Source organism: Mus musculus, chromosome 10 (genome assembly GCF_000001635.26).
Source record: "Mus musculus strain C57BL/6J chromosome 10, GRCm38.p6 C57BL/6J".
Classification (NCBI taxonomy): domain Eukaryota; kingdom Metazoa; phylum Chordata; class Mammalia; order Rodentia; family Muridae; genus Mus; species Mus musculus.
Genome location: NC_000076.6, coordinates 78,161,702 through 78,415,266, shown reverse-complemented (window position 1 = coordinate 78,415,266; position 253,565 = coordinate 78,161,702). Strand labels below are relative to the sequence as shown.

Genomic DNA, 253,565 nt, shown 5'->3' with positions numbered 1-253,565 from the left:
GGTTTGAATATGCTGGGCCCATATAGACTGGCACTATTAGGAGGTGTTACCTTTGCCTTGCTGGAGTGGGTGTGGCCTTGTTGGAGGAAGTGTGTCACTGTGGGGGTGGGCTTTGAGATCCTCTTCCTAACCATGTGGGAGCCAGTCTTCTTCTAGCAGCCTTCAGATGAAGATGTAGATCTCGGGCTGGTGAGATGGCTCAGTGGGTTAGAGCACCCGACTGCTCTTCCGATGGTCCAGAGTTCAAATCCCAGCAACCACATGGTGGCTCACAACCATCCGTAACAAGATCTGACTCCCTCTTCTGGAGTGTCTGAAGACAGCTACAGTGTACTTACATATAATAAATAAATAAATCTTTAAAAAAAAAAAAAAAAAAAAAAGAAACATCCCAAACCAGCCAACTAATAAAAAAAAAAAAAAAAAAAGAAGATGTAGATCTCTCAGCCCCTCCTGAACCGTCTCTGCCTGGATGCTGCCAGGTTCCCTCTTTGATGATAATGAACTGAACCTCTGCACCTCTAAACCAGCCCCAATTAAGTGTTGTCCTTATAAGAGTTGCCTTTGGTCATGGTGTCTCTTCACAGCAATGGAAACCCTAACTAAGGCACTAATTACCATCTTTGTGCTTGAGACTTGTAGACTTAAAAAGCATCCATGACTGGATGTTTAGGACCAGATCCTCCTCCTCCTAGTTGGTACATAATAAACAACCTGAGGTTCCAAGTTGCAATGGTAGTGAGTGTCCCAATCAGAGTGCTCACACCTAAGCTGAGCCCACCTTTTCTGTCTGTGTGTCTGTCCTGTATTTCTTTACTTCTCCCAGTTGGGGTTTCAGTACTCAAGCCTAGCAGGACTTGGCATATACACATATGTATAGGTGGATATATTTACTGTGTGATGTGTAAGTAGAGTCTGACCATTAATATTAGTAGTTTAAGATAGCTTGCCTAGGGCTGGAGAGATGGCTCAGCGGTTAAGAGCACCGATTGGTCTTTCAGAGGTCCTGAGTTCAATTCCCAGCAACCACACAGTGGCTCACAACCATCTGTAATGGGATCTAATGCCCTCTTCTGGTGTGTCCGAAGACAGTAACTGCGTACTCATATAAATAAAACAACAGCAACAAGAGATAGCTTGCCTAAGTCAAAGAAACTGGGTTGACTTTAAAAAGCGTGGCCATAACATTGATGTAGTCTATCAAATTTTTTGTTATTCAGTAAATTCTGATGTTATAGAAAATACAGAATTGTCTATGTTCCTGTAATAGTGCTTAGACATGCCCTCTCCCACCCCAGTTGCTTATTCCTCTTCAGTCAGACTTTCAACAACCATCCCTCCCATTTTTTCCAGCATCTAGCTTTTCAAATACAGCCACCTTCCTTGCCTGACACTTTAATCCTGGGCTTAGCTGGCCTATGGTGTAGCAACGAACTGGCAATGTTATGGTACCACTAAGTCCAAACGTCCACTGGTCTTGGAAATTTCCCCCAGCAAGTCATCAGACTTCTGGTGGTCTTGGGCACACCAATGAAACCTGTAATTGTTTTGTATTCTAATTTGACATTTCAGCTCTTGGGCTATATGGAAAAATTTTCCCAATAGTGTCCCAAACGATTGTCACCACACATTTCATGAACCAGGGCACACTCAAGTTTTGCACACTCACTGTGCTTTCTATAGTGTATTTGCCTGCCTACCTTCATGATAGGTACCTGCACCCTGTCCCATAATCTGGATCCTGACAGCCTTCTTGCTTTTCTCTTTCCAGGAAAGTGGATGCTCTACAAGAGGCTTGGTGGGGTGGATTTCCCTGAGGACTAAGGTGTTAGGGATCAGGTAAAGTGTTTCGGGTAAAGCTCGTAGTTCTCGGCGTTGCAGGGTTCATGCACACACCCAACCTCCCCCCACCCACACCCCACACCCCAACATGGCTCAGGATGCTGAGCCAAGGGCAGCTCCACGCAGTCCTGCTAAGTGTTACAGTTGAGGACAAGCTGGGCCACATCACGATCTTCTTGTAATACAGCCACTCCTGCTGCAGTAAAGAGGAGGGCGAACCCAAGACAATGCTTTAACCTTTTCAAGAATCAGAGATGCCCTAGGCTTACACCAGACCATCCTCCTCCCTGCAGGGTGCAGTTGCGCCTCTCGGCCACTGAGAGGCGGTAGCGTACGCCAGCATCGTCCAGGACGTTTGACGTCTAGCTGGGTTGTGTCGCCTCAGTGTGACGTTCAGTGGTGACGAGCGCGTGTCGTCACTCGAGCGCCCCAGCGGAAGCGTCGAGTGCGTGGTCTCAGGGTTCTCCTCACCATGGTTCCCGGAGTGCCGCTCCCGCCGGAGATCCAGCTGGCGCAGCGCCTGGCGGGCAATGAACAGGTGACGCGGGACCGCGCGTTGCGGAAGCTGCGGAAGTACATCGAGGCCAGGTCGCAGCGGGCGACAGGTACGCGGGCGGGAGGGCAGGCGAGCTCCGCTGCGTGGGCCCCGCAGGATCCGGCCTTCGTCTGCTGTTCTACTGGCTTAGGCTGACCCGATCGGTCTGCCCGCTTTTCTTCCTTCTGTAGCTTGCTGGTGCTCTTCCGCCGGCCTTTACTGGTGTCCCGTGTTCTTAAAGGTGTGTTCTCGACACCCCGTTCCCAGGATGTCCTTTTGCAGAGCGGTTTCTGTGCTTCTGGTCCTCAGTGAGCGACCCCTTTCAGCAGCCTCCGCGTCTCTTGGATATCCCTCCGCAGATGCAAATTATAGATTCCCTGAGCAGTGGTTTGGCCGAGGTCACGGCTGTATGCTTTGGGAAGTGTCTCAAGGCAGTTTTCCACGCTCTAGTCAGAGAACCCCAGCTTGGGGAATGCGCTTCGCCAAATGGTGGCGATGTCCTTTGCTTTTGGATATCCCTCCGCGGATGCAAATTATAGATTCCCTGAGCGGTGGTTTGGCCGAGGTCATGGCTGTATGCTTTGGGAAGTGTCTCAGCGCAGTTTTTCACGCTCTAGTCAGAGCACCCCAACTTGGGGGATGCGCCTCGCTAAATGGTGGTGATGTCCTTTGCTAGCCGGAATGAATAACTTTCACCATTTAATCTCCGAAATGTCATAGTATAGCTACAGTTCCTTGGTCTGACACTGGCTTAATTAATCACTGCATTAACAATGGGCCATCTCCCGGTCCCGAAAGTGTTGGGTTTCTTTAACTCTATGGGACTGATACCTGCTTGCTGGTGCATGGAGTTACTGGAGGGTTGGGGGGAGGGGCTCCTCCAGGCACCGTTATGGCAGTTCTGTTGGAGAATGTTTTGAGGGCGGGGCTGGCTGCCCAATCATATTTTTTTAAGGTTTATTTATTTATTTAATGTATATGAGTACACTGTAGCTAGCTGTACAGATGGTTGTGAGCCTTCATGTGGTTGTTGGGAATTGAATTTAGGACCTCTGCTCGTTCCAGTTGGCCCCACTCACTGAGGTCAGCCCAGCTCGCTCAGTCCCTGTTCCGTCTGGCCCAAAGATTTATTTATTATTATAAATAAGTACACTGTAGCTGTTTTCAGACACCCTAGAAGAGGGCATCAGATCTCATTAGGATGGTTGTAACCTACCGTGTGGTTGCTGGGATTTGAACTCAGGACCTTTGGAAGAGCAGTCAGTGCTCTTACCCGCTGAGCCATCTCGCCAGCCCCCAGTCGTATTATTGTTAAGAGTAGTTCAGGCAGTCATGTTTCCTTCCTGGCTCGGGAAGGTAGGTTCCAGGGCTCACTAAGTCTCACTGTTGCTCTTGTGATGCAGGTGGTTTCACTCCAGATGAACTGCTAAAAGTATGGAAAGGACTGTTTTACTGCATGTGGATGCAGGACAAGCCCCTCCAGCAGGTGGGTGCCTGGGAAGGTAGCTGAAGAACCCTCACAGGAGTTGGTGGGGGACTGAGGGGCTTATGTTTAATCCTCCACCCCACCCCTTAACATAGCCAGCACTGACTCCTGCTGTTTATAGAGAAAGTGATGTTTCCTGCATAGTAGGTCTTTTTTTTTTTTCCATGTGGTTGCTGGGATTTGAACTCAGGACCTTTGGAAGAGCTATTGGTGCTCTTAACCACTAACCCATCTCTCCAGCCCCATAGTAGGTCTTTTGCAAGCAAGGAACCAAGGCCAACTGGCAGCTGGTCCTTTGAAGTGAGAGGGCATTGGTAGTGTTGGCCGTCAGAGCCACTGTGCTTCGGGGCCTGAGCGTGTGCTTCCTGTTTCCCTCACAGGAAGAACTAGGAAGGACCATTGCCCAGCTTGTCCATGCTTTTCACACGACGGAGGCACGTGAGTACCCGGCGGAAGCCAGGCCCGGCCGGACCCTGCCGACACCAGAGTCGCTGAGATCCAGAGGGACCAATGCAACAGTGTGCTCTCAAACCTCACGCAGGCTGCAGGGAGGTGGCTGTGTGGATGCTCGTGGCGTGGAACACAGCCCAGTGCCCAACCAGCCTCCCTCAGTTTACCAAACAGACATGGCTAAAGAGTGAAAGGCAGTGGTATGGCATATGACAGCCGGTGTCATGATCCCCGTGGTGTTTAGCTGATGACAGTGACACCCTTTCTCTTAAGTACAGAGGTTTTCAAGCCTCCTAATGCTGCTACCCTCTAAAACAGTTCCTCCTGTCAGGATACACACACACCCCCCACCCCACCCCCGCCCCCAACCGTTAAGTTCTTTTCATTGCTACTTTGTAACTGTAATTTTGCTACTGTTATGAACTGTAATGTAAATATCTGTGTTTTCCAATGGTCCTAGGTGACCCATGTGGAAGAGGCATTGGACCTCCAAAGTGGGAGGTCTCACAGATTGAGAATCGCCGAGGCTAAATTGCTAAATCCCGTGTTTCCCATTCCTATCCCTCATCCAACCTACCTGATGGAATCACTTAGGCAGCCTTTAAACATCCTGAGATCCAGACCCTGCCTCAGGCCAGCCTAGCCCTGGGGCATAGCATGTCTGAGGCTTTGAGGGCAGTCCTGACAGAGAAGCCGGATGCTTGTGCCTGCTCCTGTCCTCGGCGAGCTGGGCTTTAGCTTTATTCGACTGAAGCTGGCAAGTTGAGGGATGCGTGCACGCCTCAGTTCAGGAGACTCCCTCCTCCCACCCCTCTTTTTGGAGACAGGTTCTTACTGTGTCGCTCAGGCTGGTCTCGAACTTGGGAACTTCCTCCTCCTACTTCCCTGGGCCCTGGCATCTCGGATGTGTATCATGGCTTCAGGATCTCTCTTGAACTGAGTGTAGAAGAGGCAGTAGATCTGAACTCCCTGCTCTCTAAGGACCGGCAGCTTTGCTGAGTCAAAGCTGAAGTGACCACTTGGTAACCTGGTGACCAGGCCACCAGGCCTGAGCCATACAAACAGCCCTTTGCTGGCGTAGAATTTTGCAGAGAAGAGGATTTGCCTTCCTTTTGTCCCAGTACCAAGGCTTCCCAGGGCTGGTTCCTCCTGCCTTGTGGATGGCGCCTTCTCTGGTTGACTCTGAGTAGGTGGGTCCACCCTCACGACCTGCTTTAGTACCCTGAACACGGCCCCTCCGTTCACCCCTGGTACATTGTGAAGTGCCGAGGGTTTAGAGCTTCTCTATGAGGTTTTGGCGGCACAGTTAGACTCTGCATCCTATATCTGACTCATCTGTTCCCTGCAGGGTTCATGGATCTAGTTGGGCAAGCGCCAGGTATCTGCCTACAGTTCTGCTTCAGGAATGCAGTTCTGCTGAAGGTCTAGCTTGGGTGTCAGGAGGGCTTTGGTCCAAGCCAAGGCAGGGACAAAGAGGCCTAGGGAGGATGTGTCCCCAGTAATCACTCCTTTCCCAGTACTCCCTCCTTCTTTGTGCGTTTTGTTCAGAGAACAGAGAGTCAGCTTGATTGAGTGTGTTTTGTGGGTTTTTTTTACCCCCTGTGGAGCCTGGAAACCCTCACCTCTGAGCCCTGTGAATGAATGAGGGAGTTCTGTGGGTTTGTGCTGTCCCTCCCTCCCCTTCCCCATGGCTCTGGTGTTGATTGATGTGTGTGTCCTCTCTCTCTGCCCTAGAGCACCAGTTCCTGAAGGCCTTCTGGCAGACCATGATCCGGGAGTGGGTGGGCATTGACAGACTGCGCCTGGATAAGTTCTACATGGTGAGACAGTGTGGCACCAAAGCAGGTGATCCACAAGCCCTGGGTCAATATACAAAGCCAGGCCTGGTTTGCAATATACTTGGCTGCAGAGCTGCTAGAGCTTGGAGTGCCCCCATCTTAAGGGCCAGTAAGAATTCAAAGCAGGAGCCTTGCCTCAGCTCTCCCAGAGGAAGTAAAGCCATTCTGACCACCAGTGAGCCCTGGGCCTAGCACAAGGCAGAAAGGGGACTTGATCACCCCCATCTGTGAAGATCCCTTCTGGCTGAGGACTTGGTCCTTGGCCCTCTGTCTGCATTGTGTCTCCTGCTTGCTTTCTTCTCCTGTGTCGTGCTCCTCTCGGCCAATGAATTGCTTTACAAGGCCCATTTCCTTTTTTGAGAGAATTTTTTTTTCTCAAAAATTGTGAGGCCCAGCTGCAACCTTGGCTTTGTAGTAAGTCTGCCTTCTTCAGGAAGAGCCCAGCGCCTGCCCTGACCATTCCAATCAGCTCTAATCTGTAGTTTCTGCTCACTCAGCCAAGTACAGAGCTTTGATCTCCAAGGCCTCAATCACGCCCCGTGGGACAGACAGAGGCCTTACCTTCAGGAGGCTTCTGGGACACAGGGAGGCTCGATGGGTTGGCTGTCTTCTTACTAACGTGCGTTTCTTTTGTGTCCTAGCTCATGAGGATGGTCCTAAGTGAGTCACTGAAGGCTGTGAAAGCCCGGGGATGGGACGAGAGGTAGGTCCGCCCTGAGAGTCAGACTCCCAGCTCCCAGGCAGCTGAGGGCTGGGACCTCCATCTTCTGGCTCACCCCAGGAATCCCAAGGTCCTCTTGTGATGCCTTGTTGTAGGCAGGTGACCTGTGCATCACTTGGTACCACAGTGGTGCTGAATTAAGATAAGTTTATGAAGTGAAATGGTTCAGATGATGCTGTCTCCTCCAACTGTGCTATCCCAGTTTTCTATAGTCGGGCAGAATCGTGTGCTCTGCTCCCAACACGTGTACTGCCAAAGGCCTACTTTTTATTTAGTATTTATTTATTTATAATTATTTTTTATTTATTTTATTTTTATTTATATAATTTATTTATCTATTATGTATATGAGTACACTATAGCTGTCTTCAGACACACCAGAAGAGGGCATCAGATCCCATTACAGATGGTTATGAGCCACCATGTAGTTGCTGGGAATTGAACTCAGGACCTCTGAAAGAACAGTCAGTGCTCTTAACCTCTGAGCCATCTCTCCAGTCCCCTCAAAGGCCTCCATTTTAACAGGTGTATGGTGTACCATGTGCTGCCATGTGGCCATTGTTCATCTGGCCCTTTGCTTTTGACCACAGTGCTTAGGTGGGCTGGCCCATGTCCTCCAAGCAATGGTTGGCTGTGTTCCTATCTCACCTTGACTTCTGTGGCTGCAGCTTCCACTGCCCTGGGGTTCTGCTTCTACTCCTGGCCTCTGGGACACCCAGGTAGAGAGCTAACCCCCTAGGTGCTGCCTGCTCACTTGTCTAAGCTTGGGCAGCAGGTTCCAAGCCTTGTGGCAGCCAGAGTCCTACAGCACAAAGTGGGTTTCTGAAGGTTTTCATGTAACATTTTTTGAAGTAATAAATGTTTCAACTTTGTTTCTAACTCTAGGTACCATCAACCACTGCATTTTTTTGTTTTTGTTTTTTGTTTTCTTTTGTTTTTTTGAGATGGTGTCTCTCTCCATAGCCCTAGTTGGCCTGTAACTTACTGTGTAGACCAGGCTGGCCTTGAGCTCATAGAGGTCTGCTTCTGCCTCCTGAGTGCTGGGATTAAAGGTGTGGCCCACCACGCCCATTGCCCAGAGGAGTAAGATTAACCCCAACGGTGGTTGATTTGGAGATCCCGCAGAGCAGTGCAGGCGTGTGTGTCTACATGGTGCATCTACATGGCACCACACAGGGATTTTTTTTTTTCTTTTTCTTTTGTTTTGCTTGGGTGATGGCAGCAAGAGGGGAAAGGCCTAGACAAAAACTTTACATGTGATTGCAAGATGTCAGCAATGCTGACAGAGAGCTGGCCTTGGGGCACCAGGCAAGATCAGACATCACACGCACACACACGCACGCCACCCCTGCCTCCACTCAGAGAATGAACGCATGCTGGGCTGTGGTGGTCTGAGCTTTCCTGCTTCAGGGCTCTCTTGCCTGTGGTTTTGAGCAACTTCTTTTTTAATCACTGTTGAGGACTTTGAGACCCGTCTCTCTTAGTCATTTCAGGGCTCCATTGTAGGTTGCTAGTGACTTAACAGAATTTATGGTGACATTTTTAATTTGGTTAGTGTTCTTTGATTTTCTGTTGCAACTTCCTAGTGGTAACAGTGCTGAGGGGCCCTTATCCCTCCCTGGCCTTGGAAGACAAAACATTCGGTGTGTTTGTCTGATGTGGTACAGCCTGGCTCAGGCGTTCCCGGTGTTTGCCACACGCAGTAGTGTCATCTGGAGCTCACCTAACTCTGGTCTCTCGCTGGGTTTTATGCCTCATCTTGCTGTTTGCTTCCTTCCCCCCTGAGCCTGGTAAAGTATCGCGTTTCCTTTCTGGGGTTGGTGACCGTTTGCTGGAGCCGTCCAGGAGTTCCTTAGGCAGCACATGCCACAGCTCCAGGTGGCACTAAGACTACACTGTCATCCGATTAGGAGTCTCATGTGCACCGAGTGCTGAGGGTTCCTTGTCCTCTGCTACTAGGTCCAGGGCTCCGAGACAGTGTAACCTGTGTGCCTGAGAGGGCCACAGCTGCATAGCTTCCTCATGCTGCCAACCAATCAGCATACGGCCGGGGGCCTGTGGCCCCCAGCCCTTGTTGGTATAACTTCCTCTTTGCCTCTGGTCTGTCCTGATCTGATACCTTTTCTAAGTAGTGAGGGTCGGGCAGCAGAGCACCTCACTGGCCATATTTCCACATGTGTCTTGAAGATACAAAAGGCCTATGAGTATTCTAGTATATTCAGTGGTATATTTGTGGCCAAGAGCCACATGTGTCACTCCAGTGTCACATGTCACACAGACCTGAGCCAGCAGGACTCCCTTGTGCTCCTCAAACCCAGAGCTGCCTGGGTCTCTGCATATGGGTGGGAAAGGTCAGGTGTGTTCCTAGATGACCGTACCTGCCTGCACGTGTGTTGTGTGCCTGCCAGAACCCATGTGGAGATCGTGGGGCACCGCAGACCTGCGACCCCATGGCAACCACACTCTTCTTTCTTTTTTTTTTTTTTTTTGTTTTTTTGGGTTTTTTTTTTTTTTTTTTTTTTTTTTTTGGTTTTTCGAGACAGGGTTTCTCTGTATAGCTCTGGCTGTCCTGGAACTCACTTTGTAGACCAGGCTGGCCTCGAACTCAGAAATCCACCTGCCTCTGCCTCCGGAGTGCTGGGATTAAAGGTGTGCGCCACCACGCCCGGCTCACACTCTTCTTTCTTTCTCTCTCTTCAGACAGATTGAGCAGCTGCTAGAGCTGCTAACCACCGAGATCCTGAACCCCGACAGCCAGGCCCCCAGTGGGGTGAAGAGCCACTTCCTAGAGATCTTTCTGGAGGAGCTGGCCAAAGTGGGCGCTGCAGAGGTGAGGTGGGCTCGGGTGAGGGCTGTGGCGTACGGTGCATGTGTCCGGCATTTAAACACACTTCCCATCTCTTGGTTTCCCCACAGCTCACCGCAGACCAGAATCTGCAGTTCATCGACCCCTTCTGCCAGATAGCAGCCCGCACTAAGGAGTAAGTGGTGGGCGGTTCCCCTTCCTCTCAGGCTGCAGTGGCCACTGGCCTCCCTCCCATGCTGTGAGGGTAGTGTGGTATCTGAGAGCCCATACTAATGAGGTCTCTGGCCTCTGCTTCACCCTCAGTTCCCAGGTTTTGCATAAGATCATTCAGAGCATCTTTCAGACGATTGTGGAGCAGGCTCCCTTGGCCATAGAAGACATCATGAATGAACTGGACACACAGAGTGGAGAGGGTGAAGCATCAGATGGTGATGATGGTGAAGCATCAGATGGTGATGATGGAGAAGCATCAGACGATGATGATGGTGAAGCGTCAGATGGTGGTGATGGTGATGTGGCAGACAGTGATGATAGTGATGGGGCAGACGATGATGATGGTGACGTGTCAGACGGTGACGGTGGTGACAATGATGAAGGTGACAGTAACAAGTCCTCAGAGGGTGAGCAGGATCTGCAAGACACACCACCCAAGAAGCTGCCTGCAGGTGAGGGCCCCAGCCTGTCCTATCCTAGGCTCTTGCTGGATTGTTGCAGCTGTCTCTGGGCTGTTCTCTGGAGAGCACCGTGTTGCATGCATGAAGGACATTTGGTTTGCTCTCCTAAGTCGGTCTCAGCACTTGATTCCTGGCTCCCAGCTTCCAGCTCGGTCCCTAGAATGCTCCTACCTAAGGTTCTAGTGCTCCCTGGGTCCTGTGTGGTACCCTGACCTCCCTGTTCACAGAGGAGCCTGCATCCTGGTTTGCTTGTGGTTTTGGTGGTGTTGGGGACGGAACTCTGGCCGTAGGCACTAGGAACTGCTCTAACCTTGCGTCACACCCAAGCCTTTCCCTACCCCTTCTCCTGGACCCTCCACTTCCATCAGTCACCTTTCCTCTGTGCCCCTCAGCCCTGCCCTGCCATGCCCCTGCCCGCCAGACAGTCGGCATCTGCCCACAGTGTAGCAAGGGCAAATGAATGTGCTGCACGCTCTCCTTGTAAATGGCCTCTCACTGGCTCTGGGTTTGGGCCAGGTGTCTGGTTGCAGTGGGCCTAGCTTGGCTTTCTTTGTCTTGATGCTGTGGTCATGGAGTCTCAGTGAGGGTCTTCTTTCAGCTTTGGTGCCAGCTTTAGTGGCCCCCTTCTTGTGGGTCAGCAGGCACACTGCCTGGCATCCTGTGTGTCTTGCCTGTCTTTCTCTTAACTTCTCTTTCTTGGTAGCCCAGACATCCTAAGAGTTTCTCAGAGGAGACCCCTTGATGCCTGCTCATGGCTCATCAGCCACTCTGCACAGCAAACCATCCTGCAGCCGTTGTCCTTGCCAAAGTGTCCCACAGCACTGTTGTCCACAAGCCTTCACTTACAACTATGCTGAGTGGCCTGTGGGGGCACACACCTATACCGTAGCACTTGGGAGGCTGAGGCAGGAGGATTGCCCACGTTCAGGGCTATCCTGGGCTGTGAAGGGAGAACCAGACCACTAGAGCTAACATAACAAGGCCCCGTTTTAACTCTGCTCCACACCAGGAAGGCACTGCTGGCACAGTTCTGAGCACACAGCTCAGCTCAGTGTTCCAAGCTAAGCCAAGCATTGCTCCAGTGGTCCCTGGCCTAACCCACTGCTGGGATAACTGCAGTCTGCCTTTGCTGCCCAAGGTGCCCACTGACCTACACCCTTCCCCTGGGATGCCTTTCCTCATCTCTACACTCCCCATGAGCCCAGCTCCTTGTCCCCTCCCCAGCCTGTGTCAGTGCACGACCAAGAGGGTCCTCAGTGCTTGGTGTTGGTATTGGGGTGCCCCTACACTAGGCATGGTACCTTGAGCTCAGGTTCCGTATTTGTTTTTAGGCACCGCACATAGGGCTGGCCCTGAGGCAGACAAGGAACAGGCGTGGGATGACGAGGAGAACGCTGGCCCTGTCCTCCAGGTAGGCATCCATGTCTAGGCCACACGGTTAGCCTTTACCTTCCAGCCCCACTGCCGGGGGAAGGAGAGCAACGGAGATGAGCAGACAGCCTTCCTGGAGGCTGGCTTTCAGGGAAGGATGGGTAACTCCTGCTCACTGCTGAGAGACTGATGTAGGGCTCCTGCTGCCCTCCTGTGGCATTCCTCATGCTTTAAGCAGGTAGCCTGCACCCCTAGGTCTGCCTCTATTGTTGGGGTGCTGGCCTCGAACAGGGTAGCACAGACTTAGTGATCTGCATTTGGGTCATAGCTCTGAGTCAGCTCAGAGGACGGGTCAGGTGGATCGGGGCGGTCAGCGGATGTCAGTAAGGCTTCAATGCTGACAGCCTGTCACATGAGTAGGTTTGAGTATTTTGGTTATATAGGATGTGTTGATCTCTTTTCATTTGGTTTCTTCCTACCTGTCTGCTCTGGCTAGTTGGGAGTTAAAATCAGAGGGACTTTAATCTCTGCACTTTAGTAGTGAGCTCTATGCCAGCCACACAGTAAGTCCCTGCCTCAAAAAGAAATGAAGTTGGAGAGCAGGCTGCCTTCTGAAGTCTGCTGCTTCCTTGGGGCAGGCAGGGGTGGTGCCTGCTGGGTTGTAGTCTCTGTCTGCAGGCTTTGCTGGCAGATGCTGAGCGAGATGAGTCCGTTTCCGTGGCCAAGCAGAGAATGCCTGTGATGGCCATGTGTCTCCTCAGCCCAGGGAGGTGGGGTTTTGTGTTTGGTCATGTGGACATGAACTGAATCTTGTATTTCTCACATCTTTTGAAACAGTTTGACTACGAGGCACTTGCTAACAGGCTGTTCAAGCTCGCCAGTAGACAGAGCACCCCTTCTCAGAACAGGAAGCGCCTCTACAAAGTGATCCAAAAGTGAGTCAGGAGGCCTGTCTCGCCTCCCCCTGCTGCCTCCTCACAGCAGTCACTGCCTCTCATGTGTGTTGTCCTGTGAGGTGGCCTGAGCAAGGGGAGTCAGGAGCTGGTCCCCCGTGAGGACTAGACTAGCTGAGTGCTGATGTTGTCTGTCTTCTCTTTCAGGCTGCGGGAGCTGGCTGGAGGTGAGGATCTGGTGGGCACTGAGGTGGTCCCTCCAATACACATGTGCATTTGCGCACATGCGCAGAGCATGCGAAATGTCTGCAGCGACCTGTGTCTCGGTGGGGGAAGGGTTAGGCTCAAAGGCTCCACAGCACTCACTGTTCCTCTGAGGTCACTGAGGGGTGCTTCCTGAGGCCATGAACTCATGTCTGGTATTTGGAGGTGAAGCTCACACTGTGTTTGTGTGTTGTGCATGTGATGGGTTTTACCAGCGCCCAGGAGGCCCCACTGCGCATGTGTAGCTTCGTGCACTCCCAGCATTAGCCTGTACTGTCCGGCTGGAATAGACAGTGGCATAGCACATGTGCCTCAGGTGGCCTCCATATTTCCCTGGCCCTGAGCTGGGTCTGTGGGGACCGTGACACAGAATGGAGCTGACCTATCCCCTCAGCACCCTGACTGCCACCCTGGTTCTCAGGCACTTTCCCAGAGGATGATGTCCCTGAAAAAGCCTACAAGAAGATGCTGGAAGGGAGGCGGGAACGGAAGAAGAAAAAGAAGCGCTTGCCCAAACCTCAGCCCCAGAATAAGGAAGGTAGGATCCTGGGTGATGATTAACACATGGGCTGGCTCACCTCCCTTGTCTCCCCTGCCTGTCCTGCCTATGCTTAAGGCTTCCCTTCATGCACAGACCCCCACAGTGCACCTGGCCTGGGGACCACCCTCAGCCCTTGGTGCCTGTGCTCTCTTTGACTGTCTTGCCATCTTTGATCAGAGCCTCGTCTGCCTCGTCTCCTTAGTGGTCCTGAGCCTCTTCCCATGTAACTGTTGGTTTCAGGTTTCTAGCCCTGCCTTCCTGCTGTGTATGTGCTAGCCTGTGACACTCTTGCTAAAGACTGTCCAGGGCTTGCTGTGCATTGTTGGTGGCCCTGCCTGAGCTGACAGTCTTTTCAGGGGTTAACCTGGTCATATGCTAACCTAGGATCTGCCATCTGCCCTGCCAAAGGTCACTGCATTCACCCTGTCTCTGGCCCAGCTATCTCCACACTGAGGCCCATACATATTGGTCCCAGCTGGGCAGTATCTTCTCACCAGCCTGCCCTTGGCATGGCCCCAGCCTCAGCCCAGACACCGTCTTTCAGCTCTGACACAGCAGGTTGAGTTAATGTTTGCTGGTCCTGGGGGTACGGCCCCTGGCCCTCTTGTCAGATAGCCATCTCTACCTCTCTTCCTGCACTGTCTTCACACCCTGCTCCATGTCTGGGCCCTTCACCCTGTCCTCTGGCTAGTCTTTCTGGAGATCAGTTCCTGAGCCCTCCCTGGGATCATCCTGGGACCCAGGATGAAGCTCACCCTGGTCAGCAGCCATAGCTGGTGCTGTCCCCAGTGCTGGCACTGCCGTGACTGAAGGACACCATATTGTCCCAGGAGTTTGCTCACAAGCCTTACTTTGTCCACAGCGGGGAGTGAGGCAGAATCCTCAAGTGCAGACCCAGGCCCAGGAAGGAAGAGGAAGAGGAACAGGAAAACGGATGAGAAGGCTGGCCAAGGGGGTCCTCCTGGGAAGAGGAGGAAGCCCGGGGCTAGGGCAAAGGGGGCTGGGGCCCAGCAACCCAAGAAGAGGATACAGTCATCACAGAGTGCAGAGTGAGGTGCACAGCCCAGGCTGGCACATGGTGGAATGGGGCAGGATACCTGGGCATGCTCCTGCAGCCTCTGAATGCCGAGGTTCTGAGCGTCCGTCCTATAGGGGAGGAGCAGGAGGAGGACGGAAGAAACTCTTGGTTTAGTCCCAGCCTTTAAGCATGATCCTGCCTCAGAGCCATGACCTGCATCTCAGAAAAACACTCAACATTTCACTTGTACATATGCTATGGCTGTGCCTGATCCTAGCCAGAGAGGCCAGAAGATCTGGAGACTGAGTCCAGCCTGGGTTGCAGAGTAAATCCCTGTCTCAGCTTCCCTCCACCATAGTCAGGAAAACAAAACCAAGTAACTGTGTGGTCACTGTCCCCTCCACCCTTGGCTGCCCACAAATAAACTGCGGGTCCTTACAGCACATGGCTGCTTCTCCCATTTTTGGATGTGTGTGTGTGTGTGTGTGTAGGGGTATAGCAGATGTCACTTCCTGGGTGAGGTGTGTATTTTCATCTTACTTTTGAGTTTATGTGCATCTGAGAACCCTTGCAATAGAGCCTGCCCGTGGGTTCATGCTCTGTGCTCCTATCTCAGACTTGCATTGTTGAGGGTTTTCAGGAGGTTCCTGAGACTGAAGTGACAGGGCCATGGCAGGAGAGCCTGGCTGTTGTCACCACCTCTCTTTGGGACACTGTACACAGCATTTATAGAGACCCCAGCTGGCAGCCTGAGCATGACCTGACTGGGCTCTTATTCTGAATAGAGCAGACTCAAGCCCTGCTGCTATGGGCTTGTCCCTTCCTTGGGGTCACTACTGGGGCATCCAGGGCTGCAGGAGGCCAGGTCATGGGAGGAAAGACAGTGCCTAAGCAGTCTCTGCCCCTGGACGCTGTGGTAGCCTAAGCACATCCCAGAGTGCACAGGAGACAGCATTGGGTGGTGTGGGTCACCATTCTGAGAGAGCTGCTTAGGACAGTCACTGGGTGTGACACCCTGGTTCTAATTGAGTGAGGCCCTGGGTTCTACGCCTGTTTCCCCTGGGGGAGACCTGCAGCCAGCACCACCATGTGAAGCACTTCTATGTCTGCAGTCTCTTTAGTAACTGCTTGACTCCAGACAAGAATCACCAAGTCCCTCAACATTGACTGTGGATCTTGACTGATGGAGATCAGGCAGTGCCATGCACCCCAGAGGATAACATTATCTGTGCGAAAGTGGCCATCTTCAATCCCGTGTTCACAGCTTTGAGAGCAGTCACAAGGCACATACCCACTGTCTCATTCGTGAGATAACAGGATATTCTCAGAACTGGGCAGCCGCCAGCAGTTACACATCTGTTACGCCTGGTGAGCCTGCTCCCTGGGTCGGCAGCCTCTGATCTGCGTCATGTCGGTGGGGGGTGGGGGTGGGGCTGCTCTGCACAGGCGCACTTGGGATTGTGCAGTGATGCATGGTCTTTGCATGTCACTGAGCTGTTCTCAGGGCTCAGGCCTCTTTACTGCTCTCGGGGGGTGGGGGGGAGACACCCAGGAGTGCAGCTGCCTGGGCAGCTGTTTGAAGAACCACCAGGCTTTTCTGCAACTCACCTGTTGCGGGTCTTCCGAATGACAGCCCCTGCTCCCAGTGTGAACCCTCGCCTGTCAGTCCGCGGCTTGGCCTCCGACATACAGCCCCAGACTATGGGGGTGAACCAGGCGACCCAGCAGTACCCCCTGTTCACAGTGTGGGAACTTGCCATGCCCTGTCCTGTTGGGTGTGGCAGTTCATGCGGATGCTCACCTGGCTACCTTGTTCTTTTCTGGGCAGTCCAGTTGATCTAAGGAGGTGATGGACCAGGAGAGGCTCTGCCTCTTTGACTGTGTGACCTCCATCAGAAAACAGGCCCCTCCCCAAGCCCATACACACATGAACAGACACATACACACATGAACACAAACACACATGAACACACACACACATGAACACACAGGAGAAAAGGAATTTCTTGGTACTGATGGGGAGGTGGGTTTCAGGACCCCCACAAACACTGAGCATCACCAACACTAAAATCCCTAACTAACACTAAAATCTCCAAACTATCTTCACAGAACCCCATAGAACTTCCTATGTACTTCATGTTCACTCTTGGTACAAGGCAAAAGTCTACACCAATGGCTGCCATGCTTTGTTAAAGGAAATAAGGGGTGAGGGGAGGCACATGCAAGTTCAGTGCAGACCATACTCAATGTGAAACTGTTGCTTTTGGACAGTTTGCATCTACAGGTATTTGAGTCCCCAAGTTGAGAGCCTGTAGTAGTTACAGAGAGGTGGACTGAATGTAATTTATTTTTAATATTTTTCCAACCTGGCGGTGGTGGTACATACTTTTAACTCCGGCACTCAAGAGGCAGAGGCAGGAGACTCTCGAGTTCGAGGCTAGTCGAACAAAACAACACACACACACACACACACACACACACACACCTTTCATTGCAATAGGGATGATGTCTGAAGGCCACAGAGCAAGCAAAAACCCAAGCTGGGGATATTATGGCTTGGATCAGCTCTGAAGGCTATCCTGGGGCCCTGAAGGTTTTCTCTTAAGATCACCAGGGGATCAAACAAGAAGACAAGAACAGCCCCACACACTCACACCACGCGGGGGGGGGGGATTGCCTGCTTTATTAAGAGCCTATTGAATTAAATGTCAAGCTCATCTATTTCTACGCTTTCTTAACTGCCCCACTGGTTTTGATGTGGGCTCTGACCCTCATGTGAGTCTGTGCCCAGAGAGGATGCTTCTGCTGGACCCAGACCTCAGGAACCTAGCCTGTTCACATTCTCCCTTTCTCTGTTAGACTCCTCCCCACAGGCTCTGACCAAACCTTAAGGTTCTATTCCTGGCAGGACCACCCACCCAGGACCCACCCCTTCCTTACCTGCTCGCTCAGGGTTTCTGTTGCTGTGATGAACACCATGACCAAAAGCAATCTGGGAAGGAAGGACATCAGGGCAGGAACCTGGAGGCAGGAGCTGACAGAGGCCACAGAGGAGTGCTGCTTACTGGCTTGCTCTCACATTGCTTGCTCAGTCTGCTTTTTATAATGCCCAGGGCCACCAGCCCAGGGGTGGCACCACCCACATGGGCTGGGCCATCCTACATGACCAGGAAAATGTCCTACAGGCTTGCCTACTGGCCTTTCAGGGTCATTTCTCAATTGAGGCACCCTCCCTCCAGACAATGATAGCTTATGTCAAGTTGGCAAGAAACTCTTTGTCAACTTGACAGAAATGTCACTATTAAGCCACAACCTTTTTTTTTCTCACACATTAATATCAGCATCACAATATAAAACAAACTTAAGAAGTTCCATGGTCTTAGAAATTCAAACACTATAAAAGTTCAGTATCTTTTTTTTTTTTCTTTTTTGAGACAGGGTCTCTTTGTATATATATCCCTGACTGTCCTGGAACTCATTCTGTAGACCAGGATGGCCTTGAACTCAGAAATCCACCTGCCTCTGCCTCCCAAGTGCTGAGATTAAAGGCGTGCCCCACCACTGCCTGGCTAAAAGTTCAGTATCTTTCAAAAATCCTTAGTCTGGGGCTGGAGAGATGGTTCAGCAGTTAAGAGCACTGGCTGTTCTTCCAGAGGTCCTGAGTTCAATTCCCAGCAACTACATGGTGGCTCACAACCATCTGATACCCTCTTCTGATGTGTCTGAAGACAGCAACAGTGCACTCATATGCATAAAAGAAATAAATCTTTAAAGAAAAAAGAAGAAGAAAAAATTTTAAATCCTTAGTCTGGCTGGGCAGTGGTGGTACACATCTTTAGTCCCAGCATTCACAGCCGATTCCTCACACAGTTAAACGGCAGAATACCGTGACCCATGCCTTGCCCTGGGAGGACCACAGGACCCTGCTGAAGGGAGCACCACTCCTTCTTCTCTTCCTGAAGTAGCTGCCAGCAGGTTCTGGCTGGAAATGCGCCCCCACCCCCACCCCTGCTCCTTCCCTTTGCATGTCATTTTCCTCAGCTAGTCCTCAGACACGTCCCCAGGAAGGTCACACTACAGACAGCTCTGCAGCCTGTGCCCATGGACTTGCACACGCATCCGCTATGACATCTCCACCCATCAATCATGCATCTTTGTAGCCTTCCACCTACTCCTCTACCTTCCCTAACATCTAATGTGTATCTCCTATCGTCTTCCCACCCACCATTCCCCTCTACCCATGTTTTAATTGCTCTATCAACCACCACCACCCCTACTGAAATCACCGTGGAGCTCCTTATTGGCAGGGAGCTTTGGTCTGGACCCTGGAGCGGGACAGCCAGCGGGCACGCGGCCTTCTCGCAAGTCCCCAGGTGTAGTTCCAGCATCTGCCTCTAGCGGGCGCCTGGTCTTGGTTAAGGCTCTGGAGGCAGCACACCAGCATCTCCGTTTCTTAAGTACTGGCTGTGGTTTCCATGGGAACAGGCTTCTGGAAGGCAGGGAGGCACTTTCCTCCCAGCACCTCTCAAAAGCTGAAGTGTGCCTTGCCTTTGTTAACTGCGGTCCCGTTGGCAGTCTCTGACTTGCTCTCTGGACAAGTGGTTTTTGTCACGATTTTACTAAATTCTGACTTGATGGAAATTGGAGGCACACCTACTCTCCCTCCCCCAACCCCCTCCCTCTCTTTCTCTCTCCCTGGGATCAATCTAGAAAATGAACTGTTTCGTGAAATAAGCTAAAGTAACCTCTAGCTCATGCTAGAGGGGAGTAGGAAGGACGCCCCCTCCCCCAACCACCCCTAACCAACAACGACGGGCATCAGTTTGCCTTAGGGTCTCTGTGATTGGACTGAGCCAGGCTTTACTGCCTTGATCAGGAAAGGGAAACCCCAGCTGGGATTTCTGCATTAAAGCTGAGACCTCTGATTGATTTCTGTAGGCCTGACCCCAGCAAAGGGATGTGACAAAGGCACCTACCTCAGAGCCCTGCCCAGTCTCAGTGATGCCTGGAGCCTCTGGAAACCCCCTGGGTTGGAAAGGAATCTCTGGGGCTACCAGGTGCAGTCAAGGCAGGAAACCCAGGGTTCCCCTGTGTCAGGTCAGAATCTTGGTCCAAGTGGAGACACATACTGCCCAGAGGGCCAGTGCCACCCAAGTGACTCTCCCAGCCTGTGTGTTGTCCCACCTGCCCACTACTCCCTCTGCCTTCCTAGCTTCCATTCTGTTGATGCACTGTGGACCTCTGGTGTTCAGAAAGCATAGCACTCACAGGGAAGGAGCGCGGGTGGCTGCTTTACTCTAGAAAGTCAAAAACAGCTGGCCGGGCCTGGTGGTGCAAGCCTTTAATCCCAGCACTTGAGGCAGAGGCAGAGGCAGGCAGATCTCTGTGAGTCTGAGGCCAGCCTGGTAGCCTGGTCTACAGAGCAAGTCCCAGGACAGCCAGGGCCATTACACAGAGAAACCCTGACTCAAAACACAAACAAACAAAACCAGCCCTCAGACTGCCTTGTTCCAGTTAATCAGCCCACTGCCTCTGGCTCTCTTCTACACGGGGCCGTTTGTTCTCTCAGGGTGCACTCTCGATGTAACATGCACCATACCCTGGGGTGCAGGCAGGGACCCAGGACCAGGGTGGGGCTACAGAACAAGAGATGGGAATCCTTCCTAGATATACGATTCAGAGAATGCTTAAGAGACCTGCCTTTCTCCCTTCTTCCATTCCCATGGGCACTGTCACACCAGCCATGGCCTGGTTACCTTACTTCACTCACCAGGAAATCAATGCTAAGAAGTTCACACTGTCTCCTGAGTGGTGTGCTCACACCCACCAAGTCCTCACGTCAACTCACTCAGCTGTGTGCCTGCCAACAAACGGTTATCTTTAATTTTTTAAAAATTATTACTGTGTATGGGGGGGGGGAAACATGTGTATGCCTTCGCATTCCTGGGGTGGGGGTCAGAGGATAATTTCTCCAGAGTCGGTTCTCCCACTGTGGGTCAGGGGATGGATCTCAGGTGGCCCTGTTTTGTACGTAGGTAGTCTCCTTCCCCAGCCTGCCTTAATAGGGGTTTTCTTTCTCATTAAGGAAAGAGAGAGAGAGGTATAGGTAAGGAGACAGGTATCCCTGCTAACACGACTGTCTCCAGATCTTGAGAGGGGACCCGCAGCATACAGGGCCATATAGGAAAGCCACTTGGGGACGCCTTTGATGACCAGGAAGCAGAAGAAACAAGAGGAGAGGGCAGGAATGGGTCTGGTTGGGTTTTGTCAACTTGACACATCTAGGCATAGCTGGGGAGACGGAATCTTAATTGAGAAAATGTCTCTATAAGATTGGCCTACAGGCAAGACTGCAGAACATTTTCTTGGTTAATGACTGGTGTGGGATGGCCCAGATTACTGTGGGTGCTGCCACCCCTGGGTAGGTGGTATAAGAAAGAAGGTCGGCTGTCGAGATGACTCATCGGGTAAGAGCACTGACTGCTCTTCCAGAGGTCCTGAGTTCATATATATATATATATATATATATATATATATATATGTGTGTGTGTGTGTGTGTGTGTGTGTGTGTGTGTATTTGGCTTTATTCGAGACAGGGCTTCTCTGTATAACCCTGAATGTCCTGGAACTCACTTTGTAGACCAGGCTGGCCTCGAACTCAGAAATCCTCCTGCCTCTGCCTCCCAAGTGCTGGGATTAAAGGCGTGCGCCACCACCGCCTGGCTAGGTCCTGAGTTCAAATCCCAGCAACCACATGGTGGCTCATAAACACCCAGAATGAGATCTGACACCCTCTTTTGGTGCGTCTGAAGACAGCTACAGTGTACTTATGCATAATAATAAAGAAATCTTTGGGCCGGAGCAAGCCGGGGCTGAGCGAGCAGAGTTGACTGGAGCAAGCTGGGCCAGCCAGAGCGAGTGGGGCCAACTGGAGTGATCAGAGGTCCTAAATTCAATTCCCGACAACCACATGAAGGCTCACAACCATCTGTACAGCTACAGTGTACTCATATACATAAAAATAAATTAATAAATCTTTTTTTTTTTTTTTTTTTTTTTTTTTTTTTTTTTTTGCTCACATGGGCAATTTTATTAAAAAACAAAACAAAACAAAACAAGAACAAAAGACCAAAACATCACACAGAAGTTCACCCCATAGAAGGAAGATCCCTGGGGCTGGACCGCTCTCCTTTGCTGCTAAGTGTCCTGCTGCTGCACGAAGGGGTTGGGGATGGCCTCCATGCCGTCCTGTGGGCAGATGAGCACCACCGAGGTGCCACGACATACGACAAGCCCCAGCTGCCGAGTGTCCTCCGTCAGCTTGTACTGGTCATCAGGGTCTCTCATGTACTCCATGGTCCCATCCAGCACCAGGTTGAGCAGTGGGTCAAAGCCCTTCAGGATACCGCTGGCTTCCCGGCCACCCTGGAACTTCACCCGAATGGTCTTATCGATGTACTTGGAGAGGTCCAAGATGCTTTCTTTCTTCTTTTTCTCTTTGTCCGCCATCTTGTCGCCTCACGTCCAAATTAATAAATCTTTAAAAAAGAGAGCCAGGCAGTGGTAGTGCACGCCTTTAATCCCAGCACTTGGGAAGCAGAGGCAGATGGATTTCTGAATTTGAGGTCATCCTGGTCTACAGAGTGAGTTCCAGGACAGCCAGGGCTACACAAAGAAACCCTGCCTCGGAAAAAACAAAAGAGAGGGAGGAAAGGAGGAAGGGAGGGAGGGAGGGAGGGAGGGAGGGAGGGAGGGAGGGAGGGAGGGAGGAAGGAAGGAAGGAAGGAAGGAAGGAAGGAAGGAAGGAAGGAAGGAAAGAGGCTAAACAAGGTGTGAGAAGCAAGCCAGCAAGCAGCATTTCTCCACAGCCTCTGTTTCAGTTTCTGCTTCCAGTTCCTGCCCTGCCTGAGTTCCTGCCTTGGCTTCCCTCGATGAATTGTGACCCGGGATTTGTAAGCCAAATAAACCCTTTCCTGGGCAAGCTGCTTTGGTCACTATTCTATCACAGCAATAGAAACCTAACTAAGACGGGGATCTTGTGTGGTTTCTGTGGGTTGCCTGTGAGGCAGGGCAGGTAGCTGATGGGGTATTTCAGGAACATGGGCACTGTCCCCAGGTGCCCAGTGCCTGTCTGAGATGAGAACAAGGTAGACGTCCCTTAGAAGTAGTGAGCCGGTGAGGGCCTAGACACCCGTATGTGGGTCAACAGCGGGCTCTAGGGATGCTTGGTCAGTATCTCTTGGAAGCCCAATACCAGCTAAGCTGTCCCGTCAGAGCAGCACAGCCCTGGGTGTCATAGTATGAGTTACAGAAGCTAGAAAATGTGCTCTGCACAGCCCAGCTTCCTCACCCGCTGACTCTCCGGGTTTTGTCCACAGCAAAGGTCAGGGAGGAGAGAGAGAGAGAAACGGACTCGATCCTTCCTCTTTTCTTCCTGTGGGTGTTTCTCTATCACAGCAAACAGTTACTTGCAGCTCAATCTCCAGCAGGCTTCTGGTGTTTGGAGACCCGGTGGAGACAACAGCCACAGAGGGAAAATCCGCCTGAGCCCAGAAGGGGGCGCTGTTGATCCGGCTCGTAAAGCGCATCACGCGGACAGAGCAGGTTCCGAACGCATCGAGGACACCGGTCCAGTGCTGCAATCCAAGCCACTTCAGACACATGAAACTAGGTCTGGACCCCGCACACAAAGCCTGGAAGTGGATTGTGTATACGTGTGCATGTGTGTGGAGCGGGTTATCTCTACTGAAGCACACTTTAGCCCACTGAATCCACACTCTGTCGCTTTAACACGTGTGGATGATAATGGACTTATAGTGCAAAGGAAAACTTTTTTTCCTGTTTGTTTTTCTCACTGTTTGGAAAGTAGTAGTCTATGGTTAATTAGCTCCATTACTCTGTGGTCTCTGATGCATCTCATTCTGACAGGAGCTGATCTTGGTGTCCTGGTTGTAAAAACAAACAAGCCAAGAGAAATACATTGCTGAGGCCTCACCGTCCCTTTCAGAGGATTTCTCACTAGGTCCCACTACCTTTCAATCGAGCCGAGCTGGGGGCCAGCCTCTGGGGAACAGCCAACATTCAAGTGACTGTGATACTAGAGAAACCTGTAGTAAAATTGATGCTATGAAAAAATGCACTAGTGGCGCTGCGCGGCGGAGGCGCACACCTTTAATCCAGCGCTCAGGAGACGGAGGCAGGAGGATCTCTGAGCTGGAAGCTAGAAAGTGAGTTTCAGGACAGCCAGGGCTGCACAGAGAAACCCTGTCTCAAAAAACGAAAAACCAGAGAGGGGGGTGGAGGGGGAGAGGAAAAGAATTTACTAATGAACTTACTTGGGAAATACTAAGTAACACAAAGTGGCATTTAGCTAAAGGAGACTGCCTCCCACAGGACTGGAAGGTTGTGTGCTAACCAGGCTTGTTAGGAACTTAGAGAAAGGAAGGTCTTTACATAATTAAAGTTTAGGGTTGCTGAGAAAGTTTCCGCCAGTGTTTACCCACAGTGTTGACCTCCAATTAGGTTCCATTCCCATGACAAAAAGAAGACAACCCTGAGTTACAGCCAGCTTCCAGGCTCATCTGCATAGCAAAGAACATCTTCTAAGGAGCAGGGGATTGCTCTAGGGAACAGTGCAGGGTCACATCCTTCCTTAACCGCTGGTCTGTCCTTAAGCCCCCTGTGCTCTTCTCAGGAAAAGCATCCTTCTGCCAGGAGGGAGAGAGGATCTGGGGTAACAGCTGCTGGGAAAGAACTCTGGTGTGTTTAAGGAATAATTCTGACAAAATCTTTGTTGTGCAAACCTCCCATCTGCTCAGGTGTCAAGACGTGTGGACGTCTGTGCCTGTTTAAATCGTTTAAAGTTTAACCTGGGGCTGGGACCTGAAGAAGATTAAAAGGTAGTTACCTTTTAATGGCAATAGCCGTGGACCATTAGTCAATACCCATCACCCCTGATGCCCCAGGATGCCCCCAGGAGCCAAGGCACAGCCAGACCCAGCATCTGCTTGAGTTGAAACATTCTGCAGTGGAGGACCAATAAATCTACAACCCAGCATGGGCCTCATCTGCAGGCAAACTTGGCCCTCTGCTGGGGGAAAGGCTGGCGAGGCTGCCACCCTCTACCATCTGTACCCCACAGCCGCATGATCACCGGGGATAGCAGGACCTCTGCAGTGAATGGCGCAGGAACTGCCCGCACAACTATTAGTTTTCTGTTTAAGTCTTTCTTGGGACTTCAGCAGAGATCTGCCACAGTTGTCGGACAGGACCCGACAGATCCCATTGTCTGCCTCCCCTCACCCCATCCCTCCAGTTACTTTAGCACTTTACAAAACTGGTTTACACACTGGCCTAATTCACCCAGAACTCTCAGCCTCCCCAACCTCAGAAAGATCGAATCCCAGGATGGGGCTCAAAGAGGCTGCCAAAGTCCCATCCCAGTCCCTGCTAAACTTTTTTTTTTTTTTTGGTTTTTGAGACAGGGTTTCTCTGTATAGCCCTGGCTGTCCTGGAACTCACTTTGTAGACCAGGCTGGCCTTGAACTCAGAAATCCACCTGCCTCTGCTTCCCAAGTGCTGTGATTAAAGGCGTGCGCCACCACACCTGGCTCCCATTTCTTTTCTTACTCTTTGTTTGTTTTGCTTGCTTGCTCACTTGCTTGCAACAGGGTCTCACTACAAAGCCCTGTGTGATCTGGAACTCTTTGTGAGGGACAGGCTGACCTCGAAGTCATGGATATCCACCTACCTTCACCTCTGAGTACTGAGATTCAAGGCACACACCATTCTTCCTGACACTGCTGGCCAGGCAGGTCAGGGCCACTCAGGCAAGGAGGACCGGCCCAAGGCTTGCTGAGTCTCCTAGGCTCTGGTAGCATCTTCTGCCCCATCCAGGGGTACAACCATCAGTGTGACTGGTGCCACACTGCACATTAACCATGGAGACCAAAAGACAGGGAAGACCCTTCCTCACACAGCTCACAGCCAGTAACCTCTGCTTGAGAGGTAGTTTGCTCTCCTATGGTTACAGGGAGCAGAAAAAAAGAGGCCAGTGACCCCACCCCCATACAGAACTGGGGTTCCCAATTCCAAGCTCAGTCATCTCTTATAAATACATGAACCCTGTGCAGAGCCAGAGGCTGGCCTGATCCAAGGTAGACACTCAGCCAACTGTTCACCACACAAGCTCAGAGTTCTCTTGGGTTGTCCTTGTTCACTAGCTATTGAAAGCTCATGAGGCGGGATGTTCTCCTCAGGCTCTGGAGGCAGAGGAACCTGTCCCTGTCCCTGCCCCCTGTCAGCCTTTCTATGAACATTGAGGTTGCACCATGGTAGGTCAGGCAGGCCTCGCATATGAGGGCTTTCAGGTGGTCTATGGAGGGCCATAGCTTCCCACAGAGGATTGATGCTCCTTGTAGGGATCAGGAATTCCATGGAGGTTTGGGGTTCCCAGTGGGAGCTGCAATGCTAAAGCTCAAGGTGCCAGTGGGTCCCCAGGATTCTGGCCAGCCCTTGTTACCCCATCTGTTCTGGTCACATGTTCCTAGACACAATGTCTGACCACTTACACCTTCTCTCTTACATTAACTCCCCATATGGACTAAACTCTGCAGGGGTAGCCCACCCTAGCTGTCCACAGGCAGGACCTGGCTCCTGAGGACACAGGTCCTAAGAGGAGGAGGGAGAGAAGGAAAGAGGGTTGTGGGCTGGAAGTTGAGGAGAGAGTTGCCCTCCACTTGTAGTAAGCTAAAACTTTTGTGCCACCATCTCTGTTGCCCTAGCTGTTTGGAGCAGAGCTGTTTGTGCCAGGCTAACGCAAGGCCACATGGGTTACCACATGGATCCTCAGGACCAGACAAAACAGGCATGTGCCAGGGCAGACTTACAACCCCCTACACTGACCCAAGAGTGGGTGCCTGTGGCCAGGAGGTGGAGAGGTTTCTGGGACACGGACGCTGCGTGCCAGGCTGGCAGGGACACTGCTGCAGGGCTGGAGAAGGCGCCTCCTCTGCCTTCCGCCTGTGCATTCAGTCAGCACTCACGAACTGGCTTTCCAGGTACTTGCTATTCCCTGCGCCTTCCCGGTTCCTTGCAGCTCTTAGCTCTGATTGCCCCACTATTTATAGTGGACTGTTCCAGAGACACGAATTACTATTGTAGCACAGCCTTTAAACTCCAGAAGAACATTGAAGGCAATTAGCTGACCGGTTTGCTAATGAACTTCTCTCTGGGGACTTAGCAGTAACTCTTGTTTCTTTCTTTCTTTCTTTTTCTTCTGAAGCGATGACTGTACTTTCCTGTTCCAAGAGGCCGGCTCCAAAAATATAACCTCCTTTAAATAAACTGCACAATTGCACTTCCCCGAGGGAAGGCTCGTCCTTCCTCCCCCTGATCTGCCTGTCACCCAGGAAAGCAAGGCTGCTTCTTCATCAGCCTTAGAAATCGAGCTGGGGCTTCCGCGGTGGCTCTGGGTTGGCTGATGCCACATCCGCACTCCTGATGTCCCCTCAAGGCCCGAGGCTGCCCCATGCGGAATGAGCAGGCAGAGAAAAGGAAGAAAAGACACCCTGACTAGGGGTGCTTGCTCCCAGGGGCCTTGTGCCAGGGAGCTCTGTCCACATTCAATTCCTAAATCCTCAGATGACCCACAGCGAGCCTGTACAGGAGAACTGAGGCTCAGCCCTGTGCTCCACGCACTGCCTGTCTGAAGGTGTCTCGCAGAATCTCAGAGCTGCACATAGATATCCCACAGTTCCTTGGGCTAGGGGGGACACATGGACACAGGAACTGTATTTAATTTTATTAGCAGTGATAATGGCCACCATTCAGAGCTGTCTTTTAGAGTTTCTTGCTAACCCTCCTTCAGCCCAGTATGCCAAGCAAAAGATACACCTGAATCACGAAGATGTCACAGGTTAAAAAAAAAAATCTCTTAATCTCTAAATGTCATTGATTTAACAGGTGAGCACACTTGCCACAAAACCAGGATTTGGGGATTCCTTGAACTTACAGAACCTACTCCTGCAAGTTGTCCTCTGACCTCTGTATGTGCACTGTGGCATGCGTGTGCACCACCACCACCACCACCACCACCCCCAGTTCACCCCACACCCACACCCTCTCAGCACATGTGTTAGTTAAATAAATAAGATTTAAATTTAAAACTTTTTTTTTGGAGGCCAGATGTGGTGGTCCACTCCTTTAGTCCCAGTGCTCAGGTGGCAGAGACAGGTAAGGTCTCTGTGAGTCTGAGACCAACCTGGCATACATAGCAAGTTCTAGACCAGCCAGAACTACATAGTGGGCCCTTGCCTAAACAAATAAACAAAAGAACAGAACTTGTAATCCCAGCAGAGGGGAAGTAGAAACAGGCAGATCCCTGGGGCTTCATAGCCAGGAAGCCCAGGCAGATTAAGAGAGAACTTCCAGGTCCTAGTAGGGTATCTAAATAAATAGATAACACACACACACACACACACACACACACACACACACACACACACACACACGTAGATCCAGGCGTGGTGGCACACACCTTTCATTCAGCACTCAAAGGTTGATGGGTGGATCTCTTGAGTTCAAGGCCAATTTGGCCTATGTAGTGAGTTCTGGGCCAGGCAGGGAGACAGCTGGATGTCTCAAAAAAGCAAAGTGAAAATCCAAAGTAAATGGATCCTAAGTAACAGCCCCAGATGTGGTGGTGGTCTTGCTCCTCCTCCCCCTCCTCCTCCTTCTCCCCCCCCCCTCTTCCTCCTCCTCCTCCTTCTCCTCCTCCTCCTCCTCCCCCCCTCCTGCTCCTCCTTCTCTTCCCTCTCTCTGTCTCTGTCTCTCTGTCTCTCTAGATTTATAACTGGTGAGCCCCAGTTAACATCAGAATATGTGAATTCCTCTCTCTACCTTAGTTTTCAGCTCAGTGAAGCAACTGGAACAAAGCATGTAGGTTGCTGTGATATATATATTTGCCTGCCTGTGTGAAGGAGTCAGAAGCCCTGGAACTGGAGTTACAGTCAATTGTGAGCCACCATGTGGTTGCTGGGAATTGAACTCAGGACCTCTGGAATAGCAGCCAAAGCTCTTAACCACTGAGCCATTGCTCCAGCCTCAAGGTTGAACTTCTATAGAGCTACAGGAAGCTCCACCCAGAGGGTTGTATGAATGTTCTACCCAGACAAAAAAAGCCCCTAGATGGCAGAGACCATACCCAAGATGCCACCCTCTTCTTTCCTGTGTCTCCTGTACCCCCCTTTGCCCTGCCACTTCTGCCTGTCTCCTGAGCTCTTCCTCTGCCCTGCCACTGGCCTGGCGTGGCCCATCCCGCAGGGCAGCTACTACATAGGAAATAATAATATATAATGTACTATGTATTATATAATATCACTATAGGGCATATATTTTTATAATTATATATTATAATATGTAATAGTAATAATATTATTATAAAGGAGATAAAAGAAAGAAAGCTCTTTTATAAAATAGCACATCTGACTATAGCTAATGCCTAAAGAGAAATTGGTCTCAAATAGATTATATATATATGACTGAGGCTTGTGCACTGTAGCTTGTGTCACTGTGGGTGTGGGCTTTAAGATCCTCATCCTAGCTGCCTGGAAGTCAGTATTCTGCTAGCAGCCTTCAGATGAAGATGTAGAACTCTCATCTCTGCCTGCACCATGCCTACCCAGATGCTGCCCTGTTTCGGCCTTGATGATAATGGACTGAACCTCTGAACCTGTAAGCCAGCCCCAATAAAATGTTGTCCTTATAAGAGTTGCCTTAGTCATGGTGTCTGTTCACAGCAGTAAAACCTTAACTAAGACAGAGGACAAAAGACCCAAAGCCAAAGACAAAATCCCAGACTTAAAGAGTCAGGACACTCAGGATATGACCCTCAGGGACACATACATGGACACCTGGAGTCTGACCCGTTAGTGACCCATGGTCCATTATACAAATGGCCATTCTTTAGGAAGACAACTTACACAGTGTAAAATTTACTACTAAGCAAGATAATGAGAGGCCCGCCTTTGTCCTCAGACAGAAACCCACACAGGAGTCCCAGAAAAGATCAAACACCTCCCTCCTCAACTGCTGTAGAAGAACGCCCACCTCATGAGCAGCCCGTCACAGTTCCCTCTCAGGGACTCGGTGCTGTTCCTTCCTGTGTCTTGGTCAAGTGTTACCTCCCACAGCAGGGCCTGTCTGACACTGTTTCCCATGGCCTTTTGGAGGCTCACAAGGGGACTTTCTCCTTGCCTCTCAGGCCTTTCTTATCCCCAGTGCCTGTGGTGTTTGAATAATCAACTCATGATATCTAAAGGTCCTGATCTAGGGCTACTGTTGCAACACAAAGGCCTCATAGCCATGACGGATACCTTTTCTTCCTTCCTTCCTTCCTTCCTTCCTTCCTTCCTTCCTTCCTTCCTTTCTTCCTTCCTTCTTTCCTTCCTTCTTTCCTTACCTTTTTCTTTTTCAAAGATTTACTTATTTATTTTATTTATATGAGTACACTGTAGCTGTCTTCCGACACCCCAGAAGAGGACATCAGATCCCATTACAAATGGTCATGAACCACCATATGGTTGCTGGGAATTGAACTCAGGACCTCTGGAAAAACAGTCAGTGCTCTAAACCACTGAGCCATCTCTCCGGTCCCCCTCAAATTTTCATCTTTATTTTATTGATCCAAATATAGATGGTTTTACTGTATGTGTGTCTGTTACCATGTGCGTGCTTGGTGTCTGCAGAGGCCAGAAAATGGTGTTGGAATCCATGGAACTGGAATTACAGATGGTTGTGAGCTACCTTGTGGGCGTTGGGAATTGAATCCAGGTCCTCTGGAAGAGCAGGCAGTACTCTTAACCACCGAGCTGTCTCTCCAGCCCCTGACTGATCCTTTTTCAGAAAACCTTGCTTCATGTTTGAGATTGACAGACCCTGGCCAGAGTTGCTTTCAGGGAATTAGAAGGCAGTAGTAGAGAAGCGGCTCACTGCACCCTGTAAGGGCAAGTGCTGCATCCTCCTGGCAATCCTCTCACTCTGGTGTGGCACGGTTGACAGCAAGCTTGTCCAGGGTGCACACATTCGTTTTATGAGAACTATCTATTAGTCCCTCTGGTCTTTTCTTCTCCTCTAAGCTTTCTGGAGAGGAAAGGAGTAGATCATGTGTGGCTGGCATTTATATCCCTGCTGGGAACATAACTAAAATGCTTTTTCTTTTCTTTTCTTTTCTTTTCTTTTCTTTTCTTTTCTTTTCTTCTTTTCTTTCCTTTTTTCAGGACATCCCTGGATTTCTGAGTTCCAGGACAGCCTGGTCTACAAAGTGAGTTCCAGGACAGCCAGAGCTATACAGAGAAACCTGGTCTCGAAAAAACATAAAAAAAAAAAAATCAAAAAGAAAAAAAGAAAAAGAATTACCATGGTCCTGGTGTCTTTTTATAGCAATAGAAATCCTAAGATACCTTTTGATCTCGGCGGGAAGACAGTTTGTCATGCGGCATGATCCCTCCACCTGGTCCTTGGCATACCTTGCTCCCAGAACCCCCTTTAGATTATCTCAACTTTACCTCAGCTCCTTCTCCTGTCCACGAACGAACAAGCCACCAAGGCCAGTGACCCCAGCATACCACTCTCTCTCCTCACCTCCTTGTGAAGCAGAATATAGTAAAAAAAAAAAAAAAAAAAAGACCAATTTCTAGATAGTGATTTATTGACTTATGTAGTGGTTTACTTAAAGCACTGCAGCTATAGCTCATTTCCAGGTGTGATTTTGAGTGATACATGGAACCAGGTGACATGAAGAAATAGATGAAACAAGGGGCCGTTGTCCTTGACAACCTGGCCGCAAATGCTTGCACCTATCAACCATCTATAACATGTACTTTTAGAAACAGAAAGCTGACTGCCACGTAGGCTGTGAAATCTTGCTCTCTTGCCTGCTCCTCTTGTGCTTTTAGAGTATAAAATGAGACCTAGCAAACTAGACCTGGAATGGGAGCTGTCCTGGCTTCTGTCCAATGGAGAGATCACTCCTCCACTTGTGTTGGTGCCTATTCCAGAGAGAGTCCTGCAACAGCTGCTTTACCCAATGCAGCCATGTGTGCTGAGAGGCTGGGGGTGTGGCTCAGTTGGTAGAGCGCTTGTCTAGCATGCATGGAGCCCTGGGTTTGAGTCCCAGCACTTCATAGAATGGAAGCAAGATGCCACACCCCTATAATGCACTTGGGAGGTGAGGCAGGAGCATGAATCACGTGGCCATATAATCAAGTCAGATGCTAATATAGGCGTCACTAGACCCTGTCTCAAAAAGAAAATAACATACTGAAGAAAAAAGAAATAAAATGTCCAACAGGAGCTGGTAATTATGTGGACATTCAGGTACAGGGTCAATCAGCCATCCCTTCCTCATGAATAAGGTGTAGTAATTGGGTCTTTGAGCTCAGTGTTGCTTGGTGGTGTAGTAATTGCCTAGACTATGTGAGGTCCTGAGTTCCAGAGCCAGAGCCAGAGATATTGATCTGGACCTGATCCTTCATAGAGAGAACCTGAAGTGCTAGTCTTGAGGTCAAAGGGCACAGAGGTCTTTAAGAAATGTAGACACTGGGGATGGAGAGATGGCTCAGTGGCTAAAAGAACTGACTGCTCTTCCAGAGGTTCTGAGTTCAGTTTCCAGCTCATGATCATGATGATAGCTCATGATCATCTGTAATGGGATCTGATGCCCTCTTCTTGTGTGTCTGAAGACGGCAGCGGTGTACTCATACAAATAAAATAAGTAAATCTTAAAAAAAAAAAAAAAGGAAACGCAGACATTGAGGTTGGGCATGGTGTCGCATGTCTTTAATCCCAGTGCTTAGGAGTCAGGAATAGGCAGATTTCTCTGAGTTCTGGGGCAGCCAGAACAACAGTGAAACAATGTCTCAAACACAATAAAACCAACCCTCCAAAAAAGAACTGCAAAGTTTGGAAAAACACCTTGGCTGCTGGAGAACAAGCTGACAAGCTCCTTGGGAGACTTCTTGGTGCCGGACTCAGAGCTTTAATACAACCTAAGATAAGTGTGCTGGTAGGCATAGCTGGGTAACTATCTGGGACTGGACTCTTCAGCAAGGAGGGGTGGGGTGGGGTGCGTGGAGCTGTTGAGTAACCTGGACTATACATTATACCTTCCTGTTCTGTAGTGGACACAATAGAATAATAGAAATGGATTTGGAAGGAAGGAAGGAAGGAAGGAAGGAAGGAAGGGAGGGAGGGAGGGAGGGAGGGAGGGAGGGAGGGAGGAAGGAAGGAAGGAAGGAAGGAAGGAAGGAAGGAAGGAAGGAAGGAAGGAAGGAAATGGGAAGGAAATGGGAAGCAGAGAGAAAAAATGAGAACCAGTTTGAGTGGAACAAAAAGACGGCATAGAAGGCAAAGATCGGCTGGTTCCAGATAGACACACTAGAAATGCAGTTGCCAGCAGTCTGGGGGCTCATAAAGCAGCCGGCCCCTTCCCAAAAGCCTGGCCCCTCTCCCTTCACTGGGCTCTCCTCTGCTGCAGCCACTGTCATAGTCAATTGTTGCTGATCAACCTTGTTGTGGGCTTCCACCATGGGTGGCCAGAGGAGCCAGGCTGTTCTGGGGGATTCTGGGTAGGGTCCCTGGTGGATAGATCACTGTTGGCACCCACAGTGGTGGTGGTCAGGTGACAGCTGAATGTCCTTCTCTTCCTCTGCATCCCCAACTCTGGTACACACATGTTCTTCAAGACATAGGGGATGAGTTGGGGGGGTCATACCCAACAAACCTAGATGTATTCTTCTGAGTGGCTGGGGACACACAGCAACCTTGGGAAGGAAAGGCCTTGGGGTGTTGCTACGCTCTCTCGTCGAGTCAAGCCGAGAGGCTTAAAAGTCACTCATGAGGCAAAAGAGTTTCAAGGAAGCTTTCCTCCTGGAGTCTAGCGTTCTCTACCCATACAGTAATTTTTCATTCCCGAGTTCCATTCCCGCGTTAGTCTAGTGTATGGATCCACGTGCTCTCTTTCAATATTTTCCTATCATAAGTGCCTTTTAAGATTGAATTCTGACATAGCTAAAGCCGTCTGCCAGTGTTCCAACAGTCCTAGTTCGTCCTTAGCAAGACCTTGGGCTTGGAATTCAGTACTGCCCCTGGTATTACACTATCTCTTTGAGTAAAAGTTAGGTCACTGCCCTTCACAGGAATCTACCATCACCAAGGAAGAAAGAAGTTTCTGACCGTAGGGGAAACCAGAATAGATGCTTAGAATTATAGCTGAGTTACACCTATTTACAAGAATTTACAATGGTTTAGGAAGCAGATTGGGCTGTGGTTTTAGAGTATTGCATTATCCATGAGATGGTTAACTAGAACGGAACTCCCTAGTTAGCACCATGACTTGGGTGTGAAAGCCCTTGCCCTAGGAGTGAAAAGTTCTCACACCTGGCGTCTAAGACTATAGCTGACCTTAGATAGGGCTGACTCTGTCTCAGTTATTTTATTGCCCAGTTCCTGCCAGTCTTTGCGTTTTCATTCCTCTGTTCTGTGTAAGAGTCATTAAGCATCCGGTTACCTCATTTGTACCTTGCGGATATGTCACCCAACTTCTTTATTGTCTTCTGCATAAAAAGTCTGATGTTCGATTTGAAAAATTACATTCAGATTCCACACAAACTCTCCTGTGTGCGTCTGTCTGTCATTCATCCACGCTTTGCCCACCCGCGTCGAGAAACCCCGTTCCACGCAGACACAGGGACCCAGAGGGTCTGCGGCAGGGTGTGGACAGCCCCTGTCCTTTATCCTATAAATGGTGCTTTTTGATTGTTTGTTTGACTTTTTTTTTTAACGTATTTTTTAAATTAGGTATTTTCCTCATTTACATTTCCCAATACTATCCCAAAAGTCCCCCATACCCACCCCCCACTCCTCTACCCACCCACTCCCCCTTTTTGGCCCTGGCGTTCCCCTGTACTGGGACATATAAAGTTTGCAAGTCCAATGGGCCTCTCTTTCCAGTGATGGCCAACTAGACCATCTTTTGATACATATGCAGCTAGAGTTGTTTGACTTTTATTCTTGTTTTGTTCTGTTATTTTGACACAGAGTCTTACTATGTAGACCAGGATCTCTTCAAGCTCACACATCCACCAGACTCTGCCTCCTGAGTGCTGGGATCAAAGGCATGCCACTATGCTCACCTAAGCCTTCTTTATTATTGTTTTTTTTCAAGGTTTTTTTTGTTTTTGTTTTTTGTTTTTGTTTTTGTTTTTGTTTTTGTTTTTTTTTTTTTGGTTTTTCGAGACAGGGTTTCTCTGTATAGCCCTGGCTGTCCTGGAACTCACTTTGTAGACCAGGGGCTGGCCTCGAACTCAGAAATCCGCCTGCCTCTGCCTCCCGAGTGCTGGGATTAAATGCGTGCGCCACCACGCCCGGCTTTATTATTGTTTTTATATCCAAGTATCATAGAGACTCTTATTTAATTTTAAAATTTATATTGGTAAGTATCTAAAAAACATTAGTTTTTAAAAAAGATGTATTTATTTATTTATTTTATGTATGTGAATACACTGTCACTGTCTTCAGACACACCAGAAGAGGGCATTGGATCCCCATTGCAGATGATTGTGAGCCATCGTGTGGTTTCTGGGAATTGATCTCAGGACCTCTGGAAGAGCAGCCAGTGCTCTTAACCACTGAACCATCTCTCCAGCCCTAAAAGCATTAGTTTTGATCCCCCAAATATTACTTATAGATTATGCATCTGCTACACATGTTATATTTATTCCAAACAACATAAAGACAGGTAATTTCTAGGTTTTGGTTGTTTTTTCAACCGGGCACATGTTAGCGTTAACTAGGAAGAAGACCTCAGTTGAGAAAGCAGCTCTATGGTGTGCAGCTATAGGAAAGCCAAGGGAATATTTTCTAGACTAATGATCGATGTGGGAGAGCCTAGATCACTGTGGGTGGTGTCACCACTGGGCAGGGGGTCTGCGGTTATATACAAAAGGCTGAGCAAGTCATAGATAGCAAGCAGGTTTCGATGCTAAGGTCCTGTTCCCTAATTGGTTCTTGATCTGTCAGTAAAGAAATCCATGGGCCAATTGCTGGGTGGAAGGAATGTACAGGTGGGATTTCAGGGTCCCTGGAAGAAACGGGAGATGCAAGGAAGGAGAAGAGAGTTTTGCCATGCTTCGTGGGGAGAGGAACCCAGCAGCCATGTGAGGTCTCGGGAAGAGCTAGAGCCTGTGGTTACTACTATAGGCGGGTGATCAGGGACATTTGGCAGGGGCTAAATGGGACTAGCTACTGAAGTTTAGGGCAGGTGGGAGGTTTGGAGCTAAGAGTATTGGTAACGACATGCTTTTCCAGGCGGGAGATAGTAGTGCCTAACAATTGTGCCAAGAAGGCAAGTTGTAAATGAACAACTGTGTGTGCCTTTTATCTGTAGATTCAAGGGAAGTAGAGTAGGGGCTGGAAGCATGGTCACCTCCTGGAACCAAGGCAGGTAGTACAAAACTACATGCAACAGTTTCCTCCATGGCTCCTGCTCCATTTTCTGTTTCCTGCCTGAGCTGGTGTGTGAGCCAAAAGCCGTAAGATGAAATAAACCCTTCCCTCTCCAAGTTGTTTTTGGTCATGGCATTTTGTCTCAGCAATGGAAACCTTAACTAAGACATCTAGGCTGACCTTCAACTCCCAGGCTCCATGATCTTCTCCCCTCACCCTCCCAGGCAAACTAGAGATAGGTGGATGACCAGTTCTCTGTGTATGATGTCAGGGGTGGAACCCAGAGCTTCACACATGCTAGGCAAGTGTTCTACCCCCAAGCCATATCCCCAGCTTTTAAAAAAAATGAGCTGAAAAGATTTTTTTTTTTTTTGGTTTTTCGAGACAGGGTTTCTCTGTGTAGCCCTGGCTGTCCTGGAACTCACTCTGTAGACCAGGCTGGCCTCGAACTCAGAAATCTGCCTGCTTCTGCCTCCTGAGTGCTGGGATTAAAGGCATGCGCCACCACGCCCGGCTCAGAAAAGATTTTTGTGTTGTATGTATGTATGTGTTTATGTTTGAGTATATGTACCATGTAAGCGCAGTACTCTCAGAGTCCTGAAGAGGGCACAAGATCCCTTGGAGCTGGAGTTAATGGAAGGTTGTGAGCTACCACATGTGGGAACTAGGAACCTAGGTCCTCTGCAAGAGCAGCAAGTGCTCTTTACTGCTGAGCTGTCTCTCCAGCCATTATTCCACTCTTCAGGGGAAAGCACTGCCACAGATCCAAACACGTGTGCTGGTGTGCCGGGTTCTAATTCTGTTCTCTGGAGCTGGAGAGATGGCCCAGAGGTTAAGAGCACCGGCTGCTCTTCCAGAGGCCCTGAGTTCAATTCCCAGCAACCACATGGTGTCTCATAACCATCTGTAGTGGGATCCGATGCCCTCTTCTGGTATGTCTGAAGAGAGCTACATATATCTATAAAATAAATCTTCTTCTTTTTTTTTTTTTTAAATCTGTTCTCTGGTGCTGGGCTGTTCTCTATCAGTCCTGACGTCTAATCTGGCCTCCAGTCCCCACAGGCCTTCTCATCAACTGTCTGCCTGATACTCTGAATGACTGCACGGTGGGTGGGAGAGGGATGCTGGGGCCAGGATTAGTAACTGCCACTCATTACCTTAAGGGTGCAGGTGCAGAGCATCCTGCACTTATGGTACATGCATAGCTATGTAGGATATGAAGGCTGCCTGTTGGGAGCTGACTCCACAAGATAACTGGGATGCCAGCCTTGGGGGGCGGGGGGTTAAATGAAATAAAATCAGAAGAATTCAGAGAGCAATACTGTAAGGAAGTGTATATTAGTCTCACTACATGAACACAACTGATAATTTTAACTGATATCCTGTGCTTCCAGCCCAATACGTGTGACTTTTTTATATCGACATAAGTAACAAATGTTTACAAATGTTAGTGCGTGTGTACATATAAGTGCATGAAGTTGACATCCATGTGTCTTCCTCAGCTACCCTATACCTAATTTTAAAAGATTCTGCTCAGTGGTGGTGGCGCACATCCTTAATCCTGGCATTCAGGAGGCAGAGGCAGATGGATCTCTGAGTTTGAGGTCAGCCTGGTCTACAGAATGTGTTCCAGGACAGCCAGGACTACACAGAGAAATCCTGTCATGAAAAGCCAAGGAGGAAGAAGGAGAGGGAAGAGGAGGGGGAAGGGGAGGGAGAGGGAGGGAGAGGAAGGAAAGGGTAGGGGGAAGGGTGGGCAGAAAGAGGAAAAGGGAAAAGAAGATGAGGAGGAGAGATGCAGTCTATCATGGCAGGGAAGACATGGTGGTGGAGTAGGGGGCCACATGCTCACATTTCATTGACACTCAGGAAGCAGAAGGTGAACAGGAAATGGGGAGGGGGTGTCTATGAGGTCTGATGGCCTGCCCCCTTGATTCATTTCTTTCAGTGAAACTCCACCTCCTAAAGAGTCCCTAACCTTTCCAAACAGCTGTATTGCCTAGGGGAGTGTAGTCTGCCTAGGGCGGGCTCAGCAAGAAACCCAGGGAGGAAGACACACACCTCTTGGTGAGGGGACCTCATCTTCTAGGTTCCTGCTGACAGTCCAGGGCTCATGATTTTGCCCACACCCCAGGGCTGGCATCACACTTCACCACAAGGAAGTTCAACAATTACATCTCAAAATGAAGCTAACTTTAAGGCAGGGGTACATTTTAGTGATTTTTAAAAAAGATTTATTTATTTATTATATACAAGTACACTGTAGCTGTCTTCAGACACACCAGAAGAGGGCGTCAGATCTCATTACAGATGGTTGTGAGCCACCATGTGGTTGCTGAGATTTAAACTCAGGACTGCTGGAAGAGCAGTCAATGCTTTTAACCGCTGAGCCATCTCTCCAACCCCCATTTTAGTGATGTAAACTAAAAAAAGTCAATGAATATAAAGCCAATGAAAGCTCCTCATACTGGGACAACATCCCATCTCTGCTGCAGCCTGTGTGCTGGCCAGGGGTCAGACTCCCTCCCAGTTACTGTGAGGGGTAGGCATTCTTCGCAGCTGATCTCTCTAGATAAGGGCAAAAACCTTGTATTTAAATGGACCCAGTTTTCTCTGAGGGACTGGAGAAGCATGCTAAACTAGTCAGGTTTTCCTCAATCACACAGTAATTTGGGGAACATCTCAGAAGTGCCCCCTCCCCTGTGTCTTTGATATCTGATGCCCTAACTCTACCCTATCCAGTAAAGCAGGATATTCTGGCTTATAACAGCTGTGGAAGGGTTCTGTTCATTTCTAGGCTGACCTGAGTGAAATTCAGGAGAGGTTTGCAGACAATGGTCACCTCAAGTGTCTCTTGGAATCCAGAGCAGTGAGTCCAGGCTGGGAGCCTGATTCCTTGGCCAAGGATGCAGGTTGAGGGAGAGATGGACTGTTCTCAGAGTATGTACAAGCCCTGGATTGACCAGACAGCTACAATTACTAAAATGTAACCTCACTTTACAACTAGCTTCATGTCAAGACATGAGTCACATGACACCCCATCATCTATGTTTGTGATGTGTCCCAAGAGTCCCAAAGTCACCTGGCCTATACAAAGAAACAATTTTATGAATAGTGTCATCACCATAGATAGAAAGCCTGTGTCCTTGGCTGTCCCTGTTGTACCTCATCTTTCCCTCCCACCTGTGACTGGCCTGGGTGGACAGACAGTTCTATGAGCTGGCTGTTCTCTCGGTACGCCTCCAACTTCAACAGGACTTGAGGAGGAATAGATAGGACCGGCCTCTCCTGATGGTAAACTGATGTCACTCCCCTGCTCAGACCCTCTAGCTACTCCCAGATCACTTAAGGTCAAACTCTCCCCCAGACCCTAAGCCAGCTATAATGGTGTCTTAGTTAGGGTCTTACTACTGTGAACAGATACCATGACCAAGGCAACTCTTATAAGGACAACATTTAATTGGGGCTTATTGTGGATTTGGTCTAATGCTAGCATTATGTTATTTGGGTTCCCCAAATTGCACAAGAATCCATATGTAAGACACTGAAGGGTCCCTGCCCCCAGTTGGTTCTAATTGGTAAATAAAGCTGCCAGTGGCCAATGGCTGGGCAGGGAGACAGATGGAGGACTTTAGCATTTGTGGGCAAGGGGATGGAGAGAGAAGAAGGATTTAGAACCATCATGATGGGAAAGCAGAAAGATCAGGCCTGAGAAGTTCAGGAAAAGAGAGCACACCAAACATGTAAGAGCCAGGAAAGAGTGGCCCCAGAGCCCCACTGCACCTTCACACCCAGGTATAGTTTTAGTAATAATTCAGGAATATCATAGGGGAGACAGTGTAGATGTTTGAGAGTGGCCCAGACATTAAGCTATTAATTAAGGCATATTAAATAAAAGGCTGTGTGTGTGTGTGTGTGTGTGTGTGTGTGTGTGTGTGTGTGTGTGTGTGTGTGTTGCTGTGGTGTGTCTTTCATTCAGGAATCCAGAACATTGGGGTGGGTAGTAAGTAACTCTTGAGCAACAAGGGACTCACACTGCTGCAGCTGGGGTAATTTGAGTATGTAATTGCTTACTGCTACAGGGCTGGCTTACAGGTTCAGAGGTTCAGTCCATTATCATCAAAGCAAAAACATGGCAGCGTCCAGGCAGGCATGGTACAGGAGGATCTGAGAGTTCTACATCTTCATGTGAAGGCTGCTAGAAGACTGACTTCCAGGCAGCTAGGACAAGGGTCCTTAAAGCCCACAATCACAGAGATACACCTACTCCAACAAGGCCACACCCACCCTAACAAGGCCACTCCTCCTAACACTGCCACTCCCTGGGCCAAGCATATTCAAACCACCACAGATAGCAACCTCAGTTGCCACCCATGGTGCTTTGAACCCGCCATGCCCTCCTTTACACCTGACACTCCACACCTTTCCCTGGGCTTTAGCCCCCCCCCCTCTCTCTCTCTCGTTTTGTTTTTTTGAGATAGGGTTTCTCTGTATAGCCTCAGCTATCCTGGAACTCACTCTGTAGACCAGGCTGGCCTCGAACTCAGAAATCTGCCTGCCTCTGCCTCCCAAGTGCTGGGATTAAAGGTGTGTGCCACCACTGCCTGGCTCTAGCCCTCTCATTTTTAACTTTATTTTTAAGCCTGTTTATTAACTGATTCATGACAGGACATCAGTTCTAGGGTCAGCCTGGCCGATGGTTGCCATAGCCCCATCCCTACTGAGTTGCCCACACTCTCCCAGAACTTGTCCAGGGAATCAGCCAGTCCTAGTGTTGCTTTGCCCTAGGACATCTCTGCAGAGAATGGCGGTGGTCAATGGCTTGCGGAGAGGCAGCAAGAGCGCCATACCAGATGTCCATCAGGCACCCCTCCTCTGCCCTGGAGGTGGCTTGCACTCTTTGCTCCTGTGGACTTTCAAAGCACACAACTTTATTTGACGCGGTAGACAGTGGTGTGGCCCCACATTAAAGATGAGGACACTAAGGAGAGGTGCGGCTCCTGGACCAGGTGGGCTTTGTAAATGGAACCATGTCTGCCTGGTGCCTACTGCAAAACCAACTGTCTGTCCCTTCTTGCTGGGCTCAGTGGTCACTTGGCCTGCACTGTTGGTAGCCCTTGGGCTCAGCACCATCTCCATAACTACTTGTGCCTCTGCCCTTCTCTGAGAGGGCTGGGACCACAGTGGTGAATGAGAGGCTGGTGTGTAGATGCTGGAAAATCTGTGGGGAGAGGGATGTGGAGGTAGAGCTGTCTTCTGAGCCGGGGGTAGGGGTGTTTGAAAACTGCGTGGTAGGGTCAGAGTTGGAGGGTCAGTGTAGATTGACAGAAGGGCCCAACAGCTCATGAACAGACTGGAGCTGTCACCTGCTGAAAGGAAGCTGCCCAGACAAAGAGGCAGATGACACCGGGGAGCCTGAAGCCATGAATGTAGATAGCACAGCCTGTCCCTGGGTGCTGACAGTTACAGCTCATGAGAAGATCACCGACTGCTGTATTCATTTTGTGTTGCTGTTATTAGGATGCCTGGCACTGGGTAGGACAGAGAACAGTTTTATTTGCCCACCGGTAGTGGCTGCATCATTGCATGGTAGACAGCTCCTAAGGAAGGAAGAGTGGATTTGCTCCTCTAGAACCACAGAGCTATCTCTGAGAACTGAGAACTGCATGGATGCTTTCTGGGATACATCTCTAGGATCCTATGGCCTCTCTCCAGGTCTCCCCCTCTTAAAGGATCCACCCCCTTTACTGATGTCTACACTGGAGGCTCAGCTTCTAAAACATGAATACTTTGATTTCTACCCAAACCACTGCTAAAACACGGCTGGAGCTTTTCCTACTTAGCTCTGGCGCTACAGGGAGTGTAGACAACGGAGCTAGGGAGTGAGGTTGGGGGGATAGGAACAGGCTCCCTCCTATGGGCAGGGCTGTGCATGGTTGAATCCTCCTGTCAATGCCAAGAGTGGGAGTCCCAAGACATTGGGGAAGCTACTAGTCACATCTATCTGCGGGGTCAGAAAGGACCAACCCTTCCAAACGCTGCCCGTCAAACGACTGTCCCTGCTGTCCGTGCTGCCTTTTCCTTTTTAAAGATGGTTTGCAAAAACGTTACTAAAAACTTGAATCACACCCAGCGTGGGAAAGTGTGGCAGTTCCTCAAAATAAGCCACCGCAGACAGACTTACCCGAGCAGTTGCACGCCTGCGACTACAGTGGAAGGGACAGCAAAGAGCGCTGAACTGGAGACATCTGCACACTCATGTTCCTTCGGGGTCTGTTTAACTGCTCAAGGTGGGAGCCGCCTGATGCTTCATCACTGGAAGATCGATCGGTATTGCGGGTCTCTGTGTGGTACGCGTATCCTTAGGAGAAAGTACCCGGTGCTGGGGTGTAGTAGATATTTTTCTGTTGCTGTGTGACAGTTTGAATATGCATGGTTATTTGGAGGTGTGGCCTTGCTGGAGTGGGTGTGGACTCGCTGGAGTGGGTGTGGCCATGATGGAGGAAGTGTGTCACTATGGGGATTCCTCCTAACCACGTGGAAGCTAGAACCTTCAGGTCCTCCTGCACCATGTCTGCCTGGACGCTGCCATGCTCCCGCCTTGATGATAATGGACTGAACCTCTGAACCCAGTCATCATGCTGGGTCATTCAGAAAGAAAAGAGGTTATTTGGCTTACGACTTTGGCTGTTTCAAACTCCATGTAGCATGGTCAGTGAGTGCCTAACAAGGCTCCCCAGCCGCATAACAATACGGCTGGTGCCAGCACATGGTGGGGAGCAGGATGTGCTACACCCTACACAGCTTGGGTCCTGGACTGGGGCAGCGTCGGATGAAGAAAAGACAGACATACAGACACATGTACAGTGAAGCTGGCATCAGGTGGGGTTCTCAGATGCTAACACTGCTGCCACATCCCAGAACTTCAGCGTGCTTGTTAGGCATAGCGCAGGGGGAGGTGTTAGCTAGTCTCCGTAGGAGGTCTCTGTAGACCAGGCTGTCTCAGGTTATAAAGGAGGAGGCCACAGTTGCTAGCCTTTGCACACACTGATCGAGTGTCTATAAACACATAGACCTGAGAATAGCTTTGACATTTCTCTCGAGCCTGGGCCATTTGGGTAATGACTTTGCCAATTGTCCTGGGTCTAAGGTCTTGAATCCTCCACATGATTGTTCCCATGCCAAAATATACATTCTCTCAGGACTTGACTCACTCTGGGGGGAGAGCAAGTGCCAGACTTTGTGAGAATGCTCTCAGGTGGTGATTAGTCTTATCTTGATCACGCTGAGAGGAGTGTTTATCTGCCCCAAGATCTGCCCCAGTTACCTAGTGACCAGCCCCACATCCCACACCCACACACTGTTGTTGGCAGGAGTGGATAGACCCTGAGGGCCCTGGCTTCAAGCACCTGCTAGGTCTGTTGCTTCCCATGTCCCTCTGAGATCGGTCCCTTTGATGATTACAGCAGAACTCAAGTCTTACAACATCCTTGATTCTGCAAGAAGCTCTTGATTGAGCCGGGCGTGATGGCGCACGCCTTTAATCCCAGCACTGGGGACAGGAGGCAGTGGCAGGCAGATTTCAGAGTGAGTTCCAGAACAGCCAGGGCTATACAGAGAAACACCGTCTTGAAAAAACAAAACAAAACAAAACCAACACAAAACAAACAAACACAAAAAGAAGCTCTTGATTGGAGCTGGCTCTCGGGTGACACTTCCAGGTGACTGTCCTCCTAGGGTCTGTCTGGGTTCCCAGGAGGTAGGTAGCCTTCTGGCCCCTGCCATGGCTCCAGGACTCCTTTGTTGTAGGCACTGGGTCTGCAGTCACGAGGTTTTATGTTGACTGAGACTGGAATGTGGTAGACTGTGAGAGATTTTGAGTGAACCCTCCTGACCCATTTGGCGGGGCTCCTTGCTTTTCTTCTTAACAAGAACCTGTTGTTGTAGCTGGGCTGTTCTCACTTAAGAGGAGACCAGGATGAACTCTTTATAAATTTAAAGTTTGTTTGTTTGTTTGTTTGTTTTTTCCTTTTTTCTTGCTCCGGCCCTGCTCGATACAGCCCAAAGATTTATTTATTTATTATATGTAAGTACACTGTACCTGTCTTCAGACACACCAGAGGAGGGCATCAGATCTCATTACAAGTAGTTGTGAGCCATCATGTGGTTGCTGGGATTTGAACTCAGGACCGCCAGAAGAGCAGTCAGTGCTCTTAACCACTGAGCCACCTCTACAGCCCCTTGAAGTTTTTTTTTTGTTGTTGTTGTTTTTCACAAATATTATTTATATGAGTACACTGTAACTATCTTCAGACACACACCAGAAGAGTGCATCAGATCCCATTACAGATGGTTGTCAGCCACCATGTGGTTGCTGGGAATTGAACTCAGGACCTCTGGAAGAGCACTCAGTGCTCTTAACCTCTGATCCATCTCTCCGGCCTGAATTTGAAGTTTTTATTGAGCCATTTTCACTGTAACAGGGGCCTTGGGTTTATTATTATTTGTTCTTGAAAGTGAATCCTTTATCATAATGGCTCTCACACCTGAGCTATACAGCCCCCCACTCCTCCCTGTTATTTCCTGCTACCCCCTCTGTTTTCCCCTCCCCTTTCTCCCCACCCCTACACCTGCCTGCATGCTTGCCAGTTGTACATGGCCTCTCTATGATCTTGCTGTCAGGCTGCATCTTACTCAGGGTTTCCATTGCTGCTACAAAAACACCATGGCCAAAAAGCAAGCTGGGGAGGAAAGGGTTTATTCAGCTTACACTTCCACATTGCTGGTCGTCACTAAAGGAAGTCAGGACAGGAACTCACACAGGACAGGAACTTGGAGGCAGGAGCTGATGCTGAGGTCATGGAGAGGTGCTGCTTACTGGCTTGCTTTCCTTGGCTTGCTCAGCTTGCTTTCTTAGAGCCCAGGACCACCAGCCCAGGGATGGCACCACCCACAATGGGCTGGGCCCTCCCCCATCAGTCACTAATTAAGAAACTGCCTTACACGATGTGAGGGTGATATAGCTGCCACATCTGTTACCCCATTGATCACTAGGGTTGGTTTGGCTGACCTGACTGGCTAGGCTGATGTCCCCTTCCTCCCCCACAGCTCCGTGTGCATCCTCCCTGTAGCTGCACACTCTGTCAATGAGGAAAAGAACCTTCTTCAAATAGAGGAGGACTGGTCTTCCGTCAAGGGTAGCTGTGCTCCCCTGCTAGAACCTCCAAACAAGCTCTCAAGAAAATACCTTGCAGGGCTGGAGAGATGGCTCAGTGGTTAAGAACACTGACTGCTCTTCCAAAGGTCCTGAGTTCAAATCCCAGCAAAAACACGGTGGCTCACAGCCATCATGTAATGAGATCGGATGCCCTCTTCTGGAGTATCTGAACACACAGTGTGTGTCAAGTTGACATAAAACCAGGCAGGCATGGGGACTGCCTTTTATTGTTATTGCTTCACAGTTGAATGAGCAAATTATTCAAATTGCAAAGCAACCCTTGATCATACAGTTGGTGGATAGAGTCTAGGCTAGCCCCACTCGGGCTTGGCTACCATCGGTGGTTATCCCGAGACCTCTGGGCACACCATGTGCTCATCCCTACCTAGCTACACTGCTAAGAAGTAGACAGTTTTCTCCATCCGAAGTGAAGAGACTGAGAGTCAGAAAGGTTAGGAAACCTGCCCAGTAGATGATACACAGTTAGCTGCCAGCTGGGGATCAGGATGTAAATTCTGGCCCAGGTTGGTTTTAGGAGATTACAGATCTAAGGACTCCCACAGCTTCCTGTCAGACAGAGAAGCCAGAATTGGGAGAAGGGCGGGCAAGGAATCTCCTGAGTTAACAACAACAGCAACAACAACAACAAAAAGTATAGTTCCAAGTTTTTAATCTCTCTGGGGAGGGACCAATGTGGATTCTGAGGCTGTCTGGCACCTTTTTAGCAGCTATCTGGAGGTTACACCTTCTAATTGTGGGCACCCCCAGAAAGCCAAACCCATAGAACAGTGTGTATTCTCTCAGTAGCTAATTATTTATAATTAGCATCGCAGCACCATGAGATCGTTTTTAAATTGCTTCAAAATAGTCCCCAAGGGTTTTGAACATCCCCACTCCACCCCCAAATACGTTTAATTTTTCTATCAATATGTAGTAAGTTGTAACACCTGTCCAAAAGTTGTTTTTTTAAAAATGTACATAAATTAAAGCCTGGTATTGGTGAAGGGAGACATTTAACGTCTCCGCCGACTGTGACTGCCGAGGGAAGGATGCTGGCAAGCACCTCAGGACTCCACCTAACTGGTGACATTTACCTACACCAGGACAATAGGAATGTGCAGGCCCTGATCTGTCCCTCTGCTTGTCAGACCAGCCTGGAGGTACAGACTGTCTGAGGTGCAAGGTCCCCAAACATAGTTGAGCCTTGCTGGGAGAACTCTGGTTCTGGGGCCAGTTTAGTGCTCAGTGATTAGAGGCACGGAATGAGGAATGAGCCTTGGTAGTTGGATGGACTGGTCTTCGGTGGGGCACATATGCCTTCACCTGCCTGAGCTCCATTGATTGCAGCCGCTGAAGCTAGGCATGCAACCAGTCAAGCCCAGGTATTTGGTATCTGGAGAGGCGAAAGAATGGCAATAGCTGTGTAGGCCATCGGTCCATGGGAACCCATTGAATCCAAACCCCATTTCTACCACAGCAAGTGGTTAGAGATTTCATTTGGACCCCTGACCTCTTGGGTTCTAAAATAAACGCTTGCTGGGATCAAATGCTGCTCTCTGCAGGTTGCCTGCTGTGTTATTAATGAGAGCTCAATTATAGAGTCCTGGCTTTGTGGGGCGTCCAGCATGCTCACTTCATCTTGCTAAGCCCCAGGGAGGGCCTTCCTCTGTCACAGTCAGCCAGCCACCTTCATGCCACTGTGCTAAGAGAGCCTGGTATGAGGAGGGACTCAGTGCTCAGGCTCCTTGGCAGGGACAGAGTTGGGGAGGGGGCTCCCTTCTGTCTCATTTGCTCCCCTAACTCTGAAGGGCCAAAAGGTAGAGATTCGGATCCCCATTTCTGCAGAGTCCAAACAAGGTGAAGAGCCAGAGAGTGGGGAAGGAGGCTTTGTAGGAAATCTGGCCATTTCGCACACAAAGCCAAGACTACACACAGATCCTGGGAAGGAAGAGACAAGAAAGGGCACCGTGGCCCACGCTGGCCTGCACACCCACAAGGAGTCAGCCTTGGTTTGCTTCTGCCCAAGAACTCCCATTCAACTTGTAGTCTCTGTAGACAAGATAACTAACTGGGGGTAGAGTAGGTGGCCAGTGGGTGGTCCTTCCTCCTCTTTCACTCCAAATGTTTATTGGAGGCTGAGCAAACAAACTCTATAGGACAGTCTCCTGATACCCTCCTCTGGGGCACCAAGGGATACTTTCCCTCAGGTCTGTCTTGAGAGCCTCTTAAGCGGTAGCTGGGTAGCTGTTGTCGTTATGCTATCACTAGAGTCAGCCGCAACCCTGACTCCTTGAGTTGAAGCAGCTAAGCTCTCCCTTAGGCAGGGAGTTTCCTGGGTTGGGTAGGGTGGAGTAGTGGGAGCTGTGGGATACCCCTTTGTCAGCCATTGTTGCTGTTAGTATTCTTGTGTTCCCTTTGTTCCCGGGTCTCTAATTCCCTTTGCTGCCTCCCCAGGGGTGTTAGTGGTGGCAGTAGGAAGGAAGAAGGTATCATGAGGGACTCCAGTTGACCAGGGCAGTTTGTGGCTCCTTAGTGTGTTTGCTTCTAGCCAGCTTCTATTAAGGTTTTTTTCCTCCCTCCACATCTTTGTCTTCTGTGACGTGTATTATGATGCAGAAAACACTTGTTAGACTCACGTAAGCGACTTGTGCTGTTGGGTTCCCGGTGGAATCTGAGGAAACTCATGTCAGAGACAGAAGCTGGAAAACCAAAGCATTATTTCCTGCACTCGCAGGGAGGTGGCCAATTCGGGATATGAACCTCCTCCCCGAAGAGAAATTGTACATTTGTATAGGACAGGAACACAAAGCGAGGGGGAGTGGGGTGGGCTGGTGAATTGACCAATCATATTTTGACACAAGCGGTTAAACAAGGAAGTTAATGGAGATGACTGGGCCCTGTCCGGGTCACCTGGTTTTAGGGTCCTTGTGTCACCTATTATAGCTAGGTTCCTCCTGGACTCTGGACTGGAACTTAGAATGATAAGGGAACTGAGAGGCTGCAAGCTGCCTCAGTCAATTAAGATAAGCAACACATTTACAACTTGCGTGCCTTAGTTTAGATAACGGGACAACAGCAACTTCCCTTTTTATATCCTTTACTGGTTAACAGACTGGCATGAAACCCCTGAACAAGCAGGCAGGAGTTGGGTTCTGGGCCCTGGGAACGTGAACTCAGTTTTGACCCTGTCAGCAAGTCCGAGGTTGTTCCTGCGATGGCTGGACTCAGGAAACTTCTAACAATGTTCGAGACACAAAAGTTATAGGCTGCTGTTTGGGTAATTCTGCCTCTCTCTAGGGCAGAGAGGCTGCCTCTCTAGCCCTCTTAGGGCTCCTGTGGACCCCTAGGAGCTCAGAGTGGGACTGTCTTTGGAGAAAAGGCTTTACAGAACTAATTAAGTGAAAACAAGGTTACCATTGGTGGCCCTGATCCAACTGACTAGTGTCCTTGTTAGTAGGACCAAAGGAAAACTCCCAGTTCCCCACGCCTCAAAAGGCATTCCAAACATCCAGGAATGAGCTCAACCCAGACTGTAAGAGGATTTCTGGTGGTTATATAAAATCCAAAATTCCTCAGGAATTTGTGAAGTTGGTGGTTCCATCTACCCAAAGCGGGGGGGGGGGGGGGGGGTTTGTTTTTTTTTTTTTTTCTTTTTTTTTTACTTTCTTTACTTTGGCAGAAGGGACATATGGCCACCTATAGCGCCTATCAGCATAACAAAGCACGGTGCTGGTGTCACAAGTACCTGATACACATTTTGAAGTCTCTTCCCCGCCACCCCACCCCCTCACTCTGCCCTTGGCTGCCTCCTTGCTAGTTCTGTCTCTCAGTTTCATCTGTTCCTTACTCTGTCTCTAGCCATGGCTAACCACTTGTCTCTCCTTGGGGAGGGAATGGATGCTGCCTGGGTTGAGCTTACTTTAACTGTGGTCATGCTGATCACTGAGTAAAGAATTATCCCATGCCTTGTTCGCCATCACACCAGGGCCCTGCCCAAACTGTAGACACTGTTGGGTTGACTGCCCTACTCTGCCTTGCCAAGGTAGGACCGTTTTCCTGAGTTCCTCCTCCAACAGGAAAATGCCTCACCTTCTATTCTGGCAGCTGAAGGCTGATGCTGTCCGGTGTGGCAGCTGAACACTGATGACCTCTGCCTGGCCCCAGCAAAACCACTGAGATCACCATGGAGAATCCAGGACTGGCTGACCGGGGAGTGGGGTTAGTCTCTTGACATTTTAACTGGTACAGTTGGACTACACTTCCGACTCAGATGTATCCCTCTCATTTCTCTGTGACGGTGCTGATGCTGAGCTATGACTTTATCAGCAACAAGGACACCTCAGCAAGCTCCTCCAACCTTGACTGTGGCTGCCTGGCCAGTCCATTTCCTATGTAAATAGACTTTTTCTAGAGCTATTAGGTCTCCTGCTGAAAAAGGCGAAATCCCTGACACGTTCTTCACAAGGAAAGAGAGAAGGTCACAAAACAGGCTTCGATGAAGAATCAAACTCAAGCTCTCATGCTGCTATTACTAGCTAAAATTTTACTTTTGATCTTGCTTGGGCTGGAGAGTTGGCCCAGTGGTTAAGAGCACTGACTGCTTTTCCAGAGGTCCTGAGTTCAATTCCCAGCAACCACATGGTGGCTCACAACCATCTGTAATGGGATCTGATGCTCTCTTCTGGTGTGTCTGAAGGCAGCTACAGTGTATTCACTCACATGTATAAAATAAAACAAATTAAAAAAAAGAGTAGTCGGGCAGTGGTGGCACACACCTTTAATCCTAGCACTTGGAGGCAGAGGCTGGCAGATTTCTGAGTTCGAGGCCAGCCTGGTCAACAGAGTGAGTTCCAGGACAGCCAGGGCTATACAGAGAAACCCTGTCTCGAAAAACCGGGGGAAAAAAAAAAGATTAAAAAGATCTTGCTTTTCAATGACCATCCTCCGAAATCAACCACTTATGTCTCGTGGTAAATGACTTGGATAAAGGAAAAAAAAATGGCCTTGGGGACATTGGGAATGTGTGCAAACTGAGAAGAGACTGGAGGGGAGACATTGGAAATATGAGACTAGAGGGTGGTCACCAGCCTTGGGCACCTTGGTCTCCAGCCTGGGGGGGGGCGGGGGGCTATGAATTGACTTGTTCAGTCACATCTACACATGGCTATAGCAGCCCTATAAGCACGGACAGCCATGGGCAAGAAAAGAAGTGCCATCCAGGGTTGCACTGTCCAGAGATGTCTAGGAGGTATCTAATGGCAATTTATTGTGTCTGTGTTTGTACGGACAGTGGAATGAACAGAATCTTCTGGGGCTGCCTAGGAGTAGGGTACTGTAGTTCCAGTAGAGAGGGCTCCCAGCTAGAACTTCAATGGAGAATAAAGCTCAGAGCAATAAAGGGATGGTTGTAGGATACCCCCCCCACACACACACACACTTTACTGAGGAGGGAGGGATGGGAGGGCTAAGCAGGCAGCCCCCTTAGGAGAAGAACAAAGATAGGCTAAGTCTTTACATAGAAGTGATTAGTAAGTGGGGAACAGAGTTTCAGAGACAGCTCTGAAGTCAGTGTGAATTTGATTGGTCACCCTAGAAGCCACGGAGATACTAAGGCAGTGGCTACTGTCCCACTTTGATCAGACCAGAAATTGAGATGCAGGCTGGTCCACACTGCTGGCTGGTGGTATGAACCCCACACCCAGCAGAGCCTCCTCCTGATTGACAGAGAAACTCGGCTTCCTCATATCATACCCACCCTCCCACCAGTTCTGACTTCAGCAATCTGTGTGCCAGGAAAAAGGGGAACATAAACAGATTCATTTTGCAACTCTCCGGCACTACCTCTACAGCTGGAGTTGAGATTTAGATGATGAGAGGAAGCAACCAGATATGGACAAAGTTTTGAAAGGCCCAGTATTTCCCCTTAGCTGGGGGTGTGTGTCTGAGAAGGCATGCAGAATTTCACAAATGGCAGGCAAATTCTCTACTGCTGAGCTATATCCCCAGACCTAAAAGCAAATGTTTATTTTATTTTAAAGATGTATTGATTGGTTTTATGTACCTGAGTACACTATAGCTGTTTTTAGACACACCAGAAGAGGGTGTCGGATCCCATTACAGATGGTTGTGAGCCACTGTGTGGTTGCTGGGAATTGAATGCAGGACCTCTGGAAGAATAGTCAATGCTCTCCAGCCCCTCTCAGTTGCATTTCTAACCCAAGGGAGTTGTGGTGATTTGTAGGCATAAAGTTTTTGCAACCTACTTTTATTAAGGGTTCAACCTCTGCTCTAGCCCAGAGGTAGTGGAGGAGAAAAGTCACTGGGATATGGGGGAAGTGGACCTGTTCAGCAATAGTTCTTTGCGGGCGAGCTCAATCTTCTTTGGCAGCAGTTCAGTCCCATAGCAAACACTAAATAGGACTCAGCAGCTGCAGACCAGTCCTCTAGGCAGGTAGACTCCAGTCTCGAACCAGCAGCTGTAGTTCAATCCTGAAAAAGCTGCCAGGCTTGCCAACTGGCCTGAGGTGAGGCAGCAGAAGCAGCAAGCTGCCACAGGAACCTCATGCGCAGTTTTTGGGCAAGGTTGTCTTAATGGTGGTGTTATCACAAGTTTGCTCAATAACACTATGTAAGGTGAACTAACACGTGTGTGCTGTTAGCAAAGACTAGGGAGGCGGAGCAAACCAAACCAATGCTCAGTGCTCATCTCCCACTGACTGTGGGTCATATTTAGACTCCATCATCACAGGTCCTTTCACATGTTTGCTATGGCAAAACATCCTTTCACCTGTGTGCTCCAGCAAAACATCATTTGACCTAACTAACTTTCCAAAGGAACTAGAAGTTTCCATTTCAGTGGTTAGCTTTGTCAACTTGATACAATCTAAGATTGTAGAAGAGAGTCTCCATGTGGGATCATCTGCCTTGGGTTATCGGTATGCTGTGGAGGATTATCTTGAGTTAACTGATGCAGGAAGACTCAGCCCACTGCGGGTGGTCCCATTCCCTAGGCAGGAGGTCATTCTCTCTATGCTGTTGTTTGTGGAATGTGATGTGCCCTGCTTGTTGTCTTGAGTTCCTGCTTCTGTGACCTCCCTACAGTAATAGACTGAAGCCTGGATTTGTGATCTAAACTATGCCCTTTCTCTCCTGTGTTGCTTTTTTTTTTTTTTTTTTTTTTTTTTTTGGTTTTTCGAGACAGGGTTTCTCTGTATAGCCCTGGCTGTTGTAGACCAGGCTGGCCTCGAACTCAGAAATCCGCCCGCCTCTGCCTCCCGAGTGCTGGGGTTAAAGGCATGTACCACCACCACCACGCCCGGCTTCTACATTGCTTTTTTGTCAGGGTTTATCACAGCAATAGTAAGTAAACAGGAGACCTGCGATCCCCAAGCTCTATAAGGACTTAGGGTACCCAGGGCTTGCTAGAGTACAGGAGGCCCTGCTAAGCCCACAGATGATAAGGACTGGGCAGATGGAGCCTCAGACCCAGGGTCAAAGAGAAGCATCCTCCAGGAGCATCCTGCCATGATGCCAGGCCAGGTACTGCCCCACCTGGCTGGGCTTCTGTAAGGTATGTGTTGGCAGCCTTACTCTGGGCCTTGGGAGGCTCACTCTGTCCTCCCTATCTCTCTGTTCCTCTGGCTGGTTGCCCTCCCCCTCTCCCACCCCAGCTTCCTATAGAAGTCACTGAGGGCATGCTGATGGTAGCTCTTGGATATCACCTGCTTAGGCTTTGTGTAGAGGGTGCCCAAGTCACTGTCTCCATGGGATACTGAGACTATCAGCTACTCCTCCGACTTCTCTTCATGAAATGTGAAGAAACCTTGCCCAACCAGCATAGAGATCAGGGTCAGGCCACAAGAGCTAGAAGCCAGATCTTGATGGCAGTGGACCCTGGGCTAGTGCCCAAGCTGTGGGGAAGCTGTTTGTGCAGCCACAGATGCCCTACATTTGAATCACATTTCATGAAGAGAAGTCAGCTTCATGCTCTCAGCCAGCCAAGGGAAATCATAAAGAGCAGAGCCAGTTTTGCCTGACATGGCATTTGTTGCCAACTGTGACGGTTATTTTTGGTTGTCAACTTGACTCTATCTGGAATGAACTACAATCCAGAAACAGAGGGCAAACCTGGGAGAGATTTTGTTTTGTTTTTGTTGCTTTTGTTTGTGTTTTTCCAGACAAGGTTTCTTTGTGGAGCCTTGGCTGTCCTGGAACTAGGTCTGTAGACCAGGCTGGCCTCAAATCCAAAGATCCTCTTGCCTCTGCCCCCAAAGTCCTGGGATTAAAGGTGAGCGCCACCACTGTCCTGCAAGAGATCATTTTTGCTTGGTTTGAAGCAGATGAATCTGCTTGTCTGAACCTTTGAGGTAGGAAGACAAACGCTTTTGATCTGGATCTTGAGGTTGGAAGATTCACCTTTAATCTGGGCCACACCTTCTGATGGAAGCCCGTACAAAGATGGAAGAAGGAAGATTCTGCTTGTTGTCTGCTTGCCCTGGCCTTGCAAGCACATCCATTCCTTCACTAGCATTAGAGCCTACTTCTTTGGCATCTACTGAAAACCAGCTGAGACATCCAGCCTTATGGACTGAGCAACTACTTTATTTTATATTTATTTATTTATTTATTTATTTATTTATTTATTTTGGTTTTTCCAGACAGGGTTTCTCTGTATAGCCCTGGCTGTCCTAGAACTCACTTTGTAGATCAGGCTCGCCTCGAACTCAGAAATCCGCCTGCCTCTGCCTCCCGAGTGCTGGGATTAAAGGCATGTGCCACCTTGCACGGCTTGAGCAACTACTTTTTTGGGGCCTTATGTTTACAGCCAGACATTGTTGGATTAGCTGGTGTGCAACCTATAAGTTACTCAAATAAATTACCTTCATATATATGTATATATTTTATCTTTATACATATTTATATAAATAATATATCTATAAGTTTATATGTATTATAAATATCATGATATATATATATATATATATATATAGAGAGAGAGAGAGAGAGAGAGAGAGGGAGAGAGAGAGAGATAGAGAGATTCATTCTATAGGTTCTGCTACTCTAGAGACCCCTAATCAATACACAAAAATATCTGCCATTTTGGTATTTCCACAAGCCATGGCTCAGTATATCCTGGGGCTCCAATCTGTACCAAGAAGAATCCCTATTATAAGTTATTTGCCTCTGCAGAAGGTTCTGTTTACAATAATTTGTTTCCTGAAAAAGTTATATTTCTCTTCCTGCTTTCCTATCACGGGCATCTAACCACCTAACACCTCCATCTTTTTGGGTAGCGTCCGTGAGTTTCCAGCAGTTACTTTCAGTCTGGGTAAATGTTGACATCTGTGTACAGTTAGCAGCTTTTTAAAATACCTCCTCTGGGGGGCTGGGAAGATGGCATAGCAGTTAACGGTGCATATTGCTCTTGCAGAATATGTATGCTTACTTGCCAGCACTCACACAGGGTGACTCACAACTCTCTGTGACTCCAGCTGCAGGCGATGCAATACCTCTGGCCTCTGAGGGCCAACGCATACCCATGTTTGAACTCTCTCTCACCCACATAATTAAAACATTAAAAACAAACCTTTAAAGAAGCCCATTTGCCTAGGGCCTGAGACTGTCTTGGTACACATATAACACAAACTGCCTCATTTTACAGCAGAACAACCTAGGGCCTGGGGTGTTCTGTTCTTGTCTGGGAGCCAGGATGGCACTGAGCCTTGGCCTGTAATCTCCTGGCAGCTAGAGGAGCTGATGTCCCTGCCAAGCAGCTCCAGGAGCATTTGTGGCCAATGCCTGTCCTGTCCCCAACCTGTGGAGACTGAGACATGTCATTTTGTGGTGAAGCCACCTTGGAACTGAGAGGTCCTTCTGGGTTAGAGGTGGGTAGCCCTCTGTCGCTTGGTCTCGGGCTCTACACTCATACTCAGTTTATGAATCCGTGGAACAGGTTGCCAGAAAGTTCTCGCTGAGAATTAGAGCCACCTGAGAGGACAGAGTTTCCTTGGTCAGCTCTGCAGGAGCCCCAGTGCCAACTTGCAACTCCTGAAGACTTTTACATGGTCACTGAATGCCACTCTGGCCAGAATTCTTTTCACAGTTGACATTGGAAGCGGGCACCTTGGTTTTCCTAACAAGAAAACAATACAAATACTGGCTAGGCCAAGAGAAGCCAGCTTCTGTGGTATGGTCATGGTGGGTTCAGGGCCAGGCTGACTGGTAAGTAGCCACATGGAAAGGGGGTAAGGGAGTGAGCCACCAAGAGCAAGGAAGCCCCAAGTGTCAGGGAAACTAGCTTAAGAAAGAGAACAGGTGGGGCACCGACTGCTCTTCCAAAGGTCCTGAGTTCAAATCCCAGTCACCACATGGTGGCTCACAATAATCCGTAATGAGATCTGATGCCCTCTTCTGGAGTGTCTGAAGACAGCTACAGTATACTTACATAAAATAAATAAATAAATCTTTAAAAAAAAAAAAAGAAAGAAAGAGAGAGAGAGAGAGAGAGAGAGAGAGAGAGGGAGGGAGGGAGGGAGGGAGAGAGAGAGAGAAAGGGAGGGAAGGAGAGAGAGAGAGAGAGAGAGAGAGAGAGAGAGAGAGAGAGAGAGAGAGAGAGAGAGAGAGAGAGAGAGAGAGAGAGAGAAAACAGGGCTGGAGAGATGGCTCAGTGGTTTAAAGCACTGACTGCTCTTCTAGAGGTCCTGAGTTCAATTCCCAGCAACCACATGGTGGCTCACAACCATCTGTAATGGGATTCGATGCCCTCTTCTGGTGTATTTGGAGTATATTCATATACATAAAGTAAATAAATAAATACTTTTTTTAAAAAAGAGAATGAAGAAAAGGAAAATTGTAGGTTTTTAAAAAAAATTATTAAGTACACTGTTGCTATCTTCAGATGCACCAGAAGAGGGCATCAGTGGTTATGAGCCACCATGTGGTTGCTGGGATTTGAACTCAGGACCTCTGGGAGAGCAGTCAGTGCTCTTACCCGCTGAGCCATCTCTCCAGCCCTTGTCGTTGTTTTGTTGTTTGTTTGTTTTGTTTTGTTTTTTTCTGAGTAGCTTAGAAAATTAGTCAGCCTTAACCCTGCTACCTGGCTGCTGCTCTGTAAGCAACTGTTGAATTTTTACTTGAAACGTATCGACCTTATACTGTAGTGTGGCATGCAGAACCGGCACATTAAAACTCTGGAAAGTGTTTTAAATCAGGAATATTTTAAACGGGTGTTTTGCAGTTTAAACCGGGTGACCTTGGGCCTTCAGAGGGTGTCTGGTTTCTGGGTTTTACAGGTGGGACTCTAAGCCAGCACACCTGCATGTTCCTGTGGGAATTTTTGTCTTTGAGTTTGGATTACTAAGAATGGCCCACATAGGTAAAAGCTTTAGAAATATTGAGTTCCCAGGAAGAGTTCAAATTCTCTTGCTTATGAAAGGACACCAAGCAGCTCAGGGAGTGGGTGTACTTTCCCATAACTTGAGGTTGCTCTCACTTCTAGTTGTCTGGGCTACTCTCCTGGATCAGCCGCCTCGCCTCTGTAGCTCCAATGCCTTCACTGTGGGAAGCAACAATGTTACTGGTGCATAGATTTGTCAAAATTGCCAAATGGCTTTCTTGTATTTTATAAGAAACTAGGAAACAAAAACTGGTAATGGCTGGAAGGAGGCCAGGAAGGGTGTGTATATGGGTGTGTGTCTTTAATCTTACCACTTGGGAGGCACAGGCAGAGGCAGAGGCAGGTGGGATTTTCGAGTTCGAGACCAGCCTGGTCTATATAGGGAGTTCCAGGACAGCCAGGAGGACTACAGAGAGAAACCCCACCCCCTCTCTCTAGAAAAAACAAAAAACAAAAGAAATTGGTAAGGAACAATGGATTTATTATCAGTTTGGCCAAAAGGAGGGATTGAGGGAGAAGCCGGCCTGATCCCTCACTCACTAAGAATAGGCACACAGTGCTTTCCAGAAAGTGGGGAGGAAGGAACCTGAGCCTCAGGCTAGCTCCAGATAAGTTTTTAATTTGAGTCCAAGTAGAAGAAGATAGGGCCTCAATGAGGCCCTGTTTTTTAAAAATAGAAAAATTGGGTTTGTGGGAAGTAGAATATCCACCCACACTAGCCCTTAGAGAACCTTGTTCTTTGGCAGGTGGACCGTGGGGGCGTGTCTTGTTATTTGCATCAGCTTCAGGGTCTAAATGTAGGGGAAGTCAGGATCCCTGACTCTCAGCTGGTGGAGGTGGCACTGGCCTGCCATCCCAGCAGTTCTGTGGAGGCCTGCAGGGGACCCTGTCCCAACGGAACAAAACCAAACCCCCTCAAGTGTGAGAGCGAAAGGAATGGGGCAACGATCTGGTCATTGAGGAAGAGGCTCATGTGTGGAGTCCATGCTCCTCAGCAGAAGTAGCTCCTGGGCAACGGTTTCAATGCACCCTGAAGTCTCAGCAGTCAGTGGAGTAGAGGATGCTTAGGTTTTATGTATGTATGTATGTATGTATGTATGTATGTATGTACGTATGTATGTACGTATGTATGTATGTACGTATGTACGTACGTATGTATGTATGTATGTACGTATGTATGTATGTATGTACGTATGTATGTACGTATGTATGTATGTATATATGTATGTATTTAGTTTTACTACTACTACTACTACTGTGTTATGTGTGCACACAGACCAGGAGAAGGGCATTGAATACCCTTGAACTGGAGTTTCAGGAGGTTGAGTCTCCTGACTCTGGGTGCTGGGAACAGAGTTCAGGTACATGCTTAACTGCTGAACCATCTCTCCAGCCTTCAGTATTCCTTTTTAACTTTTTTTTTTAAGATTTATTTATTTATTATATGTAAGTACCCTGTAGCTGTCTTGAGGTACTTTTTCTCCTCTCTCTGGCCTCACTCACTCTAGCCCAAAGATTTATTATATGTGAGAACACTGTAGCTATCCTCAGAGACCCCAGAAGAGGGCATCAGATCTCATTATGGATGGTTGTGAGCCACCATGTGGTTGCTGGGAATAGAACTGGGGACCTCTGGAAGAGCAGTCAGTGCCATCTCTCCAGCCCCCCTTAACTTTTTTTTTAAAAGATATTTCAAATAAAATGGAAACAGTCCGTGCTTATGACCCAGGCACTGGTGGCATTTGTGCCCAGCCTTGTTGAGTTCCCAACCGTAAGATTCATACAGACAACTTTGTAAACTTGGTCACAGTCAAAACACGAGTGGACAGCCTGGTGACCTAACATGGTGAGGGCTCCTTCAACCCTTGTGTCCCTTTTAGAAGTAATCGAAGCCAAGGACATATGGTTCTTAGGCATGGTTGATGCTCCTGCTGCTTGAGGAGATCTGTTCTTGGCAGTCCCTTACTCACAGAGCTGCTCTGCAGGAGGGTGATCAATCAGGAGATTTCCCTTAACGGTTTCTTCAAACTTCAGCTCCTTGATTTCTGTTTTATAGTCTTACTACTTTGCCACCTTAAAACAAAACAAACAAAACAAAACCGCCTGTCCTCACATAAGCTCTGGCTATTACAAATTGTGCTTCTGGTATGCTACTTAACCCCTAGGAATCTGCAAAGCTATAACCCAGATCCTTCAAGATGAAGGAATGTTCAGACCCAAAACTTCCATGTCAGGTTTATGCAGTGCTGGGGAATGTAGTCAGGGCTCCAGGCACTTCAGGTTAATATTCCACCAACTGAGCTACATCTCCAGCCCCAGCTGGTCTTTAGGAAATTTAAATCTAAGTAAATGCTTGAGTGCTCTCCAGTGTGGTTTGTGGGGTGGGTGTCTCTGGGAAATTCCTGCTGGGTTATGGGGATAATCCATCCCCTAGTGGCTAGTGCTAAGTGACTCCAGATGAATCTAAATCCTTTCATGCCACACACATCAAGATGGGGGTTATCCCAAAACCTAAAGAGGAAGCCAAGCCAGGTCATCAAACAAGTGGTCTGCTACCAAAGCAAGCAAAATTAGTGTTCAAGTTCCCTAATTGTCTCGGTTAGGGTTTCTATTCCTGTGGTGAAACACTGACCAAAAAAGCAAGTTGGAGAGGAAAGAGTTTATGTAGTAGCTTACACATCCACATTGTAGTCCATCATTGAAGGAGGCCAGAACAGAAAGGCAAGCAGGAGCTGAAGCAGGAATGATGGAGGAATGATGCATACTGGCTTGTTCACCATGGCTTGCTCAGCCTGCTTTCTTATAGAACCAGCCCAGGGATGGCATCACCCACAATGGGCTGGCCCCTCCCCCACTTGATCACTAATTAAGAAAATGGCAGCCAACAGCTGAATCTTAGAGAGGCATTTTCTCAATTAAGGTTTGCTCTTTTTAGATGACTCTAGCTTATATTAAGTCGACATAAAGCTAACCAGGACACTAAGCAAACAACCGTTCGGGAAGTGGCTGGAAGGAGCTTTCAAAGTGACATGTATTTCAGGCATACCCTCTTTACAAATTCCCACCCAGACCTCAAACCAAAACCACCATTTTTATTATTTTTGTATGGGGGGGGGGCTAACATCATTGTAAAGTAAATAGAAGTCAGAGGGTGGGTGGCTTTGTGGAGTTGTTTCTCTTCTTCCTCCGGTTGGTGGGTTCCAGGATTTGAACTCAGGTCCTCAGGATGTACAGAAAGTGTTTCTACCTGCGGAGGCATTTCCAGCTGCTTAGACAAAGGCCAGACCACATAAAAGTATAACTGTGAAGGATAATCTGCTTTTCCTAGGGTAAGGGTGCCTGGGCCCCAGTCTGTTTCCAGTTTTTATTCAAGTCCAGGCATAGGAAAGTTGGGGTCTGAACAGAGTCCCTGTTTTGAAAGAGAAAGGAATTGGGTTTGTGAGATTCCTGTCCATTCTGAGCCTGGCAGATTTCTCTGTGACCCATTCCTTTGGTAGGGGTAGGCTGTCTATATATCTTTGGAAATTATGAAAGTCAGGATACTGAAGAAATGTTGAAGTGCCTGCTTCAGAGGTGACTGGAGTTTCTCCATTTTGAATCCAATTGATTGCCAAGACTGAAAGTCTCTCAATCTCTCTCTCTCTCTCTCTCTCTCTCTCTCTCTCTCTCTCTCTCTCTCTCTCTCTCTCTCTTTTCCTTTTTCAAGAAAGGGTTTCTCTGTGTAGCCCTGGCAGTCCCAGAACTCACTCTATGATCAAGCTGGCCTCGAACTCAAGAGATTCTCCTGCCTCTGCCTCCCAAGTGCTGGGGTCAAAGGCGTGTGCCACTAACCTGGAGACTTGTGTTATTAAAAAGTCACGGATATGACTTTGGCCATGTATTCCCAACTCATATTATTTGAAAGTGTTTCTTTGAGATAAGTTCTCCCTCACTCTGTAGTAGACTGTTCTCAAACTTGAAGCAATCCCCCTGCCTCACCCTCTTTAGTACTGGGATTGAAGACCTGGGCCACCTTAGTGCCTGACACATTTAAAAGCTTTCTAAGGAACCCTCTTTGTTTCTTTTTCTCTGTCTGTCCCTGACTCTGTCTCTGTCTCTCCCTCCCTGCCCCTTTTCTTTTTGAGACAGGGGATAATCCATCTCCTAGTGGCTAGTGCTAAGTTTTTGTCTCTGTGTAGCCTTGGCTGTCCTGCAACTTGCTCTGTAGTCCAGACTGGTCTCAAACTCACCTCAAATTCAGACTGGCCTCAAACTCACCTACCTCTTTGTCCTGAATGTTGGAGGAGGACCAGGTGGGATCACAGGCTTAGAAGATCAAAACATAGGCCAAAAGGGTCCAAGAAATCCTTTCTGAGCTAGCTAGAACAGATGGGAGTTGCCTGTGTATTTACTGTAAACAGAATCTATAATCTCCATTGTGAAATCCACTAAGTTATGGGGTCACTGATGGGAAAGGAGTTTGATTAAACCCAAACGTTATACTTCAGCCTTAAGTGTTATTTTAACCCTTTTGTTTGAAATACTTGAAAAGGAGTCTTGTACAGTTTTAGTGGGAGAGGATGTGTTTTTGTGCCCAGTCCTGCTGTGACTTGATATGTCAGGGTGGGTTGGCACCCACCTCTTCTTAGAGAAGGGGAGGGGGTGGGCGGAAGAACTGTATGAGGAAGGACTGGGAGGAGGGGGGCTGCCATTGGGATGTAAATTAGTGTGTGTGTGGGGGGGGAGGGAAGGAGCCTTGGCTCAATGTAGGTAATCTTTATAGCAAAGTCTGCTGAGATGCAGCTTTCAGCTCATAAACATCAACCCCTCTGGATAAGGGGTTGTTCTCCCTTCCCATGCTTAAACTTTCCCCATTTCTCTTTTCTGTCAGCTCAGCCTCTGCCTTCCAGACAGCTTGGCTGAGTCATGCAGCCTCTTCAACTCTTCTGTAGCCACCCTGTCACCTGTTAAAGGAGTCTAGTGGTGTGATGAGTTATTAAAGTTAGTAATTAAGATCGTGTTGGAGTGAAAGAACCTGTTTGCTGGTGGTCACAGCAGCTTATGTAGTTGAAGAGAGCTGGGGATTTATTACTCAGTAAATTGTGACATTATGGGAAGGCACATACTTTCCTGTCTGTTACTGCCCTAGAACAGGAGATCCTGCCCAGAACAGAAGCTTTTACAGGTAGGCAGCTCGCCCTGTGGTATATGGCCTAAGTCGTTTTCAAGTGAACTTGGAAAATAGGGCTTGGATCCCAAGGCCTGAGCAGGCAAGAGGCCACACAGGTTTCAAGTGGTGTGCAGATGGCCTGGTCCTGATGCAGCATCTGAGCCTGCACAGTCCTTCTTGGCCTGTTTTAGGATCAGTCCCTTGCCTGGTGAGGGAAGGAGACTCAGGTGGCTGTTGGTCCTCAGATCCGATGACTCACTATGGACGGAACAGGCTTCTTAGAGAAGAGGGTCCTGACCTTCTTCTGACCCAAGGCTGACCCTAGGAAGACCCTGGACTAGGTTAATTGAGGTTTCCTCCTGGATTGGTTGTGGATACAATGTTGCTAGTCAGTTGCCAACTATAAATAAATCAAAGGGTACAGCACGTGGGAGTGAAAAGCGATCCTGGTGCCTTACCAGGCACTGGGGACAATCCTACAGGATTCCAGGATGGGATCCTTACTTGGGGGCAGGATGGGGTGTGTGTTGGGAGTGGGGTCCAGGAGGATAAGGGAAATGGGGTCTAATTAATTGGCGGGGAACCCCCAAATTTCCAGGCGTCCCCAGGAGGACTCAGAAGGAAGGGGAGTCTAACCTGAGCCATCAAAACATCCTGGGTCTCAAGGGGACCTCCGGGACTGGGAAGGGGTCTAGGCTGAGGCTCAGAATGATTTCAGGAGGCTGAACGGAGGCAAATCCAGGCTGGGCCTAGGAATATTCCAGTTCTTGGGGGAGGCAACCCAGGAGGACTCCAGGGAACCATCGGGGGTCCAAGTACGGCCCAGGAACACCCCGAAGAACTTCAGGGGGACAAGGGGATCCAGGCTGGGCCCAGGAACACCGCAGTACCCCAGAAGGACTTCAGTGGGCTAAAAGAGGGGATTCAAGCTGGGCCCAGGAACACCCCAGTGGGACTCCGGAGGACCGCAGGCAGCTGAAAGGGAGTCGGACTGGGTCTAGGAACATCCCGCTGGCCAGGGAGGGTGGAGGCTGCTCCCGCGGGGCGCGCCTCGCGTCCCCTCCCCCGCTTGCTGTCCGTTGGCCGAGGCGGTCGCCGCTGCGCCGCGGGCCGCGACTCCTCCCCCGCGCGTCGGTCCGCGCGTGTCCCCGCGTCCCCGCGCCTGGCGTCCCGCGCCGGCGGAACTGTGGGATCGCCGCGCACAGGAAGTGGCGGCGGCGCCGAGGCGGAGGGCGGCGATGGGGGCCCGGGGCGGCGGGCGCCGCACTCGCTGAGGCCCCGACGCAGGGCCGGGCCGGGCCCAGGCCGCGCGCGCCCGACGCGAGAACCGCGACCAGCAGGTGGAGTGCAGGTGAGCCGCGCCGAGCCCGGCCGAGCCGCCGGAGGTCGTCCCCCGCCCGCGGTCGCCGGGCCCCGCCGCAGTGGCCGGCTGCGCTCCGCGGGGCGCGCGGCCTGGAGAGCGCGGCGCCTGGAGGCTCCGGGTCCCGCCCGGCCCCTGTGCGGCCTGCCCGGCCCGCCGGTGCTGTGCGGGGTGCGCGGCGGCCTGGGGATGCGGGCGATCGGGTAGAGATGGGGATGCGGGGCCCGACGAGAGGGCCTGGGCGGCCTTGGGGCCCCTCTCCGGGGGGAACCTTGCTCGGCTCCCGGCTCCTCGCTCTGGGGGAGCCCCCCATGCCTGATTTCGGGGCCCTGTGGGCTAGTTTCACTTTTTTGCTTGCTCAACGCGGAGGGAGGGCTGCAGGTGGGACGCCCTGGAGGAAGGTGCGAGGGCTCGGTTGTTGTTGTTTTTTTTTTTTCTTGACTTTGGCGTTTGAGACCAAAGGCCGACTGTGAATTTCCACGTTTCACTCAGGCGCTGGGGTCATTCAGTAACCAGAGCCTCTGGAGGAAAACACCTGTCCACGGTGGGCCTGGAGCCCCGGAGCAGTTGACCCCAGGTACCTACGACAGGAGGATTGTGAACACTTAAGCTGGGTGGAAAATATATTCAGGTTTCCTTTTTAACTTCGAGAGAAGTTTAGGGGCACAGGGAAATGATTTTAGAAATGGCCTTTCAAACCTAACTTTTTAAAGCAGTGTGGAAAGTCTTCTCTAAGAGAATACTTAAGAGACTGGGTTCTTCTTCCTGGGAAACGAGAAGGCTACTTGGATTTGAGACAGATTGGAATGACTCGTCCAGAGCCAAGATCTTGGATTCTGGGATTGGACACAGGGTGCCGGTTGGGGGTGCTGGGTTGGTGGCTGTTGGAACTGAGTGGAAGCAGCTCTTTCTGCTTCGATGACATTGGGAAATGGACTGTGCCCCTTTCAAAGGGGTCTCTGTGCACTTTGATCACTCCCTTACTGTCCCTTCCCCTTATTAGGTAAGCAGGACTCCTTCCAACTTTAGGATTTAGCCTATAAGATTGATTCCTAGTATCACACTCTGTGCTTTGTAATTACGTTGTTTCCAAAGGCAGTTACATGCAATGGCTTTGCCAGCCTCTCTTTGGTCTTGGTGGCATGTGCTCCTCAGCATGGCTATGTTCAGCAGGTGGATGTCAGCTGGATGTCTGACCTAACTCAGTCTGGACCTACTGGAGGCCTTGTGTGTGGCCCCCACCTGCTCTTATCTGTACAGCAGCAGGGCAGAAGGTCTAGGTCTTAGAAGTTGCCTGTGGAATTGGTGGGAAGTGGGTTAAATACAGTGTCTCCTAGGGAAGGAAGATGGGAGGGATGCTGGAAATGAAGGGAGGTCTCTGTCTCACCCTAAGCTGCTCCCAGATAACAGGCCCAGCACCTGGGAAGGACAGTGCCTGTGTGTTCTAGGGGACTGGGGAAACTGAACAGAAAGTAACTGATCTACTTCAGAAGTTACAAAAGGAGCATCTACTGCAGTAGAGGAGTTGTTTACTTCTTTTCTGGGGCATATAGCTGCGACTCTGTGCTAACAGACTCTGAAACACACTGGGGTCTGAGGAGCAAGGCTAGCCACTTGTCCTGGATTATGTCACAAATCTCCACAGCCAGAATTTAAATGAAGAGCAAAGGGACTCTGATTTCCTCCAGCCCAGTCAGGGTAGTAAAAATCTGTATACATCTGTCTCTGGCCCACTTGGAGGCAGGTAGGGCATAGTAAGATCTTTGTATAGTATGGGATGAGCAAAGATGGAAGTTTATTGTTGTTTCAGGAGTTAGAATGGCATCGTTAATCCAAGCTCACTCCTAACAAGTTGGTGCTGGTTAACTGGTCCAGCCTCTCAGAGGATGGAGCTGGTACCAACTGTGTGTGTTCCCTTCTCCGACGGCTTTGCAGTGTCACTGCTTTTTCAGATCCAGTGCTGGACCCTTGGCATCCCCTACTCTCTCTCTTGCCAGAGCAATGGCTGCTTTCCCTGCATTCCTTGTGTGTACCCCACACTACTTTCCCTTCTCTCAAACGCTGACAGACTCTGAACCACATTTTGGCCTTTGCATACCTCTGTGATGTTTCCCATCTCATTCTGTGGGTGGCGAGGTTTGAACAGCTTGTCTCTGGGTGTGACCGGCCACATTAGGCCAGCGGCATCTTGCTGACTCGTCTGACATGAGCCCCGTAGCTGCTTAGTCTTCTCATTAAGAAGTTTCTGCTGCTCTAGGGCTGGGCTGAGTTCTGTCAAACATTTACTTAGGGACTCGGACTCCATGGGGGTTTGTCCTCATCCATTAACCGAAGAGCACTGGGACCATATAAATGATTTTCCCCTGATTTGTAAAGTGAGTAACTGGACAATGGGTCACTCCTAGAACGACCTCATAGTGACTGCAGGGTTAATTTGAGCGTATTAACCTCACGATGCTTTGTTTCAGGCGGTTGCAATAGCGGTTCTTCTTTGGACAGTCTTGCTGCTTTGTTTAGAGTCCGGCATGTTCTGATCTTGTTTGTCAGCCAAAGTCCAGCAGTGTACACTTGTCACCTGGGCATATCTGTACTTAGTTGTAGGGATGGAGAGACAGGCTGATGAGGTACGTGGGTCTTGCTGTACCTGTGACTGGCTACTGGACTAGTTGGGTGCCTTGCCATGGCTACCTCTCTTCCTCACATGTGGATGGGAGACACACAGGCAGGATATGTTTTAGATGTTAGTAGGGGTGAGTGGAGGCACACTTAAGTCTTTCAGGTTATGACAGGCAGAAGCCTCCCTCCTGGCTGGAGTGCTTCACATCACTTAGGATAATAAGCCGAAGAAGCTAGGTGCTCTCAATTGGATCAGGGTGCCAGTGGCCCAAAGGCCCAAAGAGAGCCCAAAGGTCCCTCTGTGACCCAGGAACCATGCATCATTAATGGGCAGTGTCTCCATTCCTTTTGGGAAGTTGAGGTGAGAGCTATAATAAAAGACAGTGGCAGTGGGTGTAGAGTAGTGTGGTAGAGAGCTGTTGCAGGACACAGGCTCTCCCAGCTGCTGCTGGTTCTCTGTCTCCCTGTCTCTGCTGGCCCTCTGTCTCCCTGTCTCTGCTGGCTGGCTAAGGGTGCTCTTCCTCTAACAATTTGCTGACTGGAGCATTCAATAGTATATGCTGATATTACATTCATCCCTGCTTTAAAAACAAGTTTATTTATTTAGTGTGCATGTGTACCTGTGTGGGTATGCATATGGTTGGGGCTTTGTGTTCAGAGGTCAACATTGGCTGGCTTCCTTCATTGCTCTCCACTTTATTCTTAATTATTTTAAAGAAAGATTTGTTTTTATTTTAGGTGTGTGAGTGTTTTGCCTGCATGTATGTGATGACACTATACACTTGTCCTGGTATTGGAGGAAGCCAGAAGAGGGTTCTAGATCTCCTGAAGCCAGAAGAGGGTTCTAGATCTCCTGAAGCCAGAAGAGGGTTCTAGATCTCCTGAAGCCAGAAGAGGGTTCTAGATCTCCTGAAGCCAGAAGAGGGTTCTAGATCTCCTGAAACCAGAGTAACAGATTACTGTGAGCCACCACGTGGGTGCTGGGAGTCGAATGGCCCTCTAGAAGAGCAGCCAGTGCCCACTCTTAACCTTTTAACCACCTCCCCAGCCCCCTCCTATTTTTTAAAGATTTCTTTCCCCACTGACCAGGTGTGTGTGCATGTGCCTGCACGCTGTGTGTCCAGTACCTCTGCAAGCCAGAAGTGGTTGCCAGACCTCTCTGCCTTGGAGCTGGAGTCACAGGTGGTTGTGAGTCACCCGTGGCTGCTGGACACTGAATTTGCGTCCTCTGTAAGGGCAGCAAGCACTTTTAACTGCTAAGCAGCCTCTCCAGCACTGGGATTACAGGTCTGAGCTGCTGCACTGGGCTCCCTTATGTGGGTCCTCATGCCATGTGGCATCCTCCAGCCCCTGCCTCTGCTTTGCGTATCTCATTGCTGTAGAGAATGCCGTCACCGTGTCAGTTTTATATATACACACTCTCACAGAGTCATGTGCAGGTGATCCAGTCAGGCTTCCCATTGATTGATTTCTGATCTCAGTCATTGTTCTAGTGTAATTAGAGGGATCGATTGAGTGAACCAGTTTGCCTTTTATTAGAGAGAGACACAGAAAGTCGGAGTCCCTCAAAAAGTGTGGTGTAGATTGAGGAGATTTTTTTTTTTTTTTTTGCCAGAGGCAGATTGGGTCCTAAATAAGGACATCAAGCGCTCTTAACTGCTAAGCTGCCTTAGTAGTTCATTAGCCTAGGCAGATCATTAAATGAAGACCGCATCAGCTAGAGTTACGTGGGAAATGGGTGCCACAATGAAGTTCAGAGTGCAAGAGGTCCCCGGGGAAGATGCTGAGTGGTGAGCCCCAAGCAGGTCTGGGAAAGGAGGCTGGGCTGGAGGGAGGCAAGCCAGATGAGGGAGAGTCTCGGCAGAGGATAGCTTAGTCAGGCTCATGCAGAGAGCTTCAAGCTAGGAGCTCCACAGGGCCCACGTCCCACAGGCTGCCTGCTGAGTGCACTGGACTTCTCCCTAACCTCTGAGCTCCCTGGTCATGTGGCCCCACACATCACTGCAGATGACAGACGCCTGAGTGGCAAAGTTCCAGCCACTTCAGAAATGAAGCCTAAAGCTTAATAACTTTGTCTTTCTAGCTTGGACATTTCTTGGGGGGAGATGCTGGCACAGGAGGGCCATGTCCCATTGACTAGTACGTGCTAGGTAAGCATTCTACCAGCCATATCCCCTAGCCACACCCTCAGTGCCAACGTATAGTAACCTAATGTGGGTTTTTTGTTGTTGTTGTTTTTTTGTTTTGTTTTGTTTTTGTTTTTGTTTTTGTTTTTGAGACAAGGATTTCTCTGTGTAGCCCTGGCTGTCCTGGAACTCACTCTGTAGACCAGGCTGGCCTCGAACTCAGAAATCTGCCTGCCTCTGACTCCCAAGTGCTGGGATTAAAGGCGTGTGCCACCACTGCCTGGCTACCTAATGTGTTTTGAGTATTTGCCTGCACACATGTGTGTGCACCCTGTGGCTGCCTGGTGCTCATGGACATCAGAATAGGGCAGAGGCCCCATGGGAATTGAATTAAGGACAGTTGTGAACTGCCATGTAGATCCTAGGAACTGAGCTTAGGATCTCTGGAAGAGCAGCCAGTTCAGTTAACTCCTAAGCCATCTCTCTATCATCAAGTCTAGTAACTTTTTTTTTTTTTTTTTTTTTATAGACAGGGTTTCTTTACATAGAACTCACTTTGTAGACCAGGTTGGCTTCAAAATCACAGAGATCCACCTGTCTCTGCCTCCTGAATGCTGGTAACTTTTGATACTCAAGAGGGAAAAACAAACAAAACAAAACAAAACAAAACAAAACGAAAACCAGGGTGTGGCAGAAGCTGTCCCCAGTCCCCAGTCCCACTGTTAGCATGCAATGCATCCGTGCAGGTAGCTTTGGGTTTTAGGAGCAGCCCTGTGGTCTCATAGGCCTCTGCAGCTCTGCGTGGTCTTTTGTAATAAGTGGGCAGAAGCTGGCGTTAGAAGAGAAAGTGCCCATGCAGAGAAAAACTCCACAGTTCTGTACTGACGTGGAGTCAGGAGTGGGTACCCTGGAGAGTCAGAGTTGGCAGATACCCTTGGCAAAGCTCTCTCCATCAGTGGATGGGGGACCACAACCTAGGTTCTCCTGTTTTCCTGGAGCCTAACTATGTTGTATCTAAGTCAACGTGCTGCTGAATGTTTGGCTGTAGAGTGTTTCTTTTTTGTTGAGTAAAGTTATGTATGGGTGGAGCTTTTAAAGGCAGATTTCAACAAGGGTCAGGCAGCAAGGGGAGGAGGTGAGGTGTAGGTGTGAGATGTGAGAGGGGTGGGCTGTGCTGAACACGGCCTGGTTCGCTGACCTCTAGTTACTGATCTCAGCCAAGTGTGGCCAGGGAGTCACGGGACCCAAGTTACTAGTTTTTGTTCTTCCAAAAAAAAATCCTGAAATCTGGGCTTGGTGCAAGTTGCTACTTTAGCGTGGGCTGTGCCTGATCAGTAGAACCATTTGTCCATCCTCAGGCCCACCAGTGAGCCGCTAACTTCCCATCCTCATTTCTCTAGATAAGATGACTGAGTCCGTGAAATGGACCAAGGCATCCTTCTAGAACACACATACACAAGGGAAGCAGCATATGGTTCTGTGAACACGTAAGCCGAAGAGCCCCTCCTGTCCACCCGTGCCCTCTGAGAGCAGGTTAGGTTCCCTCTAGGGTTCGAGGACAGAGGGCGGGGCAGAAAGCACATGAGTGCCAGGTGAGAAACAGCGACTTCCTTGTCTGTGGTCTATGAAAGATGGGGTGGTTGCAGAGGATGCTTTACCAGACAGGACCACGTGTTTGCACACAGGCCCTCAGCTAGGTCCTTGTCCCTTAAGCTAGGTCTATACACATGTCCTGTGCAAATGTGTGTGGCCATTCAGCACCCAATCTCAATGCCTCAGATGGGTCAGTGAGCTCAAGACTGACTTTGTACTCTTGGGCACATGGTGCCCATTGCCCTTTGCAAATAGAATGTTGTGGAATGCTGTGCTTGTGATATGGGCTCCCTGCATCAGAGGCCCCCACCTGTAACTTTTGTGTGTTTCTCTTGTATATTCCTCTGTTTCTCCCCCTCCCTCAGTGTGTGTGGGCTTCCCCTGTGCCCCTCCCAATGTGTTCCCTCTATATACTCTTCTTATGTGTGACCCTGTGTGCTCCCCCTGTGTGCTCCCACCTTGTGCTCCCCCTGTATGCTCCTACCTTGTGTTCCCCCTGTGTGCTCCCACCTTGTGTTCCCCTGTGTGTTCCCCCTGTGTGCTCCCACTGTGTGCTCCCCCTGTGTGCTCCCCCTGTGTGCTTCCACCTTGTGTACTCTCACTGTGTGCTCCCCTGTGTATGCCCATCTTTCCCCTGGTGTGCTCCTGCTGTGTGCTCTCCCTGTTTCTCCCACTGTGTGTTCCCCGTGTGCTCCCCATGTGTGCTCCTTGGCTGGCTGCTCTTTCTCCTCTGTGATGTTCTGCTCCTCCTCTGCTGTCTGCTGGTGTGACCTTTGCTTACATTTGACTCCTGCCCAGTTTTCTATCTGTAATTTCTTGGGTTCTCTGAATGCCTATCAGTGTCCTTGCTCATGGTTCCCTTTCCTGCTTGAGTTCATCTTTTTATTTCATTTTATTTTAAGGAGCAGATATTTTAACTTTAATCAAATATTGTCTTTCTTTTCTGGGCTGTGTCTTGCATGAGCCTAGGCACTATGCACTCCACATGTTCCTGTGGTGGCTTTAAGTCCCCTTTCCACTCTCTATCCTCTGTCTCTGTAGAGCATCCTTCTGGTGAATGCTGTAATGGTCCATGCCCTGTGGCCTTATTCCCGGGTGCCCTTATTATCTTTGTTGTTTTGGAAAACAACGCTTTAAAAACGCACTCTTTATATTACTGGCCCCTTGCTGGAGTTACACTGTATGCAGGTGACCATTGGGTATTGATGTCATGGCTGGTCACCTAGCCATCCCTTGTTTGCTTGTTGGTTTGGAATCTTCTGCACACATCCGTAACATCTGCCTGGCTCAGGGCCGTGGGATGGTGCTGAATGGACAGTAATGGGCATCCCTGAGTTTAGGAAGTTATCCTAATTTCCCTCCGTTCTGTGAGTTCAAGCAACACTGCTTCATTTTCAACCTTCCCATTCCTGCTCCTCAGAACAGAGGAGGTGAGAGTGAACCATGCAGAGAAACTGAAAGGACATCAAGGAGATCAGAAGGGAAGGCCTGTCATTGTGAGTTGCAGAAATGAAAGCAGGGCCAGTGCTGGAGTACCTCACCAGGGCGGCTAGGCTCTCTGAGGCCACCTGCCGTGAGTGCCGGCATGCCGTGGACAGTCACTGTGCTTGGCCCAGGCCCCTTGGAACCTACAGAAACTGTGGGGAGACAGTGTTGGCCCGGATATGTATCTACTGTGCTCCCTTTAGGAGACACAGCTGAAGTGTTCAAAAACTGTTTATAGAGTGCTGTAGTACTCACACACACACACTGTGAAGCATGTTTTTGTTGTTGTAGCTACTTAGTCCAAGATATTAACCCCACCCCCTAACCCCACAAATGGATAGTTTGTTGATCTGAAGGTGGGTACTGTTGTGGACACTGTGCTGAAGTCGCACCATCCCACTCCAGATCAGTGTACCCGCCCTGTAAGATCTACCTCCTCGTTAGCCTCTGAGATATCCTTTCGGTGGTCAGATCGCTGTCATGGTATCATAGTACTGATAGTTAATTCTGACTGTCAGCTCGATGGAATTGATAATCACCTACACCATTAGAAAAGCCCAGCTCTGGGCGTGTCTGTGATTTTTGTCTATGATTTCCAAAGACAAATCGATCCTGAGCAATCAGCAGGTCAGCGCCTAGATGCGCGAATAATGCAGCGGGGTTGTTGGGTGGGTAGTAACAGGTAGGAGTACTGCCTGCTGAGGGGACATAGGTCCCTGGAGGCATGTTCTTAGTCACTTCTCCCCTAGCTCCTCTCTTGCCCCTCTTGTTTTGCTTCCTGTCTGCCGGGAAGTGATGAAGAGCTTTCCTTCATGTGGTCCCACCACCATGACACTGCTAAGGACATGGGGCCTGGAACCCCTGAACCCCTGCCCCAAAGTATCCTCCTGTAGGTGGCTCCACTGTTGCAGTGACAAAGGAGTAATGCAAAGGTGCCCTGTGTTAAGGACCTCACTTGGTTTAATAATGGCATAATGGCTCTAAAGGAGGCACCAGGGTGTGTAACACGGTGGCGGGGGTAGGGGAAGAAAGGGAGGGAGGGAGGGAGGGGAAGAGGCAGACTCCTGCGCTAAAAACTTTGTTCAGGATAACCCCCCAGCTCAGCTTCAGGTAGCCTGTGAATGGATGACAGAGTTCACACAGCGGATGAGTCAAGGCAATAGCTGTGAAGAAGAGGAGTGAGGGGCCGGTGAGAGGGCTCAGCAGGTAAAGGAGTCTGCTGCCAAGCCCAGCGACCTGAGTTTGATCCTCACCACCCACATGTGGAAGGAGAGAGCTGACTCCTGAAAGTTGTCGTCCCCTGACCTCCATGTTGTGGCACATGGATAACACATACACACACACACACACACACACACACACACACACACACACACTATGGACAAGGGAGGAAGAGCGCCATGTGTGTGCTGCTTGGTACCACTCAGGGACCACACTCTGGCAGGCTTGTGGCCTCAAAGGCAGGGTGCTCAGGCAGCTTCACACGGACCAGCAGACTTAGCTCACGACCTCAGAGCTGGCTCACCGTGTGCTCAAGTTGTGAGCTGTACACTTAAGATGTGTCACCTGTCTACATGTTGTTCTTGAATCGGGAGTGACAGGAGAGTTGAAGAAGTTAGCAGTGTCAAAGAGAGATCCCAGAAAATATAACAAAAAGCCAGACCTGTCTGACCGCTCTTCTGACTCATGATCAGCACACTCTGCTGGAGGGGGAGCAGGCTGCATTGAGGGGCCTCCCTGGGTTCCCTGAGAATGGAGGCTCAGAGAGGGCAGAGAAGGGAGGCTTGACCTCAAGGGACAGAAAGCATGTGGCTTGCTAACACTCCTCAGGGGCAGGTGATGTCCAACATTGAGCTTTGAACATGTGGGGCCCGGCATCCTTTTAGGGATAAGGCTCACAGCAGGATCTTAGGGAATCACCTTCCCACATGAGGTTGCAGGTGTGCCAGCTGGAGGTGACCAGTGTGCACAGGCTACTGGGGGTGTTAGACACAGAGGGGAACCAGCTTATGCCTGGGACAGAGGGAAGAAGAGCCTGGTGTCACAGAGGCAGTTTGGCTAGGGTACAGCTCAGTGCTTGCTTTACACATTCAAATCCCCAGGGCTTCCTGGACTTGGGAAATGATGTAAGACTGTGTTGGGCAATATAGATGGAGTCCTGAGAAGCCTTCTCCAGGTACTGAGCGCATGGAGACCAGGGCATCTCAAATGCTGTGGCTGAAGTCAAGTGCACTGATGGCCACCCTCTTAGAGTGGATTTTACATCCCTGGGCTGGACACCTTAACCCCAGGAGGCCCTGAGGTGAAGGGGGCAGAGGGTCACAGGGTGTCTCTGCAGGTCTGTCCACAGGGGCTGTGTTGGCTGTGTGCCGAGGAGGAGTCCCCAGGTACAGCTCCGGGGACAGTCAGGATGAGAGTTCGGGTGGGGTGGAACTTAAGAACATGTTTTCAAACATTCCTATATGGAAGTAAATGAGTTCACAGAAGGGGTGGGATGTGTGGGAGAGAGGAGGTGGCTCTATGGACCATAGTGCTTGCTTATCATATGGCAGGAGAAGGCTGAGGCAGGATAGTGAGTTTTGGACCAGCTTGGGGTACATAGCATGACCCTGTCCCAGAGGTTTTCCTTTCTTCTCTTGTTTCTGAGACTCTCCTGCTGAACTGGTGCAGGCACAGGACCCCTTCTCCCTGGTCTCTGGGTGAACTGTCTGCTGAATTTCTTGCTTTACCAGGACCACCCAGCTTCTCTAGTTGGCCATGAGGCATATTTATTTATTCATTTATTTAAATTTATTTATTATATATAAGTACATTGTAGCTGTCTTCAGACACACCAGAAGAGGGCATCGGATCTCATTACAGATGGTTGTGAGCCGCTACATGGTTGCTGGGATTTGAACTCAGGACCTCTGGGAGAGTAGTCAGTGCTCTTAATTGCTCAGCCATCTCTCCAGCCCCATGAGGCATATTTATGATGTGTTAGCAGTCTCCTGTAGATTTGTTAAAGTTTGTTTGGAACTCTTTGTGTCTGTTTGGAAGCAAGTCTACCCCCCACCCCCTCCCTGTTTCCTGCATCTTCCTTGTGATTCAGAATCCAGGTTGTACTAATTATAGGTCTGATGTAGGTGGGGGCCTCTTTCTATGGGTGAAAGAGTGAGGGTTTGGAGGAGACATTTCCCAGAAGTCTCCAGCATTTGAAAATGTGGTCCCCGGTTAGTAACTATTTGGGAAGGATTAGGAGGTGTGGCCTGTTGGAGGTGTGTAGGTAGGGGTGGGTTTTAGGTTTCAGAAGCCTTGTGGCATCCCCAAGTATGCTCTTTGCTTCCTGCTTGTGGAGTGAGACTTGCTGCTCCAGTGCCATGCCTGCCTAACTGCTGCCTCACTCCCCACCTACCATGATGGTCATGGGTTCTTATTCCTCTGGAACCATAAGACCCAAATAAACCCTTCTCTCTCTGTAAGTTGTCATGGTGATTTTATCTTATTTTATTTTTTAAATCACAGTGATAGAAAAGTAGGTAAGAAAGAGAGTTTGTGTGAGGTTGGAGAAAATGTTCCTTAAAGAGGCTCTTAGTCTGGGCCTTGTTTTTAAATGTTGTGTGCATGCACATTTTCCTCCATGTGTGTATGTAGGTGTGCATGTGTGTGGAAGCTAGAGGCTAGTGTCAGATGTCTTCCTCTTTTGCTCTACATCTTCTGTTTTGGAGACAGTCTTTCCCTGAACCTGGAGCTCCCTGATTTGTTAGGTGGATTGTCTATCAAGTCTTAGGGCTCCGCCCACCCTTGCCTCCCAGTATTGAGGTTACAGTTACAGTCTGATGTCTTACATGGGTGGTGGGGACCAAATTCAGGATCTTATATGTATAAAGCAAACCCTGTACCAGCTGAGCCATCCTCTTAGCCCTTGGATTTTTGGAAGATATGTTTTAACATCCTTGCTCCATATCTGCAGTGAGTCCAGATCCCCTGGCCCTGTTGGGTGACGCATCGTTTTCCTGAGCCTCCGTTATCTCCTTCTATGGCAGCAGCTACCCCACACATTGGGCTCCACGGCATCTCACCTTTCCTGTGGGCCAGAGGTTGGGGTGTCACTCGGGGTTACTCAGACTCGTTTCTCCTCACGATGAACAGCATGGCGCCAGGTGGCTGCTGTCTTCTGTGAAGGTCTCTGTAGGCAGGAGCCGGCTCCAGATTCCTGTGTAGCTGCCTCCAGGAGTCAGCTTGTCGGTTCATGCTAACAGGGTACCTTGCTCATTTTCACCAGCCCATGGAGGGGGCAGGGGGGAAAAGAGGACAAAGATAGAGAGAGACAGGCGCGGGGAGGAAGAGCGAGCCAGGATTTAGAAAACAGGAGTCGCCATGATGTTATCTTGAGGTTATTACATTTCATTACTTACAGGCGCCTAGGCTGAGTGACCCTTCGTCCTCTACCTTCAGGGACGTGCCAGGTTCTATGCATGGGGAGCAGAGCATCCGGCACCAGGGCCAGTGCTGGGGAGGAGAGGACAGGGAGCAAAGCGTGTCCCCGTGGCAGTGTCATCAGGACCGAGGTACAGAGCCATTCTGTCTCCTCACTGCATAATCCCGTGCATCAGCCAGGAGTGGCACACACCTTTAATCCTAGCATTCAGGAGGCAGAGGTGAGAGGATCTCTCTGAGTTCAAAGCCAGCCTGGTCTACAGAGCAAGATCCAGGACAGCCAGGGCTACACAGAGAAATCCTGTGCTTCATCTGGCTGGCGGTCCCCTCTTCATCCCAGTTCCTCTCTCTCAGGGGCAGACTTGCCTCTCCAAAGAGACTGGCAGCTTCTTTGGCCTTTGTCGTCAGGTCTGCTTTTTCAGTCACCCAGCCTGCGTGCACCCTTCTCTTTTCTCCATATTCAGGTGTTTCCGCATATCCTCCTGCTAGGCTGAAGTTGAAACTTAACTCTGTGTGTGTGTTTGTGTGTTTGTGTGCACATGCACATGTGTCATGAGACAGGGACAGAGAGACACATAGAGAGATCTATTCACTTCAGGAGCCATCCACCTGTTGTTTGAGGCAGGGCCTCTCACTGGACCTGGATCACAACAAGACATGGTCCTTCCATCTCCACTTTCACAGTGCTGGGATTTCAAGTGCACACCACCACATTTAAATTTTTATGGGGTTCCTAGAACCAAAGTCAGGTCCCAGGTCCCCGTGCTTTCCTGTCAGGCACTTACTGGCTGAGTCCTCAAGCATGGCTTTTAGCATTGTCTTGATGCCCTGGCTTTCTACCTCTCTTGGCTCTCCTGTCGTTTTCTCTTCCCTGTTCCATCTTATACATGGGCTTTTCCTTATTCAGCCCTAAGCATTCTAAGATTTCTTTCTTCCCCTTTAAATTTCTCTTCTCTTCTCTTCTCTTCTCTTCTCTTCTCTTCTCTTCTCTTCTCTTCTCTTCTCTTTTCTTTTCTTTTCTTTTCCTTCTTTTCTTTTCAGGGTCTCCTTAGTAGCCCTGATTATCCTGAAACTTACTATGTAGTTTGAAGGTAGTTTCAGACTCACAGAGATCCTCCTGCCTCTGCCTCCCTAGCACTGGGATTAAAGGTGTGTGCTACCACACCTGGCTTATTCTAAGATTTCTTATTCCTCTGTGACTCTCAGGTCACATGCCAGGCTAGCTGGCTGTTGAGGGATCTGCCTGTCTCTACCTCTCATCCCAGCATCTCTCTAGGATTAAAGACACACACCCTTCACCCGATCTGTATATGTGGGTCCTGGGGGTCTGGATTCAAGCCCTCACTCAAGGGCTGTGCCACTGACCTGTCTCTCCAGGATGCTCTGCACACATGTTGAGCGAGCGTGTCTACAGTCCCTGCACAATTTGTGGGTATGAATCTCCTTGTGCTCCTGACTAGAGCCAGGGGTGGAAAAGAGCCACAGCTGTTGTAGACTTACAAAGGGAAGTGGACACGGGATTGCCAGGGAGGGTGAGAAAATCACCAATGCAGTGGGGAATCTGTGTGATCCCAGCGACAAGCCTCCAATGGAACAGTGCACTTAAGTGTGCCAAATGACTCAGCTGTCTCGGGGGAACTGCATCCTGTCTGCCTGTGGAGGACAGGACACACATTCCAGGGAGTTGAGGCTAGGAAGGCCTTCCCTCCTCAGCTTGTCATTGAGTAGGGCTCCTAACTAGCAGGGGACATGGCTGCACAGTGCCTCTGAATTTTTTTAAATCTTGATTTTTATCAGCTTGATGTCAGAAGGCAAGGCTACAATGTTAGTTGGGTTTTTTTTTGTTTGCTTTTTTCAACCGAGTTTTTGGCAGCTGAAGAACTGTACACATACTATCTATAATGAACACACATCAATGATAGCTAGATACTGTTGTTTTTATTTTATTTTAGACACGGGTTAGCCTGGGTTGGTCCTGAAGTTGTGATTTCCTATTTATGCCTGCTCCAGGCAGCTAAGAACTGGGATTACAGGTGTGTGCCACTTTGGCTGTTAACATTAAAAAAAAAGAGATATGTGTGAGTGTGTGTGAGCACGTGTGCGGGCACTACTTATGTGTATGCTGGAGGAAACCAGAAGAAGGTGTTGGGTACCCTGGAACTGGGTTTGCAGGTGGTTGTGAGACACCTGATATGGGTTCTGGGAGCTGAACTTGGATACTCTCAACCACTGAGCAGACTGTCCAGGCCCGTGAACATGGATCTTTAAAGGGGACAAACAGTAATTTAAATGCAGCTCTAAAAAGATGGGTATGTGAGGTGTTAGAGCTGGTGGATGACTCGGTTAATAATGCTAGAACCCATGTAAAGGAGCCAGGCATTGTGGCATCTGTTTGTAATCCCAGCTCTGGTGAGGCAGAGACGGTGGGTCCCTGGGATCACTGACCAGGTGGCTTGCCTACTTAATAAGCTCTGGGCTAGTGGGAGACCCTGTCTCAAAAATGGGGGTGGGGCTAGAGATGCTCAATGGTTAAGGACAGTTGCTGTTTCTGCAGAAGACCCAAATTCAGTTCCCAGCACCCACATGGCAGCTTAACCAACTCTAACTCCAGTTCCAGAGGATCTGACACTTCTTTTGACCTCTGTGGGCTCCTCCATCCACCTGATGCACAGACATACACTCAGGCACACACACATACACATATACACTGATACATACACACACACACACACACATATATGTATACACACATATATGTATATGTACACATATATGTGTATATGTACATTATACACACAACATATATGCATTCATACACACGTACACACATACATACACGTACTAACATACATACACTTACAAACATACATACATGTCTATATCTGTTCTTGCCCCTCATTTTCCCTTCGGGCTTTGCTGGGTCCTGCTGTCTCCCTTTGTCTCACTAGTGACATTTCCCTGTCTTACCCCGGATTCTCTCTCTCTGCTGGGCTTCCTTTATCTTACCTAGGTTAGGATGCTCTCCAGTACATTCCTGCACACACTGGGTATGCTATCACAGCTGCATACCATCTCTGTGGCTCTCTTCCCGAGGCTCACTCGATCATTGAGGTGGTTATCAGGTTAGACCATGAGGGGTGCATGAGACCCTGTGGTGTGACCAGTGGGTGGACCCAGAAGCGTCCTCCACTCTCCCGTGTTATTAGTGTGATGGGCTCTTCTGTGTGGAGAGCACAGAGCAGGTGAAGCCTCCAGACTGTCCGCCCAGACCTGGCCCGCCATGCCAGTCTCTGTCCATTCCACTGGTGTGTAAAGGAACAGCCCTGGGTGCTGCTGTGGGTTTTCCTTTTCATTTATTTTCTAGTTCTGAGAAGCCAGAGCACTAAGGTTCTGTGCATCTCTCTGTCAGACACCTCCATAGCGTCGCATTGTGTATGCAGTGAATTATGAAGATGGGTGGCAGGTTTCTGGTTGACCGTGCGTGTGTAAGGTGTTGAATCCTGACCTCCCCTCAGGCCCAGACTTGAAGCTGGATCCACGTGTAGCATGCTCCAGGACACTTTCTCTGGAGATAGTTTTGACAGGCTGTACTAGGATTTTAAAGTGGCACCCATCTCTGCCCGATTCTTGGACGTATCCAGGCTGGGAGCCCATCTCTATGCCCGATTCTTGGGCGTATCCAGGCTGGGAGCCCATCTCTATGCCCGATTCTTGGGCGTATCCAGGCTGGGAGCCCATCTCTATGCCCGATTCTTGGGCGTATCCGGGCTGGGAGCAGAATGGTCCTCTCCTGTGCAAGCTGCCTGGAAGGGCTGAGGAGAGGGTAGTTACTATCCCTGGCGAGGTGGTCAGGGCAGACTTCATCTTCCTGCCTGCTGGGTTCTGACCTCTAAGAGTTGGTGTCATGTGAGGCCCCCTCAAGAGGTAGCAGTGTGTCCCTTCACTGTAGCAATGGATGTCTGCTCCAGGACCATTCCTAGTATATCAGAAGCCAGCAGTTGAACATGATCCCTAGGTTACATTTGGTGGTGTGCACATCTGGATGGATTACAGGAGGAACCTTCCTGGTTCTGCCTGCCAACTCTGTTTCTGGGGACCCTAAGGTGGCTGACCAGCAAAGTCCTAATGTGATGCCTGGGTTGCTAACACTCAGATCAGATTGAAAGCCAGGCAGATGTCACCCTGCCCGCTTTCTCTAGTCCATGTCTGCCTGCATCTGAGAAGGTGCTGCCTCTCCTTTCCATGTGAGGCCCTGAGTTGGGACATCCCTTCTTTATGTGAGCTTCATTGCACAGGTACATGAAAAGACAGGGAATGAGCCTGGACGGTGTGGTTGTGACATCAGTGGTGAGTGAGGCACACCTCTAAGCTGGACTCTGGCTTCTCAAGGGTAGTCATGAAGTACTCTGAGGCAGTCAGTAAGCGGTCTCAGCCCCGAGACCCAGGTTCATATGTCTTCTTCCACAGCCCTGGGCTCCCCAGCCAGGCTTCCTGTGCCTGAGGCTTGGGTAGAGGGTCCTAGTGCTTGTCCTGCTAAAAAGCAGGTGCCCAGTGCAACTTTAGAGGCTAGACCCCATGGCAGGATCTGTTCCAGAGGCATGGGCTGGTCCCTGTTTTCAACTCAGTGGAGTTTGGCAGTCTTAACCAACTATAGAGCTGGGCCAAGTCATATGTCCATCCCTGGCTCCTGGCGCTTTCCTTTGGTCCTTTGGTTCTCCCGGTACAAATCTTTCCCCCTTTTCCATGTCCTGGAGGGATCTGGTCATTAGGCATTGGGTAATGCTTGTCAGTGAAAAAGCTGATCAAGAGTATCAGGACTCTGTATCAGGACGCTAAGACTCACTTTCTGCTCGGTGGAGCATGTCTTTCTAATTGCAGCAAGCTGTGGCCACAAGGTCCTGTCCTTCCAGGACCTAGCTTACTTGGCTCACTGCTTGGGGACCTTTTCCTGGCTCAGCCTATTTTCCTAGTGGCTTTGGGTGGTCCCAGTACTAGGCTAGGAGGTCCTGTTCTGGTCACTGAGGGGCAGAGAGCTGTAGGTCGTCCTTGAGTGCTGGAATAACTTAATAATTTGTCATTTGTTTCTGCTCAGCTCTCCCTACCCTCAATCATCACTAATCATTCAGAGCTGGCAGTCAGAACAGAGCTTTTCTTTCCCTCAGAAATGCTGAGAATGAGTTTTGCCAGCACAGCCGCCTTGCTTGCTCCTTACTGCCCATGGCTCTGGAGAGCTCACAGCAGACCATGCCACCCATGAGCCAGAGGTTCTTACTGTCTTCCCTGTACAAGTGACACTCTCAACTCCCAACAGAAGGGGCCTGGCAAAGCAACCAGGTGTCAGGAGTGAACCTCAAGAGAGATGCTGGGTGAGCTGTTTCGTCCTCCATGTGTGCACTGTGCTGTGCTAGTGAACAATGTACTTCTAGGAGAGCCGAGCTGTGCCCTTACACAGCTCAGGAAAGAACACACGTGTGTGTGCACAAAAAGACATTTGGCAAAATGCTAAATTTAAACTAGATACTCATACCCAGATGTTTGTTACTATAGCTTCAACTCTACAGAACTTTTAAAAAAGGTTTTTCTCAAGAAAGCTGGAGAGCCAAGTGTGTCGGCTCATACCTTGTAATCCCAGGATTTGGAAGGCTGAACCAGGAATATGATGAGGTCAAGGCCAGCCTTGGCTACATAGCAAATTTGAGGTCAACCTGAGCTACCTGAGACTATGTCTCAGAAGACTAAAAGAAGGGTGCTGCCAGGATGACTCAACCTTGCAAACATGAGGACCCACTTAGCCAAACAGGTGTGGAGATGGGACCCCAGCACTGGCAGGGACGGGGGAAGCAGACACGAGGATCCTGAGGCTCACTGGCCAGCCCGTGCTAGTTAATCAGTGAGCCCCAGGCCAGTGAGAGATACTGGGTCAAAGGAGGTGGGTGGCACATGTGTATGTACACACACACACACACACACACACACACACACACACACACACACACACAGAGAGAGAGAGAGAGAGAGAGAGACAGAGAGAGAGAGAGAGAGAGAGAGAGAGAAACACAGACAGAGACAGAGAAGAGACAGAGACACAGAGATTAGAGAAGAAAGTCTTAGACACTAACCGTCTGGGAGGCTTTTCTGCAGGATGTGTCTTGTTGAACCTGCTCTGTACTTCTTACTGTGATGGCTGGGTTGAACTGATTCAGGAATGTCTGTCACTATTCATCCAGCGCCTTGCTGACTTAGAGATCTGTTTGTAGGTTATCTCAGTCCTCCTGCCTCAGTTTCTGAGTGCTTGTGCTATATGAGTCACACTGGATTGGTTTGCTTTGTGTTTAGGTTCTTTATCAAGTTGAGGACATTTTCTTCTATTCCTCATGTTTCTAAAGGTTTTAACTTACGATGGTGATGGTGGTGGTGATGATGGTGGTGGTAACGACGATTTTCAGGATGGGACACCACACATTTACAGGTCATCCTGCACAGTGGCCTTGCTAACCTCAGGGTTTGTATTGCTGATGTCCATGCTCATTTTGGCTTTTTAAACCATGTCTATAAATGATGTTACCATCTTAACCCTTTGATTGCACTCCGGCTTTCCCGTGGAGACCTAGCCTAGCCTTACTCTTTGATGAGCTACTCGATAATCTTCCTGAGGCTCTGTCTATGGTCACACGTGACATCTGAGGAATTTTCCAGTAACAACAGCTCTTTTTCTCTCTCTCCAGCCCCACTCCCCTTTTTTAAATAATGAGAAGATTAGACTAGCCTCAGATGTGCAGGAACGGGCCTCTCCTACTTCTGTTTTTCTATTTTTCTTCATGTCTTGAGAGAGTTTGAGACACTGGGCTCCTGCTCTGGATGTTCATTCACAGGGTCTGCCGGGGCTCTCTGAGCTTGGGTAACTTTTTCTTTTGACTGCTGGTGTGTGACTCCCAACTTGTTTTTCTAGTTCCTAAGAAGTCTCAATCATGACTACAGTGTCTTTTTGAGTCTTACATTTTTTAAAAATCAGATTTATTTATTTAATGCATGTGAGTGTTTTGCCTGCATGTATGTATGTGTGCTTTATGTGTGCATATAGATGGTTGTGAGCACCAAGTGGGTGTTGGGAACTAAATATGGGTCCTCTGTAAGAGCAGTAAGTGCTCTTAACCATTGAGTGATCTCTCCAGCTCCCTTCTTTTTTTTTTTTTAATATTTTTTTTGAAGGGTGAAAGCGGGTGGAGTAGCGTATCTCTATGTAGATCAGGCTAGCCCAGAACTCCCTATGTAGCCCAGGCTGGCCTATATTTTGTGATATCCAGATATAACAGTCCTTGGTCCTTGATGCCCATACAAGGTATCACATGATAGCTTTGCAAGGGGCTGTTAGGTGTCACTCATTTTATGGAGTCCAAGTAAAGGAGAGGCACTTTCCTTAGTCTGGTATGTTCAGTAAGTTTTTGGGCATGGTTTTCTGCTATAATTTATATTTCCCTGGGCCCCTACAGTCTCAATTCACCTCAACAACGTATAGGGTGGCATTCTTTCTGTTCTTAGAAATAAGTTATTTATCAGTCTGCTGAATACCTATTGGGTACAGTTTCGGGGTTCACTCAGGGGCAGTCATCATCCTCCCTCAAAACGGAGTCAAAGCTGCTTCTGAAATGAAGTCTTCCTGTCTCTTTGGAAGGCCACGCTGTACAGTCTTGAGTCACTTAGAGCAGAGCACGGCCTGACATCTGCACTTGGAGAGAGAGCCTTTTCAATTGAAAATTGACCATCTTAATGTCTGAAAACTTTTATTTTACTTTTATTTTTGGTCTCACTGTGTAGCCCTGACTATCCTGGAACTCCATATGTAGATCAGGCTAACCCCACAGAGATCCACCTGCCTCTGCTTCTGCTAGGATTCAAGGTATGTGTCGCCATGCTCGGCTTGACAAGATAATTTAGAGCCCCCTCCCCCCTCCTGCAGCTTCACACCAGCCCTTTACATAATTTCTGAATGACAATGTCATTTTTTTCCGTTTGTGGTTTGTACCCTGTCCCCTGCCATGGATGGAAGCCTTACCAAAAGGCAAAACTGAGCATGGCTTCAGTGTTTGGGAAGACTCAAGAGCCTGAGGACCATCTGTCACAATCAGTTCCCTCTCCTAACATGCCGCTGTGTCGCTAACTCTGTCTTATTTACAGTAGTCACAAGTCTCTTGTCCTTAGTAGTTGGTCAGGAGACCAGCTCTTGCTCTGTCGCCCTGGCTGGCTCCTGCCCTCGTGACCTTTCCTGCCTCTGACTCCTAAGGCTGAGGCTGCAGACATCTGTACTCAGCCTTCCCACTTTCTCTTCTATGTGCAGTTTTTATTTTCTTTTATTTCATTTTGTTTTATTTTTATTATTATTATTTTTTTAATGGAACTGGGGCTTGAGTTTGTCTGTCCCTAGACTTGTATATGAGAACCTGAACTAGCCAGGCATGGTGGCACACGCCTTTAATTCCAGCACTCGGGAGGCAGAGGCAGGCAGATTTCTGAGTTTGAGGCCAGCCTGGTCTACAAAGTGAGTTCCAGGACAGCCAGGGCTACACAGAGAAACCCTGTCTCGAGAAAAAAAAAAAAAAAAAAAAAGAACCTGAACTTCAGTCTCTGGAACCTACATAAAACTGCTGGGCATGGTGGTGTTGCCATAATGAAAGATTTGGGAGGCAGAGATGAGGGGATCCGAGGGACACAGGTGCCGGCTGGACTGTGAGGTTTCAAACTAATGAGAGACCTTGTTTCAAAGGAGGTGAGTGGTGTTTCTTTTGTTTCGTTGTTTCTTTCTTTGTTTTTCTTTCTTTCTTTTTTGTTTCTTTGTTTCTGTTTCTTTTCTGAGACAGTGTATCACAATGTAGCCTTGACTGGCCTAGAACTTGCTCTAGACCAGACAGGTCTTGAAGTCAAAGAGATTTACCTGCTTCTGACCCCCTGGTAGTGATTATAGTAAAGGTACACTGTCCTCAACTGTTTTAAGTTTATTTTATTATGTATGAGTGGTGTGTGTGTGTGTGTGTGTGTGTGTGTTCTGCCTGCATGCATGCTTGTACACCATGTGCCTAGTGCCTGCAGGGCCTAGAAGAAGGTGTCGGATCCCTTAGAACTGGAGTTAACACATGATTGTCAGCTACCACGTGCATGCTTAGAATTGAACTTGATGTCTTAGGGAAGAGCAACCAGTGCTCTAAACCACTGAGCCATCTCTCCAGCCCTAGTGGGTACCATTTCTGAAGTTGACACTTAAGGTTGTCTTCTGGAGTGTACATACACACACATATCTTAGAGGCAAAAATAAACCATCCTGGCTGGGATCGATTTGGTCAGTTAAAGGGTGCAGAAGAGATCAGTATATTCAAAGACAGAATGCTTTGAAAAGCACAAAAGACAAAGAAGACATCAGTGGGACTATGACGAGTGGGAAAGAACATAAAGGTCTCCCATGCTAGGAAAAAGCAAGGCCTTGAATTTTTCCAAATTTGGTGAAAATTTAAATCCAAGAAACTTACCAAACCCTACTCTGAAGAAGCAAGGCAGTCCACAGTGCCACGTCCCAAGTGAGCTGCTGCAGCCATGCTGGTGGGCTCCTGTCACTACCGAGGGGCAGAGCTAGTAGTGGAATGGATTTTCCTCGGGAGTATATGGCCCAACGATAGTGTAGAGGCAACCTAAAATACTGGAAAGTGGCCAGGCAGGGTGACATGAGCCTCTAATCCCAGCAATAGGGAGGTCGAGGCAGGAGGATCATGAGTTTGGAGCCTGTTCTCTTCTCTTGAGGACACTAAGACTCAAGACCTGATCGCTGTCAAAGACACTGCTGTCTGCACTGTCATGGTGGGGTAGGGACACAGACACTCGCTCTACTGCACTCATCCAGCAAAATGGTCTTTGGCCTTAAGAAAGAGAGAGCCCTCACAGAAAGAGCGATTGTGTGATTCCACTTACATGAAGTTGCTAGAGTTTCTAGTGTGAAGACAGAGAGCATCCTGGGTACTGAGGGCTCGGCTGCTAGCTTATGGGAGAGGCTGGGTATCCATCTGGAAGATGGGAAAGCTCTGTGGGTGGAGAGTACCAACGGCTTCACAGCCATGCATACGTGCCTCAGACATGCTCAAGATGGTCAGTCTTGTGCAGGGTTTGCCACAGTTTAAAATGGACATTTTGGCAAAGTGATCCTTAAGGGCTGGGGTGTGGTGTGGCGTGGTAGAGCTAACGGGCCAGAGGAGCCCAGTGTGTAGAGTGGGGAGATGCTCCATCATGCACACAAGCTGGGCAGTGGCTCTGGGTAGGACAGCCCCTGGCAGAGGGAGGCTGTTCTGTTCTGGCAGATGCAGCAGCCCAGTTCCATTGCTTAGGGACCTGCAGGTCTCTGCAGTGGTCCCCGGTGTCCTGGAATGTAACTGGTGCCTGTCTCTGGGTTTTTTCATTTATGAGTCATCTGCGAACCTCCTGCTATGCAATGGAAGTGCAGGCTCAACTTCCTGAACTCCAGGGGCATGATCCTGGGATTGGCTTGAGTCCCTAGTGAAGTTCTTGCCTAGCGCTGTTTGCCTGCTTCGAGGGAAATGCCTCTCCTAAGCCCTGTATGCCACATTCATGACCATGTCCTCTTCTTCTAGGCCCTGCAGGTCGGACACCCTTGAGGACAGCCATCGCCTGGCCCTGCTAGCCTGTGCCTTGGTAAGTGAAGAGGGCATGGTGGGTTTCATGAGTTTGTTTCTGCATGTCTCTATGTGTGTCCTGGGTACAGCTTAGGTGTGGGTCCCCTGTGTGACATAGCCAGCTCCTGGTAGTGGAAGATCTTTGACCCCAGTTCATACCTAGGTTAGATAGGGATACTGGGACAATCTGAGCCCTGGGCATGGCTAGGCCTTAATATGCCTGCTGATTTTCTTAAAGGGCAAGCATTTTTATACCCTCTATGGTCAGGAGGCATCTATATCTGTCATATATATATGTGTGTGTGTGTGTGTGTGTGTGTGTGAGAGAGAGAGAGAGAGAGAGAGAGAGAGAGAGAGAGAGAGAGAGAGAGAGAGAGAGAGAGAGAGAGACCAGTGAAGAGCTGGTGAGATAGGATGTTGGTGAGCCAGAGTGGCTACCAGGACACAGCTCTCACATGCAATCCCCTCAACAGAATGGCCCCAGAAGCACACCAGCCTCCTTGAGACCAGCTGATAGCCACTTACCGGGACCTGAAAGCTTGTGGCCCTGGGGTCAGAGTTGCTTCCTGATAGAAACAGAGCAGGTGCATCTCCTTCTGGAGGCCACAGGGGCTGATGTTGGTTGATATTAGCTGGGTCAGTCCGGCAGTGGGTTCTGGGTCACAAGGCCTGAGAATAGAGCCTAACGTTCTATGTGACAGGGGTGGGACATCTCTGCCTATTCCCATGCCCTCATCCTTTGGAGCTTCATGCCATCCCCAGAGCCTTTTAATGAAGGAGCTTGAACCACAGGCTCATCCTTCATGGTCAAACCTGGATCAGGTGGCTTCCTGCCTTTCCTCCATGACCCAGAAGATATCTGTAGAGTGGGTGCTGTCTGTCATGCAGATCTCTTGGTTCAGACTGCAGGGTCATGGTTTAGGTCAATGTCCCAGTTCTTGGCAGGCAGTGGGTGGGTAGTTTAGCTTTCTGGGACAAAACTGTATCCAAGAATATTCTGAAATCCACTATTTTATTTACGACATCAAACATATTTTGAATAAGTAGGAGCTATGCCTTTGCAATAATACATTCCTATTATCCCGGCACTTGGGAGGCTGTGGCAGGGGCATCATGTGGTTTGGGCCTGTATGGACTGCAGAGTGAGATCCTGGCATAAGCCCTCCCTCCTTAGTCCAAAATAGATCTAGGATTGTAGCAACCAAATTCTAGTCTCACACTTTTTCTGTTTATAGTTATGATTTCCTGAAGACAGTATCTAACTTTTCCTTTGTTCCCCAGTTGGATAGCTAGTCCCATAGGGTACCCACAGCAGTTCTGACTGACTGGCGCTCGGGGCAGTCCTTCTCCTGGTAAACACACACACACACACACACACACACACACACACACACACACACACTCACGCTCTTGGTGTTTCTGCAAAGTGAGCACTGCTTACACAGAACTACATTCTCGAGAACCAGTACTCCTCACCAAAGACACAGAGATTCTAAAGTCATGTACCACCATGGTTAATTGTATGTGTGGCCAGAGATTGCCCAGATGGGACAGTGCAGATGCTGTGACCCTTCTGAGTCTGGGGGCAGGGGTAGACAACTGCTTGGCAGAGCTCTGTAGAAAATAAGTTGTGAGAGGCACTGAGTGTACCTCACCATGGGGACATGGACTCTGGTTGTATCACATCTGAGGGCTGGGAAATGAGGTGGGAGAAGTGCCTGAGGTTGGACATTGGTGGACCTGGGAAGCTAGGAGTGAGGCCTAAACTGGATCGGGGGTCAGCTCAGTGCCCACAGCCCACTGATGCTCGACTCCATGAGAGGCAAGACAGGAACAGCACACAGATTATCCCACTGCGAATGTTGACATTTATAGTAACACATTCTTCCTACAGCTGGCATCTCTTGGAAGCTTGCAAGGGCCAGCAAGTCGTGTCAGTGATTCTTATCACTTCCTTAGGAGCTGGACAACTGAGTCTGACCACAGGAAACATGGCAGAAGGGAAGAACTGACCTGTGTGTTGTCCTTTGACCACCGCATGCATGCTATGGCATGCAACACCCCAAAATAAATATAAATATAAAAAATAATAAATGAGGCTGGAGAGATAGCTTAGCAGTTAAGAGCACTGAGTGCTCTTCCAGAGGTCCTGAATTTAATTCCCAGCAACCACATGGTGGCTCACAACCATCTGTAATGGGATCCGATGCCCTCTTCTGGTGTGTCTGAAGACAGCTGCAGTGGACTCATATACATAAATAAATCTTCAGAAAAAAATAATAAATGCAACCATTCAAATAGCTAGTAAACATCTGGAAAGGTGCATGCTTCGGGGTCACAGCACAGTGTGGGGTGCTGGAAGACCGGACATTCGGAGAGCCCTGCAGTAGGAGGAAGTACTGTGAAGTTCTGGACCTTGCTGAGACTCTCTAGGGTATGCAGGAGACCTTACCTAACAGCATAAAATAATTGGCCAAAAGGGATTTGCCAGCCAAATTAGGAGTCGGGAGGGGGTGGGGGATAGGAGGCAGTGTGTGTGTGTGTGTGTGTGTGTGTGTGTGTGTGTGTGTGGTCACCCAGGGACACAGAGGACTCCAGAAGTGTGGCCAGCCCTGAGGGGAGCCCATCTGAGTCTATATCAAGCAGAGCTATTTCCCAGCAAGGCCTAAATGTCAAGCTCAGGTTGTTTTCAGCCAGGATGAGAATTCTTCAGAGGCTGGGCTCTCAATTGTGTCTCTCAGAACAATAGGGGACAATCCTCTCTCTGGTCATGTGAGTCCTGTAGCCCAGGTGTGTTGTCCTGGTGACAAAGGTCGCAGACAAAGTCTGAGATTGCAGGAAGTAAGCAGGTGCTGGGTGGATGCTGGAGGCCCAGGGTGACCTGCAGGAACAGAGAAGGGGAGATAGGTGAAGGCTACAGAAGGGTTCACTGTGTTTCGCTGTGCTGGGTGGAGATTATCTTTGTCTTCTGAAGGGGTTGTGTGAGGGGAGAGCAAAGGGCACAGACATCGCCCCGGCAGGCTGTCTGGTAATGGCAGACATCCTGCAAAGGGAGGCACTTTCTTGAAAGAAGAGCTGAGTCTTATCGGTGCAGGGTGGGTGGGTAGCCTGCTGCCATGCAGACACAAAGGTAGGAGCCTGATGTGAGTTAACTTTGTTCTCAACACTTAAAATTTAATTATAGAAGTAGCATATGCTTGGAAAGATGGAACCAGAATCAAGTATAATAAATAAAGCTGTGTTCCTTACTCTGTCTAGGATTTCACTCTTCCGGGAGGATGCGCCAACCTAGAGTGGCTTGTAGTTAATCTTCCAGAACTCACAGAAAGCTCCCAGGAACACACGAGCAGCCTGTGTCAGTAGAGTGCTCACCCAGCATGTATAAAGCCTTGGGAGCGACCCCCAAACACTGCATACACCAGCATGATGACCGTGCCAGTTATCACAGCACGCGGGAGGCTGAAGCAGGAGGGTCAGGAGATCAAGGTCTTCTCCCGTTCCGTGTCAAGTTTGAGAACAGCCTGGACTTGGGCTAGGTTGTACCTTGTCTCAAGCAAGCAAACAGATTTTTAAAAAGATAAACAAACAGTTACTAACTGCAGTTCTGTGGGACAGCTTCTATAGCTGGATTCTAGCTGTCAGTTTGCACAGACCTGCTTCCTTTTATAAAAGCTCTTCTTGCCAGGCAATGGTATGGCAGCACGCCCCTTTAATCCTGGTGCTTGGGAGGCAGAGGCAAGTGGTTCTCCACGTTCAAGGCCAGCTTGGTCTACATAACACGTTCCAGGACAGCCAGGGCTGTTCAGAGAAGCTCTGTCTTTTTTTTTTTAAGTTTTTTTAATTTATTTTATTTATACACTATAGCTGTCTTCAGATACACTAGAAGAGGGCATCTGATCCCATTACAGATGGTTGTGAGCCACTGTGTGGCTACTAGGAATTGAATTCAGGACCTCTGGAAGAACAGTCAGTACTCTTAACCACTGTGCCATCTCTCCAGCCCGAGAAGCTCTGTCTTAAAACAACAACTGAAAGGCCTTCTTGTTTTATTAATGTCCTGAAGTGTGTGTTTATTTGGGCATGCTCTCACTCACGCCTATGCCTTTGGGCTCTGGGATGGCTCAGGGCGGTTAACTGGAATGGGCTTGACCCATATTTCTGGTTTAGAGAGCAGTGTTGAGCTAGCCTGCTCATCTTCCCATGAGGGCCAGCTAGGGCCAGAGGCCACCTGTTCAACTAACTTGGGAGACTTGGCCCTTATAACCCTGCAGGCTGCCCCAGTAAGCTGTCTCCATGGAAGTGGACTTTGCCTTCCATGTTATATAGAGCTGGCTCTCTGCACCTGACCCACCAGCTGGTGCTGTTTGTAAGTTTCTCTGGTGACAAATGGCTGCAGGAGGAGAGTAATCTGGCCTCCGACACCTTTCCACTGAGGACCGTCTGTTACCTGCACCGTGGTCCCATGTGTAGAACACAGGTAAAGGGCTGCACATGTGCACCTCTCTGGCGCTTCTGACCTGTGTGGACAGCAGTGTCCATCAGCAAGGTCTCCTGCAGCCCTCTGCCGGCCAGGCCAGATGCACCCCTGCCTCCATCTGCTGGGTTTGGCCTCATGATTGCACTATTGAGTGTCCTGGGTCTGTCTTATAGCTACCATCTGCTAGGTTCTGTTCATCACGTAGTAAGCTGAGGCTACATCTGAACCTGGTCTCTACAGTGCTAGCACACCTCTAGGCTGGGATGGGGCTCTGGGTAAAACTCTGGGAGGTGACATCTGTGATGAGTCCGGGTCATCCCCATTGGCGTGGGCCTTGCCTATCCCCTGTTCACCCAGTGTGAGCTGGAATCAGGAGCTGAGCCCACAGAAACACAGGAGACATGGAGAAGTGTGTGGCCTCCAGCATAGACTGTAAGGCAGGTGCTAGTGTGTGAGGCCACCCTGCATTTCCACACTTCAATGTCCTCCTGGAGGGAAGAATATTTTTCCTATGTGAGGTGTGCTTGCTGCTGGGCAGACACCTAAGAGAGACTTGGGGGCAGCGTGGAGCCCAGAGGAAAAGGCTGTGTGCACAGGTGAGTGCACAGAGAGTGTGTCGCTCTGGACTCCCATGAGCAAGGCCTCATGGGAAGCTTTGTTTCTTATCTTGGCCTTAAGAACATCTTGGACTTCCTGAAACCACCCAGCACTGCCACTGAAGTACTCCTCTTTACCTGTCTCTCTTCTGATCTCTGTTTAAAGTGAACAGCAGTGATCCACCGGCCTCAGCCTCCTGCATGCTGAGACTGCCTTACCAGTTCTTCCTCCTGTCCCTCCTTAGCACAATGGCTGCGGATGGGTCCAGAACACAAGTCTCTGTGGCAGGTAGCTTTTCCTCACATCTCATTGAGCCGTGCTGTCCCTTCTCTCCCTTTATCTTTTGTTGTCAGTAGTAACATTAATGGATTTGCTGTAGTTCACCTTCCCATGTCCTGGACACAGCAGCTTTGATGGTCCTTTGGCTTGTTGCATAAGGCTGGGGCCAATTTGTAGGCTGTCTTATCTGCTCCTGGCTGAGGCAGACCTTTCCAAAGGGCCTCTCTTGATCCTGGCACTTGCTGTCTCTCCTCTCGGTAATTTGCTGACTGGGGCACAGATGCCTCTGGCAGATGGCAGAGTAGAAGTGTCAGCTCAGATGACTTATCATAATACATATATGGAATGTTACAGATTGACTGCCGCACCACTGTCTAATCTGAAAGTAGGTTTGAATTGTTAGGCTGCTGTCCTGTGTTCACGCAGAAGAAATGTCATGAATCCATTCCGTGTCCTCAGAGCTAAACATGGACAGACAAGCTGTCACCTCAGAGTGCTGCCGGCTCCACTGCCCAAGCTCCTCAATCCCTCAGGATCCCACAGTTCCCCTCCCCCTCTTCCAAGGGTTCCCTGAGCTCCCCGGGGAGGGACTGGATGGAGACCTGTGACCTTTTCACCTAATGTGTGGCTTTTCACCTAATGTGTGGCTGCTTGGTCTCAGCATTCTCTCCCATCAGCTGCTGGAGGCAGCCTCTCTGACGGGACTAGCACTGAGCTCTGAGGATTTCTGAACATGACTAGGGGTCATTTCATTAATTTTTCCCTCCCTCCATTCCTTTCTCCCTCCCTCCCTCCCTCCCTCCCTCCCTCCCTCCCTCCCTCCCTCCCTCCCTCCCTCCCTCCCTTCCCGCTTCCTTCCTTTTTGTTTTGGTCCTATTTTGTCCTAGGTCTCTGGCCTATTCAACCCCAGGCATGGGCTCCCTCTTGTGGTGTGGGCTTCTAATGAGAGCAGCCATTGCTTGGTCACTCCCAGGAGCTCTGAGCCACCATGGCCACAGCAGATCTTAAGGGAGGACAGAATGTGGGTGGAAGGTTTTATTGCTGTGTTGCCATCCTAGCCCCACCATGGGAAGCCTTGCATGGTTACAGAAGATGACTGGTTTAGACTCTGTATCCTAGGTGTCCTCACTAGGGTCACCCTCGTTGATTCCAGGGAGTTTTCACTGCACTAGGTTTCCAGATTGTCCCCTCAATTCCAGCTGCCTCTCCTTGTACTCTCTCCCTCCACCCCCCCACCAGATCCTACCTAGTCCCATCCCTGCTCCCCAGTCTGCCTGCAAAATCTGTTCTATTTCTCCTTCCCAGGGAGCTCTATGCATCCGACCCCACCCCCACTTCACTCCCCAGAGCCCTTCGTGTTACTCACCCTCTCTCAGTCTGTAGATTACAGCGTGATTATCCTTTATTAGCAGCTAATATTCACTATAAGTGAGTACATGCCATGTTTGTCTTTCTCGGTCTGGGTTACCTCACTCTGAGTTTTTTCTAGCTATTCATTTGCCTGTAAATTTCATGATGTCATTTTTATGTAAATTTTATGATGTAACACAGATGAATGATACTCCATTGTGTGAATGTATTTCATTTTCTTTATCCATTCTTCAGAAGAGGGACATCTAGGCTGCTTCCAGTTTCTGGTTATTATGAATAAAGCCACTGTGAACATACTTGAGCAAATGTCCTTGTGGTATGATGGAGTGTCCTTTGGGTATATGCCCAAGAGTAGTATAGCTGGGTCTTAAGGTAGATCAATTCCCAATTTTATGAAAAACTGCCATATTGATTTTCATCATGGCTCTACAAGTTTGCACTCCCACCAGCAATGGAGGAGTGTTCCCCTTGCTCCATCCCTGGCCAGCGTGACCTGCCACTTGCCTTATTGATCTTAGCTGCTCTCACACGTATAATAAGATGGAATCTCAAAATAGTTTTGATTTGTAGTCCCAAGATGGCTAAGGATGTTGAACACTTCTTTAAGTGTTGCTAAGCCATTGGAGACTCCTCTATTGAGAATTCTGTTTAGATTGGCACCCCATTTTTTAATTGGATTGTTTGGTTTGTTGATGTCTAGTTTCTTGAGTTCTTTATATATTTTGGATATTAGCCCTCTGTGAGATGTGGGGTTTGTGAAGATCTTCCCATTCTATAGGCTGCTGTTCTGTCCTATTGATGGTGTCCTTAGCCTTGCAGAGGCTTCTTGGTTCCATGGGGCCCCATTTACCAATTGTCAATCTTAGTGCCTGAGCTATCAGTGTTCTGTTCAGGAAGTTGTTTCCTGTGCCAGTTCCTTCAAGGCTATTCCCCACTTTCTCTTCTGTCAGGTCTTCAGTGCCCTGGTCACAGGGCCTCTCCAGTCACCACCCCAGCCGAAGGCTATAGTGGATAGCTCATTAGTGTGTCAGGCCATGACTGGAAGAGCTAATTAGGAACTTCTAAACTATGACTCAGTAATAAGGAGCTACACTGTCAGGGGCCATGAAGAACTGAGGACTAAGACCAAAAAGCACTTGTTTCTCATCTTACAGCCCAGTGTCTGCACCTTGAGAAGCAGGATCCCCTTCTAAGAGTGCTCCCTGGGGCAAGGAGGACTGAGAGTGGGCAGCTGTTCTCTGGGCCACAGGGACTCATTCCCTAGGCCTGCTTGCTTCTATTTCTGTATTTCCTTGTGGTCTCAGGATTGCTGTCTCCCACTGCTGGTTCATGTGTGGTCCAGTCACACTTGACTTTTTCCTTTTAACTTGTTCACCTTAAACCCCCACTTAGTGCCTGCCCTGCCTAAGAGGCCACGCTGTTAAGTGCTGATGAGCCGTGACTTTCCTAGATACAGCTAATGGTCGGGAAGCAAGGGAAAGTGGGCTTAGGTGGGAGAAGGCTTGTGAAGCACCCTCTGTCCTTCACTGGGCTGTGGAGAAAAGGCATTTTCTGTTCCTGATTAGCCTCTACCTTCCATGTGGAGCCACGTGTTTGGGTTTTTGTAGCTGTTTCAGTGATTCTAATTAAGTGGCGGGGCTAGCCAGACTCAGACTTCACTCTGGGCACTTAGATAAGGACCTTTTCTGTGGGCACACATGGGTCCTTGGTGGATGTGGGCAGGAGTCTGGCTGGGCTCTTACTCCAGGCCACACCCCTGCTCTGTCTCTGGTCCAGAATCCTGTCAGGTGTGATCAGGTGTCAGGGCCTGGGTCCAGCTCCTCCCAGCACTGGGGATAAAAGCCAGCTCAGTCTGCCTCCTGCTACTTCTGAGCCACCTACAGCTCTGCTGGGGATCTGCCTGCTGGCACAGGTAAGGGTGACTGTGCTCCAATATCCACGCCAACTGAAGGGGAGTCACAGGGGCATCTCTTAGACCCTGCTGGCCCTCTCCAGATCCCCTGCCTCCACCCTGATGCTAGATGAGTGTCCTCCTCCAGTCTGGCTTCTGGGCCTGTGGTTCTTCATTGCCCAAGTTCCAAAGCAGGTCTCTCAAAAATTTGGGCGAGTAACACTTGCCTCTGATGGCTTGCTGGCCTCTTTTGGATGCATCCTTTGGGATGCCTGTTGTTGCTACTGCCACGGCAGTGGGACTTCCCTGAGTGCCTATCTCTTATGTGCAGACAGATGCTACCTAGTAAAGGAGACGACAGAGTCCGGATCTCAGCATGGTGGCTTCTAGAAGTGCATAGCCACTTCGCCCTCGGAAGGCAGTGAGGCTACACTAAGACTCTGGGTTTGATTGGCACAGGATGGGTGGCAAGCAGCCTGGCAGCTCCCAGCATCTTTCTGTGCTCACCCAGCTGAGCTGTCGTGTTGAGTGTGCTGGACAGATGGCACATAGCTCTAGGGTAGCGACCTCCTCTGCTCACGGGAGAGTGCTGAGTTTAGGCTCAGCATCGCTGCTGTGATTTGGATGGGTACTGGGTGTTGCTGATATCCTGAGGGATGTTCCTGCCTGCACAGCTCCCTCACAGCTCCATTCCCACGGTTGTGAAATGACTTCTTGGGTAACCAGCCACTGGGTAACTAACCAGTCTCATGCTTGCAGAAGCACACCCATGGGGGTGTCACTTGCTGTCTTTGATGAGCCAGTATTTCTCTTGGACCACCATCAGCCAGAGTGGGCTTGAGGGAGGGGTGTCCATTCACTGTGGCTAATTAGGGCCAGAATCATGGCCCTGGCATCCACTTTATCGGCAGATTCCCAGGTGTTGGAATGAACCTGCACGTCCTTCAGCAGAGTGTGTTTTTATGCTGCAAAATTACCCACATCTTTAGAAGAGAGAGAATGCTGAACTGGGTTGGGGTGGGGTGGGTGCGGGGTTAGTTCTAAGAAGATGCATTTCTGCTGCACGGAGTGGAGAAGCCCTGGGATTCTGTCTGCCCCACGTTGCCAGACTGGGAGTTGGGAGGGGACCCTGGGTACCAAGGGGTGTCAGAGCTTCAGGTGAATCACTTCACACCTGACAGTAGCGCTCTCAAGTATGGGCTTGTCTTAGGAGTGCGAGTGCATACCCCTTGTCTAATAAGGTGCTAGCTCTTCCTGCAGGGCCACAGGCTTTAGACTGGTGTGAGGGGAAAGTTAAGATTCTTGTCTGCAAAAGTTCAGTCCTGCCTCACCCTTGGTTCCATCCCGATGAATACCGGAGCCACAGGTGTGCTCAAACCCTATGGATGTGTTGCTAGCTTGCCCATGGTGCACTTGAATTTAAAGATTATGTGCACAAATCTTTACAAACAGTAGCTAACACAACCACTCAGAAACCAGGACAAGGAATACAGCGTGTTATAAAAGAAATAATTTAAAATATAAATTGTTTATACCTGGGATTTTGCATTGCTGTTTTGAACTGTGGAAGCCAAGCCATAGGAATGGGATATGGAAAGGGGAGGGGAGGGGAGGGGAGGGGAGGGGAGGGGAGGGGAGGAGAGAAAGAGAGAGAGAGAGAGAGAGAGAGAGAGAGAGAGAACGTGAGAGGTCCATTAGGCAGTTTTACCCAGAGTCATCCACAGCCCCACCATTTCACAATCAGGTACCAGGTGTTGATGCCTACCTGGCTTGGGTTCAGAAGTCAGAGCTGCACCCCAGCCCCCGGGAGAACAGGGTGCTGTGGGGGAGTCAATGAAACCATGGCGTGAGGGACCAAGAAAGAACTGTTCCTGCGTTCTTAAGGCTACACGGCCATCTTGGCAGACCCTAGAATGTACATCCAGTGGCCAGCAGGAGAGGTGGGTGGGATAGCCTTACTGCCCAGTCCTACAATTAACCTCAGTAGGTAGGCAGTCTCCCTCTCCCATGCTAGGGAGGGCCCTGGGCCTCTCTGCAGGACTGAGCTGCAAACCAGCACCATGAGTTCAGTGTGAGTGTGTGTGTGTGTGTGTGTGTGTGTGTGTGTGTCTCTCTGTCCCTGGAACTTGCTCTCTACAGAAGGCTGGTGTTCCTCCCTGGCTGGACAGATTAGCTTAGGAGTATATATACAGTATGTAGACAACATAGAAAGCCCATTAGTATTGTTTGTCAGGCAGGAACAGTGAAAGAAGAGCCACCTCAAAGCTACAGATTACCAGAACAGTAACTGTACCCATGGGCCAGAGCAGAACCATCACAATGCTTTGGGGGGTGGGGTGGCTCATTGTTTAGCCACACTGGACTCACTGCTTAGAGCCTGGGCTCGCAAGACTGAGTGCTGTCAGCAATTGGAACAAGGTTGGGGACAAAGCTAGCAAGTGGCTATGGCCTCTGGGAGTAGAGGAGACCAAAGGACACCACGCTCCCTCTGTCCTGGTGCTGATGAAAGGCCTCAGATGCTGAAGAAGGCAGAGGGAGCACCTGTGGACTTCCATGGGGGATAAGCCAACCTGGGCATGCAGGCCACTGGAGTCAGGTTCTGTCCACCTGAGAGTGATTTCATGAAGTCCACAGAGCCTGAGGTGTGCAGGCTCAGGTGCCAGAGAACAAGGTACCGACGTGAAGTCTGCTGGAGCTGGAGCCAGGAGGTGGAAGTAAGGAGTTGTAGACTGGGGCTTCCTAAGACTCCTGGCTTCCCTCCCACCTTTGCACGAGCGGTGAGAGAGGTGCAGTGCCAGGTCTCAGAGGTTAGAGGTCAGAGGTCTCAGTATTTGCTCCTGACGTGGGAAGATAGGATTCATGTGTCCGGCAAGATGGCTTCCTGGAGAAAGCAGACTGCCAGCCCACAGGGTGAGCTCATCTGTGGGCTGGCTGCTTAGGCAGGAGGCTCACAGGCTGAGCTCTGCAGGCCAGCCCCTCCTGTGTCCTTGGTCTGCCTGCTTTCTGTAGGCTGAGAGGACAGTGAGGGTAGGCAGGAGCCCACAGAGACTGAAGGACCAGTGTGCACCCTCAAGTGTGACCCTTTCCCCGTCTTCAGAAAACGCAGTGTACAAAGTCATGGGGAAATGTTGCCGCCCTCCCCTAGATTATCAAGCACCTGAAGATAAGGGGAGGGGCCTTGGGAGTGCACCTGCACGGCTGCGGGAGTAGGTGGTGACGCTGGTCACCTGCTACAGCATGGGCCTGTACAGACTTGGTTTTAAGCAGATGAGTCAGGGCTCCAGAGAGGGGTTCCTGCTGTCTACTGTCCTGGGAAAGTGGGAGCTGCCAAAGCCTATTGCTTCAGAGACAGCGCTTAATACTGACAGATGATGTATATTACTTCTGGGGTTGGGGACAGGCCTGGGACTGCTCTGATTGACATGTGACTCTTGGAACCCTTTATCTACCTGTATTTGATCTACTCAGGATGCCATCCATCTTGGGGTGCTTGTGGGGAGATGGGTAGTTTGCATCCTACCAAGCATGTGGTATGAGTGGATATGGCTGTGGGGGCCTGCAGATGGACCAGGCTAGCTGTGGACAGACAGAGCAGGGACACGGGCAACAAGCAGAATGGCCAAATGGCTCTTCCAGATGCCCAGCAGGGGTCATTGGAACCCCTGTGATGGGGAACTTGGTGCTGTGCTCAGCGGGGGCTGCTTCTACCTAAGATAGCTGTGGCAGAGATGAGATGGGAGGCTTTCTTCCCTCTGCCAAGTAGGACCAGCAGGGCTGACAGCCACTAGCCTGGCTGGCAGGGACTCTTGTTCCATGAGCTCGGCCTGCGGACTGCAGGAGAGTAGATGAAGGGGTTTTATAAGGAGCAAGGAGCAGAAGGCCCAGGCTCAGCCCCAGCTCCACACTGCCTACCCAGAAAAATGAGGGGTGCTAGAGGCTGCAATGTTGTGGGCCTATGGCTGCTGCCTGCTCTGTAAATGAATGTGACCAACCTCTAGGGGCCCACAGCTAAGGGCTAGTCCGGTTTGCGGCTCATTTGAGACCAGGCCAGCTTGGGGACACGGGGAGCTGGTGACTGTATCTCTGTATCTCTCTTCACAAGAACATGGCAGCCTCAGGCGTCTCCTCTGCAGAGCAACTGGCCCTGAATTTGAAGAACCCAAACCATCTGTTCACCCTTCCACCCCAGCCCCTGGGTGAGAGGCTCTGTGAACAGTGGCCTCTGGCCAGTGTGGCCGTGCTGGGACAGTGCTGCCTTGCCCGCCCTCCCTCCCCGTAAGCCCTGTATTTTTAGTAGGTGACTTTGTGGAAGTAGGTGACCTGGCACCTTCAGGGAGGCACCAATCGCATTAAGACCGTTGGTCTAACTGGACAGGAGGGGTGGTGACGGGGTGGCCTCTGCCAAGGTCACCTTTCCTGTCCAGTCTGCTCCCTTCTGTGGCGGTCCTGTCTGTCCCTCTGTTCATACCCACCAAACCAGATTCTATAAAGCCAGGTCACTGTTTTCCAGACCGTTGAGTGTTTGTTGCAGGGTGAGTCGTTTCCACTATAGCTTCAGATTCTTCCCTCATCAACCCCAAGCTCCATTCCTGAAGGGAGGAGGAGTTTTTAGGTATGGCCATAAATCATGGCTGTGGCTCCTTGCACACACTGGCTTTTCTAGTGGGGGTGGCATCCCCTAAATGGGGTTCCTTACTGTCTCACCTCCTCCAGCTCCGTGACCTCCCTACCTGTGTATGTGCCTGAGAGTGTGAGTACCAGCGTGCCAGCGTATGAGTGAAGATGTCAGAGGACACTTTCGGGAATCAGTTCCTCTCCACCATGTGGATTTCAGGAATAATACTCAGGTCACCGGGGACACATGGCAAACACCTTTTGCTGGTCCTCAGCGACCTTTTCATGGAAATTGTTTCTATGCCCATTGCATACTTCTGGCTTAACACACAAAACTTACATCCAGTTACACATGAACACACACAGACACACACATAGTCAGACACATACACTCAGACACAGACACACACTCTCTCACACACACACTCTCAGACATACACACTCAGACACAGACACATACTCACACACACACACTCACACACTCACACACACTCTCAGACACACACACACTCAGACACAGGCACACACACACACTCAAACACAGACACACACATCAGAAATACTGGATTTCAAGCTTCCTTACTGGGTTCCTTTCCAAGCAGTATTTCAGGGTTCCAAGCCACAAGATGTTTGAACTAAGAAGGGTCCAGGATCCCTTTGGTGTGGGGCCCAAGGTTGGACAGCTGCTGGGATAGGTTCAAGGTGCAGCTGGTGCTAGGGAGCAGGGCTGTAGCTAGAGGCCACCCAGGGTCTTGGCACCCTCTATGGGACAATCCCACAGCTGCAGAGCTGATAAGACCCCAGGGTTAGTACCACAGAGCAAGCACGGTGAAGGCCCCAGGTCTTCCTGTCTCAGTCTCTGATTTAAAGATGATAATACTGGTCTTACTTAATAGAACAATTATTCTTTCACTGCATCAGCGCTACATCTGAGCTACAGGAGACTTGTTCACTCATGAACGGTTGTGGGTGAATTCTTTGAGTGTCCTTTCCTGTTTGCTGAGTACTTGTGGGAGGTTCTTTCGGTTTGCTGGAGCAGTACAGATAGCCAGGCATCCCAGGCAGAACCCTTTTGGCCCTGCTGGCCGGTACCATGTAATTTATTGGTCTGTCCAACATGGAGCGATACTAGGTAGCTTGCACTGAGGCATTCTGGGATGTGGGGCCCCTATCCTCTTTACAGTCTTGGAGGAAATGTATATAAAATGTAAAAAAAAAAAAAATGGCTTATGTAAAAATCTCATTTGTCTTGCCTTTGGAACTTTTTATTTTGAGACCTAAGACATCTCACCAGAAACAACAAGAACCAACCAGCCTCCTGGAGCCTGGGCCCTATTTATTGGGTCTGTCCAAAGCACCTTTGAAAGACCCAGCATTTGAGGAGATGGGTCCCTTTAGCAATCCCACTGTCATAAATATATTTTTAAACATAGTCCCTCCCTGGCCAAGGTGGGCCTTTCTGGTTTTGGCTTCATGCTACTCCAAGAAGCCAGGATCAGCAGGTGAACATGGGTTAAGCTAGGAGTGCTGGATGGCTGGGGACCCATCTCTGCTGGGCCCTTTGCCCTGCTCGTAAGGGGTGGCAGCGTGGGTACTGAGGTGGTTTTGAGGGTGAGTGCAGGCAAGTAAGAGGCAGAACAGGCACAGTACCTTTTCCATGCCCGTCCTTATGTGGCTCTACCAGGGAGGCATGATGAAGAGCATGAGTTATTTGTAGTTATTTTAGTTTCTTACTATGCTTTCTTTTCTTTCTTCCTTTCTCTCTTTCTTTCCTTTTTTTATAGCCCACAGCACCCAGTATTCCCAGGCGGTCTCCCATCCAAGTACTAACCAGGTCTGACCCTTCTTAGCCTCCAAGATCAGGCAAAATCAGGCGAGTTGAGGGTGGTATAGCCTCAGACTTTACTAGGCTTTCTATCCAGCCTTTTTCTGAAAGGTTGAAAACAATGATTTCTCAGCCAGGTATCTTGATACTTACCCATCATCCCAGCATGCAGGAGTCTAGTCATGAGTATGAGGATTAGATACGGAAGGAAGGGAGGGAGGAAGGAAAGAAGGGAGGAAGGAAGGAAGGAAGGAAGGAAGGAAGGAAGGAAGGAAGGAAGGGGGGGAGGAAGGGAGGAAGGGAGGGAAGGAAGAAAGAAGGGACAAGATTTCTTATGTATTGGAGGAAGCACATGCCACACTGTCCTGAGGAGACTTGTACCAAAGCTGCTTCTGCCTCTGCCAGCTCCTCTGTCTTCATGGCCATGTCTCCTTGTGCCAGCAGGAAGAGCAGTGCCTATAGTTCCTAACTGTAGAGGGCAGTGGGCAATGCCTCTCAGGGATGCAGTGAATATATCCCCAGGAACAAGCTGGTGACCAGTAATGTCATTTGCAGATGGTGAGCATTTGGGGTGCTCAGTACAGGGACCCCAAGGTGCAGAGGCAACCCTGTGTGGGGTTGGGGCAGAAGCTGGTCCCTGTGTGGACTCCTCACCCAGAGCCACCAGCAGGGTTTGGAGCTGAGACATACAGTTCAAGGCTAAGTACGTGGGTTTTATGTCCTCAAGTGCCATGTCGAATAGCTCTGGCTTTGTTGCTTTGAGTTAGGAAACTACCCCTGAGACACGGGGACAGAGTGGACAGTCCTCTGGAATGATTGAGAAGGACAGGAACCTGCTCCCAGTTACATAGGTTGTGATGCTCCCATGGCAAGATGCTCCCAGTTACATAGGTTGTAGTGCTCCCATGTCAAGGTGCTCCCTATTACATAGGTTGTGGTGCTCCTATGGCAAGGTGCTCCCAGTTACATAGGTTGTGGTGCTCCCATGGCAAGATGCTCCCTATTACATAGGTTGTGGTGCTCCTATGGCAAGGTGCTCCCAGTTACATAGGTTGTAGTGCTCCCATTGCAAGGCACACAACTTGCAGATGACAGAAATGCAGCTGTAGATTAGTTAGTGTAGGAAGCACAGAGCAAAGCAGGCTGCTTTCTATGGGTTATCATAAATGTCAGAGCTATTTTGTCTGAAAGAACTCCTTCTCCTCAAGGTTTCAAGCCGGTAGCACAATTATGGCGTCAGATGTTCCAGGAGGGGCAAGTTTCTGCCTGTCAGCCATACACAGTGTGCTGTCCCCCTGCTACAGCCAGGGAAAGGAGGGAAGCTGGAGATGGAACTGGGACTTTGCGCATGCCTCTTCCACAGAGCCGCCGTCCAGCCCTTGTCTTTCCTGCTGGATCTCTTCCTTACCACCCTGAGATGGCCTCTACAAGCTCATTGAGCTGTCTGCATCCATCCCTTCTGATGATGATCCTCGGTGTTTGTGTCTGCGTACACAGGCCCTGTGGTTGTGGGCACAGTTGGCCGACCTGTGCTGACACTGGGTGCATCTTCATCCTAGCAAATAGTGCCAGATGCAGGGGCCGGGCAGGTCCGTGCTCTTCGCGCAGAGCCCGCCCTCTACAGATACAGCCGGGGATGTCTTTTCTCTCCTTTGTGCCTGCCTTTAAAAATGTCTTGGGGTGACTACAAGCTGCCCAGACAGCACTTGGGGAGAACGTTTCCAAATATGTGCAGCACCCTGGAGACAGGGCCCCAGACTCCTGGGCTCATGCCATAGCCTGTTTACTCTTTGTTTGGTCTACATAGTAACTTCATTCCCCACGCGCCCCTATGTTGTTGGAAGGGCATTTTACCAGCTGGGTCCCTGAGATCCCCAGCTGCCTTGTTCCTGGATTCTCTGCCTTCACTGTCTGCAGCACTGGGCTGGCTACGGGTAGGACAGTGCTTTGCTTCTGCATATGCTTGCTTAATGTACAGATGGGGAGGGTAGACAGGGGTTGAGGAGCTGGACAGAAGTCACTTCCTACAGGTGTCTGTACAATGAACGGGCCCCTACAGAGCCAGGCTGAGAGTGAGACACAGAACCCTCCACCCTATGGTCACGTGATGGTCCTCCCCTCAGCACTAGCAAGCAGCAACTCTTGCTCCTTCCAAGGCAGAGCTGGAGGGATGGGTGTGGTGAGAACCCTGGAAGTGTGGGCGGGGCTGGTGAGCACTAGGCAGCTTCCTCCCGGAGAGGTTCCCATGCCTCACTGGCCTTCCGACTTGCAGCAAACTGGGTAAGCTGAGGAAATGGTGACCTGGGTTCCTTAACCTAGTAAGCAAAGCAAGCAAAGTAGCGGGCAGTGGCGCCTGGCTGCCTGGACAATGTGTTTCCCCAGCCCTCACACGCCCCAGAGCCATGGGGGTGCTGGGGCCAGCCCTGGGGAGTCCTGTGCTGGAGACTCTTGGGATGGAGAAGAGATGGGAGGCTAGAACCGCCATCTGGGACAGAGGCATGGGGATAGTGCTACCAGTCACAGTGGTTGCCACAGCGCCTTGCAACTCCACCACTTCTCCAGTCCGTCTGGAGGCTTTGGACCATGGCTGCTGCCCCCAGCAGTTCTGCCCTATGTCTGTGAGATGGACTTAGATTCCACCTATGAGAGTGAGGGATGTCTTCTGTGCCTGGCTTGTCTTAGCACAGTGCTCTCCTTTTCTATCCACTCTGATGCAGGTGTTAAGACTTGCTTTATTTGTTTGTTTGTTTATTGACTGATTTTTATGGCTGGGTAATATTCCGTTGTGTGCATGTGCTAATTTTGCTGCCTGTTCATCCACAGGTGGACAGTTAGGAGATCAGATATCTCTAGTTTCTTAACTTCATGCTTTGAACCACAACAGCTGTGCTGCTGTGCAAGGGTCTCCTCTCTCCAGTGCTTGTCCTGATGATGGCTACTGTAGGTTTTATTTGCACTGTGCCACTAACTACTGTTCCCAGTATCTCTTTGCCATTTATATGTTGTCTGTGGCTCCACCTCGACCTGAGCCCTCTGTTGGACACTGGTCTCTGTGTTAGTGACTGAGATGAAAGGCCTAAGCAAAGCAGCTGAAGGAAGCAAGGGTTTCCTCGGGCTCAGGGTTGGAAGGCAGGGCAAACGTGGTGTAGGAGTGTGGGGAGTTGGCTGGTCACAGTGTGTCCCAGGCCAGGAGCAGAGAGAGAGACGCTGGTGCTCAGCTCACTAGTTCCTGTTCCCTTAGTCTGGGACTCTAGCCGTGGGATGAACCCACCCACAGTTAGGATCAGCCTTTCTACCTTCATTAACCTAGTTTGTATAATCCCCAGAGGGCATGCCCAGAGGCTAACCTAATCTTTTTTTAATACTCCTCCTCCCACCTATGTCTGTTTGACTGTCTGTGTATCTGTCTTTCTGTCTCTGTGTGTCTGCCTCTGTCTGTGTGTCTGTGTCTGTCTGTCTCTGTGTGATTGTGTGTGTGTGTGTGTGTGTGTGTGTGTGTGTGAGAGAGAGAGAGAGAGAGAGAGAGAGAGAGAGAGAGACAGAGAGGAGAGAGAAGGGGGAGGAGAGAGAGAGCGAGAAGGTGCTTCGCTGTCCAGGGGGCAGCTTTCTCCTTCCTCCTTGTTTGGGCCAGGGTTCAGGCTGACTGACACACCTGGGAGTCTCCTGTCCCCACTTCCCATCTCCCAGAAGGGACACTGGGATTACAGCCTCAAGCCACCACATGGGCCTCATAAAACAAGCACTTTGCTCACTGATCCACCTCCCAGCTCTAACTTATCTTGTATAGCCTCTCCCTGACAAGCTTAGAGACTTGTCTTTTTGGTGATTCCATATCCTACCAGTCAATATTAACCATCACAGCTGCTGACCAAGCATTTGATTGACAGGGCCCTCGGAGTCTGCAGCCACCTCCTCATGCTGTTGCTGTGTCCTTCACTCTACAGAAGTCTCTCAGTTTGATGCAGTCTTTTTTCTGCCTTTGCTTTTCCCATGTGATCTGTTGAGTCTTGGTCTATTTCCTCCACAGAGAAGGTTTGGGCGCAGGGATGGTGTCCTTTGTCATCTTCAGCCTATGCTGGGTGCTGTTCTTTTAGCATCCTTCCCAGTGTCTTTACAATCCAGCCCTGAATAGAGAGAAGGGCGGGGCCAGGTCCCCATGGTCCCCGGGGTAACAGAGAAGCACAACCTCAGGAGGTGAGCTGGAGGGCCCACATGTGGAGCACCCTACCACAGGCCTGCAGTGGAGGCGGCACCCGCTGGGTGGGTGCTGGCACTGACTGTGGGGAGGGCCGACACCCATGCATGTTTAAACATGTCACTTTGGCTGCACCATGGGGCACACACAGGTCAGGGAGCTGAGAGTAGAAGAGGCCGTGTGCTGGCTCTCCACCAGAATAGATGAACATGCTAGAATACCACAGCCAAGCTTTGGCCACACATAGGAGTTCCCCACTGTGAGGGCCATCCAAAGGCAGGCCAGCCACATAGTAAGGGAGACTGAGACAGAGGACTGGGGGGCAGTGTCCTAGAATCCCTGCAAGTTCCCAGAGCAGCACATACCACCAAAAACAGCTTAGCAAGTCATGGCTGTACAGGCAGCAAAGAGGATACTGTGGACAGGAGATTGGCCTACTCCGTTCATTTATTTGTTTATTTATAACATGTATTTAGTTTTCGTAGCCATGGTGCAAATGTGGAGGTCAGAGGATGGCTCTGACCTTGCGGGTTTGGGGACTTGAACTCCTGTTGTCAGGCTTGGTGGCAAGTGCTGTAACCTGCCCACTGCTGGTCCTGCCCAATTGAAAAAGCTTTAGTCTTGTTGGGTGTGGTGGTGCACACATTTTAATCCCAGCACAGAGGCAGGCAGAGCTCTGTGAGTTGGAGGACAGCCTGGTCCACATGCTTAGTTCCAGGACAGCCAGGTCTATGTTTAAGGGGTTCCATTTCATCAGGTTCCTCAGAACCTGATGTAGAAATATGTTGCAAGAAATGCCTCCAGTGGAATCAGGGGCTTCATCAAAACCTTGTTGAAGTCTTGATATGAGCAGCATCTAACTTCTACCTCAAGGAAAATGGGCTGATCCTCAGCAGTCCGTGGGTTGCCTGGGTGACACCCCCAGTGCCTCCTCCAATGGTCATCTTCAAGCTTCTTTTGGGTTAAATGCTCTGCTCACATACTGTCTGCACTACCACTGTGTCCGCTTTAAGATGAGAGTGTTCCTCCCCCAAACCTAAGGACAGTGAGTGCTCCTTCCTCTATAGGAGGAGCTATCTATAGGTGACTCTCATCTTTTGAGAGTCAAGAGGCCCATTGGCCAGAACAGAAGAGTGCAGCTTCAGCTGGAAAAGTAGAATATGCCCTGGGGGCCACTGTATGGGCTCTCTTCGAGCTTAGTCATGGCTCTTGTTGCAGGCCTGGCCCCTTGTTGCTGACCTTTGCCCTGCTTTGGCCATCCCACAATAATGTGGACGTGGGAGTATCCTTCTGCACCCTGCCACTGGGGAATGGCTGGTTCTGGGAAGCCCTGTTGCACTCTGGGAATCTTATAAACTACTTTGAAGATCAGTTTTAGTAAATGTCTTAGACCAGTCCTGGTTTCCCAAGAGCTGGGCTTCCCTGCTCCATGGGTGATGCCACACTCAGGCAGGAAGCGTGAGGACAATGTTGCACATGCAGCCAGTCTCATCTGCCTTGATCTGGTGCAAGAGCACCCCTCCTGAGGCTGTTCAAACTTGCCAGGCTGGAGAAGGCATGAGGTCCTCCCCATGAGGGCCACCCTTGCTGCTGCCAGATGGGAAAGCCCGGCTCCACCTGCCCACCCCTACCCAGTGGTCAGGCTCCTGACACGACTGAGTGAACCATTCCTTCATGTCAGTGAGCCTGTCTCACCAAGGAGGGGTTCCTCAACACTGCTCTTGGGAAGGAAGTTCCTGAAGCAAGGAGAAGGAATCCTGAATTTTTAAATACTCTTTTTTTTTCTTCAGATATCAACTCCAGTTCTATAAATAAAATCATGAGGGCTGCAAGTAAGGGGAATGTACCCAGTATTAAACTTCCAGGTGGCTGATTGCTCTTATCATCATGTCTTTCCTGTTAACAACAGGGCTCTGGGTCCCCAAAAGAAAAGACACTAGTGAGAGCCTGGCCAAGCTGAGTCCACTATCCTCACATGGGTGGAGCTACTGAGGCTCATCTGTGTGAGGGATGGGCCCTTGTGTGATGGTCTGGCTCCAGGGTTGCTTTGCCTCACTAGCTCAGCATCTTTCAGTGCAGCATTTACACTCCTTCCTTCTGGATTCTGGAACCACAGAGCACGGGGCATTAAGCCTCTGAGGGTTCCATACAATGTGCCCAGGCTGTGGAATGACTCTTCTTACACTGCATCAGACTCAGGAACCCAAAGGACAGTGTCTTAGGCATGGAATTGGGGACTCTGGGACTTGGCCAGCCTCCTGTTTGAACCTAGAGTCTCTGGCCACTAGGTAAGGAACCTATGGTTCTCTTTGGTCCCAGTCCTGGGGCCATCCATGGACAGAGCCCAGTGACCTGCGTCATGTCATTATAGCTCCTAGAAAAGCTGCTTATTGGATTAGTGTATGTCCCACAGCAGATCTGCAGTGGTGCTCAGACAACAGGCTGCCCTGTGACCTGCTTCAGCGTGTCCTCTGTCACTAGGTAGTCTGGGAAGGCACTGCCCAGCATAATTCTCGGGATAGTCTACCTCCCTTTTTCCAGTAGTCTCAGTGCCTGCCTGATGTGGGCAATCAGGCCCAGTCACATCTGCTCTCCTTGAGCCTGCTCCCTAATCTGCCAGAGACCTGTACTCAGAGCCAGGCTCCTCCTCATCCCCTCTCAGACGCTCACCAGACGGAGGATAGCCATGTTGGCCAGCTCTTCAACCTGCCTCTTCTCTGGGGTCTGCGTCGCCCTGCTGGCCGTGGCCTTGGCCTATTACTTCTACTGGTAAGGGAGGCCTGGTACAGGCTGTGTGCGTTTGGGGATTGCAGCATGAGTGATACATGTGTGTGCTGGGGCGGGCTGTAGGCTGGGAGGGTGTGGATATGGGTTGTGTGGGTGCAGGCAATGTTGGGACCCGTGGTGCTGCCACTCTGGGTGCGGGTGGTTCAGAGCATACAGTGTAGGTGTGAGCATTGTGGGTGCGGGAGGTACAGTGGGGCTCTGAGTGGCTACTTCTGCCTCTAACTAAGGATCTGCTCTATCCCTTGGTTCCTACCCTGAGACCATAAGAGCCAAGTAAAGGGGCAGAGGGACAGGGACTAGCTCATCTGATCTCCCAGTTCCTAAATCATGTTGGAGGTTGATCATTGGTGTTCCCTGTGTCCCCTGGGGGCACAGGTGTGGGTCCTTTCAACCTGGGAGGCTTTGTTGACAAAGTTTATTTGTGTTTTCCCCACAATCTCCTGTGTCCCTCACCTCTTGACTCCCCTGCTGGGTGAGCCAGCTTAGATGGGATCTTAGAGACTGGGTAGTGCCCATCACAGAAGCTCAGCCCAGGAACTAGACTCTGCCTTGCTTGAGAACACCGTGACCATATCATGCCACCAGTGAGCCTCCGCTCTCCAGTGTTCCCCAGTAAGGCGGGGACATGATGCTGTGGCTCTGTGGAAGACAGAGGACACTGGCCAGTGGGGCAGCCACCTGAGGGGTCAGTGTCCCCACTTTGGGTGTTCTCAGCACATGATACAGGGAAATCCAATTCAGGGTTTTGTCAGGGGTGTGCTGAGTGAGGGAACAGTATGCCATCATGCCTATCATCGTTGTTACAGGGCTTGAGGTGTTATCTTGGACCTGGCCAGGTAGTGAGAGCCCTGGTTCCCAGCATTATCTCCATTAGCACTGAGTGGCATGAGCAGTTACAGCTCTGGAGGAAGAGTCAGCTGAGGGTGTGGAGGGCATGCTGTCTGTCCTGCCGTACTGGAGCTGGGCCCTTGTCCTGCTGTGGTAGGAGCATGCTGCTTCCTATTCTGCATGACTTCCGACTTCTTTACTTTGGACACGTGTTGCAGCTGACTAAACAGCTGTCTGAGCTGCAAATGGATGGACTGGCTGAAAGGATTCTTTGTGTTGAGCCAAGTGCTCACCATTAAGTCAGAGTCTTCAATCCTGGCACCATCTCTAATGTCTTTTCAGTAAACCTTGCCTCAGATGTCTGTATAAGATCCCCCAAGACATCCCAGTGATAGGAAAGACGGCATGCTGACCCCTGACTACACATCCACCATCTCTTGAAGGTCCTTTTTATGTCCTCATAGCATCTCCAGTCAGCTCTTGAACCAGGAAATCTGTGTGGCTTAGTTTGATGAAAAGAACCAGAGTTAAGAACCCCACCCAGGCACCTCACAGTGCAGTATGTAGGCAGGCCCTGGGTGCAGAGCCTCAGACCTTACTCTGCCCTTATACTTTAAATGTTTCAGCTAATATAATCTGGTCGCTGCATGGACTTGAGCATTGCCCGTTTCAAAGAAAAAATCCCCCTGAGAAGCAACTAAAGTAGAGAAAGGCATTTATCATCTTGCCTGTACAGCGAGGGGCCTGTCAGTTGAATCCTTGGAACCCAGTCTTGGGATGTGATCCCACTTTGAATGTACCAACCCCTCAGAAGCCTTTGTGGGCATCAGAGTAATGCTGCCTCAAGTTTTTCCTAGTTGGACTACTAATGTTTCACTTTATCTGAGTTAAAGCAGTCTACTACTACTACTGTCGTTTCTTTGAGAAAACAAACCAGAGGCAAAGCCTTAACTGAATAGCAGCTGAGCGGAGTGTGGGACTTGGGATTGCTCTGAAATCAGACTCTGTGTGTGTGTGTGTGTGTGTAACTGAAGCTTCACTCACATGCACAGAGAAAGAGCTTTGCTTGGCACACTCACACAGCAGGGGATAGAAACTTGAGCTAGTGATTTGACAAAGCAACTGGCCAGAGCCTTATAGGGAGGTGATTGGTCATCTTCAGAAAGGAGTGGAACACACAGCTTCCTGACCTCACGCTTCAGCAGGGCCCTGTTCTGATCACGTGGTTTGACCACAAGGGTTGACCAGCACATGGCCATTTGTGTTGTGTGTCAGGAGAATGGTGCCATTGTTTGCTGATGGGACCCTGGATAATCTCACAGTTGGCTTAGGGGATTTTCCAGGCTTTGTGTGTTGGAGTTGGGCCATGCTACCTCCTGACAACGAAGACTGCCCAGACACTACCCTCAAAGCCACTGGTGGACCTGACAGGAGCAGTTAGCCTATGCTCTTCAGATGAGAAACAGATTGGTTTATACATTATAATTTAGATAAGAATCAGTCCAGATCTCTGGAGCTAATGTTTTTTAATGTAGTTAGAAGTCTGAGTGTCATGGGGCTTTTTGGATTCTTTAATTTGTTGTATCTTTTTTTTTTTGGTTTTTTGAGACAGGGTTTCTCTGTATAGCCCTGACTGTCCTGGAACTCACTTTGTAGATCAGGCTAGCCTCGAACTCTGAAATCCGCCTGCCTCTGCCTCCTGTGCTGGGATTAAAGGCGTGCACCACCACGCCCGCCTTAATTTGTTGTATCTTAAGTTTGAATATCAGTAGAAATGTAGTAATTCAGTTGGTCAGACCTGATTAACATTCTTTTCTTTTTCCTTATTAGTTTATCTTGGGTTCTGAGATTTGGGATTTCAAGCAGAGGTATCTCAGAACGAAATTCCTTCAGGGAGATCGAAAAGCCAGAATTTTTAAAACCCAAATTATACTGAATGGTGAGAAGATTCTTTTATGAATGATGACAACCCCCAAATCTTGAACATGACATTTTGGTCCCTTGGGAGGTCTGGGTAAGCAGGTGGGAACACACAATTGTGGTGAGGACCCAGGCGCATCCTTCTTGGGTTACCAATACCCGGATCAGTGTTGTTTCTATAGCTTGGGTATATACCAAAAAAAGAGTTAAGTATCTTAGACAATTGAAAAATATTAGAGTGTGTGGTGTGTACCTGCCATGGAATGCATGTGGAGGTCAGAGGGTTCTCTCACCTTGTGTGGGCTTCAAGGATTGAACTCAGTTGTGTGATAAGAACCTTCACCATCTCACCAGTGCCAAAACGTTACAAAGAAAATCTAAATATGAAAGGACGTATGAACTATCAACAGTGAGAGTTAATGGAAGTGTTCAGCACTTGGGACTGACCCTCTGTGGTTGGTGTAGTGGACATGAATTTCCCACAGTATATGATGCCTGTATGATGGGCTCAGAGGCAGCTGGCACAACCTTGAGGTGAGATATGAGTCTAGGCGTTCACTTCCTGGCTTTGCTACAGAGGTATTGTTAGCCACACAGGCATCGTGAGCCACACAGGCCCGGTGAGTCACACAGGCACTGTTAGCTGCACAGGCACGGTGAGCTGAACAGCATGGGCCCCCTTAGCCATACCTACACAGCCCTTCCGTCTGGCTGAAGAGAGTCCTGCTGCTGCGTCGTTTCCCCCAGCTGATTGGATCAGCCTCAGTGGTTTCTGTTTCTCTCCAGTTCCTCTTCTCCCAGGAGCTGACTGTGGGAACTCTGTGACCAACTCAGAATTTTTATTGTCATGCTCCAAAGTCCCTTATGGTGATGTGCCCTGTATTCTTTGGTAGAGATTGTTCATATAATCCTTAATGTTTTACAGAACTCCCAACACTTACTTTGTAAACAGACAACACTTTTCTAGAGAGGTAGACCTTAGAGTCACCGGTATTCCATAGGCTGAGGATAAAGGCATCAGTCCGTTTTGACAGTTAGTGCCGTATTTATTTAACCATCAACCCAGATCATAGGTATAATGAGAGTTTTGTGTAACTGGTCAAGTCTTATAAACAGACTGAAGTATTTCCTCAGTAAGGTAAGTTTCATAACTATGCAATTTAGCAGCAATACCTTGCCCTAGTTAGGGTTTCTATTGCTGTGATGAAACACCATGATCAAAAGCAAATTGGAAAGGAAAGGGCTCATTTGCCTTGGACTTCCACAGTCAGGGCTGGAACTAAGATAGGGAAGGAACCTGGAGGCAGGAGCTGATGCAGAGGTCACGGAGGAATGCTGCTTACTGGCTTGCTTCCCCTGACTTGCTCAGCTTTCTTTCTTTTAGAATCCAGGACTACCAGCCCAGGGATGATACCACCCACCATGGCCTGGGGCCTCTCCATTAATCACTAATTATGAAAATCCTTTATGGTTTGCCTGAAGTTGAATCTTAAGGAGGCATTTTCTCAATTGAAGCCCCCTCCTCTCTGATGACTCTAGCTTATGTCAAGTCAACAAAAACTAGCTACACAGCCTCCAAGTTGTTGAAAATTCTTTCTAAAAAACATTTATTTTGCATGCGGGAGTAAAGTCACTCATGCACCATGCTACACATGTAGAGGTCAGAGACAATTAGGAGTTGGTTCTCGACATACTCATTGTTGATGCAGGGTCTCTTATTGCTGTCACTGCGGTGTATACCAGGCTACCCCCTGCTGTGAGTTTCTGGTTGGTTCTCTTGTCTCTTCTACCCATCTCACAGTGTGAGTCCTGCGATGGCACATGTGTTTTTTATATGAGATTCAGGGCTCAAACTCAGGTGTTTAGGTTTGCATGGCAAGTATCCATTGAGCCATCTCCCAGTCCTAATAACTCCTTGTCCTTGTAGACTTCCCCACTGTCAAGGGGTAGCTATCTAGCAAGAGAAACCCTTGGCCAATGGGAGAACATATAGATATTTGGATAAAATCTAACCACAGAGCTTTAAGTGACTGTATCAGTAAATAAATAAATAAAAATAAAAAATACTTGTTCTATAAGCCAGATTTTCTATAAATGTTACCAAGACCAACATTCAAGGAAGCCCAGGGGCTGAGAGGCACAGTGGGTTAAAGCTTTCCAAAGCCACTGTGAAAGAGGAGCCAAGCCTAAGCTCTGTGTGTGATGAAGCACATTAGTGTCATCTGTCAACTTTAAGTTGCCGCTGGAAGCCAGGCAGTGGTGGCGCACGCCTTCAATCCCAGCATTTGGGAGGCAGAGGCAGGCGGATCTCTGAGTTTGAGGCCAGCCTGGTCTACAGAGCCAATTCAGGACAGCCAGGACTACACAGAGAAACCCTGTCTCAAAAAACCCAAGGTGTGGGGAATAAGGTGGAGGAAGTAACAGGCCAGCAAGTTTTAAATGACTTTTTTTTTTTCTTTTGTTGTTGTTGGTTGTTCTCCTCCTCCTCCTCCTTCTTCTTCTTTTAAGTTGTATCTTATGTTTGTCCAAGAGAAGGGCCTTGAACATACTGTTTTATAAAGGCTAATCGCTGTCAAAAACCATCTTAAAGCTGGGTAGTGATGGCACAAGTCTTTAATCCTAGCACTCAGGAGGCAGAGGCAAATGGATCTCTGTCCATTTAATGGACTCTATCAGTTTAAGGCCAGCCTGGTCTACCAAGCAAGTTCCAAGACAGCCAGAGCTACACAGAGAAACCCTCTCTCTAAAAACAACAACAAAAGCCATTCTAAATACACATGTCATATATGAGGTATGCTAAGAATAATAAGTTTAGCACAATTATAAAAATGTAAAATGAGCTGGGTGTGGTAACACACACATTTAATCCCAGCATTTGGGAGGCAGAGGCAGGCAGATCTCTGTGAGTTTGAGGTCAGCCTGGCCTACATAGTGAGTTCCAGGACTGTCAGAGCTACAGAGTGAGACTGTTATAAAACAAACAAACAGGCTGGGCGTGGTGGCGCATGCCTTTAATCCCAGCACTCGGGAGGCAGAGGCAGGTGGATTTCTGAGTTCGAGGCCAGCCTGGTCTACAGAGTGAGTTCCAGGACAGCCAGGGCTACACAGAGAAACCCTGTCTCGAAAAACCAACCAGCCAACCAACCAAACAAACAAGAAAATAAAAGTAAAGTGAAGCGACTGCAGATTTTGCCAGTTACTTTGAAGAACTTTAGGGATGGTTGGGTTTTGCTCTAAATAAAGCCACACAGGCAAATAATCATCCCTGCACCTGCAGCATAGAGTGAGCTCCTGAGAGAAACAGAGTAGCAAGCTGGCGTCTCTACATCTTCAGCCATGAGAAGGACCTGAACCAAAGGAATAAGACTGAGATGAAGCCTGGAGGGGAGAACTACTGTAAGGCTACTCAGCCAGATGGAGCCTTACATGTGAAATGCTAGTGGAGAAACGTTTCCTCTCTTCTCTTGACTTTGTACTAAATCTAATAACTAGATCAGAATAAGCCAGCGGCCCAGCCAGCCAGCCTAGGGAGCTCTCCACTCCAGAAAGCTCATCAGCATGAACAAGGAAGCCTCCTGGGCAGCCCAGCAGGACTCGGGCTAGAACCCTGCTCTGATCCATCTTACTCCTCCAGTGACTGTGAAGCATCCTCAGGCCCCACATTTAGGTGCCCAGAACTGCCCATGAGCAACACAACTTGTAACTCAAGGAAATAAGAGTTTATTCTGGAGCCAAATACCAGTGACCAAAGCCCAGGCACACAGATTCAGGGTACCCCCAAATACCCCACCATATCGCAGTGTAGTAACAGCTATATGAAATTTTTATAACAGAACAAAGAAGTCATACATTAAGGTAGTATCAAAATACCTTGGTGGAAACATCTGGTAGGTTGTTAAGCAAAATGGGGAAGCCTCTGACGTAGGCTTCAGATGCTGTCAGATGGCATTCGTAACCCTCAATTGGTGGGAATTAGGGGACTCAGTACATTCCAAAAGGATTGGCCTCAATCATAAAAATATTACATCAAACACAGAGGTGGGCTATGAATATCTCTTAAGAGGGCTGAAGATAGCTCAGGATGATTTAGTTCTGCACCTGTAAGATTCCGTCTCTCTACAGTCACAGAAATGTAAGAAATAATGAAACAGCTTTGATGTATCGGGCTGCCTTGTGAGTCATTGGTGTGGCTCATCTTCTTTTTTTCTTGGGAATGCTGGTTCACAGAAATTTCTGTCTGTGTGTGGGGGTGGGTGACATGCCACACACAGAGTCTTGCTGGGGAAGTGCTGGCTTCAGTAGAAAGAGCAGTTGTATCTAGAGACAAACCACCGGGACGACAAAAGTTGGTGTTAGTTGCTATTCCTGGACACATGAGGTCTGGTTCACCATGCCAGGTATATGCAGTCTGTGTAGCTCAGAGATCCACTAGGAAGTTCTCCAGGCTGGGGGTAGAGATCAGTCAGAGGCAGCATCTTTGCAGAAACCATTCAAGGTCCTGGATTCCTTCCCCAGCACCACAAAGAAAAAACAAAACGTGCACAGTGACAAAGTCCCATCCTCTTCTCCACCGATGGTGCGTTGAGCTGTGGGCTTCAATATTGTCTTTCTATTTTCTTCTTCATTTACTTTTGTCTTTGAGACAGGGTCTCTCTACATAGCCCTGGCTGTTCTGGAACTCACTACATAGACCAGGCTGCCCTTGACCTCACAGAGACCCACCTGCTTCTGCCTTCCAAGTGCTGGAATTAAAAGTGAACACCACTACACCCAACTGTCTTTCAGCTTTTTCATATTTCATAATTGTAGAAATAACTACTTCGTGCCCAAAAAAATATGAAAAGCAAAACAGTGCCCCAAACCCTATTGCTCTGAAGCCAGGGTTACCTTAAGAATGGATAATTAATGTCTTCCAGGGGAGGGGACACCTGTGCCTTATAATGTAGTCACTTGGTGTACAAAAGTCTTTCTCAGACAACCAGTGCGGAGTCTGCAGCTATGGTTTGGCAGCTGCATGTCCCAGGAGATGGTGTATTATAGCTACAGTGGCTGACCTGTCATGGGACACTGTGACTGTGCCTTCAACACTCGGTCCCAGTCCCCAGAGGTCTTCATTGTGCCTTTCTTGGGCCAAGTTCCTGCCTGTGGTGACCCCCGTCTCTGTTGTCACTCCACTTCATTCTCCGGGTGATGGCAAAAGTGAGTGTATCCCTTTTCATAAAATCAAATCTTTAAAAGGGAAATTATTTAGACTCCAGGGGTATGTGAGGTAGGTGTTTTCAGAATTAGGTTTGTAAATGTTCTGGTAGCTCCAGGAGACTTGTGGGTTGTTATTGTTCCACTGTGACCTGGAGGGCCAGGTGGCTTGGCTGCAGGCTACAGTGTTGAGCCTGAGTTGCATGCTGGACCCAGAGTTGAGGAAAACCTGAGTCAGTCAGCCCCTTAGCCCCAGGGCTAAGGAACCAGGCCTTGGTGGTTCCTCACAGGGAAGGCTATGAGCCCCTGTGTGGACCTGTCTACTGCATGCCGGGGGAGTGGTGGACTGTGAGTCTGAGTGTTAAGACACTTTCTTGAAGCTGGTCTGCCATCCTGCCTTCCTGGAAGCTCTCAGCCATGTTGTGTGACATCCGGAGGCCCCAGCTCTAGGTGTTTCTACGTATTCAGTATGACAACTGGAAAATATCCCCCCCCACACACACACACACCTGCAGGGCTAGCACCAGCTAAACTTGGGGTACAGTGGTGAGAAAGTACCTCCACCTCCTCGGGAAGAACCAGTTGTTAGCCCAGGCACACCCCAGTCTCCAGCCTTGTCTCTGAGTGGCCAGCATGGAGGGTCATTTCATCTTCTGGACTGTAGTTCTTGCTTAGCTTTCATCTCTGGCTCCTCCTCATCAGACACAGCCTAGGGGCCCCTCTCCTTCTCTGTGTTGTTTTGCCTTGCTGCGTGTATTCACCACCTCCATCAGCGGATACTGGGTCATTCCATTATTGCTCTGTAATTCCAGACTGGGCCTGTGGCCCTTAATCCACAGAGGAAGGGACTGTTGTCTCTCTGCCCAGTATAGAGAGGCAGGTTAGGCTGCAGAGGGCTAAGGGAAGGGACCATGGGGAAAGACCCTATACTGCGGCTTGGTGTGAGGTGGTATGACCCGGCTGCAGCTGCTTCCTGTACTTGGTGAACTCAGGCAGAGTTCCCAGGTCAGAAGACTGAGCCGTACTTATAGTGTGCCCTGAGAGCACAGCCTTCCTGTGAGCCCCGAGTGTGACATCGTCCCCACCCACCAGCTTCCTGTGGTAAGGGAGTATAGCATTGCTTGAGGCCGGGCCCTGCGGAGCAGTGGGTGTAAGACTGCTGAGAGTGTGGGTAATCTGGCCTGGGCACCTTGGCAGCTGGGAGCTTGCTTTTCTGCACGCTGCTTTCCTGCCCCCTCCACAAGCCCTGCCGCTCTCATGTGCCAAGTGTGAACATGAGCTGGCCACACAGCCAGCCCTGACGTTTCACCCACTTGGCAGAATGGCTATTTTTGTACTCTGGGACATAGCTGAGTGTTCACTACACTATCCCCACTCCTGCCAGCTGAGTTCTGTTGCCCTGCTGTGGGAGGAGGCTACAGACTCCCCCAGCCAGGACCCCAACCAACTGGAATCCAGAGCCCAGGGAGAGAAGGAAAGCAGAAGAGTGGGTAAGGAGCCGGGGCACCCTGGCAGGAGCCTGCTGGGGCTGGGAGGGCAGAGGGAAGCCCGATGGAGGGCCTGCTTCCTGCCGGAACGGAAACGCAGGGACAGGCTCAGAGTGGCTTTAAGGGCACTGACCCTGCTGACCTAGATTCCCTGGTCACTGAGCAGAAAGAGCCTTGTATCTCCAGATATAGAAAGCCAGGCTCATCCCTCAACTACAAGAAGGTTGTATAGGTTCCCCAACAACTAGCCAAGCCGGGTGGCCTGATGGGCCACCTTGATCTTGGAGTGGGATGGGGGGGGGGGCGGTGGAGTGACTAGGATAAGTTATAGACCAAAACTTGAATTTGGTGTCAAGTTCGGGGACAGCAGGGAAAAGGACACACATAAGAAGGTAACAGTTTCAGGGCGTGGGGAGAGGAGAATTTAGGTATGAATTTACATATTTTTCTCACGGATGACCTCTTCAGAATAGGCCTCCTTCCTGAAGGGTCTACCTACTTCTATGGAGATCTGAGCCAACCCCTCCCAGGGGGTCGCAGGGCAGAAGGCCTGTTCCTTATCCCACTTAGCCCATGTAGCTCCAACCCCTGTGGCATACACGAGGAGGGGTGTGGTCAAGGTGGCAGGCTCTGGGAGTGGTCACTGCAGCAATACAGGTCCCAGGAAGGGGTGAAGGGCACCGACTAGAAGTAGAGAGCAGCCCAAGGTCAAGCTGGGTCTGTGAGTATTAGATGGCCTTAGGCTACTGCATATGCCTGTGGCAATTGCAGTGGTTGCCACAGAGAAGCATGACCTTGCTGCTTGTTAAGGGTGGCCTCTGTTACTCCTCATATCTTATTCTTATGTACCACTGGCTGGATTAGTATTTTAGAACCTTTTTAAAACACACCTACTGAGATTTTCTGAGTTTCTTTTCAGACATGGAAATCAAGTATTTGACTGCTGAGAGGATGACCCCAGTGCATGGGAGAAAGTGGGCCCCTTTCTAGCCCTTCCATGGTTACCCTGCAGGCCTGACTTCTCGGTAGCTGCAGGTCCCAGGTGGTAGCACCCCACTGCCGTGTGCCCTGTGGAGGCTGAGGTGGTCGTTCTGAGACCTACTTAGTTTGAATCCCCACCTTCCTGAAAATCTAGTTTACAAGCATGAAATGTGGTGCCAGTTTAGTGCAAATGTTTCAGTGCCCTTGTGCTTGATCAAGGTCTGTTAAAGGCCTTCAGAGTGCCTGCACCTCTGGGATTGCACAAGATAGCCACTCTCAGGAGGACTCTTCAGTGGCCCTGTGGCACCGAGGGAGCCTGGGGCAGGGCCGGAACCCCTTGGAGAAAAGAGCCCCACTCCACCCAGCTGGGCTGCTCCAGACCCACCTTCGGCCCCACCTAGCCCCTTGGCAGACAGTATGTCTCTTCTGATTCTTCTGGTTGGTGGTCACAGGACCTCAGGCTTCTGAGAGGATGAAGACAGGCTGCACATTACAGGTGCCTGGGCTTTGTCCTGAGGGAAGGAGCAATGAGCTCCCCCGACCCCTCAACTCCGCCCATCCCCCCCTACCCCCACCCAGGAAAAGCTAGAATCCAACTCCACCAACTGTTTTTTTTTTAAAAGATGTATTTACTTTATGTGTATGAAAACACTGTTGTGAGCCTTCATGTGGTTGTTGAGAATTGAATTTAGGACCTCTGCTTGCTCCGGTCAGCCCCATTTGCTCCAGTTGACCCCACTCACTCTGGTCAACTCCACTCACTCAGTCCCTGCTCGCTCTGGCCCAAAGATTTATTTATTATTATAGATAAGTAGACTGTAGCTATCTTCAGATGCACCAGAAGAGGGAGTCAGATCTTTTTACAGATAGTTGTGATCTACTATGTGATTGCTGGGATTTGAACTCAGGACCTTCAGAAGAGCAATCAGTGCTCTTACCTGCTGAGCCATCTCTCCAGCCTTCCACCAGCTTCTTAACTGTGAGTGGCAGTGTGTGTACAAGAGTGCATGACCAAGAATGTCCACTGTGATGCAAGAGCTCTAGGAGCAATCGTCATTGTGGGCATGTGTGTGAGATGGCCGATACATCATGTGTGTACGTATGTGCATACTCATTGTGTGGCTGTTCATGAATGTGTTAGACATGAGCATACATATGTATATGCATGTATATGGCTATACCTTTGTGCATTAGGCATATATGTGTCCTGCTCATTTGTATACTATTAATATGTGTGTGTGTGTGTGTGTGTGTGTGTGTGTGTGCACGCACATGGGTGTGTATAAGTGCAAAACATGCATGTGTGGGAGCCTTGGCCCAGGGTGGTGTCCTGGGGTAAGAGACACAGCCATGCCTGTGAGCTGGGTCCTGTCACAGGCCCATTGTGGGGTCATCAGGCCTGGGAGCTTTGTGCCTCCCTCTGCTTCCCTCCCCACCATCGCCACTGCTCAGGCTGGGGCAGTCACAGAAACACCCTGGAGGCCGTAAAGATTCAGGAGCTGGGGACTTGGGGTAAGTGAGGGGCCTGGAGTTTTTCATTTGCTCTTGTGCTTGGTGGCACTGAGGCCTGATCAGTGGAGTTGCATCTGCTACCCCTACTGTCTACTTCCCTGCCAAGGCTCACTGACTCCCTGTTCTTCCTCATTCTTTAGAAACAGCCTAGGGGCCATTAGGACTCAGCTGCAACCATCCATCTCATACTAAAAGCACCCAAGGTGGGGGCATCTCTTCCCTCTGGTCCCTTGACTCCTAGAAGGGGGAGGGTCTCCAGGCCTTGCTGGTACTCACATAAATGGCTTCATAGTTCCTGTGCAGTAGCCAAGGGGACCAAAATGGACTACTGTGTCTTGAATGTGCCTTTCTAGATCAGAGGGGAAGAAGAGCTTCCCTTCCCTGGGACAGCAAAAAACTTGCCTGGTGTCTCTGTCTCTGTCTGTCTCTCTCTCTCTCTCCCCCACCTCCCCTCCCCTTCCTTTTCCCTCTTTTTCTCTCCCTCTTCCTTTCTCCCTCCCTCTCTCCCTCTTCCTCCCTCCCTCCCTCCCTCTCTCCCCCACCTTCTCCCACTAGCTAGAACTGGGCCACATGTTCTCCTGCATACCTATTTCAGGAGGAGAGGGGTGTGGCCTTGTGGTTTGATGTTGGGCTGGGGCTCTGTTCTCAGAAAATAGGGATATAAGCTGCTGTAGTGTATGTAGCATGTAGACATGCTCCCCCGCCCCCCAGTCCAGGGCTATTAGCTAACCTTGGATGATTCTGGTGCCACAAAGCAGAGTTCTGTCAGGAGTTGGAGGGGCTAGTGTATGACATTTAATTGTACCTTCAAATCCATTAGTCAAGACAATGAAATGCTCTAAGATTCCCACAAACTCAGGCACAGTTTTATGGTTACTTTTAAAATTTTGTCTAAACACAAGCAGAAACACAAGTCCACTGGAGCCCAGAGGGCCTGTGTAGGCTGCTGTGTGAGACCTGTCATTCATGGCCTGTGCCAAGAACACAGGCTCAGGGGCAAGGCTTCAGCACAAACGACCTGAGGCTGCAGACCTTAGCTGGGGGTTACCTGCTCTCAGTACGAAAGGGTGGGATTGCACACTGGAGGCTGGAGCCTTGCCCCTGGGCCTTTGTTCTTGGTCTGTGTGTGATGTGGTGCAGCCCATCCTGGGGTGACAGACTTCATAACTGTGGGGCCTTAGGCTGTTCTCTCCTGCCTTTTCTGAGTCACTTGCTTTTCTGTCCTGGTTGTATTTCCTATGAACTGAAGTCAGTTCGTTCCAAGGTGGGGGGATCTTTGGATAGTGTAATTAGTCTTTAGTAATATTTATAGACAGCTTATGTATTGAAAAGGCTTATGGTGTGCCTAAGCAATCTAAGACCACATCCACTTCACCAAGGCTATATGGGTCAGCAGTTTCATCTGGGCTTAACTGGATGTTTCTGGTCCCTCTGGAATCGTTCTTGTTCACTGAGAGATACCCCAAGGTTGTGGTCTGGTGACCTGGGCTGGATCAGGCTCAGTAGACATGGTCTGTACACTGACCCACACATCCCCAATTAATGGCCAAAGGTCACAGCAGGCTGCAAGATCTCTGGAGGCAACCCTGCAAGTCATAAATGCCACTGCCACCCAGGTAGCCAGTCCAGGTCCTGAGCCAGGGGTCAGTGCTCATCTGAGAAGCAGCAGTGTGGACCAACTCAGGACTTGCACACAGAAGTGGCCTGTTGCTCAATGCCTGGGGCCTTACTCAGTTGGATTTTCTGTTTCAGCCACACTGTTCTGTGTAATGTGTTTGTGCATTGTGTGTGTACAGCTATAATCTGTGTCCTATAGCCTGGACACAAGAGAGTCTGGAATGTCTTCATCTGTCTGGTCACTAGGACTTGAGAGCCCATACCCTACTTGCTATAGAGGAAGCCTTTAGCCCTGGGGGTTCTAACTCTCTACTTTCTGCCTGCTTAAAAGGCAACATGGCCCCTGGTAGATCCGTCAGTAATCAACCAAATAGCACTAACCATGCTGAGCAAAGCTACCTGGACCCAGTGTAGCCAGAAGCTTACAACATCTCCACCATCTTGGACTCTGTGCATTGTGCTTCATCTGCTCAATATCCCTGTCCTCTTGCAAGATGTGACAGTACTAGCCATCTGGAGCAAATGGTACTGATGGCACCCCTTCCTTCACCACAGTTAGACACCTTTCCCTCCATAGGCTGGTGAAACTGGGTAAGGTCTCACACTTTATCTCCCTGCATTCCTAGAGTCTGCAGTTGAATTTGCCTAAGGACTGGTTTGCCCTTTGATTGCTTTTATTTCATGTCCACTGTAGTTCAACACCCTAAGGAACAGGGTCTATCCAGGTGACAAGGTACAGGCCTGCCCTCAGCAACACTCTATAACGTCACAGTACGGCTATCTCAGTCAGCTGCCACCAGCACTGTCTGCCCCAAGTCCCTCCTAGCCCCCTCTCTCCAGTGTGCACACAGGCTGTGGCTGAGAAGCCACGCTGCACCCCACTACATGAGGAAGGGGAAGGATGCGAGGGCTCTTGGAGCCACCACCCTGAGCGCTCCGCTTTTCTACACCCCCTTGACTGCTCAGAAAGGTTTGGGCAATATCTATTTGTTCTTGGCTGTTTATGAAAGTGAATGTTGCTCCTGAATTAAGACAGTTTGAGATACTAACTATGCCATCTCTGCTGCCGAATGCCCTCTTACTCATTCCTGTTAATAATTCTCCAGCATCTGCTAGTTCTGGACCAGCTCAGATCACCAACTACAAAACAAAGGTGGTGGTGGGGTATGCAGGGAATGCCCTGGGCCCAGCCCCTCACACAGCCTGCCCCTGCCCCTGCCCCTGCCCTGCATCCAGGCCTTGCTAGGGAACTGAACATGAGTGAACGGGAGGGAGAGAGGACGGTGACGGCAGTGTTATTCTGTAAACTGGAGTTTGATCACTGAAACCCACATGCTGGTGTCTTCCTTGTGACTGAGTCTCCTGTCTCAAGCATCACAAACAACTCATTTTCCATAGTTCAGTGTCTTCCTTTTGTTAGTTCACCTGTTCAATGGCAGCCACTCTCTCTGAGAGACTCTTCCCCCTCAGCCAGCCAGTGTGAAGTATAGGGAGGTTGGGCACTGAGAGACAGAGACAGAGGGCATGCTGGGAAGTAGTCCCCAGGGAAGCAGGGCAGAGGACCAAGGATGATGGAAAGGCTCCCAGAGGATGGGGACTGAATGTGATCAGGAAGCTGGCTGTGGGAAGAGGGACCAACAGGTGTCCCAGATCTCAGATTAGGGAGCCTAAAGCCTGTGTGTTTGCAAGTCCACAGGCCTTGGGCTGCACTGTTTGATTTAGGGACCCAGAACTCTAGAGATGAGACCCATAGTTTGGCTGAGTTGCTGGCAGAGCTGGTGCCTCTTCACCTGGCTTGTGCCTTCATTCCTACTCTGCAGAACACATGGGTGATCAGATCAGAAACAAAGCACTTACCTTTATCACCTGTGGAGCCCTCGTCTCTAAGTACCGTGGTATTCTGAGGTGCTAGGGGTTTACCCATGGGGGTGACTCAATTCAGTCCTAGTGAGGAAACAGTCAGGGCAGAGGATCGAGTAAGGTCCTCCTGGTGTGCGGTTGGCAAGTTCAGTGTCCTGATGATGCCCTGAGCCCCAGATATCTCAGGCCAAGACTGAGGGCTCCCTTAGGTCGAAGTTAACTAAGGATGGGTCGTCCCACTTCTCAGTGAGTGGTATCTATGGAAAGGGAGTCTGGCTCAGGGTCCTGGACCTCCCAAAGGGACATCCTTTTGGGAGTAGCATCTCTTCAATTTCTGGTGCCCAGCTGTGGTAACATTTAAGGGTTTGAGTAAGTCCCCTACAAGGACACACGTGGAGTGATGCTGGTGCTGATGTTGAGTGTGGCTAACCCTGTCATCAGCACAGATTTGCTGAGCCATGGCTTCCTCCTCCCCAGCTGGCAAGCACTCCGCCTGTTCCTTGGAAGGCAAGGCTGGCTTGCCTCTCACCTATCACCACCTTCTGACCCAGGAAGGTGTGAGTTCTGGCAGGCTGTGAAGGGCCATCATGAAACACAGGAAGCAACGGTATTACTTTCAGGGGCCAGATGTTCTAATGCTAGACTGGCCTTGGGAACACACTTGACTCAACTAAACGAGAGTTATAGGAGATTCCAGGAAACCACCTTTGAGCTCTAGGGACCACTCTGTCCTCCAGCTGTTGGTCATTTAGGCTCCAGAAACCATGTCTAAGCTTTTAGTCACACCCAGTCTTCAAAGGTCACATGGAAATAATAAATGACACCGGTACCCAGAGATCATAATGGGGACCAGATGCCAGGGCAGGACTATCCAAGGAGATTGAGAGGGCCTTGGGAGAAAGAGGTTGTGAGTCTGACAAGGCCATCCCACTGCAGGACGAAACGGCAGATTCACAGATGACATGTCTTATGGTCAGGGTCAGCCCGCTCTCAGACATGCCCTGCAAGGATTGTGGTAATTAGCTGCACCATGCTCTTATGCCAAGGGTGTCTGGAGGCACCACTCCCCTGGGGGTGGAGCACTAGGCACCTCCTCTTAGCTCCTCTTAGCTGCCCATCAGCTCTGTGGAGTTTTCTTGGCCAAAAGCCTTGAACCTAAAGTGACCATGAAGAAGTTTCCCATTGAGGTGGAGGGGTGCGTTCCCAGATGGCTGTGTAGACCTCAGAGTTTTCAGGATCAGGTGCATGGTTAAAAAAAAGAAAAGAGAATAAGATGTATCCCAAGAAGTGCTGTGAGGTATCTGCAGGGTGCAGCTGGATGTCCTGTGCTACCCGGGGGTTCAAGCTGGTGTTGTGATCACAGCTTTACAAATAGGTGGTCCCGACAAACAGGACAGTTCCTGTGCAGTTCTGACGTCTGAGATGCTTCACCTCTGGGCCTGTGTGCCAGAAGTGTCCAAAGGAGGCTAAAATGGTCCACAGTTTTGCTGGGACAGTAGGTCACAGTAATCAATAAAACGCTCTCAAGCATCATTTCAAGCCAAAGAGACTCTTGGTGTGCTGCCTGGTGATAAAATCCTGTAGAGTTTTTATGCAGTGGAAATCCACAGCCAGGGAGCCAGCAGAGAGGCTGTGAAGCAACCATGGGGATGCGGGATCTCTAGGCTGGTCTGTGGTTGCATTTATAAGATTAAAGCTCCACTTTTAAAAGTCAAATTTACCAGCACACCAGGATACCCTGCACATTTAAACTCGGATCTGAAATGTAGGTGTCAACTTGAAACGGTCTTAGGACACAAGACTTTTAAAAACTTGCTGGGCGTGGCACTGTATGCCTCAAACTTCAACATTTTGGAGGCAAAGACAGGCAGATCTTTATGAGTCCTAGACTAGCCTGGGCTACATAGTGAGACTGTGCCTTAAAAAAACAAAAAGACTTATTTTGAAGGCACCTGGACCAACACTGTGGTCATTCAATGCAGGCCTTTCCCACACTTCCCTGCCCTGGTGAACCAGAAACTTTGTAGCCAAGAGCAGAGCAGAGCAGGAGCTGGCACAAAGGCTGAGTGGAATTCCTGCGGACAGCACTGAAGTTTTAAGAAGGCACTAAGGAAACAGTCCTAGAAATGGGTGCAGCCAGCACTGAGGAAGCAAGCCCCGTGTCTGTCACTGGAACACTTGGGGACTAGAGAGTGATGACTGAGGTCATGCTCTGCAGCACAGACACATGTCAGATGGCCTTCTAGGACAGTGTGTTAGACGGTTCTATGTGGATGACGAGGCTATGAAGCTAAACGAGATATCCTGGGCTATGATGTAGAGATGTGGTCTTGGTGCCTGAGTTGAGCTCCAGGCTAGCATTTGGCTAAGTCTATCTGCCCCCTTCAGGTTTGGCTAGACCCAGGGACACCAGAAATCCAGAGGTGGATGTGGTAGGTGGCAACGCACTCTAGGGACGGAATACTGAGGTTGGTATAGGCTCACCACGGGTTCTGCACAACTCTCTAGTTGAGACTCCAGCAGGTAGAGCAGGAAACCTCCTCTACTGCACAGCACAGGGGCGGTTGATCGAGTGGGATGCTCAATGAAAGCCATCCTCACAGCTGGAGCATGAACAGGTGGGGGTCATTATGACGGAGGGACAGCTGAGGACTTAGCAGGGGACACAGTGCTGCTGTTGTACCCCAGCAGGGCCAAGCTCAGCATTCTGATGCCAGCCCATCCATCCCATCCTATGCCTTGGGAAAGAAGCAAAGCCAAGCTACCAGAACAGTGATGGGCACAGCCAGGGCCTGGGGTGGAGCCAGCCTGCATGGCTCCTTCTGTGTGTAGTGGCGGTGGCCACCTGGTCACTGAGTCTTTTCTTTTCTTTTTTTTTTTTTTGTTTTTTTGTTTTTTTGTTTTGTTTTTTTGTTTTTTTGTTTTTTTGTTTTTGTTTTTTCGAGACAGGGTTTCTCTGTGTAGCCCTGGCTGTCCTGGAACTCACTCTGTAGATCAGGCTGGCCTCAAACTCAGAAATCCACCTGCCTCTGCCTCCCAAGTGTTGGGACTAAAGGTGTACGCCACCACTGCCCAGCTTCTGGTCACTGAGTTTTGTCACCCAAAGCTGAGTACATAGTGACTGTATGTGAGACCTCACTGAAGTTCAATCTTGAAAATCATAGTCTCTCCCTGGGGCCCAGGGTGTGGGATCGAAGGTGTGCTATAGAGCCGCAAAGCCACTGGGAGGGGCACAGGATAGAGCCTGTGACATGAACATGAGCATGGTGTGCTGAGGGCTGTCATTTCCCCTGGGGCTGCTGGGTCAGAGCTATCATAGCTAGGGTAGTGTCATGTGATGGCTGTGGAGACCCTCAGCCACCTCATATATTCAGGTCTATGCGGATCTGTCCTGCATGGTGTAGGGAGGAACTTTAAGGTCACTGAGGTGTCGGGGTACATGGCCTGCAGACCCTGGCCTTGGGACATGAGCATAGACTCAGGCCTCAAAGTCAACACTGAGATCTCCTGCTGGCCCCTTGAATAGGCCATTCATTCAGCCTTCCTGTGCTCTAAGTCACTCCCTGTGTGTGTGTGTGTGTGTGTGGTGGTGGGGGGGGGTGTTCACGTGTGATGTTTGCATAAGATGCATAGTGTTTGTCCATCAGCTTTCCAGGGGCAGCCTCTCTCTAAACCAGGCAAAACAGCGCATCTCCTACCCATGTCCTGAATGAGGGCCGTGTTGTCCAGACCACAAGCCTATGCCTTGTCTCCACACACACTGACCTGAGCTCTGTGTTTCCAGGACGGCTGTTCTCAGTGAAGGACCGTGCGGCCGCCCCTGAGCAGCGACCATGGGCCTGCTTGCCTACCTGAAGACCCAGTTCGTGGTGCACCTGCTCATTGGCTTCGTCTTCGTGGTGAGCGGGTTAATTATCAACTTCACCCAGCTGTGCACACTGGCCCTCTGGCCCATCAGCAAGCACCTATACCGCCGTATCAACTGCCGCTTGGCCTACTCGCTCTGGAGCCGTAAGTGTCCTCGCCCATAAGGGCATCGTGCAGGGGCTTCTGGGGCGGGGGGCACGGAGGTGGGGGGAAGCTTCTCTTGCCAGGGCTCTCAAGGACAGGGCCACACCTGGCACTCCATTGCAGAACAGAGCCGGGTGCATCTCTGGTTCCCTGAGGTCATACCCTTCCAGGGTCATGTGAACAGGTGCTCAGAGTAACTTTACCAGGCTCAACCACATGATATTTCCACATCAAGCTGTGTGACTCACACAAAAGGAGGGTCTAACACAGCACGGTGGGTGCTTTCAGACCAGCAAAAGCGAGATAAAAATAGGCCCACTGATCTGTAACCGGCCACCAGCACAGGGTACTGAATGTCCCTCTTCACATTTCAGGGTGCAAGTAAAAACAAGGGTGCCCCTTTGGCGCAAGTGTGTGAGTGCTACCTATGCATCAGAACGTACTAGTGCATGAATGCACATATACATGAGATCCCTTCTCCACATCTACGTGGACAGACAGCCACTTACTCCCAGCCTATGCACCGGGGAGGGCCTGGACCTGGATGCAGCTACCTGCAGTTTACATGATGCCAGTTTGACTCAGTTCCCACAGGACAAGGACACAGCCCCGAGATTTCTGCCAGTGCCTATGCCTCACAGGCATCCTCACCATCTCTTGTTTATATGGGCCCAAAGCTAACCAGGTCGTCTTATGGATGCTAGCCCTGGCCATATCCCATCCTCGGTGTGCCCACACAGACACCAAGAAAATGAGTAGCCTTTTTGTATCTGAGAACCCTCTTCCAAATGCAGTTCTAAGTGGGGGGAAAAAGTCTATAACTGCTTACACCTGCCTGTGCGGCAGAGGCATGGAAGAGGCAGGAAGGGACAGCAATGCCCCAGGAAGGGGGTACAGGATGGTGTGTGCTACCCCACAGGAGAGGGCACGTACCATCTCACAGGATTTCTGCACCCTTATCCTCTCCCTACCTAGAAGCCAGTGACTCCAGTCTGCCTGATCCCCCTTCTCAGCTTGACTCAAAAGGTGACAGCTGTTGCACAGAGAGCAAACTACAAACCCCACACGTGCAACATGACTTGGTGGCAAGACCACTCCAGTGTTGACAGATAAAAGCTAAAACTATAGACTCCTGAATCTGGTGCTACTCTGACTCCAGAACAGCACACACACCAAATCCAGAGAGGAAAGGAAACAGAGCCCCTCAGCTATCATGGGAGACGCGCTAGAAAGTCAGATGTACCCCCGTGAGGCTTTCTGAGCACGCCCTGGGAGGGGCAGAGAAGCCAGTTAGCATCAGCCTGGCCTCAAGCAGAGATGGGGAGATGGGTACACGGCAACTGAAGAGCATATCCTTGGGGACTTCCTGGGTGCCCAGGCCTCAGAACTTCCTTCTGTCATGTGACTGGGTAATAGCCTGTGCTAGACTGGAGGATGATGACTGTCACCACTCTCTAATGGCAGAGCCACCCTGTGTGAGTTCTCATGTAGACACACGAATGGCTCTAGGGCACACATATGGGATGCTCTTCTGGCCACATGCTAATGTGTTTGGAAAACATTAAGGACCCCAACCTCTGCAGTATTCCAAAGCAGCTACACCATTTGGCACCCCTCCTGGGACTAAGTGAGAACTCCTGTGTGCCCAGGGCCTCACCCTATTTGTGGGCTCTGTGTTTGAGGCTGGCAGCATGCCCTGGCTCCATCCCCAGGGATCAGTTCTTTTCAGGGGGTCCTGGGGCTCTCTCATGAAGCAGTGGCCAGAGCCAGAAGTGCTTCCTGCCGCCATCCCACATGTGGCAGTTACATCCTGGTCCACCTGCCTCAGATGCCTGGCCGTAGTCATCCCACTGCAGACCATGGCACCCATGCAGGATGCCTGCCCTCGTGTGCTTCCTGCCAGACCTCATTTATATTCAAACTCTACGCTGAACAAAAGCTCTTAGCATGGAACCTTCTGGCCCTGACCTTATGAAGGTGACCATGTGGAGAAGCCAGGTAATGCTGTGGTCCCGCCTCATCCTGGATCTGTCATGGCCTGTGAGATGCAGGCAGGTAGAGGCTGGGTTCTGAGTTGCAGTGACCCTCCTCATTCTTGTGGAGATGCTGCTGCAGTCAGCTGCTGATTGCCCTCTGAGCTCCTGACCACAGTGCCCCTCCTCATCCTTGGGGCATCCCACATCCTCCTGGGCAGCAGTAGATCTCATAGGAGCTCTTCCGTAGGCCGGCCTGGGGTGGGCAAGACTGAATGTGCACCATAGCTTACACTTGATGTCCACCTTATCTTCGCTCTCCAACTGTGAATTGCATGGCCCCGCAGGCATTCTCTTCCTGGTCATTCAGGACACAGCTCCCGCCTGCCTCCCACATAAGCAAGCCAGTGGTCATGTGACGTGGTGGCTGAACACTGAGGCAGCCTGACTATTTAGAGCTGCAGGGCCCTGCTTCTTCCGTTTGCTGCCGCCACAACTTCCATCACACAAAGTAGCTGTGACTCGGGAAAGCTTACAAACACGGGCCCTCCAAACTCACTTCTAGAAAAGAGTTCCCCTCTAGGTGGAAATGGAAATGGATGTGGGTCTGATACTGCTCTCCCAGAACCTGTGGAAAACCGGGGTGGGGCTGGGGCTGGAGCAGGGCACTGGGCAGGCATCTCCCAGTGCTGACCCCACCCTCCCGCAGAGCTGGTCATGCTCCTGGAGTGGTGGTCCTGCACGGAGTGCACTCTCTTCACCGACCAGGCCACCGTGGACCACTTTGGGAAGGAGCATGTGGTTGTTATCCTCAACCACAACTTCGAGATCGACTTCCTTTGTGGGTGGACGATGTGCGAGCGGTTTGGCGTGCTGGGGGTGAGCAATGGGGTCAGGGAGGGCTGGGTGAATGATGGCAGAATGGGGCCCCAGGAGGAGACCTGCATCAGAGTCCCCGAGACTCTAGAGGCTTGTTCCTTAGAGGTTTCTTGGCTTGGCCCCTTCTCATTGAGCGGTATGGCTGATGGAGGTGGTGGGAGGGGTGTGTTTTCCCATGTGCTCTTCTCTGAAGTTTCCTGCCTGCTCTTGGGACTCACTGTGACTTCATTTCTTGTTACTACTGTTCACCATCCAGAGGATCCCACTCAAGGCTAACTGAATAATTGGTTAGTGGCCTTAAGTGAATTTAAACCACTCTAAGAGGGCCAGGGAGTTGAGTGCAGCCGAAGCCCCTAAGCAATGGCAGGAAGATAGGGGTCAGGAAGAGACCAGGTACTGAGGTGCTGCTATCTACCGTGGGCCTGCCACAACACCAAGGCTGGGCTCTTCAGTAGTTTCTGGGGTGGCCCCCTGTGTGTACTTGAGGGGTACCAAGTCAAGGATCATTCAGTCATAAGCTGGGGGTCCCATTTATAGCAAATACTTTGAGCCAGGAGAAGCAAGGCTTGAGCCCCTGGTGTGTGTGTGTGAGGGCTTCTGGCCGGGCCTCCCCACCTCTGACAGATGCCATGGTCTCCCTGCAGAGCTCCAAGGTGCTGGCTAAGAGGGAGCTGCTGTGTGTGCCTCTCATCGGCTGGACGTGGTACTTCCTAGAGATCGTATTCTGCAAACGGAAGTGGGAGGAAGACCGGGACACCGTCATAGAGGGCCTGAGGCGCTTAGCTGACTACCCAGAGTACATGTGGGTGAGTGTGCTTGCATGTACCACGAGGTGGTAGGGGCTTGTGGATGCAACTCAGTCTTCCTGTGTACCAGGGCCCACGTTATAAGTTGTAAAATCTCCAGCTAGGGGAATAGCTCATTTGGTAAAGTGCTTGGCACACAGGTGTAAGAAACTGGGTTTGAGCCCCGGAACCCAAACAGAAAAGGCAGGCTGTGGTGAGCGTGTAAATATTCCCAGCACTGGGGAAGCAGAGGCAAGTACACCTCTGAGGCTCACCGGCTGGCCAGCCTAACGTATTTGGCAAGCTCCAGGCCATTGGGAGCCCCCATCTCAAAAAACAAGGTGGGCAGTGCCTGAGGAAACTCACTCAGGGTTGACCTCTAGTCTACACACACACACACATATGCCCATGATACTATCCCCATTTTGCAGACTTGGCCTCGTTCCTAGGACATAGCTTCCACTGTTCCCGCTGCTGCAAGCCCAGCTTTGGCGCACACCCTCCTAGGGTGCAGGCGGTGGGAGAGCCGTCCTGCATGGTATCTCTCATCCTTTTCTTGTCTACTCTCCGAAACCTAGCTTCTTACTTCCCATCTCCCACACCATGCTCAGGGACAGTGGATGCTTTCTGTTTTCTGGTCAAAGGCTGCTGCCCAGGGACGCTTTCAGGTTTCTCTTCTTCTGGAGAATTCTTTGAGGAAAACTGTTCTGATTGCACTCATTTGTGTGACTGCAGTGCAGATTGCAGCCCTAAAATAAAATACTGTTTCAATGACACAACATGCTTGCCGCTGGATGCGTCCATGCTTTCTTCTCTCTACCTCCAGCCGAGTGTGCTATGTGGCTGTGGCGGGTGAGGCCTGGAATGTTACAGGCCTTGAATGGCAGGGCTCTGGTTCCATCCCCACTGTCCTGGAATAACCCTCTGGCCTCTCCTGGCCCTCTGTTCATTCTGCACCTAGTTTCTCCTGTACTGCGAAGGAACACGCTTCACAGAGACCAAGCATCGCATCAGCATGGAGGTGGCTGCCTCCAAGGGGCTGCCCCCACTCAAGTACCACCTGCTGCCCCGGACCAAGGGCTTTACCACGGCAGTCCAGTGCCTCCGGGGGACAGGTAGGAGACGGGGACCTGTGGTGAGAAGCTGGAATCCATCACCGCCTGCTAGGCCACTGTGCGAAGCAAGAAGTTGAACAGGGCTGGGGATGCTGCCTTGAATACATGGGGTTCTGTGTTCTGGCACCCCATAAATCAGGCATTGGAGAATTTCCTGCAGTCACAATACTTAGGAGATGGAGTCAGGATCAGACTCATCAGATCATTTTTTTTGAAGTAGAATATAAAATATAAAAATGTAAAATATACCAGAAGCACAGAAGAATAGCAGAAATAGGATTGGCATGTTATAAGACCTGTGGGGATGATAAGTGTTACTTAGTGGCAAACTGTCCAATAGTAAAATTCAAACAAAGCAAAGCATTATAAAGGAGAATGTCAGAGCAGAGTCATCTGGAAGGGGTTACATGAGTCACAGAAAGAGGCCAGGAGCCTGGGCAGGAGGGAACCACCAGTAGGGAGGGTCTGAGCACTTGGCAGCCAGCTGGAAGTGAAGATCATCGCTGTGTGGAGGGGCAGACCCAGGTGTAAAAGTGGCTTTTTTGTTTGGTGGTGACGTCACTGCTGTAGAGTGTTTCCCATCATCCACCGCTCACTGGTCCTGTCTCCACCCCTCAGTTGCAGCTATCTATGACGTGACCCTGAACTTCAGAGGGAACAAGAACCCATCTCTACTGGGGATCCTGTATGGGAAGAAATATGAGGCAGACATGTGTGTGAGGTGAGCATCTATCAGGACTTGATGTGGCCTGCTGCAGGACTCCCAAGGGTGTAGGACACGGCACAGCAACCTAGCAGTCCCTGGAGTCCCATGGCCAGTGTGAGGGTTGATTCTTGTCTGTTTCTCAGTCTCAGTGAACACCTAGGCACACATGTCCCCGAGGAAAGCTCAATCCCAAATCTGGCTAGAGTCAGTTGGTCTCCCCGAGCAGCAGTCACACATCTGGTGAACTTAACTAAACGCTAACCTTTAATCTCTTGCTTTGAGCTAGTGAAATGGAACATCCTGTGGAGCCCCTGCTGGAGTGGCACTGTCACTAGGTGGCTCTGATCGGGCTTGGTAACTTGTAGATAGTGGCCTGGGCATCCATAGGGAGCTCTGGCTGGGGAAGGCTTTGCCTATGCTTCAGAGCCCAGGTGATGGTGCCTGCAGGGCTTGCTTGGCCATCTTCTGTGATGCAGCCACTGTCAGGATCCACTGGAAGGGCCCAAGGCACAGCTGAGACCTCTCACGCAGAAGCAGCCTGCCTTCTAGAACACAAGGTCACAGGTGGACAGGGTGGGTAGAGTCCATGTCTCAGTGTTGGCCGAAGACCATAGCCAAAGTGATGTTCATCTCTGTGCCTCCCAAGAGAATGGTTCATCCAAAATAATAATAAACAGTAAGGTTGTTGGCCTTTTCCTCCTGAGTTTGTAAACAGATAGGTAACTGGCGGGGTCGAAGACCCTAATCCCTGGGGGGGGGGGTTGAAGACCCTAATCCCCGGTCTTGAGAACTCACCCTGTGTTGGAGTCAACAAGTAAGCCTAGGGTCTTCTCCTTCATATTGTTCAGTTTCCAACAAGGACGTTAACCCCAGGGAACTGTGGTGATTAGTTCTGAGCCTTAGCTGGTTTCTAAGGCCAGGTGTGTTAGTTAGCTTCCTAACACTGTACGCATACCTGAGATAATTAACTTACAAAGAAGAGACTTTGTTTAGACTCAGGGTTTTAACACTTTCAGTTCACAGTTGAGTTTCTGTTGCTTTGGTCCAGTGTGGAGTCAGCACACTATGTCAGGAACACACACAGGGCTGAACACAGCAATCACCTCACCAGCCAGTTGGCTAAAGAGGGAGGGCTAGGATGTTGACCCCTCAGAGATAGCCATGACCTAGGACCTCCCACTGGACACCCCCCCCCCCTTTTTTTAAGTAGGACCAGGATCCTGGGAGACCAAAATGCTAATACATGATCTTTGAGAGACAGAGGAGAACAAAAGAAAAACTTTTTAGGTAGATGACAATGACTAAGAATCCGGCCATGTCCAAAAGTGAGACCCCCTCAGGGGCCAGTCATGCACCTGTCCTTGGCTTAACTGCCTCAGGTCAGATCCCAACTGTGTCTGGGTGGCCAGATCCCTGTCATCCGGCTGCCCAGTCAGCCATCAAGCTGAAGTGCCCCCACATGGGCACCCAGCTGTGACAAGGGAGGCCTCTCTATGCCCTTTCCTCCGAGATATGCTGATTCTGTAGAGATGTTGAGCTAGCTGCATTTCAACGGACAGCTTCGAGCTCGCAGAAGCCTTGGCTGGTATGTGCTCTTGAGCACTGACTTTGTCCAAGTGTGCTGTTCCCATCCAGCACACCTCTACAGTCAGCCAAGGGCCCTCCCCCATGCCTCCCTCGAGGGAGACAGAACTCTAGGACTGTGACGGGCATGCAGGCCTGCATGTGCATAGCCCCAGGGTACCTCTGTTCTTTTTGCTGGCGTGTTGGTTAGCCTCATGATGGCAGAAGTACTCCTGGAAAGTTCAGGGTAATAAACTCAAGCTCTAGCTGCTATGAGCAGGGAGCCTGTAGGGCCCCACTAACATGTATCCATCTTATCACACGCACCAGGAGAGCCACGAAATAGGTCCGAGCCTTGTGGTCCTCTTGCTATAGGAGGTGGCCTTCTGCTATACCCCCAGACTGTATGCCATCCATGCCAAACTCTCCCCATGCAGTCCCCAAACATGTGGCTGGAGCCCTTGGAAGGTACAGACATAAATATTTTATCTTCTAAGACACTGTCACCTCTGACCCTGATGTGGCCATGAGCCTGCAGTGATGCTGTGGAGTCACATGCTTTGTAACCGTGGGCTCCACCAGTACTGTGCTGTGGTGGAGAGGTTCCTGGGCATAGCCCACACAGCCACAGCACCTTGGGGCCTCCATTTTAAATGTACAGATTTGTCTCAGCCCATGAACCTTTCTTTCTTTTTTCTTTTTGTTTTGTTTTGTTTTGTTTTTTGAGCCTGGGTTTTTCTGTGTAGCCCTGGCTGTCCTGGAACTCTGTAGACCAGGCTGGCCTCAAACTCAGAGATCTGCCTGCCTCTGCCTCCCAAGTGCTGGGATTAAAGGCGTGCGCCACCACTGCCCGGCTCCATGAACCTTTCACGTGGCTTTTTTTCTGAAAGGACAGACCGTGGGCTATCATGGTGTCCGTCCATGACCCTTACCAGAGCTAGATTTGCCAATTCCCCCCTTATTCCTAGTTCCATCTACCCACAAGCAAATGAAGTCTGAAAACACCAAACAGAAATCTCCAGAAGCAAGCTCTTTGTGAACTTGAAATTACACACGCTCTGAGCAGCATGATGGAAAATGTCAGCCTCACCCTGTCACCCTGGATGCAAAGCCTTGTCTAGTGTACTCTGCTTGGGTCAGCCACCCTCCTAATGTCATTCACACAGACTCACAGTGCTTGTGTTTAAATGAGACTTAGTAATAGCTTCAAAGCACAAGGGGCGTGAAACGAGGGGAGCGGGAGCACTGGAGTGTGGAGCACGGCACACCAGCAAACAGTGTTCAGAGGGAGCACTGGAGTGTGGAGCACGGCACACCAGCAAACAGTGTTCAGAAGGAGCTGCACGCTCAAGGTGTCAGATTTCCCTTGGGACTTGGGATCTGTCCCCAATAGAGGACCCTGATCACCCCAGTCCTTGGCAGCCTATGTGAACTCAAGTGCTCTGTGCCACCTCCTGGGCATCATGAGGTACTGCAGTTCCCGGTAGAAAGCAGGACCCACTTGTCTGGAGCCCAGGCTTCCCTGAAGCCCGCTATGTCACCAAGGCTGATATGCAGCTCCTTATTCTCTTGCTCCACATCCCAAGTTCTGGCATCACAGGAATGTGCCACAGGTCTGGATTCCTATGTAGTCTCGTGTGACCTGGACCTTGACATGTAGACCATGATAGCTATGTCCCTCTCTCTGCCTCCCAAGTGCTGGGACTAAATGCATGTGCTACCATGTCCAGCTCTATGCCTTGTGTTTTGTTTTATGTTGGTTTTTGGAGACAGAGTTTCTCCGAGTAACCCTAGCTGTCCTGGAACTCACTCTGCCGCTCAGGCTGAACTCGAACTCAGAGATCCTCCTATCTCTGCCTCCCAAGTGCTGGTCTTAAAGGCATGCATCTGACTTGGTTCTAGCATTTTAAAGTTTATGACACAAAGACTTATTCTCTTGTGGAAGAGTCTGAGCTGGATCTCCCTGCAGGTATCATGGCTCAGTATCATGCTCTCCTGGAGTAGCATTGCTAGTTGCAGACTACAGACGATCTTCAGTCATTTTTACTGTGACTGAAAGCCATCCCTTGCCCACCCTGTGTGACCTAACATCCTGGTGACTATCAAACCTTACAATGTATTCTTAGCAGACTACCAGTTCTTGCTAACCCAAAGGCTAGGATGCCATCAGATAGACTCTGAGACCCGCAGTAGAGGGCCCTTGCTGTAACCCACCCACCTGTAGCTCCTACCAATGCATTCCATAAATACTTTATAACTTTCTTCATTCTGCAACTTATACAAATCTCACATAACTACTTACACAGTAGAAAATGGCAGTTTTGGAAAATTCAGTATGTGGTGTGGGGCCACTGCCACTCATAGCTGTCAATCCATTGATGGTCACGATCAAGGTCAAATGCCACAGACCCTTGGCATTGATCATCTGCAGCAGTTCATTTGTTGGGAAAGACCAACACCACTGCATTCACCCTATGGGGAAGTCAAGGGATGGTCTGCCAGGCAGGTGGCTCACAAGGGTTCCCAGACATAGAGGCATCTTTCAGTCCTTGTGTGGGGGATGGCCTGACCATGCCTAGAAGGTTCCAGTATGTCAGATGACTGTCAAGAGCTTACTTTGCAGACTGCTTGTTTTAGAAATTAAGAATGAGGCTCAAATAGCTTCAGGTGGCCTCGAATGTGTCACTTTCTCTCTCCTAGGGTGGGGCAGGTGTTCATTCACTCACTTTACACTTTACAGGAGGTTCCCCCTGGAAGACATCCCAGCAGATGAGACCAGCGCCGCCCAGTGGCTTCACAAGCTGTACCAGGAGAAGGTAAAGGCTCCTGCTTGCCCTCACCCCACCTCTAAAGCAGGCTGGGGCAGTTGGGAAGGAAAGAAGGAAGGAGCCATATGGTTCCCCTTTGGGTGCCAAAGACTGGTGGTACTCACCTGCCTTAGAGTCTTCTTTTCTCAAAATGTATGAGATGCATGATAAAGTGAAGTATAACGGTGCCTGGTGTGTGCAACAGCGCAGAGCCCTTGTGCACTGCCTGGTATGTTCAAGTGAAACTGTGTTGATGACATTTTACCACATTTGTTCCTTAAAGAAATGTTAAGCGTGTAGCAGACATTGCCCAGATTTAGAACCGCTTGCTTCTGCTGCGGGTATCCCCCAGATTTACAACAGCACGTTATGTCATGGAACCCTACAGCAGATGTCTCAGGGTGCTTCTGAGCACACATGTCCAGTTCCCACTCCACAGAGCATGCTTAGCCTATGCCCACTTCCTGGGACAATAAGTGTCCTCTTTGCATTGTTCTGAAAACCAGATGGCCAGAAAAACCCATAGTGAACAAAATTCCCTCCAGTGCTGGGAGCAGCTCCCAGGGAAGAAAGGGAGCCCCAGAGACCAAGTCGGGAGGACGAAGGGCCTGTGCTGACGCTACACACCCCACACCCCGCTGGTCGTGTTGGCTGGTTCCCCCAAAGTCTTGAGTCATAAGCCTTCATGGAGTCAGATGGTGACATGTGACTTCACTCAAGGCAGTAAGGTGATGGCATATCCCTACATGAGGCTGGAGCTTTCAAGGAGTCAGCTGGGGAAGGTCGAACTTGTCCCAACCTATCTCTTCCTCCTCCTCCTCCTCCATGCTGAAGAGCGATGCCCTGGTGACTGTCCTCCCACCTACACAGTTCCAGAAGATGGAGACACTAGACTAGAAAAGTGGTACCCAGAGAGTTCCCTCAGGCTGCCAAAGGAAACCTGTGCACAGCTGGAGGGAGGTGACCCCAGAGGCAGACAGCTCAGGGTCTGCCTAGACTGGATTCAAGTTGAAGACCAGCTGCAGGCTACCACAAGACAAAACACCCAAGGGAACCGACCCTTCCTAATACCCGACACAACTGTCAAAGCCCTCAGAGGAACCTGAGAAGTAGCAGACACGGGCTAGAATGAGCATGTAAAGATGAAATGGAAAACAAGAAGACCCACAGAAAAATGGAAAGAGCAGTGGAAAAATGTCAGGGGCAAGCAGAGAACAGAAGCAGCCAACCAGCAGAGCAGTGCGGTGAGGCGAGGACTGTGTGAACAGTGCTTGCCTTGTGCAGATCCCCTCCATTTGTCAATGTTCCTCAAGAGAATTATTGATATAGGGGCTGAAGGGACAGATGGTTCAGCATTTAAGAGCTCTGGCTGTTCTTCCAGAGGACCCAGGTTCAGTTCCTAACACCCAAGTGGCAGCTTACACCTGTCTGAAACTCTTAATTCCAGGGCTTCTGATACCCCACACACAGACATGCATGCAGGCAAAACACCAAAGCATGCAAAATTAAAACAAACTATAACAGGAGGAGCCAAGGGTAGTGGAGTACACCTTTGATCCCAGCACTCCGGAGGCGGAGATGGAGGCGGGGGCGGAGACAGGGGCAGAAGGATCTCTGAGTTTGAGGTGCAAGACCAGCATTCCAGGACAGCCAAGGTGACATGGTGTGAGAGCTTATCACAGATATATATATGGAGAGAGAGAGAGAGAGAGAGAGAGAGAGAGAGAGAGAGAGAGAAAAGAAAACTGTGGTCCAGACTGATAAAACAAGACACAAGCAACAAGCAGGAGAGCTAATTCATGAGCTAGGCACGACTGGCTCTGTGCTCACCTGTTTGAAAACTTGGACAAAGTTTGTCATCTCTTCTACCACACCCTGTGACAGTTGCCCAACAAAGTAGGTATAGAAAGTTCTTAGCTCACACAGCACAGGCAAAGTACCACAGACTCCCTTGGAGTCCAGAACATGTGTGTGTGTGTCTGTCTGTCTGGTTGTCCTTATCCAGCATAGCATTAGAAGTCTTAGCAGAGCAATTATGGAGAAGATGAGAATGCCCAGATTGGAAAGGAGGGTAGGTGAACTACCTACCCTGTTGACAGATGCACAGCCCAATATTTAGAAAAACCTCAAAACTGTCAGAATGTTAGAACTGGAAAGTTCCCTAAAGTTGTGGGATTAAAAAAAAAAAAACAGTATCCAAAAACTAATATCATTTCCCTGTGTCAAAAACTAGCTGAAAGACAAATCCCAGCAAAACCAGTAAAACCTGAGGCACTGTGCTACCGTCAGACATTGAAGTCCTCCTGATGGGAGTGTCAGAAGGAAACGCATTCCAATGCAAGACGCTGCAGCCAGCATTAAGTCACTGCTGTCCATGATTGCCAAAGTAACAAAATTCACACACGCACATGCACACACACACACATGCACATACACACTTTCCATTCACTGATGGATGAATAAAAAAACTATAATGAAGTTGGGTGGTGGCCTACACCTTTAATAATAGCACTAAGGAGGCAGAGACAGGTGGATCTCTAAATTTGAGTTCCAGGACAGCCAGGACTACATAGAGAAACCCTGTCTTGAACACAAAACAAAACAAAAACAACAATAAACAAGCAAACAAAAAAGGTGACAATGATGTGTATAAACACACAGCGTAACATTGTCAGCCATTATACAACCAACCAACTCCTGCCATTTGGAGCAACGTGGATGGAAGTGAAGGAATGCTACAGAAGTGAAGACAGCGAGCGGCAGGACATAGCACATACTGCTGTAGAGGGTAGAGCAGTAGACGGAGGCTGGGAGGATGGAATTATAGACAGAGGATGCCAGCAGATGTGCCATGTCCTATGGCTCAGCTGTGTTAGATCACTGACTATGGCTGATAACAAGTATGTATTTCAAATGTTTCAGTGGAGAGGGCTATAATCATTCTCTACACAAATAAATGGTCTTCGTCTGAAGTAGTGAACACCCAGTCATTACACTGTGTGTGTGTGCATGTGTGCGTGTGTGTATGTGTCTATGAGAGAGAGAGAGACTGTGACCCACAAATGTACAATTATGTCAGTTAAAGTTTTAGATAGGTGGATAGACAGTCTCTCTCTCTCACACACACACACACACACTCATCTAGGATAGTATACTTCTCAAAAAGAAAATGTAGTTGGGTAGTAGTTTATGCCTGTGATTCCAGCATTCTAAGGGATCAGAAGTTCAAGGCCAGGACCAACTATGAGGAAAGTTCCACATCAACATGAGTTGCAGGAGAGCCTGTGTCAAAGGAGGAAGAGGAGGAAAACATAGAAATGGTATGGGGCGGGCAAGATGGCTCAGTGGGTAAAAGTGCTTACCATGCAAGCTGCTGTCCTGAGTGTGGTCCCTGGATGCTGTGGTAGGAGAGATGAAAAGCCTTGCAGTAGGGGTGTAGACTGTGGCTAGGCCCAGGACCCTTTGGCTGTCCTTTGATAAAGGCTGGGGTCTGTACCAGCCAGCCATAGGCTAGTCATGACCCCTGGCAGCTTTGCTTGCTTGGCTGGCAGGATCCTAGCTAATTCCTTTCCTGGTTGCAGATGACACACAGCAACTGAAGGTCCTCCAAGGAAGTGCTCCTCCCACCTGCACTGGGGCAGTCTGCTTCATTCTGTGCCCTGGGCAAGTGGCTTTTATTGCTGAGTTTTCTCCTGAATCAGAGTCACACTTGTGGATCTCAACTTTGTACTGTCCCCTTGACTTTCAGGATGCCCTGCAAGAGATGTACAAGCAGAAGGGTGTATTCCCAGGGGAGCAGTTCAAGCCTGCCCGAAGGCCGTGGACCCTCCTGAACTTCCTGTGCTGGGCCACCATCCTCCTCTCACCCCTCTTCAGCTTCGTCCTGGGTGTCTTTGCCAGTGGATCCCCGCTCCTCATCCTGACGTTCTTGGGGTTCGTGGGAGCAGGTAAAGAGCACAGATGTGCCCGCTCACATGCTGGGGTCACTGGGCCACCCATACCCAGGACTTTTGGTTCATCGTGATGGGCCCAGGAGGCAGCAGCTGACCCAGGTCAGGGACTGAGTGACCCTGGCTCCTGAACATGGTGGCTGTGGAGGACTGTACCCTCCTCTCACTCTCCCATGGCTTCCTGTACTAGAGTGACCATACCCGGGGAGGAAGCAAGTGAGGTGGGGGTGGCAAGGCCAGTGAGGGTGTCCTGGTGAGGTTAGCCTCTAATCTCTTCTCTCTTGTCTTTCAAGCTTCCTTCGGAGTCCGGAGACTGATAGGAGTGACTGAGATAGAGAAAGGCTCCAGCTATGGCAACCAAGAGCTTAAGAAAAAGGAATAATTAATGCTGTGATTGAACACCCATAACCTGATGCGGTATCCAATTAACTCAATTAAAAACAGAACACACAAGCGCGAGGGAAAGAGACACTTAGAGACTATTTTTCTTATTAACTGGTGACTAATATTAACAAAACTTGAGCCAAGAGCAAAGAACTCGGCCTGCCAGCTGAAGATGGTCGGCCAGCACCGGCAGGGTCCCATCAGCCCTCTGCGGGGACAGAGGCGGGTTTGGGGGAGGTGGTGGGGCCACGGCGCTCCCCCAGAACTCCACCTCCAAGAGGCAGCCTTGGCTGCTCTCCCTTCTTAAACTTAGAATGAGGCTTTTGTTTATTATCAGTTATTTGGGGGACGTAACCTGGCCCCAACCCTGTGCCCTGTGCCCCAGAACACTGGCTCTCCCTGGGTGCCGCTGCCTACTGGGGGCAGGTCAGCTAGCCCCCTGTCCTGCAGCATTCATCCCGCCCTGCTTGGCACCTTAGCTTCCAGCCCCGGGAGAGGGAGGAAGTCTTCTTAGAGATAAGCACACACTGAATGTGGATCTGGCCCTTTTGTCCTTCCCTTGCCCTCCCTCCCCGCCCCCCCCCCTGGGGTGGGGTGGGGCTGAAGACCACACCTCCGTCCTCTGCAGCTTCTGTTGGCACCGCCTTGCTGGGGGCTGTGTCTAAGCACCTTAAGTCTCTTTTAAAAGTGAACGCCCGCCCGAGAACTCTGCAGAATGTGGAACCCTTGAGTTCATACAGCACCTCCATACTGTTCCCTCTCTCTCTCTCTTCCTCTGTAGCCAGCAGGCTGCCATCCTGCACAGGGCCAGATGGGAAGACCGCATGCGAGCCCCACACCTCAGAGCTGTGGTGCCTGGGGGGCTGCAGCCTATGGAACTCCCCTGGGACACTCTTCAGAGGGCCGTGTCACCATCAGGCCTCCCGTTCTCAGTCAGACCCCTTTAGTGCTTGTTAGCATTAGAATCTCTTTTTACAGGCATTGGTCTGTGGCTGGCTCGCAGCTTCTCCCTGACCTCCTCCTATTCTGCCTCTATTCAGGCAGGTGTCATGGCTGCTGACCATACCCACCATTGCCCCTTACCACCTCAGTGACATACACTGTCCTGGCAAAGAACAGGGGACCTCAGCCTGCACTTGGTGCCTTGCCAGGGTCCCTTTGCTGGCCCTGGAGGCCCATTTCCTTCTCGCTCAGCACAGGAAGGACCTGCCTGGTTTCTGGGAGACCTAGGTCCTCAGGAAACACCATCATAAGCTTTTACCTTCTGTCTGGAACTGGCTCTTTTAATGTCATTCATGTTTTCTAACAAGAAAAAAACTGGGTAATTTTTCCCCCCTGTGGCATACTGCAACCAGAACTCATAGTAAAGGCAGAGAAGATTTATAGTGTACACTGGAGGAAGGAGGCCTAGAGAAGCCTGAGGGCAGCCCTGGGCCTGACTGTATGGCTCCAAGTGCTGGGGACCGAGTCACAGAAGATGCTAATAGCCTCACGGTCCATGCACAATAGTGGTTTCTCCCACTCTTGGGTAACAGCAACACACAAGGCTGCTTGTAAGGGTGAAAGGTTGAGTCAGGCTAACTGAGACAATGAATCTCTTCCCCTCCAGCTGAAGACTTGAGCGCCCTGGCCTCTGCCAACTACGAGCCATCTTGGGCATTCCTGAGGGTCTTCTCCCTCCTTGGTGGGTTTTTTCTTTCTGTCTTTGTCTGCTTGGGGTCTCTGTCTTTCCCCACACACCGTCTCCTCACAAATCGGAAGGTAACAGGCCAATGGGCCCTGCCCTGCATGCACCTGCCTCCCCCCTCCCCCGCTGGGGAAAGCAACCTCAGAGCCTTTACCACTTCACTAATGCCTCTGGCTTCCCACAGAAGCCCTGAGCCTTTGGGGTCAGCTGACCGTTGAGTCTATGAATGACAGAGGATTCCGGGCTGCAGGCTCTGCCCTCCTAGGCCTGCTCATCATCCAATGCAGCGCTTCTGAGAGCAATAAAAACTACACTAGTAATGTGGGTGTGGGCTTATTTGAGGGTGGGGTGGGGTCAGATTTTGCTTTTCATCTGCTTCAGAAAGAAAAGGGGGAGGAGAGCCCCTTCAATTTTTCTATTAAATTAATAAATCTCAGAATAATGCTTTTTCTCTTTTTCCTTCACACCCTACTACTGATAGGCATGGCAGATGTCATGCCCAGATTCGGGCAGAAGTTGTGAAGCAAACTTCTGAAGCAGTTTGCTAGTCTTCAGGGAGCCCGTGCTAGAAGCAGCAGGCTTAGGAGCCAGAGGCATTCTGGAACTGGAATGGTTGGTGGCCTGGGGGGTGGGGGGGCTGGCCTGCTAGGCTGGCTCTGCTTCAGGCTCCCCAGGAGAGGGACCCCCACAAGGTCAGCCCAGACTGGGATATGGCCTCCTCCCCACTCAGGGTCAAGAGCCAGATAAGTGAGGCTCCCATCATCTCCCCGAGAGACCCTTCCACTGTCCAGGTGGTCTCCCACCCCTGGTCCCTGGCCACACCCACATACCTCATGCAGGCCTCTCTGAAGCTGTGTTGAACTTCAGCAATGGCTGCCATTCTCCTGACTGCTTGTTGAGCATCTAGGGACTGTGCTTCTCTCTCTGAGGGCTTTGTGGTAGCATCCTGATTGGTGACCATCCTTGGAGAAGCAGGAGCATCACACTAGGAAGGCTGAATGGTCAGAATGTGGGCAGTTCAGAGATCAGGGACACTCTCCTTTTGACAAGACTTTTTAACCCAAAGGTTAAACAAACAAAACAAATGCATGCTGTTTATGGGTCTTTGGTGAGACTGCATCTATGAGGCACATCTCTGAGATGCTGTAAGCCCTGTCCTGGGGGGAGGGGAGTGAAGGGGGAGAGGCGGAACCAGTCTGATTAAAGAGATGAGCTCTGAACACTCAGGCTGCTTGATAACAAATGGCAACAATGTAACAACACTTTCTAGTAGGAACAGTGCAGGTGTCTCCACAGATGCCTTGGCTGCCCCTCCCTCCCCTTTTGTGTACCTTGCCCTGAGAATCTTTTCTACCTAGTCCAGCCTTCATACCATCCAAGGAAAAAAGTCTGGGTGAGCCCCAATTTGTGTCAGGTTCAGGATGGAAGAATTAAGTGGCTCTTCCTGCATGTTGCCCTGTCTCTGCCTGAGACTGTATAGGACAAGCCAAAAGTAGCCTTTCCAGTCCTGATGACCTGCACCTAAACTGTTTGTCCCACACATAAACCCAAACCACTAGCTAGATGCATGCGACGCTTAATGCTAGCCATTTTGGTGTGGCTTCTAGCCCTCTACAGTGTCATGAAGCTCAGGGTTAGAATGGCGCACCTGAGATGCCTGCTGCCTTCTTTCTAGAAACATCTCTGGCCTATGGGCCAGCCCCAAACCAAAGGCAACTGGGCCTGGGTTCGGGCACCCCTGACCTGCCTCAGGCCTTGTCCCAGAGTCTTGCCGTGGGGCTGTCAGGTGGGTACTGACATTCACGCCCCAGATCCCTGCATACAGGGGCCAGGATTTTACAATGCAAGTTCAGGCTTTGGGCGATCTGCTTGGCTGACAGGGTGGACACATGAATCGAATTTATCACAGGCTTTTGAAATCGGTTAATCCAGGGGAAAGGTGGTATTCTCCCAAATCACTCCAGAAATCAACCAAGGAGAGCACTTCGCAGAGGTACCAGGGATGGTGGCATCCTCTCTTCACAGACAGCGACCTGTGAAACTGTGAACTTTGTGCTGACAGGTCACCTGGAGGTTTCTTTTTCTCCGTAGCTTTTTTGGGTTTCTTTCTGTTGCAAAAGTGTTCGGACAGAAGCGGAACTGTGAATGAGACTCTGAAATGCACTAAATTGTATTCTATTAAACTGGAGTTACTTGATTCAATGAAGAGCTGTAGTGCTCTACTTGTATTTATTGTCTCAGAGTAGAAACATTGTGACAATCAAACATGACTTGCCTCAAGGCCTGTACCTCCTGGCTTCTGGACCGAGTACCAGCAAGTACTATAACTACAGGAAATGGCTCTTTCTGGAAGCCGCACAAACCATGGACTTTAATGATCAAGTGCTGCGGTGGGTGGGGCGCAAATATCTGGGTTGCTTTTCCATTACTGAGAAATTGCCATATCGGACTGTGGGCAGTCTCCAAGGGATGCTTTGTCTCCAGGGTGCAACTGTGTTAATATGGACGTTTCCTTTTGTACTCTTCTTTTTACAAGTTTGCTACTCACAAAGCTTTCTGTAGTAAGAATGGAGGTCTGTGCTCTAGGAAGATGTCCAGGGCTGGGAGCTACAGTGGACTCCCCAGGCCTGGGTCTACGGCCTGGCTGTGTTGACTGCTATGCAAAGCTCTCTCTGTCCACAGCACGTAGAAGGTCACTCCAGCGGTGTGGCACTCCTGCTTGGTGGTACTTTCTAGGTAAAATGCATAAGTATCATACTTGTTTATTACAAACACTGTTGTGAAACAAGGGATCATAAAATATCCACAATATATGAGAAAGTGACTCTCTGCCTCTTTTTCTTTCTATCTTTCTGGTCTGCATAGAATTCCAAGAGGGACAGCCCTTCAAGTGCTTTCTGTCCCTTGGGGCCACCCTCCTCTAACCCCTTGGTCTCTGCCTCTTCTCTGAGGCCCTTCAGTTGGCAGCGCTGCCCCAGGGCCCCGGAGTCTCCACTCTGAGTGAGCAGCAGAGAGAGGGAATTCAGCTAGCCTATGCTAGGGACTCAAGTCCCCATATTGGGTTTTAAAAGCCATTGAGGAGACTGGAGAGATGACTCCACAGTCAAAGGCTCCTGATGCTCTCCCAAAGGACCCAGACTTGATGCCCAGCATCCACAACCATCTCTAACTCATGGGGAGTCCAATGCCTGCTTCTGGCCTCCTTGGGGACCAGGCATGCAGAGAGACATACATACAGACAAAACATTCATACAAAAAAAAAGATACATCTTTTTAAAAAATTAAAAGCTGTTGGAGGGTGAATGGTTTTGAAAATCAGCGTGCCTATATTCCTGGACTTCTTTGGTAAAGCCACCTTCATTCTGATGAGACAATGAGGATCCTTTTCTCCATTAAAAAGGAAATTGCCCCAGGGCTGTAGCTCAGCTGGTGGAGTCTTGCTTAGTTAGCATTCACAAAGGGTTCCAGGTTAACATTAACCTGGGTTCTATCCCCAGCAGCACATAAACCATAGTGGGTCACATGACCATCATAGAGAGGACTCAGGATGCTAAGACACTAGGGAAAAGCATGCAGTGCCTGCCAGCGTATGAGACCCAGCTCAGAAAACCAAAGGCAAAGGAGGTCCTCTGAGCCATGGCCCCCCAGCTGTGTGTGTCTCTGTCTCTGTGTGTCTGGGTCAGTCTGTCTGTCTGCCTCTTTCTCTCTGTCTCTGCCTCTTCATTTTTCTCTCTGTCTCTCTCTAACACACACACACTCACACACCATTCCCACCTGTGCCCAAGGCTGCTTCCCAACCATACCTGGTCACTCTTACTATTAAGCTTCTAATGTGATTCCTACAGAGACTATTTTTAAAAAGGGTCACTTCCTCCTGGCAGAGTCAAGCTGTATGGCTATAATTTAGTGGCAGTTGAATCCACTTGTCCAGGAGCCCACTAGGGTAGCTCCGACCAATGGGTATCCCCTGCCATATACAAAAGGGATAGTGTCCTGTTGGGCTTCCAGTGCTAGAGCTGGAAGACAGAGTCAAGTGCTTCACGTATGGACCAGAACACAAAGCCAGTGCAACGGGGTGAGGGGTGAGGAGTGAGGGATGAGGCACTTGTGGAGGGCACCTGCTCTGAGATAGCAGGAGGAGCCTCTGGGAGTCCTGAATTTCCGAATTTCCACCCACATCAGAATGGCATCATTACCCACCTTGAGACCAAAGAGACATAGGACTAAACCCATAAGCCCCACGGGTTTTCAGTGGAGTTTGAAATCACCAGCTTTGGGGCTAACGAGATGGTTTAGGCAATAAAGGTGCTTGCGGCCAAGCCTGACGACCTGAGTTCAATCCCCAGGACACCCATGATGGGAGGAGGGAGTTGATTCCTACAAGTTGTCTTTTGATCTCCACATATACACACATTCATCAAGGTGAGAAAAAAATCATCAAATTTGGCGGTCTCACAGCTAAGCGATAGGTTGTTATTTTACCAGCCCTGCTGTGGGTGACACTTCTGTGTACCATGGTGTGGGTTACTTTGCAGTGATTGTTGAAGCCACTGACCCTTCACTTGGACCCAACAGGTGACAGAAAATGGACCACATTGTCAGAGTACTGAAAATCACTCTAATGCCGCCATCCCCCACCTCAGCTTGTGATAAAGATAAACATTATCTTTTAAAAGATTCAGCAGTTACCATAATTGGCACTCAGATTGGTGGCAAAATAGACATGGCTCCTGGGCACCGTGATGGGGCCAAAGGGCCATTAGTGGCTTTAGCTTGCCTTTCCCTGGTCACCATCTAGGCCAAGTGGTGGGTTCACCCCACTTGGGTTCACCCCGTTTCTGAACGATCTAGAATGTTCCTTCTCTCCATGCTGCTTGCTCATTCTGATGACTAATACACACTCTACCTCGGGTGCACTAATTTTGGTCCAGTGGATGCTCTTGAAAGCCACACACTGAGCTCAGTTTCCCTCCTGATATCGTCTTGGAGATGTGTGTTTTGTTTTAATGAAACTGATTTTATTAACCTAGTCTTCCTTTTTCTTCCATTTTCAAAAAGTATTCGGTTTTATTTCCCATCAGTGGGTGTGTGTGATGTGTGTGAGTGTGGGTCACGCGTGTGCCATGGAGATCGGAGGACAACTTTGGGGAGTCAGTCTCTTCTTCTACCTTGTTGATTCTGGGCTTCTCCTATTGCTCTGCCTCCTACCCACACTAACTGTGAGCATCCAGAGTGCCGGGATGACAGATGTGGGCCACTGCATCTGGCTTATTGACCCAGCAGTTAGGCTTTCACAATAGACAACCCTGCCCCCTCCCCCAGTACATATTGAGCTGGTTAGACTGGAACCCAAGGCCTTGTGTATGCTAAGATGTTGCCTCACCAGTAAGCCACGCCCCCACTCCCCACACTGATGAACTCAGGCCTGTGTTCTACCACTTCCAGCCTTCTTCTTTTATGGTTTTTGTATTGTTTTAGGATTAATCCCATCTTGCTAAAAATCACAAAATTATTCTTTTTTATTTTCTTTTGTCCTCTATGGGCAGACATGTGTGCATGGATGTGCGTGCACAGATATGCCTGCACAGATATGTGTGCACAGGTGTGCCAATGCCAGAGGTTGACATCAGCTGTCTGTTAGCCAGGACAGTGTCATTTTGTAAAGCTCCTCCATTTTAGTTGGACAGAGGCAGTTCCTCGAACTAGCTTCTAGAACTATCATAACCTTTGCCCCACCCCAAGCTTATAGCCGACTCAGAAACAGCCTGACTACAGGGCATACTGTGGGCTGCTCATCAGCCATGCCTCGTAGAAATTCTCTTTCTGAGGGCTAGAGAGATGGCTCAGCAGTTAGGAACACTGATTGTTCTTCTAGAGAGCCTGAGTTCAATTCCCAGCAACCACATGGGATCCGATGCCCTCTTCTGGTGCAGTGAGTCTGAAGACTGCTACAATGTTACAATGTACTTAGATACAGAAAGGAAGTAGATAACTCTCTTCTTTTTTCTTTCTTTTTTTTTTTTCTTTTTTAAAGGAAACTCTCTTTCCTCTGAAATTGGTACTCTCCTCTGACCCCCTACCACACTGCTGATTGTCTGTGGTGTTAATGACTCTTTTATCAAATCTCTTACCCCCAACAGCAGTCTTGCCTCACTGTCCCCCTTCAGCCTCAGACCTGGAAACTCTCACGGTCCACCTTACTTTTTTGAGGCAGTGTCTCTCACTAGCCCAAAGTTGGCCAAGTAGGAGCTCAGTGGGGCCAGCAAGCACCAGGATCTGCCTGTCTTCCTCTCCTCAGGACTCTGCATTTTCAAAATCAACCTCTGGTCCTTGTGCTTGCAAAGTGGGCACTTTGTAAGTTGAGTCATCACCCCAGACCGCCCCATATTTGGTTTGGGGCTTGATCTTAATGCTTCCAGCCAAGGTTCCTTCAGTGTGAACAAACCAGTTCTAAAGTTCCTCTGGCAAAAACTCGATTTTCATTTTTCTGAGAATGCCTTTATTTCTCTCTGGTTTTAGCCGTGTGACATAACCATAGCCTGTTATTACTTTCTTTTGATTTTAAGGAATTATTGTACAATTATGAGGGCTTTGTCTGTGTGCACCTATGTGCACTGTGCGTGTTCAGTGCCCACGGAGGCCAGAGAAGGGCATCGGACCCCCTGAAACTGGAGTTGGCAAATGGTGGTAGCTGCTGCACCGCTACTGATCAAACCCAAGCTTTCTACAAGAGCAGCCAGGGCTCTGAACTGCTGAGCCATCTCTGAAGCCCCTCTCTTGATCTTTAAGACATTCTCTGCCTTCTGCTCTTCTGGCTTAGAAATCCAAAGAAAGTATTTCATTTCTCAGTTGGTGATCTGCCCTCCATTGCTGTTTGATTATCGCCTAGGGGTGGAACAGATTCTGCAAGTGGGTTTCCGGAGCTAACAGGAAAGGCCACACTGTTCTGGTGACACCCAGACAGGACACCCAGCTGGTGGCTGAGCACATCTGTGTGCTGTACCCTGGGGTGTAGGCTTGGGGCCTTGGCAGGCCCTCTTCTGGGCCATCTACTTGAGCTGAAGGGGAAGTCAGTGACAGACCCGTGGTTTCTGTGGTCATGATTCTTTTGCCTAATGTAAACTGGGGATCCTGTGTTGGGAAGCCTCAAGAGGCCCTTACATTGTAGCAGTAGGGCCAGCAGGATGGCTCAGTGGGTAAAGGTGCTTGCAACCAAAACTAGTGACTTGAGTTTGATCCCTGGGACCCATGTGGTAGAAGGAAACAACCAATAATCTCTGACTAAACTAACTCTCTCTTTCTCTCTCTCTCTCTCTCTCTCTCTCACACACACACACACACACACACGTGCAAGCACACACATTTCTTCCCCATAATGAATATGTGTTAAATGGAACAAAATATTAACAATGTTTATATGTTGTATAACAATGTATATAAAAATATAAATACTGTTATATTTTAAATGTAACAAAAACATCTCTTCTTTTTTTATGATTGTTTTAGTTGGGAGACTTTTTTTTTCCTTTTCCATTTTTTATTAGGTATTTAGCTCATTTACATTTCCAATGCTATACCAAAAGTCCCCCATACCCACCCACCCCCACTCCCCTACCCACCCACTCCCCCTTTTTGGCCCTGGCGTTCCCCTGTACTGGGGCATATAAAGTTTGCGTGTCCAATGGGCCTCTCTTTCCAGTGATGGCCGACTAGGCCATCTTTTGATACATATGCAGCTAGAGTCAAGAGCTCCGGGGTACTGGTTAGTTCATAATGTTGTTCCACCTATAGGGTTGCAGATCCCTTTAGCTCCTTGGGTACTTTCTCTAGCTCCTCCATTGGGAGCCCTGTGATCCATCCATTAGCTGACTGTGAGCATCCACTTCTGTGTTTGCCAGGCCCCGACATAGTCTCACAAGAGACAGCTACATCTGGGTCCTTTCGATAAAATCTTGCTAGTGTATGCAATGGTGTTATAAGTACCGCGCGCTAACCGATTGCGCCACTGGAGCTCCCAAAAACATCTCTTAATGTTGATGCTGCCAGGGGCTACTTGAATAAGTAAATCAGGCTTGGGGCTGGAGTCTATGTCCACTCTGGTATCAGGAGTCACTGCTGTGCCTTCATGGGGTTTCATAAGACCAGTATGCCTACTAATGGAAGACTGAGGTTCCTGAAGAGAAGCCCCTGTCCACTGGGAATCAGCACTTGTTGTCTTTTTAGGGGCGCTTAGCATAACCTAGGTTCACTTGGGAAGAGGGACCCTCAATTGAAGAGCTGCTTTGATCAGGATGCTATGGCCATGTCTGGGAGAGATTGTTCAGACTGATGAATGACATGAGCGGGGCCAACTCTAGGCAGGTGGACCTGGCCTTTATAAGAAAGCTATGAGCCACTTAGGGATCTGGTAAGTACTGTCTCCTTAGTTTCTGCTTCAGTCCCCGCCCTGAATTCCTTCAGTCATGGACCGTAACCTGGAAGCATAAGCCAAGTAGATCTCTTCTTCCTGCATCCAGTCAGAGTAGAAGAGCAAAATACAGCGCTCATCTTCTACGGGTAGACAGCAAGCAGGATGCTCACTCCATGGCAGCCCTGGAACAAGGCCACACTGTTGGGTCCTTGCTCACTTCCTCCCAACCACCATGCCAGGGGAGTCCCCTACATGCTGGTGGTCCCCTGCAGTAGTTCATGTCCCCAGCAGACACAGAGGGAACACTAAGCTTTTCTTGGATAGCTCCGCTGCCCACAGAGCTCTCTTTTCTCATCTTCCTTCCTACCTCTCTGCTTTCTAGCCTCTGACCAGCAACCTGAGCAAGGATCATACTGCCTAAGCCTTTCCCATGTGAATGTTGGTGCTCCTTCCAGAGAGGATTTCCAGTGATACTGAACCCCCTCCCAGGGTCACCCCTTAACTGGAATATGGAGTGGTAAGTGTTTCCAGAGGAGCCAGCTGAGCCAAACACCTGCTGTGATGGCTGTGGCTTAGGCCTGGGTAGGTCCTGAGTCTTCCTGGTTTTTGAATCCCCGTGCACCTGCCTGACCCAGGTGGCTCTGATCGAAGCTCTAGAGACCCTCCCCCAAGGCTCACCTGGATCATGACTGCCTGGGACCATTATCGCAAAAACAGGCAACATTTCATTATTCAAACCAAGTTCAGCTTCAGAGAAACTAGAGAACTGTAGAGTCAGCCACAAGAAGTCCCACTTAGGGGGAGAGCAGAAATCAACATTGTTGTTGTTGTTGTTGTTGTTGTTGTTGTTGTTTTTAAATCAAATGTTTGATTTTACCAAATGAAGACTCAGGAGCTAGTCACTGTGGTGAAAGCCTGCTATCTCAGAGAGGGAGAGAAAGCACCCAGCTGACCTTCCAACTCCACCAAAGTCCCAGAAGGAAAAACTTGCTTCTTCTTCTCCACACTGTCTTAAATACCCTTCAGCTCAAAGACCCTCCTTTCTCTTTCCTGGGTTTTCCTATGTTCACTCCCTGTCAGCTGGTTGCTTGTTCTGCCTCTTGACCCATCGATGACTTTATTTAGCTCTTGTGTACAGAAAGCTCTTAGGTTAAAGATATGGCTAGGGCTGAGCCACACCACAACAAGAAACGGGTTTTTCCAGTTCATAGCCTCGGGGTTCACCTTGTGATCAAATATCCTGCCACACAGCATCAGTTGTCATTCCTCAGCATCTGTCTTAGTATTTTATTTTATTCTATTTTTTATTTTATTTTACTTTTGTCCACGGCTCTGCTCCATGCCCAGCACTGGGGCAACAGGGGTGTATCACCATTCCCCACCTTTGACAAGGATTCTGAGAATCATACACAGGTCTTCATGCCTGCATGGCAAGTGCTTTGTCACTGAGCTACCTCCCCCCAGCCTCTCCTTGTGCTCTGTGAGTGACCAGCAGTAGGGGATTAGTTCAGCCAGGACTTAAGGTTGAGATCTGAACTAGTTTCTGTTTTGTCAACTTGACATATGAGCTAGGGTCATCTGGGAAGAGGGAACCTGGATTGGGAAAATGTCTCCATCAGATGGCTTAAGGACAAGCCTATGGGCCATTTTATTGATTAATAATTGATGTTGGAGGACCCATCCTGTCCCAATGTGGACAGAGTTAGCCCTGGGGAGATGATCCTGAGTTTTTTTGTTTTTGTTTTGTTTTGGGGGGGTTGGTTTGGTTTTGGTTTTTGTTTGAAGCAAGCTGAGAAGGTCATGAGGACCAATTCCATAAGCAGCACTCCTCTGTCGGCTCTGCTGTAGTTTCTGACTTGAGCTGCTACCAACTTCCCTTGATGACAGACTGTGGTAGGGGGTATAAGCCAAATACCCTCTCCCCCAGCTACTTTTAGTCCTGCTGTTATCACTCCAGCAGAAAGCAACTAATCCCAAATCCTTAGGCCCACAACCCCATCCCAGGCCCTGGGCCCTTCCCCACACTTGCCACCGATGGTGCTTCTGTTGGCCTGGCTGGAGATGCCAACTAAGGACATGCTGTGCTGGGCCTGGGTAAATAGGACAGTTCTTCTTGGCAGCACACCACAGTCCTGCTGAGAGGCTGAGCATGTGTCCTGTGACCACCCCCAGAGCCTCCCTGCCATTCTGCTGGAGCCTCTGTGGCCCACCACAGGCCACTTAGAGAGTGCCCTCAGCTAATGGACATTTAAAAATGCATGCCATAGCTCCTGCCAGCTCCTAGGCTTAGAGGAAGCTCGATCCCATGGTCTCCAACAAAAGCCCAGGGAGTGAGGCCTGGCCTGAACCTTTATCTCTAAAACCTGCCAGAGCTCCCTGCCCTGTTTCTGAGCTCTCTGACACCCCATCTAGCTGGCTCAGGATCCCCAATTTGTCCTTTCGGATCAAGGACAACCCTCAGCTGTTCTGACAGTCCTGTAGCTAGCAGGTGCTTGGCTCCAAATACAGGTCACACCCAGAATGCTCTGCTGCCTTGCTCACCTTCCAGCCTCCAGACGCTGCAGGCACCAGCTCCGGAGTGGATTACGGTGGAAGGTTCAAGCAAAGCATACTTCCAATGTGGCACTGATTCTTTGTGCCTACCTCTTGCCCGACTGTCCTAGAGTCTTAGGCCACTCTGCTTCTGCAGAAATTTGGTCAGCTGACCATTCACACTATGTCCTTAGATGCCCTGTCCCCCCAAGGTGCAGACAGTGACCCTTGGAGTGTGTCGTTCACCAAAACCACACAGGGTCAGCAATCCATCCCCAGACTTCTTCCCTCCCTCATCCCTCCACTGGGTCCACGTTCCCTGGTTCCATTTGTCCCTCCACTGGGCTTCTGCTCTCCCCAGGTGCCTGTAACAGGTGACACAGTGGCCAGTGACCTATGCATGCACGAGGATGGATAGTTCTTGTTGCCTCCCCCTCCTCTTCCCTCAACCCTATTCCTTCTCCGGGTTTTTGGCTCAGCAGCTTGTTGGGTGTGAGCAAGCTTCCAGCTCCAAGAGTTGCTCCCCTCCCCCATGTTCTGCATGGGCTCGTACAGTATAAACAGCAACCTCTGCTGCAGCATGGCTGAACTTGTGTTCCCAGCATGGATGATAGACGCCTAGGAAGGACATCCTGGGGGTGTTTCCTAGGCCATCAAGCACAGGGGAAAATGCTGTCTGCTGTGATGTGCCAGTTCAGAACCGGTTTAGGAATTGATGACTGGGAATATGATGTTTGGCTGCCAGGATGGTCTTCACTTGGTCTGAAGACTCAGGATGCAGTCTGACTGTGGGGAGGGTCTCTGAATGAGGGGAGTGGTGGGCGTGGCAAAGGACAGGAGTGCTGTCCCTCTGTGAGGACTCAATTTTGCATATCTGGGACCCAGAAGTAGCGCAAGGTTGTTACTGAGTCATTTGATAGGTTCACAGCAAAGCTTTTGCACTGTTGGGATTAAATGAGGTCAGTAGTTGTGAGGCACTGAACGGGAGGGACTCGGTACTCACACAGATCCACTGATGTCTAAGTGAATGGTCTCTGATCACTAAAACACTAATAGTTTCTAAATCTCCTCTTTCCCCCTCTTCTTAACTTGCACCAGCCCTTTGTTCACATGGGTTAAACCGGTTTTCTCCTGCACAGGCCGGCTGACTTTTGGGTTGATATTTACATATGCAGAGATGCTGCCCTGTTAAGAACCTGTGTAAATGCTTTCACTGGAGAAAGACAGTCACCTTGCGACAGAGTTCCACAAGGTAATTTACAAGCAGCCAAAATTTATTTCTTGTGGTCCCGGGAGTTGGAAATTCTAATGCCAAAAATGTAGAAGATGGGAGGGCAAGAGAGGACCAGAGAGTAAACAAGAAAGATCAGACAGGAGGCCCCATGCCTTCTGTGATCAACATCATGACGTCTGTAAGCAGAGCCTTGGGACATATGTGGCCACTCAGGACCCCCAAATACTCCACTAGGGATTAAATTCCAATACATGGACTTTGGGGACACAGTCAAACTCCAGTGACAACCATAAGGGATTTCTTCTCAAATCCGTTGATGGGCAGAGTGACAGGAACAGCCTTTGATGTGTTTGCAGCACATGTCACTTTGTGACCTGTGACCCGGAAGCACTCCTCACTTAGGGCTGATGAACTGTATCCATTAAAGTCTCGGCTGGTGAGGATGCCTCTTCTTCATTGGGTTTTGGCGTCAATGTTACAGTTCTGCAATAAGAGGCAGCGGTCTGTTCTTCTTTTCCTGGGCTCAGGGGGTTTGAGCCTGGTAGACTCCCTTGGGATGCTCTATGGTCAGGTGGTATTTTGTGTACCAGAGAGGGATTTGAAGGGAAAGGGCTCTTTAGCAACTTTCCCAATTTGTTTGTTGTAAAGGAGCCAGTTAGTTTTTCTACAGTGCTCCAAAGTCAGTTTTCTCTGGAAAATCCCCTTTCATCCTAATTTAAATGTAATGGTCGCTTCGGCCATATCCCTTTCTTGTTCAGCATGGACGTCCCCTTTTTAAAGTTTCTTGCCCTTTGCTCATTCAGGCGTTTTTCCAAATGACAGATAAGCCTAGCCCTTTCAGTTCTCAATATCTGCTGTGCTTTTTATCTTTATCGATTCCTCCCTTCTTGTTGCATTTAAATAACGTCTCCCAACCTTTCAGGTCAGTGCTAGGTCCATTTCTTCTCATTCCCCCTTTAATAGAACGACATTTAGGTCACGGCTGTTTCGTGATGCCTGCTTCCAAGCCCCATCAGCAGTGAGCTTGTCCTCTGGATTTTACAAATAGCATTACTGGGTTTATTTGTGCTATCGGGCTGGCCTTTGGTGGAGAGTTAAGGAGAAAAACTCATAGATTTCCAAGTAGCATAGCTTTTGTTTTTCTTTTTTTAGTTGTGTTTAGTTTCCTGATTTTGTTAATTCTCCAATTTGGGCATTTCCGATGTTCTGAGTGTTTCTCTGCCTCGAGGAAAGGAACCACACCCCTGCTGCCAAGTTGCAATAATGGCCCTTACATCGCTCTGTGGACAATGTACTTGGGTTAGGGACCTGTTTGCTTTCAGTTTCAGACTCATTAAGGGTGGAATTTCTACAAAGCAGGTGTGTGTGTGTGTGTGTGTGTGTGTGTGTGTGTGTGTGAACCAGCTCTGAGAACCAGGCAAGCTGACACAGAAGCCTACTTGGTATTTCGGGGACACCCCAGATAGGCACAGGGCAGGTGAACATTGGTAAACCTCAGAGAACGCAGGCCAGTCGTGATATCTGTCACTTTGGTCTGGAGCTCCTGTCCTGCAGGTGGGGAGAGGCAGCCAGCTGCTGGGGAGGGAGGAGGGTCTTTGCTCCATTCCCCCCACCCCTAGGCAGAACAGTGAGGGAGGCCTGAGGCCAGAGGGCTGGCTAAGATGGTCACCAGCCCTCCAAGGGCCTATTTTCAAACTTATTTCCACGGTTAGGGAAAAGGCGTCAGAGATGCTGGGCTTTCTGAGGACAAGGAGTAAGGACTGATCAGGTTCAAGAGTTGACTGTGGCAGCTCTCTGAGCCAGCCCATCCCTGGTCAGTAGACCCTGAGCATTCAGGCAGTGGGTTAAGCCCGTGACTCCACCTCAACTCTGGTGCTTGGCTGGATATCAGGGAGCAAAGCATCTCCATCATAGCTGAGTTTTGCAGGACCCTGGATGCATTGGGGCATCTGGGATATCCCAGGAGGAGGCGGGAGGCAGTGGAGGACCAGGAGCCATCCAGGGACTGTGGTGGTGTGGGCCTGTGAACTGGAGGTTTTCCATGGAGACCTCTGGCCTGGCCGGGTGCTAGGGTTCAGGCAAAGGGAAGAGAGTGCAAGCAGTGAGGGGAGGAGCCTCCGCTGCCTCTGATGCCCCAGCTGGCTCCACCTCAGTCTCTGCCAGTGTTGCCTCAGTTGCTCCAAGAGGCTACACCCATCGCCCTGCGCTGAGTCGGGGGGGGGGGGGGCTGAGCCAAATGAGAGAAACTAGCCAGTTAGGAGTACGGAGAGCTTCTGGTGGTGTTTTGGGAGAGCAAACCCTTTCCCAAGCAGCAGTGTCACAGTTCTTATGACAGAAGCTCTCAGATGACAGAGTAGCTCTCATGCCACCTTATTCCTTCTGGATAGAATATATATATATCCTTTTCTTTATTTACATTTCAAATTTTATCCCCTTTCCTGGTTTCCCCTCCAAAAACCCCCTATCCCATCCTCCCTCCCCCTGCTCACTAACCCATCCACTCCCGCTTCCCTGTCCTGGCAGTCCCCTGCACTGGGGCCCTTCACAAGACCAAGTGCCTCTCCTCTCACTGATGTCCCACAAAGCCATCCTCTGCTACATGTGCAGCTGGAGCCATGGGTCCCTCCACGTGTACTCTTTGGTTGGTGGTTTAGTCCTTGGGAGCTCTGGGGTTACTGGTTGGTTCATATTGTTGTTCCTCCTATGGGGCTGCAAACCCCATCAGCTCCTTGGGTCCTTTCTCTAGCTCCTCCATTGGGAACCCTGTGCTCAGTCCAATGGATGGCTGTGAACATTCACTTCTGTATTTGTCAGGTACTGGCAGAGCCTCTCAGGAGACAGCTATATCAGGCTCCTGTCAGCAAGCTCTTATTGGCATCTGCAATAGTGTCTGGGTTTGGTAACTGTATATGGGATGGATCCCTAGGTAGGACAGTCACTGGATGGCCTTTCCTTCAGTTTCTGCCCAAAACGTTGTCTCTGTATCTCCTTCCATGGGCATTTTGATCCCCCTTCTAAGAAGGACTGAAGTATCCACACTGTGGTCTTCCTTCTTCTTGAGCTTCATGTGGTCAGTGAATCGTATCTTGGGTATTTCCAAACTTCTGGGCTAATATCCACTTATCAGTGAGTGCATACCATGTGTGTTCTTTTGTTCCATCCATTTGCCTAAAAACTTCATGAATTCATCATTTTTCATAGCTGAGTAGTACTCCATTGTGTAAATGTACCACATTTTCTGCATCTGGATAGGATCATTATATACAGTGTTGGGGTGGGTCAGGATCTGACAGCAGGTACTTCCCATTGGCTTGGTCTGAGATTTTGGGGATACCTTATCTGAATGTGGAAGGGCTTGGGGTGCTGCTCCTACATGACTGATGGCCACAGACCTCTGAGGTGTGTATGTGGGGGGGGGTGGCTCTGTAGCTATGTGACAGGAGCCAGGAGCCCAAGTGTGGCAAAATGCTTACTGTTCCTTGCAAGGTTATCCCCTGTAGGGTCACCTGTGGGGTCACTGGAATTTTAATCCTGAGCTCGACCAGGGTCCAGGCTGCCTATCACAGCCCACCGTCCTACATGGTAGCATCGCCTTGAAGCTAAATATGGCCTCACTGAGCTAAGGGTTTATACAGTGTATTTCTTCCAGGTGGTTCTAAGGTTCTGGGTTTCTTTGGAGAAGGTTCTCAGCTTGGGACAGGAGATTGGAGCCTGTGGTAGTCTTGGAAGCAGAACTCTAGCTGAACGCCCTTTCTGTAGTAATAACTACATTCATGCAGGAATAACTGTGGAAGCCCAGGTCAGCTGACATCCCTGGTTCAGTCCTTTCCCATCACCACCCTCTGCTGTGTCACCCCAGCTGGAGATATGCCAGGAGCTGGTGTGAGAGGCATTAGCCTTGCTCCCGTGGCTGAGTTGGCTTTGGCCTCCAAGGCAGCTAGTGACTCCTGGAGCCCTGGAAAAGGTGAAGCTAAGGTGAGGACTTCAGCCCAGTGGTGGCTCCCAGTCTGAGGTTCGTGGGCACAGGCAAGGACAGATTTCTTGGGAATAAACTTGGCATGGTGAGACACAGTGAGGAGCCAAGAAAAAAAAAAGGCAGCTGAGCTAAAAATAAGGGCATCGAACAGTGTTGGGAACTGCTGTCTCTGGGGCCATGCTCGATCTCTTTATTGATATCTATTTAAGTGATGTGGGAAGGCAGGCTGTGCCTGCACAAGCAGATTCAAAGAGCCTCTTCTGGCAAACACAGAGGCAGCAAAGATGAGACCCTAAAGAAGAGGTCTGAGAATGGGGGTGTGGGGTAGGGATACCCACTGTGATGGTTTGAATATGCTTGGCCCAGGGAGTGGCACTATTAGTGGGTGTGGCCTTGGAGTGGGTATGGCCTTGTTGGGGTGGGTGTGGCCTTGTTGGAAGAAGTGTGTCATTGTGGGGGTGGGCAATGAGACCCTCCTCCTAACCAAAGAAGAGCCAGTCTTGTCCTAGTGATCTTCAGATGAAAATGTAGAACTCTCAGCTCCTCCTGCACCATGCCTGCCCAGACGCTGCCACGCTCCCACCATGTTGATAATGGACTGAACCTCTGAACCTGTAAGCCAAGCCCAAACATATGTTGTCCTTATAAGAGTTGCTTTGGCCATGGTGTCTCTTTATAGCAGTAAAACCCTAACTAGACACTTGCCAAGGTCTGGGAGAGCCCCTCAGCAAGATGGCTGCCTCAGGGAGTGGCTGTCACACCTTCTCAGAGCATCTGTTTTGCAGTCACTCTGGGACATATGCTGTCACATGCTTACCACCTTGACTCTGCTCCTGATCTGGACTTAGTTTAATTTAGCTGGAAAATAATGTTTACGTGCCATTTACTTATCTGCATATAATTGTTATGGCTTTCCTTCCCCGGTGGACTATCTGATCTCCTGAGGAAAACCATTTAGGGGAGCATTAGTTAAATGGCAGCAGTAAAATGCACTCCAGGGGATGTCGGAGTCAGATGTCTGGTCTGCCTGTGCAGTTGCTCCCCAGATGCCTGGAGAGCTCATGAGGGCCAGTAGGGGAGAGACAGAATCGGGAAGCCATGCCTGAAGCACCCTGTGTGTGACCTGAAATTCACATGATACCATTTTCAAGTTGGGTCTCTTCTTAAAATACCAAGCTGGGCATGGTGGTGTATACATTTAATCCCGGCACTCCAGAGGCACAGGAAGGCAGATCCTTGGGAGTTCAAGGCCAGCCTGGTCTACATAGTAAGTTCCAGAACAGCCAGGGCTACATAGAGAAACTCTGTCTCAAAAAAGCAGATAGATAGATAGATAGATAGATAGATAGATAGACAGACAGACAGGCAGATGGACAGACAGACAGACAGACTAAGCTGAATTTTGCAATAATACAGATAGGCATGCAGTTTCAGAGAGAGGAATAGGCTCTCTATCCATGGTGGGGCAATGGAGGTGGTGTAGCCATATCTTTTTTTTTTTTTTTTTTTTTTTTTTGGTTTTTGGTTTTTCGAGACAGGGTTTCTCTATAGGTGTAGTCATATCTTAACCAAACTGTAGCACAACGTTCCAACCAGGTGTGTTCGGCAGCTATCCACAACTGTGGCCAATACCTTGGAAGAACTACCTAAAGAGTGAGAGGCTTATTTTGGCTCTGAGTTTCACAGGCTTCAGTTCAGCATCGGTGGGCTCCATGTTCTGTGGCTTTAGATTGGTGTGAGGCTGGAAGAACATCACGCAGAAGACATAGGTGTGGAAGGTGACTTACCTCGAGGTGACCACACACACACACTGGGCATGCACACACACACACACACACAAAGACGGACAGAGGGGCAAAGAGAGAAGCAGACAGACAGACAGACTTCATCCCCTGCCCCTTTATGGTGGTCACTTCTAGTTGTCAACTTGACCCAACCTAGCATCTCATCAAGGGATCATTCAGATCAAGCTGGCCTGCGGGCAAGCATGTGTGTGATTGTCCTGACTGCCTTCACTGAGGTGGGCATGCATGCATGTGGTTGTCCTGACTGCCTTCACTGAGGTGGGCATGCATGCATGTGGTTGTCCTGACTGCCTTCACTGAGGTGGGCATGCATGCATGTGGTTGTCCTGACTGCCTTCACTGAGGTGGGCATGCATGCGTGTGGTTGTCCTGACTGCCTTCACTGAGGTGGGAAAGCCCAGCCCCAAAGAGGGCAGCTTCATTCCCTGGTTTGGAGCCCTGCATTGTATGAGCATAGAGAAAGCAAACTGAGCAGTAGCACAGGCTGCACGCCTTCTGCTCCTGACTCTGGATGTGATGTCACTAGCTGTTCATGTTCCTGTCACCTTGACTCACCTGCTTGATGGAACGCAGTCTAGAATTATGAGTTGAAGGAAACCTCTAAGTTGCTTTTTATTCCAATGACAGAAAGAAAACTAGGTCGCGAGGTATAAGTCACGGGTCATAGGGCATGAGGCATGGGGCATGCCCTAATTACTCCACCTAGGCCCTACCTGCCAGCAGTGCCTTCACTGGGGAAGCCATCAATGAGTTATAAAACCAGAGCTCCCCACCATCCAATTGCCTCTCTGTGGCGCCACCGACTGGACGCCAAGCCTTCAGCACATGGGCTTTTTGGGGGACACTTCACATCTGAACCATAATACCAGGTACAAACATTAATATAGTCTTGGCACAGATCATTCCTCTCCACAGTGACCCCATATCTTTCATAGCCTCCCCACTTCTTGTACCCCCACATTCCCTGGAAACTCCTGATCTCCCCGTCTCTCAGGTTTTATTTTCCCACCAATGTTTCATGATTGAAACTGCACATACACCTTCAGGCTAGGAGTTTCCTAGTGTTCTCTCCAGAGACACACCCAGATGGTTGCGGGCAGCAGGGTTCATCCCTCTTCTTTGCTACTGTATTCTAAGGTATGCCCCAGCCACAGTTTGCCCATTCACTGAAGGACATCTATGTTATACCCAATTTGGGGTCCCTATGGATAAAGTCATGAGCTTTGCTGACTTACCATTCTTTTCGACCCAACGCTTTGAGGGGAGCAAGCAAGGCATTTCCTGCCGTAAAGCATATATAATGCCCAAATGTATAACTTAGCACACCGTGGGATGCTGGGAAAGATCATTTAAGTTCTGAGTCCATCATCTTTCCAAAACAACCAGTCAGAACAGTGTGCTGTCTCATGAGAAAAGGATCTGGAAAAACCCCACAGGTATTGATCACTGGGAGTAGCGTCATTTTCCAGCAGTGAAAGAGATCACTGGGCCTGTCTTTGTGCCAAGCCCAAGTATTTTCTAAGTTCCCATGGGAACAGGAAGGCCCCCATAGATGTGGTCAGAGGAGAACAGGCCAGCAGTCTACTCTGGTCTGCTGGAGCCAGAGAACCACCTAGCACAGACAGTGGGCTGGCCTTAGCCATCCCTCCCTGCAGGAGAAGAACTTCCAGGTGATGCTGCCGTAGCCCAAAGCCAATGCCTATATCTTCATGTGAGCAACTGGGGATGCTTCCTCAATGTATCTGAACCCTACTGTCTGTACTGACAGACAAAAGACAGGGAGAACAAGCTGTGGAGCCTACCCCTTTACTCCCTGGAGCTTTTAATTTCATCTTAATTTTTAGCTATTTAAATGAATGTGATGTGGCATGGGAAGAGAGAGAGAGAGAGGCATCAAAGGGCTGGGAGCCGAACCCAGGGCCTTGCACGTACTGCGGAGGCCTGCTCCTGCAGCATAGCTCCAACCATTTTGTTCCATGTGTGCTAGTCATTTCATATTGTCACTGACACAGAAATATAGAGCAGGGTCAAGCTGAACACATGGCCTGTTATGTTCTGAGGTTTGTCAATCTTAAGAAATCCCATAACCATAAGTTCCACTTAGGACCAATCAGAATAAAGATCAGTTAGAACTGCTCGGTCTAGCCAGACAAAATAGCTTGAGTCAGAGCCAACCACGGGACAATGCTTTCTGCACCTTCACACGAGCTCATTGTGGGTTTTGCCTTTCTAATCTGGCCCTGGGAAAGATCTGTGGGCACAGTCAGCTCCCGAGTCGGGTCTGTGGCCCTGATCGATCAGTACTGGGGTGAATGCTCAATCAATGGTCTCTGTCTATCTGAGATCAGTGCATGTTGGTTTGTGGGGTGACTTCTGGATCCCAACACAGGCATTCTACTGCCTTAGCCCCTCACAGACATTGGGTTTCATTTTCCTGTTGTATAATGGATGCTATGAAGGTTAAATTTTGATTGCCAACTTGTCATATTAAGAACTATCTAGGGGTTTCCCGTTCCCCCAGCAGACTCAGTTGCAGCCTGTCTTACCCCTCTCCATATCCACCAGAAAGGCATCCTCCTGCAGCAGATGGGAGTGGGTGCAAAGACCCACAGCCAGACAATATTCGGAGAGTATAAAGATTGTAGGACTCAGAGGGGGTGAAGGGCTCTATTGTAGCATGGTCCACTGAATCAACCCCCCGGGAAGATGTGGTGAAGAGACTGTAGGACTCAGAGGTGGTGGAGGACTCCACTAGAGCAGGGTCCACTGAATCAACTAAGCAGCGCACATATGGACTCACAGAGACTGAAGCAGCCAATACAGGGGTCAGAGGGGGTCTGCACCAGGTCTTCTGTGTATATGTTATGGATGCTGGCTTGGAGTTTCTGTGGGACTCCACAGAAGTGGGTGAGAGTGGGAGTGGGTGTGTCTTTGACTCTTTTGCCTGCTCTTGAGACCCTTCTCCTCTTGTTGGGTTGCCCCGTCCAGCCGCCGTGCAAGGGCTTTTGACTTGTCTTATTGTATTGAGTTTGTCATGTGTGGTTGTTGTCTCTTAGAGACCTGCTCTTTTCCAAAAGGGAGATGGGGAGTGGATCTGGGGGAGAGAGGATAGGAGTGGGGGAGGGAGCTGGGAGAAGTGGGGGAGGGGGTTCAACTGGAATCAGGATGTGTTGTAGGAGAAAAGAATCTATTTTCTATTTAAAAAAATACATCTAGGGCATTAGTAAGGCACACCTTTGTGTATGTGATATTGGGTTTTATAGAGAGGATTGACTGAGAGAGGAGACAGGTCCCCTCAAAGTGGGTAGCACCATCATATAGCCTGGGTTCCCCCATAGATTTAAAAGGAAAAAGGGGAAAACAAGCTGACCTTAGTCATTCCCCTTTTCCCATCCTAGTTTGCCCAGATGTGAGGGGGTTCGGCCACATCCTCCTGCCTCCATGAACCCCACCGTGTCTTCCTGGCCCTGTTGGGACTGTATAAACCCTCTCGTCTCTTAAGATGCGTCTTGTTGGGTATTCAATGACAGCAACAAAAGCCGTGAATACATCACAACAGTACCAGTGTACGATGAGTGCTGTCTTAGTTATTGTTCTGTTGCTGTGAAGAGACACCATAACCAGGACAACTTATATAAGAAAGCATTTGATGGGGGCTTGCTTATAGATTCAGAGGGTGACTCCATGATCGTAATGACAGTGAGTGTGGTGGAAGGCAAGCAGGCATGGCACTGGAACAGTGACTGAGAACTCACCCCTGATCTGCAGGCAGGAAGCAGAGAGAGAGAGAGAGAGAGAGAGAGAGAGAGAGACAGAGACAGAGAGACAGAGACAGAGAGACAGAGAGAGAGACAGAGACAGAGACAGAGAGACAGAGACAGAGAGACAGAGAGAGAGACAGAGACAGAGAGAGATAGAGACAGAGACAGAGAGAGAGGAAGGGAGGGAGGGAGGGAGAAAGGGAGAGAGGGACAGAGAGAGAAAGAGAGGCAGAGAGAGGGAGAGAGAGGGGAGAAAGGAAGAGAGGGAGGGAGGGAGAGAAAGACTATGGGGGGGGGGGCTGAGACTGTTGCAAGCTTTTGAAACTTCAAATCTCTCCCCAAACAAGGCTATACCTACTCTAGCAAGGCCACACTTCCTAATCTTTTCCAAACAGTTCCAATAACTAACCGGGACCAAGCATTTAAATACATGAACCTATGGGAGCCATTCTTAATTAAGCCACCATAAGCATTCTCTCTCTCTCTCTCTCTCTCTCCTGTTTATTTGTTTATCTTTTGTGATCCTGGCCATTGATCCAGGGCCTGGCACACGCTCAGGTTGTACTTCACCAGGCAGCTATCTCCAGCTCCCTTCTTGTTTTTATTCTTTTGTTTTTTCTTTTTTTTTTTCTCTTTTAATGTACATGAGTGTTTTGTCTGCATGTGTGTCAGTGCACCATATGCATGCTTGGTGCCCACAGAGGCCAGAAGAAGGTATAGGATCTCCTGGGACTGGAGTTACAATGTGGCTGTTGGCTGCCATGCTGGTTCTGAGAACCAAACCCAGGCATCCAGAAGAACAGCCAATGCTTTTCGCTGCTGAGCCACTTCCCAGCCCCTCCTGCCTTCTCTTGGCTTCTTTTTGGATTAATAGAATCCGCTAAATCTTTTTGACTCCTTTCTCTGGTGGTTCAGCTATGGGGCTGACCATCTGTGTTCTTGACGTCATCTTAAGTTCTATTTGGAGTTGATCTTGCAGCCTTTCCCTCTCCTCCTCACACAGAACTCTCTCTGTTTCCTTTTTAGCACTCAGAATTTCCTGCTTCAGAACCTCGTAAGCTGACAAGTTCGAGAGACGGTCTCTATGCGTTGGTAGTGAGAGATGAAAGAGATGCTTCATCTCTACGTTCACACTGAAACCACCTCACAGGTTTGCCTGTCTGGAAAAGCCTCTGAAAGAAGTGAGGAGGGGCTAGCCTGGTTTTGCACATTTACCATTTGGTTATTTTTGTTTGTTTGTTTGGTTGGTTTGGTTTTTGCTTTTGTTTATTCAAGACAAGGTCTCTCTGTGTAGCCCTGGCTGTCCTGGAACTCACTCTGTAGACCAAGCTGGCCTTGAATTCACAGAATTCTGCCTGCCTCTGCCTCCCAAGTGCTGGGATTAAAAGTGTACACCCCCACATCCTGGCTTGTTGGTTGTTTTTTTGGTACCTTCCTTCCCGGGAATCAGTGTCTTCATCTGGTACCATTTTCCCCCATCTGAGGAGGTCTTCTGTATCTAGTACAATCTGCCCTCAGGCCATAATACCCGAGACATCTTTATCCTTTTCCAGCTTTTTGAAGAGTACTTGTATTTGGTACCATGTGAGGTTGGCAGGTTTTTAAGTTTAGTATTTTAAAAATGTCAAAGAGCTGGTGAGATGGCTCAGTGGGTAAAGGCATACGCTGCTGAGCCTGACAACCTGAGTTTGAGCCCCGAGTAGAGCGAGAGAACCGATTCCTGAAAGTTTTCTCTGACCTCCACATGCACACCATGGCTCACACATGCACATTTGTCACGCATACCTACACATGCTAACTAACTAGCCAACCAAATAAGTAAAGTAATAAACTCAATTTCCACCTTGCTTCAGATCTTTGGCTTCTGCTAAGAAGCCAGCTCCCCCGATCCCAACCCCGGCCATCATGCCTGTGAAGGTGATGTCCGTGTTTTCTGCCTTTCTCCTTCTTTGCTGCCTTTCAGTAGCTCACCTGCCTGTGATCTTTGAATGTATCTCACTCAGATTTCGCCAAAGCTTTCTTTTTTGCACTACTTCCTTCTCCATTGGCAATTCCTGTTCCATGGGAGTCAGACATGTTGGTTAAGAGCACTGACTGCTCTTCCAGAGGTCCTGAGTTCAATTCCTAGCAACCACACGGTGGCTCACAACCATCTGTAATGGGATCTGGCACCATCTTCTGGTGCACAGGCATACATGCAGGTGGAAAACTGTATACATAATAGATAAATGAATCTGGGGGGAAATATTTATTTTTACTTACGTGTGTGTGCCACATGTGTGAGGGTTTCCTGAGAGTCCTGAAGAAAGTATCAGAGTCCCTGGAACTGGAGTTACATGTGGTTGTGTGCAGCCCAATGTGAGAGCTGGGAACTGAACCTGGGTCTTCTGCAATAGCAGCAAGATTAAAACCATTGAGCTATCTTTCAAGCCATTTGATACATTTACAATACTTCCTGCTATAGGTCTGGGGAGATGGTTCAGTGGTTAAGAGCCCTGGCTGCTCTTCCAGAGGACCTGGGTTTGATTCCCAGCACCTACATGGTGGCTTACACCCATCTGCAACTCTAGTCCCAGGGGATCCAGTGCCCATTTCTGGCCTCTGCAGGCACCAGGCATGTCCATGTTACACAGACATACATGCAGGCAAAACACACATAAAAGTAAATAAAATGAAATAAAAAAGAAAATATTTTGTTACTCTGCTGCAGCCTTCCCTCATTCATATTAATTTAGTCCCTTGAATATACATTTTATAGTTGCCTTTGTAAACAGTTCTGGGTCATAGCTGCTTTCAGTTGAGATTGTATGTCTTGGAGGAGCCTCACACTTCCTGTTCCTGTCCAGTCATTTCTTGATGCCCGTTGGACTTTGATAAGCAATACACCGCACAGTTTCTGGATTATCTAGGCCTTGTCTTCCATTCTAGCTCACAGCTCCACTAGCCTTTCCCCGTCATGAGCTCCTGTAGGTTTGTTTGTGTTAGAGACTATTCAAGGTGCCCCCTCACCAGTCCCTCTGACTGCCAGGACTCCATCTCCAAACTTGATCAGATCATATCAAGTCATTGCTTTGTTGGAGGACAGGGACTGACAAGTTTTGGCTTTAAGACCAGGCCTGGCCACAGCCTTTGAGATATACAGTCCCTAGGCTAAGACTTGAGTTTAAGCTGTTAAAGGGTTGCTATGGAATCGGGGTAAGAGACTTACCTGTAAAGTCGGAAGTCCTTCTATCACTTTGCAGAGGGAGCCTGTGGGCTGGTGATACGGTCCTTACTATAGTGTCTCAGCTGAATGTTGTACTGTTTGGCCTGAGTGTCCCTGTTGTTCCTGACAAGCCCCACTGCCACCCATTCCTGTGAAGCAGAATTCCTGGAAAGGAGGTTTGTCTGCAAAGATTGAGTGACTAATCACAACGACATTGAGGTGGAGTGGTTACAAGGCTGCAGGTCTAGAGGCTAGTTATTTTATGATAGCCTAGTGTCAGCCCCTAAATATCCATTCATTGCCCACCCCAGTGTCAGAACTAACACTCTGTGACTAATAGATTAAAAAAAAAGTGTTGGAATCTATTAACTTTGCAGACCACTAGTGTCTTAGCTAGGGTTTTACTGCTGTGAACAGACACCATGACCAAGGCAAATCTTATAAAGGACAACATTTAACTGAGGCTGGCTTATAGGTTCAGAGGTCCAGTCTGTTATCATCAAGGTGGGAGCATGGCAGCATCTAGACAGGCATGGTGCAGGAGGAGCTGAGAGTTTTACATCTTCATCTGAATGCTGCTAGTGGAAGACTGACTTCCAGGTAGATAGGGTGAAGGCCCACACCCACAGTAACAGGCCTACTTCAACAAGGTCACATGTGCTAATAGTGCCACCCCTTGTTCCTGGCCCAAGTGTATAGAAACCATCACAACTAGCTTTCCCACCTCCAAAGCTAAGAATGGTATTTGAGGCCAACAGGAGAGAGTCCACCTTCTAGCTATAACAGCCTCTCTGACGTACTCACCAATGTATTTTAAATTGTCTTGATTTATGACTTTTTATGTTCTGCAACTATAAAGCTTCAAGTGCTTCCATGTGGGATCACGAAACCTGGGGTTACCCACTCAGGAGGCCTCAGAGGATTCCTCAAAATCCTTGTCCCCTGGGTGGCGGGCACTCAAATTTGGCTCCGAAGCACACCATCTCTTATTCCATTTGAGGTGAGAGCTTCGTTCTTTGTGCTGACATCTCACAAACGCTTAGCTGGATGGGGTGAAAAACCTTTGGCACGTCCACGGAGGCTTTGGACCCCTATTCTTGCTTTGCTGTGCTCTCTCTAGGCCAGTGGTTCTGAACCTTTCTAATGCTGTGACCCTCCTAAATAAAAAATAAATATTAAGTAAATAAAAATAAAATATTAAATAATGAATAAAAATTAAATAAATAAACTAAAAATTAAATAAATAAAAATAAAAATATTAGAGAAAAATATTAAATAAACAAAATAAATATATTAAAGAAGTAAAAATAAAATTATTACATAAATAAAAATAGTTTGTTACTACTTCATAAACTGTAATTTTGCTACTGTTATGGGTCATAATGTAAATATTTTTTTTGGAGCTAGAGGTTTGCCAAAAGGCTCGGGACCCACAGGTTGAGAACCCCTGTGCCTGGCAGTCTCCACCTGCTTCAACTGCCCTAATCAGTTGCCTGAAAGCCCAAACCAACATGCTCCCCAACAGTCAAGTCATGCTCAGACATTCCATTTGCACACTGAATCCCATTTGCAAAAGCTCCCATAGACCTGCTTTACTTGCGCCGAGTTCAGTTCAAAGCAATATTTGATTTTGCGACATTCACAATACCTAGCGGCTTCAAAGCAGTACCAGCTATAGGTGACCAGTACTGATGAAGGTGGGACATAGGGAGCATTCTGGGAGCCAAGGGAAAGAGTGCTGAAGGCTGACGCAGGTGGAAACGACCTATGTGGTGGTTCATACGAGTAAAACCACCTAATCAACCAATCAAACAAAAACCTCACAAAACCAGAAAGGACAGTGGGAAGCTGGCGTGCCAGCGGGTGCACATGGAGTTGTACGGGGTGGGTGGAACACTTTCGATCTTGCCTCGCTTTGAGTCAGCACACTTGGCAAGTCCGTGTTAACAGGCAAGCAGAGACTCAGCTTGGCACTGCACAGTTGAGCTCGCCCAGATGTAAAAACCGACCCAAGGCATCCTGCAGAAGCCGGAAAGGAGGAAGCTCCCTCGGAGATAACGGGAATTCCGCCAGACGTGACGTGGGGGCACACAGGGTAGAAGCGAGGATGAGGGTAAGGGAGCATCTGCAGGTGCGAAGCCGAGGAGAATCCAGTTTAGACAGGTCTGATGAGACCAAGCAAGGGTCACCAAGCTTGGGCATTGAGAAGGTGGGGTCAAGGAGCTCAGGCACGTGCGCCGCCCTCTGTCCTCTGCAGCTGCCTGAGAACCGAGGCAGAGGCGGCTCCCGCTATTGACAGCTACAGCGGCCCCGCCCTGCACCGCCGGGCGGCCCGGCACGCGGCCTTTTTCGTAGGAGGGCATTCGGCGGCGAGGCCCGCCCCTTTAAGTCGCGCGCCCCGGAAGTGGTCACGCGGCGGCGCCGGGGCCGGAAGTGGACGCGGCCGGCGGCGGCGGGCGGCCGGCTAGGAGCTGCCGGGGGCCGGCGGCGAGGAGGCGCGGGCTCAGCGGGCCCCGCGCTGCCTCGGGTGCCCATGGCGGGCGGGGGGCCGGGCCGGTGACGCCGGACGCCCATGGACGCCCCTGAGGAGCCACAGCCACCGGTGGTCTACACCATGGAGAACAAGCCCATCGTCACCTGTAAGTGCGGCGGGGCGGGCGGGCGGGGGGCGCGGCCGGGCTTGGCAGCTCCCATCTACGCGGACACAGCCGACCTCCGACCTTTCCGCGGGTGACCTCCGACCCGCTGTGCAGCCGACGCCAAGCTTTGGGTCCTGACCTGGGCGGTCTCCGGAGCAGCTCGTTCTGTACTGTCAGTGCTGCTAGGGATCGGGCCGGCCTTCCCCGTGGGTCGGCTCTCCTGCGCGCTGACCGCAGTCCGGTGGGCAGGCCCAGCTCTCCGCAGAGCGCAGGTGCTCTTCCTCTAGTGACTGTCAAGCCGGAGTGGCAGGTGGCCGGCCAGGCTTAGGAAGGAACCCAGCTCTGTCTGGTCCAATCATCCTGTGCTTATAGGCACTTTCCAGAGCTGCTCCACCAGCGAGTTCCCGCTCGGACATCCCCTTCCGCACTTGTTCCTTCTCCCACTGAATGCACACACACACACACACACACACACACACACACTCACACACAAAGATTGGTTTCTCTGCTACAGAAAAAGAAAACCCTCATTTTAAAGCATAATTTCAGAACGGAGTAGTTTTGCAAACTATGGACTCATGGGAAGTGTGGACGGGTTGGTTAACATTTTGACAGCTTTGCGGTGCTGTCTCTCAAAGGACAGGTGTGATACGTGGCTGTTGGCAGTTCAGTATGTGCTTGACCTTATGAATTTACTTTTTTCTAAACAGGAAGCATATTTGCAAAACCTGGTGCTAGGCCCCAGGGTTCCCAAGGTCTCCAGCACACCCTGCTCTGTTTTCTCCTTTGGGCCCTTGGATACATGGGCTCCTCCCAGTTCCTTCCTGTAACCGCATAGACATTTCATATTTAAAGACTTACATCTCTTTATTGCTAGATTAACTTTCTCAGGGATATGGATGTGTCTCCCATAAAGTTGGGAGACTTGCATAGTTCAGCAGTTAGTTGTGTGTGTTTTGTTTTTTTTTTTTTTTCTTCCCAGAATGCTTGGCAACTGAGAGGCTTGCCAAACCTCACCTGCAGGCAGGTGGACCGATGTGGCAGAGCTGGTCTGGAGGCTGCCCCGCCCTGCCCGGGTGCTCCTTGATCCCCTCAGGGAAGTTGCACCCTGTTCATGGTTGGATTCAATGTGTTCCAGGTCCTGAGAACTTTCCCCCAGTACTGTGCACAGTAGGAATTCTGGATGAGTACTTAGAACCCACAGGGACACCCACTTACTTGACTGCATCTCCCGACCCTTAGCTTTGAACATTGGCATCTTCATTGCCATAGACATTTTATCAGCATCCTGCTGAAGGTAAAGTTGCAAGCTCAGCGGCATCGGCTGTGGCTAAGGAGAAAGGGTTAATTACTCTGGTAGCTAGTACTTGGAAATGTGTGCTATTTAATGTCTTACCTTCCTGTGTGCAGGACAGCTGCAGGGTGCCTTCCTGTAGGCCTGTTGGAGTTTGGGTGTTGGTGGGGGATTCCCATGGCTTTGGGGTAGCATCATAAGAAAGTGTGCTGATGGTGTCCCCAAGTTGGAGGGCACAGCTCTTCACTGGAATTTCAGAAAACAAAGTCGTTTTAGAGAAATGTAAAAGCAATCTCTTTAAAATAAAAGGCTTTTTTTTTTTTGACACTCAGGAAATCTGACTTAGTATACACTCAGTGGCATTTTTATGTTTCTGGGGCTGCAGCTTTGGCAAGCACTTATCCTGGTTCCACCTTATTCCTTCTTTATCTTGTTATGTTTTAAAGGAGAAGCTAACGAACTCAGTTCAGAAATCTACCCAAAGGCCAGTTCACTCTTCACAACACGTCAATACTGTGTATATGGTTCTCTTAGTGTTTGCTCCCCAAACAATCTGTTTTATCGTATTAAAAAATTCATACTTTAGATCTCCTTCAACACTCACCTAGCCAGTCTGAGTTCACTTTAAAAAGCAGAGCTCATGTTTATCATTGTGTGTGTGTGTGTATACATATATGGTGTATGTGCAGGCTTGTGCACCTGTGGAGAACAGAGATCAGTCTCAGGAATTGGTCCACCTGAGCTGTCTTCCTGGACTTTTTGTTGTTTGTTTGTTTGTTTCTTCATACAGTGTCTCTCCCTGGAACCCCGGGTGTCTTAGTTAGGGTTTTGCTGCTGTGAACAGACACCATGACCAAGGCAAGTCTTATAAAAACAATATTTAATGTGGGGCTGGCTTACAGGTTCAGAGGTTTAGTCCATTATCATCAAGGTGGGAGCATGGCAGCATCCAGGCAGGCATGGTACAGGAGGAGCTGAGAGTTCTAGGTCTTCATCCAAAGGCTGCTAGTGGAAGACTGACTCCTAGGCAACCAGGGTGAGAATCTTAAGCCCACACCCACAGTGACACACCTACTCCAACCAGGTCACACCTCCAAATGGTGCCATTCCCTGGCCCAAGAATATACAAACCATCACACCGGGCTTCACCAGTTATGCTAGTCTGCCTCTAGAAATTATACTGTATCCACCTCCCCATTGCTGGGGTTACAAGCCTGTGACCATAGCATGATTGTCACGTGGGTTCTAGGGACCCAAACTTGGGTCCTCATGCTTCCTGGGCAAGCATTTTATGAGCTGTTTTATCTTCCCAGCCTCATATTTTCCTCTGGACAGTGACTGGTGCTAGATTAGGGGCGTGAGAGGAACGGAAAGTCCTCAAAGGTTGGGGGGAGACAGAATCAAGTCTTGCTCAAAAATGTTCCTGAGTTATTTTAATATTGTTTTGGGACTGCATAGAAGTTTTGGTAGGTTTTAGCCATCATTGAAAGATTCTGTTTTTGTTTTTGTTTTGTTTTGTTTTTCGAGATAGGGTTTCTCTGTGTAGCCCTCCCTGGCTGTCCTGGAACTCACTTTGTAGACCAGGTTGGCCTCGAACTCAGAAATCCGCCTGCCTCTGCCTCCCAAGTGCTGGGATTAAAGGCGTGCCCCTCATTGGAAGATTCTTAACATCTTGTCTTGTGGGCTATGGTGGGGAGAGACTACCTCTGCTGAGAGGATCTGTGTGGTGCAGGGTGCCAGCTGGGGAAGCCCGCTGCAGTGGCTTGGATGATGAATCACCTAGTCAGAATAATCTGATGCTTACTATACAATTTTTTAATCATGAGAGATGCTTAGAGATACTGAAAACCAGCTGATCCATTTGTTGTCAGTTTAGGTTTTAGCTTAGTTTCCTCTCTCCTCCTCAAAACCAGGTGTGTGTGTGTGTGTGTGTGTGTGTGTGTTTGTTTGTTTTAGAAAAAAAGAGACATGTTCCTGTTACTGTATGTTCATTCAGTGGAGATAGTTGATGTCCTCTAGTCTATAGCTTTCCTCTGTGACTAGCACATGAAACATGGAGCAATGAAACATCGAGTAGATAATGGTTCTCTCCAGACGACTGACTTTCACTAGGGACATGTCTAGGACCATACATTTTGAAAGGAGAAAGAAGACAACAGAAACAAGCCAATCTGCATGCAGAGTTTTGTACCTGGTTGGAGTTGATCTTTCCCCTATAGATCAGAGTTTATAGATTTGTATTTCCTACCCAGTCTGAAAGTACAAAAATAAAGTAGCTGTGAAGTGTGTTTTCTTAGAATTAGTAAACATAAGTGCAGGTGGCAGTAGGCAGCAGCCAGTGACTGAGCAGTGAGAGGAGCCTGAAGAGGTCTGCAGACAAGCTAGGCAAGAAGAGGGCATCAGTACTCACCTGCCCACCTCCCCAAGTGGTGGGGATGGAACCTAGGCTCTGACATTCGCCAGCAGTTGCTCAGCTGTGGTGCTGTATATTCAGCCCTGTCTTGACTTTTTCTCACTTAAGATGCCCAGGCTAGTCTTGAATTTGGTTCTTTTGTCTAAGCCTTTCAAATACCTGAGATTACAGGACTGCTACAGCAAGCCTAATACAATTATGTGTACGTGTGCCGTTTCTGCCTGTGCTGGTCAGGAGTACTTGTGTCTTCAGGACCATTTGGGCATTTTTATTCTTGAGGGACTTCAACTATGAAATGGATAGTTAAGTTAGAGGAGAGAATAAATGCGAAAGAAGCTAAGAAGAGACCTCTAAACCTTTTCTGGTCTCAGTGCCTTGAATATCACAGTTGTTTAAGGCACCTGGTTATTGCATTCAGTAAGCCCTTCGGTCTGTCTGAGAAGTCACACAGGGTTGCTGTACTAGGAGAGTTCTCTACTGGGATACAGTGTGCTCACATGGATGACATGGTTTTGTGTGACTGTGGCGTCTCCTAGCCATCGCAGACGGATTTCCAACAGCTTTTCTTTCACTTGCTGAGCTCTGTGCCCACCTGCAGATGAGGAGGAGAGAAACTGAGGCTGAAGCACCTTTCTGGTCTCTTCCCTTCTAGCCTCCTCAGAGTGTCGCCTGTCCCACCTTTTCTTGCCTGTTTTACTCTAGCTGCACCCTGTCTGTCTGCTCCATCACAAGCTGTCAGCCTACTCACAGTACTTGAGTATTCGTTTTTAAGTTACAGGCTGATGACTTTAACTCCTCATGGCCCCCTTATATCTGATTCAGTCTCAGCAAATACTGTTTTATTGTGTTTGAAATACATCTAGGATCCAGTCACCTTTCCCACCTTTATGGTGGCCCCACATCACAGGCCTTTCTTTCTTTCTTTTTTAAAAATTTATTTATTTTATGTATATGAATACACTGTAGCTATCTTTAGACACACCAGAATAGGGCATTGGACCCCATTACAGATGGTTATGAGCCACCATGTGGTTTCAGGGAATTGAACTCAGGACCTCTAAAAAAGCAGCCAGTGCTCCTAACCGCTGAGCCATCTCTCCAGTCCATAGGCCTTTCTTTTCTGTCTGTGGGATTCCTGCTGTGGTCTCCAGAAAAGTTATAACACACACTTCTCAGCTCATGTGCTTCCACTGGCTCACTTTCTTCTCAGAATAACTTTCCCAAGGCTAGGGATGGCTCAGTGGTGCATGCTTGCTTAGTGTGTGCAAGGCCCTGAGTTCTACCCTAGCACCACCCAAACCAAAACAGACAGAATAACCTTCACTAACCTCCGACTCTGCCTGGAGCTGTTGAGCCTGTACTGCCCCTGGCCTAGTGGTCTCTGCCCTCCACCTCCCTCTTCTCCCAATTTCTGATATCTGCTCAAATGTCACTGAACCCCAGGCCTGCTCTGCCTCCCATACCCTATTTGTGTTTGGGATCCCGTTGCCTTCACCATTTTTCTTGGCTCAAAGCTCTAACATAAATATTTGTTTTTGTCTTTGCTTATTGTTTCTCTTCACATGAGACCAGGCTAGAGTGCAAAGCTTCGTGACGAGGGGACTTGATCTGCGGTTCACCGCTGGGTTCTTGGCACCTTGAGTAGCACTTGGCAAGTACTGGGTGCTGAGTCTGTTGGTGGAGTAGATTAAGTGAGTGAGCAGGCATTCTCTCAGGGAACATCCTGCTGGGTGTCTCTTAGTGCTTCCATGAGACAGACCCTCTAATGCCTTGTGTTCTTTTCCTTCTGTACGTGAAGTGCTGTGTGGAAAGGCCTGGGAATCCCTTGCCTTGTTCTTAGGCTGGACTGGGCCACCAGGACCAGGTGAGGCCCACCTGGCATTTAGAAGAGGCTTCAGAGATGTCATTGTAATTCCAGTAATCTGCAAGATCACATCACACAGTCTCTGCATTTGGTGTCTTTGATAGACATAGTGCATTGGTTCCTCCTGCTGTCAGCTGTTCGTCCCACTGATGGCCAGACAGAGTGCCACTGTATGACCACCAGTCTGTCCCTTACTTGTCTAGTCACTAGTTGGTGGCTGTTTGGGTTATTTCTGCATTTGGCTCTTATAATTCTGCCGCATGTCTTTGTGTGGACGTTTTTTATTTCGTAGAGGATTCTAGGAGAATGGCTGTGTCACATGGTGAGCTTATGTTTAGGTTTTTAGGAAAGTGCCAGCTCTTCCCAAAGTGGTTATACTGTTTAACATCCTTGGCAGTGTGCGGCTTCCCACATCCTCACTGACAGCCTGCTGTCTGCCTTCTTCACCACAGTGGAAGATTCCTCTATCTTGTTTGTCCTGAGACAGTCTCACTCTTGCTGTGTAGCGCAGGTTGGCCTGTAACTGGAGATCTTCCTGTCTCAGTCTCCAGATGACAAGTGCCCCACATGCAGACCTCAGTGAAAAGTTTATTAAAGTGTCTTGTTCATTTTAAATTGTATTATTGAGTTGTAAAACTCAATTCTATTTTCCAGATACTATGTCTTGTTATCAGTTTCATATTTGAAGGTATTTTCTCTTAAATGTCTTATCCCTCCCTCCCCTGTGTATGCGTGTGCATGTGTGTGTGATTATATATGTGCAATTATGTAGGAGAGAGATTGATGTCGGTGTTGGGCGTCTTCTGTGCCTTATCTTTTGAGAGAGGGTCTCTTACAGAACCTGGTACTCACTGATTGGCTCCAGTAGACCAACTGAAAGATGTGTTCAGAGGCTCTGCACTGTCTGTTCCCTGCCACCCACTGCCCTGCAGTGCTAGAACTACAGACACACCACAGCTAGCCACAGCCACCTTTGACTCGGCCCGCCTTGCAGGGCAGGCACTTTATCCACTAAACCATCTCTCCAGCGCCTCTTTTCTTTTGTTTATTTAGCATGGTGGTTCTCAACCTTCTGAATGCTGTGACCCTTTAATACACTTCCTCATGTTGTGGTGACCTCCAACTATAAAAATATTTCATTTCTATTTCATAACTAATTTTGCTACTGTTGTGGATTATGATGTAAATATCTGAATGCAGGATAGCTGATACATGACCCCTGTGGAAAGGTTATTTGACTCCCAAAGGGGTCACTACCCCCAGATTGAGAAGCGCTGACTTAGCACATGGCAAAGAGTAGTGGTAGATGAGGGGCAGCCTGTGAGGTACGAGCACTGAGGAGTCCTTGCTCAATGAGAGTGGACGGCTTTTCAGTGGGGCTGCAATTTCCTGGTGTGTAATTCCTGCATGTCAACGGGGACAGTCCTGATTGGTTAGTGTTTGGTTAGGGTGAACTGCCATGTATGCAATCTCCCTCACGCAGCTGGAGCAGCTCTGTGGTATAGGGTCGGTAAACTGTTCTCTCTTCCTCAGGTTGGGTGGAATGAGCTGTGCACCAGGCTCAATTTGGGGGCATGTTACCCCTTTTGATCTCTCATTCACAGCCTTCCTTCACATGGCCACACTCTGCCCCAGTAGAGCCATAAACCCAATCTTGGGGGATTGGTTGGAAGTCTCTTCTTTAGCAGCCTCTTGGAGCTGAGCAACGGGGCTGCATGCCTGGCCCTGCCTTAGCTGATGACTCTGGCAGGAGTTCCTGGCAGGCCATGAAAAGAGAACCACACTTGGAGCAGTTTTGGTAGAAGGTCTGCATTGTCTAGTCCAGGAGGCTTATGGGAAGTGGGGCTCCCAGTGCCAGGGGATGAACATTGTCAGAGTGTCACATGGCCTAGAACTGTTGAACCCTGGAAGACACGGGCCTGACAAGAGGTTAAAACACAGGAGTTGTGAGCAGCTCTGACTAGGGAAGGATGAAGACCAAGGTGCATGTTTGTGTCTGGTTGGTGAGGAAGTGGAGAGGCGCTTGGGTTCCACAAAGGTGTATGTAGTCCTCAGGATCTAAGCATGCCACTTAGAAGGAAATAAGGAAATACTGAGCTATGCAGTTGTTCAGTGGTACCCAGAAAGGCACGGGCCATGGCTGCCCCCAAAAAGGTCAGGGTGTACTAATGCTATGACCTGTGCAAGAAGGGTGTGTAGAAGGGACTGAGCTCAGGGGAACATGGGTCCCTTTAGAAAACAAAGTGCAGGTCTTTAGTTGATTACTGCTTGGATGGGGCACTCTTGCATCCCTTGTGCTTTGTGGGAAATGGATTTTACCCTGCACAGATGAACAGCACACTAACAACTCTGGGGCTGTTTACATTGGCTGAAGTGGCCATCTGAAGGATGCCTTTGTGAGTCTTTAGAAGCACCAGCCCCTGGCTGCCCCAGGTCAGGATGAGAATCTTGGCAGTGTTTGTGGAGATTGCTTTGGGACATTGCTGGGTATTTTACTCTTTGGCATACTCTCCAGGGGAGGGTGGTGTTTAAAACCATGTTGTTGGTGGCCCTACATTAACCTCCTTGTTATGGTCACTCAGAACTGCTTAGGACTTACTCAGGTTCTTAGGTGGAGTCTGGCTCTTTGTAATCACTCATGACATTTGAGATGGGTCAGGGTCTTACTGATTACACGGCTTCCTTGAAAGCAGTGAGGACCTTTCCTTCTGGAGGGACCCTCTTTGTAGAAGATACACTGCTCTGCGTCCAGCCTCTGGGTCTCCAGTCTTCTCAGATCAAAACGACAGTGACTTATCAGAGCTATAGCCCCTTTTATAGGGGTTGCAAAGACTGCTCAGTGGTTAAGAGACAACCCAGGACCCATGTCGGGCAGTTCACAAGTACCTATAACTATTTCTGGGAGCTCAATACCCTCTTCTGGATTCTGCAAGCACACACACACACACACACACACACACACACACAAATACATCTTAGAAGATGTGAATTTTTAAAAACATAGCTACAAAAATTGTACTTAAAGCATTTAAAAAAAAAACAAACCTATGAGATAGTAAATTTTAACTTGGACTCTTGCTTGTGGCTCAGGTTGGTTTCAAACCCATGATCCTCTAGCCTCTGTCTCTGAGTGCTGGGCTAATAACATTTGTACACTATCATACCTGGCCTCCTGTGTGTCTTAACTTTCAAAGTATTGTTTGAATTAGTATTCAAATAATGTGTTTTAAACATTTTTGTTTTATTTTATGTATATTATGTATTAGTCTGTGTACTGCATGTGTGCAGTGCAGCAGAGGCCAGAAGCAGATATCAGATCTCCTACAACTGGAGTTACAGAGGTTGTTAGCCTTCATTGGTGTTGATCTCTGACCCTGCGTCCTATGGAAGAACAAACTGTTTTAACTGCCAAGCCATCTTCCAACCTTCCAGATCAAGTTTTTAAGTGAGCTGATTCTCTTAGAACCTCTGCTTCCTGGTTCCTTTTGCCTTCCGATTTTTGCAGCCCTATCTCACTTGTCCCTCAAAGTTCTTACTGTCTGGTCAGCCTGAGCAAGGAGCTCAACACTGTATTCTTTCTTGTTTAGCTTTTGCAAGACTGCCTCATTACCAGTGTGCTCTCCTCCTTCAGTAGGCACGAAATGTCCTATTGTCTCTCCCTTCTAAAGGCTGCAAAATAGGGAGATTGTAATTTGAACATTTTCCTCATGTGTTAGTAAGGACATTCACATTACGAGCATTTATACATGCACATTTCCAGTGCTTGGCACGCATGGCTCTTCCCCTTCCCAGAGCTGTCTTCAGAGCGGCTCCCTGTTCTCTTTAGTGACAGCTCTCCCCGTGTCATGAGCATCCGTGGTGTGTTTGGCCCCTTGCTGCCGCTGCATTAAAGAGTGCGCTTTTATCTCTGACCAGTTCAGTCAGAGCCTCGGTTTCTGAGGCAAGGAGCTTTGCTAGGTTCTTGACTATTGAGCTCTCAGTTCCCTGCTTCTGATCTACAGTCACTATCATCCAAGGAGCCCTGCTTCCTTACAAGGGGAATAGCATCTACAGACTTACCTCGATGTGAATGTTTGTCTCCAGGCTTCTCCAGTGGTTTTTTTTTTTTTTTTTTTTTTTTTTTTCCTATCTTAAAGATGGTTAGAATTCAAGACAGCAAGGCTTTATTTACTCAACTATTCTAGCTCCTATGCATTCTTTTTTGTCTGGGAAAAGGCCCTGCATCCGTGACACTGTCTGTAACCAAGTATATGGAGGCACGGGCAGCATTGACCTTAGGTCAGGTCTGCAGTCAGCTAGCTGTTACAGTGTAGGCAACAATGTATGTGGGTTCCGTGCAAGAACTGTGCCACCTCACATAAGAGACTTGGGCATTGGCAGGGGTTGTTGTCCACTGGGGTTCTGGGACAAGTCTCTCAGATGGAAGGGACAACTGAATTCTACCTTCTACCCTAGCATCTCCTTACCTAAGCATCCCAATGTAACTTAAGAAAAAAAAAAAAAACAGTTTATCCCTTTATTGGAAATAACATGTTTGACAGAATGGCTTGGTGTGTAAAGGCACCTGCTTGACTTTGATCCCTCAGGCTCAGACAATGGAAAGAGAGAACCAACTCCTGCAAGCTGACCTCTGACCTCCACATGCACACATGCATGTACAGTGTAGTCATTATCCCCCCCAGTAAATTTTTTAAAATTAATTTAAACATTTTAAAAAGGATGTGAACATTCTGTATTCCCCACTCTCAGGTGAGAGATTGCTGACTCTGCTGGTTTCTGTACCTCTGTTCTCCCACATTGTGCCCTTGGCTGGGCTGGGCTGGGCTGTACCTGGAGTATGGGCCCAATCTGAGGAGACCAATGTGCTCTTGGTCCTGTTCCTTCTCTGGGTGAGATTTGTGATAAAGTCCACGAAAAGTGTGGCGCCATGCCAGGTGCTATGTAACGTTGCTGGACTTGCCAGGCTCTTCTTCCTTCCTTGTTCAGTTTGGTTTTTTGAGACAGGGTTTCTCTGTATAGCCCTGGCTCTCTGGGACTCACTTTGTAGACCAGGCTGGCCTCGAACTCAGAAATCCGCCTGCCTCTGCCTCCCGAGTGCTGGGATTAAAGGTGTGCGCCACCACGCCCAGCCCTTGTTCAGTTTTGAAGCTTCAGTTAGACCCTATTGAAAAGGTTGTTTTTAAACAAAGACTTTAGGGTGAGGAGGAGAGAACATGGGAAAGGAAGTAAGGAACCTTGGTCCAGAGCTAGCAGGGCTCTTCTTAACATACAGGAGTCACCCAAGAAGTCACAATGCTCCTGTTTGCTCTGACAAAAACCTACAAACTGGAGTCATCCAGGGGGCTCCTCAGGTGTAGGCACTTACTGTGTAAGCCTGATGACCCGAATTCAAGTTCTAGGAACCAGGAGGGATAGACAGCAAAGGGGCGCTTTCTGGAGAGCTGTCTCCTAAGACAAGTCTCCAGGTCCAAATGCTGCTCCTGAAGAGGGTGGGGCCAGGCCTTTGGACTCCCACCAGCTGCTTGGCCTTGACCTGCTGAGAATCACCTTCCACCTCCACTGTACTTGTATGTACTGTGGCCCTCCTTCATAGGCTAACGTGAAGTCTCAGGAATGCTGGGCCAGAACCCCTACTAAAGGTTATTAGTATTTTTACCAAAGAGACCAAGAACTCCTCACCCCTTCCCTTCCGCGATGGAAGACACAGAACAAAGAGGATCAGGAAACCTCAGTAGGCAATGCCTCTGTTCTTGAGTTTTTGATCTCAGAGCTGTGAGATGTGCTGTCTGCTGCCTGTGAATTCGTCCAGAGTGTTCTGTCACCTGAGTGTCACCTCTGAGGTGACCCAGTGTGTCAGGTGGTACTTTTGCACATGGCAAGTGTATGGTCTGTACCACTAAATCAGGACACAGGTAAAGCCTAGTCCATTACAGAATGAAGGAAAGGTTGTTACTTCCTTCATTCTGAAAAAGCTGCTGCGCTTTTTTTTTCCTGTGCAGTGGTTTCCTGTGGAGAACTTCTTGGGGATTCTTACTGTACTGATCTCTCAGATGACTAGCAAGTAAATGAGCAGGATGAAAACCACAGCAGACTTGAGATGGCATCTGCCAGGCCTCACTTGGTGTGTGTGTGTGTGTGTGTGTGTGTGTGTGTGTGTGTGTGTGTATGTATGTATATGTGTACTTACCTTGCTGTCAGCATACCCTCTGACTGGCCCTGCTGAGGACCTGTCCTTTCCCTTTCCTGTCTAGTGCACAAGCACAGGAAGGACAAGTGCAGATGCATGCTGTCAGTCAGGACCAGGCAGGCAGCTTTCCAGCACCACGCCAGCCACCATCTCCTGGTGCCCGGATACACCATTTCTCTCCCTGGAGAGCTGATACTGCAGTGTAATCTTCAAGATCTGTTTTTGGCTCATGCTGGCAAAATAAGCAGCTGTGCTAATGGCTCACATCCATCCCCAATCTCCTCTTTACAATCAGTCAAGGCAGGCAGGCAGGCAGGCAGGCAGGCAGGCAGGCAGGCAGGCAGGCAGGCAGGCAGGCGAGTGCATTCTCTTAGAGAGGACCCTTGGTCTAACAGGTCAACTGTCTGTAGAAAACATTCCCTTTTTAGTCTATATATGTTATGGTCGGGTTGTCATTTCAGGAGAGCCAAGTAGACTTTAGAGTTCTGTTAAAGTTAGGGTGCAAGCTGAATGACAAGCCGTACAGCAGCCTGCAGTCAGACATAAGTCTTCCCAGGCCAGCTGAGCTCCACCTGATCACCAACTTCTCCAGAGTCAGGGCTCAAGGTTAAGCACTCAGTCTGAGTTGGGCTCTCGTGCATTTCCTTCTCTTTATCGTGGACGCTCTACATGCATTCGGTGCTGTAAGTTCTGAGCGACTGTGCTGGGGCAGAACTTCTCAGGCTTCCTTTCTTGTGTGGGGCCTCTGGCTCCTTTGTGGTATTAGAAAGTAGGAGGCGAATTCAAGGCCAGTCTGGTCTACAGAGTGAGTTCCAGGACAGCCGGGACTGCACAGAGAAACCCTGTCTCGAAAAACCAAAACAAAAAAGAAAGAAAGAAAGAAAGAAAGAAAGAAAGAAAGAGAGAAAGAGGGGTGGGGGAGGGGCTGGCTGAACTGCTTCCAAGGCAGAATCTGTGAGAGTCATAGACCTTTGTGGAGGACCCCAGTTCAACCATGCAGATGAAGTGCTCAGGTTCCTGAAACTGGTCACTTATTTTAAGATAATATTGCTTAAGAACATCAATATCTTAAACTATAAAGTGTATTTTGCCTGTATTTATCTTAAAGCCACATAACTGGTTTTTCTTTGTTCCTGTTGTAGGTGCTGGAGATCAGAATTTATTTACCTCCATTTATCCGACACTTTCCCAGCAGCTTCCAAGAGAACCAATGGAATGGAGAAGGTACAGGCTCTGTGTTTTGGCTGGACTTGTCCTGTAATTCAGGAGCTTGAGTGATTGAATAGGTGCTCCAGCAGTAGTGCCTCTCTGTTCTGGAGTGCAGACTGATCAACAGTGGCCTCCCCTAGCTTATGGGTCTTTCTCTTTAAGGCTGTTTCATTGTTGTGATTGTGGTGCTGGGGATTGAGTCCAGGGCTTCACTTTCCTAACCTCTTCATGTTTTGTTTTGTTTTTTCTTTTGAGTTAGAATCCTGTTATAGTTCAAGCTGGACTTGAACTTGCTATGGAGCCCAGGCTGGCCTCAAACTTGCATTACTCCTGCCTCCACTTGAGTACTACACTAGGGTTACAGGCTAAACCACCACTCCTGAGTCTTGATTCTGTGTGTGTGTGTGTGTGTGTGTATGCGCGCGCGCGCGCGCGCGCGAGTGCGCGCGTGTATGAACATGTGTGTACATACGTTTGTACGTAAGTACTGGGTACCACACCTGCACCTAGAGATTTGGATATAGTGGGTAATCATTCCTCTACTGAGCTGAATTCCTTTTCACCTTATATTCTTTTTACCTTTATTTTTAAGCAGCATCTCACTGAGTTTCCCAGGATTATCTTGAACTTGTATTGCAACCTAGACAGGACTTAGGATCCTCCTGCCTTATCTACCCACTTGTCCTAGATGGAATTTGTTACTATTGTTTTAGACATTAGATGACAGGTTTTTGAGTTAGATTATGTCTAATATATTTGTGCCTGAGAGTGATGTCTCATTTAGCCACTAATAATATAACAAATACTCAGTGCTGGAGCGTGCGCTTTGAAAAAATTATTCAACGTTGGAAAAGGCCCAATGCTGTTAAAGAAAACAGTTGAGCAGATTGATGTTGGGAAGGGGGTGGCTAATCCCTGAAGAAATGATCTGTAAGGGATGCCAGATAGGTACGTTACTAAACGTCCCCGGAGACACAAAAATGTGTTCACGAAGCAAAAGGAAGATGATGGGGAAGCCAAACAGCGCAACACCATGGATTTATGTTTCCTGCTCCTGAGCCCCAGTCAGTGAGGGTAAGGGACTAACTAACCAACACATTTCCAGGGACAGGGCTCTAAAGAGCACCACAGCTGAGGGATTGACTGGAGGCCAGGAAGTCTGAGACTGTGGATGGCTGCTGCTGAGGGCCATGACTGCATGAGTATGGGGCTGTTTCCCAGTGTTAGCCTGAGCACTTTTGAAATGGGCTACCTCAGCACCATGAAGTACTATGGACTAAGTCTCCATGCAGGAACTTTGGAGAACTCAAAAGAGCAGAAGCAGAGAAAGAGGGAGGCAGCAGTCTGGGGAGAAGACAGACAGATGGAGAGTTTCAGAAACTCCCAGTATAGATAGTCTATGACCATGACAACATGTGGAACTTGGAATGCAGAACGCAGGGCTGGGGAGGAGGTTAGGAGCAGGTAGACAAGGAATGCCCATGCCTAGAAGTCCCACCTCCTCTGTACAGTGACGGATGCTCCTGACCACCTCTGTGGAAGCCTGGAGGTCCCTTCTGTGCAGAGGTCTAGGGCCTGAAGTCCAGGCACATGAACAGGAGCCACCTCAGTCAGGGTTCTGTGCCCCTGGGCCTCAGGGCAGCTGTGTGGAGCCTGTTGGATTTGGTGAGAAGCCCTGTGGGAAGAAGAAATGTCTCTAAACTGTTAGAAGACCAAAGCAGTAGTAACCTCTCTGGGGTGACTGAAGGAGAAGTCCCAGCAAAGCGTCAGCCTGAATAAAAGATTGGAAATAAAAGATTGGCATTTAATGTAGGTGATGTGTAGCTCGGAGTATTTCAAGATAAAATGAAATCAATAGCACAATGGAAATAGATAGTAAACTTTGAAGCCAGCAGAACAAAACAATGCGAGAAGGAAATGTGATTAATCTCACAGGCACAAGAGAACCTGCAGATAGGAAACCTACAGTATGAGTGTAAGCACAGTTATGGTTAGTGTAGACAGTTTGCTAAACCCTGATACTCATAGGAAAGACTGTTAGAGAGAGCAGCAGGGGCTCCTATGTGCATGGGCCGCAGGTGGCCGCGCTGTCTGTGGCTACTTTCTTGGGTTGAAGGGAGGCTTGTACCACTCCTTCATTTGAGCTCTGCAAACAAAACTCTGTTGTTTTCCACCAAATGTTTAGTAGGTCACAAAAGCATTAGGGCTTTTGAGAGTAGGAATAGCTTTCTGTCTTTTTGACAGTTGGGACATGTGTCTTCCCTTTTAGAGTGAGCTCAGGGTAGGTTTCCCTGTAAGAGTACTGTTCTCACAGTCCATGGCAGCCTTGCTCAGACTGACCATTGAGCTGCTGTGCCTTGTGTTCTTGAATAAATGAAAGGCCTTTTGAAGAGGGGGCCTTGATGTGAGAGCTGTTTGTACTAATCCATGCATAGTTTCTGGCCAGTTTTGATTCATAATTAGTCCTAGATGTGAATGAATTCTATGTTGTCGCAGCCCTGTATTCCGCTCTGTTGTTCAATTGTTTTCTTGGTGATTTTAAAATCTGTTTTAGGTCTTATGGCCGAGCTCCAAAAATGATTCACCTGGAATCCAACTTTGTTCAGTTCAAGGAGGAGCTGCTGCCCAAAGAAGGGAACAAAGCCCTGCTCACCTTCCCCTTCCTCCACATCTACTGGACAGAGTGCTGCGTGAGTACTGGCTGGGCGGAGAGCCTGTCGCAGGGGGAGTGAGCTCGTGAGCCAGTCCATGGGCCTGTGCTCTCTCTTGGTGTATATGGTCTTGGCTCCTCTGCCAAGCAGGTGGTACTGTCCCTGTTTCTGCTTCATCTAACTATGGCTTTCCTGGGGAATCCCTGGGCATAGTGTGGTTCTGGCTGTGAGCCCTGGTAGCCATAGGGTTTAATCAGCTTGAAGTTGTTCACCTTGTGTTGTCATGACCTTCTTTCCTCCCCAGGACTTCTCGCTCAGTAAGCCCCACCCTTTACTCGGCTTGGTATTGTGGCTCTCACTTGTGTTTTATAATTGTGTATTCATGAGCCCAGATAGGATTCTCCTGCCCATGAATTAAGGGGAAGTTCTGAGGGTTATTTCTTCCGCTTGGAGTAATAAAATAAGCACTTGGCAGTGTGCAAAGTACAGAAGTCATTTCCTCTGGGATTTCAGCCTGCTTTTGAGGCTACAGCAGCGTTCTGTAACTCGAACAAGACAGGACTCTGAAGGCCTGTGCCTGGCCGTACTTGTGCTTTGCTCCACGTATCGTTCCTCAGGGATCACAGGCTGTGGGGGATGAGTGCAAGGTGTGTGCCAGGCAAGCTCACTAGAGACTGGGCATTTATGGTTCTCAGGGAGGAGGGTCACACAGGGCCTCTGCCTGGCATGGCATGTCCCAGAGCTTGAAAAGGAACTCAGATATATCATTAACCACATATACATATAGTATACATATGATAGAACCCTGCAGCCCTCCCTGAGTTCAAACCCCAGGTATAGTGAGTGGGAAGAGGCCTCCTCATAGGTAGGATGACCATGCCAGACTTACCCATGACCTTTGCTCTCCATGACCCTCCATCCACAATGTCAGTTTTATTTTTGTTTTATTTAATATATATGTATATGTATATTATATGTATATAGTAGTTCTAGAGATCAAATCCAAGACTTTGTATATGCTAGGCAAGTGTACACTGAGATACTGAGATTATTTCAGCCCAAGTACATTACTTCTTTTTTTTTTTAGATTATGAGTGGGCTTTCATTCCTTGTGTTTCATATTACTTTGTGTGTGTAGGAAGCCTGCTGATTTATCTTCACATTAACCTTGGTGAACTCTTTGATTGTATGTATTAGAGGGACCCTTCTCCCTTTTCAGTTCTTAACTGGTAGAGTTGCTTTCTCTGATGTTAAGATGTCATAGCCACCTCTGCCCTCCCTCATCCTGACCTTCTTTGTGGGATGTTTTCTACAGTAGTAGAGCTGGGCACATGCTCACATGAAGCTGACAGCATCCACTCCCATTTGTCTCACGAGTTTAACCTAGGAATGCCCTTTGATAGACAAGGTAGAAGTAACCCCACAGCTTCCTCCATGTGTTTGTGAGTCAGGCTGTCCTATGAAGGCAGGCCTGCAGTCCTAGTGTAGGTCCGTCTTAGTCAGACTTGCTTTTTCAGCATGATACTGGAGAAACTCACTTCTGCTCTATTCACATAAGATTGCTCTGTATCTTTCTTTTTGTGCTGTCTTTATGAGAGTTAAGAATTGGTACCATCTATTTTTATTTTTATCTTATGCGTTTGAGTGTTTTGCCTGCACGTGCGTATGCATGCCACATGCATGCTCGGCACCCACCAAGGCAGAAGAGTGGACATTGGGTACCTTGAAACTTGAATTAAGGATGGCTGTGAGTTGCCATGTATGTTCTGGGAAACCAACCTAGATCTCCTAGAACAGCTTAACCTCTGAGTCATCTTTCTAGTCCCTCAATATAATCTTTGAGTCATAAAAGGAGTTTGGAAGTTTCCTGACACCGTTTGGATTACATTGGAGCTGTTGGCTGTAAAATTTGGGGTGTTCTGTGAGAATGTGGAGTGGCCGTCTTCCTGTGAGTGGTTCCTTGGAAACTTCCTGGATCCCTTCCAAGAAATTGGCCTGTTTTAGCCATTTGTTAATTTTGATAGACTGTGCTGATAAGTTGGTCATTTTAGTTGTGTTTTAACATTGTTTCCATTGAACTGTACCAAGTGGAGTTTCTAACCTGGACTCCTGCTCCTCAGCTCTTACCTTGTGTGTAGGCTTTCTTTCCTTGATTAGATTAGTTTGTCAGAAACCCACAATTTTAATTTTTTTAAATTACTTTTTTTTTTTTTTTACAGTAACCACCACTCTCCTGGTCTATCCTCCCACAGTTCCTCATCTCATCCCCTCCCCTCCTCCCCCATGTCTCTAAGAGGATGTCCCATCCCCCTATCCCTCCACCCCCTACCAGGCCTCCCCACTCCCTGGGGCCTCAAGTCTCTTGAGGGTTAGGTGCATCTTCTCTCACTGAGGCCAGACCAGTCAGTCCTTTGCTGTATATGTGTCTGGGGTCTCAGATCAGCTAGTGTATGCTGCCTGGTTAGTGGCTCAGTGTCTGAGAGATCTCATGGGTCCAGGTTAGTTGAGACTGCTGACCTTCCTATGAGGTCCCCCTCCTCAGCTTCTTCCAGCCTTTCCCTAATTCAACCATAGGGGTCCCCAGCTTCTGTCCATTGATTGGGAGCTAATATCTGCATCTGACTCTTTCAGCTGCTTGTTGGTCCTCTCAGAGGGCAGCCATTCTAGGTTCCTGTCTGTAAGCACACCATAGCATCAGTAATAGTGTCAGGACCCCGGGCATCCCCTTGAGCTGGATCCCAGTTAGGGCTGGTCGCTGGACCTCCCTTCCCTCAGTCTCTTTTCCATTTTTGTCCCTGCAGCTCTTTTAGACAGGAACAGTTCTGGGCCAGTTTTTTACTGTGGGATGGCAACTCTGTTTTCTATCACATTCAGTTCTTTCATTTTCATATAGTTTGTTCTTCTGTTTATTTTTTACATTTCTGAAATGTATATATTTTTATTCTTAAATTTTAATTGACAACAGATCATTAAAGTTATGAATTTTCCTCTGGTTACTACTTTAACTACATCTTGTTTTTCCAACATGGTCATTATTATTGTTGTTGTGTATGTGTGGGAGGTACTGGGCCTCACACAGTTTAGGCAAGTGCTGTACCACTGAGCTATCACCCCAGCCCAGTAAATTCTCTCTAGTTTCTATTTGTATCTTTTTTTTTTTTCTTTAAAGACAGAGTCTTTAAAGAATTGTGTGGAACCCTCTCTGGCCTGAAAGTTGCTATATAGACCAAGCTTTGAACTCACAGAAATCCTCCTGCTGTTATCTCCTGAATGGAGGATTAAAGATATGGGCTAGCACATGTAGCCTTTACTAGAGTTACTTAGAAAGTGTTTTCAGGGGCCGGGCGTGGTGGCGCACGCCTTTAATCTCAGCACTCGGGAGGCAGAGGCAGGTGGATTTCTGAGTTTGAGGCCAGCCTGGTCTACAGAGTGAGTTCCAGGACAGCCAGGGCTACACAGAGAAACACTGTCTCGAAAAACTAAAAAAAAAAAAAAAAAAAAAAAAAAAAGTGTTTTCAGTTTCTAGATACAGTTATACCTTGCTAGTTTGGTTGTATTGTGGTCACAAAGAGTTGTTTGTACTATTTCTGCTTGTGTCACTTGGTTTTTCTCTGTGACTCCATTTTTCAGATTGTGATAGTAAAATGTGGGTCCATAAGAGTTGTCTTCCATGTGCTGCATAGTCCCTTGTGCTATGGCCTGTGTCCTGTTTTCTGTGGTCTGGTGATGGCATGTTCTGGTCCTCTCTCATACTCCTTGAGATGGGTGTATTGGCAGTATCAGGCATGTGCCTCTGGAGCTAGACTAATTTTTATGGAGTGAAGCGTGTGATTGCCAAAGATGGTTTCTAGATAATGTGTCCTACTCAGGAAGGTCTTGTGTCTGAAATAAGAGTTGATCTTGGGACCAGAGAGATGGCTACGCAGTTAAGAGCACTGACTGCTCTTCCAGAGGTCCTGAGTTCAATTCTCAGCAGCCACATGGTGGCTCACAACCATCTGTAATGGGATCTGATGTCTTCTTCTGGTATGTCTGAAATCAGCTATAGTGTTCTGTTATACATGAAATAACTAAATAAATCTTTAAAAAAATAATTGATCTTCCCCTAACTTCTTTTGGTAACTCTGTACCTTGTCACTTGTGTTTGGTCTGGAAGCTGCAAGTTATTTTTCTGCAGGTCAGAGTTATGGGTTGAGGGTCTCAGACATCCAATCTTCTTGTCTAAATGAACAACAAATCGGCATGGCACGATTTTCCTAATAGTCTCCCCCTTTATTAGAAACTTCAACTCTATTCAAACCCTGTTCTGTGTGTACACCGGTGTGAATACTTGAGATCTGTTGATTGTGGTGGGTCAGAGGCAGTGTTTTCCTGCATAGTGTGTAGTGTTAAGGTTGGAGGAGAGAGCACATGGTGAGCCTCAAAATACTTAAAATGAACTTGTGCTGACACGCATGTTCTCCTCTGGCTGTCACGAGTATAAGTCGTGTTTTCCAGGATGCCCTGCCCAACATGTACTTTTTTGCATGCCAGGGACTTTCCTCGTCGAGAGGCTGGGTCTTTATATCTTCTGGTTCAGCTTGTGTGGCTGTGATTTTTAAGGCAGTCAATGCCTTCTGCTGGCCAGACCCCAGTCACTGTCATATGAAGCCTTGTGCTCTCAGAAAGCCATGAGGAGGCCCAAGCCATTAGAGACTCACCCACTGTGTTCCGTCTCCCAGCCTTAAAACACAGCTCCACACCTCACCTTCTGCTGCAGATCTATGAGCACAGTAGAACTAAATCACTACACAGTGTAGTGTAAGGTTTTACACCGTGGTGGCTAGTTGGAGAGACAGGAAGAAGGAAGAGAGAAGGGTGGGGTGGGAGGCATGGGAGTTTTGATTGAAGTTACCTTGTTTAATTTACTATTGATTCAAGAAGAATTTAATAGTGGTAAGTTCTCTTGAACCTAGGAGCATGCAGTGAGTTTGTATTCCTTTGTACCCTGTTATGGCCTTAGTCATAACTTCACAGAGGCCATGCACCATCCAACTTCCCCAGGTCCACTTAGTTTAGTTCTTGGGGTCATTGTAAATGGTTTCATTGAAATTATCCTAATAAGGATCATCCTTTTTGATTTTTCAGTGTTTGGGTTTTTTGTTTGTTTGTTTGTTTGTTTTGAGACAGGGTTTCTCTGTGTATCTCTGACTGTCCTGAAACTCACTCTGTAGACCAGGTTGGCCTCAAACTCTAAGATCCACCTGCCTCTGTGTGCCAAGTGCTGGGATCAGAGCTATGCACTACCACTGCCCCGCTTTGTTTTGTGTTTTGAGACAAGCTTTCCCTGTGCAGTTGATGCTGTGTTAACTTCAGCCTTGCAATTCTGCCGTGGCCTCTATAGTATTAGGGTTGCAGCATGTACTGTATTAGGGAGTACTGCTTTCTCTCACCACTTGGGTTAGTCCTGGGAGAGAGAAGTGGAGCTGTTTTGAGTTGAGCAGCTTCCTGTCAGCTCCTGTGAGCTGGGACAGCGTGAGGGAGCTGGGTGATCTTCTCTCTGGCTCTTATGTGGAGAATTCAAGGGGCATTGAAGTTGGATCAGGATTCCAGGGCTTCCTGAGAGCTGAGGGTTACTGTGTGTGTGGACAGCTGGCAAGAAGCTAGGGTCCTGGCTGACTAATGACAATGACAGCCTTACGGGGCTTGGGCACAGAGCCCTGACTAAAGCTCTTCCTCGGCTCTTGGGCAATAGCACCCTGGGTGACCTCCTCAGCTCTTCAGCCCTTGGTGCTGTATCTTATGTCTTTGGGTGCCAGAATATGCCAGTGCTGAGACACCCACTCGGTTTACCCTCTGGCTACCACAGTGTGTTAAAATGCTGTGACTAGTGGCTCTTTGTTACTGACACCCTCCCTGTTCCTAGAGACAAAGGGGCATTGGGAAGCTCGCCTTCACAGTGACTTATTTATTTTTAGGATACTGAAGTGTACAAAGCTACGGTAAAAGACGACCTCACCAAGTGGCAGAATGTTCTGAAAGCTCATAGCTCTGTGGACTGGCTAATAGTGGTAGTTGAAAATGATGCCAAGAAAAAAAACAAAACCAACATCCTTCCCCGAACTTCTATTGTGGACAAAATAAGAAATGACTTTTGTAATAAACAGAGTGACAGGTAAGTATGTCTTGCATTTTATCCACTTTGATGTTAGTGATAGCCGTTGACTCAGGCAGTCTAGAAAACTACAGAGGGGTGCAGGATCCCTTCCCTAAACCCCTCCTCTGTAATTCCTGGCCTAGCAGTTCATCTCCAGGTGGACAGCCTAGGGGGAGAGGCTTCTGGGCCAGTGGCCCTGGGGAAGATCAGTCCTTGAATAGGGTAGAATTCCCCAAGTAGTTTCTTAACCGTGAGACACGCATTTCTGTTTATAGTCCACTTTTTAAAAGTTCCTGGAAGGAAGTTGCAAAGCAGCAGCTTCATCCCTTCCTTGTAGTGTCTTACTGCTCCTCTGCGCCTGCTGGGACTTCCTCTCCTTAGCACTGCAGACACAGTTGACCAGGTGGCTGTGTGCTGACTCGTCTCGGAGATGCCCTGGTGAGACATGCTCTCATTCCCATGGTCATTGCCACCAGCGGAGGGTCCCCATGCTGCAAGAACCTATAAGAGTGCCACTAACCTGCTTTGGGGACCTGAGGGAGGTGTTTGGGGTCAGGGCTGGGCTGGGAAGTAGAGCATGTATGAAGTGAGTGGGAAAGCGCCCAGAGCAGAGCGGTTCCTCTGCGACTCTTCAGAACACTGTCATTTTCTATGCACATTGATAGCTGCTGTTGTCACTTAGTACATTGGGAATTTTCCGTGTATGCCCCTGTCCCATTATTGCTAGTGAACACATAATAGGGCAACACATCCATGTACAGTTCACACACAGAAACCTTGAGGACTGTTGGGCTCTTGTTTGCTTACTGTTCCTACAGACATTGTCCATGTCTTTCCAGCCCAGATCCTGTGAATGTCCTTAACGACTTCCTTAGAATCTGCTCCTTAAAGGGAAGTTGCTTGGTTACAGGTTCTGTCCATTCTTCACACCTTTGGCAAAATACTGCTGAGTCAGATGCTAACTCAGGGATTGTCTAAGATGGTGGTAGCATCGAGGTCTTTCTGAGGCCCTCCTCACATGAGCCCCTGTTAGCAGCTGCTCTGGTCTTCTGTGCCCTAGGAGACACTCCTGATCAGTGTTCATTCCTCACATCTCTAGCTGTGCTGGGCTCTGTCTTTTTAATCATGCAAACAGATGATGACGTAGAGAGCGTGGGAGTCGAAAGGCCTGAGGAGGGACTAGGGCGTAGTAGTGTTATGCAGCATGGACTATGTAGGCAGCGGGCTGCTGAAGGAAAGCCCTGCCTCATGCGTGCTGTTGTGTTGAGGGTTTCCATCCTGCACTGTGAAGGCTATGGGAGACTGTGCTGCTGCTGCTCAGCAAGGGTGTTGGCAGCTGCAGCTCCTGAGAGTACCATGGGATAGGTACTGAGCTGGCAGAATGCAGCACCCGTTGGGAGGTGACATCAGGGGTGACTGGCCCTGGCCTCTGCCCTTCTGAGAGGGATCAGTGCCTACTGGGTAGGTGATGGGAGGGATGGCTTTTCCATGCTGCCTCACCTTTTGGTGTTGCATAGAGGCTGCTGTCTCCTGAGGGTGTGTGTTAGAGCACAGGGTTGGTTCATCTCACTGTTTGCTAGCAGCTTAATAAAATGCTTATTAAGGAGAACTATTGATGCCCATTGCATCCAGATTTTAAAACCATTTCTGAGTTTAGGTTTATTTACATCATTGGCACAGTCTCCTTGCATCATACCTGTCTGTCAACTGTATCTGTCTTGCTTCTTAATGTTGTCCTTACGGTTGAGGTGTGGTGGCAGAGGCATATCTATGGGGACAGCCAGGGCTCACTGCAGGGGCCTCCCAGGATGTACTGCTGTGATTGTGGCATGGGGTTAGTGTGGGATTGATGTCAGGTGAGCTACCGAGTGCTGGAGGAAAGAGAAAGTATGGCTGCTCAGTGGCCCAGACTGGAGCATGAGGGGTGGAAGCTGGTCCTGCGGCTAGGCCTGGGCCTCCCATGTCAAGCTGAGATAGCTTGGCTTCATTCTGTCAGCATAAGGAGCCTGTGAGGATGGGGGTTGGGAGCTGAGGGTGTTGTGACTCCTGTATCACAACCGGCCCTGCAGGTCCACCCCTTTTCAGTCCCACTCTGATTCCTGTCCGTTCTGCGGCAGACTTTACTAGAAACCTTTGCAATGCCTATTAGCTGTGAACTGCCTGGGCCCCTCCCTGACGATTTTCACTGATTGAAGACAGAAAACAGGGCAGGCAGTTGGGGGTTTGGAAAAGAGGCTCAGCCAAGCAGGTGTTTTATGCCCCAAGAATTTTCCAGAATGCCTTTCATGTCTCTGCAGGTGTGTTGTGCTCTCTGACCCTTTGAAGGACTCTTCTCGAACTCAGGAATCCTGGAATGCCTTCCTGACCAAACTCAGGACTCTGCTGCTCATGTCTTTCACCAAAAACCTCGGCAAGTTTGAGGATGACATGCGGACTTTGAGGGAAAAGAGGACAGAGCCAGGCTGGAGCTTCTGCGAATACTTCATGGTTCAGGTACTGGCCTCCTGACTGGATGAGGCAGCTCTCAGGCTGGGTCCTACTAGCTTTTGGAGCCAACCATGTAGCTGATAGAGTGGGTGTTACCATTTCTCAGCTGTATGCAGAAGATGATCGTGATTTCTGAAGGTCCCCTGCTGCCTCAGCACTCACCACTGCCCCACCCTGTTCTGATCATCGGGCTCGTCTTGGTTTTATTTGGACACAGTGACTTCTGAAGTCTGCTGTGAGTTAGGTAGAGGTGCCCAGGAATGGGCGTGCTGGTTCACCACTGTCCAGACACTGGGGTTGAAGGATGGGTATCTGGGAACATCCTATGGCTCTCAGGAAAGGATTGTGTTAAGCTGGTTCTTTGCTAGAATTTGCCAGATTATTTAGGCTTTTGAAATTGTTATTTACAATCAGCCTTTGGTTTTTGAAAGGAAAACTTTTGAGTGTACAGAAGGCGTGTGGGTGGGGTTCCATGTGCTGTGGAGCAGCAGTAGTGCAGGCTCAGAAGTCTAGCTTCTAGGGCTCCCTGCTCTTTTCACCATCCTTGGACCAAGAAAGCACACACTTCCTGCTTAGATAGCAGTGTGCCCATGACTGGAGAAATGGCATGTTTTCAATAAATGGAAGTCACATTCAGATTAGAAATTTGTTTTATCTCTCATTCTGGAGCATCTGTCTAAGAGATGTTAGGACGCTTTGGGGCAGCAGAGGGGATTTGAGTGAGTAACCATCCTCTGTGTGACTGTGGACACCTTTCTGATGGCCCTGTGTCCTCACTTTTGAAGCTTAGTAAATTTAGTCTGGGAATTACAGACAAGGAAGGGGAATGGTAGGTGAAGATTGCTGCTGGATTAGGGTGCAGGTCATTTTGAACTTCTGTGATGGATGGGTGGGTGGGTGGATGGATGGATGGATGGATGGATGGGTCCATGGATGGCTAGGTGGATGGCTGGATGAGCTTCGTAGGCAGGTGGGTGTGTGGGTGGAAGGATGGATGCGTGGTGCAAAGGGACAGAGAGAGAGAGAGAGATTGATTAGTGGATGACTAGATGAACACATGGGTAGAAGAGAAGATGGGTTGATGGATGAATGAAGACAGATGGCTGGAGTGGTGGCTGACTTGTTAGGAGCACTTGCAGAGGACCTGGGTTTGGTTTAACCACCAGCATGGCAGCTCACAGCTGTCTGTAACACTTCCTCCAAGGGGAAACTGACACCTTCTTCTCTGGACTCCTTAAGCGAAACACACACATGCATAAGTAAGGGTTAGGTGCATGTAAGGGCTGTCTAGCTGATAGTACTGTACAGACGATGATTTCAGGATTTGAGGATGGTGCTACAGTTTTATGAGGTGTTAATGTGGCAGGAAGCTGACTAAGAGCTCAGTACAAATCACTGTTTTCTTGGCAACATCTCTGTAAGTCTAAAAGTAATTCAGATTAAAAGTAAGAAAGCAATGTGGAGTGAATGAGGAAAGAACCCAACAAATGCCATGCCGTGCGTGGCATGGCTGAGGGTGTTGTTCTCATTACAGGAGCCTACACTGTTGCGTGCTGCTGCCTGGGCAAGTCTCCTGGCAGTCTAATCTCAGACAGACCGTGAAGAGAGGTTACCAAGGCCATGGAGGGGATGGTCAGGCTGTGTAGTAGCCCAGATCTGTAGCTTCAGGGATGGAAAGGTTATGGGTGTTACTTGTGCAAATGTGAGGGTGTAGACTGACACAGACGACCTGGGCGTGTAATCCGCGTGTTAGAGACTGGTGGCGGGGAAAGATGGTAAGTCTGAAGCCAGCTTGGGCTGCATTGTGAGAGCCTATCCTGAAAGGAAGAACAAATACTACAGTTGAAAAAGATTAATTTATTGCAGTGTTCAGCATGCAGAGCACTTGATTTAAAAGGGGACGGGGGAGGTCAGGAGCATCTATCAGTGTCTGTGAGACACTGTCTGCCAGTGTTCTCAGGCAGCAGAACACACGCTGGAGAGGTCCTGGGCTTCGAAGGGTAAGCCAGCTGCTCCCTGTAGCGTCTATCTGGGTTATGGGCATCACCTGAACTCACTTCCTAGTTACTGTGCCAGGAGCGTGCTGCGTTTGCAGACAGGAGTATGAGTTTGTCCTCTTACAGAAACCCTGCCCAGGGAATTTATTATCCACATAAAGAGCCAGATGAGGAACCCAGACTTCTGCTCAGCCTAGCTACAACTGGGAGAGATGATGAGGCTGGAGACTGTGTTCCTGATCCTTCAGCGTGTGCAGACATGTCTGGTGCTCCAGCCTGTAGGAACACTGACTGTAGCCACATGGAGTGAACCTGAGTGTGCAGCGTTACACACACGTTTGTCTGCATGGGTGTGGATTTACAAATGTTTGTCCTCTTGGCATTTGCTTTCCTGTACAATGATAGAAATCAGAAAAAAAAAATTTCCACAGGCATCTCTGTTATTTCACATTGTGTTGCACACATAAGTGCTAGCTGATGTCATACATGACTCTCATGAGCTTACTGTACGCTGGTCAGAGTGGAGAAGGAAGGTATCAACAGCCAGTGTCAGTAGAGCTAGGGCCTCCAGCAGACGCCTCACTGAACATGGGGCACAGACAGCCTGGGGGAGGCCAAAGAGTAAGCTATGTGGAGATTAGGAGTGAACATTCTAGCTAAAGAGACTAGGCAGCCGTGTGCCTGGGAAAGCAAGAGGTTGGCCCTGAGGTACCACTGGGACAGTCACCCCTGTGACCAGCTGTGTCCAGTGCTGCTCGAAAGCTAGGCCTGGTCTTGTTTTTCCTTCTCCTTTCTGTTCTCCGTCCTCCTATGTGAGCGAGTCCTGACGTGGTGTTGTGGAGGCTTGGTGATCACTGGTTCTGCCTCTTACACAGAACCGTCTGCCCTCCGTTGCTGATGTGGCTCTAGGAGCTGACTGGTGTCTTTTGGTGGCAGGAGGAGCTTGCGTTTGTCTTTGAGATGCTGCAGCAGTTTGAGGACGCCCTGGTACAGTACGACGAGCTGGATGCCCTCTTCTCACAGTACGTGGTCAACTTCGGAGCTGGGGGTGAGTCCGTGTTTCAGCCACCATGCTGTTGCTCAGCGGTCTCCCTCTTCATTTCAGCCAGTCTGTTTGTTCTACAATTTGTTGTTGTCATTTGTTGTTGTTTTTGCAAATTATCAGGGTCTTCGAATTCCTATTGGAAATAAAGTGAGAGATAATTAAGAATTAGTCACTGTCATTTTAGAAGATTTCTCAAGTAGTGAAAACATTTACAAAGCTCCTTTGGGGTTGTATAGTTCCTGAGAGTAGAAGTCCTTCCCCTCTGCAGGCCTCAGGATTCCTTCTGTGAGTTCATTTCCTGTGCCCTTGATCGTTCAAGCACTTAAATGGTATTTTAAAATTCTTTTAAAATTGTCAAACTCGCACAATGAAAACACACACAAAATAAACAGTTGAAAGCTGGAGGATGTGTCAGTGGGTAAAGTGTCGGCACTAGGCCAGTGTGCTTATTTGGTTAAGCCCAAGACCCAGCTCTGAATCCCCACAGCTCTGCTCAGGGCAAGGCAGGGCAGGGCAGGGCAAGGCAGGGCAGGGCAGGGCAAGGCAGCGCAGGGCAGGGGAGTGCTTGCTTATCACCCTTTGGCAGAGGCTCACTGGTCAGCCATCTTACCTAGTCGGGAAGCTCTGGGTTCAGTGAGAGACTCTACCCTAATAAAATAAGAGAGCAGTTGAAGAAGATACCCAGTGTTGATCTCTGGTCTCCACATGTGCATGCACATGTGTGTACACACTCTACACATAGACACAACAATAAAAGAATTGCTAGTCACATGTCCATGTGCACATATGTGTGCACACACAAACAGGTACACATAGACATAACAATAAAAGAATTGCTGGTCATCCTGTTTTCATTGTTTATTTAGATAGAAACACTATGATATTGTTGAGATTCTTAGAAAAAAAATTTAAGTTATGTGTGTGAAGGAAGGCTTTAGATTCCCTGGAGCTGGAGTTGCAGGCAGTTGTGAGCTAACCTGATGTGGGTGCTGGGAACTGAACTCAGGTCTTCTGCAAAAGCAGCAAGAGCTCTTAACTGCCGAGCCACCTCCAGTCCCCGACTGAGGTGTGTTTCTCTTCCTCTCTTGTTGGCACTGTCATGGGTCCTCTCTGGGCTCCCTCCGGAGATCCTTGCAGATGTCCCTGGTGCTAGACTGTGGGCTGTTTTCTCTTTGCCCACCCAATCCCTGGGCTGAGCTAGACATGTTTTTAAGAGCCTGTCACTATGTCTGAAGGAAGCAGCAATGTCCGTGGAACTGTATGTAGCACTGCTGAGGACCTGGAGAACAATGAGTTACTAGGACAGTTGGCATTCCTGGGCCTGCCCTAGTTCTGAGATGGGTCTCGCTCACTGGCCTGTACTCCAGGGCAACCCTTAGGTAATAGTTTGGATGTCTGACTCTGCCAATAACCAGATACCAATCTATAACCAAAGTAAAACATTTGTTAAACTATTGGAATTAGAAAGGCCTACTGTTTCTCACATTTCTTTCCTTTTAAAGATCTGTTTGCTTTATGGTGTTCTGCTTGCATGGATGTCTGTGGGGGTATCAGATCCCCAGGAACTAGAGTTACAGACAGGGGTGAGCTGCTATGTGGGTGCTGGGAATTGAGCCTGGGTTAAACTGGAAGAGCAGCCAGTGCTTTTAACTGCTGTGCCATCTTCCAGCCTCTCTCACATTTATTTTTATGTTACATATCCATATAATCCATATAATAGACACATTTTTCTTGACTATAAAAATCTTAAATTTCACACAATTTCTCCCCCCCCCTTGGTTTAAAAATAAATATGGGTCAATTTAAAATCTAAAACTAACCCCAGGCCAAGTTTTGTAGTTGAATGAAAGGATTACGTCAACATGGACTTCTGGGGGTGCCAGGCAGGGCTGGATACAGTTAGAGTCGCTACAACCTCCTCCCTGTTCCTCCATCCTGTCCTCTGGTTCCTCCACTCATGGCTGGTAGGGGAAGCTCTGAGTAAGTAGAGACAGTACCAGGATGGCCAGGAAGTCACTGTGCCCACTGACATGGAGCTGAGGTGCCCACAGTTCTACAGCCTGCGAGCATCAAGGTGGCTGCCCTACTCAATGTATACCTGCACAGGACCTCCTGGGCATGGTATGATGGTGTGTACAGCCACCAATACCATGATCTACATGAGTGTGCTGTGGGAGCCGCCCCATCTCAAAGCACTAGCTGACTGGTGGGGCGGTGGCCTGTGGTAGCTGGTTAGAAAGCTGCTTGCTCCTGCACAAGACCTTGAAGTCTTGGTCAGGAGCTTTAGTTAGGTGAGGTGCCTGCAGTCAGCATCTTTCATGATGTGTGTTTGTTTAGATGGTGCCAACTGGCTGACTTTTTTCTGCCAGCCGGTGAAGAGCTGGAACGGACTGGTGCTCCGCAAGCCTATAGACATGGAGAAGCGTGAGCTGATACAGAAGCAAGAAGCTACTCTGCTGGACCTGCGAAGCTACTTGTTCTCCCGCCAGTGCACCTTGCTCCTCTTCCTACAGCGGCCCTGGGAGGTGGCTCAGCGCGCCCTGGAGCTGCTGCATAGCTGTGTGCAGGAGCTGAAGCTCTTAGAAGTGAGTTGGCTTCTCCTCCCACTCACCTTCTTCTGGGAAGTGTGGGACCTTATGGATGTGTGAGGAAGCCAGTGAGTGGTGGGTTGAATTGTTATCTGTAGTGATAGAAAAATCTTAACCCTGTAGAGACTAATTCACCTAGGGGATGCCGATCTCTTCACTGCCTGGAGGCATGCCCACATGAGTCACATGGTAACCCAGTGACCTATTCACCTAGGAAATTCACATGTGCGTACATATAACGTTAGGTCCACAGCACCATTTCTCAGTGGAGACCTCCAAAGTATTTGACCCGGAGCTATAGGTATTGTTATATAACCTTCATCATCCACACCCAGGGGCTTCCCATGCCCTGCTGCAGGCTTCCCAAGGAATGGTCATTGTGAGGTCCTGATAACATGTAGAGAGTCATAGAAGTCATATTACCCTTGCTGTGGCCACAGCTGACTGAAGCAGCTTAGAGGAAACACTCTTGGTTCACAGCTTTAGAGATTATCAGTCTGTCCTGGCAATGACCATGGTGGAGGCTCCTCACACCTCAGAGAGTCAGGAAGCAGAGAACAAGCTAGCACTGAGACCAGTCTGTAGCCTTCAAGACTGTTCCTAGTGGCCTACTTCAGCAGCAAGACCCCACCTCCTAAAGGGAACAGTCTTCCACATAGAGCTGCCCCTGGAGGAAATCTTAGAACGTGAGCCTGTGGGCAACAGCTCAGTTTCAAACACAGGGGTAATTTGCTCCGTTAGCTAAGACGTTGGTTTGTCGGTATTTCATAATACAGTAACATTTTTGTATACCCATAATATTAAATGACAGGCCCAACATGTTTTTGAAATAATCTTAAAAGATTTATGCAACTTGTATGATGAGAGTGCATGCATGTGGCTGTGCACCTATTGCTTTCCACCTTACTCCTTTACGGCACTCTCCTGGGGCTGGAGACATAATGGCTCAGCAGCTAAAAACACTGGCTGCTCTTCAGGAACTTTGATTCTCAGCACCCACATCGTAGCTCTTAACTATCTATGACTCTAGTCCCAAGAGAGCCAATGACCTCTTCTGCTCTCATTGAGCACCAGACACACACATGTAGTTTATAGACATATATTACAGACAAAGCAAAACATTCATTCATGTACTGTGGTTAAAAGAATTTTTAAAAAACAAACAAAAAGACATGGTCTCTCACTGAACTAGAAATTCACCATTTTGGCTAGGGTGACTGGTTAGTGAGCTCACAGGATCTACGTGTCTCCATCCCACTCCCTCCCGTTGCTGAGGTGACATTGTGTGAAGGTATGCCTGGCTATGTCTGTGGGTCCTGGGCTTTGAACTCAGGTCCTTGCACTTGCATTGGAAGCACTCTTGCCGTTGAGCTGTCTCCATGGCTCCCTCTTTTTTTTTTTTAACCTAATTATTTTTTACCAAATTACTTTTCTTACCTTAAATATGTTACCAAGTAAGTAGAGTAAATAATCTTCCACAATGAAACATGATTCTTCTGGACACCTCTGGTGACATTGGCAGGGAGACTCTGCCTTAGTAGCTCTGTACTGTCCTGTTCCAGATGAATCTCTTGTTCCCCCAAGAGGTCTTTCTTTCCCCAGTGTGTACCAAGGGAAATGGCACGTTAGCCTCAGCTCACAGGCTTGCAGCCTGGAGTGATGATACCTCTTAGTGAGGAGTCTCCTGGTTAGGTGAGGGTGCTACCATCCCCAGAGGGCATGCTCTTTTGGGGTCTTAGTGCTGCCCCCTTGGTGTGGTCTGCTTCTGATGAAAGCCATGAGACTCTGAGGGAACTTGGTCTGTGCTCTATGCAAGTGAGTGATCTGACCCTTGAGAGACTGGCCATGCTGTCATCCAAAGCAATCCCAAGGATACTCCTGGTTCTTTCAGCCTCTTGCAGATTCTTCATTCTCTGGGCTCAGGGTATCTGAAGGAAGGCTGTCAGGAGTCTGTCTCATAAGGACAACGTGGCCTACACACAGTGCAGAATTCACTTCTGTTTCACTTTAAGTAGAGCCAAGTAGCTTGTCTGACCAAAACTAAGATATCAGCTGCAGGATAACCCATGTCAGTCATCAATGCTGGACATATTCTGTTTCACAGACTGGGGCAAGGTGCACTTTAAGTTGATTGTAATGGGTATGTGCTTTCTTCTGCTGTCACTAGCTATGGTGACAGTAACTGCTTTTCCCTGCTTGCTTTTCTGGATGATGTTCCAGGCACCTCAGATGTTGTATGGAGTCTATTGTGCATGCTCTCGTGTGCATCTGCCTAAGCTACAGGAATTCTTTAATTCTAGTACCACTCTACCTGTTGTAAAGCAGTCGGCTGTCATTGTTGAATGTCATTGATGTCCTTTTTGAATAGTCTATTCTTAGTGTGACCATACAGTCACCCGAGGTCTTGGTACTCTCCTTTAGATGAATATAGCTAGGCCTCATGCCAAGCCAGGTGATAGTTAGCTTTTCATAGGTGTGTGTGTGTGTGTGTGTGTGTGTGTTATATGAATGTTTGCCTGCATATATGTCTGTGCACCACATGTATGCTTGGTGCCCTTGGAGGCCAGAAAAGAACATTAGATACCTGGGGCTGGGTTATGGTTGCTCATGAGACACTGTATGAGTTCTGGGAGTTGAACCTAGATTCTTTGGAAGAGTAGCAAGTACTTTAACCTCAGAGTCAACTCTCAAGTTCCCATAGGTTTTTCCTAATAAGATATTAAAATTAGATAACTGAAAATTGTACACTAGCTAAGTCCTTTATAATCACCGAGCACGTGACTCAAAGATACATTTGTGTACAGATCACTCCTGTCTGTGGCTTGTGATAGGTTACTGCTCTCTCTGGTTGTGGGCTATAGCCATGTTACACTGTCTGAGAGCTGAAAGCTGTGGGTTTGTGCTTACAGCATCCTCGTGTGCCTGTGCTTGCACCCTCATAGGTCTCTGTCCCTCCCGGTGCTCTGGATTGCTGGGTCTTTCTGAGCTGTCTAGAGGTGCTGCAGAGGATAGAAGGTTGCTGTGACCGGGCCCAGATAGACTCCAACATTGCCCACATGGTGGGGCTGTGGAGCTATGCAATGGAAAAGGTACCTGCCACTGGATGAAGGGTCTGCGTTGTCTAAGGGTGCCCGTGTGTCACAAAGCATGGGCAGTTTCTTTAGACTATCGTGGGTAGAATCAATGTCCTCACAGTGAATCTGGACACAGCCATGGGGTCAGAGCTTTTTAGTTCTTGCCACTTCTTCAGCAGATGGCAAGTAAGGCAGTGTTAGGGCTGGAATTGGGCAGTGAAGAAGGCGTGTTGGGCAGCAGTGTATGGAGATGCAGGGGTGAGGGAAGAAGGTGCAGCGTGTGGAGATGCGGGTGAGCCAGTGTGTGTTGTGGGTGAGCTGCAGGGACAGGGTACGGTGGGAAATGGCTGCACACAGAGCAGTAGTCAAGAGTGGGGCACGTTAGCTGCATGGCGGGGAAAGGATTCCTGATGCCAGCTCTGTCCCAGAATGAACTAGAAAAGGTGTGAGCTCACAGCAGTCCATGTAATGCAGCGTAAAATTCAGACAGTAATCATTGAGATAAAGCTAAATCGGTCCACAATGAGCGGGCATCAGGATTATATATTTACATTTGTGGGTTGCCTGTTGACTTACAGCAAATGGACTAAAGTGATGTGTTTCCCTCAACAGCTAAAGTCCTTAGGGTACCTATGTGGACTTGTATCAGAAAAAGGGCCCAACTCAGAAGATCTCAACAGAACAGTTGATCTTTTGGCAGGACTAGGAGCCGAGAGACCTGAAACAGGTATGCTTGGTGCTGAAGCACAGTAGAGAATGCCCGAACCCAGAGCTTCCACTGTCAGGTGGAGCTCAGGGCAAGTGTGTGGATCTGTGTGTGCCCCATTCATAAGTCATTTCTCTATTTGAGGGTTTTGTAGAGGATGCTTCTAAGAAATATAATCTCAGAGAACAGTTTTACAGGAAGTGTGCTAAGGCATAAAAATCCCATAAGAGTCCGCTGAGGTCATCACCCTGAGGTCTGAAAGTGAGGGTAGCTCGTACAGCCGATCATTCCCGCCGCTGAGTAAGGACGCTCACTTGCATTGTCTTTCAGCCAACACAGCTCAGAGTCCTTATAAGAAGCTCCAGGAAGCACTGTCCTCAGTAGAGGCCTTTGAAAAGCACTACCTGGTAAGTATGGCGACTACAGAGCCATTCCCCTGGCTGGCTTTGTTCTCCCTCATGGCCTTTTGAATGGGATGAACTGGTACTTTAGAGCCTTGTTGTTAGCCTGAGGAGTTTATTTGTGTATAAAGACTGGGTAATTGCTCACATGTTCCTTAGTGCCCCTGAGATCATAATTAGGCAAATACAGCATGGAAATATTTAAGATTTTGTTCAATGTAATTTTCCCCTTTAGTAAATAGAAACTGCAAGAGCAGATTGTGAGTACTTTCTATTGTCAAAGTGCACATTTGTGTTCGAGGAGAGCTGTCGTGCTTGGTCCCAGAGAGCAATGGAAGGAAGGTGCCAGCTCAGGCCCCAGACTGTGAGCTAGGAAGCATGTGCAAGTCTGTTTGGTGTGTGTGTCCCATTTCATTAGCTGGAAGGACATGTGCTAGGAAGGGTGTCCGCCAACAGAAGCAGTGAGGGAGCTGGGCAGCTGCGCCGTGTGAGCTCGTGCCTGTCTCTTATTGTGTGCTTCATAATGCTGGTGCAAGTTGCGCACTTTGTATGGACATTATGGTATGTCACGTGACAATTTAAAAGTTGATCCCAAGTGAGAACTATCACTCACAGTGTCTCGCTGCAGCTTTGGGTACAGTAAATATAAAGTGTGCCCTGAGAGTTCAAGTACAGGGCTAGAGGGAGGTCTCAGCGGACATGCAGCGCAGCTTGTGCAGAGGACCTGGGTTCCTTTCCCAGGACCCACATTGAGAGGCCTGCAGCTCTAGCTCCAGGGCATCCAGAGCCTCACTGGGCCCCTGCACTCATGTGCATGTGCCTTCAGCTCCACATACATGTAATTACAAATAAAATACATCTTAAAAATAAATTCAAGTATGTAATTGTGCTTTTTTACCTTTTCACAGGACTTGTCCCATGCCACCATTGAGATGTATACAAGTATCGGGCGGATTCGATCTGCCAAGCTTGTTGGAAAAGATCTGGCAGAATTTTACATGTAATTGATGGTGAACTCTGATTTTAAGCATTTCACACATATAATGAGAAAGTTTATATAGAGAGTTAATGTAAAGTTTGTATAGCTTGGTAGATGGAAACAGGTAGAATCCACTAGCCAGTCATCATCTTTGAGTTTCTTCCAGAACCATGTGGGAGGTTTTGGCTTATTTGGTTTTTGGTTAATGGTTGTTACTGATCTTTGACCTGCTGTATTTAATTATCTTTAGTGATACATATCCAGATATGCATGCACAAAACATTCTAATTTAATGAACAATGATAACTTATCTCAGAGCCTGCCTCCAGGATAGGTAAGCAGTGTTTGATCACGTAGGCTTTCTCTAGAGTGCGTCACAGACCCACTGGAAGCAAGTGGGTGGGACGAGCTGGGAGAGAGCGCGGAAACCCGCTCTAGCACTGGAGATTGAATGTGGCAAAACTGATCTGCTGAAGGAGAGCAAGCGTGGCCTGGCACAGTGGGATTCAGTTTCAAAGCGCTGCAAAGAGCTATCATTTATAAAGGGGGGTGGGAGCTTGTATACTGAAATATGTACTTAAGGGAATCTTAGTAGATGAGACAAAAAACTGGTGTGGATTGCTGCTAGTTAGGGGTTTTTAAGATGCCTACTTGACCCCCAGTTTTCTGGAGCAACCATCTCTCACCTAGCTTATGGTGAGGTCGGGGGAGGGGAGGCTGGAACTGTGAGCAAGTTCAAGGGATCATGCTCCACTCCTGCAGTCTTCCAGTGCTGTGAGTTTAATGCACTTGAGCACTACAGAATCCAGAGGCACAGATTCCCAGTGCCAGGCACTGGTCTACTGGCTAAGACCTGGAGACGCAATTCACCTTTACCACATACTAGCTAAATGACAGTTGGCCTTCCTCTTCTTAAGGGTCTCCAGATTGTATGGGATCACTGAATACTTAGAGTGTTTCCTAACCCTAAAGGTAGCTTGTATCTGCCCAGTCATAGCTGACCACACTTTATGGCTGGACTATAAAGACTGTTGGCATGGGTCAGTGTGGCATGTCTCAGCTTGTTACCAGGGCTTTGGACAAGCCCTTCCCTTCTCCCAGGCCAGGCTGTCCCACCTATCATTAAGAAAATACTCTTATCCACTGACCTGAAGAATAGCTAGGAAAGGTGAGCGATGTGTCAGATGCCAGGACAGCTACATGGTGTCACTATAGTCCACTGCTCAGATGCTGCCCTGGCAGTCTCTATGGCTTCCTCCTAGGAGGGGTGGGAAGGCCTATGGGTGGATTGTAAAACCATGCAAGTGTCATGGACATCTGCAGTGCTGGCCCTTGTGAGGCCCAACAATCTTCTATTTGCTAACTTTGCAAGGAGGAAAAGGTCGCCACAGAAGGCAGAAATGTATCTTCAGGGAGCTTTGAAAAATTACCTGGCTGAGGGCTGGGCCCTGCCTGTCACACACACAAGGAAGCAGCTAGCAGAGTGCCAAAAACACCTTGGGCAAATGGAAAAGTATCCTTTGAGACCAGTGTTGCCATAAAACAGGAAGCAACTGTGATCATATGGTAGTATTGCCCACGACTGAGTAGGCTGGCAGCTCATAGTGTACCTCACAGGGGATGGGGGTAGGGGTGGGGTATACCTGTAGAGCATAGATCAAGTGTCTACTCTCTTTTTTTAAATCTAACTGAGTTTTCTAATAATGTTTAAAAAACAAAGACAGCTCTTCTTTGGGCCATGCTTTGAAGCTAGGCAAGGACATCTGAAGCTTCTTTGCCCCAGCATCCTCCTCAGGAGATCCTCCCTCTTAGTCCTCCCTCCTAGTCCTCCCTCCTGGCCCTTAACTCACCACTTCAGCTACTTGCAGACCAGCAGTCTTCTGGCCAGTGATCATCACCTGACAGAGGAGGAGCGGAAATACTTCTGCCAGGAGATCCTTAGCTTTGCCAGCCAGCAAGAGGACAACCCAGGTGAGACTGGTAGCCGATCCTGTGTCACAGGATTTTCAGTATGGTGTGAAAGAAGGAGAGGGGTGAGGCCATGCTGTCTGCCTGTGAGACCTACCTGAGGATCTTTGTCTCTACAGTTCTTTTTCTTTGCTGAACCTAAGTGAAGCTCTGGACTTCACCCAAACAGGTTAGCATGCTTCTGTGAAGTAGAATGCTCTAGACAGTTTCTCACACAAGAGGCATTCACAGGGACCTGCAGGACCTGAAGTCCCAGGCTCAGGTCTCTCTGTGTATTTCCACAACTTGCTGTAATTTTTGTTTTATTTTATTTTTTTTTAAGACATGCTCTCACTGTGTGGTCCTGACTAGTGTAAAATTAGCTGTGTAGACCCACCTGGTCCTGACTAGTGTAAAATTAGCTCTGTAGACCCACCTGGTCTTAAACTTGAACTAATCCTCCTGCATCTGCCTCTCAAGTACTAAGCATGCGCTATCACACCTGTGTGTGTGTGGGGGGTGGGGGGTGGTGGTCTGTGTCTGTGTGTGTGATGTCTCTGTCTCTGTCTGTCTCTCTCTCTCTGTGTATGTGTCTCTGTATGTGTGTGTGTAGGCCAGCGTTGAAGTCAGGATGTCTTTCTTAATCACTTCACTTATTTTTGGAGGGAAGGTCTCCCACTGAACCTAGAACTTGTTGTTTCTAAACTGGCTGGCCAGACAGCTGCTGCAATTTCCCTGTCTCTGCTCCCTGTGCTGCAGTGGCTTTTATGTGGATGCTGAAGTTCCACACTGAGCTATACATGCATGCATGCCAAGCATCTAACCCATGAAGCCATCTCTCCAAACCCACATACTGTATTTTAATGGAGTTCAATGAAGAGCCACAAATCAATTAATTCTTGGCACATATATTAAGTTTGGTTATATGTCTCAGTTCTTTTTTAACATTTACTCTCATTTTTTTAAGACACTAGCACCTTCTTTTAAATATAACAGCTTTGCTGAGATAGAATTTATAGTTCATGAATTCCTATTTGAAGCATACAATTCAGTGGCTTTTAGCATATGCACAGATGTGTGTATCTCCTGGTACAGTCTATCTATTACCTAGAACGAAACCCTATACTTGCCTTTCCAGTCCCCACAGCCACCTCTCTTTCTGTAGACTCCCATTACACGAAGTCTCTTGTAACTGACTCCTTTGACTCTAGTGTTTTCAAGGCTCATGGTGTGTGGCATGTGGTGCTACACCACTTCTTTATTTCTAAGACATTGAGCCAGCTGTCATTCAGACCAATTCACCTTCTGGAATCTGTTCCTGGGTCTCCATCCGGGAGTCTCCAAGTTACAGACTCTGGAAGGTGAGATTCAGGGTAAGTGCTTAGAGGAAGACACTTGATGATTTTGTGTGGCCAGACGAAACTTAAAAAGTTTTGCTTCTTGTATTTAGTTGACTAAGCCCTTTTAGGAGAAACACCATGCTACTCTCTCCCTTCAGGTTACCACTATAAAGCACTGTGGCAAGAGCCGTAGCAGGAGGCATTTGTTCTGAGTTGTAGAGGCTAGAAGTGCAAGGGCAGTGCCTTAGTTAGGTTTTTACTGCTGTGAACAGACACTATGACCAAGGCAACTCTCATAAGGACAACATTTAATTGGGGCTGGCTTACAGGTTCTGAGGTTCAGTCCATTATCATCAAGATGGGAACATTGCAGCATCCAGGCAGGCATGGTGCAGGGGAGCTGAGAGTTCTACATATTCATCTGAAGGTTGATGGCAGAATACTTCCAGGCATCTAGGATGTGGGTCTTAAAGCCTATACCAATAGTGACACACCTACTCCAACAGGGCCACACCTTCCAATAGTGCCACTCCCTGAGCCGAGCATATGAAAACCATCATAGGCAGGTACAGTAGGGTCATGTTCTGGTGAGGGTTTCTTCTTTGCTGTGTCCTTAGATATAGTGCAAAAGACAGCAAGCACTCAGGATGTCTTCTCCTAAGTGCCACTTGACCTCTTTTTGTCTGATTAACCTCCCAAAGACCCACGTCCAAATGCCACAGATGTGCATGCGGCAGGTTACATATGTCAGTCAGTCTGTAGCAGTTGTGAGTATGACAGCAACTTCTCCACAAGGTTCTGGCTCCTGGGTGTGATCACAGGCTGCAGAAGTGAATTGCCCACCCATCCACAGAGCCACCCAATGATGTTCTCAGCAGCATCAGGTGGTTTGCTTTACAGACATCTCTGCTTGTTGCTGTAGGGGCCATGATGGGAGTGAGGGTATTCCCTCCTTTCCCTCCTGCTCCTTGGCCCCTATGTGTGAGTAGGAGTTCTGAAAGGATTTGTCCGTTTCTTAGGTCACTTGTGGCAAGTCTGCTTTAATTTATGGGCAGACATCGGTTGGTCAGTTAGTTGGTTAGTTTTTTGATGGGCTCAGCTCAGCCACAGCCATAGTGACAGCCTCAACTTCCCTGCTAAGCACACTTCCTCTGAGCCCCCCCTCAGCCACCCTTAGGTCATCAGGGCCATTCAGTGGCTCCGCAGCACCGTACCGTTCCTAGATTCAGCCAAGGCCTTTGTAGAGAGGAAGACACAGGACGGTGTAGAGAACACTGGGTTCTCACCCATCTCCATGTCTGCAGAGTGCTCACTGTGGGCAGCTGTCTCTCTGCTATCTATAGACTGGCAAATGCCAGGACTAACTTTCGGGGGCACAGTGGAGCACTTGGCTTCTTTACTGGAGAGTTTCTAAAAGTTGCATAAGAGGTTACTTGGGTCCCTTGTGGAGGACCCTAGGAATCGGACTGCTGACCAGTCTTATTTTGAAATTGAGGGAGCAGTTCCTCCTAAAGTTGCCAGAGCAGCTGTGGAAATCTTTACTGTTGTTAATTTGCTCATTCGTAGAGTTGTAGAAACCTTTGTTTAGTCTGCTGTTATGATGGAAGGAGTGTGGGAGGTTGGGGGGGTTTGCACTCTGTCCTGTGTCCCTGAGCTGGCAGCACACTGCCTCCCAGTGCCAGCAGGAGATGTGGTTCAAGTGTGGAACATGGTGTATGTTTGCAGGTCACAAGGTGGTACTGCCCATGCAGTTTGCAAGGCTGAAGGATCTCCATTTTGACCCTCCCAATGCTGTGGTCCATGCGGGTGGTGTCCTGACTGTGGAGATAACGGTATGCAGCCAGATGCCCATCCCTGTCCACGTGGACCAGATTGCTGTCAATGTCCACTTCAGCATCGAAAAAAACAACTACCGGAAGACAGCCGAGTGGCTGACCAAGCACAAGACTTCCAATGGAATCATCACCTTCCCAGCTGAGGCCTCACTGTTCCCTGCATCTCAGAACAGCCTGCCCGCTCTGGAGTTGTCGGAGATGTTGGAGAGAAGCCCCTCTGATAACTCATTGAACACCACAGGCATTATCTGTAGGAATGTCCACATGCTTTTAAGGAGGCAGGAGAGTGGCTCTTCTCTAGAGCCGCCCTCAGGGTTGGCCCTGGAGGATGGGGCCCACGTGCTGAGGTGCAGCAGTGTGACCCTGCAGCCAGGCGCCAACAAGATAGCCTTCAAGACCCAGGTATGGGCTGGGCTGGGCTCAGGGCGAGGCCCTCAGTTGGTGGTGATGGGGAGGGAGCCAGCAAGTGCTGTGAGGCTCTGCTGCTTTTAGAGAAGATACAACTTTTTACATCTTTTCTACACAGTAGTTTGGCTGTTGATAAGTTTTTGAATGAAGCTTAGGTTTTGTTTTTATTTTAAAACAGGCTCTCACACTGTAGCCCAGGCTGGCCTGGGATTCACTGTGAAGCCTAGAGTAGCCTCAAGCTTCCTGGCAGTCTTCCTGCCTCAGCCTCTCTACAGGCATGAGCCACCATCCCCAGCTAGTGAATGAAGTTTTTATGAAGATCTCTGTTTGGACTTTCAGTTAGCTTTTTAACTGGCTGCTGTTGGGTTTTCTTGGCTGGCTCCTGTGTGTGTGAGGAGGTTGTGAAGGTGACCTGCTGTGTAAGCTTTCCCAGTGGTGGCTGTGTGGGTGTCAGCCCTGTGCTTGTTTCTCAGATGGAGCATACCCTGTTCCTTTCACCTCATGAGAGCTCAGGGTCTGAGGAAGACGTTTGTGTCCCACATGGATATGGTCTTGCCCTAATGGGCCTGTACCAACTGAATGCCTCACTCAGTATCTGCTGAGAAGTGCACCACATACAGGTCCTTACCCTGAATGTACCGCACGGGAGGCTAAAGCTGAGCCATAAGCATCAGTTGCTCAGAAAGGCCCTGAGAGCCAGCAGTGTCTCGGAGCAGCTAGGTGTAGGCGTGATACACTGGACAGGGATGCAGGAAAGACAGGTAGCATTTGAGTAAGAGGACAGCCTGCCTTTATCTTCAGCACTTGTAACATATGAAGTGTCATCTTTCCAAGTACCTTGTTTTACCCCTAGGCCAAAGAACCTGGAACATACACGCTGCGGCAGCTTCGGGCCTCAGTGGGCCCTGTGTGGTTTGTCCTGGCACACATCCACCCCATTGTACAGTATGACGTGTACTCTCAGGAGCCTCAGCTGCACGTGGAACCGCTGGCTGGTGAGTGGGGCCTACAGCCACACAGGGAGCCACATAGGGTGTGAGGGAGAGTCTCGTGTACCACTTTGCACAGCACCTTGCTCCTCTGCTGTCTACCTACAGCGGATGCCAAGAAAGGGTAGTGGAAAAAGCCTGGGAGCCACTGGCTGCAGATCTGTGCGTGGTGATGTTCATTGTCCTGTGATTGCTAGCCACCATGCTTAGCTACCATGGAGTATCTGAAAGTAAGACACAAAGGCATTCTGCAGGGGACTTGTGCAACTGGCTCCCTTTGGGTGGCATCGCACAGCGTAGTTCACAGTCTTATCAGGCTTCATCTTTGAAGTTCTGAGTAGGCTTGACTCCAGAGCATGGCCCTAAGAAACCCCGAGTTTCTGTCCTACTGGTAAGCTTTCAAAGTAGAAGGAGCAAACATTCACAAGTGACTGCAGCCATGTGTCATGTTCTGGAACACCAGAGAGGCAAGGTCTTAGACTAGGAACACCTTTATCTGCTGTCTTCTTCCATTCAGAAACAACATAAAGGACTACAGTTTCCTGGTGCACATTCAGACACACAAGTGCACACACAAACCACACACACTCCTTGTCTTTCCATGCAAGGCCTTGGCTGCGTCGGGAGGCCATCACTAGCTATAGATCCTTGATTTTACCTGTGAGCCACAATAAACTTCTTTTATTTGAAACAAAATGAAAAAACACAGAAAGGAAAACTTTTTTCCAGTTAAATTTCCTCAGTTCACTCTACTCAATTTTGCAGCTTCTGTCAGGGCCACCAGCAGATGCTCTTGGGTATCAGGCTCAGCAGTCTGTCTCCAGGGGCTCTTGCATGGGGGTGTATTAGGGACAGCCTGAGCTCTGCTCCTAGGAAGCCCTAGTCGTCGTTCCCCTCCCTGCCATGGCCTTGCCTCCCCTTCCTGCCTTTCCCTCTTGTCTCTGGACTCTCACCTGTCCCCTTGCCCTGACATTCTCTGGAGCAGCTCCACTGCCCACTTCCTTACTCTGTCTGTCCCAGAGCCTCCTGTCTGACTTGATAATCTAGGAACACCATAATCTTACTCTGCCAGCCCAGGTGATATTCCCCTCCCGCAGGGCCGCAGTGTCCTTTGTTCTCAGTGAGGTCCTGCTGGGTGCTGTGGCCACACTGAGAGGAAAAGGTGAGGCAGGAGGAAATGGTACCCAGGACTAACAACCTCTGCAGTAAAGAAAGGAAAGCTGATCACTTCTCCATGGCTCCCATGACTGCTATCTGGAGTAAAGAGGTAGTAATTGCTGTCTTGTTTCATTTAGATAGCCTTTTGGCTGGCATCCCTCAGAAAGTCAAGTTTACTGTCACTACTGGCCATTACACAGTAAAAAATGGAGACAGCCTCCAGCTCAGCAACGTGGAAGCAATGCTCATCTTGTGTCAGGCAGAGAACAGAGCCGTGGTCTACTCCAACTCAAGAGGTAAGGCAGGCTGAGCTGGCCACATTTATCACACACTTCCAGGATGGAGGGAGGACCAGGCGTCACTGCCCTGACACTTGTCTGACATCTTATCTTGTCCTCTGAGGTTAGTAAGTAAGTGGCTGGAGCATGGCATTCGTTTAGGGATGTCACTAAGCATGGTGTGTTCATTAGGTGCCAAGTGCTGCCACCCTTGCTAGGTAGTGCAGGTCACAGCTAGATCATGTTCCACAGGAGTGCTTTTCCAGGTTCATCCTCTTCAGCCACCATCAAAGAGCAAAAGCAGATGACCCTTTTAGGTCCTACACCCTACCCCTCATCTTCTTTTTCCTTGGGGCAGATGTTGGTCTGTAGTGGGATAGAACATGCAGGCATGTAGGACTGCCCGTACATGTCTGCACTTTGAGCTGTGTCTGGCCCGCCAGCCTCCTGTGGAGCCCCATCTTGGTTCTTGGATTTTCCTGCCTCTCCCCTAGCACTGCCCTCATTCATGTACTTAGGACAGCAAGAACTCTTGGCAGCATCTCGGCTGACCGGGAACAAGGCAAGGAGCTGTGTCCAAGGTGACTTTCTGTCTCCCACAGAAGAGTGCTCCACTGCCCTGCTCCGGATCCAGTCCTCTGACAAGGTCACAAGCATCGGTCTTCCCACTGCACCTGCGTACCACGTGATCGAGTTTGAGCTGGAGGTTCTGTCTTTACCTTCAGCTCCAGCATCTGGCGGGGACACCAGTGTTCCGGGGACACCAGAGCTCCACAGGAAGCAGAAGGATTCTCAGAGAGCTGGCCATTGCATGGTCACCACAGATCACAAGGTAGAGAGAGAAGGTCTTGGGTTGTGTGGTTAGGTAGTAGCCTCTGCCTGTCTGGGTCGGAGGAGCATGGAATCTCTTTCCTGTCCTCCTGTTCTCTCATGTCTGTTCTCTCATGTGCAATCATCGGGGCCGCAGCCACCATAGAAGACAAGGAGACTCTGACGTCACTGTAGCTAGAGTGGTGTCACTGTGGCACTGGGAGGGAGGGTAGATCCATGCATCCTATATCAAGGCTGCAAGAGTTATGTCACACCAGCCCCGGGTCAACTCATCCAGGATCAGCTCCATTGAGGTAGGGCCTGGGGCTGGCATCTGTTGACTCATATCTCAGAGATATGGTTGCTCAGGTTACAGGTGCATGTGAAACCAGCTCGTGGAGTATTGCCAGGTGTGTCCACCTCCTGTGACTTAGGTTCCAGTTCTGAGGCCCCTTTAAGCCTCCCACATTATCCAGTATGGGTACAGGAACAGTAGGGTAGGCCTCAGCCAGGAGTCACTTTAAACTCAATCTCTGTAGAAGAGATTTGCCTCTCCAGTCTTCCAGTCGGTTGCTGTGATAAAGCCCTATGACCCAGACAGCTTGTAGAAGAAGGCATTTGCTTGTGGCTTGTGGTTTCAGAGGGTCAGAGTCTATGACTATCATGGTGGGGGAGCATGGCAACATGCAGGCAGGCATGGCACTAGAACAGTAGCTAAGAGCTCACATGCTTGATCTACAAAGCATGAAACAGAGCTAACTAGTATTGGTGGGCTTTTAAAACCTCAAAGACTGATCCAGTGACATACCTCCTCAGGAGGGCCACACCTAATCCTTCCCTGACAGTTGCATCAGCTAGGGGCCAAGTATTCATACATGAGTTATGGCCGTCCATGCTTATCCAAACCACTACACGGTCTCTCAAAAGTAATTAAGATTTCTCTTTGCGTGCTGTGCAGAGAATACAGGGAGTAAAGATGATGTCTCCTTCAGTGGCAGATGTGGTTTGCACCCAGTAGGGTGGTCTGCTCTGTGGGAGAATAAAAGCAAACTCAAGACCTGCTCCTCTCCTGCCCCCAGGGAGTGTCTCTTTGTCCACACCATATCCCACTTTGGTTGGCTTTTACCTAGGTTCTGTCAGGACAGTGAAGGAATTGGATGACTGCTTGCTTTCCAGTGGTTCTGGTTGCTTACAGCCGTGGAGTACTTGGTGCGTTTGGCATCTTGGCCCCTGTGGACAAGGCACGGCTGCTCTGGCTTTCCTCCTGTCTGAGTGCATGTGCTGGGGGCTGAGCTGCTGTTCTGGCATGGTGTCCAATTCTGTCTTCATTCCTTGTTGGTTCCTTGTTTGTCACCTGTCTATGTGAGAATATGTTTAATAGAATTTCCTCTCAGGACAGTGATGGTGAACCAGAGAGAAGCCACTGTGCCCTGGCTGGACGGTGACAGGGTTGTGCTGTGGCCAGTGGGTTAGAGGTGTCCCTGTTTCTCTGCAGGTGTCCATTGATTGCCCGTGGTCTATCTACTCCACTGTCATTGCACTGACATTCAGTGTGCCCTTCAGGACCGAGCACTCTCTGCTGTCTGCTGGAACCCGGTAAGGAATGGGGGAGGCTAGCTCTGCTTCTTCTCTGGAATGGACCAGTGCATAGCTTGTCCCTGTGTGTCACTAGGGTTTTACACCTTACTAGAGTAGCTCCCTGTGTCCTGGATATCCAGGCCATGTTCCCAGTTTCCTCTGCGTCACAGCTGACATGTCAGGGTAAAGTTTTAGGTGAAGTTCAGATCGGATCTTCAACTGATCACCAGTCTCTTTCTACCTGTCATCTCTGTTTTAAGAGACCGAGGTACTGGCACACTCTAGTTGATCAACTTCTATAAGAAGTTCCATCCTGGGCTGCCCAGTGCATCCCCATAGGTCTATGTCGCTAGTTCTCTGTCACTGCACCCTCGGTCACTGCTAGCTGCCTCCAGGTAGAGAGTTTAAGACACTAATATTTGGGGTCTGGTGCTTCTTGGCTAGATAGGCTGCTCCATGCTCTGCAGAGTGCTCATTGGTGCCTCTGGGTGATGTCACTACACCAGCACCACAGCCTGGGTACCCCAGGTATGCTGATGTCACCTGGGAACAGCCAGGCCACCTAGCTGAGCACTCCTGCTCTAGGGGCATCGTCAGACCTACTGCAGAGTGCAGAGATGTCAGGGCTACTGCTCTTCCTGCTTCACGTGACAACACTGGCAGGCACCCTGACTCTTCCATCTTCTTGTAATAGTCTCTCTCCCGTGAACTGCCGGGATCGGCTTGGTTGTGAGGATGAAATGTTATACTAGCAGTACTTTTTTTCTTTATCACTCAGAGCAGGGAAGCATTACATGCAAAGGTTGAAAACCTCCATGATCTCTAAAGGATCCCGGGAAGCTTTGTTAGAGCAGCTAAGAAAGTGTTTGTATTGGTTCTTTGTCTTGTTGCTGTGACACAAGCAACCTAAAGGGTTTGTGAGGGCTCAGAGTCCTGGGGGGCAGTCCAGCATGGTGGGGGGTGGGGTGCGGCAGGGTTCAGCCGCTCAGACTACACCCACAGTCAGGAAAGAGAGAGGTAAATGTTAGTGCTCCACTTGCTTTGCCTTCTCATCCACGCTGGGGTGCCAGCCCATGGAGTGACCCCACTGTGCTTAGGTTGGGTCTTCCATGTCAGTTCACCTAATCGAGATAATCATCTTGGGCACGGGGTAAGAGTGCTGAGTGTGGGAGTGACCACTTTGTTTCTGTGTTTTAGAAAATATGTGCAAGTCTGTGTCCAGAACCTGTCAGAACTGGACTTTGAGCTGTCAGACAGTAATCTGGAAGACAAGGGTCATGCTACTGACCTGAGGCTGGCACCTCTGAACACACAGTCCCAGCAGGTAACTGTCTCTGCTCTGAGCACCGGATTCTCAGCAGGTCAGGGAAGGAGACCAGAGTGAGTGGCTGATGCTGGGCAGATCCTGCTGCTGATTGGATGAGCTTCTGGTCACCGAGGAGGGCCTGGGTCAGAGCTGCACCGGGTCATTTGCCCACCTGCATAGTTCACGTGTGGAATGGGTGGGCTTAAAGGCTGAGGGGCAGCACGGGGCACAGGAATGCCTTCGTCATCTTAGATATAAGCCTTGAGCTTGCCCTGCCCCGTGTGTGACTTACGTGAACTCAGGCTTGTGTGGGATCTCTTACTTGTGTGCATGCTGTCACCCTGAGACAGTGTGGTCCTGACACATGCCATCACCCTGTGCTGCGGTGGGGGAGGCCTCTGCACTGTGTTGCTCTGAGAAGCTCTCGTGTGGGCCCCCCACTCCCTGGCATTTTCCGTCCTTTTTATGTGTACTTTTGTTGTAAGTGTTGCTGAGTGTTGGTCAGAGGATTCCTGGTGGTGACTGCAGCTCCAGTCTTTCAGACTTTCCCACTAATACTTATTTGGCCATTGTTAGATCATTGCTGAGCCTGTCCCGGATCCTGTAGATGTAGACCCTAGTGTTTAGGCCATGTGTCTGCCTAGACTTATTCCTAAGTCATTTTATGTTACTAGGAAATGATTGACATGGATGCATAAGGTGATGGTTGTGCTAACCTTCTGCACTGTGACACAGTGTCTGAGAGAAATCACCTGAAAGGAAGGAAAGGTTCTTTGCCCCTGGTTCCAGAGGTTCTCTTTAGTCCATGGTCATTTCTGGGCTTGTGCAGAGGCTGCACATCACGGAGGGAGCGCACGGTAGAGCAGAGCTGCTATTGCCATTACCGTATGAGAGCCAGAGAGTGAACGAGGAGAGAGGGGGAGGAAGTGGAGTGGAGAGCAATGTTCTTTTCATACCCCAGTGACCTCCTTCCTCAATCACTAGCTCACCTCCAGGCAGTGCCATTGGTCCAGCTGCAACAGTGTCATCCCCCATTACAGAGCCATGTAGGGAGTTTGATATGTCTTAATAATGATCCTGAAGCGACTTTTCATGACCTCTGATGCAGTCAGAAAGCAGACTCCTTTTACCAGCTGGGGGCTCAGGTCTGTGCCAGGCCAGGCAGGCAGGAATGGGGCAGTGGTAGTTGCTGCTTAGCCATAAGAACCCACAGGCTCACAGCAGACTCTGCCTGACACATGCCCCTTTGCTCGGCAAGGCTCTGAGCACTGTGACCAAAGCCGTGCTTCTCTTACAGCTTATCCACAGCAAGCAGTCCGTGTTCTTTGTCTGGGAGCTGACGTGGACACAGGAGCCACCCCCTCCTCTGCACTGCCAGTTCTCTGTGGGGTTCTCCCCAGCTTCTGAAGAGCAGCTGACCGTTTCCTTGAAGCCCTACACTTACGAGTTCCAAGTGGAGAACTTTTTTGTATGTAATATTATTGGGAAATGGGGTATGGGATGGAAGCACAAAGCACTTCATGTTCTTGATACTGCTGAGGTTCTGGTAGATTCTTTCAATAGCTCAAGAAAGGTTGTGACCTCTGAGCAGCTGAGTCAGCCTGTCCTGTTTGTGATACTGTGTCCTTCCTGGGGTGCACCTACTCCTGGCAATGCTTACAATCCATGACTTAGACCCCGCCCTCTGTCTTCTTAGCAATCTGGGGGCACATGTTAAAGCCATTTCATCTCTCCTGAGTGCCTGCTTCCAGGCACTGCCTTCAAACACAAAACAGGCAATGTACAGGAGAAAGTTGTGCCTTTCTCATAATCTGTTTCTTATTTAAGATTGAGTGTGCTGCTCTGAATGGCTGTGAGCTGGACACACAGGCCTGCTTGGGTTTGGTCCTTGGACCGTGTTCTGGGCAGAACTGTGAGGTTGCAGCTAGGAATTGGCAGGTGCATCTTGGGGAAGGTGGTGCTGATTATGGATTTGACACCATCCCTTTCTTTTTTCTACCTCTCTCTAAACCACGTCAGACTAATTGTTTTGAAGCCCATGTTTTCAATTCTGTGTATTAGCCACAGAGTTAAATATTCCATTGTTGTGCCGGAGGGTCTACATTTCTCAGCATTCCCCAGCTGGTCATGTGACTAGCATTCTTCCTTTAGCAGTATCCTCAGGGCTCATCCATGTGGAAGCACGTGTCAGGACTTCTTGCTTTACCTGCAGGCTGTTCTATGTCAGATGGACCACATGCCCTTCGTCTATATCAGTGGCCAGAATCTTCCATGTTGACAATGGGCTACTGTGAATCTGATGCTAGGGGATCTACTTAGGACTTATGTGGACACACAGGACACAGATCTGCTTCTCTTGAATGAGTACCCCAGGCGGAGTGGGGGCCTAGTGTAACTCTGGGCAGGCTTTGAGAAGCTGATGGACCAGGATCTCTCCTGGGACCCTGGTTCCACCACTGCTTCCTTAGTTATGGTTGTCCCAGTGTTTGCAGATGTGTGTCACCATCTCACAGGCGATGCAGGGGATCCCCTAGAGGCTAGGGTAGTATGTAGCTTTGTGGTTACAGGTGACTGGAGAGATGCTGGCTTGAATCCTTTGTCCACTCACATGGAGTGGTTTGCCTTTTCATTATTAGGGTTTAAGTGTGTCTCAAGTATCTGTTCCTAGTTGTGTATACTTTATAAACATTTGCCCCTGTGTGGTTGGCATTTGCTGTCTTGATGGCCAGGGAAATACAGAAGTTTGTACTCTTGCTGGAATCTAGCTTTTCTCCTTTGGTCACTTGACTCTCTGGTCTCAGATCTAAGAGTCAGAAAGCTTTTCAAGAGCTTGAGAGTCATGATGCTTGTGTTTCTGTTTTATGAGCCATTCTGTCCTGTGACTCACAGGAGACCACACTACAGAAAGGTTTGATGTCAGCTGCCATGCCTGCTTGTTTTTCACTGAAAAGACCTGATTCTACTCATACTTGGAGTGTCCAGTGAGAGAGCTGGTGCCCACACATGTCAGGGGCCAGCCCTTCCTGCGGCCATTGGATTTTCTCCAGACAGCATTAGAGAGAATGACTTGAGATGAAGCTCACTGCCACTATTGATGGGTGGCACCTTTGAACCTTTAGGAAGTCCGTCCTTTGCTAGGCTCACAGTCAGTCCACCTAGTGCGTCCCACCAATACTTGGAGCAGGATGAACACCCCAGAGGCGGCTGTGGGAATGGGCTACTCAGTGACCTCCAGCATCCCTGTGCCCCATAATGAGAAAGCAGGAGACGAGCCCATCAGATTGTGGGCATTTGCCTTTCTCTGAGCAGGCTTAATTGAGTGCTTGATAGGAAAGTCATTACCAAGGCTGTCTGAGGACAGAGACATTGTCATCTTTTCCTGAGTCTTGAGAAGAACACAATTATAGATCTCAGATAGCTCCTTTGATTAGCAATGCATTGTTCTCTATTGAGATACATACAGGTGAAGAACACCTGGCTTCTGAGCTGGAACTCAGTAGTGTGAGCCCCTCGCCCATGCCACTGCCAGCAGGCAGGTTGGCATTCTTGGTTCGTGCTGGGTGGTGATAAAATGCTGGACTGTGTGAAAGGCCATTGGGAATGAGGCTGATGTGGAGGAAGGGCTTATGGACAGTAGGATGATACCCAGGACTTTGTGTTCATTTTACTAGTTTTGGTAATGGTCGTGTATTTTGGCAAGAAAATGTCTAGTTTTTAGTACTATAACATGAGAGGTGAAATGGCAGGCTGTCTGGAATTTTCTTCAGAATATCCTAGGCAGATTTAGAAATCCTATTGGAGACTTACACCAAGCAGATGACACCAATACTAATGATCTTGATGTGAGGGAGACACGTGGAAGGTTATTCCGTGTGCATGCCTCCATGTTCAAAAGTACGGATAACTTAAAAGACGCCTAAGGGGCTGGTGAGGTGGCTGTATGCATAAAAGTGCTTATGGTGAAAGCCTGGTAACGTGCTGTTGATCCCTGGAAGCTGTGAAGGTGGAAGGAGGGAACCAGCTCACACACGAATGCACACGTCATGTGCACACATCACTCTCTTCTCAACAACAATGTAAATGTATGGAGTTGGGCTTGCGTCTCTTAGAACTAGCTGCCAAGGTGGTTCTGTGGCCCTGCAGCTCTGCCCTGCCTCCACACCCTTTCTTCTGGCCACTTGGGTAAACTGTCCCTTATCTTTTCTGTCCCTCCTTGCAGACACTGTACAGTGTGAGAGCTGAGATCCTTCCTGCTTCAGGAGCTGAGTACTGTAAGACAGGCTCGCTCTGCTCCTTGGAGGTGTCTATCACGCGGCTCGCCGACCTCCTGGATGTGGACAAGGATGAAGCACTCGTGGAATCTGAGGACTATTTTTCCACAAAACTTATGTATGAAGGTAGGACTCAAGCTCTTCCTGATGCTGTGACGCTCCACAGTCTTCAGTGAAGTGCAGCATCCTCGGAGAGTGTTTGCCTGATAGGTTCCCGATCAAGCACAGTCCTGGCTCACTAAGCACAGCTCTGTTATCACAGTGCATTCCAGCAAGCACTCTGCAGCAGCCTGGGGACTCAGGGCCACTGATGCATCTGCCCGGCTGTGTAGGGTGCAGAGTCCAACCATCACCCTAAAGCTAGCATCATGCTCCCAACAGCTGATGCCTCTGACCACACTCTGTCCTCTCCTACTCTTCACAGGCCCTGCAGTTCCCAAAATAGGACTAAATATGACTGATGAACCAAATATTTTTTATATTTAAAACAACAGTGGGGCCAGCAGGATGGCACAGTGGGAGAAAGCTCCTACCACGAAACACCTGCTTGGTGGCCTACACTTGACCCTGGATCCCACAGTGGAAAGAGAGGACCAGTCCCCAAACATCCTATGACTTCCACATGCAGACCATGGCATGCATACACCTGCACACATTAATACTAATTTAAAGAGGCTTTTTTAACAGAACACCAGTGGACTAGGTGTGTCGGCACATGCCTGTAACACCAGGACTTGGGAAGTAGATACAGAGGAATCAGGAGTTTAAGGCCAGCCTCAGTTACAAAGTGAATTCTAGGTCAGGCTGGACTACTTGAGATTCTCTTTCAAGAACAGAGTTGGAGAAGTGGCTTGGTCAGTAAGTGCAGGCATGAGGACCTGAGTTCAGTTTCCAGACCCTATGTTAAAAGCTGAGTGTAGCCAGGCAGTGCTGGAACAAATCTTTAATCCCAGCACTCAGAGGCAGTTCTCTGGTCTACAGAGTGAGTTCGAGGGCAACCAGAACTACTACACAGAGAAACCCTATCTTAAAAACAAACAAACTGGATGTCGTGACTCCTCCCGTAACCCTAATGCTGTAAGGCAAAGGCAGGAGGATCGATCCCTGGTGCTTGCTTGCCAGCCAGGCTAGTCTGTTTAGCAAGATCTGTGCCTGTGAGAGACCATGTCTCAGAGCAGGGTAGGTGGTGCCTGAGGAATGAGGGCCAGAGCTGACCTCTGACCTCCACGTCTGCATACATACATGCACACATGAAGTAAAACAGGGCTGCAGATGGCTCAGCAGGTAAAAGCAAGTTTGTTGCATAAAGCCTAACTGCCAAGTCCAGCCCTGACACCCTCTGGACGGAGAGAGCTGACGTGTGCATGACTCACATGGTACATCATTATGCATGGTGTCTTAGGTAGGATTTACTGCTGTGAACAGACACTGTGACCAAGGCAACTCTTATAAGACAACATTTAATTGGGCTGACTTACAGATTCAGAGATTCAGTCCAGTATCATCAAGGTGGGAACATGGCACTGTCCAGGCAGGTATGGTGCAGGAGGAGCTACGAGTTCTACATTTTCATCTGAAGGCTGCTAGCACAACAATGACTTTTAGGCAGCTAGGAGTAGGGTCTTAAAGCCCACATCGACAGTGACACACCCACTCCAATAAGGCCATACCTTCTATTAATGCTACTCCCTGGGCCAAGCATATACAAACCATCACATATACAATAAGTCAATAAAACAGTAAGTATAGAACATGATATTTTTCATGAAAAATAATTCTGTTCTCAAGTGGAAAGACACTGTACACCTGACGTTCTGGGGTCTTTCAACCTTTTGCTGTCTAGCTTAGTCAGAGGTAACGGAATTCCCATGTCTTGTCTGTGCCCACTCTGAGGAGAAGCAGTGTGCCAGCTGAAGTGCATGAGGAAGCTTTTAGAGACTTCTCCTGCTTAGAGTTTGAAGGTGCTCATGTCCTGCAGTCCTTCCATCTGTCTTGTTTTGAGGGACTGTTTGGCCAGGTGTCATTTTGTAGCTCCATGAGTTGGTCAGTTAGAAGCATGACTTCCCCAGTCTGCACATCTTCCAGTTGTAGACATGTTTGATTTCAAAGCATCAGAATCCACATCTGAGCATTGCCTGCACAGCAGGCACTGGGACTGCCAAGCACAGGGGCAAATACAAGCTTCACAAACTCCAATTCTTGCTTAAAAAGTCTCTGGTTCTATCAGTCATGACAAAGACTGTGGGGTGGAGGCTTATGGGGGTGGTGGTAAGGGGGCCAAGACAGGATTTCTCTCTGTAGCCCAGGCTGGTCTAGAACTCATGGAAGTTCTCCTGCCTCAGCCTCCGAAGTTGTGGGATGACAGGTGTGAGGTCCCTGCCTTGTCCTAGGTTCCTGTCTGACATGACATGGCAGCCTCATGTGGTTGATTTTCAAAAAACATCTGCTAGCACAGATTATCATAGTTTGCCAGTCATTGGCTAAAGAACTGAGCCTTGCGGAGATGGCTCAGTTCAGTACACAGTGCAGAAAGCCTTATGCACTTCTGCAGCTGAGCATGTGAAAAGCGTGAAGCACCAGGCTGGTGGAGCTCTGTGTCCTTAGCTGCTGACTGGTTCTATAAGACTCTGGTTATACACAGTGTTTCGGCTGAATGTCTTTACTCCTCCTCTGAAGATGGAACAAGTGACAAGTCTCAAGTGACAGCACCACAGAAAGGGGGTGGTTCAGAGCCTGGCAAGAGTCAGGGTGAGGCAGACAGCCTGAGTCTGTGGTTCTGTGCAATTTTACCAAGAGAAATGCCTGACCCTAGTGCCTTTGACTGCGGTGGCCTTTGAAGACTGCTGCCTGGTGGCTGTTGGCACAGCCAGTGCAAGCTCCTGTCCTCATTTGAGACTGCACAGTAGGGAAGGCTGGGTGTATGCCACCTCTGTCCAGTCAACGTGAGCCAACCTGGATTTGATCCCTGAGACCTGCATGATGGGAGGAGAGAGCTCTGATGTCCACATGTGCTCCATGGCATACATCTCCTCCCCCACCCCCCAAAAAAGAAAAGAAAAGCATCTTTGGGGGTGAACTGAACAGTAGGCAACTGTGGCTGCTCTTTGGAGGTCATTCTTACATCCAGCTGTCAATTCCCAGCAAGTGCGTGCTGCTGAGGAATGTGAGGAATAAGATAGTGAGCGTGACCTATGCCTTCATCAGGACCATCATGAATGGTGTGGAGGCCTCAGCCTAGATCTCCCTGCCTGTTTTGCGGCACATGACCTCACGGCCACCTCACCTGCCTCTGTTGCTCCTGGCCTTCAAGTCACATGTCATGTAGACTACTGCTGTTGTGACATAGGAAGCTGTCACCTACCACCGTGCTGCTTGTCTGCGTCTGTGGAAAGGGTCTTTTCCTGCTCACCACTCTGGCTCCTGGCTGGCCTGGCTCACTGTCCTTACCGAGGGCTGAGTGTTAGGAGCACTCTAGATCAGCGGGAAGGAATTTAAAAAGCATGTTGGTCAGCTGGGTGTGGTTGTGCACACCTTTAATCCCAGAACTCCAGAGACAGAGGCAGGCTGATCTTTGTGAGTTCGCCTGAACCTGGTCCTCATAGTGAGAGTTCAACAGCAGCCAGACCCTGCCTCAAACAAAAGTAATACAAATAATACAAAACAATAAACAAAATAATGGATGTCGATGACAGCTGCCACATGTTAAGGCCCTGCTGTGCCTAAGCTGGGCCTCAGTGACACAGTGTGTACCATCTTTGTACACCCTTGGGAAGCACCTGAAAGTGGATAGTTTTATTCTTACTCCGTGGGTGGTCACACCCAGAGGTGAGACAAGCTTGGCAGGGTCAGGGACAGGATCCAGGCAGTGCTGGCCAGCTTTCCAGCACTGTGACAGACACATGTGAGGACCGAAGGCAGAGTCTTCGGTGACTCTGCTCTCCACCAGCTGCTCCATTGCTTCGGGACTGAGGCAAGACAGAAACATGGCTGTTGGGGAATATGGCGAAAGAGTCTGCTCACTTCCCAGCATCCAGGAAGCAGAGAAGAAAACGGAAATGTAAACAAGATAGATCCTTCAGAAGGCACATCTCCAGTGAGAGACCTTCCTCCAACCAGGCCTACCTCCTAACAGTTATTCGCATGAACCATGACTGGAGCCCTCTGCTGAAGTGGGCACCGTTGTGATGTGAGCCTACAGTGGCCCTTTTATAACACAACACAGATCATTGGTCTTGATGCAACTACTCACAGACAGATCTGCCTCCAGTCTCCAAACAGCCTAGTTTAACACTTCTTCTATTGATGGAAAACAGTTTTCTGTCTGCATCTATTGTGATCCAGTCAAACTAGAAGTAGTTGAGTGTTGCACCAAAACACTGGTGTGCCTTGATTGTTAGAGCACATGCTCATTCTAAGGTGGACTTAACTTGAAGCGTGTGTGTCCTATAGTGGGGTCTCCCCTGTGACCGTGAGGACTGGAAAGGGAAGGTCTCGCTTTGCTGTCTGTACCCATGGTATGTCCTCCTCATTTCAGTTGTGGACAACAGCAGCAATTGGGCTGTGTGTGGGAAGAGCTGTGGTGTCATCGCCATGCCTTTGGCTGCCCAGGCCACTCACAGAGTCCACATGGAAGTGATGCCTCTGTTTGCTGGTTACCTCCCCTTGCCTGATGTACGACTGTTCAAGTACCTCCCCCACCACTCTGCTCATGCCTCTCAACTGGATGCTGGTAAGGAGTTTACAGAAGGCAGACCCGCCTTACTTAAAGTGGGTCATGTTCTCATAAGTCATCTCATGTTAGAAGTACTGAAGTTCAGTTCACTCATTGCGCAGACCCACTGAGCATCTGAGCAGAGCCTTGGCTTCTTCCTTGTGCAGAGCTGTTAGTATAGAGCTTGTTTTAAATGTGCAGCCCTAGATGTGGTGGGATTTAAAACAAAGCACAGAATCCTCAAACTCTGGCTTGCACAGTGTACTTAGTGGTGGCCTGCTGTCTGCCTGGCCGTCGGGGGAAGTCTGGCTGGGGACTGCAGTTTCTGCTACTACCTGGCATCTTGAGAAGACCAAACCACACTGTCAGCTCAGAGTGTGGTGTCTCCTGAATGTAGCGAGAAAGCTGTAGGCAGAACCCTCCTAAAAATCAGTGGTAAATTCTGTATTGAATAGGCTGTAGCTTCATGTGACAGATTGAAAAGTTAATACATAGTTTCATGGTCAGTAGAAATTAGTGCCCAAATCCCAGTTTGTTCTAGTTTCAAAAACTCACAGGAATTCTGTAACAGCATGACACTTGTTTGGCTCTTCTGCATCCACATGACAGGCAGGTTGGCTTGCCCCCTCCCCAGGCTTACTCTTTGGTGGCTTGGTCTGACTTCCTGTGTGTTCCACAGACAGCTGGATAGAAAATGACAGCCTGTCAGTGGACAAGCACCTAGATGACCAGCTGGACTGCAGCAGCTTGCGGAGTAGAGGCAGCACACACTCCACTTCCAGCAGCGAGCACAAAGGCTTGCCCATGCCCCGGCTCCAAGCACTGCCCGCTGGCCAGGTCTTCAACTCCAGCACTGGCATGCAGGTCCTGGTCATTCCCAGTCAAGACGACCACGTCCTGGAAGTCAGTGTTACCTGACTGTGCCATGGTCCAGTGAAGCCACAGATTGGGTGTGAGTGCGCATTAGGGACTGTGGCTGGATTGTGGTCTGTGGTAACACACTAGCTCTAACCAGACTTTGGCAGTCCTGCCTAGCTACAGACACAGCAGAGAACAGTGTCCTTCAGCTGCGCAGTGGAGTAGAGCGTCACCTCATGTTGTCTATGACACAGGATTTGTTTTCATTTTTTTTATCCCTGGCCCTGTGCCCCGTGCTGGTATCCCCAACTCCTCAGACCCTCCCAAGAGGGTCTGGTCTCTTCTCACAGCCCTCTCCTAGTGGCTTTCCATACACCGCCATGGTTTCTTTAAGGTGGATCTTCAGCAGACTGCAGTCCTCTTATGGCACTGTGTGCCCTTCTCACAAAGCCCAGTCCCTGGGCAACTGTGGGCCTCCTGGGATAAAACACTGTCCTACACGCCAGAGCCCCTGGTTATGGTTTTATAGTAACAGCTTTGGGGCCGTGGGGTGGGGTGGGAGGGAACATAACCCCTTCTGTGCCTTGGGATGCCCAGCAGATCACAAGATCCATCTGTAGAAGCCACGTGAAAGGTACTGCAGAGAAGACCAGAGAGGAGGGAAGTGTGGTGTGGAGATGGCTTAGGCTAAAAGTTCTGGATCCCCGACTCCCCTAATGTTGATTGAATAACATATGCACTTGGAATTAAATCTATATTTATTATAATTGTTGGATGTGGGGGTAAAATGTTTTCTCTCACTTTAAAGTCTGCTCATGTATTGTAGCTGTATAATCGACATCTTTTGCACCTTAAGTCTTGGAACTGAAGATGCTCCATCTGGAGTGAAGATGAGAGGGGCCTCTCTTGTGCTCTGATCAGTCGTAAAGGACTCAGGGCCTGGAGGACCTCAGCTGGGCCACTGGGTTGCAGTCATACCGCACCAACGGGTTCATTTACTTTTGGTTGTAAATTTGATTGTACATATTGTTGATTTATTATTTTTAAGAGTACAGACTAACTGATGTAATGTTTGTGTATAAGTTGCACCAAAAATCAAGGACAAAATAAATGTGTGTTTGTTTTTACTGGTGTGGAAGTCATAGATTGTAAATAGATGCTGTATGTATTAAACGTTCTCAGTCCTCCAAAGTGATGTATTTTTGTATATAGGAGATAGAGTGCTCTGGGCTTATTGGCGTGGTGTCTGTGAGTGGGACCTGAGGTAGAAAGCTGGGAGAGGAGGGAGCCCTCTTCAGGAGTCGCTGCCCCCTGGGGACCATGTTTGGGCCCAGAGTCAGGGGCACAGAGAGAACCAGGAGAACCAAGCCAACACTTTCAGTATTCAGTGTATTTGCTTTTTTTTTTTTTTAAGATTTGTTTATTTATTATATGTAAGTACACTGTCGCTGTCTTCAGACACTCCAGAAGAGGGCATCAGATCCCATTACGGATGGTTGTGAGCCACCATGTGGTTGCTGGGATTTGAACTCAGGACCTTCAGAAGAGTACTCAGTGCTCTTAACTGCTAAGCCATCTCTCCAGCCCCAGGGTATTTGCTTTTAACTCAGCCAGTAAATAAAGGATAGTACGACGCCCACAACACACCACCACCAAGTGGTTTTCATTTGCAGGAATTGGAGGAATGCTTAAAGAAAATAAACACTGGGGCTGGAGAGATGGCTCAGTGGTTAAGAGCATTGGCTGCTCTACCAGAGGTCCTGAGTTCAAATCCCAGCAACCACATGGTGGCTCATAACCATATGTAATGGGATCTGATGCCCTCTTCTAGTGTGTCTGAAGACAGTGGCAGTGTACTCACATAAACCTTAAAAAAAAAAAAAACAAAAAAAAAACAAACATTTATTTAAAACCCTCTGAAAACCTATTTTATGTGCAGTTTAAAACTAATAAACTTGGGGAGCTGGGTATGCAAATTAGAACTTGGTACTTACTGAATGTCTACAGCCCTCTGAACTCTGTTTTCGGTAAACCTTTGACAGTTGGCCTGCAGATGTCAAGTCCATGTGTGGGGAGGTCTTTGAGACTTGATCCTGGCAGAAAAGCTTCCACCCGGCACTGCTAGCCTCCCGCATCCGTGTGTAGTCCTTTAGAGTGGAGTCTGGCTCTTGAGTTCACCGCCCACCCCCTGAGTTTCATATTTCTGAGTTCTCTACGGTTTTCTAATTATATATATTAAGAATAAAACAAAGGGGAGATCTAAAATGTTGGTAGTTCTGTTATTTCTCATGAAGACACCTTTCTCTGTAAGAGAGTTGGCAGCTCTTGTTCTCTGGGATGGGGTCTAGGAAAGGTGACGGCCGCACCTTGACACTGCAGGCGTTGGTTCCATTTTCACAGTGTTCTGTAACATAATGTCAGAGTAAGGCCGCTGTACTAAGATCGTTTAAAGTGTAAGCATTAAAATTCTAAAAATACACGTTTTAAGAAGAAACTCCGTTTGAACTTGGGTTTTTGTTTTTGTTTTGCACGGTTACAGGCGAGTGTGTGACGATTTGCTCGCTTTCTCAGCTCCGGACTGGGCTCTGCATGGAGACCTAGAACTTAGCTCCATTCTCCACCGTCCTAGCGGTCTCAGCTAGTTCACCGCTACGCAGCGCCTGCGTAGAGGCAGGGTGGTGGCGGGAGTGGGGGTGAGGGAGGGACGGGCGGGGCTTCCCAGGACACTAGGGTTGCGGCTCCGCCCCGGAAGTGCGCGTTTTAAGCGCCGGAGATTGTTTGTATTCCGGAAGTGGTTGCAGTACGGTACCCCACGTGTGGTTCCAGGATGAAATTCGCTTACCGGGTGAGCGGCGGGCCGGGCAGGGGCAACGGGAGGGCGATGGAAGGTTCCGAGGACGCGGGAGAGACCGAGGTCGTTGTCATCTCGGCTGCCTGTGGGAAGCACTAGTGGGTCGACCCATCGCAATCTATTGCTCCTGGTTTATACCAGGAGCTCCGGGCTCCTACCCAACAGGTCTCGGGCTGTACCCAGCCCTGTCCAAACTCCTCTTGCCAGACAACACAGCAATAGCTGCTGAAAGGCTCTTAACAACAAACTTCAAGCAACACCCAGCTCTCTACAGGGCCGCCAGTTCTTGGAGCAGTCTCGACAGCGCTCCTCTGCTGATCATACCTCTTAGGAGCCTAGCTCTGCCTGGTGTTATCTCGTTGCATAGCTGCCCACCTACACCCCAGATCGACTCCTGCCTTAGTTAGCCCAGGCAATCCCAGTAAGCAACTACCCTACTGCTCTGCTGGGCTTTGCAGTGTTTGGACATCTGTCCAATTGCCTATGTGCCGTTTCTATGTGGACATAGAACACAAGGCTCGGGTCTCTACACCCAGCTGTGTCTGCTGGATGGAGATGCTTGCCTTTGATAACTGAATGGATACACCGGGGCACTGATACTTAGCACGGTGGGCGTGGTGAGCATCTCCTGCAGCCCTGTTCACTGAAGCAGCTTCTCTTAGAATGGAGATCCTGTGCCCTTCTGTGCCTGGCAAATGCTTCCTGTCTTGGGAGTATAGTACCATTCAAGGGAACCCTGGGCTCCTGAGAATTAAGTTGGGTTCCTCCTCTGCCCAGGGGCAGGACACACCTATGGTCAGGTACTTTACTACCTATGCCCAGATGCCTCTCATCACCATTTCAGAGAGCTGACGCTGTGTTCTCTGTGTTAAAACTGATTCATTTCCTTTGCAGTTCTCGAATTTGTTGGGTACGGTTTATCGGTGTGGAAACTTAAATTTCACACATGATGGAAATTCTGTTATCAGCCCCGTGGGAAATAGAGTCACTGTGTTTGACCTTAAGAAGTAAGTATGGGGAGACAATGTTAGCAGGGACGTTATCCTCCGTGTGAAGGCTAGCCATCCTCTTTGTGGCTTGCAGGACTACTGGATTTAGGAGGACACAGGTCATGGTAGAGTTGCCTGCTGAGGTCCTCGTTTTTCATTCTAGTATCTAGAACACCAGCATTACTCTTAAAGGGAAAGGAAAAGTCATGTGCCTTTTGGCTGTTGGCTAGCAAGTAGGGGTGGTGGCAGATAGGAAGGTTATCTCAAAAGGTGAGCACTTACTGTGGGGGGAGGGGCGGCTCTAAGGGCCCCAGGACAGGTGGTTTGGAGAGTTCAGGCTGTCTTGGGTCCTTGCTCAACAGCCCTGATGGTTCCCACCTTCCCTGCTGAGATTAGGCTTAGCTTTGCTTGTCCCAACAAATGTGCTGTGGCTCCTTTTCTGACTAGGAATGACTCAGCACTTGACTGTCTGAACGTCTGTAGGCTGATCCCCTCTAGCCTGGGCAAGACCCTCCAGTTCTTCTGGCCACTGTGCTCCCATTAGCTTCAGTTAGCTGGCTAGTCCTAGACCTCCGTTACCAGACACTGTAGGCTGGGCCAGCAGTATAACCTACTGTGCCTGCTGTCGATGGATTACTGGGTCTAGTCAGGTCTTCTGTGTCACTGTCTCTTTAAATAACATCTCAGGGTCTCAGAAGTAATGAGAACCTGTTTGTTAAAGAAGACTCAGACCAAAAAAAACAAAACAAACAAACTAGGTTCTAATTGCGACACCTATAATGGTGCCTCCAGCTCAGTCAAACCCTGCTTTCTTCTCCTTCTATCCACTTCTGAATTTAAGAACATACAGCCTTTGCAAGTGTGCTACCCTTAACTCGAAAAGGTCAATACCAAGACGACCCAGGAGGGCAAGGAACGAGCTGTAGCCTAAGGGGCCCTACAGCAGGAGAACCAGCTGCTAGTCCATCTCTGGCCCTGCCCTCCCTATCCGAGTGTCCGAAACCAACTGTGGGCTGGGTTTTTTGTGTTTCTTAGCAACAGATCCAACACATTGCCTCTGGCCACCAAATACAACATCAAGTGCGTGGGGCTGTCCCCAGATGGTCGCCTCGCAATCATCGTTGATGAAGGTAATCAATGTTGGTGTGGGCAGGCACTGGGGTGGCCCTGCACCCTCTGGGCTGTGAAGCAAGGGCATCGCCTAGGGTCAAGTTCAGCTTCATAGCACAGGTTCCAGCAACCCACGTCCTAGGGTGGACAGGCAAGCTGCATCTGGGGTCCGGTGGCTGTGTCTGGGGTTCGGTGGCTGTGTCTGGGGTTGGGAGGCCACAGTGTCACTCTGGCCTCTTGCAGGGGGTGCTGCTCTGCTGGTCAGCTTGGTGTGCAGGTCGGTGCTCCACCACTTCCACTTCAAGGGCTCCGTGCACAGCGTCTCCTTCTCTCCCGATGGCAGGTAAGAGCATCTGTCGAATGCAGGGCACCCACCGGTCTCTGGCCAGCTATTTGTTGGTCCCCAGTATCACATGTGACCCCGTTTCTCCTGCAGAAAATTCGTTGTCACAAAGGGCAACATTGCGCAAATGTACCACGCCCCCGGAAAGAAGCGAGAGTTCAATGCGTTTGTTCTGGACAAAACCTATTTCGGGCCCTATGATGAGACCACATGCATCGACTGGACAGATGACTCCAAGTGAGACTGGGGAGGGCACCCTTGGCCGTCTGTCCCTGGAGAATGCGGTCTTCTTCCATAAGTTGTGGCTGAGTTTTTAAGTGCGCCATGAGCCCATTGTAGTTTGGTCCAGCCTCTAATGGCAGGACTGAGCTCTGCTCTTAAGTAAGGTCTGTAGTGTTTTCCTTCTCCCGTTTACCACTGGAAACTTCCTAATGGGATGCAGATCTTAATAGAAATAAGAATTTCCACTCAGGAACACACAGGCCAGCTATGTTATCCAGAGCTGCTGCTGCTGCTGAGGCCTGTCTTGGGCCTGACTCACCATCTAACTGTCCTTACCCTGGAGGCATCTGTTTGTTTCTGGCTTGTCTTGGGATCTGAACCCTGTCTCATGGGGAGAGGTTGGTGGTAGTCAGAGGACCTCCCTCATTCCTGTACCCTGGCCAGGCGTCCAGCAAGCACAGAGCCAAACCCATAATGTCAGTGCCCTGCCATTGCACGGTGCCTTTGACAGCAGCAAGCCCGTCCCATGCACCTGACTGTGTGGTTAAGAGAAAGCCCTAGAATCTCAGGTTGCATCCAGGGTAGAAGGAATTAGATGCCATACCCAGAAAGACTCACAGGCATAGGCTCGAGTTGTCCTCTAAGTCCCTTACAGGGCATCAGTGGTCTCTTGACGTCCCTCCAGAGGGAAGCCGTGAGTGGCCACAAGGGTAGCGGCCCCATCATGTGCCCTAAGCAGGTGTCTCTATTCCAGGTGCTTTGTGGTTGGAAGCAAAGACATGTCCACCTGGGTGTTTGGAGCTGAGCGCTGGGACAACCTCATCTACTATGCACTGAGTGGACACAAGGATGCCATTGTGGCCTGCTTCTTCGAGTCCAACAGCCTAGATGTACGTCCCTTACCTGTACTTCCCTGCCCGGCTGTCTGAGCCTTCGTGAGGCTAGCCTAGGGGTTCTTTCAGGACTAGCGGACTAGCCCTGGCCCCTGCCTCGGTGGAAGGGGAGAGAGGGGTGGGACTTAGTAGAGCCAGAATCCAAACACCAAGCTTGAGGGGCACCTTGATCTAAGGGCCTGGGCATTGGGCGAGTGACCTGTTTCCAGTCTATCTGCTTCCCTTGCAGCTATACTCGCTCAGTCAAGATGGAGCCCTGTGTGTGTGGCAGTGTGACACACCCCCTGAGGGCCTGCGGCTTAAGGCACCCAGGGGCTGGAAGGCAGACATACTTCAGAGGGAGAAGGAAGAAGAGGAGGAGGATGAGGAGGAGGGGGATCGAGAAACCACCATCCGAGGGAAGACCACACCAGCGGAGCAGGAGAGGGTCGGGAAAGTGAAATACTCCCGACTGGCCAAGTAGGTCTTACAGCTTTTCTGGTTTCTTCACTTATTTGGTGCTTGTTATGTGCCCGGCTCTGGCCTTGGCCCTGGGGACATGACACCCACTGGGTTTCCATTGGAGGGATATGGGGGGACTTGTGGGGTGGCTGTGGCAGTGTAGTGGGGCTGTGGTCAAAGGAACATTGCCCTCGGTCAACTCTGTTTTGAAGACACCTGGCTTTGGATGAGAGCCACTGATAGAGAAGGGCAGGAGGGAGGCCACGATGGCATCTGAGCTGGAAGGTGACAGAGTGAGGGAGGGACAGGAAGAACTGTTCTCCCTTGTCACAATGCAGTAACAAAAGAGAGGGTCTGGATAGGCTTAAGGTCTCAGGATGTCCTAGGTAGGGTCAGGACATAGACTAAGATAGGGCGCATTTGGCCTCATCTTATCGGGAGAGCACCCACTGTGGTTGTGAGCAGGCGCCAATGTCAGCAGTCAGGAAAGAATTAGGGTGGAACCTGTGAAGGACACTCAGGAAGCAGATCTGGATCATCTCACTCTGTACTGTAGGGAGACCTGCGTGCCTCTCCTGCCCTGGGAGAGGTGCTTCCGGGTCACCTGCACATGCAGACAGCACCCCCTGGAGAAGCAGGCATGCTTAGAAGGGAGTGGTGGGCTAACAGCTGCCTCAGTACAGGGCACACCTGGCTCCTTATGTGCCTCTGTCCCAAGCTGCTGGGTGAGAGGGAGACCCAGACCCAACCCAGCCCCCGACCCTGTATCCTCCCCTGTGTTCTGCCTGTCAATCCAGGTACTTCTTGAACAAAGAAGGAGACTTTAACAACCTGACATCCGCGGCGTATCATAAGAAGACCCATCTCTTGGTCACGGGTTTTGCTTCTGGAATCTTCCATCTGCACGAGCTCCCAGAGTTCAACCTGATCCACTCCCTGAGGTGAGTGCGGCTCACTGGGATGCTTCTGTGCATGCGCAATGAGGTCCCGGGTGAATGGGCCCGCCCACAGGGCAGCTCCCCATTAACCACTGTGCCCTACATTTGAGTCACAGACCCCAGTCTCGGGTGTGAGGGTCGGGGTCCACTCTCTGTCCTGTGTCTTTCCATTCCATTCTTCATCTCAGGAAGACTGAGAGTGTTAAAAGTGTTAGTCTCTCCAGTGACTGCCGCCAGGTTCCAGCGAGCAGGGCCTGGGCTCTTACAGGAGGGGAGGGGTGTAGCGGTGGGCAGAATGTTCGCTCCTGTTCACCCTGCCCCCACTGTACTCTTGTCTGCCCAGCATCTCCGATCAGAGGGTTGCTTCGGTTGCCATCAACAGCTCTGGGGACTGGATTGCCTTTGGCTGCTCAGGTTGGTTTCCCTGCCCTACTGTAGAAGGGCAGCCGTCTGCCCAAAAGCCAACCTAAAGTCAAGTCTTGGGGCAAAGGTCCCGGTGAAGCTAGACTTGACCTTGTGGGACCTCAGAGTGCCGTGCTGTGCCTTCTGTAGTAGAAGCCTGCTCCCCTGGGGAGAAGAGCTTCCCACGGCCCATCTGAGCAGGAGTGTAGTGGCTCTAGGTGTGTATGCAGGAGAGTCAGTGTAGGCTACAGATGGGCCATCTTCTGAGGCCCACACTCATACTTAAATTCCAGTCTTCAGTGGCCCTTGCATATTGGCCTGCAGAGGTACCCACATCCCTGCCTAGCAGTCCTGGACCTACCTATCCAGTCTAGTCACCTGCAGGACTGCAGATGGTGTTTGCCTCGGCCATGAGGGGTGGGACCCACTTTCTGTTCTTGCTTTTTTGATTCCCATGCCCTTGGCTGCATTAGGCCTGTGCTCTAAGTGAGTGCTCAGGGTGAGTCCAGACCTGACTGACTGTGTCACAGGAGCGTTGGGATACACTGTCCCATGCCATGCGCAGGGGATGGGGTATGTGTGTGTGTGTGTGTGTCCAGACAGTAACTCCTGCTTTCCGGTGCCCACAGGCATGGGCCAGCTGCTTGTGTGGGAATGGCAGAGTGAATCCTATGTGCTCAAGCAGCAGGGCCATTTCAACAGCATGGTGGCCCTGGCCTACTCCCCTGACGGGCAGTACATTGTCACCGGTGGGGACGATGGCAAGGTGAGCACCGGGCATCATCGGGCTGAGCTCTGGGTAGGCTAGGTGGGTGGTGGAAGTTTGGCCTCCATTTCTCAGGCTAAAAGCCCCAGAGGGCCCCTAAAAGACCATTTAGTGGACTTTGAATGGAGAGGGTCCAAGTATCCCTGTTTCTGACTCTCTGAGAGTTTCAGTGCCAGCCAATATGTGAGGTGGCAGGTGCTGGCTGGGCCTGGCTAAGGCCGCAGTCACCTATGTTAGCACTCACAATGCCACCCTCACACCCTCAATCTCCATCTAGAGGTGACAACAGGAGCCATAGGGTACAGGGGGCTCTCCAAGCATCACCTGGTATAGCCGCTATGGCTGTGAGGCTGTGTTCATGGCTCCTGTGTGCTCCCTCTCTAGGTTAAGGTGTGGAACACCCTCAGTGGCTTCTGCTTTGTCACTCTCACGGAGCACTCCAGTGGGGTCACTGGAGTGACATTCACCACCACGGGCCATGTCATCGTCACCTCCTCCTTGGATGGCACTGTGAGAGCCTTCGATCTTCACAGGTGAGTCCTGCCTCCACGCGTGGGGGTGGGGGTGGGGCTTCAGGTCCTTCATGGAAAAAGCATTCAGAGGTACAGGTGTGTGCTGACGTCTCCCTGGACCTTATCCCTGTTCAGGTACCGGAATTTCCGCACCTTCACGTCTCCACGCCCCACACAGTTCTCCTGTGTGGCTGTCGACTCGAGTGGGGAAATCGTCTCTGCAGGGGCGCAGGACTCCTTTGAGATCTTTGTGTGGTCCATGCAGACAGGCAGGCTTCTTGATGTAAGAGCAATTTGGTCCCCTGGTCCATGTCCTTAGAAGGCTTGGGGGCAGGTGGGCAAGGCTGTCCCTACTTGAATACCTAGAAAATTCAGTGCAGCAGCTAGGGCTCAGGGACGTGGGCGCCAAGCACAGAACTCCTTGTAACAAGCAGTGACAGTTAATGGAGGGTTCAGCCCATCCTTCGGTGCTCCCCACACTCCTCCTCACAGCCCACATTAGTGCTCCAGCCATTCCCACATCTGTCTCTGATCCTCCGCCTCTGTAGGTTCTGTCTGGCCATGAGGGACCCGTCAGTGGTCTTTGCTTTAACCCAATGAAGTCTATCCTGGCTAGTGCCTCTTGGGACAAGACAGTGCGTCTGTGGGACATGTTCGACAGTTGGAGAACCAAAGAGACCTTGACTCTGACCTCTGACGGTGAGTCGGGGCTAGGGTCTGCAGATGGACTGGGGCCAGAGCTGGTTTTCTCCTGTTACCATCCAGCCTGATGTCCTCTAGTGTGCCGCTGCCTCCTTGATCCTAGTTGGGTTTTTGATGTGAGCTCAGTGGGAGGTGAGAAGAATGCTGGACCCCCAGACCCAGCAGTCCTCTCAGCAGCCCTCAAGGCTGGTGGCATGGCGAGAGAGAACTGGTCATTGAGTCCCCTGTCCAGCTGCGTCAGGCTGCGAGTCCTAGGGCTTTTTTTCATGCTCCCTGTTGCTTTCCAGAGCGGCCTTCAAGCTAAATCACTGAGTCGCTGGGAATGTCGGAGGGCGACCTGTGTGTCACTTGCAGGATTGGCACCCTGCAGCCCTGTGGTTGTCATGCTGTGCTGTCTTGGGAGCTCTTGTGTCTGAGTGGCACAAAGGCCACCACTTCAAACTCCCACCTCCCACCCCCCATGTCACCAGAGAACTGGGCAGTGGTGCTGGTTTGTCCCAGGCTGGTGTGTACAACACTCTTGCTTCCAGGCTCAGCACCGCTCTTGATGAATTCTCTATGCACCTTGGGGTTCCCTGGCCTCTTGGGCCTGATGTCCCTCCCTCTCTAGCCCTAGCTGTGACTTTCCGGCCTGATGGTGCAGAGCTGGCTGTGGCCACGCTGAATTCACAGATCACGTTTTGGGACCCTGAGAATGCTGTACAGGTGGGCTCCATCGAGGGCAGGCATGACCTGAAGACCGGCAGGAAGGAGCTGGACAAGATCACAGCCAAACATTCAGCCAAGGGCAAGTGAGTGTCAGCTCTTTCAGCAGGGGTGGGGCACGGCCAACCCAGGGCACCAAGGCCTCTTTGCTAACTTATATGCTAAATATGTTCTGAGACTGCCTAGTGCCTTGTAGAGGTAGATGGGGCCTCTGGTCTACGCAAGCCCACATCATTCCAACAGCAAGGAGATGCTGTGGGTTTGCTGAGTTCACTTGTGATAAGAGTTCTCCATTGGCAACCCATTGCCGTCTACCTGGTGTGTGGCTGGTGGCGGGCTGCATTTTCTGCCCCCTTGGACCCAACTGGAACCATGTGGTTCTTGGACCGATTCTGGGATGTCACAGGCTCCCTCAGGTGGTACCATCTAAGAAAGGAAAGGGGTGGTGGGCAGGTGCCGTCTTTGAGGGTCACGAGTGTACCTACTTTGCTGAGGTTGGCCAGGGAACCTTGAGCCACCCTGGTGTGATAAGTATTTGCCTCCTGGGGTGTCACTGTGGGGTGGTCTCTACCTGTTCCACTTGGCTTTTGAGCCCACATGCCACAGTGATTGGTGCTTGAGAAACTGTGTTTTCTACCCAGGGCCTTCACTACCCTGTGTTACTCTGCGGACGGGCAGAGCATCCTGGCGGGAGGCATGTCCAAGTTCGTGTGCCTTTACCACGTCCGGGAGCAAATCCTGGTGAAGAGGTTTGAGCTCTCCTGCAACCTGTCTCTGGATGCCATGGAGGTGAGTGGTCATGTGGGACATTTAGCAGGTGTTTTGGCTCCATGGGCCTTGGGTGGTCCAAGATGTTGGCACATAGGTGATGGCTATGACAAAGCAGGAAGGCTATGCTAGCCCGACTGCCCAGAAGAGCCTGGCATCTTCTCTGTCTGTGGGCCTGGTACTACCTGGTTAGGTTGCTTGGAGGACAGGAGCAGTCAGTGTAAACTGGCAGATTTATGGGCTCCTTCAGAGCCTGTAAAGGAGAGAACGAGAACAAAGGCAGGTCGTGGCCAGGCGTGATGTTCTGACTGTCCCTGAGCCTCTGTGCAGCCCCAGTGTTACAGGGCTGTGTCCTTACTACCCCTTGGGTATCCTCCTTGTTTACCACAGTCTGTGGCCTAAGCCCTCTGCATACTGTTTGCCTCAGGAATATGGGTGAGGCTTCTGAGTAGGCCTGTAGCTGCCTGCAGCTGTCTCCACCCCCCAACACACGCGCGCGTGCGTGCGTGCGTGCGTGTTGTTCCGTGCCCCACATCCTTGGGTCCTTACAGTGCCCTGTCCCTCCCGACATGAGTTTAGCTCTGAAGGAAGCATCTGTGGGTAGGGTCCATGTGTCAGTTCCTTGTGAGGGCACAGTTGGTGATACAGGCAGAGATGAGAGTGGTTTCTATTATTGTAGGAATTCCTGAACCGGAGAAAGATGACAGAGTTTGGCAACCTGGCACTCATTGATCAAGATGCTGGGGAGGAGAATGGGGTGGCAGTTCCACTGCCAGGAGTAAGGAAAGGTGAGCAGAAGTCCCCAGCCCTGTCCCCCACCCACTTTCTTGGTTGTTCCCTCCATTGGCGGTCTACCTGTTTCTACATTGGGACATTTTTCTGGAACCTAGAATGCCTGGGCTGCTTTAAGGGAGAGGGTCCCCACACATTTGTTCCACAGGATCAGTGCCAGGGGCCACCTAGGCAGACCATGCCAGTAACTGTGGCTCAGGAAGCTGGAGTACCTTTATGTAGGCTTCCCCTGGACCAGTCAGACTCACTGAGGCTGAGCAGAGGCCTCTGGGCCAGAAGAGCTGTCTGCTGGCCAGCGGATGCCCTCAGGAGCTTCTGCTCTTAGACCTGTATCCCGATGCCCAGCTCCACAGGGCCACGACACTTGTGACAGAGGTCTCGGGGCTGCTTCCCTCCTATAGAGCTGTTCTCTGTAGGTCCCCATGCCCATGACTTGGGCAGCACCGTGGACAGTCAAGTAAGTCCAGTGGTTTTTTCCTCCCCAGGTGATATGAGCTCCAGACACTTCAAACCTGAAATCAGGGTGACTTCTCTGCGCTTCTCTCCCACGGGTGAGCCTGGGTAACCCTTACTGTCACGTGCCAATTCCTATAGGTGCCAGGGCCTTTGTTCCTGAGGGCAAGGGCAGCTGCTGACAGGCTCTGGGCGTTGCTGTCCTGTGAACTGTAAATGACTGGCACATGTTTGCCCTGGTTCTCGGAGTGCACAGCTGTGAAACTCCATCCCTACCACTACAGTGGGAGCCTGGACCCTGCTCTTGGGGGATGACAGTCCAGGTACCCTTCCTAGGAGGCAGACTCTCAGCACCTCAGCTAGTGATAGTGCCTTACCCACCCTGCCTCTGACCCTCAGCGTGTTCAGGGATCTGCTTAGGCCTCAAGCCTGCTAGGTACATGTGTTCCGTTAGGGCAGGGCAGGGCAGGGCAGGGTCCTGAGCTGTGCCCTGCAGCACTAATGGAGAGGACAGACTGAGGTATGCTGTGTTGTTATCCTGTGTCAGGCACGTTCGGAGACGATCATCCCTATGTCCCACTTCCCACTGTGGAAGGTAGACCAGACATCCACAGACCACAGCCTGGGGCCCAGAGTGGTCCCATCTGTCCTGCCACACAATTCTGCAGCTTCTTCTTCTTTTTTTTTTTTTTTTTTTTTTTTTTGTGAGCCACTTCTCACTATGCCCAGTGTGTGGCTATGCCCTTGGTGTGGATGGTGGGCACAGCTGGACATGAACTATATGGCCTTCAAGGCTGAAGGTCTGCCCTGTTCTGGGAAGCCCACTGATTTCCTGGAACAGCCAGAGGAATTGGGCATCTGGGCAGCTGCAGCCCTAGAAAGACCATCTGCCCATGGTTTTGTTTATACCTTCTACAAAGCAGGGGATGAGTGGGCTTTCAAGGTTTGAGGAAGCCCCTTTGCTGCTTGCTCCACAGGGCGCTGCTGGGCGGCCACCAGCACAGAGGGCCTCCTCATCTTCTCCCTGGATGCCCAGATGCTCTTCGACCCATTTGAGCTGGACACCAGTGTGACCCCTGGACGGATCCGGGAGGCGCTCCGACAGAGGGAGTTTACCCGGGCCATCCTCATGGCCTTCCGCCTCAATGAGAAAAAACTGGCCCAGGAGGCCCTGGAGGCTGTGCCACAGAATGAAAGTAAGCCGGGGCCACCAGCCACACTTCGCTGCTGCAGAGGAGCTCCAGGTGGCTCCAGTCTCCCTGACAACTTCTTTGCAAACTGATATGGCTTTTCTTCTTCCTGCAGTTGAGGTAGTCAGCACGTCCCTGCCTGAGCTGTACGTAGTGAAAGTACTGGAGTTCTTAGCTGCCTCCTTTGAAGAATCTAGGCACCTGGAATTCTACCTTATATGGACTCAGAAGTTACTTATGTCACATGGACAGCGGCTGAAGTCCAGGTATAGACTGGGTTCCCCCTGGCTCTTCACCTGTGGATCAAGTGACCCAGCCATTTGGTCCTGGCCACAGGGAGGCTTCCCCTCCATGCACACACACTGATGGTGTCTCCTTTCCAGGGCGGGACAGTTGCTGCCTGTGGTCCAGTTCCTTCAGAAGGGCCTCCAGCGGCATCTGGATGATGTTTCCAAACTGTATGTGCCTTGGGGTTGGTGGGCGGGTAGGGTAGGGGGCTCGTGCAGCTGATTTTATCCCTGTCGTGTCTGATCTGGGGGCAGAGTACTCCAGTATCAGAGATGGTGAACTGAGTCCATCTGCCATGGGTGTGAGGGTCCCCTCTGGGTGTGGCTGATGCTTAACCACTTACCATGTACACTTGCCACTTGAGGCATAGTGAGAGCCCTTCACCCTGGGCACCAACATGTCACAAGTGTAGGGCCAGGCAGCCTGGCCTAGATTCTTCTGTCACCTCTGAGGGCAGTGAGAGGTGACCACAGGACTTGGGGCCAGGGAGCCTGAATTCCTGGGATCTGGCCTGTGTATTGCAGGGGTTTCCCTGGTGTGGCACTAATAAGAGAATAAAACTTGTATTCTTGGGACAGTGCTAGCTAGAATAACCTCAAGTGTATCCTCCTCCCCCAGCCTGCTCCTTCAGGTAGTTTTTGGTGGCCTGTGACCCATACATCCCCATATCATCTATCTGTCACTGAGCAGTTGCTATGCTATGTGTTCCTGCCAGGCTTATAATATGCTTGTCTGCTAGTCTCTCCATACAGAGTCTCTGAGAGAGGCTGGCACTGGGGCACTGTGGTCCCATAGCCCTCCCGATTATCTTTACAATGCTTCTCCAAGTCACAAGCAGACCCTTCCTCTTCGTGCCCTTTCCTTCCTAGAGTCCTGCCTGGCTGCAGGAAGACTGGTGTTGGAGGTGGCTTTACTAAGGTGTGGATCTGCTTAGCAAGGTGCATGGTGCCAATCTTTCCCTGGCTGGCGCGCCTGTGACTCCACAGCTCCTTAAGAGAGTACTCTTGCCCCTCCATCTCCTTCTGAGCATTGCTGCTGTCTGGTTTATGTCCAAGGCATTGGCATGACTGGCTTTGTGAGGTTTGCGAGGCAGCCCTGTATAGGTCGCATGACACCCACAAGTTTAATGTGCAGCTGTTCCTTTCTACTGGCTTCTGCCCCACTCATGGTTCTGGGAGATAGGGCCAGAAACGTGCCCTTTGTCCTGTGAATGTGGAGAATCAGCCCCCTGCCTCTGTCAGTGGAATGCCTCTGTAATGGAAGGGCCAGCAAGGAGAGCAGGCCAGATGCTGCACTACACCGGGTAGAGCTGGAACTGAATTAAGGAGGGAATAAGTTTTGGGGACAGCTGCACCTGATCCTGCTGGTGGCAGCCGAGCAGGATGCTGGTGCTGACCTAACGCCTTCTGTCCCCAGCTGTGACTGGAACCGCTTCAACATCCAGTACGTGCTGGCAGTTTCCAAGCAGCGGGGCATGAAACGCACCCTGGAACCTGTGGACACAGAAGAGGACTCAGATGCATCTGATGAGGACAGTCTGCACCTACTCAGAGCTGCAGGTGAAGAAGAGGAAGAGGAGATGCTGATATAGAACCATATATTTCACGGCCTGATTGGCTGGAGATGAAACCACTGTGCTCCTGGGCCCAGGAAGTGGGAGGTGCCAGAGACCCCGAGACCCTCCAGCCCGGACTCTTCCTGTGAGACTGCTCATGCTGCCATGAGACAGCAAGCCAACCTTTCAGGGCCGGGACCAGGATACAGCGGGCACACTTATGCTTTGGGCCCAGAATGCTTGCGTTGTGGATGGCCCTGCACAGACTTCCTAGGGAAGGTTTAGAAGTGTGGACTTGCAAACTTTCTGTCAGAGTTATTTATATTTTTAATACGATGCTCTAAGGATGAATTTCGGGTTGGGAAGAGCTTTTTTGTAAATGTGAGGACTTTGCTTCTCAACTTTGAGTTTCCGGTGTTTCTAATGTGTCCTGGGTGAGACATTGTCTTCAAGTAAGCAGGGAGATCGGTGACTGCTCGGGCCTGTGGCCCTGATATCTGTAAGTAGTGAAGAAATGGTGTGTGCTGGGCTGACCCCAGCGGGTGGCTGTGACAGCCCAAGGCTGGCCAGGGAAGCTTGGACTGATCTTTGCCAGTATGTACAGGTTATGTGGGAGAAGGGACATGCCTGAGTGGTGCTTTACCGATACTTCCTGTTCATGGGGTTGACCAGGCCCAGCATGTCACTCGCCAGTGAAGAGACCCACAGGTGCCAACTCATGCTGATAACTATTCACTGGCCTCTGTCCAGGCCACAGGAATGGATCTGTGTGGCACCTGGTGCACTGAGAGCCATTAGCTGTCGCACCCTTGTCATACTCAGGATACACTGATACTATACTGTCTTGGTCACCTGGAACCCGCTCAGGCTTGAACACCGTTATGGGGAGAAGCCAGAGCTTAGCCTGGTGTCGCCAGGTTTCCTGTTCTGCAGAGCATTTCTCTGTGTAGCTTGGGGTAGAAAAGGAAACTGCTTCTTATGTGCCCAGGGACAGCCAGGCCCCTGGCCGCCCAGACAAGGACCCGCTTGTTTTGGTGCCATCTTGGGATCCCCATCTGCAGTACAAATACAGTTTTATGAAGCTTTACTGGTTTTGTCTGTGTGTGGTATGAATGTGGAACTGAGGGCCCAGGGAAGGGCAGGCAAGTAGTGCTGAACCATGCTTCAGCCATCACCATACATCTCATACATCTCATCCAGTTTAATTCTCATACCAGAAACTGGGCTCAGTTTGGAGTATTTTACAAGTCTGCTCCGTGGTAACCATGCCCACTCCACCCCTGTGGACAGCCAGATGCAAATTGCCTGACACTGCTCCACCCCTCCCCCCAACTACTGTCCCCTGAAACTGAATAATCCCTGACTCGCTGTAATGGTGTTGGGCCACCAAACCCACTTCTGTATGCTCCCTGGCTTCTGCATATACTGTGCATCCCAGGCCTAAATGTCTCCTAAATGTGAAAGGGTTCCCATCTTAAGATGGGAACACCCAGCAGCTAATTATCCCTAGGAGTTGAGAGAAGCCAGGTCACCTTTGACAGCCTTCACTGTGGCTAGGGAGAGGCAGTGAAACTCTGGGAGTTATCTGGTCATTACCCCGATGGACACCGGACTGTATGCAACTATAGCAATCACATTGATTCAAAATAGGAAATGGAAGGTACGATGCTCAGCTCAGCTCTTCACTGAATCGTGACTGGCAGAACTGTGGCCTGTGAGGAAGCTGCAGAGGTACCCAGAACACAATGGCAGGAGCAATTTACGATTGCACCGTGAGGGCGCGGGGCTTGCTCTGACCCCGTTATTTAAAATCAGTTTTTAGTCATTGCATAGACTGGAATTGCAATAGGTAGTCAAGGTGGCCTACACCAAGATGAGCGCCCTTCAAACATTAACTAGGCAGACCGGGCCGCTCAACAAGGTCGATCGCAGGAAGGTCCTAACCTGGCATACTTGCTTGCTTGCCCTCTCAAAACCGAGAAGAGGCGTGTCCCAGCTCGGTCGGTCATTGAGCTGGAGAAGTCCAGCCAACCGGTCTCTTAGGTGAGGGGGGGCGTGTCCTGAGATCTGTGGCCCCTCCCTCCCGCTAGTCCTCCAGGGAAAAAGGTGCTGGGTTTCCCGTACGCCGTCGGTCACTGCGCAGGCGCGGCCCCACCCACTGGCCCTCTCCAGAAAGGGGTTGTTACGCGCTCCTCCATTGGCCAGGCGCGACCCCGCCCCACGGCGCACGTTCTCCTGACACCACTGTGGCTGGCTGCCCTTCGTGATGGCTGCCGTCAGGGTTTTGGTGGCGCCAAGGCTGGCTTCTGCGCTCCTACCGCTCTCCAGATACCACCGGGCTCCCTCCCAGCGCGCAGCCCTTCACAGCTCCGCACCGCGGCCCGGGGCCAGGGTGGCGTTGGTGAGTGCAGAGCCAGACTCCCAGGCCGAGTGCCTTCCCTTGCTAGGTCCCCGCAGCCTGGGGTCGACCAGCTGTCCGCCCAAGGTCGGCTCTTGGTGGGGTTCAGCCTCCCCTCCCTCGGTAATTGCGTGTTGGGCCCTCGCCCTCGTCAGTGCCTCTCTTCCTGCAGGTGCTGTCGGGCTGTGGAGTCTATGACGGAACCGAGATCCATGAGGCCTCAGCGTAAGTCCTCAGAGTTTGTAAACACTCTCTTGGTTTAAAAGGCAGAAATGGCCAGAGGGTGACCAAGCGCAGTGGGTTCACATCGTGATAAGTCCAAAGCCAAAGTTAGCACAGCCAAGACACAAAAGATGCCACCCGGACCCTGGGTGAAGGCAGAATGCCTGGCAGCAAGCTGGGGTCTTGAACATACCCAAAATGCAACACCTGCGGAGTCAACAACCCTCGCTGCTCATCAGTCAGTAAAAGGATGCCTTGCCTACTTATTCTGGTTCTACCCTTACCTTGCAGAAGTCTGTAAGCGGCAGGAGCCGTGCCTTCGTAAAAGCAACTAGGTGTCCTATAAACTAGGAATTCCCCAGCACTTGGTGCCAGTCCATCTGTAAAATCGTCATGCTGTGAGGCCGGAGGACACATTTGGAAGTGATGTCTTTGTGGATTTTCTTCATATAGGATCCTGGTGCACCTGAGCCGAGGCGGGGCTGAGGTCCAGATCTTTGCTCCCGATGTCCCTCAGATGCACGTGATTGACCACACCAAGGGGGAGCCTTCTGAGAGGGAAAGCAGGTATGGGTAGGGAAAGGACCTTACAAGAGCCCTGTTCCCATGAGCAGCTCCTGTACTGTAGCCTTCCTGATTATGTGATCAAGTGTCTGTCCCTCAAAGCAACTGTCATCCGGCTGTTCTGGAAATACATGGCCATGGGCCAAATGTTTCTGACCTCCCCGTGACCGTTACAGGGGTAGCAGTAGCCTTTGGGTGTGAGGTGGTCATGCTCTGCTCTGGCTAGTCCCTGTGTGGTACTGTGTTCCCTTTATCTTGTTGCTTTGTTTTTGGCAGGGAGGGGTTGTTTGTTTTGTTTTGTTTTCCCAAAGTTTCTCTATGTAGAGAGACTGTCCTGGAACACACTCTGTAGACCAGGCTGGCTTTGAACTCTGATCCTCCTGCCTCTGCCTACTGAGTGCTGGGATAAGAGGCATACTCCACCACTGCCTCGGGTTTTTGTTTTTGTTGTTTGTTTGAGACAGAGTCTGTTTGGCCCTCACAGGCCTGGAACTCACTATATACAGACCAGGGTGGCCTTGGATTCCTAGAGATTCTCTTGTCTTTGCCTCCAAAGTGTTGGTGGGATCAAAAGCAGTTGACTCTATGCCCAGCACAACTACATTTTTTTATTTTAAAGATTTATTTATTTGTTATATATAAGTATGCTGTAGCTATCTTTAGACACACCAGAAGAGGGCATCAGACCCCATTATAGATTGTTGTGAGCCACCATGTGGTTGCTGGGATTTGAACTCAGGACCTTTGGAAGAGCAGCCAGTGCTCTTAACCACTGAGCCATCTCTCCAGCCCACAACATTTCTTATCTGAGGCTTGGTTGCAGGGTAGGGGCTGAGACTGAAAAGGTAAGAGAGAGGAACTGCAATTTAACTACCAAGGCTGTCTTTAGGGAGTTCCTCTTCTGTCTAGAACCCTGGCCCCTGAATCTAACCCCTCCCTCCTGTTGTACAACTGTATATGAGGTTGCATCTCTATCTGATGTTCAGGTGGCTTTGGGCATCCTGAAAAATGGCTTCTTAGGCAGCCCCTCCCTGGTGTGGAGGCCTGGATTCTGCCTGCTGTGGATACTTGGTGGGCCTCCAGTTCCTGCTGACCCCAGCCTACAATGCCTGTTGTACTTATAGCTCACTAGAATCCACTGTCACTGCCTCCAGGTGTTGCCTGGGAGTGCTAACTAGAAGCATCTAGTCTCCATGCTCACTTGAGGCTGTGAGCCAGTACTAGGGCGAGCCCACCGCGCTGCCTGTGTACCAGCCATGCTTGCACGTTGATCCTTTGTGCCATCTGCTCTTTCCAGGAACGTTTTGGCAGAGTCAGCAAGGATTGCCCGAGGCAAGATTACCAGCCTGGCTCAGCTCAATGCTGCTAACCATGATGCTGCCATTTTCCCAGGAGGCTTTGGAGCTGCCAAAAACCTGTGCGTGTCCAAGAGTAAGGGTCTACACCACACATGTATCTGCTCTTTTACAAGGGGTGGGCTGGGGGCATTTCAGCGAGATCACCAGGGCGATCTTTGCTTCCTCCTCTGAGCCTTCCAGTGCCTGGAAGCTGTCAGGGTGGGCTGAGTGGCTTGACCTCCGTGCTGGGAGTCAGGTCCCCAACACGCTCTGCTGCTTGTCCTTGCAAGTGTCGGCTCTCACACAGAGCTGTTCTCCCTCTGTGCTGCTGTGAGGAGTGACAATGGCCCCCATAGGCTCAATCAAATGTTTGAAAGCTTGGTCCCTGTTTGGTGACACAGTTTTGGAAGGATTAGAAGGTATGACAGTGTTGGAGGAGATGTGTCACTGGGGGTGGGCCTTGAGGTTTCAAAAGTGAACTGTAGGTCCAGTGTGTGTGTGTGTGTGTGTGTGTGTGTATCTCCCCATCCCTTCTTCCCCTCCGCGTCCCTCCTTGCCGCCCTCCATCTTGTGGATCAGATGTAAGTTCTCTCAGCTTCTGCTCCAATGACATGCCGCTTGCCTGCCCGCTTCCATGCTTCACACCATGGACTAACCCCCTGAAACCATAAAAGTGCCTTCTTATTCAAGTCACGTTGATCACAGTGTCTCTGCTTCACAACTGCGTGGCATCAGGAAAGAGAAAGAAAGCCCTTTGTGCTTTGCTGTTTGAGCTGTTGCTGGGGGAAGTCGCAGATACATTCAAGGAGGTCCTTTCCACGGCTCTTGTTGGTTCTTTCTTGAGCATTCATGGTACCTCCTTCAGCAGGGCCCTGCCTGAGAGGTGCTCACCCAGCTGGTTGTCAGGGAGAGCCTTGAGCAGGCTCTGCAATATCCCCAAGGAATTTCACTGAGTGTCCTGCTCCCAGAAGAGAGGGACACAAGGCTTTATGCTCTGAAGTGTCACCAGTCCACCTTTCTTGATCTGAACTCTCTGACTAGTTTGCAGGGCCATCAAAATGTCTCTTCTCAGATTCTGCACACCTCCAGCCCCTTTGGGTAGCACCCACCCGCTCCCCATCCTGAAACCAGCGAAGCCGGTAGTGACAGCCCTGAGTCCTCTGTGGCCCATCCTTATAACAGCATGGCATGGGATCGCTGGATTCTGACTTCCATTGGGACCCCTGTTTCCTGGGCACCTAAGCTGTCCTCACCACTTCTGCTTGCCACTCCTGCCTGGTGAGAGCCACATCTGTCTGCACAGCTGCCTTGTTCACTTAGGAGTTGGGCTCAGGAGTGTGAGAGGTTCTTGTTGTTGAGTCTTTCTGGCATTTAAGGAGTCTGAGCCTCTGCACCCGTGTCTGAGCCCACTAACCCCTGTGGGGAAGCCACCATCTTCATTCTTTCTGACCTTTACAGAAGAATGTCAGGTCCTAGTTCACGGGCTGCTGAACCCACGAGACCATGGTGCTAGTTGGTGGTGGCCTCTGTCACTGAAAGGTAGCAGCGCATGTGGCAGCCGGTGGAAGAGCCTTGGTGTATACACACAGTGAAGGGTGACTGAGGTTTAGCAGGGATGAGGTAGTGGGTGGCTGGCTTATGAGCCTGGTGTCTGGCAGGTGATGGGTTTCACGTGTGTATGTGCCAGGTTTCCAGCTGGAAGCCGGTTGTTCCAGGCACTACGGCTGGCCTTGTGTATCTGCTAGAGAAGCCCTACGTATGTGCATCACCGCCAGCATCCTGTTGGTGCTTTGCCTGATGTATTGATCTGTGCTTTCCAGCTGACTTGAGAACTGTTCGGCAGTGGCGTAGACTCCACATGGCGAACAGGGCGCTACGAGTCATGCCACTTGCCAGTCTGGTGGCTCAGGTGACCTGTAGCCTTGCTTGTCACCTGTTTTTAACAGTGTCAGAGAGAAAGAGACAGGGAGAGATTGATTAAAGGGTGAAAGGATTTGGCGAGTCTGGCTGACAGAAGTCAGCACCTGATGGTGAACCTGGTCCTTCAGTGCCAGACCTCCAGGCCGTAGCACAAGAGGGCCCGGAAGCTGCGTTCTGACAGAAAGGCGCTGGGCTCTGCCAGGTTGCATTCTCTAAGGATAGGTAATGTCCCACCTCCTCAGCTGCCCTTGGCCTTCACCCTCCCAGGAAGAAAAGGGAGACTAGGCAGACACTCGGCGTGCTAGCGGCTGCTACTCTCTTCAGCTAACTGTGTTTCTTTTTCTAGAGCTCCCTCTTTGAGGTTTTGTTTTTGTTTTGATGTCCCTGGATTCTGAAGGCAGAGTGCAGTCACAAATCGGCCCCCCTCCTCTTGCCTTCCACCCTGCTGGCTGGCTGGCTGGCTGGCTGGCTGGTGAATTGGAAGCTAGAGAAGCCATTAGGCATTCAGTGTGATAGCAAGCTGTTCACCTGGCCTGTGGCCACACTGGGCAGCTCCTCAGGTATGCGGTGGGCCACTCAGATTGTGGGGACACTTGATGAGGGCAGCCTCTCCTCTCGCGGCAGGAGCACATTCGCCGTGGACGGAAAGGACTGCAAGGTTAACAAGGAGGTAGAGCGGGTCCTGAAGGAGTTCCACGGGGCCAAGAAGCCCATTGGGTAGGTGCCGCGCCGGGTTCAAAAGGAGGGCAGGAATCTGTGGGAGTCCCTGACAGACTCTGCTGGCTCTCAGTGTCATCACCAGCGCTGGAGCCCAGTAAGACCAGCAGCAGCCTGTGAGGACTGGTGGTTTGGGAACGTGTGTGGCGGCTGCAGTGGGGTGGGATTGGCCCCTGGGTCAGAGCTAGAACATCAGGCACAGCTGCCCACCTCCTGTGGGTCAGGGCAGCTCCCTTTTTTCTGTTGCTTTTGAGTCTTACTGTGTAGCTTTGACTGGCCTGGTACTTGCTATACAGACCAGGCCTTGAACTCAGAGATCCATCCACATCCTGAGTGCAGGGATTATCACCTGTGCCACCATGCCCAACCAGGGCAGCTCACTCCTAAGGGTCGTGGTACAGATCACAGGTCATGCAGGGCTGTTTCTTGCACTCTGAGGACTTGTACCTGGACACTGTAGAGCCGTGGTTCTCACCCTTCCTAATGCTACGACCTTTTAATACAGTTCTTCATGTTGTGGTGACCCCAGCCTTAAAATTATTTCACTGCTACCACATAACTGTAATTTTGCTGCTGTTAGGAATCGTTATGTAAATATTTGATATGCAGGATAGCTGATTTGCTACATTTGTGAAAGGGTTGTTCAACACACACCCCCAAGGACTCGTGACACAGATTGAGAACCGCTGCTCTGAACAGTGGACAGCAGGTGGCAGTGTAGAGTTTGGCTTCCCAGGCCCTTCATCTTCCCCTTAGCCATCTCTGCCCAGAACTACTCAAGTCCTGATGCCCAGTGCCATAAATCTGAAGCAAGACTCTCAAACCTCACCGTCTGGGGACTAGACCATTCTCAGTCCTCCCTCAGTGTGCTCCCTATGCTCACACACACAGTCCTCCTTCAGTGTGTGCTGTGCTCACACACTCAAGTCCTCCCTCTCAGTGTGCTCCCTGTGCTCACACACTCAAGTCCTCCCTCTCAGTGTGCTCCCTGTGCTCACACTGAGTCCTCCCTCTCAGTGTGTTCTCTATGCTCACACTCATTCCTCCCTCTCCATGTGTGCCCTGTGCTCATACACACAGTCCTCCCCTCCTCGGTGTGCACCCTGTGTTCACACACTCAGTCCTCCCCCTCAGTGTGCTCCCTGTGTTCACACACACAGTCCTCCCCCTCAGTGTGCACCCTGTGTTCACACACTCATTCCTCCCCCTCAGTGTGCTCCCTGCACTCACTCAGTCCTCCCTCTCAATGTGCGCTGTGCTCACACAACTCCTCTGACTTTTCAGCTTATGCTGCATCGCTCCTGTCCTCGCAGCCAAAGTGATCAAAGGTGTGGAGGTCACCGTAGGCCATGAGCAAGAGGAGGGCGGCAAGTGGCCTTATGCTGGAACTGCGGAAGCCATCAAAGCCCTGGGTGCCAAGCACTGTGTGAAGGGTGTGACCATATCCTTTCTGGTAGCTGGGTGGTGCGGTTGGTATCAGATAGCACATTAGGCTTGCCCTTCATTTGGTCCTCGAGGGTACGGTGACAGGCAGCCATCCCTACAAGAGTTACTTCAAGGGAACCCCTGGGCAGGAGAACAGGGCCAGCCAGTGCCATGGGGCGTGGCTAGCTCATATGCCACAGGCAGGCTTCTCACTTGGCTGAGGAGGATCCGTGTTCCTGCACCCACTGAGACCTGTCAGCCCTGAATCAGCCTGGAGCACACAGCTGGACACCTGAGCCCCACAGGCTAGAGAAGGACTCTGTAGCCTAGAAGACTAGGAGCTGCTTGCTGGTGACCATAGAACGGAGCTAGAGCAGTGTGGGTGGGCAGATCTCCTGGTTCTAGTGGCCCCTCAGCTAAGGTGGCTGGCTAAGGTGTTTTACACCCCTATGTGGGGCCAGCATGCAAGCTGTCATCCATCGGGCACTGTTCCACCCCCAGACCAGTTTCTTCCTCCTGATGAGTACCTGTGAGTCAGAAGCTAGCTCCTCCTAAAGCCAGTGCCGACTTGTTGGCGTGACATCATCGAGCAGCAGGGGACTGGCAGGACCAAGGGTGGACGGGCGGGTGGGGCTCTTCCCGTGCGATGCCCATGGGCCCGCCAAGTGCTAGATTTTCCCTAACGTCTACTCACGAAGCTCATGTAGACCAGAAAAACAAGGTGGTCACCACCCCAGCCTTCATGTGTGAGACCGCACTCCACCACATCCACGACGGGATCGGGGCCATGGTAAAGAATGTGCTGGAACTCACGGGAAAGTAATGCCACCCGGACCACGCTTGGCCTCCGTGACTGTGGCATCCCCAGCCGGCGTGTGCTCCATGGCTTCAGCCCGGACACAGGAGCCGCTTAGCTACTAGGAGCATAGACACTTCCTGCCTGAAGGAGGAGCTTAGCCTCTGTATGTCCAGCCTGAGCTTCTACCAGCAGGAAGCTCAGGGACCCTCCCTGGGCCCTGAGCAGCAGCAGGAGCTTCATGGGGTGGGGAGGGAGGGAGCGGGCTTGCCTCACTGCGTGTCCCCATGGAAGATCTAAGCACCTTTCCCAGAGCCTGGTTGAAGGACTTAGGTTCTCCGATCCTGGGTCTGATAGGTCAGGGTACTAAAGCTTTAAAAGAAGAAACCAGTTTAGGTTCTAAGTCGTCTGATAACCAGAGGTGCCTAGTTTGTGGATAAAGAAAAGCTCTCTGATCCAGAGTAAAGACAGCTAACTAAAGCCACGGGGATTCTGTAGTAGGTCCCTGTAGCCACAGAATAAACTCTTCCGCACGATGGAAACTCCTTTCAGCTATGTCTCAGGCCTTGTGAAACTAGTGAACGGTACCCAGTGACATGAGTTGTCAGTGAGTCTCGGCTCTGAGTCGTCAGGAAAAGGGAGAAATCACCGATTGTGGGTCCCTGGAAGGGCCTGCTGGCTGGGTCTGGGAAGTTGCCCCAGGCTGTGAGATTGTATAACCTGGGTAAAGAAGGAAAGTAGAAGACAGTGGTGCCCTGGTGTCAGACTGGTCTGTCAGAGGTCTGTCCTTCTCTGTTCCAGAACATTCTCTTTCAGAGGGCCAGGCAGCCTGAGGGTCCCTTGGCATTGGTAGCAGTGACTACTACAACACTGGCCCTCGGTGAGAACAGCTGTTCCTCTAGCTCAGTTATGTCA

At 49.7% G+C, this 253,565-nt stretch overlaps 5 protein-coding genes, 2 long non-coding RNA genes, 2 other non-coding genes and 1 pseudogene across 25 annotated transcripts; 8 read left to right on the top strand and 2 right to left on the bottom strand.

Moving 5' to 3' along the window:
- Nucleotides 1-2,223: 2,223 nt before the first annotated feature.
- On the top strand, nucleotides 2,224-14,905 carry Rrp1 (ribosomal RNA processing 1 homolog (S. cerevisiae)). 2 transcript variants are annotated; one of them, NM_010925.2, is made up of 13 exons: nucleotides 2,224-2,447; nucleotides 3,781-3,863; nucleotides 4,244-4,301; nucleotides 6,048-6,133; nucleotides 6,793-6,854; nucleotides 9,572-9,701; nucleotides 9,788-9,852; nucleotides 9,981-10,342; nucleotides 11,683-11,762; nucleotides 12,560-12,657; nucleotides 12,823-12,842; nucleotides 13,301-13,417; nucleotides 14,283-14,905. In NM_010925.2, the coding sequence occupies exons 1-13, from the start codon at nucleotides 2,315-2,317 to the stop codon at nucleotides 14,471-14,473; spliced, it is 1,485 nt and encodes a 494-aa protein (NP_035055.2). In that variant the 5' UTR covers nucleotides 2,224-2,314; the 3' UTR covers nucleotides 14,474-14,905. The 2 variants fall into 2 exon arrangements, with proteins under 2 accessions (NP_035055.2, XP_006513401.1); XM_006513338.3 differs by having other exon boundaries at nucleotides 2,293-2,618; nucleotides 14,283-14,883.
- On the top strand, nucleotides 6,722-6,792 carry Mir6907 (microRNA 6907). The gene has a single exon (NR_105872.1). It is a non-coding gene; the product is annotated as a microRNA 6907 (primary transcript).
- On the bottom strand, nucleotides 21,511-21,963 carry Gm10146 (predicted gene 10146; annotated as a pseudogene).
- Gm40709 lies at nucleotides 59,627-62,784 on the bottom strand. Of its 4 annotated transcripts, none has more exons than XR_871854.3 (4): nucleotides 62,340-62,784; nucleotides 61,660-62,103; nucleotides 60,812-60,913; nucleotides 59,627-59,801 (listed from the first exon to the last, which is right to left on the bottom strand). It is a non-coding gene; the product is annotated as a predicted gene, 40709 (long non-coding RNA). The 4 variants fall into 4 exon arrangements; XR_871853.3 differs by having other exon boundaries at nucleotides 60,816-60,913; XR_871855.3 differs by lacking the exon at nucleotides 59,627-59,801 and adding an exon at nucleotides 59,813-59,963 and having other exon boundaries at nucleotides 60,816-60,913.
- On the top strand, nucleotides 62,770-146,093 carry Agpat3 (1-acylglycerol-3-phosphate O-acyltransferase 3). Of its 10 annotated transcripts, none has more exons than XM_006513716.3 (11): nucleotides 62,770-63,054; nucleotides 63,556-63,640; nucleotides 85,931-85,991; nucleotides 127,194-127,420; nucleotides 130,103-130,272; nucleotides 130,917-131,078; nucleotides 132,019-132,172; nucleotides 132,791-132,893; nucleotides 137,182-137,257; nucleotides 140,997-141,195; nucleotides 141,492-146,093. In XM_006513716.3, the coding sequence occupies exons 4-11, from the start codon at nucleotides 127,243-127,245 to the stop codon at nucleotides 141,578-141,580; spliced, it is 1,131 nt and encodes a 376-aa protein (XP_006513779.1). In that variant the 5' UTR covers nucleotides 62,770-63,054; nucleotides 63,556-63,640; nucleotides 85,931-85,991; nucleotides 127,194-127,242; the 3' UTR covers nucleotides 141,581-146,093. The 10 variants fall into 10 exon arrangements, with proteins under 10 accessions (XP_006513779.1, XP_006513782.1, XP_006513780.1 ...); XM_006513717.4 differs by lacking the exon at nucleotides 62,770-63,054 and adding an exon at nucleotides 63,139-63,234; XM_006513718.1 differs by lacking the exon at nucleotides 62,770-63,054 and adding an exon at nucleotides 63,407-63,464.
- On the top strand, nucleotides 75,060-75,117 carry Mir7659 (microRNA 7659). Its single transcript, NR_106119.1, has one exon. It is a non-coding gene; the product is annotated as a microRNA 7659 (primary transcript).
- A 5,077-nt stretch (nucleotides 146,094-151,170) lies between the features above and the next one.
- Gm30122 lies at nucleotides 151,171-166,387 on the top strand. The gene is made up of 3 exons (XR_380597.2): nucleotides 151,171-152,196; nucleotides 155,351-155,463; nucleotides 166,014-166,387. It is a non-coding gene; the product is annotated as a predicted gene, 30122 (long non-coding RNA).
- A 4,234-nt stretch (nucleotides 166,388-170,621) lies between these two features.
- Trappc10 (trafficking protein particle complex 10) lies at nucleotides 170,622-229,845 on the top strand. Of its 2 annotated transcripts, NM_001081055.2 has the most exons (23): nucleotides 170,622-170,831; nucleotides 183,732-183,813; nucleotides 186,353-186,488; nucleotides 192,407-192,603; nucleotides 194,883-195,078; nucleotides 198,006-198,117; nucleotides 200,452-200,699; nucleotides 203,645-203,791; nucleotides 204,389-204,503; nucleotides 204,813-204,889; nucleotides 205,792-205,883; nucleotides 207,235-207,375; nucleotides 207,721-207,833; nucleotides 210,875-211,386; nucleotides 212,246-212,387; nucleotides 213,677-213,835; nucleotides 214,420-214,649; nucleotides 216,123-216,223; nucleotides 217,403-217,529; nucleotides 218,809-218,979; nucleotides 221,731-221,908; nucleotides 226,317-226,511; nucleotides 227,173-229,845. In NM_001081055.2, the coding sequence occupies exons 1-23, from the start codon at nucleotides 170,765-170,767 to the stop codon at nucleotides 227,409-227,411; spliced, it is 3,777 nt and encodes a 1,258-aa protein (NP_001074524.1). In that variant the 5' UTR covers nucleotides 170,622-170,764; the 3' UTR covers nucleotides 227,412-229,845. The 2 variants fall into 2 exon arrangements, with proteins under 2 accessions (NP_001074524.1, XP_030100874.1); XM_030245014.1 differs by lacking the exons at nucleotides 170,622-170,831; nucleotides 183,732-183,813; nucleotides 192,407-192,603 and having other exon boundaries at nucleotides 186,422-186,488; nucleotides 227,173-228,489.
- A 250-nt stretch (nucleotides 229,846-230,095) lies between these two features.
- Nucleotides 230,096-244,358, top strand: Pwp2 (PWP2 periodic tryptophan protein homolog (yeast)). 2 transcript variants are annotated; one of them, XR_001779417.1, is made up of 21 exons: nucleotides 230,096-230,196; nucleotides 231,097-231,209; nucleotides 232,227-232,321; nucleotides 232,545-232,644; nucleotides 232,738-232,881; nucleotides 233,621-233,756; nucleotides 233,989-234,218; nucleotides 234,998-235,141; nucleotides 235,482-235,552; nucleotides 236,170-236,306; nucleotides 236,691-236,839; nucleotides 236,954-237,101; nucleotides 237,367-237,517; nucleotides 238,131-238,311; nucleotides 238,867-239,014; nucleotides 239,673-239,781; nucleotides 240,271-240,336; nucleotides 241,216-241,434; nucleotides 241,544-241,694; nucleotides 241,812-242,634; nucleotides 243,133-244,358. XR_001779417.1 is itself a non-coding variant. In NM_029546.2 (21 exons), exons 1-21 carry the CDS (start codon nucleotides 230,179-230,181, stop codon nucleotides 243,305-243,307), a joined length of 2,760 nt encoding a protein of 919 aa, NP_083822.1. In that variant the 5' UTR covers nucleotides 230,118-230,178; the 3' UTR covers nucleotides 243,308-244,357. The 2 variants fall into 2 exon arrangements, 1 of the variants encoding a protein (NP_083822.1); NM_029546.2 differs by having other exon boundaries at nucleotides 230,118-230,196; nucleotides 241,812-241,886; nucleotides 243,133-244,357.
- A 1,153-nt stretch (nucleotides 244,359-245,511) lies between these two features.
- Gatd3a (glutamine amidotransferase like class 1 domain containing 3A) lies at nucleotides 245,512-253,201 on the top strand. Of its 2 annotated transcripts, NM_138601.3 has the most exons (7): nucleotides 245,512-245,672; nucleotides 245,842-245,894; nucleotides 246,345-246,458; nucleotides 247,753-247,872; nucleotides 250,337-250,429; nucleotides 251,714-251,870; nucleotides 252,549-253,201. In NM_138601.3, the coding sequence occupies exons 1-7, from the start codon at nucleotides 245,538-245,540 to the stop codon at nucleotides 252,675-252,677; spliced, it is 801 nt and encodes a 266-aa protein (NP_613067.1). In that variant the 5' UTR covers nucleotides 245,512-245,537; the 3' UTR covers nucleotides 252,678-253,201. The 2 variants fall into 2 exon arrangements, with proteins under 2 accessions (NP_613067.1, NP_001351575.1); NM_001364646.1 differs by lacking the exon at nucleotides 250,337-250,429.
- The last annotated feature ends 364 nt before the right edge of the window (nucleotides 253,202-253,565 follow it).

Excerpts from the sequence above, each read along its gene's own strand:
- Rrp1 (NM_010925.2), top strand. The coding sequence starts at position 2,315 with ATGGTTCCCGGAGTGCCGCTCCCGCCGGAGATCCAGCTGGCGCAGCGC. Across the intron at positions 2,448-3,780 it reads CAGGTCGCAGCGGGCGACAG|GTGGTTTCACTCCAGATGAA; the intron begins GTACGCGGGCGG and ends CTTGTGATGCAG. Across the intron at positions 13,418-14,282 it reads TCAGCCCCAGAATAAGGAAG|CGGGGAGTGAGGCAGAATCC; the intron begins GTAGGATCCTGG and ends CTTTGTCCACAG.
- Agpat3 (XM_006513716.3), top strand. The coding sequence starts at position 127,243 with ATGGGCCTGCTTGCCTACCTGAAGACCCAGTTCGTGGTGCACCTGCTC. Across the intron at positions 132,173-132,790 it reads CCAGTGCCTCCGGGGGACAG|TTGCAGCTATCTATGACGTG; the intron begins GTAGGAGACGGG and ends TCCACCCCTCAG. Across the intron at positions 141,196-141,491 it reads CTTGGGGTTCGTGGGAGCAG|CTTCCTTCGGAGTCCGGAGA; the intron begins GTAAAGAGCACA and ends TTGTCTTTCAAG.
- Trappc10 (NM_001081055.2), top strand. The coding sequence starts at position 170,765 with ATGGACGCCCCTGAGGAGCCACAGCCACCGGTGGTCTACACCATGGAG. Across the intron at positions 204,890-205,791 it reads CCTTTGAAAAGCACTACCTG|GACTTGTCCCATGCCACCAT; the intron begins GTAAGTATGGCG and ends ACCTTTTCACAG. Across the intron at positions 205,884-207,234 it reads GATCTGGCAGAATTTTACAT|GAGGAAAAGGTCGCCACAGA; the intron begins GTAATTGATGGT and ends TAACTTTGCAAG.
- Pwp2 (NM_029546.2), top strand. Across the intron at positions 232,882-233,620 it reads GACTGGACAGATGACTCCAA|GTGCTTTGTGGTTGGAAGCA; the intron begins GTGAGACTGGGG and ends TCTCTATTCCAG. Across the intron at positions 236,307-236,690 it reads CCGGTGGGGACGATGGCAAG|GTTAAGGTGTGGAACACCCT; the intron begins GTGAGCACCGGG and ends CTCCCTCTCTAG.
- Gatd3a (NM_138601.3), top strand. The coding sequence starts at position 245,538 with ATGGCTGCCGTCAGGGTTTTGGTGGCGCCAAGGCTGGCTTCTGCGCTC. Across the intron at positions 245,895-246,344 it reads GAGATCCATGAGGCCTCAGC|GATCCTGGTGCACCTGAGCC; the intron begins GTAAGTCCTCAG and ends TTCTTCATATAG. Across the intron at positions 250,430-251,713 it reads GGGGCCAAGAAGCCCATTGG|CTTATGCTGCATCGCTCCTG; the intron begins GTAGGTGCCGCG and ends CTGACTTTTCAG.